Source organism: Triticum aestivum, chromosome 6A (assembly GCF_018294505.1).
Source record: "Triticum aestivum cultivar Chinese Spring chromosome 6A, IWGSC CS RefSeq v2.1, whole genome shotgun sequence".
Classification (NCBI taxonomy): Eukaryota; Viridiplantae; Streptophyta; class Magnoliopsida; order Poales; family Poaceae; genus Triticum; species Triticum aestivum.
In genome coordinates this window covers 354,492,249-354,780,606 of record NC_057809.1, presented here as the reverse complement: position 1 = coordinate 354,780,606, position 288,358 = coordinate 354,492,249, and positions in this window count along the sequence as shown.

The window sequence follows — 288,358 nt, the reverse complement described above, 5'->3', positions numbered from 1 at the left end:
GGCCCACTATAGCTTTGGGCCACTTTCGGCCTGTTGTCATTTTCGGCCTGTTAAGACCGGACGTAAACCATGGGCCATATGTGGCCCAACGTAATATTGGGCCCATTAACGGCCCATATAAAAATGACGATAATCTAGCCCGACCGAAGTTCCGGCCTATTAAAGGCCCGTGTATTAGGTCGGCGCATTTATGACCTGTTCGAATTTCGGCCTGTTAAAGTCCAGTGGGTTATTTGGCACAATCAGGGCTCAATCTCACTTTCAGTCTATTAAAGGCCCATGTATTTTATGGGCTCGAGATATTTACACCTGTAAACGGCCTATTTTTACTGAGGGCCCAAATTATGTTTAGGCCTGTTAAAGGCCCACTATGGGCACAGGCCTACCAGAAAAATATGAAAGCTTATGCTGATTTAGGCCCCGATATTTTTAGTGGGCTACATGCCAATTTTGGCCCGTAATCGTTGTTAGCCCAATTGGAATGGGCCCGACGAATGTTGGCATGTTGGGCTTCTACGAAGGTTTCAGCCGAATACATTACTAAGATAAACCTACACTATACAAAAATAGCATCGTAATTACTGCAGCCTGAGGCAGCATCATAAATGTTGTATCACAACAAAATAAATTCCAACCATACAACAAAAGGCCTGTTGGCATAAAGTTTACAGTCCTTCCAGATAAAAGCACCATCAGATGTATAGAAGCACAAATCATTTGACCTGAGTGCTAATGTTTCAGGCTGTATAATCTGATGGAGCAGCATGATCTCCACCTTTTTCCGCCATTGCTCTTGAACAACGAAGCGAATGTCTGATAGTCTGGTTTCAAAACCATTCATATCTTGACGACATTTCTCAACCACTATTCTTGTTTCCGAAACAACGTCAATTAGGGATTGGACTTGTGTCTGGAGCATAGACATATCACTCTGTCTAGCAGGAAGATTTTGTTCAGTAGGCAATTTGGACGAGGTTACCTTGAAAACCAACCCAAAATTACGCAGGAAGGTGCTTTTGCACTGTTAGTGGAGAGATACTGATGCACTGCAGCAAGAGGTGACATTGTGCATGTAGTAGCCTCGTCTCCTTCAGGTGGTTGTGGCTATTCAATCATTTGTTCCATAGCTTCCTGAAAGTTTGAACTTGTAGATTAGTGTACCAAATAAGTTACTAATGAGACAAAAACAAACAAAGTAGGTTAAACGTTTATACATAACTTATTTTGGTGAACTACTGTAATACATTAGCATGTATTGTAGTGCCAACTACATAATAAAATCACTTTTGGAACATATGTCCATGTAGCATGCCTATTGTATTGTCTATTTCCTCACTTTCGTTGACATCTAAGGATAAAGAGACATGGTTTAAAGTAGGATGAACATAGTATGACATCATTCATATCATGGGCAAACAGATATAAAACAGACATGCTATTTTATCATTGTGTGCGCACGTCAACATAACAACTAGATTACAGATCAAGACCAAAAGAATATCCTTCATGTCTTTTAAACCATGTAAGGTGAAATGATACGTTAAGACAACTGTGAATAAAAGTGAACAAAGTAACTGACATTGGCTGCAAACCAAGTAGTTAAATGAACACATCACAGTACCAATCAGTTCAAGGCAGGAGGAGTAAGGACTTACAACAGCGGCTTGAACTGGTGTGCTCATGCCCTTCATCTTGCTGGTGTGGCAATCCTTGAAGATTTGCACTGCATTCGGTTCAGGTTCTTTTTGGTCCGCACGGGATTTCCTCTGTATTTGGAACAAGTCAATATAGATACGATAATATGGCACAAAAAAAGAAGGAAGTAGCAGCTATTTACAAGAGCCTCACAGTGTGCAATATAGCTACGAGATCATGTGGTATGTTGGAATTTCACTTTAGAACGGTTGGTTTTGTTCTTCAAACAGTTAGCCTAGAAGAAGATACACTTGTAAGGCACATACATAAATACAAGTTCAATATGTGGTCTGATCAAATACATATTGCCTACATGATACTTTGGATCAGGAAAGTGTTTAATGAGGGTTGTCCAGTCTTCATCTGTAATATATTCCACTAGAGATGTTTGGGCGATTTCATTGTTAGCATTGCCTTCAAAGTGAGATTTTCTAAGGTGGTACCGGTACTGTCGTAGAGCAGACTGAAAAACATGAGTGCATGCTTGTCTAGTTGCATCGTCTTTCGGATCCAACTTGAACCTCATCTGTTGAAAAAAGAATGTGAGTCTTATTAGGAGGAAGCTAGAAAATATGGGACAGAGCAAGACAATATTACTAATTGCAATGAATAACATTACTTACGGATAAATGGTCAAGGAAGGTGTTAAACTGGGTATTGTCTTTCTCATTCCTGTACTAGATCCATGTTGGGAGGATATGTGCATGACACCTAATGGCAATGACTGCCTCTGATAGTAACTTGGCTGACTCTGTAGCATCACGCGGCCTTTTTAAACATGCCTCAAAATGGATCTCCATTCTTCCTCCTTTAGATTTTGTTAATCTGTCAAGCATTATCCCTGATGTCTGTTTCCGCTTGTGCCGTGGTGCTAGTTCAACAACGAATATGGAAAGTGTTAGTGTACATCAAACTGTGAGAGTGCATATAAAGGAGCATGCAACTACAACTTGACTTGGTCAGGTGCCATCTTGGTGTTGATGCTCATGAGGTTCATCTGATCTTGCCAAGTCCTGTTGTGTCAGCAGTGCTTCAGAAGTAGTGTTAGGTATGAAGGCAGCTTGGGAACTGGCTAGTTACGAAGCAAACAAACGAGTAACTGGTTGAGATGCTGGTACAGTTGAAGCGGATGCTACAACTGGTGGAGCAGGTGATATTGTGTTTGTAGATTTAGCCGATGGACTAGGACCTTCTACTGCACTATAAGTACCAGCAGAATCTGGACGGCAGAACCTTTTCCGTTTTACCCGATGAGTAACAGCACTCCCTACTATATTATTTTCCTTGCTCTTTTTTGACTTTGCCATGTCAAGCTGTACCCACAACACAAAAGAATAAAATCACTCTTCAGAACTCATTGATGCATGATACAGACAAGCAATACTTTGATGTAAGACAACCGTATGAGGATGGAATATGTAAGAAAAACAGGCCGGCATGACATATTCACAGCTACGATGTGCAAACTAAGCAGAAGGATTTTCAAGAAAATATAAGTAATGCAAGCTAGACACCATATGAAAGATTCAACCAATATTACTCTGCCAAGTTAAAAGTGTCTTGTCATAAGTGGCAATTCAAAAAATTAGAAGCAGTACAACGTAGAAATCAATGTAGGATGCAACCACTATCAAACTACCATGTTAAAAGCGTCCAATCATGAGTGACTGATGCGGGATACACAACAGCAGTACTTTGATGTAAGAACATGGTATGATAGATAGATGTAGTGTATTCTAGACACAGAAAGCCATGTCATATGCACATGTATAACGTATAAACTTAGCAGGTGCAATTTAATCAAAATAGAAGAAATACAGTCTAGACAACATATGCAACATGAAACCAATTATCACACTATCAACTTAGAGCAAGCACCTGCGATGGTGGAGTACGGGAGATGAACTCATCATGTTGACTTGAGACTTCAACTTCATTAGCAGTAGAAGTGGCAAATCTATAGAGTCTCTATTTGCGTCGGTGCGGAGGACCACCAACATCCCCTAGCTTACTCTTTTCCTTCCTATTTTCTAATATTTCCTTATGAAGTCAAAACCACAACTACTTTGATGTAAGGCAAGCGCAGGATAGGAGGATGGAATATATACAAAAAAGACAATGTTTCGTATTCACACGTACGATAGGAGGATGGAATATGTATGAAAAAATAGTAAGCGGAAGGCATTTCGACAAAATTAGAAGAAATGAAAGCTAGGCACCATATGAACATGCAACCAATATCACTCTATCAGGTAAAAAGTGTCTCGTCATAAGTGCCATTTCAAGAAATTAGAAGCAGTACAAGCTAGAAGACAATGCAAGATGCAACCTACATCACAGTCCCAAGTTAAATGTGTCTTATGGGTAAGTGATCATTGCAGGTATAAGTTGTAAGCTACACAGATGCAATTCAACGTAATCAGAAGCAATACAAACTAGACATCATACGGAAAACACAACCACGTATAACAGTTCCAAGTAAGAGCAAGCACCTGTGATGGTGGAGTAGGGGAGATGTGCTCATCATGTACATGTATGTTCTAGAAGCAGGAACACATGTCATATTCACAGGCATTATGTGTAAAGTAAGCAGATGCAATTCAAGTTAGAAGAAATACAAGCTAGACATCATACGCAACATGCAACCACATATAATAGTGTCAAGTTAGAGCAAGCACCTGTGATGGTGGAGTAGTGGAGATGTGCTCATCATCTACACAGCTACGTTGACTGTCCAGCCTTGTGTTGTCTTGCGAATCTTGTTGGGAGGATGGCGGAGTAGAATCTGTACAAACCCCCTGTTTGAGTTGCTCCGAAGGACCACCATCATCCACTGCCGGACTAATTTCCTTCAGCTGTAATGATTTTGCATTGTGAAGTCAAACCGATAAGAAAAAGGAATAAAATCCGCTCTTCAGAACTCATTCATGCATGATACTGACGAACACTACTCGGATGAAAGGCAAACACATGACGCGAGGATGGAATTTGTATGAAAAACAGGATGGTGTGACATATTCACACCTACGATGTGGTAACTAAGCACAAGGCATTTCAACAAATTAGAAGCACTGCAAGCTAGACACCATATGAAAGATGCAACCAATATCACTCTGCCAAGTTCAAACTGTATGGCGTTTCAACAAATTAGAAGCAGTACATGCTAGAAATCATATGCAAGACACAACCAATATCATAGTGGTGACTTAAAGGTGCCTTATCATAAGATATAGTATGTACCTAAAATAGGAAAGCGTGTCATATTCACATGTATCATGTGTAAGCTAAGCAGATGCAGTTTACACTAATTAGGAGCAAGACGAGCTAGACACGATATGCAACATGCAACCAGATATCACACTGCCAAGTTAGAGCAAGCACCTTGGATGGTGGAGTAGGGGAGCAGAGACTTGGACCTTGTAATGCACTATCAGTACAAGGAGAATCGGTACAGATGCTCTGTTTACGTTGCTGTAGAGGACCACCATCATCGCCTTCCTTACTCTTTTCCTTCCGATTTCTTGAGTTTGCCTTGTCAAGTCAAACCCACAAGAAAAAGGAATAAAATTTGCTCTTCAGAACTCATTGATGCATGATACTGACGAACACTACTTTCATGTAAGACAAACACTACATATCACACTGCCAAGTAAGAGCAAGCACCTGCGATGGTGGTGTTGGGGAATTGCGGTGATCAACTAGAGGCTACATTGACTATCTTCATTTAGCCTTTCTGTTTCTTGAGAATCATGTGGGGAGGATGACACTGCACTCTATAAACGAGTATGGCGTCTCACAGAAACCCACCCGGGTGACTGTCTCATCATAAGTGATTGACGAGGGATACAAAAGAGCATTAGTTTGATGTACGAACATGGTTAATAGACATATGTAGTATGTATAAATAGGAAGGCATGTCATTATCAAAGGTATAATGTGTAAAGTAAGCAGATGCAATTTAACCAAATTGGAAGCAATACAAGCTAGACACCATATGCAACATGCAACCACATTTGACAGCGCGAAGTTAAAGCAAGAACCTGGGATGGTTGTTTGTGGCAATTGAGATCATCAACTGCAGAGCTAAGTTTACTGTCTCCAACTGCTGACACTGCACCCGTTAGAGCGCTAGAATGCTTAGTGCTTATCTTCGAATTACACTGGAGCGACTTCTATCTTTTCTTTTCTTCATTCATCAACACTGCGTCAGAGTCTGAAATACCCATGCATAAAAAACAATAGTGTGAGTATGGGTGAAGTGTGTGCATAATTAGTACAGTGTAAATGTAGCAGATAGCAGGTCGGTGAGAAATAAATGACGGGAGATATATGATAGCTCTACAACATGCATGGCACACTAAATTACTAGATGATTCTATGAAAATAACAGTCGACTGAAAGCAAATAGGTCAGTCCATTTTTTCTGCACCGTCCGATGTACAAAGAATGGGCAGATCGCCTTCATCTACCTCCAGTGAGTTAGTGTTGACGATCTTCCTCGAAACGCCAGTGACCACCGGCCTAGTATTCCTCCCCTGCCTGCGCCCTCCCCTCGACCTCACCGCACCGCCGTGCTTGGCACCGCCCCCCGACCATCCATTCAAGCCCCGCCGACCTCCAGATCGGGCGCAAGCAGCTCCTGCGCCCCACACCCCTATGATAGACACCGATGCGCCGCTTCCCGGGGAAAAGGCGGACTAGGTGCTCCGCGCGCCTAAGCGGGTGCTGCTTCTTTTAATTGCGGTTCGACTGACCCTGAATTGAAATCCAGGCGAGCTACTGACCTCTAGCAAAGGTGAAATAGTAAAAGGGAGGAAACCTTGTGCATTTAGTATCACGAAGAAGATGAAGTAAGAAGCGCTCAACTAGTTTCTTTCGTGGGATGAATAAGGTGTGAGCGGAGATGTAAGATTTGCACGAATAAGAGAAGAAGAGTACCTCTTTCTGCTGGCAGTGCTGTGTCCTCCTTCTGTTTTTCCGACGATCTTCTTGTTGTTCGCCGGAAACCAGAAGTTGTGGAGGACGGTGCAGCCTTGGACGAACCCATGGCCAAGTTGTTGAGTGTGGTGCATGTGACGCTCCAAAAATTTTATTTGGTTTTTATCAAAAACTTTGTGGTTTTGAGGAGAGAGAGCTTTTTTTTTAAATCTTTCTTTTTCAGAAAAAAACCTTCCTCTTAAAAACCTCCTTTTTGCCTTGGCAGGGTTTTTAATTCTTTCAAACTTTGGTGGTTGATCTTTTGCAAACTTTTTCTCTGTTAGTTCCCTCTAAAGATGTAATCTTTTTGGGAGTTTTAATTTGTTTTTATTTTTAAGAGAAGCTCTATGAAAATTTGGGATTTTCTTATCTTTGAAGCCACACTTGGCTTTGTATTTTTTGCCCATGAGATAAAACCCCTCCAAAATCTCCCCTCCCCCTTGTGATCAACCTAAATTCTCTGTCCCAACTAATCCAAACTGGTTTTGGATTTTATTCTAATTATTTTCCCCCTCAATTCAATTCTGAAAATTATTTGGAGCCTGAGGGATTTTCAAAGCAAGTACACTTTTTCATTTGAGTTTTGACCTCAAACCAATTCTCCTGGATTGTCCTTTGAACCCACAACCCAGAACCATCTTGATCCACTCCTCCTCTTTTCAAATTTTTCAAAATACAGTCTCTGCAAGTTTGGACCAGATTTGCCAAATTTGGTGAAATTCATATCCACACTGCTCCAAAAATTCCACCAAAAATCATGCAGCCTACTTGAGCAAGGAGAAGCCACTCCACCAAAAATCAGCTCAAGGAAAAATCACCAGAGGCCAATTTCATTTGGTCGAACACCTTGTGGGCACTGTTACTGTTCTAAGTTCAGAAAATTCAGGTTCAGTGTCATCTTCAGTCCGTCAGTTTCAGTCACGCGGCCACAGTGCCCTTGGCACGTTCCTCGCTGCCTCTTCCTCTTGTCCGAAGCTTCACACGCGTGCGTGGAGCCTTCCTGGCGTCGGTAGCGCACTGGCTCGCCCTCGCCGGCGTCTTCTGCGGCGTCGGGACCTCCCGTGGTGGCCGACAGGAGGCACACCACAGCAGAACGCCGTTCCGCGCCGCCCATCGCTCCCTGGCTCTCCGCGTGGCCTCATGCACGCCAGCGCACGCCCGTAGCACAGCCACCGTGGCCGGCAAGCACGGAACGCGCTCTCCGCTGCCGACGGGCCCGCGCCATCACTGTTCCGTCGAGCTCGCCCTTAACACCCAAACCCCGGCCAGTTTAACACCAAAACGGACCCATTGAACCTCCGTGATGACGCTCGACCCCCTAACCACCCCGACCGAGCACTGCGCCACCGTAATCACTCGCAGGTGATCCTCGTTCACGGCAACCGCCTCGGACCGCCTATATAAAAGGGTCCCGAGCTCACTCTCGTGCACGCAGCACCCCCACTACTCACCAACACCCCGGCAGGCTACTAGGGGGACCTCGAGGAGGTCTCCTCCCCCAGCTCCGGCCGCCTCGCCCCGCCTCGGCCTCCAGCCCGATTCGTTCTGGTGAGGCCATCTCCGGCGCTCAAACCCCGTTCGTTACCCTCTCTAGCTGCCAGGAGCATAACCCCCTCTTCAATTTAACCTTTGCAGCCCTCTCCGACGAGCCCCTCGATCACCCGAGCCGCCGTCCGCCAGAGCAAAGCTCGCCGTCGACGTGGTGCTCGCCGACCGACTCCACCACCATCAACTGACGCGGAAGGGTACCCTGAGCACGGAGGTACTCTCCGATCTCTCTGCCTCGCCGTGGATCGCCGCCGACGACCACCGCGGCTCTCGGGCGCCGGCGAACTCTGCCGCCCCGTTTGAACATTTGAACCTGACGAGTGGGACCCCACCGTCAGCCTCTCTGCTCTCTCTTTCGAATCGTTTTCTGGAAGCGCCTTCGGGCAGAATGTGTTTTCTCTTCGGGCTGGCGTAGTCGCTACCGAAGCGTTTTCTGTTTTTATAAACTAGCCCCTGGAATTCTTCTGTTTCATTACAGATTAGTCCCTGGACAAAAACCCTTATAACTTTTAATCAAAAGAGTATTTTTGATTGATTCTTTTTCTGTTCTCTTTAAAATTTTGTCTAGTTTTTTATCAGATTTATTTGAAAAATATTTGGTTTACCTTCTGTGCACTCCGTGGTATTTACATTAGCGCATATATTTTCTTTAAACCGTAGATACCGAAGGAGGTGATGGAGCCGCGAACTGCACCGAGCTAGGCTCCGACTACTCTGAACCAGGCAAGCATGTTTGAACTTTTGATATGATGAGTGTCTTGGCATGTTCTGCATTTAGTTAGTTTCATGGCATGTCGGTGAGCATACCGATGAACGTTATTTTATGTGATAATGAGGTAAGTGAGTTCGATGATCCATACGTGGATGAATGTGAATATGAATGGCCATGTGTTGGCATGAGGATGGGTACGGTGGCAGTGTTGTAGCATGCCAGTCGTACGCCAGACCATGTGACTTCAGTGTCAAACCATATCTGTCCAGTACCTATCATTTCCTCCCTTGTACTACCACATGTTTTCCGCAAGGAATATGGTTTAGTAAGTTGCAAACCGCTTTCATGGTACACACCAAAGAGGAGAGGCCGTGATGATGGTTCCATGGCCCTGGATTAAAGCCAGTCATCCGGTCAGGGGGCATGGGTGTTTCCGGTTGGGACCGAGAGGGGGGCACCCCTTAGAGCGCGTATATAAATTTGATCCCATGCTATTCGAGATTGTGATCTCCCCGTCTCAAAAGTTTTTCTTGGACGATGACTAGGGTGATTCCTAGCATCGAGAGGTAGGATGGGTGTGTACCGGTTAGCTGTGTTTTCTTCCGAAATACCGTAAACGGAACTAGTCCTTCGTGACTACGGAAATCCGTTGGCTGTGGGAAAAATTTTGTACAAACTCTGCAGAGTCATATATTCCTCCAAATCATCTATTCCATGTCAAGTTTCGTTCCATCTTATCCTAATCAATTGTCAGCTTTGGTGACAGAGACTCCGGTGAATCGCATGAATGCTAAGTCCGGTTGAATGATTATCCCTGTGGATGGACTAACCCGTTTATTCTCATGGATTGAATGTTTATTATGAGTATTATTTACTGGTGAATTTTAAAGCTCTTTCTGCGATGTCGCTCAGACGTCCGACTGTGGCATTTATTTTAAAGCCCTTTCTGCGATGTCGCTCAGACGTCCGACTGTGGCATTTCTTTTAAAGCCCTTTCTGCGATGTCGCTCAGACGTCCGACTGTGGCATTTCTTTTAAAGCCCTTTCTGCGATGTCGCTCAGACGTCCGACTGTGGCATTTCTTTTAAAGCCCTTTCTGCGATGTCGCTCAGACGTCCGATTGTGGCATTTCTTTTAAAGCCCTTTCTGCGATGTCGCTCAGACGTCCGACTGTGGCATTTCTTTTAAAGCCCTTTCTGCGATGTCGCTCAGACGTCCGACTGTGGCATTTCTTTTAAAGCCCTTTCTGCGATGTCGCTCAGACGTCCGACTGTGGCATTTCTTTTAAAGCCCTTTCTGCGATGTCGCTCAGACGTCCGACTGTGGCATTTCTTTTAAAGCCCTTTCTGCGATGTCGCTCAGACGTCCGACTGTGGCATTTCTTCTAAAGCCCTTTCTGCGATGTCGCTCAGACGTCCGACCGTGGCATTTCTTTTAAAGCCCTTTATGTGGTGTCGCTAAGATGCCCGACTGTGGCATCATTTCCTTATTTTTATTTGTTCACCTTTCAAGGCGTCGCTTCAGACACCCGATCGGTCCTTATTTATGCTCTGTGGGATTTCGGGCGGACTGCCGCCGTTTCCCTTTTTACTTACCCGTGATGCCAATTTTATTTATTGTGCATTAAGGAATTAATCATGTTGCATCCATGCATGCATTTGTTATATCTTACTTCCGAACTGTCTTGCGAGTACTTTCAAAGTACTCACTGGCTTTTTGATTTGGCCAGATGCTGACGAAGGTGATCTCATGGATGAAGAGTTCGATAGTGAGTCCGACACTTAGAGGAGTCCCAGTGAGTCTCGTGCGACCCTGGATTTGGCCACTGTTTTATATCCGCTTCCGCTACCAAATAAATTTATCGAGCCTCACCTCGACGTTCGATGAAATGATATTCTTAGAGTCTTGTATTTCCCTTCCCGCTGTGTTTTTCCACCACCAGCCTATCCTTGAGTCAGTAGTATGTCTCCACACCACTGTGTTCTGTCTGCCATTATGTATGATTATTGGCGTGCTTGTAATAATTTGGTTGAGCAGCCACAGGTCAACCCTGTAATATATTTTTATGCTACTGGCTTATTGTATCAAGAAATTGTCTACCAGTGAGGAGGATTTCTCTCATACTGGACTCAAAAGACTGGTTTATCAATAAATATTTTTATTGGAAAACCGGTCGTGACAAGCTTGGTACCAGAGCCAGGCTGACTGTAGGAATCCACTAGGTGCGATCGCTAATTAGTTATTAGCATGACAGAGCTTTTTTATGTTTTTTGCAATTGTAGTCATTTTCTGTCAGTCAGCATAAATTTATGATCTGACCCTGCAGAATTTTGCCTACTTTTGTAGATGGCCGACATCAGCTGCGAGTCTCAGACCTTCTCCAACGTGCCCGATGGGTTCGTCAAGCTTCTTTCTTCCATCATTCAGGTCGCGATGGGGCCATCAGTGCGCCCAGTCTTCACACTCTACCAACACCGACTCAACGACAGTCTGACCATGCACCAGGCCGTGGTGCAGTTCAGGGGAGGGCGTGGTGAGTTACGCCGCTTCCGGTTCGTGTGAAGAGCCATGCCTACGGAGAGGCATGCTATGCAGATGGCAGCCCGCGAGGCGATAGCTCGTCTCAGGGATGTCCTTCCTGTGATGAAGGCTCATCGTTACCGTTATCTTCCGTGCCATGTGCCTTACACCTGTCACTACGCATACTCCTGCTCCAGAGGAGAACGAGACGAGGCTTTTGAGATGCTCATTGAGTATCTCCGGGCCCTGGAGGCAGCCTTCGACAACCTGGTGGACGACTTCATAGCTACCCGCATGGACTCAGTCCATGGCTGTGCTGCCAACAGGAGGGAGCTCCTACCCATCGCTCCGCCACCGACTTTTGTCTCGTCATCAGCATCTTTTATGCCTACTCGTCGCCTGCCTTCTACCGAAGAATTTAACCAAGTCATTGCACCCACTCCAGCGCGCACTACACCAACCTTCGCGCCCACTCCTGTACGTGTTGCTCCGCCCCTGGCAACCGCTCCGTTCGCTCTGCGCAACACTACACGTATGGAGCCCATTAGCGAGGAGGAAGTCGAGTCCCCAACCTCGCTACGCCTCGCCCTCGGCAGGGCAAAGGAGATCGTCAACATCTCTGCCTGAGTAAGCTTAGCTGCCGTGTACTGTACCACTTTGTAAGATATGTGCATAGGTTGTGAGGAGTAGCCTGTTTGCGCATCATGTAGGATCTGGAGAAGTGCACTAGCCTTAATAACATGTCAGGATTATGTACGCATATCCTGAGTGATGTACTGTATAATTACCGCCCGCATGTAAGATATGTAATGAGCAGTCCTTCTCCGTGCGCAAGTCCATTTGTTTTTCTTAAGTAAGCTTGGGCATTTATTTATATCTGCCAGCTTATTGCATTTATGGTTTTATTTTGCGACTCTTTTCGCTTTTCTTAAGAGTTTTACAAAAAAAATTCCCAGAGTGAAAAATGTCTCGTCCTTGGACACGTTCCATGCCAACTCCACCAGAGGAAATTTTTGATACTCAACCCAACAATGAGTTCACTCAGGGACAGTCAAGCCAACAAGGCAGTGAATCGGCACTTTCACAAATGTGCCGCCTTTATGAACAGAGTCAGCAACAACATCGCGAGATGATGAACCAAGTCATCAACATGGGGAATCATCATGGACAGTATCAGCAACATTCCAAGTTATCTGAGCTACAGAAGACACGTCCTCAAACATTTTCTCACACTGACAAGCCTCTTGAGGCCGAGGACTGGCTTCGAGATATGGAGAGGAAATTAATTATTGCAAAGTGTTCAGATCTCGAGAAAGTACTATATGCTCCACACTATCTCACAGGAGCAACCGCATCGTGGTGGGAGAACTTTCTGCACATGCATCCCAACGAAAATGACATAACCTGGGATGATTTCAAGGAAGGTTTCCATGGTGCACATATTCCTAAGAGCATTATGAAAATCAAGAAGAGAGAATTCGATGACCTCAAACAAAGGAACATGACAGTGTCAGATTACAATAGTCAATTTACCCTATTATCCCGCTACGCCAATGAGGAGCGTATGACTGAAATCAAGAAGATGGAGAAATTCCTTGACGGTCTGGCGCCCGCATTTAAATGCCAACTGGTCGTGCACACTTTTCCTGATTTTAAAACGCTGGTGGACAAGGCCATTACTCTGGAAAATGAGAGACGCAGTCTGGAAGATATCCGCAAGCGAAAAAGGGACCACTCTAATCACACTCGCAATCACCGAAGCAAGATAGATTTTAAAAAGGGTGGGACACCCAAATTCTCATCCAATGTCTCACACCCAATCAAGAATTTTCATGCAAGGGACAAGGAATTCACCTATCGCCCCGGCGTTACTTGTTACGCTTGTGGAGAAGAAGGGCATTATGCCAAACAGTGCCCCAAGCCATGGAACTAAACCCCAAAGCCGAACAACGGCGGCAATAATTCAGCGCCCAAGCGAAACAATTTCAATCCCAACAATAACCACAGGAAGGGTCATCTGAACCACGTAACCAAAGAGGAGGCACAAAATGCTCCGAATATCGTACTCGGTACGTTTCCTGTCAACACAATACCTGCAATGGTTTTGTTTGATTCTGGAGCTTCTCACTCTTTCATCTCGAAAAGTTTTGCTTTGCAAAATAATTTTTCGATGCTTCCTTTGGAGAAATCCATAATAATCAAGTCCCCTGGGATTCAGCAAGTTTCTCAGAATTACTGTCAGAATGTGGTCATTGAGTTTGAAGGATTGGAGTTTTACGCAAATCTTATTGTATTGGAAAATAAAGGACTGGATGTCATCCTAGGGATGGATTGGCTAACCACCAATAAAGGTTTTATCGACTGTTTCAACAGGACCGTGATTCTCACACACCACCAAGGGAAGACAATAAGAGTATCAGCCAAGGAAGGAAAAAGACCCCGGCAACCGAGATTAAATACGGTGGACGTTTCTGAGCTAAACAAGGTTCCAGTAGTGTGTGAATTTCCAGATGTATTCCCTGAAGAGCTGCCAGGCATGCCACCAGACCGAGAAATAGAATTCTGCATTGAGCTAGCACCAGGAACCACCCCCATATACAAGAAACCATACAGAATGGCACCATCCGAGTTGATCGAATTGAAGAAGCAAATAAAGGAATTACTGGATAAAGGATACATTCGGGCCAGCTCCTCACCTTGGGGATCACCAATTTTATTTGCCAAGAAGAAGGATGGAACGCTGAGATTGTGTATCGACTATCGAGCACTTAACATGGTCATAGTCAAAAACAAATACCCGATGCCAAGGATAAACGATTTGTTTGATCAACTTGCTCAGGCCAAGGTATTCTCAAAAATTGACTTAAGGTCAGGATACCATCAATTGAAGGTACGAACGGAAGATATCCCCAAAACAGCCTTCACCTCCAGATATGGACTGTACGAGTTCACAGTGATGCCATTTGGATTAACTAACGCCCCGACATATTTTGTTCACCTCATGAACAAAGTATTTATGAAGTTTATGGACAAATTCGTCGTAGTATTCATCGATGATATTCTGGTATACTCCAAAACACCAGAAGAGCACGCAGAACATCTCAGGATTGTACTAGGAGAGCTAAGGAAACACCAATTGTATGCCAAGTTCAGCAAGTGCGAATTTTGGCTAAGACAAGTAGGTTTTCTAGGCCACGTGCTGACTCAAGACGGTATAGCAGTGGACCCAGAGAAAGTCAAGGCCGTACTTGACTGGAAGTCATCAGCCAGCGTAACGGACATACGAAGTTTCTTGGGAATGGCAGGATATTACCGCAGATTTATTGAAGGATTTTCCACCATATCCAAGCCTATGACACAGTTACTCAAGAAAGATAAGAAGTTTGAATGGACAGAAGCCTGCGAGAAAAGTTTCCAAGAGCTAAAGCGGAAATTAACAACAGCACCGGTATTAATTGTACCCGATATACACAAGAATTTTGAAGTATTTTGTGACGCATCCAGAAAGGGTCTCGGATGCGTGTTGATGCAAGAAGGCAAGGTTGTCGCCTACGCTTCAAGGCAACTTCGCAAACACGAGGAAAATTATCCCACTCATGATTTAGAAATGGCAGCAGTTATTCATGCACTCAAGGAATGGAGGCATTTTCTACTTGGGAATCGATGTGAGATATATACGGATCACAAAAGCCTCAAATACATTTTTACGCAGCCAGAACTAAATTTAAGGCAACGCCGCTGGTTGGAATTGGTAAAGGATTATGATGTTGGTATCCATTACCATCCAGGGAAAGCAAACGTAGTGGCCGATGCCCTGAGTCGGAACCCCGGCTCCAACGGGAACTATCTGCACAGCTTGAGGCCCGAATTCCATCAAGAATTTGTCAAGCTCAACTTGATAATGGTAGCAGAAGGCACCATATCAAACTTGGAAATACAACCACACCTTGTGGAGAAAATTAAAGAGGCTCAGTCCGGTCACCCCAGCATTGAAGGAACTAAAAGGAAGTTGAGTATGGGCAAGGCCTCGGAATTCGTCATAGACAATGAAGGAATATTATGGTACGGAGAAAGGCTATGCGTGCCAAACATAGAAGACCTTAAACGGCAAGTTTTAACTGAAGCACACAGCACTCCATATTCGATCCACCCTGGAGGAACCAAAATGTATAAGGATATTCAGGAAAGATTTTGGTGGCACGGTATGAAGAGGGACATAGCCGCTTTCATTGCATGTTGCGACTCATGTCAACGCATAAAAGCCGAACATCAGAGACCAGCCGGACTACTGCAACCTAACAAAATACCTGAGTGGAAATGGGATGAAATAGGGATGGATTTTATTGTTGGATTACCTCGATCACGACACGGGAATGATGCCATATGGGTCATCACTGACAGGTTGACCAAAGTAGCACACTTTATTCCAGTGAAGACAACCTACACCACTCAGAGGCTTGCCAGGATTTATCTTTCCCGCATAGTCTGTCTGCACGGTGTCCCGAAGACTATAATTTCCGACAGAGGCACTCAGTTCATCTCAAGATTTTGGGAGCATTTACAACAGGCTCTGGGAACTCAACTAGCCTTCAGTACCGCATACCATCCACAGACTGATGGACAAACAGAACGCGTAAACCAGGTTTTAGAAGACATGCTGAGAGCATGTGTCCTCACCTATGGAACCAGTTGGGAGGACAGCCTGCCATATGCCGAGTTCGCATACAACAACAGTTACCAGGCCAGCCTGCAAATGGCTCCTTTCGAAGCCCTATACGGAAGGAGATGTCGTACCCCGTTAAATTGGTCAGAGACCGGAGACAGCCGCATCTCCGGACCAGATATGCTCAGAGAAGCCGAGGAAAAAGTCAAGCTAATCAGGGATCGACTTAAGACCGCTCAAAGTCGACAGAAAAGTTATTATGATCTGAAACATCGTAGGGTCAGCTTCGAACCCGGTGAATTCGTATACTTGAGAGTATCCCTGATGAGAGGATTGCAACGGTTTAAGATTAAAGGAAAATTAGCACCAAGATTCATTGGACCATTTTGCATAGTGGCACGAAGAGGCACTGTAGCCTACCAACTAGACTTACCCGAAGACTTGTCCGACATTCACGACATATTCCACGTCTCTCAATTAAGGAAGTGCGTAAGCAACCCCGAGAAACAAGTATCTCATGAGAGCATTGACGTACAGCCAGACCTCACTTATCGAGAACATCCCATAAGAATATTAGAGGAGTCTGAAAGGAGGACCCGACAGAAAACCATCAAGTTTTTCAAAGTCCAGTGGAGCAATCACATCGACAGTGAAGCAACTTGGGAAAGCGAGGATTTTCTTCGGACAGAGCATCCACACTTATTTAAGGATCAGCTGAAATCTCGGGGACGAGATTTTTCCTAAGGGGGTAGGTGTTGTGACACTCCAAAATTTTTATTTGGTTTTTATCAAAAACTTTGTGGTTTTGAGGAGAGAGAGCTTTTTTTTAAAAAATCTTTCTTTTTCAGAAAAAACCTTCCTCTTAAAAACCTCCTTTTTGCCTTGGCAGGGTTTTTAATTCTTTAAAACTTTGGTGGTTGATCTTTTGCAAACTTTTTCTCTGTTAGTTCCCTCTAAAGATGTAATCTTTTTGGGAGTTTTAATTTATTTTTATTTTTAAGAGAAGCTCTATGAAAATTTGGGATTTTCTTATCTTTGAAGCCACCCTTGGCTTTGTATTTTTTGCCCATGAGATAAAACCCCTCCAAAACCTCCCCTCCCCCTTGTGATCAACCTAAATTCTCTGTCCCAACTAATCCAAACTGGTTTTGGATTTTATTCTAATTAGTTTCCCCCTCAATTCAATTCTGAAAATTATTTGGAGCCTGAGGGATTTTCAAAGCAAGTACACTTTTTCATTTGAGTTTTGACCTCAAACCAATTCTCCTGGATTGTCCTTTGAACCCACAACCCAGAACCATCTTGATCCACTCCTCCTCTTTTCAAATTTTTCAAAATACAGTCTCTGCAAGTTTGGACCAGATTTGCCAAATTTGGTGAAATTCATATCCACACTGCTCCAAAAATTCCACCAAAAATCATGCAGCCTACTTGAGCAAGGAGAAGCCACTCCACCAAAAATCAGCTCAAGGAAAAATCACCAGAGGCCAATTTCATTTGGTCGAACACCTTGTGGGCACTGTTACTGTTCTAAGTTCAGAAAATTCAGTTTTAGTGTCATCTTCAGTCCGTCAGTTTCAGTCACGCGGCCACAGTGCCCTTGGCACGTTCCTCGCCGCCTCTTCCTCTTGTCCGAAGCTTCACACGCGTGCGTGGAGCCTTCCTGGCATCGGTAGCGCGCTGGCTCGCCCTCGCCGGCGTCTTCTGCGGTGTCGGGACCTCCCGTGGCGGCCGACAGGAGGCACACCACGGCAGAACGCCGTTCCGCGCCGCCCATCGCTCCCTGGCTCTCCGCGTGGCTCATGCACGCCAGCGCACGCCCGTAGCACAGCCACCGTGGCCGGCAAGCACGGAACGCGCTCTCCGCCGCCGACGGGCCCGCGCCATCACCGTTCCGTCGAGCTCGCCCTTAACACCCAAACCTCGGCCAGTTTAACACCAAAACAGACCCATTGAACCTTCGTGATGACGCTCGACCCCCTAACCACCCCGACCGAGCACTGCGCCACTGTAATCACTCGCCGGTGATCCTCATTCACGGCAACCGCCTCGGACCGCCTATATAAAAGGGTCCCGAACTCACTCTCGTGCACGCAGCACCCCCACTACTCACCAACACCCCGCCAGGCCACTAGGGGGACCTCGAGGAGGTCTCCTCCCCCAGCTCCGACCGCCTCGCCCCGCCTCGGCCTCCAGCCCGATTCGTTCTGGTGAGGCCATCTCCGGCGCTCAAACCCCGTTCGTTACCCTCTCTAGCTGCCAGGAGCATAACCCCCTCTTCAATTTAACCTTTGCATCCCTCTCCGATGAGCCCCTCGACCACCCGAGCCGCCATCCGCCGGAGCAAAGCTCGCCGTCGACGTGGTGCTCGCCGACCGACTCCACCATCATCAACTGACGCAGAAGGGTACCCTGAGCACGGAGGTACTCTCCGATCTCTCTGCCTCGCCGTGGATCGCCGCCGGCGACCACCGCGGCTCTCGGGCGCCGGCGAACTCTGCCGCCCCGTTTGAACATTTGACCCTGACGAGTGGGACCCCACCGTCAGCCTCTCTGCTCTCTCTTTCAAATCGTTTTCTGGAAGCGCCTTCGGGCAGAATGCGTTTCCTCTTCGGGCTGGCGTAGTCGCTACCGAAGCGTTTTCTGTTTTTATAAACTAGCCCCTGGAATTCTTCTGTTTCATTACAGATTAGTCCCTGGACAAAAACCCTTATAACTTTTAATCAGAAGAGTATTTTTGATTGATTCTTTTTCTGTTCTCTTTAAAATTTTGTCTAGTTTTTTATCAGATTTATTTGAAAAATATTTGGTTTACCTTCTGTGCACTCCGTGGTATTTACGTTAGCGCATATATTTTCTTTAAACCGTAGATACCGAAGGAGGTGACGGAGCCGCGAACTGCACCGAGATAGGCTCCGACTACTCTGAACCAGGCAAGCATGTTTGAACTTTTGATATGATGAGTGTCTTGGCATGTTCTGCATTTAGTTAGTTTCATGGCATGTCGGTGAGCATACTGATGAACGTTATTTTATGTGATAATGAGGTAAGTGAGTTCGATGATCCATACGTGGATGAATGTGAATATGAATGGCCATGTGTTGGCATGAGGATGGGTACGGTGGCAGTGTTGTAGCATGCCAGTCGTACGCCAGACCATGTGACTTCAGTGTCAAACCATATCGGTCCAGTACCTATCATTTCCTCCCTTGTACTACCACATGTTTTCCGCAAGGAATATGGTTTAGTAAGTTGCAAACCGCTTTCATGGTACACACCAAAGAGGAGAGGCCGTGATGATGGTTCCATGGCCCTGGATTAAAGCCAGTCATCCGGTCAGGGGGCATGGGTGTTTCCGGTTGGGACCGAGAGGGGGCACCCCTTAGAGCGCGCGTATATAAATTTGATCCCATGCTATTCGAGATTGTGATCTCCCTGTCTCAAAAGTTTTTCTTGGACGATGACTAGGGTGATTCCTAGCATCGAGAGGTAGGATGGGTGTGTACCGGTTAGCTGTGTTTTCTTCCGAAATACCGTAAACGGAACTAGTCCTTCGTGACTACGGAAATCCGTTGGCTGTGGGAAAAATTTTGTACAAACTCTGCAGAGTCATATATTCCTCCAAATCATCTATTCCATGTCAAGTTTCGTTCCATCTTATCCTAATCAATTGTCAGCTTTGGTGACAGAGACTCCGGTGAATCGCATGAATGCTAAGTCCGGTTGAATGATTATCCCTGTGGATGGACTAACCCGTTTATTCTCATGGATTGAATGTTTATTATGAGTATTATTTACTGGTGAATTTTAAAGCCCTTTCTGCGATGTCGCTCAGACGTCCGACTGTGGCATTTATTTTAAAGCCCTTTCTACGATGTCGCTCAGACGTCCAACTGTGGCATTTCTTTTAAAGCCCTTTCTGCGATGTCGCTCAGACGTCCGACTGTGGCATTTCTTTTAAAGCAATTTCTGCGATGTCGCTCAGACGTCCGACTGTGGCATTTCTTTTAAAGCCCTTTCTGCGATGTCGCTCAGACGTCCGACTGTGGCATTTCTTTTAAAGCCCTTTCTGCGATGTCGCTCATACGTCCGACTGTGGCATTTCTTTTAAAGCCCTTTCTGCGATGTCGTTCAGATGTCCGACTGTGGCATTTCTTTTAAAGCCCTTTCTGCGATGTCGCTCAGACGTCCGACTGTGGCATTTCTTTTAAAGCCCTTTCTGCGATGTCGCTCAGACGTCCGACTGTGGCATTTCTTCTAAAGCCCTTTCTGCGATGTCGCTCAGACGTCCGACCGTGGCATTTCTTTTAAAGCCCTTTATGTGGTGTCGCTAAGATGCCCGACTGTGGCATCATTTCCTTATTTTTATTTGTTCACCTTTCAAGGCGTCGCTTCAGACACCCGATCGGTCCTTATTTATGCTCTGTGGGATTTCAGGTGGGCTGCCGCCGTTTCCCTTTTTACTTACCCGTTATGCCAATTTTATTTATTGTGCATTAAGGAATTAATCATGTTGCATCCATGCATGCATTTGTTATATCTTACGTCCGAACTATCTTGCGAGTACTTTCAAAGTACTCACTGGCTTGTTGATTTGGCCAGATGCTGACGAAGGCGATCTCATGGATGAAGAGTTCGATAGCGAGTCCGACACTTAGAGGAGTCCCAGTCAGTCTCGTGCGACCCTGGATTTGGCCACTGTTTTATATCCGCTTCCGCTACCAAATAAATTTATCGAGCCTCACCTCGACGTTCGATGAAATGATATTCTTAGAGTCTTGTATTTCCCTTCCCGCTGTGTTTTTCCACCACCAGCCTATCCTTGAGTCAGTAGTATGTCTCCACACCACTGTGTTCTGTCCGCCATTATGTATGATTATTGGCGTGCTTGTAATAATTTGGTTGAGCAGCCACAGGTCAACCCTGTAATATATTTTTATGCTACTGGCTTATTGTATCAAGAAATTGTCTACCAGTGAGGAGGATTTCTCTCATACTGGACTCAAAAGACTGGTTTATCAATAAATATTTTTATTGGAAAACCGGTCGTGACAGTGCAGTGGCCGTTTGTCAACGGCGGGGAAGCAGATCCGAGGCGGCGAACGACGGTGTAGCGAGAACAGCTCCGGTGCGGTGGATGGTTGCGACAGTGGAGCCGCAGCAGTGAGGCGCAGGACGGCGTGGTCGGAGTGGTTCTGGTACAGCGCACGTCGGCGTCGGCGTCGTGGAGGCAGCTCTGCCTCGGCTTCAGCTGCTAAGTCCTTGAGGGCGTTGCGGTTGAGGTTGTGTTGGACGACGACGTCGGGGTACCGGCTCCGGCGTGATGGAGGAGGGCGGCGGTGGATTGGCCGCTATGGGGTGGAGGACGGAGGAGTCTGGGGTTTCGCGGCTGGTGGAGAGGGCGTTTTCGCGCCCACGGAGTATGAATGGGGAAACGGAGGGAGGCGGGGAACTAAGGGGGAACAATGTTTCGGTTTGAGATGCGCTTGTTTGAAATTTGGGGAAAGTTACAAACTTTCCCCCCATCTAAAATTTCGGACATATTGCGGGTTGGGGGTAGGACAGTCATGTCAGGTGTCCCAAATGTGGGCGGGATAGATTTCGGCTGAGCGCATGGGTAGGCGCCCACGGCGTATGAATGCTTCTCTGGCGTCTTGGTGAAGTTACAAACCTACCCCGGTTTAGACCTTTGGACATCGGGCCGATAGGCTACACGGGCCAGAGTCAGGACAGTAATTTCCTACCACCAAAACATTAGTCTTGCGCGGTTTCGGGTGACCAGAGGCCTATTTGGCGCTTCATTCAATATTTGGGAGCAGAAGCATTAGGCCTCCTTTGGTTTGTAGGATTTTTGTAGGAATTCTATAGCATAGGATTTGCAAAGGAAAAATTCCTTTGAAGCCCTTTGGGTTGTAGGAATGGATTCCTATTCCTATGTACGATAGGAATCAATCCTTCACGTTTTGGAGGAAAAAAAACATTAGCCTAGACTCAATGGAAAAAATCCTATCCTATGCACAAAATGACATCTCTTTCTCTATAGGAATTGACATGCATGTCATCTCACTTACTATGATTTTCCTATTCCTACAAAATTCCTGTCCTATGAACCAAAGAAAGCCTTAACGTTTTCGGTTCTCTTGAATTGAACTTTCAGGATTTGTCAAACTTCACAAATCTTTACTCTTGAAAATCCTAAAGCTACGATTATTTTGGAATGGAGGGGGTACATTTGAATATACATTGCTGCTCTGAAGAGGGCTTCGTGATCTGAAATTTCAGACAAGTGTTAATTTCACTAAGTCTGGAATCTGTTTTGCATTTGCGTTTTTGCCATGCTTGTTTGAACCTCATAATGGATGAATTGGCCGTGGCTCAGTGCTAGTCTTTTGTTAAGCATCTTGTGTGCATCCCTGCCATGCATTTTGTTGTCAGGTTTGGTGGCTCTAGCATGTTCATCTCATTGCATTTAGATGCCTACTTGCTGTAAATCGCAGACCGGTGTCATATCTTAAAACGCTTGCCATTTTCAAACCGTAACTCCGATTCCGATGATCTTTATATCGTTTTCAAGCGATTTCATCTCATCCTTCCAGTGGCACACTTGGAATTCCAAGTTGAGGCCAGGTTCATGCATTTCCTGTTATATCTTGCATTTTGCATCCCGCATCGCATCCCGCATAGCATATCGTCATTTCATCATATTGATTGGTCTTGCACGTGGTTGATTGTATCCTTGTTGCTTGTTTGTCTTGTTGGGTAGAGCCGGGAGACGAGTTCGCTACCGAGGAGCCCGTTGAGTTTGCTTTTGAGGATCCAGTCAACTCTGACAATTGTGCAGGCAAGATGATCATACCCTCGAAATCACTACTATCTTTGCTATGCTAGTTTGCTCGCTCTTTGCTATGCCAATGCTACGATGCCTACCATTTGCTTGTCAGCCTCCCAAATTGCCATGTCAAACCTCTAACCCACCTTGTCCTAGCAAACCGTTGATTGGCTATGTTACCGCTTTGCTCAGCCCCTCTTATAGAGTTGCTAGTTGCAGGTGAAGATTGGAGGCCGTTCCTTGTTGGAACATTTATTTACTTGTTGGGATATTATTATATTGCTATGTTATCTTAACGCATCTATATACTTGGTAAAGGGTGGAAGGCTCGGCCTCTCGCCTAGTGTTTTGTTCCAGTCTTGCTGCCCTAGTTTCCGTCATATCGGTGTTATGTTCCCGGATTTTGCATTCCTTACGCGGTTGGGTTATAATGGGAACCGCTTGATAGTTCGCATTGATTAAAGCTCTTCCAGCAATGCCCAACCTTGGTTTTACCTTTTGTCACCTGGTCTTTTCTTTCCCTTGGGTTCTGCAGACTCAAGGGTCATCTTATTTTAACCCCCCCGGGCCAGTGCTCCCTTTGAGTGTTGGTCCGAACTGAGCTACCTGCGGGGCCACCTCGGGGAAACTTGAGGGTTGGTTTTACTCGTAGCTAGTCTCATCTGAGTGTGCCCTGAGAAAGAGATATGTGCAGCTCCTATCGGGATTTGTCGGCACATTCGTGCGGTGTTGCTGGTCTTGTTTTAACCTGTCGAAGTGTCTTGAGTTACCAAGATACCGAGTCTGATCGGAACGTCTTGGGAGGAGGTCTATTCCTTCGTTGACCGTGACAGCTTGTCATGGGCTAAGTTGGGACTCCCCTGCAGGATTGAACTTTCGAAAGCCGTGCCCGCGGTTATGGGCAGACGGGAATTTGTTAATGTCCGGTTGTAGATAACTTGAACCTTAATTAATTAAAATGAATCAACTGAGTGTGTTACCGTGATGGCCTCTTCTCGGCGGAGTCCGGGAAGTGGACACGGTGTTGGAGTTATGTTTGCGCAGGTTGCTCTCTAGTTTCTCGCTCGTGCTTGCCTCCTCTTCTCGCTCTCTTTTGCGAATAAGGTAGCCACCATATATGCTAGTCGCTTGCTGCAGCTCCACATAAATTTGCCTTACCCCTTCCTATAAGCTTAAATAGTCTTGATCGCGAGGGTGCGAGATTGCTGAGTCCCTGTGGCTCACAGATACTATAACTCCAGATGCAGGTCCAGGTGATTCCGCTCCAGGTGACGAGTACGAGCTCAAGTGGGAGTTCGACGAGGACTCTCAGCGTTACTACGTTTCCTTTCCCGATGATCAGTAGTGGTGCCCAGTTGGGGGTGATTGGGACCGTTGTCGCATGTTGGGTTTTCTTCTATTTTGGCGCCGTAGTTGGGCCATGAGTGTTTTGGATGATGTAATGTTATTTTTGTACTTTGATGTGACGTGGCGAGTGTAAGCCAACTATGTTCTTCCCTTCATTATTCATATTACATGGGATGTTGTGAAGATTGCCTAACTTGCGACATATGCCTTCAATGCGATTATGTCTCTAAGTCGTGCCTCGACACGTGGGAGCTATAGTCGCATCGAGGGTGTTACACTTGTCTTACCAACAAGAGGGTTTGTGACTCCTTGAACTAGTGCAAGATGTGGAAGTTGATTGCACTTGTTCTTGCCAAAATGATAAGAGTGAAGTATGTTGGCGGAGTCACCCTCGAGAACTCTCTAGTTCTTCTTCTTTTGGATCCACACCATCTTGATGGGAATCCTTGGAGTTGTAGTCGTACTTGATGAAGTGGAACTTGAAGTAGTCTTGGGAATCCACTTGACTAAGGTCTTTGGAGTTTCTTCAAATGCATCAATTTCCTCTTGAAGCTTGTCCTTGCCTTTTTGCTTGTAGTCTTGTGGTGGAAGATCATCTTGAGTATCTTCGGAGTCGGAGTGATAACTTCTTTCGGAGTGGCTGTCGGAGTCGGAGCCGGATACCCATTCACCAACATGAGCTTGATGTCTTCGTCTTGTATAGCTCCTTGATGATTTTTCCTTCCTTTCCGAATCCTTGCTTATCCATGAGTATCTTCGTTCATAACGATCATTTCTACTCCTTCTCTCTCTTGGTGGTGATCCTTTGCTTCTTCTTTTTGGAGAATCTTCTCTTCTCTTGTAGGGAGCCGTACACTCATTGGAATAGTGTCTGGGTCTTCCACAATTGTAGCAGTTTTGCTCTCGACTAGAAGATCTTTTGTCATTGTAGGACCTTGACTTGAAGCTTCTATCTTTGCTTCTACTCTTGTAGAACTTGTTGAAGTTCTTCACCATTAAGCTCAATTCTTCATTGAAGTCTTGTTTCTCACTTGATGATGTAGGGGCTTCACATGAGGCTTTATAGGCACCACTTGATTTGTTGTGAAGTTCCTCTTTATCCTTAAGTGACATCTCATGAGCAACAATTCTTCCAATCACCTCCGTTGGCTTGAGATCTTTGTAATTGGGCATCATTTGGATCAATGTGCACACGGTATCATATTTTCCATCCAAGGCTCTTAGAATCTTCTTGATGATGAATCTATTGGTCATCTCTTCACTTCCTAAGCCGGCAATCTCATTTGTGATGAGAGCAAGCCTAGAGTACATTTCAGCGACACCTTCACCATCCTTAATCTTGAACTTGTCAAGTTGGCTTTGAAGCACATCCAACTTGGATTCCTTGACGGAGTCGGTACCTTCATGCATATCAATCAAAGTGTCCCAAATTTCCTTTGCATTCTCAAGACAGCTGATTTTGTTGAATTCTTCGGGGCACAATCCATTGAAGAGAATATCACAAGCTTGAGCATTGTATTGCAACATCTTTAACTCATCTGTGGTAGCTTCACGGTTTGGTTCTCTCCCATCAAAGAGGTCACCTTGCAAACCAACACACACAATTGCCCAAACGGCGGGGTTATGTCCAAGAATATGCATTTTCATTTTATGCTTCCAACTAGCAAAATTAGTACCATCAAAGTAAGGACCTCTACGGTGATAATTTCCCTCGCTAGACGCCATACTCTCCTAGGTTGTGAAACCAAGGCTATGACCACCAAAAGCTATGGAGATCAAAGCAAATGGAGACCAAAGCTCCGATACCACTTGTAGGATCAAAAGTATGTCTAGAGGGGGGTGATTAGACTACTTGACCAAATAAAAACTTAACCTTTTCCCAATTTTAGTTCTTGGCAGATTTTAGCTAATTTAGGACAAGTCAAGCAATCATCACATGATTCAAGCAAGCATGCAAAGAGTATATAGGCAGCGGAAAGTAAAGCATGCAACTTGCAAGAATGTAAAGGGAAGGGTTTGGAGAATTCAAACGCAATTGGAGACACGGATGTTTTTCCCGTGGTTCGGATAGGTGGTGCTATCCTACATCCACGTTGATGGAGACTTCAACCCACGAAGGGTAACGGTTGCGCGAGTCCACACAGGGCTCCACCCAAGGGTAACGGTTGCGCGAGTCCACACAGGGCTCCACCCACGAAGGGTCCACGAAGAAGCAACCACCCACAAAGGGTCCACGAAGAAGCAACCTTGTCTATCCCACCATGGCCATCGCCCACACAGGACTTGCCTCACTAGCGGTAGATCTTCACGAAGTAGGCGATCTCCTTGCCCTTACAAACTCCTTGGTTCAACTCCACAATCTTGTCGGAGGCTCCCAAGTGACACCTAGCCAATCTAGGAGACACCACTCTCCAAGAAGTAACAAATGGTGTGTAGGTAATGAACTCCTTGCTCTTGTGCTTCAAATGATAGTCTCCCCAACACTCAACTCTCTCTCATAGGATTTGGATTTAGTGGAAAGAAGATTTGAGTGGAAAGCAACTTGGGAAGGCTAGAGATCAAGATTCATATGGTAGGAATGGAATATCTTGGTCTCAACACATGAGTAGGTGGTTCTCTCTCAGAACATATGAGTTGGAATGGTGTGTGTGTTCTGATGGCTCTCTCCTTCGAATGAAGAGGAGGTGGAGGGGTATATATAGCCTCCACACAAAATCCAACCGTTACACACAGTTTTCCAATCTCGGTGGGACCGAATCAACAAACTCGGTCGGACCGAAAATGTAAACCTAGTGACCGTTAGAGATTTTCGGTGGGACTGACATGCAACTCGGTAGGACCGATATGGTTAGGGTTTGGGCATAACGTAATCTCGGTGAGACCGATTACACAAACTCGGTGAGACCGAATTTGGTAATTAGCTAACCAGAGAGTTGGTCAGGCAAACTCGGTGGGACCGATTTGCTCTTTCGGTGAGACCGAGTGGAACTCGGTGAGACCGAAAAGTTACAAAGGGGAAACACTGAGTTTACATTGCAATCTCGGTGGGACCGATTCGCTCTTTCGGTGAGACCGAAAAGTTACGAAAGGGAAACAGAGAGTTTGCAATCCCATCTCGGTGAGACCGAGATCCTTATCGGTAGAACCGAATTGCTAGGGTTTGGCAGTGGCTAATGACAAGTGAAACTCGGTGGCGCCGGATAGGAAGAATCGGTAGGACCGAGTTTGGCTTAGGGTTTAGGTCATATGTGGATATGGGAAAGTAGTTGAGGGTTTTGGAGCATATCACTAAGCACATGAAGCAAGAGGCTCATTAAGCAACACCTCATCCCTCCTTGATAGTATTGGCTTTTCCTATGGACTCAATGTGATCTTGGATCACTAAAATATAAAATGAAGAGTCTTGAGCTTTTGAGCTTGAGCCAATCCTTTGTCCTTAGCATTTTGAGGGTTCCACTTTCACATCCATGCCATGCCAATCATTGAGCTTTCCTGAAATAATCATCTTGGAATAGCATTAGCTCAATGAGCTATATGTTGTTATGAATTACCAAAACCACCTAGGGATAGTTGCACTTTCAATCTCCCCCTTTTTGGTAATTGATGACAACATATAGATCAAAGCTTCGACAAATGATAATAAGCATGAAATATATCGTCGCTTTGAGAAGTATGTGATAAGTAAGAGCTCCCCCTAAATTTGTGCATATTTAAAATTTGCTTTGGACTGCAAATGCACAAGGAGTTAGAGTCATGGGTTACTCTTCCATGTCACATACATCTTGGTGGAGCGCTTAAAATGATAAGAATGAAATACATGCACTCATCACCAAGAATAGTGAGTGATCACATAAGATAGATAAGATAATAGCATTAAGCAAGCATTAAGTGTAGCTTATGATCAAACACATGATCATCAATGTCTCACAAGCATAGTATCTCAAGCACTCAAAAGCAAACAAGTTTGAAAAACCACCAAATAAAGCAAGAGAGAAAAGCAACACTCTCTCTCTCTCGAAGCCTATGATCTATACATCTTCTCCCCCTTTGGCAACAAGTTACCAAAAAGTTCCTAGAAAATGCATAGCACTAGATCGACGCTCAGGCTTGATCTTCTGGTGGTGGTGGAGTCCGGATCACTCCAAGGACGAAGGCTTCGGTAGATGCTGAAGTAGACGCTGGAGTTGGAGCTGAAGTAGATGCTGGAGCTGGTGGAACTGAGGCTGTGGCTGGTGCTGAGGTGGTGGCTCTGGTGTCAGCAACTGGCACGGCAGATGACCTCGGGCCTCGTGGCACTCTGGCAAAGGCATGAGTGGTAGTCCTGCCTCTCCTCTCCTGCATGTCCTCCTGGAGCTGCTCCACTGCAGACTGAACTTCCGTTACTTTGACATCCAAGTCATAGAACTTCTGTTCCATGATTCTCTCTAGGCTCTGCTGATTTTGAGTGAGGGTGGCCAGACTTTGCTCAATCCTCAGCGTGGATGCAATCAAGTAACCAAGCTGCTCTTGTTTGGTCTTCAAGAAGTATTCAGATGCCTCCTCTTGAGTTGGCATCTTGGCAGCTTTCTCCTTCCTCGCCTTCTCCTTCTTTGCGTAAGCTTGTGCAGACGATGGCTCGTTCTCAGTCATGACAACTTGATTGTCCTCAAAATCTGGACGGATGGGCAAATGTTCCTTGTCCAATAAATATATGCCCGTGCCCATCTTGGAGTTGATGAGCTCCTGAATTTGAGGGGCATATCCGCAACTCCTCTTCTGATCTGCTGCAGTCCTCTTGATTGTTTCCACTATGAGGCTCATCACCTTGAACTTCTGAGGCACATCAAACACATGTAGCAAGTTGATAGCATGGCCTCTGATCATCTTGTGATCTCCAGACTTGGGCAGTAAGGTGTGCCTTAGTATCCAATTGATCGTAGGCAGACCTGACAGAAGATAATGCACTGAGCCAAACTTGAAAGTATCAAGTGCTTCATTTGGGATCTCCTTGTACATGTTGGACATTGAGTTGTGGTCCATCTTCTTCTTGGCATATATGTCCATGTCGTCATCATGCTCCTCTGGGGCATTAATTAACTTTGCCCATTCCTCAACAGTGGATTGGTACCTCGTACCCTCAGACATCCATGTGATCCTCCCATCTGGATAAAAATGTGCCGTGGAGTAGAACTGCATTATAAGCTCCTCATTCCACTTTGTGAGCTTCTGCCCAACAAAGTCAGCTACTCCACAAGCTATGAAGCTGTCTTGCACTCCAGGATAGTGCTCTTCGTTGTCCTTGATATATTGCCAATCAACCCATCGCATATCACAGACAATGGGCTTCTTATCTAGCAGCACTGTCTCATAAAAATCCTGCTGCTCCTTGGTGTGAAATCTGTAGTCCACGGCAGTCCTTCTCCTTGAAGCATACGGGTCTGCTTCTCTCCACTTCCTCAGCCCTGAATCTCTCCTGAGCTTCATATCCTCAGCCACAGGATGAGCATCGTTGTGGTCTGGGATCTTGGGCTTTAGCTTTCTCAGGACATTCTCTTCCTCTTCTTCTGCAACAGTCTCAGGCACTGGGGCCTTGTTCTTCTCAGCTGCAGGAATGCTCCTTGTATTCCTCTTTGGTTTTGGCTTGGAGGCAGCTTTGGGCTTAGATGCAGTAGCCCCTGACCTTATGGCATCACCCATCAGCTTGGGTGCCTTGGGTGCTGGTGCAGCTACCTCTTCTTCCTCTTCCTCTTCCATGATGGAAGCTTTTCCTAGCACTCTGGCTACGGTCTTCTTGACCCTTTCCTTCCTCTTCTTGCCTTCTGCAGCAACTGGCTCTTGGGGAGTGGGCTTCTCAGTTGAGGCTCTTGCCTTTGACATGGGCTGCCTGCCTGCTGGCCTTTTGATTTTCAGCCCTGGCTTTGTGCCTTGAGCTGGCTCAACTCTCTTGGAAGTGGCCTCTTCCTCTGCCACATAGTCCTCATCTTCGGAATCTGAAGTCCTCTTCTTCCTCTGTCTCGTGGAAGCCTTTGGCAAGTTGCTAGGGGTGCTTCTGCTGCCCTCATCTGAAGAACTTGAGGGACTAGTGCCCTCACTCATGTGCACCTGCTGCTCTGACATGTTTTGGCTATCACTTTGATCAGACATGCTGCAAACTGACTGCTGACCCTGTGAACAGATTATAGATGAGGTAGAAAGGATGAGCATCACAAAATGCAGAGATTTTTGCAAAAGAATGATCCAAAAACTTAGTTTTAGTTTCCCACTGAAATCATCTCGGATCTACCGATTTTCAAACTCGGTGATACCGAAGCAGTTTTGGAACCTAAACTAGTGAACTCGGTAGGACCGAGTCACAGTTCGGTGGCACTGAGACTGCTAGGGTTTCACAGAGTTCCAAAATCGGTCACACCGATAAGTAATTCTCGGTCAGACCGAGTCTCACTTGTGCAATGGCATAAGCCAAATCGGTGGGACCGAGTTTTTCAACTCGGTGGGTCCGAGATGGTTTCGGCGGAGACCTAAACCTAGAATTTTCGAATCAAACCTAATCTATGAGCGTTTTGACTGGATAGGAGTGTTTCAATCATGGCAAGAATCATGAAGATCACAATGTGCTAGGAATAAGATTGGAGAATAGCACAAAGATCAAGTCCATACCCTAGTTCGGCGGGGACTTGCTACGGCGGCAACGGCGGGGTAGAATTCCTGTTGACGGCGATGGAGACCAGCGACTGGAGACAGCTGGCGGCGAGAAGACGATCCGGAGGCCACGAGGGCAGAGCAGGCTATCGCGCGGGCGAAGGGGTTCGGAGAAATTTCCAAAATTTTGCCCTTGACTATATATAGCCCGACCCTGTCGGTGTGACCGAGTGGAAAAACTCGGTGTGACCGAAAGGTTCAAATCGGTTGCACCGAGATCGAAAACCTAGATCAACTTAATGATCTCGGTAGGACCGAAAGTGGAGTATCGGTCTGACCGAGAATCATAAAGAGGTTTTGGAAGTTTAAGTCTATGACGAATCGGGGACTCCGAGCGCTCCTCACACAGAGTGGTTCGAATCTGACTTGATCAAATTTTGTGATGCAGCATGAATAGAGTTTGAGACGAGAAAAGCATAGATAGCTAGAGGAGGTTCTTAGGCATTCTTGTCCATCCACTTAGCAAAAAGAAATAAAGCCGAACAATCAAAACAACAAGTGGATGTCCTCGAATGAGTAAAATATGCATCCAGCATGCTCACACAATAAGATGGCAAATGAAATATGTGACAAGGCATGCACAACCAATTCTAGCATCTATCAAGCAATTTGCGATGACTAGGTCATCTATATATGAGTATATTGACTTAGGAGTCAAGTGAGAACACTTGATCATAGGTCATACTCATCGTTTAAGCTCAAGTGGGGTTACCACTTTTACATAAAGCATTGTTGTGTTCACATCTTTAGAGTTGCTTTAGCTCAAGTCTTAGAGTAAAGCTCCCCCTAGATGTGATATCCCCCCTAAGAGGGATGAACTAACCTTGGGTTTTGTCGATGATGACTTCATGTAGATTGAAGATGTGGATGCTCAATGTTAATGTAGATCTCTTGGAGCTATCCATTTGAGTGAATTGCACTTTCAATACCTACATGGGTTAGTCCCACAAGGAACAAACAAGGATATCCATAGACACAGAGTGATGCACACACAAGATGATGTCCATGAAAATTTTTGGGTTACCTTGTCCCTTGTTGTAACGCCCCGGATATAACTTTCCCAATTTGTACTCCAACTCTTGCCGTTTCCGGCGTTAATTTATATTTATTTCTCGGGTTCGGGTCTTTGTCTCCGTGTGTTGTTTTCGTTTTCATGCATCTCATATCATGTCATCATGTGCATTGCATTTGCATACGTGTTCATCTCATGCATTCGAGCATTTTCCCCATTGTCCGTTTTGCATTCCGGCGCTTCGTTCTCCTCCGGTGGCCATTTCTAGCTTTCTTTCGTGTGTGGGGATTAAACATTTCCGGATTGGACCGATACTTGTCATGCGGCCTTGGTTTACTACCGGTAGACCGCCTGTCAAGTTTCGTATCAATTGGACTTCGTTTGGTACTCCAACGGTTAACCGAGGGACCGAAAAGGCCTCGTGTGTGTTGCATCCCAACACCCCTCCAATTTGGCCCAAAACCCACCAAACCCTGCTCCATGTCCTAGAGCGTTCGATCATGATCGCGTGGCCGAAAACCGCACCTCTTTTGGACTCTCCTAGCTCCACTTATGCCTATAAATAGCCCCCCCCCCCCGTTTTCGGATCTCGGATCTCTCCCCGTCCAACCCTAGTCTAAAAAAACAGATCCCCGCCACCGACGGACACGTCCGCCCCCGGCCGGACAGTGTCCGCCGCCGCCTTCGTCCAACCGGGTCACGCCAAGTGGCGCCGCCGCCTTCCACCGCCGCCGGGCCCGAAGGCCCAGGGCAGGCCCTCCGCCGCTCCCGCCCGGGCCGACCTCGCCCGCACCCCGCCGCCATCTCCTCCGCGCCGCCCGCCGCCCGCTTCGCCGACCGCCGCCGCCGCCGCCAAGCCTCGCCGCCGCCACGGGAGCTCGCCGGAGCCGCCTCCCCACGCCTTCCTCCGGCCGGCCCCGGCCCCCTTCTCCTCCCCGCCGATGAGCGGCCTCGCCGGAGACCTCGGGAACCGTGCGTGCTACAGTGCAGATCTGAGATCTAAAATACCTAGGGTTGACTTTTCCCTCTCCTCCCAGTATTTTTATGCCTACTTTGACCGGCCGTATCTCCGCATCCGTAGCTCCGATTTGGGCATATAATATATCAAAATGTTCGCCTCGACGAGTGCATCATTTCGTTCCATTGCATCATTTTCATTTGAGCTCATCTTGATGCCCAAAATGCTGTTAGAAGAGGGCTTCGAGAGTTAATTGTCAGATCTACTAGTTCATCTTAGACTTTTGTCATTTTTGCCATGATTCTTGTGTGCATGCTATGCCTGTGAGTCCTTCATATGTTTTGTTAAGCATTTTGTCTTCTTTCCAGAGGTGTAACCCATGAATTTTTAGGATATATGTGGTGACTTGTGCAAGCTTGCAAAGTGAGACATCCGAGAAATCTGTTTTCAGGAACTTAGTAGTTTTCACCAAGTCTGGGATTATTTAGTTCATGATGCCATATGTTCAGCTTGTTTCCTAGTGATCCGTGCCTCTTTTGAGGATGATCAGTAAAGTAGTTTTGTTAATCATGTTATTCCCTATCCATCCATGTCTTTGTTTGAAATTATGGAGCACCCTAGCTTGAGTCAATCGAGCTCTACTTTTGCTTCGTGGTGAATCTGGGCAGATCGTCGACTCGTTTGCGATTTTGCCGATGCTATTGTAGTTGATCCGTGCATGCTATGCCATTGTCCTTGCCATGTATAGCTAGCACTTTGTGCCTTCTTTATGGATATATGCTTTCCTTGCCATGACTTGCACGTAGTGAGTGCATCGAGCTCGTTTACATGCCTTCGTGAGTTATATTTCAGCATGTCTCAGTTTTCACTAAGTCTGAAAACTGATTATGTTTTTGCTATGTTCGTGTGCCCGTTAGTATATTTTGTGATCCCTTTTGGCCCCAGGTCACTTAGGGACTTTTGTTAAGCTTGTTGAGTAGCTCCATGCCATGTTCTTACTTGTCTTAATCAGGTCATGTATCATGTTGTTTTGCTGCTCCGAAGAGGGCTTCGTGATCTGAAATTTCAGACAAGTGTTAATTTCACTAAGTCTGGAATCTGTTTTGCATTTGCGTTTTTTGCCATGCTTGTTTGAACCTCATAATGGATGAATTGGCCGTGGCTCAGTGCTAGTCTTTTGTTAAGCATCTTGTGTGCATCCCTGCCATGCATTTTGTTGTCAGGTTTGGTGGCTGTAGCATGTTCATCTCATTGCATTTAGATGCCTACTTGCTGTAAATCGCAGACCGGTGTCATATCTTAAAACGCTTGCCATTTCCAAACCGTAACTCCGATTCCGATGATCTTTATATCGTTTTCAAGCGATTTCATCTCATCCTTCCAGTGGCACACTTGGACTTCCAAGTTGAGGCCAGGTTCATGCATTTCCTGTTATATCTTGCATTTTGCATCCCGCATCGCATCCCGCATAGCATATCGTCATTTCATCATATTGCTTGGTCTTGCACGTGGTTGATTGTATCCTTGTTGCTTGTTTGTCTTGTTGGGTAGAGCCGGGAGACGAGTTCGCTACCGAGGAGCCCATTGAGTTTGCTTTTGAGGATCCAGTCAACTCTGACAACTGTGCAGGCAAGATGATCATACCCTCGAAATCACTACTATCTTTGCTATGCTAGTTTGCTCGCTCTTTGCTATGCCAATGCTACGATGCCTACCATTTGCTTGTCAGCCTCCCAAATTGCCATGTCAAACCTCTAACCCACCTTGTCCTAGCAAACCGTTGATTGGCTATGTTACCGCTTTGCTCAGCCCCTCTTATAGCGTTGCTAGTTGCAGGTGAAGATTGGAGGCCGTTCCTTGTTGGAACATTTATTTACTTGTTGGGATATTATTATATTGCTATGTTATCTTAACGCATATATATACTTGGTAAAGGGTGGAAGGCTCGGCCTCTCGCCTAGTGTTTTGTTCCAGTCTTGCCGCCCTAGTTTCCGTCATATCGGTGTTATGTTCCCGGATTTTGCGTTCCTTACGCGGTTGGGTTATAATGGGAACCCCTTGATAGTTCGCCTTGATTAAAGCTTTTCCAGCAATGCCCAACCTTGGTTTTACCATTTGTCACCTAGTCTTTTCTTTCCCTTGGGTTCTGCAGACTCAAGGGTCATCTTATTTTAACCCCCCCCCCCCGGGCCAGTGCTCCCTCTGAGTGTTGGTCCGATTTGAGCTGCCTGCGGGGCCACCTCGGGGAAACTTGAGGGTTGGTTTTACTCGTAGCTAGTCTCATCTGAGTGTGCCCTGAGAAAGAGATATGTGCAGCTCCTATGGGGATTTGTCGGCACATTCGGGCGGTGTTGCTGGTCTTGTTTTAACTTGTCGAAGTGTCTTGAGTTACCGAGATACCGAGTCTGATCGGAACATCTTGGGAGATGGTCTATTCCTTCGTTGACCGTGAGAGCTTGTCATGGGCTAAGTTGGGACTCCCCTGCAGGGATTGAAATTTCGAAAGCCGTGCCCGCGGTTATGGGCAGATGGGAATTTGTTAATGTCCGGTTGTAGATAACTTGAATCTTAATTAATTAAAATGAATCAACTGAGTGTGTTACCGTGATGGCCTCTTCTCGGCGGAGTCCGGGAAGTGGACACGGTGTTGGAGTTATGCTTGCGCAGGTTGCTCTCTAGTTTCTCGCTCGTGCTTGCCTCCTCTTCTCGCTCTCTTTGGTGAATAAGATAGCCACCATATATGCTAGTCGCTTGCTGTAGCTCCACATAAATTTGCCTTACCCCTTCCTATAAGCTTAAATAGTCTTAATCGCGAGGGTGCGAGATTGCTGAGTCCCTGTGGCTCACAGATACTATAACTCCAGATGCAGGTCCAGGTGATTCCGCTCCAGGTGACGAGTACGAGCTGAAGTGGGAGTTCGACGAGGACTCTCAGCGTTACTACGTTTCCTTTCCCGATGATCAGTAGTGGTGCCCAGTTGGGGGTGATTGGGACCGTTGTCGCATGTTGGGTTTTCTTCTATTCTGGCGCCGTAGTTGGGCCATGAGTGTTTTGGATGATGTAATGTTATTTTTGTACTTTGATATGACGTGGCGAATGTAAGCCAACTATGTTCTTCCCTTCATTATTCATATTACATGGGACGTTGTGAAGATTGCCTAACTTGCGACATATGCCTTCAATGCGATTATGTCTCTAAGTCGTGCCTCGACACGTGGGAGCTATAGTCGCATCGAGGGTGTTACACTTGTCTTACCAACAAGAGGGTTTGTGACTCCTTGAACTAGTGCAAGATGTGGAAGTTGATTGCACTTGTTCTTGCCAAAATGATAAGAGTGAAGTATGTTGGCGGAGTCACCCTCGAGAACTCTCTAGTTCTTCTTCTTTTGGATCCACACCATCTTGATGGGAATCCTTGGAGTTGTAGTCGTACTTGATGAAGTGGAACTTGAAGTAGTCTTGGGAATCCACTTGACTAAGGTCTTTGGAGTTTCTTCAAATGCATCAATTTCCTCTTGAAGCTTGTCCTTGCCTTTTTGCTTGTAGTCTTGTGGTGGAAGATCATCTTGAGATTGTGTCCCCTTGAAAGAAGTATCATACTTCTCTTGTTGAGGAATAAACTTTGTCTTGGGGTATTGATCTTCTTCCCACTCAACTCCATTGGCATTGAACTTTCGTTCAAAACCAACACCTTGATTCTTCCGGTGCATTCCTTGCTTGCGCACAATTTCCTCGAATTGCTTACTCCCGGCAAGGCTTTTGTACACTCCTTTCTCTATAATTCCCTTCAATAAACTATTTTCTTGCTCAAGTGTAACTTGGCTAAGAGAATCATTAGTGGAATCAAGAGAACTACTAGAAGCAACAATATTGGATTTAACATGATCATTGTCACTGCTAGAGGAAGAATCTTTCTTGTTACTAGACTTGACTTGAGGCATGTAAGTGGATAAGAGTAAACGCTTGGCAATGTAAGAAGAACTTTTCTTGCGGAGATCATCATTGATTGCTTTTAAGAACTCATGCTCTTGCTCAAGATTGAGCTTCTCAAGGCGTAATTTCTCATGAGCTCTTAAAAGTTCTCGATGATCTTCGAAGATGGTTTCATGAGCTAACTTAAGAGTGTTTAGTTCTTTAGTTAGGGCCTCAATCTTCTCCTTATCATTGTCATTCGTTTTATCTTGATTAGCATGTTTAATTGACATTTCATCATAGTATTCATAACTAGAGTTGTTAATAAGAAAATCATCACCTAACAAGTCATCTTCATCACTATTGAAATCAACATACTCGGGGTGTGTTACCTTAGGACCTTTGGCCATGAAGCATCTTCCAATTCCTTCATTTGGTGAGTCAAATATGTCGTAGGAGTTGGTTGACACAAGTGCTAGACCGGCAACACCTTCATCTTGAGTATCTTCGGAGTCGGAGTGATAACTTCTTTCGGAGTGGCTGTCGGAGTCGGAGCCGGATACCCATTCACCAACATGAGCTTGATGTCTTCGTCTTGTATAGCTCCTTGATGATTTTTCCTTCCTTTCCAAATCCTTGCTTATCCATGAGTATCTTCGTTCATAACGATCATTTCTACTCCTTCTCTCTCTTGGTGGTGATCCTTTGCTTCTTCTTTTTGGAGAATCTTCTCTTCTCTTGTAGGGAGCCGTACACTCATTGGAATAGTGTCTGGGTCTTCCACAATTGTAGCAGTTTCACTCTCGACTAGAAGATCTTTTTTCATTGTAGGACCTTGACTTGAATCTTCTATCTTTGCTTCTACTCTTGTAGAACTTGTTGTAGTTCTTCACCATTAAGCTCAATTATTCATTGAAGTCTTGTTTCTCACTTGATGATGTAGGGGCTTCACATGAGGCTTTATAGGCACCACTTGATTTGTTGTGAAGTTCCTCTTTATCCTTAAGTGACATCTCATGAGCAACAATTCTTCCAATCACCTCCGTTGGCTTGAGATCTTTGTAATTGGGCATCATTTGGATCAATGTGCACACGGTATCATATTTTCCATCCAAGGCTCTTAGAATCTTCTTGATGATGAATCTATTGGTCATCTCTTCACTTCCTAAGCCGACAATCTCATTTGTGATGAGAGCAAGCCTAGAGTACATTTCAGCGACACCTTCACCATCCTTCATCTTGAACTTGTCAAGTTGGCTTTGAAGCACATCCAACTTGGATTCCTTGACGGAGTCGGTACCTTCGTGCATATCAATCAAAGTGTCCCAAATTTCCTTTGCATTCTCAAGACGGCTGATTTTGTTGAATTCTTCGGGGCACAATCCATTGAAGAGAACATCACAAGCTTGAGCATTGTATTGCAACATCTTCAACTCATCCGCGGTAGCTTCACGGTTTGGTTCTCTCCCATCAAAGAGGTCACCTTGCAAACCAACACACACAATTGCCCAAACGGCGGGGTTATGTCCAAGAATATGCATTTTCATTTTATGCTTCCAACTAGCAAAATTAGTACCATCAAAGTAAGGACCTCTACGGTGATAATTTCCCTCGCTAGACGCCATACTCTCCTAGGTTGTGAAACCAAGGCTATGACCACCAAAAGCTATGGAGATCAAAGCAAATGGAGACCAAAGCTTTGATACCACTTGTAGGATCGAAAGTATCTCTAGAGGGGGGTGATTAGACTACTTGACCAAATAAAAACTTAACCTTTTCCCAATTTTAGTTCTTGGCAGATTTTAGCTAATTTAGGACAAGTCAAGCAATCATCACATGATTCAAGTAAGCATGCAAAGAGTATATAGGCAGCGGAAAGTAAAGCATGCAACTTGCAAGAATGTAAAGGGAAGGGTTTGGAGAATTCAAACGCAATTGGAGACACGGATGTTTTTCCCGTGGTTCAGATAGGTGGTGCTATCCTACATCCATGTTCATGGAGACTTCAACCCAGGAAGGGTAACGGTTGCGCAAGTCCACACAGGGCTCCACCCAAGGGTAATGGTTGCGCGAGTCCACACAGGGCTCCACCCACGAAGGGTCCACGAAGAAGCAACCACCCACAAAGGGTCCACGAAGAAGCAACCTTGTCTATCCCACCATGGCCATCGCCCACACAGAACTTGCCTCACTAGCGGTAGATCTTCACTAAGTAGGCGATCTCCTTGCCCTTACAAACTCCTTGGTTCAACTCCACAATCTTGTCGGAGGCTCCCAAGTGACACCTAGCCAATCTAGGAGACACCACTCTCCAAGAAGTAACAAATGGTGTGTAGGTAATGAACTCCTTGCTCTTGTGCTTCAAATGATAGTCTCCCCAACACTCAACTCTCTCTCATAGGATTTGGATTTAGTGGAAAGAAGATTTGAGTGGAAAGCAACTTGGGAAGGCTAGAGATCAAGATTCATATGGTAGGAATGGAATATCTTGGTCTCAACACATGAGTAGGTGGTTCTCTCTCAGAACATATGAGTTGGAATGGTGTGTGTGTTCTGATGGCTCTCCCTTTGAATGAAGAGGAGGTGGAGGGGTATATATAGCTTCCACACAAAATCCAACCATTACACACAGTTTTCAAATCTCGGTGGGACCGAATCAACAAACTCGGTCGGACCGAAAATGTAAACCTAGTGACTGTTAGAGATTTTCGGTGGGACTGACATGCAACTCGGTAGGACCGATATGGTTAGGGTTTGGGCATAACGTAATCTCGGTGAGACCGATTACACAAACTCGGTGAGACCGAATTTGGTAATTAGCTAACCAGAGAGTTGGGTAGGCAAACTCGGTGGGACCAATTTGCTCTTTCGGTGAGACCGAGTGGAACTCGGTGAGACCGAAAAGTTACAAAGGGGAAACACTGAGTTTACATTGCAATCTCGATGGGACCGATTCGCTCTTTCGGTGAGACCAAAAAGTTACGAAAGGGAAACAGAGAGTTTGCAATCCCATCTCGGTGAGACCGAGATCCTTATCGGTAGAACCGAATTGCTAGGGTTTGGCAGTGGCTAATGACAAGTGAAACTCGGTGGCGCCGGATAGGAAGAATCGGTAGGACCGAGTTTGGCTTAGGGTTTAGGTCATATGTGGATATGGGAAAGTAGTTGAGGGTTTTGGAGCATATCACTAAGCACATGAAGCAAGAGGCTCATTAAGCAACACCTCATCCCTCCTTGATAGTGTTGGCTTTTCCTATGGACTCAATGTGATCTTGGATCACTAAAATATAAAATGAAGAGTCTTGAGCTTTTGAGCTTGAGCCAATCCTTTGTCCTTAGCATTTTGAGGGTTCCACTTTCATATCCATGCCATGCCAATCATTGAGCTTTCCTGAAATAATCATCTTGGAATAGCATTAGCTCAATGAGCTATATGTTGTTATGAATTACCAAAACCACCTAGGGATAGTTGCACTTTCACAGTGGTTTCTCGAGCCCACCAAGGTTAAAGTCCCGGTGCTCGCATTTATCTTGTGTTAATTTCAGTATTTTCCGGCGACGTACGTTCAGTGGGAGGAGACGTTCCACTCGACTACGAGGCGCCTATGGTGACTTCGTAAAATCTCAAGATCATATATGCTGGCCCACTCTCTCGAAGGTGCTCATATGGGTAGGGTTCGCATGTGTGCACTTATAGCGGTGAGTGCTTGCGCGTATATATGAGCCCTTGCGTCTGTACCGTGTTAAACAAATACATATGATGATTATATGGTCACTGGCTCACTCGTACAACTCCGTATTTTGTTGATGACACAATCAATTGACCAGTCAAACATTCCATGCGGCGCAACTAGTTTTGCACCATCGGGGCGCGTAAACGTGGGGCCCGCCTGTCAGCCCGTATATGAAAGAAAGAAATGGTAGTTTGAGTCTGTACTGTGTTAATAAAATAGGAGTACATTTTAGGGTGATCATACGGTCACTGGCTCACCATACAGCTCCGTAATTTGTTGATAACACGATCAATTGACCAGTCAAACGGTCCACATTCAACAGCGCACATTACCATAGGGCCCACCCGTCTGCGCGTATATGAAGGACAGAAATGGTAATAAATTAGTGGTCGGTGGGTATTTGAAGTCATGAGACCTCTGGTTGGCAGTCACCGGCGGTTGGGGCATTCATTGGGCGGTGCGGTGGGGATCCCCGGAGAAAAAGCTTGGCGGGGGGGGGGTCTAGAGGGATGGCCGGTGCGGCGGAAGACCGGCAGTGGGGAGTGGTTTCGGGGAGGGCGGGCCGGCCGCGGGCGGCGGGGGCTGGCGGTTCGGCTGGTGGTGGCTGGCGGCTCAGGGGGGTGGAGTTTGATGATAAACTGGAGGCCCTTGATTTCGTATCCAACGGCTGGAAAATCTAATGACCAGAGATGAAAAAGTCAGTTGACTGACATGTAGCCTCACCCCGCACGTACACATGCACGCACGCAAGACACGCACGCATGTAGGCGTGCAACACTGACACGTACACACGCACGCATGCTGGCGTGCAACACTGACACGTACACATGCACTCACGAACACACGCATGTACGCACCCATGCATGCAACACTGAAACATACCCTTGCATGCAACACTCGCACGCCTGCATGCACATAGCACATGACGCAAGACACACGTTCAACCTATATGTGCATGCACCCTTTGTTAAGGACATGGATTGTTACGGGTATTGATCAATCTTATCTGTGATAAGCAGAACATTGATGTTTGCAGCGGTCTTTATGAATCACAATGTATCGAACGGGCTATCAACATAGTAGGATTATCTACATGAAAAAGATGATGTCACACTCAATAAACAATCATCAGTTTATGAAATGCCCGCTTTTGACCGCCCTGGCCCACCAAAGGTTCCTCTGCTGTGCGCTACCTGCGTTGGGTCACTGACATGCATGCCATGCACCCAAAGAGCCCACATGTCAGTGGAAGAATGGCGCGGTGTCCTAGGTCAGAGTCGAGGACGCCACTCACGGCAGCCTAGCTGAACACGCCTCCGTGCCGCATTCAAACGCGTCCATGAAACCCGCCATGTGGAAGCCGAGAAACCCACTCTGGACACATGTCCATTCATGACCGGGCCGCTCCCCTATCTCCCCCACCATTTTGTCCACTCTTACAATGGCTTACGAAGAGTAGTTATTCCGCATCCAAGCCGGCTGGGTAGCCCGCCGGATACGAGTTATGCAGCTCGCTGATCCACCTCCCTCCCCTCGCCCGACGGAGCCATTTGCCGCCCCAAGCCGTGGAATTTTGCCATGTGTTGTTTTCATGGACTAGCAAGATGCCCGTGCATTGCATGGAACATCAAGATGCATTTTTTTACAAACTCCCGCATGCATGCAAGGGATAATTAATGTCCTCCTTTGCTAGTACCACGAGGCAAACACCATTAATATTGCATCGATTAGTGTTAGTGGCCTTGTATATCTGCAAATTGTAATTTTGATAGTGGCCCCTTGTATATAAAAATGGAGGGAGAAAGATGAGAGATAAGGTGAGGAGGAGTGGGGTGTGGTGGTGACTGGTGGTCGGACTGGGCAGAGGCATGGGGATGGACGGTGCATTATGTCTAGGTTTGTATCTCTCTCACACACACCCACGTAGGTGGGGGACATGCACGAAGAGAAGAGGTGCACGCACGGCGCACGTACTCCCGTCTCTTTCCCAACCACACCCGCGCGGGTACACGGTGGAGCTCATTTCTGTACGAAAAAGGCAGCCCACGTGGTAATTTGGCATGTGTACTGGTTGTCCACTTGGTGGAGGGAGGATCTTCTACCACGGGTGAACAAACAAATTGCGATTTGACGCATTATGTTAAATTAAAAAAAGAGGCAAACCATGTGGGGCCTACCTTAGAGGCAAGGCTCTATACACTGGAGTACTTTTGATGTGTCCCGTCAACTCGCAGAACGAGGAGAAGCTTGCTTAGTACGCTGTCTCCCCCACCCACGGGCGCGGTGGCTCGCAGGATGAGGTGAAGCTTTCTTACTACGCCTTACGCCCGCTCCCTCGCCCACGCGCGCGGTGGCTCGCAGCACGAGGAGAAAATTTTACTACTCCCTCCGTTTACTCCTCGTCCCTACTAGATACTTTGGTTAGTACTCCCTCCATTTACTTATACAAGGCCACTATAAAAATACATTTTGCATCTATACAAGGCCACAAATAGTAATCGAGACAAAAGTTACTACTCCCTCCTTTCCAGTTTATGGCTCAATTTCAAAATCTCTCTAACCAAGGTAAACGGTGAGTGGTCGAATTAATTTCGTATTTTGCACAAGTAATTAGTACGCTCGTTTTTCTCAAGAAGTTATGTTTACCGAGGCATTAATTAGAACGAATGCATGAATGACCACTAAATTTCCATGAACTTGTACATGCATTGGTTAGTTTCCTCTAGACACTGCTTGCGTCGGGTGATCTAACGCACCTCGAAATCCAACATGTAATGGTACTACAACTAATATAGTAGAATTGAGACTTATCAAACAGAAAAACGAATGTTTTTTAGATGAGCCTTATAAACCCTAGTGGGTACGTACTCCGTAAAAACAGATTTTTCCAAAACTAAGTCGCTCCCTTTCATGAATTCTGTAGTATACTCCTCCATCGACGCTCCCTTTCATGAATTATGTACTTCCTGTCGCCGACATGTGGGACATATAGCAACCGGGTCGACGTGTCAAGCACCAAATAATAGTGCAGAATAGCAGGGGGCGCACCCCACTCGTACCGGCCCAGTAGTAGTAATGAGCAATGAGACGTCAAATCACAATGCCGCACTTTCCCAAATGGACGAAGCAACCATTATTTCACACTTTAGTTCGCCATCATCTCAAACCACGTACTAGTATTGCTTCTGCCTTAAGAGGGACACGTGCATCGCCTTGGTACATTATGACACGTGGGACCGCATGACAGGCCATGCTCCCCCGCCGATCGCTCGGTAAAATCACCTCATTTTTACTATACTTCCTCCGTATCGGTTTACTACATGGCATGCACGTCGTTCTAGGTTGAGAATTTAACTGGCTATATATGTGATGAACAGTACTCTAGCCTTTTAAAAAATGTATACTTTTGTACAGTAGTACTATCGATGGATTGCGCCATGGAGCAAAAATTGAAATTAAAAAAAGGTGGTAGATATAGAGAGCGCTCGTCGCCAAATTATGCATATAGTACTATTAAAAAGGCTAGTCACAATAATGGTTTCCAGCACAACCCACCCCTCAAATAAAACTAAGAGGGTGCTTGGATACGTTTTAGTCCCATGACTAAAAGTAGTGGGACTAAAACATGCTAGCCTCACCCATGCTTGGATCCAAATACTAAAAATGCTAAAATCAAGTTAATGAGCATTTATTATCCTCCAAACTCTCCAATCCAGAACTCGCCTGTGTTAAAGGAGAGGAGTTAATTAGTAGAGAGAGGACTAATCCACATTTTAGTAGGGGTACCCCTGACTAAATTTTTTTAGTCTCAAGACTAGTTTTAGCCCCTCTTTAGGAACTTTAGCCTCTTAAAGAGACTATTTTTAGTCAGACTAAAATAAATCCCTTGGATCCAAGCACCCTCTAAGCATCCTGGAATTCTTTGACAACTAAACTGCTGGCTATATGATGTTGGCCATATATATTGTACATATATAATGTGAAGAAACGAGTGTTAGTACTATACCAACTAAAAGATGAAATGTAAGAAATACTAGTATGTACGTACTGAAGAGTTAAAGTAATGAGAAGAAACATAACATAGTTCTGCTGGGGGCTCGGCACAACACACCCCTCAAATTAAATTAAGCACACCTGAAATTAAACTTTGCAACTATTCCGGTAGACACTGCATTAGAACCACCATGAGCAACGACACTGCCACCTTACTCGGAGTCCTCGTCCACGCCCTCGACTTCGTCCTTGTCCCTCTTCCTCTTGGCCGATACTTCTTTGCTTGAACCGCACACTTGGCTGCTGCTCTTCATCCAACCCTTGTAGATAATGAAGCAAAGGTAGCCATCCATTGCAGCATAGTGGATGTGGTCTATATCTAGTACATTCCGCTGCCATGCATGACGATGAAACATGTAATGAGGTTTCTCCGGTTTACCATACGAAGGATGAACCATGGCTCCTACCAGGGTCAGCATTGAAGGCTGACGAGAGGACACCAGCTGATTCTTCTGGAGGTCGAAGGTGTTGCCTACAATGAGGACTATCCGACGCAGGACTTCTTTGTTGTTACCAAAGTCTACAGTAACGAATTTCACTGTTTTGTCCTTGAGGAAGTTCTTAAAATCCTGGCACTCTACGTCGGCATGGCATATGTGGTAGACCAAGCAAACGATATGTAAGCAAACCTGGATCACGGCGGGCTTCTTCCTCTCTTCGTCCTTTAGATCCTTCTCTCGTCCCAGGACTGTGGTGTACTCAACATCTAGCCCAGCGACCCACTCATCATCTGAGTTTTCGAACATGCGGCTAAAGCGAGAAAGGCATCCTTTCACCGTCGCAGAAGAACGGGTGTAGATGACGTCGTACTCATCGCCGGTGATGGTTCTAACCTTGTACTCACCGCTGATCATGGAGATTTGGGACGCCATGGATTTGGGAGGAGGGTTAGGATTAGTGGAACTACCGTAATGTGAATGGACAAGACGACTAGGAGCGAACCGCCGTAGTATTGAAGGACGTGCGGGGACGAGTAGGAGCGAACTGCCAGCGTGCGAACGGCAGGGTAGTGGCTTTCCATTCTCCCATGATACGGGCTTCCGAGAGCCCTTGGATCTGAGATCGAACGGTTGCATGGCATGATTGTAGACCTATGGGTGAATATCCTATCCTGGAGGGTTATTGTGCAAATTTTCAGCAACTTAGCATGCGACCGTTTGATCTCAGATCCAAGGGCTGCCAGCAGCCCATATCATGGTCGTGCCTACCACGACCGTCGCATCGCTCACGCGGTCGCGCCCTTGGAGATTTAACACGGTGCGTTAGGCTATCTGATGTTGGCATGTCAGACATAGTCATCACTTAGTCACTCATACTACAACAAGGTTGGCTATAAGTGTATTTTTACTCCTCTCTATCTCTTTCTTCGTACTCAAGGAAGAAACGGTGCTAAGCGCGTGTATTTATTGCATTTGGCAAGGAGTGACCTCTTCCAATGAAATGGTGGTGCTAAGTTTGCTTCATTTAATTAGGTATAGACTCAATATTGTCTTTTCACTTAGGTATACACGCTTAGCACCGTTTCTTTCTTGGGTCACCAAACTAGTCCCTCTCTTCTTGATTAACTTGCCACATCAGACTTTATGCCTATGTGGCAAGCTTAAGCACCTATAGGAGCAAGTAAAAGTAAGTACAACGGTGCGCTTTACATGGCATTTTTGCATATGTGGAGGAAAGAGAGGCAAGGAAAAAGTGGAGAAGTGGGCTCTCATGCAAGAGCCAGCCTCTACTACATGGTGAAGCATTGGGAGAGGCACCTATATGGAGGTGGTCAGAAATCTGGGAGACTCACGCGGTCGTAGCGCCGCAGTTAAAATGATAATGGCAAGTCAAATCACGGGGCCCCACCTGTCCAGCAGTAACTCGCTGTCAAATCACACAGCCCTACGTTTGCAGCAGCCTACTCCCTCGTCTTCTCATGTCTCTGTCAAACCGACAAGGCGGAACTGCCCCGCCGCCTACCGCGCAGGAAAAGCCCCGCCCTCTACTTTTAAATACAACTACATCCGCTTAAGAATCCAATGATATACTTTTTGTGACATAGTAACTCATATTTAGTTAGTCAAATGGATGACCTAGAACTACGTGCAGGCCCTATAAACCGAGACGCCTAAAAATAAAAAAACCGAGACGGATAGGGTAGTTCAGCACGTATCTTTTTAGATCAATATAGTCAGGATTCACCAAGGAGCAAAGCCAAGTGGTAGGCTGCTCCTGTCATGTTGGCATAGCAACTCAAGCGGGTCAGTCCGCACACGAAATGTCGACACACTTAACAGGACCCCTTTGGCCGACATGTGGCTCATCCACCGTCTTGTTCCACGTGCGATGCACCAAATTACAGTTCGGAGCAGCGGTTGGAATTGGAGGCACCCCAGTCGTAGCGCCGCAGTAGTAGAAAATGAGCGACGAGGGGTCAAATCACAAAGCCCCACCTTTCCCACATTAAGATGGACGAACGAAGCAACCATCATTTCACTCTAGGGCGCAAGAGCATAAAGAAAAGAGAAAACAATGATGCGTGCGGCAGCTACCTAGGGCACCCTAGGGTAGGGGTCTCCACTATAGATCCTTTTTTTTGAAAGCGCCTCCACTACAAATCGGCTTCTTCCTCGTCCTCTTGAAGAAAACCGATGATGAGTGCGGCGGTAGGGTTTGTCGGAGTACTACGGCGTGCGGGGCGATGTCATAGTAAACGGGTTCGAGCCAACGCCTTAAATATGTATGGGCGCTTGGTTTTACGAGAACGAGGCAGCATTTTGGGTTTGGCGACCAGTGGAGATATAGTACGTACAAAAAATTGTGGACGTAGGTTCGACCGAAAGGCAATGATGCATGGGCCCTGCATTTTGATATACCCGGGGCCGTGTGAAATTTGCTACTCTACTCAAAACTAGTAAGGTACACATGTATTGAACGCATGAGATTTTGAAACCAAATTATGAATAAATACACACTATAGGATGTAAAGCTTTGAGTCATATATGCATGATGTAGATGTTCGTTTAGTTTTTATAGTTCATCTCATTCAAAATCAATAAGTTTTATAAAAATGTTAAGATTCATGGGGTTGTGCATTGTACTCCCTCCGTTCCAAAATAGATGACCCAACTTTGAACTAACTTTGTACAAAGTTAGTGCAAAGTTGGGTCATCTGTTTTGGAAAGGAGGGAGTAAATCATAAAGTAAAAAACAAATAATGGCAATTCATTTAGAAAAAAATAATCAATTATGATACAGAAGATTCTAAAACAAAGGAGAAGTGCTTGTGTTTTGAGGTTTGTGCATTATGCTTAAGTTCAACCATGGAGTCTTCTAAATTGTACATATGGCAGATCTGGTGGAATGTTGATGATATCCAACGGCCAGTAGTGCTCGGATTTGCCTATCTCTGCACTGTCGAGTTAGCTTCATCCAGCGACCATCTTTCAAAGTTATTGTCACACTATATAGTTCTTGTGCCATAGTTGCATGTTTTGGAAAAAAGCTACTAGTGGGTTGTACTATCTATTTAGGAATAGAATATGTATACATGGAAGTTGTAGGAAAAGAGATGACATGGAGCATCTCAATTCCTATGAGTAGGGATTGGAAAACAGATGTCATTTGATTCACATCATAGGAACTTTTCTATTGAATATAGAGATGACATGTTTCTCAATTCCTATGAGGAGGGACTAGCACATATGCCTGTGTGTTGCAACGGGAGAGATTTTTTGCGAGAAGCATCGGGAGAGAGCGTTAATTTCTGGAAAAGGCAAAAAAACTTGAAATAGGAAGATTTTTTAAATTCACAAACATTTTTTGAAAACAAGACAATTTTTAAGGCGGAGAAACGGACATTTTTCGAATTTGTGAAACATTTTTTTAAATAGAAACTTGTTTTGAAGTTTCAAAACCATTTTGAAATATGTGTTTTTTATCACGAACATTATTTTGAATTTGTAAACATTTCAAAAAATATATATTTTTTGAATTACTATTATTTTTAAAATGAAATTTATTTTTTAGGTCTCGAATTTTTTTGGATGTTTCTAAAATGCGAGCATTTTTTGAATTTCGAGAAAAAATTGAACAATAATATAAATTTAAAGTTCCAAATAATTTTGAAAATTGGGACAAATTATTACAAGAAACGAAATTTGGGAAAATTAAAAAAATTAATTTATGAAAAAGGAAAATTATCTTTGAAGGGAAAATTGAAAAGTAGAAGAAAAACACAGAAAAAAAGAGAAATGGGCCGGCCCAACATTGGGCGACAGATGGGAAGCTCCAACTACTCCAACTATATGTGGCTCTGTGCGACAAATAAGGTTCCCCAGCAGCGTGCGCAAGATATAAATGTGGGGCTTTTCTGGGCCTTAGCGCGTGCGGCCCACGTAGGAAATTCTGGACGAACTCTTTTGTTTTCTTTTCTAGCGACCACAAAATTTAGTACCACCTCGGATATAAAAATATATTTTCGGCGGTGAACGGATGAAAAAATTGGTGAAACGCACCTTGCTTTATTAGTACTAGGAAAAATGTCCGTGCGTTGCAACGGGGGCATAAATATTCTAAAAGCGCTATCAAGCTATCAATACGCCATGAGCACAGAAGACTATTGCTCTGAAATGTTGCCACGACTACTTCACTGTTGGAAATCTTCCTTGCCTTATACCCTAGGTTGTGTAAGGACTATGCTACTTGCAATAATGAAGCTAGGATGTCCATGATAAAGCTCCCAGCAACAAAGGCAAAAAACATAGCAACATTTATTGAGCTTATGTGCAAGTTAATTTAGATGTCCTATACAATATTCATAAATTACAATGGTTATTATTCCATTTTATGATTGTTTGGTCCTAATCAATAAAATATGTGATTTATTTTTTGCGGAGAATGAAATATAAGTCTTCTATAACATTTATCAAACGACCAAATTTTGTATGAATAAAACTGAGTATCTAAGGAAGCAATTCATTACCTTGTCAACACTTTTATTACAAGCATACACGAAAGCATGTAGGCTGGTCACAAAAGGAGGACGGTTTGACAAAAAGAGAGAGGATATTAGATAATTTGTTAAGTCATTAGATAAGTACAAAATGGGGACTATGATGACGTTTGAATATCAGTTCCAGCAATTCTGCTTCGCATTGCCATAAAAAATTCCGCTTGCCATTTAATAAAGTTACAGCCAGAAAAGTGCACCGGTGCAAAGATGTTAAAATGCATGAATTACAAATTTGCAATAGTTCGTAAGTAGTAACTCGAGGAAGGGTCTTGCGGCTAGTGACTTGCCCTACAACCAGCACTGTTGATAAGCCTGGTCAAAATTCCTGCCCGTTTGCCATCTTACACAGAACTATCGTGTGACAGTATTTTCATTCTACAGGTTTCCGTCACCATCTCTTATGATTACAAAAATGGTCACCTGCCTTAGAGGGTTGCCTCTTCCACGACTGCTACTTGTCGGTGGTATATCAGCATCAAATCGATGTCAAAATAGCTGTACAAAATAATCTAAGTATCGGCATTGTCCTAGGGGTTGTGAAACTCCCTAGCTTTTTACATTTTGAAACCAAACCATGCCAAAAGTTGCATGTTTGGTGCAGTAAGACTCAGAGACCTGTCAAGCCCAAGCATTTTTTGCATGGGAAGCAAATCAGGACTCGTGAGTTTCAGCACAACACTAACTCGTATAACCTGAACAAAACATTTCACATTAGCATCATCAACATTGGCTATTTCTACATCACCGCCTAAACAAAGAAACTTGGTAAATTCTAATTTCACAGTGTTTTGAAATATAAAACCACAAGTAAATTAATTCTACCATGTTGGAGAATGTAGTAGTCAGAGCTTGTCGACCATGTTGCCCACATCGTAGTGCACATCCTTAGATAACCAAACGATTTAACCAGTGGCTTGTTCCCGAGCAACTTGCCTTCAAACAACAGAGACCACCATGCAGACTCACTGTAGACAAGCAAGATAGCCCTTCTTCTCCTGTTTGAAAAGGCAGCTCTCATAAATATAGCAAAATGAATACAACTAACCAGCCATCACATGTTTGCTTGTGCGAGTAATTAAGAGGAAATATACCTTTTTAAGGAGCTATGGGTCTCAGTCCCATATTTCCAGCAAACGCCCCACCTATTAGAACTAACAAGGTTATTCGAAGGTTGCAAGTTAGTCACGGGGTAGAAAACTGGCAACACAGGAATGGGAACCAATATTCTTTTGTCGGTTGTCTGAAGCAACAAATTAGGATTGTCCTCACCTGCACTCCCAAGAACATCAGGATTCAGACTGCCATACCGCCGCTTGCAATGCTCGAATGCTGCAGGTTTCACATGACACATCCAATTGTTGCAACATGAGTGTGAGATGGCCAACAAAATGTTCCGGCCATCCAAGACAGGCAGTGAGGTATCCTCGCTCAAGCACAATATCATACCTCCAAAACTGCTGCCTGATGGCGTAATCACACATTGCAGGCTTTCAGTCACATATGTATAGCAAATTTCTTTTGGCTGGTATAACATGCAATCTTACTATATGTATTATCACATCCAATCACTAATGCACACTTGCAGCAAAATAACTACAGAGACGGAGAGTGGAACCATATAGTACCTATAACTGTGACGCCGATTTTATTTTTTGCTGGGATTGTTCTTTTTTTTTGTTTGCTAGGACCAGCCAATTTTTTTGCTGTGACCCGTCTATGGCGAGTAATTGTTTTTGCTGGAACCGACGAGTTTTATTGCTGGAAATATACATTTGTTTTGTTAGAAAAAAATAAATAGAGCATTAACTAACAACAAGGCTATTGGATCTTGACACCAAAATAGTCAAGATCTTCGTTAATAAAAAAATAGAAAGATCTTTAGGACGTGATAACACCAAACATGCGCAAGATTCTTACAATGTTTAACCAAGAAGCAACAATAATAAAAACACTTGATCAAGACTGTTGCAACTCTTGTACAGAAATTCTGTGAAGCTCTTCTAGCTGCTATAATATGGAAAGTTACTATTTATGTTAACACAGCCAACCACTAATGTACACCTGTTAGCGGCTAGGGTTCTGCCCGGTCTTGGCCGGAGACAGTAGGGAAAGAAGGGGGAAGGGCGAGGGCTTGAGCGCGGCGGCCGGCGACAAGGCGCCGTCCTGGCGTGGTGCGGCGGCGGCGAGAGAAGGAGGCGGCTAGGGTTTAGGGTTTCCGGCTCCTCTGGGAGCCGGGCAATAGGAATAGTCTTATTGCTTAATTCTCAAAATAGTCTTACAGCTCGTATATATAACCATAATCTGAAAATAAAAACTAAGATAACTTGTGGGCCTAAGCCTGCCTGATGGGCCTCCTTCGGCCATAGACCTGGCCGGTCATAACATCTCTTCCCGCCTGCGCAAACAACTCGTCCTCGAGCTGAAAGTCGGGGTAGTGCTGACGGAACTCCTCGCGCTGCTCCCAAGTAGCATCCTCCTCTGGTAGTCCAGTCCACCGGATCAACACGTACCAGGAGCCTCGGCGCAGCTGAGCCTTCAACGCCTTCTCTGGTTCAGGAAGGAGACGCCCGACCGTGATCGGTTGAAGAGCCGGCGGTGCCGCGGGTGGCTCGCCGCGGAATGGCTTGAGCAGTCCGACATGGAAGACATCATGGATCCGGGCACCTGCCAGAAGCTGCAGACGGTAAGCCACTTTCCCAATGCGTTCCAAGATCGCAAAGGGACCAGCATAGCGAGGACCGAGCTTCTTCCTTGCACGGGGGTCCAAGGACTGCGTAGAGCGGTGAAGTAGACGCAGCCAGACCCAATCACCCACCACGTACTCTGCCTCGCGATGGTGGCCATCATAGTAACGTTTGGCCAACTGCTGGGCCTGTAGGAGTCGTTGCTGGATCTCCGCGATCATCTCATCACGACTCCTCAGAAGGGCCCCGGCTACCTCGGTCCATGCCGAGGCCGGATCAACCGGAAGGATCGGCGGGGGCGGCCGGCCATACACCACCTCAAAGGGCGTAGCTCGTAGGGCGGAGTGATAAGAGGTGTTGTAGCAGTACTCCGCCCATGAGAGCCAGTCCACCCATGCACGAGGGCGATCACCTGTAACACAACACAAATACATGGCAATCACCTTGTTAACGATCTCAGACTGGCCGTCCGTCTGAGGGTGGAAGGCTGTGCTGAGGCGTAGCTTCACGCCCGCCAGCCGGAAAAGGTCACGCCACACGTGTCCCGTGAACACGGGGTCTCGATCACTGACGATCGAAGAAGGGAACCCGTGGAGACGGACAATGCCATCGAAGAAGGCCCGGGCAACTGAAGCCGCTGAATATGGATGGCCGAGCGCGATGAAATGAGCATACTTGGAGAAGCGGTCGACCACCGTGAGAATGACAGACTTGCCGCCCACCTTGGGGAGGCCCTCGATGAAGTCCATGGAGATGTCCGCCCAAACCTGAGTAGGGACCTCCAAGGGTTGGAGCAGGCCAGCCGGCCGTAGAGTCTCCGTCTTGTTGCGCTGGCACGTCACACACGACCGTACCCAGTCACGGACCAAGGCACGATCACCGGGAATGTAGAAGTCGGCGCGGAGACGATGGAGCGTCTTCTGCACTCCCTCATGGCCCACCGAGTGAGCGAGGTGCAGCACCTGCTGGTGAAGATCGTCATGCGCCGGAACGAAGACCCGGCGCCCATGGAGAAGCAGGCCATCGGCAAGGCGCCACGGCTCCTCCAGCGCACCCGCCGCCAGCTGCTGCTGTAGGAGGAGGGAGTCGGCCGCAGCAGCGATTGCCCGGCGGATGTCGGTGTAGAGGGCGAAGGAGGGCCCTGTGATGATGCAGAAAGCCGCCCCCTCCGCCGCACCTTCGTCCACATCGGCGTCACGCCGAGACAGGGCGTCGGCGACGGTGTTAAGGCGACCCGGACGGTACTCGACGGTGAAGTCAAATCCAAAGAGTTTACTGATCCATTGGTGCTGGGGCACCGTCGAGAGCCTCTGATCTAGCATGAACTTGAGGCTGTAATGGTCCGTGCGGATCCGGAAAGAGCGACCCCAAAGATAGGGCCGCCAATGGCGTACTGCCTGCACCAACCCAATGAGCTCACGCTCATACGCCGCCAACTTGAGATGGCGTGCGGCAAATGGGCGGCTGAAGAAAGCGAGGGGTCCCTCGCCCTGGTGGAGGACCGCACCGAACCCCGCACCGGAAGCGTCGCAGTCGACGGTGAAGGGGAGGTCGAAATCCGGCATCTGCAGTACAGGTCCCGTCGTGAGGGCCCCCTTGAGGGCCTCGAAGGCTGAAGTGGCCTCCTCATCCCAAGAGAAGGCGTCGCGACGGAGGAGACGCGTGAGTGGGGCCGCGATGAGACCAAATTCCCGGATGAACTTCCGGTAGAACCCCGCGAGGCCAAGAAACACGTGAAGAGCCCGCGGAAACTGTGGAATCGGCCAGGTGGCGACGGCTGCGACCTTGTCGGCGTCCATGGCCACTCCCTCGGCCGAGATGACGTGGCCGAGGTAAGCGACCGAAGGTGTCCCGAACGAGCACTTCGAGCGCTTAAGATGAAGATGATGCGCCCGAAGCTCGTTGAAGACGATGGCCACATGCTGGAGGTGCTCTGCCCAAGAGGCGCTGTAGATAAGAATGTCATCAAAGAAAACGAGCACAAACCGATGTAAGTAGGGCCGGAGGACATCGTTCATCAAGGCCTAAAACGTCGACGGGGCGTTGGAGAGGCCAAAGGGCATCACCAAGAACTCGAAGTGGCCGTGATGAGTCCGAAACACCGTCTTGGCGATGTCGTTGGGATGCATGCGCACCTGATGATATCCCGACCGAAGGTCCAGCTTGGTGAAGAAGCGCGCCCCGTGCAGCTCGTCGAGAAGCTCATCGACAACCGGGATAGGGAACTTGTCCTTCAATGTGAGAGCATTAAGGGCGCGGTAGTCGATGCAGAAAGGCCACGTGCCATCCGACTTACGAACGAGGAGGACCGGTGCTGTAAACGGGGACGTGGAGATGCGGATGATGCCGGCGGCAAGCATGAGTGCACACTGCCGCTCCAACTCGTCCTTCTGCAGCTGTGGATAATGGTAAGGCCGCACGGCCACAGGGGCCGATCCCGGAAGGAGGTGAATACGGTGGTCGTAGATCCGGGCCGGTGGCAGACCCTGTGGCTCCTCAAAGAGATCCTGGTGCTGCTGCAGGAGCCCGTCCAAGAGCGGATGCTCGGCCTCCGTGGTCGCCACGGCCAGCTGAAGAGGGGGCGCGGGTGCGGGCCCCCTAATGCCCTCCCACCGTATGCGACGACCCAAACGCCAAAAGGTCATCATCAGCGCGTCAAAGTCCCAAAGGATAGGACCCAACGTGCGCAAGAAGTCGACGCCGAGGATGAAGTCGAAGCAGCCCAAATCGATGCCGGCGCAGGTGATGGTGAAGTGCTTGTCGCCGATAGTGATGGGCACGTCGCGGGCGAGCCCATGGCAGCGTAGGCGGTCGCCATTCGCAACAGTGACCCGTAGCTGCTCTCCTCCGGCCGGCTGGAGCGCAAGACGCCGCATGGTGGCCTCCGGCAGAAAATTATGCGTGGAACCTGTGTCCAGGAGGGCCACCAGGCGCTCGCCATGGATCTTGACCGGTAAAAGCATCATCCGTTCATCACGGATGCCGGCCAGCGCGTGAAGGGACACCATGAGGGCGGTAGCCGGGGCCGGTGCGGGTGCCGCTGCGGGCTCCGCAAGAGTCGGGGCGCCGAGGTCGGCCTCCGGGGTGTCATCCTCGATCTCGTCCGTCGTCTCCAGGTAGAAGAGGCGCGGGCAAACATGGCCCGGCGCATATGGCGCATCGCAGTTGAAGCACAGGCCCAAGCGCCTGCTGTAACGCCCGGGTAATCAAGCTACAGTAATCCCACGCTAATCATGCCACGTCATCCCGATTGCTGTTGCTAAACGTCCGTTAGTTCAAACCGCGTCAAATTCAAATTTAAAATTAATGTCGACAATAAAAGTTTTCAAAAATTGAAACGAAAATGTTCGGTGGTTGCCAAATATTAAAAAGGTAATTATGGTGCAGCAAACACATTTTTATAAAATGTCTAAATAATTTAAAATGATTTAAAACAGAAAAGCAAATAGATAAAAACAAAACAGAAAAACTAAAACTAAGATTGGAAGAAAGGAGAGAGGAAGACCCCCCCCCGGGTCAGCAGACCCAGAGGACCGGCCCATTCGCCCTCCAGGCCCAGCCGGCCGGCCCACTACCTCCTCCTTATCCACTCCCTCACCCGAACCCTAACCTAACCACCCCCACTCGCCCCACTCCACCTCCCGCTGGATCTGGATCGGGAGGACTCCCGATCCCCTCGCCCTTGCATGTCGACGCCGACGTCGGCGCCCGGAGCTCCCCCCGCTGGACTGCTTCCTCCACCCCCCCCCCCCCGTCCTGCCTCCTCTACGACGTCGTCGCCGTCTTCCTCCTCAACCCCCCGCTGCCACTCCCCTACCGGCAACTTGAGCCCCGCCGCCACGCTCGTCTCCTCGCTCCCTTCCTCTCCCCCGCTGCTCCCTCGTCCCGCAGCTCCACGCCGACACGCGCGCCTGCGCCGTCCCGTGTGCGCGACGCACTCGCGTCCCTGCTCACCGTGGCCTCGCCTTGGCCGGCGTGCCTCTGCACGCGCGCTGCCCGCGCCCCGTTCGCCCCTGCTCGACCCAGCGCATGCCTGCGTGCTCCCGTGCGCCCCTGCGATGACCGCGTTGCGCGCCCGTCTTCCTTGGCCAGGCCACGCCGCACGGCAGTGCTGCTCGCCGCCCCCTCCCCCGTGCGTATCCGCAGCCGCCCGTGCGCGCCCTCGCCTCATCTGCGCCCCGGCCTCGCCTCGTGTGCCCCGACACACCGTCCCGGCGCACCGGCACCACCTGCATCACCATAGCCTCGCCCCTCCGTGGCCTCTCCGCTGCCATGTCGTTGCCGGCCGGCGCCGCGCCGGCGTCCTCCCCTCGCCGTGGCACCGACTGGCCACACCCAGTCCGGGCGCCCGCGCCCGCAGCGTCACACCGCCCTCACCCGCCCCGGTTGGCCTATGGGCCAATGACAGCCAGGGCCCACGCCCAGAACGAAAATGAAAACAAAAAAAAGAATAAAAAAGTATATATATGATAAAAAATAATAACTAATTAATTAAAGATATAATTAACTTAATTAATTTTGATTAATTAAACTAATCGATTAACTAAACTAATTAAACTGTTAGTTAACTAATTAATTAGTATGACAGTGGGGCCCACCCCTAATTAATCCTGATTAGGTTAATAGATATGATTAATTAAAATGTGTCACTGACCAGTGGGACCCACTGGTCAGGTTGACCAGTCAACCCTGTTGACTGCTGACGTCAGCATGACATCATGCTGATGTCATAAACACAATTTTGAATTAATTTAAATAATTAAATAAATTTCAGAAATTAATAAAATCTTTAGAAAATCATATATTTTAAACCGTAGCTCGGATGGAAACACTTTGTACATGAAAGTTGCTCAGGACGACGACACGAATCCGGATACGCAGCCCATTCGTCCGCCACGCATCCCTAGCATAGCAAACACGCAACTTTCCCCCTCAGGTTCGTTTGTCCGAAAATGTGAAACACCGGGGATAATTTCCCGGATGTTTCCCCCCTTCACCGGTACCACCTCGTACCGCGTTAGGGCACACCTAGCATCACGCATCGTCATGTCATGTCGTGCATCGTCATGCAATTGTTTTCATTATATTTATTGTTTCTTCCCCCTCTTCTCTCGCTAGACACCGAGACCGACGCCGCTGCTACCCAGTACGACTACGGTGTTGACGACCCCTCTCTCTTGCCAGAGCAACCAGGCAAGCCCCCCCCTTTGATCACCAGATATCGCCTACTCTTCTCTATACTGCTTGCATTAGAGTAGTGTAGCATGTTACTGCTTTCCGTTATTCCTATCCTGATGCATAGCCTGTCCTTGCTACTACTGTTGTTACCATTACCTGCTATCCTACTGCTTAGTATAGGATGCTAGTGTTCCATCAGTGGCCCTACACTCTTGTCCGTCTGCCATGCTATACTACTGGGCCGTGATCACTTCAGGAGGTGATCACGGGCATATACTATATACTTTACACAGTTACATTACCTGTGGTACTGTTCGGAGTTGGGGGCTGAAGGGGCAGGTGGCTCCATCCCGGTAGAGGTGGGCCTGGGTTCCCGACGGCCCCCGACTGTTACTTTGAGGCGGAGCGACAGGGCAGGTTGAGACCACCTAGGAGAGAGGTGGGCCTGGCCCTGGTCGGCGTTCGCAGATACTTAACACGTTTAACGAGATCTTGGTATTTGATCTGAGTCTGGCTACTGGCCTATACGCACTAACCATCTACGCGGGGACAGTTATGGGCACTCGACGTCGTGGTATCAGCCGAAGCCTTCGTGACGTCAGCAACGGAGCGGCGCGCGCTGGATTGGACTGGAACGCCTACTAGGCTAGGTCTGCTTCCGGCCGCCCACGCAACGTGCAGGTGTGCTAAGGGCGATGGGCCCAGACCCCTGGGCGCTTAGGTTTAGACCGGCGTGCTGACCTCTCTGCTGGTCTAGGTGGGGCTGCGACGTGTTGATCTTCCGAGGCCGGGCATGACCCAGAAAAGTGTGTCCGGCCAAATGGGATCGAGCGTGTTGGGTTATGTGGTGCACCCCTGCAGGGAAGTTAATATATTCGAATAGTCGTGATCTTCGGTAACAGGACGACTTGGAGTTGTACCTTGAACTTATGACAACTAGAACCGGATACTTAATAAAACACACCCTTCCAAGTGCCAGATACAATCGGTGGTCGCTCTCTCACAGGGCGACGAGGGGAGGATCATCGGTTAGGATTATGCTATACGATGCTACTTGATGCTACTTGGTGAACTTATCATCTACTCTCTCCTACATGCTGCAAGATGGAGGTGGCCAGAAGCGTAGTCTTCGACAGGATTAGTTATCCCCCTCTTATTCTGGCATTCTGCAGTTCAGTCCATATATGATACCCTTATTCTATTTGATACCCGTGCATATGTAGTGTAGCTCCTTGCTTGCGAGTACTTTGGATGAGTACTCACGGTTGCTTTCTCCCTCCTTTTCCCCCTTTCCTTTCTTTCTGGTTGTCGCAACCAGATGCTGGAGTCCAGGAGCCAGACGCCACCGTTGATGACGACTACTACTATTCGGGAGGTGCCTACTACTACGTGCAGCCTGCTGACGGCGACTAGGAGTAGCTTAGGAGGATCCCAGGCAGGAGGCCTGCGCCTCTTTCGATCTGTATCCCAGTTTGTGTTAGCCTTCTTAAGGCAAACTTGTTTAACTTATGTCTGTACTCAGATATTGTTGCTTCCGCTGACTCGTCTATGATCGAGCTCTTGTATTCGAGCCTTCGAGGCCCCTGGCTTGTAATATGATGCTTGTATGACTTATTTTATTTGTAGAGTTGTGTTGTGATATCTTCCCGTGAGTCCCTGATCTTGATCGTACACGTTTGCGTGTATGATTAGTGTACGGTCAAATCGGGGGCGTCACAAGTTGGTATCAGAGCCGACTGCCTGTAGGAATCCCCCTTCCACACTCCTTGGCCGAAGTCGAGTCTAGTGATTGCAAAACTTTTACTAACATGACTGTGTGGCTTACGAGCCCACGTCGCCATTGGGTGGTATTAGGATCTTTTACTCCTCGATCCTTACTCTGGGACTCTGAACTCTCTCCTACTCGGGTTAAACGATTTTACTAACTCTAACGCCAGGATCCCGTGACCACGTTCACCCCAAAGTTGGATAAGCCCTAGTTATTCTTTAGAATAAGTATTTGAACCTTATCCACATTGTCATTTGACTCCTGTGAAAACATCTTTGTTTTCAGATGGAACCCACGAGGCAGGTCGTGCGCCACACGACGGCCATTGGTGCCTCAGGATCGCCTGCTGTGTTGGTTGAGATGATGACCTATCTGGGTTATCGCTGGCACCCTGAATACACCGTCTATGAGGAGTACCAGGACTTCAACCAGGAGCAGTACCGTGCCATCGTCCACCTCTACTCTCGAGAGTATGACTCCACTACCGTGCTGCACACTGCTCATGGTGTTGGAGTGACCATCGACATGGCGGTCCACGATGCTGCTTATGCTGCTCTGACACGTCTTCGTGGAGAGTATCAGGAGTTGGACACCTCCCCCTTCAGGCACATTGCTATCGCATCTGATGTTGGTGCGGAGGGATACTACACTGCTGCCTACTCCACCGTCACCCGAGAGCCCTTCTACCATCAGAACCTGGTTCTGCATGCTGATGGGATGGATAGAGCTAACCGAGCTCTTTGCCACGAGTTGTACACCACCCGTCAGCACCTGTACCGTGCTCTGACGCTGTTGCACCCCTCTGTCCGATCTGGTGATCTGTCGCGTTCTGCGGTCTACCCTACCAGGACCGTGATGCCCCAGGGCGTCGGCTGGCCAGATGTGGGAGGCTACTCTCCTGCACTTGGTCCTCTCCTGCCACCTGCGCATCGGGTTCCGCACCAGAGTATCCGCGGACCCCAGGCTACTCACGTGGAGGTATTCCCTTCGCGTCACTACCAGCTGTCAGGCTACACCTACCTCCACAGTTCCTCCTGGGACTGATGAAGGCTTGCTTATTAGTGTTAGATGCATTCGTCGCGAGCCTGCGTGCCTCCTATGATGTATTAGTCTATGTACTGAACTCTGTGTACCGAACTCTATGCCTGATCTCTTTTGTAAGATATGCTGACTACTATGTAGTATCTATCGTGCTGCTTTCATTGTGCATGTTTCATCATGAATGATTCTTGTCCTTGCAAAATTTCTCGATGCTGAACTACCCCTGTTATATATTAGCAGGATGGTTAGACCAGGTGGTCGTGGACGTGGTGGCAACCTCCCACCACCGCCTGAGTACATGGCTGGTATGATCCAACAGCTTGAGATGAATCGCCAGTTCATGGAGAATATGATGGCTCAGTTTCCTCGCCCCAATATGAACCAGCAGCCAACCCCAGTAACTCTGCAGGATTTCATGCGCCTGAACCCAACTGTGTACCGCAGCTCAACTCAGCCTCTGGATGCTGATGACTGGCTCCGTGACATCACCTATGAGATGGAGTCTGCTGATGTAGCCCCTGCCAGCTATGTCACCTTTGCTTCCTTCTTCCTGAAGGGACCCGCAGCTCAATGGTGGGACAGCCACAGGCGTACTCTGCCAGTTGGAACAATCATCACCTGGCCAGACTTCCAAGCTGCCTTCCGTGCTCGCTTCATTCCTCAGGGAGTCATGGACCGTAAGAAGCGTGAGTTTCGCAACCTCACCCAAGGCAACAAGACTGTTGAAGCTTATCAGCGGGAGTTTCTTGACTTGTCCCGCTATGCTGAAGAGGACATTGCAACTGATGCACGCAGACAGGAGAAGTTCCGTGATGGCCTTCAAGCTGACATCAAGCTCGCACTTCTAGTGCATGACTTTGCTGATTTCGCCACTCTGGTGAACAAGGCCATCAATGTCGAAACTGGTCTGCAGGAATACCAGAGCTCTCACAGGCGCAACCGTGACACGGGCTCATCTTCGGGCCCGTCCTCGCAGAAGCGCAAGATATGGATTCCCAATAGCATGTACCAGCCGGATGCACCTACCCCAAGGCAGACCTATGCTGCACCTCGTCTGCCTGCTCCTCCGACTAGGCAGCCAAGACTCCCAGCTCCACCACCACAAGCTCCTGTTCCCACTCCCAATAATGGGTTGTGCTTCAGGTGTGGACAACCAGGGCACCGTGCTAGGGAATGCAACCAGAACCAGAATCAACTGGCCCTTCCAGCAACTGGCCGTGGAAGCAACCAGCCCCGCAGCAACAATGCCAAGTCTTATGGTCGTGTTCATGCCAACCACGTTGATCTGAGCGAAGCTCAAGACCAGCCTGCTACTGTGATGGGTACCCTCCTCGTAAATTCAGTACCAGCATCCGTTTTATTTGATACAGGTGCATCGCATTCATTCATGTCAGAAGGTTTTGCATGCTTGCACGACATTAAATGTGAGGACATGAATGCTTCACTATTAGTACACACCCCTGCGGGCCAATGTCGAACCTCCATGATTTGCAACGACGTCCCTGTAGAAATCGAAGGACTGGAATTCCTTGTCTCTCCCATCGTACTGAAGTCCTGTAGCATTGATCTCATTCTGGGAATGAATTGGTTAAAAGCGCATACTGCTTCTATAGTTTGCGCCACTAAGACCGTCCATCTGCTACACCCTTCAGACGAAATAGTTACTTACCAAGCTCATCTGGTGCAAAACGCCGAGGCACGGCTTTATGCCTTGAATGCGTTGAACGCTGCACCACTCGAGGGCATTGAAAACATTCCCGTCGTTCGTGAATTCCAAGATGTCTTCCCAGAAGAACTTCCAGGGATTCCCCCTGCTAGAGCTGTCGAATTCATCATCGACTTGAAACCCGGCACCACCCCTATAGCTAAACGACCCTACAAGATGCCGCCGCATGAGCTCATTGAGCTTAAGGAGGAAATCGACAAATCTCTTGTCAAAGGTTTCATTCGCCCAAGTTGCTCTCCTTGGGGAGCACCTTCTCTCTTTGTTAAGAAGAAGGATGGGACAAACCGATTAGTCCAAGACTACCGTCCTATAAACCAAGCTACCATTCAGAATAAATACCCTCTTCCTCGGATCAATGATCTTTATGATCAACTGGCTGGCTCATCAGTGTTCTCCAAACTCGACTTGAGGTTGGGTTACCACCAGATCCGTGTTCGTGAAGAGGACATCCCAAAAACCGCCTTCGTGACTCGGTATGGATCATACGAGTACACCGTCATGTCATTCGGCTTAACGAATGCTCCAGCCACCTTCTCTCGTCTGATGAACTATATATTCATGGATTACCTCGACAAGTTCGTCGTGGTTTATTTGGACGATATCCTTGTATTTTCCAAGAACAAGGAAGAACATGCTGAACATCTTCGTCTTGTGCTGGAAAAGCTTCGGGAGCATCAGCTGTATGCTAAGTATTCCAAGTGTGAATTCTGGCTCCCCGAAGTAACCTATCTTGGGCATGTCATCTCCAAGGATGGTATTGCCGTCAACCCTGAACGAGTTCAGGCTATTCTCGATTGGACTCCTCCGAAGAATGTGAAGCAAGTCCGAAGTTTCCTCGGTCTCGCCAGCTATTGCCGTCGATTCGTCGAGAACTTCTCCAAGATTGCCAGGCCCCTGACTAATCTGTTGCATAAGGGTGTCAAGTTTGACTGGACAGACAAGTGTCAGGAAAGTTTCCAGGCGCTCAAAGACAAGTTGACTTCTGCCCCCGTGCTTGCCCCACCTGATACTAAGAAGGACTTCGTCATTTACTGCGACGCTTCCCGTCAAGGATTAGGCTGTGTCCTAATGCAGGAGCGCAGAGTGATTGCTTATGCCTCTCGTCAACTGCGCCCTCACGAAGAAAACTACCCAGTTCACGACCTCGAGCTTGCTGCTGTCATTCATGCACTGAAGCAGTGGCGACATTACCTTCTCGGTAATCGTTGCGAGATCTTCACTGACCATCAAAGTCTGAAGTATCTGTTTACTCAGCCAGATCTGAACCTCCGTCAGCAGAGATGGATGGAGACTGTTGCAGACTTTGACGTGGGTATATCCTATACCCCCGGCAAGGCTAATGTAATGGCTGATGCCTTGAGCCGCAAGTCTTACTGCAACCACCTCCAGGTTCATAAAGTTCAGCCCTCGCTTGTCGAAGAATTTAGAAAGCTGAACCTCCATATTGTTCCTCCTGGAGCACTCGCTCCCCCTCCCCCGGAATTCCGCAAGATGAATCTTCTTGTTATTACTAAGGGTTCTCTAAATACCCTGACTGTCGTACCAGATCTCGTAGCTGGTATAAAGACTATACAAGGTTATGACTCTGAAGTCCATAAGATTAAACGCCATCTAGCAGAAGGAAAGCCCTCATTCTTCACTATCGCCGACGATGGCGCCTTGTATTTCAAAGGCCGCCTAGTGGTACCATGTTCGAAGAAAAACCTGGATAAGACTAAAAGGGTTATGCAAGAAGCTCATGATACGCCTCTGTCCATCCATCCTGGTAGTACAAAGATGTACCAGGATATTCGTCAAAGATTCTGGTGGTCTAATATGAAGCAGGACATTGCTCGTTATGTTGCTGAGTGTGACGTATGTCGCCGTATCAAAGCAGAGCATCAGAGGCCTGCTGGAACTCTGCAACCTATCTCTATTCCTGAATGGAAATGGGACCATGTTGAGATGGACTTCGTCACTGGATTTCCCAAATCGCAGAAAGGTAATGATGCTATTCTTGTCGTCATTGACCGGCTTTCTAAAGTTGCACATTTTCTGGCGGTCAAAGAGACAATCACTGCTAGTCAGCTTGCTACTCTCTACATGGCCAGAATTGTTTCACTTCACGGTATTCCACTGGTTATCAGTTCAGACCGTGGCAGCTTATTCACTTCAAGATTCTGGGCAAGTTTCCAAGAAGCTATGGGGACTCATCTGTCGTTCAGTACTGCGTTTCATCCTCAGTCGCAAGGACAGGTTGAGCGTGTCAACCAAGTTCTCGAAGACATGCTTCGAGCTTGTGTAATATCATTCGGCAAGAAATGGGAGGAATCTCTTCCATATGCCGAGTTCTCTTATAATAATAGCTATCAAGCTAGTCTGAAGATGTCCCCCTTCGAAGTGCTATATGGACGAAAGTGTCGAACCCCTCTGAACTGGTCAGAAACGGGGGAACGTCCACTCTTTGGTCCGGATATTATCCAACAGGCCGAAGGAACAAGTTCGCATTATTCGCGAGAATCTCAAGACTGCTCAGTCACGTCAGAAAAGTCAGTATGACCGTCATCACCAAGACATGGTCTATCAACCTGGCGAAAAGGCTTATCTTCGAGTTACACCAATGAAGGGTGCACACCGCTTCGGGATCAAAGGAAAGCTAGCTCCCCGCTATATTGGTCCTTTCACTATTCTCGAAAGGCGTGGAAAGGTGGCATATCAACTGGAGCTTCCGCCGAACCTTTCTCAGGTTCACGATGTGTTCCACGTGTCACAACTCCGACGCTGCTTCAAGGACCCAATCCGAGCAGTGGATCATGAAGTGCTTGAATTGCAACAGGACCTCTCCTATAAAGAGCATCCGGTCCGCATTCTCGACCAAGCTGAACGCCGCACGCGTCAGAAGGCGATCAAGTTCCTCAAGGTCCAGTGGTCGAATCACTCTGAAGACGAAGCCACCTGGGAACGCGAGGATCGTCTTCGTGATGAATACCCCGCACTGTTTCCTTCTACCTCCTAAATCTCGGGACGAGATTTCTTGTAGTGGAGGAGATTTGTAACGCCCGGATAATCTTGCTACAGTAATCCCACGCTAATCATGCCACGTCATCCCGATTACTGTTGCTAAACGTCTGTTAGTTCAAATCGCGTCAAATTTAAATTTAAAATTAATGTCGACAATAAATTTTTCAAAAATTGAAACGAAAATGTTCGGTGGTTGCCAAATATTACAAAGGTAATTATGGTGCAGCAAACACATTTTTATAAAATGTCTAAATAATTTAAAATGATTTAAAACATAAAAGCAAATAGATAAAAACAAAACAGAAAAACTAAAACTAAGATTGGAAGAAAGGAGAGAGGAAGACCCCCCCGGGTCAGCAGACCCAGCGGACCGGCCCATTCGCCCTCCAGGCCCAGCCGGCCGGCCCACTACCCCCCCTCCTTATCCACTCCCTCACCCGAACCCTAACCTAACCACCCCCCACTCGCCCCACTCCACCTCCCGCTTGATCTGGATCGGGAGGACTCCCGATCCCCTCGCCCCTGCGCGTCGACGCCGAGCCGCGCCCGGAGCTCCCCCCGCTGGACTGCTTCCTCCACCCCCCCGTCCTGCCTCCTCTACGACGTCGTCGCCGTCTTCCTCCTCAACCCCCCGCTGCCACTCCCCTACCGGCAACGTGAGCCCCGCCGCCACACTCGTCTCCTCGCTCCCTCCCTCTCCCCCGCTGCTCCCTCGTCCCGCAGCTCCACGCCGGCACGCGCGCCCGCGCCGTCCCGTGTGCGCGACGCACTCGCGTCCCTGCTCTTGGTGGGCTCACCTTGGCCGGCGTGCCTCTGCACGCGCGCTGCCCGCGCCCCGTTCGCCCCTGCTCGACCCAGCGCGCGCCTACGTGCTCCCGTGCGCCCCCGCGATGACTGCGCTGCGCGCCCGTCTTCCTTGGCCAGGCCACGCCGCACGGCAGTGCTGCTCGCCGCCCCCTCCCCCATACGTATCCGCAGCCGCCCGTGCGCACCCTCGCCTCCTCTGCGCCCCGGCCTCGCCTCGTCCGCCCCGACACACCGTCCCGGCGCACCGGCACCGCCTGCATCACCATAGCCTCGCCCCTCTGTGGCCTCTCCGCTGCCATGTCGTCACCGGCCGGCGCCGCGCCGACGTCCTCCCCTCGCCGTGGCACCGACTAGCCACACCCAGTCCGGGCGCCCGAGCCCGCAGCGTCACACCGCCCTCACCTGCCCCGGTTGGCCTGTGGGCCAATGACAGCCAGGGCCCACGCCTAGAACGAAAATGAAAACAAAAAAAAGAATTAAAAAAATCTATATATGATAAAAAATAATAACTAATTAATTAAAGAAATAATTAACTTAATTAATTTTGATTAATTAAACTAATCAGTTAACTAAACTAATTAAACTGTTAGTTAACTAATTAATTAGTATGACAATGGGGCCCACCCCTAATTAATCCTGATTAGGTTAATAGATATGATTAATTAAAATGTGTCACTGACCAGTGGGACCCACTGGTCAGGTTGACCAGTCAACCCTGTTGACTGCTGACGTCAGCATGACATCATGCTGATGTCATAAACACAATTTTGAATTAATTTAAATAATTAAATAAATTTCAGAAATTAATAAAATCTTTAGAAAATCATATATTTTAAACCGTAGCTCAGATGGAAAAACTTTGTACGTGAAAGTTGCTCAGGGCGACGAGACGAATCCGGATACACAGCCCGTTCGTTCGCCACGCATCCCTAGCATAGCAAACACGCAACTTTCCCCCTCCGGTTCGTTTGGTCGAAAACGCGAAATACCGGGGATAATTTCCCGGATGTTTCCCCCTTCACCGGTACCACCTCGTACAGCGTCAGGGCACACCTAGCATCACGCATCGTCATGTCATGTCATGCATCGTCATGTCATGCATCCTCATGCAATTGTTTGCATTATATTTATTGTTTCTTCCCCCTCTTCTCTTGCTAGACACCGAGACCGACGCCGCTGCTACCCAGTACGACTACGGTGTTGACGACCCCTCTCTCTTGCCAGAGCAACCAGGCAAGCCCCCCCCCCTTTGATCACCAGATATCGCCTACTCTTCTCTATACTGCTTGCATTAGAGTAGTGTAGCATGTTACTGCTTTCCGTTATTCCTATCCTGATGCATAGCCTGTCCTTGCTACTACTGTTGTTACCATTACCTGCTATCCTACTGCTTAGTATAGGATGCTAGTGTTCCATCAGTGGCCCTACACTCTTGTCCGTCTGCCATGCTATACTACTGGGCCGTGATCACTTCGGGAGGTGATCACGGGCATATACTATATACTTTACACAGTTACATTACCTGTGGTACTGTTCGGAGTTGGGGGCTGAAGGGGCAGGTGGCTCCATCCCGGTAGAGGTGGGCCTGGGTTCCCGACGGCCCCCGACTGTTACTTTGAGGCGGAGCGACAGGGCAGGTTGAGACCACCTAGGAGAGAGGTGGGCCTGGCCCTGGTCGGCGTTCGCAGATACTTAACACGTTTAACGAGATCTTGGTATTTGATCTGAGTCTGGCTACTGGCCTATACGCACTAACCATCTACGCGGGGACAGTTATGGGCACTCGACGTCGTGGTATCAGCCGAAGCCTTCGTGACGTCAGCAACGGAGCGGCGCGCGCTGGATTGGACTGGAACGCCTACTAGGCTAGGTCTGCTTCCGGCCGCCCACGCAACGTGCAGGTGTGCTAAGGGCGATGGGCCCAGACCCCTGGGCGCTTAGGTTTAGACCGGCGTGCTGACCTCTCTGTTGGTCTAGGTGGGGCTGCGACGTGTTGATCTTCCGAGGCCGGGCATGACCCAGAAAAGTGTGTCCGGCCAAATGGGATCGAGCGTGTTGGGTTATGTGGTGCACCCCTGCAGGGAAGTTAATCTATTCGAATAGCCGTGATCTTCGGTAACAGGACGACTTGGAGTTGTACCTTGACCTTATGACAACTAGAACCGGATACTTAATAAAACACACCCTTCCAAGTGCCAGATACAACCGGTGATCGCTCTCTCACAGGGCGACGAGGGGAGGATCATCGGTTAGGATTATGCTACGTGATGATACTTGGAGGACTTTCAGTCTACTCTCTTCTACATGCTGCAAGACGGAGGCTGCCAGAAGCGTAGTCTTCGAAAGGACTAGCTATCCCCCTCTTATTCCGGCATTCTGCAGTTCAGTCCACATATGATAGCCTTATTCCAGTTGATACCAATGCATATATGTAGTGTAGCTCCTTGCTTGCGAGTACTTTGGATGAGTACTCACGGTTGCTTTCTCCCCTTTTTCCCCCTTTCCTTTCTTTCTGGTTGTCGCAACCAGATGCTGGAGTCCAGGAGCCAGACGCCACCGTTGATGACGACTACTACTACTCGGAGGTGCCTACTACTACGTGCAGCCTGCTGACGACGACCAGGAGTAGTTTAGGAGGATCCCAGGCAGGAGGCCTGCGCCTCTTTCGATCTGTATCCCAGTTTGTGCTAGCCTTCTTAAGGCAAACTTGTTTAACTTATGTCTGTACTCAGATATTGTTGCTTCCGCTGACTCGTCTATGATCGAGCTCTTGTATTCGAGCCTTCGAGGCCCCTGGCTTGTAATATGATGCTTGTATGACTTATTTTATTTGTAGAGTTGTGTTGTGATATCTTCCCATGAGTCCCTGATCTTGATCGTACACGTTTGCGTGTATGATTAGTGTACGGTCAAATCGGGGGCGTTACACCTGCGTTCCAGCTGCTCTGCCTGAGTGAGGCGCCGGAACGGCCGTGTCGGGGCCGGGGTAGCGGCCGGGGCGATGGTAGAGGACGCCGGTGCTGCCGGAGGCGGGCGGGGAGGCTGGCGGACCCCACGCGGCCCGGATGGCCGCGTCGACGTCAAAGCCTGGGCGCGCTGCTCAAACGCCCGCGCATAGTACATGGCCGTCTGAAGGTCTTGTGGTCCCTTCATCTCAACGTCCATGCGGATGTGGTCGGGAAGGCCGCCTACGAAGAGCTCCGCCCGCTGTAAGGCTGTCACACTAGGCGCGTGGCACGCTAGAGCCTGGAAGCGGTCGGTGAAATCCTGGACCGTGCAGGTGAATGGTAGGCGGCCCAACTCAGCCAAGCGGCTCCCGTGTACCGGTGGTCCGAACCGAAGAAGACAGGGCCGCCGGTACGGTGTACCACGGCAGCGCCTGCTGGCCCGTGGCCGCGGCCTGGTGGAGCGGTGGGGGCGGCCCATACGGGCTGGCCAAGTAGAGACGGATGCCCTGGACCGCCACGACTAGGTCATTGAGCACGCCGGCCATAGCTTCTGGTGTGAATTGCGGCGGCGCTGGGGAAGGCGGCGGCGATGGCTGCTGGATGGGAAGCGGCGGCGAGGGCTGCTGGATGGGAAGCTGCGGCTGGCCCTGGTCCGGCGTGGTGCGGGGGCGGAGGAGAGCGGCGTCGACAGGGAGGCCGTAGTGCCCGTCGACGCGGCGGCGGAGGTAGAGGAATCGGTGGCAGCGGCGGTGGGGGAGGCATGGGGCCGCGGCGGCGGTGGCGGCGGCGGCGGTGGTGGGAATTGCGGGGAAGACATGGTCGAAACCCGGGTACCTGATACCAAGGTGTTAGCGGCTAGGGTTCTGCCCGGTCTTGGCCGGAGACAGTAGGGAAAGGAGGGGGAAGGGCGAGGGCTTGAGCGCGGCGGCCGGCGACGAGGCGCCGTCCTGGCGTGGTGCGGCGGCGGCGAGAGAAGGAGGCGGCTAGGGTTTAGGGTTTCCGGCTCCTCTGGGAGTCGGGCAATAGGAATAGTCTTATTGCTTAATTCTCAAAATAGTCTTACAGCTCATATATATAACCATAATCTGAAAATAAAAACTAAGATAACTTGCGGGCCTAAGCCTGCCTGATGGGCCTCCTTCGGCTATAGACCTGGCCGGTCATAACAACACCTTCAGATATTAACTACAGACATGTAGAGTGGAACCATACGGCACTGGTCTGAAGCACTAATGCACACCTTCGGCCAATTAAGTACAGAGATGTAGTGTGGTACTATATAGCACTAATCTCAAGCACTAATGCACACCTTCAAACAAAAAAAGAGACAGGCTCTGTTGATCAAATCAGTAGGTTTTGAAAACTGAAAAGGCTTTTCCATTAAGCAAAAACCATAGGTAAATCATTGTTCATCCACCTTGCCAATTAGCATAAATAGAGATGTAAATTATTCCAGATAGTTAGAACACCCAAAATTATTTAACCAATGCCCGTGCATGCAATACCATGAACAATGCATTACCTCTCTGCCATCATCATGATATTAGTTTACCTTTTCTTATATTTTTCCTGTCATACAGTAGCTATTTTTCCTAGATAAAAATTAAGTACATCCAACCACTAATATACACCTTCAGACAACTCCCAGTGTACCCTTTTCTTATTTATTTTTTCTGTTGTACAGCAGCAATTTTTTCCTATATAAAAATTGAGTACATCCAACCACTAATGTACACCTTCAGACAAATCTCAACGTGCGAAGATGAAGTATATGAAGCTTGGAGCAGAGCCAGATGCCTTTCAGACAGTGGGGAATATTAGCTGAACTAATGCATATTGTTGGACTTCTCAATGATTTGATCACTTGTGGTCTACCTTCTATGTTTCAGTCTGTACTCCATTAGTTGTAGTATTTTAGGCATTGCCTTGTCCAGAGCTTAAAGAGCATATACTTTTTTTGAACATAGGATATTTCATATTTTCATTGATCTAGCAGCAGGGACAACATACATATACAATCGTGCATTGCAGCACGAGACCATCTGCAAATACAACTGCATTGAGACAGTTCTCATTGTCTGAAACTAAGCATCTGAAACTTGAACATCTATTCGGAACTTTAGTGCTAGCATGGCCTATACTGAAGGACATACAGAATTAATAAATTCATGACAGATGTAAATTGACGGGAATCTAGCACGTACACCTCAGGTCAGATGAATTTCGAGCATACCGTGGAGCACGTGCAGACGGATATCCGGTGAACTCGACGCAGGCACGACGATGTCGGAACCTTGCGGCACGAAGATGCCGGAAACTTGCGGCACGGCGATCTCGGGCAAGAAACTTTAGATGCGATTTATTTTCGGTTAAGGGTTCCTTTTAATGGCTCAATTTTCATGTAGAGCACGGCCCCGTCCTCCCGAACATCTCATCCTTGGACACGACTCCAAGGCGCAAGCCACATGGACTCTTCTTCGAGTCCCAGTTCGAGATGTGTGGGAGGTCGGTGGCGTTCGGATAGGTGAGGGTTGGGGCGTCAGGACGTTGGTCTGCATCTCCTGTGAACTGGGGTGGCTATGGTGGATCGACGTGGCTGTTGCGGCGGGCGGCGACCGCAAGCATGCAGAGAACAACAAGAAGAGAGCGAGCCGGCTGCGTTTTTTTCAGGAAGGGAAGCACTTCGTTGATTTTTAGAAAGAAGAGAGGCTGGGCATTGGCCAAGTTTTTTTAGCACAGTAAAGGCCCAAGGCCCAATAACGTCACCAGTTCGGGAGCCCAATAGCATAAACGAATTGATTATTATTTCAGACGAGCTTGCGTAAAATACTAGTACCACCTCGGATATTACAAAATAATCTCAAAAACAATAATACAGGTGAATTGATGAAAAATTGGGAGAAACGCACCTTGCTTTATTAGTAGGTATAGAGGTATAGATTAAAAAAGAGATGTAATTTGGTTCATATCATAGGAACTTTTTTATTGAATATACATTAATATTTATTTTTCTTTGAAATTAAGGGAGCATATGAATCCATTCATATCAACCAAGTGGCTCTAAAGCTATAGAAATGATATCATGTTTATTTCCTTTGAAATGTGGAGTATATGAATCTATTCCTATGAACCAATTGACTCTAAAGGAAAAAATCCTATAAAAATCATACCATATAGAGTTCCTATGATATTCCTCGACACTAAATGATGCTTGAAATTGCTGCGGGTGATACGATGGTCTTTCTTTGTAGACTCCTCACCCAACTTTATAGTTACCTCTCGAAGATGAATGAAATGATATATACTTGGTATTCTACATGTGCAATTTGGTACACGAAAACTCGGTAAAAATTTGCGAGGTTCGAATTTTCAATAAAGCTATATGCACTGCATTTCGGAACGGATGGAGCATACGGCAGTTGCTAACACTCACGTGGAAGATTTGTGTGTAGGAGGAGTGGCTGTTCTGTTAAATGACATGGCAAAACTGACAATGTCGGATGCTGATCTAACGGTCCTTACGGCGTTCGTTAGGAAAAGGCTTATGGCGAACGTTTGTCGGATAATGATTTACGGACACATGCATTGCATTGATACGTGCCCCCCCTCTCTCTCTCTCACGCAAACGCACCCTCACGAGTCACGACTCTCCCGAGTCCTATCGCAAACTCGCACGTCGCACCCATCGTCTATCTGCAGGTAGACGTCACGCACATATGTGCTCTTCACACCCTACCCTCAGAACTTCTAAAAAACAAAAGTTGGTGCGCACATTTTATTTTAGCTCACACGTGTAACGCCCCGAGACCGATGTGCCAGTTGTCGTCCAGTTATTCACCGTCGTTGCCATGTCATTTGCTTGCGTGTTGCATCTTATCATGTCATCATGTGCATTGCATCATTATGTTTTCAAAACTTGCATCCGTCCCGGCCTCCTCGTTCTCTCCCTTGTCCGTTCTGAGCCCAAACACACTTGCACGCGCCCGCGGCATGTCCGAAATAGTATTTTATAAGTGGCCGGTAAATGTTCTCGGAATGGGATGAGAGTTGACGTGTGGTCTTATTTTAGTGTAGCTAGACCGCCTGTCAAGTTTCATCGCATTCGGAGTTCGTTTGATAGCCCAACCGTTAAACTATAGCGGCAATATAGCCGGTCAAACGCCGGACGTTTTTGGTCTCCGGAAACAGTTGCCGGGCTGCACTCCTCTCCTCTCATCTCAGTCCAACCTCTTTTCACAACCCACTTGCAGCCCACCTAGGTCCAACCTACCTCTCCTCACGTCCGGAACCGCCCGATCGCGATCGAACGGTCAAGAAACCCCCCTCCTAACCCTAATCCTAGCCCCTTTTCCTATTTAAACCAACTCCCCTTCCATTTTGGGCAGCTACCTACCCCTCCCCCTAAAATTTCGTGCCCCCAATCATCTTCCAACCGCCTCCCACCTTCTTCTCCTCGTTTTTCGGCGAGCCCCAACCCTCCTCCACCACTTGGCAGCGAGCCACAGGCCGCGCCGTCACCGGAAACCACCGTCCTGCCAATCCCCGCCTTCCACGTCGCCTCCGCGCGCCCGCCAGCCAGTCCCGCGCTGCCATGTGGCTTCGCCACGTCGCCCTAGCCGCTCCCAGCCGCGCGGACCCTCCAGGACCCAGATCGGGCCCTGGGAAGCCCATCGGGGCCCGAAACACCGCCGTCCTCGTGCCTGAGGACGCTCGTCCTCGAGCTCCCGCTCGACCCGGAAGCCGGTCGCGCTCACCGCCGCTGCCTCCGACGACCAGTCCTCCGGATCTGCCGCCGCCAACCCCAGGTCGCTCCGCCCCACTCTCCTTCCTACATCTCAGGGTCCTCTCCTCTCTAATCTCTCTGTCTCTCTCATCTTGCACCTGCCATCCCAAGGGAGGCCGCCATGGACGAGCTCCACTTTGCCGTTTTCCGCGTCCCCGAGTGCCGCCGGCCACCTCCGTCACCGGATCTGGGATCCCCTTCGCCGGATCCATCCATTCCTAACCTCGCCAGAGCTCTTCCCCGCCGCGCCGTCGTTCCACATAGCCCGCAGCAGCCGCCGAGCCATACTCCTGCCTCTGCTTCGAGCAGAGGAGGACGAGCGCCGCATGTGGGTCGCACCTGGGCCGCCTCTGGACGCAGCACCTGCGCGGCCTGCCTCCTCCTTCATCGTACCGGGCCGTGGACCATGGTGAGCAGCCCAGTTCTTCTCAGATTCAGCCCATAGTTGTTTTTTCTATGCGCTGCGAATTTGTCCATTTTTCCTGAGACTGCGGTTTTTACAGAATAGCCCCTAAACTTCATACATTTAATAACTCATCATCCGTGCATCGGTTTAAAATTATTTATATATGAAACTTGCTTAGAATTTTGTCTAGATTCATAATATCCAACTTTCATCCATGTTTAAAATGTTTAAAATGATTTTTGGTTAAATTTACTCCTATGCCATGTTAAAATGCTTTAATTCATAACTAAATAACCGTAGCTCCGAATTAAATAATCTTTATATGTAAATGGGGTAGAAAAATGCCTAGTTTAACATGATGGCTTTACTTTGCATGTTTAATAACTCTAAAATTGTGTTTAGGGCAAAACAGCACCAAATCTAAAATATGCATATGGGGATTTACCGGAATTTGTTGTTCGTTGTTTCCGGCCTCATTTAAACTTGCCTAGTTAGGTAGTTTTATTATGCTTCACCCTCTTGCCATGCTAACAACATTTAATATTGTTGAGTACATAAACGAGAGAGAACTAAATAATGGAATGTGGTGTTTTGTCAATATGCATCCCGATGCATAATGAGCTCCACTTAACTTGTAGTTTTGTTTGTGCACTTTGCCATGCCATGCCTCGTTAAAACCGGACATGCATCATACTTGGTTGTGCATCATGCCATGTCTTTGTGGGTTGTTTACTATGTTGTTTGCTTCTTTCCGGTGTTGCTTCTTCGGGTTGGTTCTGATAACATCGTGTTGTGAGGATTCGTTCGACTTCGTCCGTTTATCTTCTTCATGGACTCGTTCTTCTTCCTTGCGGGATTTCAGGCAAGACGACCATACCCTCGAAATCACTTCTATCTTTGCTTGCTAGTTGCTCGCTCTTTTGCTTTGCCTATGCTGCGATACCTACCACTTGCTTATCATGCCTCCTATATTGTTGAACCAAGCCTCTAACCCACCTTGTCCTAGCAAACCGTTGTTTGGCTATGTTACCGCTTTGCTCAGCCCCTCTTATAGCGTTGTTAGTTGCAGGTGAAGATTGAAGTTTGTTCCTTGTTGGAACATGGAGATGTTGTTCCTTGTTGGAACATGTTTACTTGTTGGGATATCACAATATATCTTATTTAATTAATGCATCTATATACTTGGTAAAGGGTGGAAGGCTCGGCCTTATGCCTGGTGTTTTGTTCCACTCTTGCCGCCCTAGTTTCCGTCATATCGGTGTTATGTTCCCGGATTTTGCGTTCCTTACGCGGTTGGGTTATAATGGGAACCCCTTGATAGTTCGCCTTGATTAAAGCATTTCCAGCAATGCCCAACCTTGGTTTTACCATTTGCCACCTAGCCTTTTCTTTCCCTTGGGTTTTGCAGACTCAAGGGTCATCTTTATTTTAACCCCCCCAGGCCAGTGCTCCTCTGAGTGTTGGTCCAAACTGTCAGCCACCGATGGCTACCAGGGGCTACTCTGGGATGGCCTACCGGAAGTTTAGACAATCTGAGTGTGCCCTGAGAAAGAGATATGTGCAGCTCCTATCGAGATTTGTCGGCATATTCGGGCGGTGTTGCTGGTCTTGTTTTAACCTGTCGAAGTGTCTTGAAGAACCGAGATACCGAGTCTGATCGGAACGTCTTGGGAGGAGGTCTATTCCTTCGTTGACCGTGAGAGCTTGTGATGGGCTAAGTTGGGACACCCCTGCAGGGATTTGAACTTTCGAAAGCCGTGCTCGCGGTTATGTGTAGATGGGAATTTGTTAATGTTCGGTTGTAGATAACTTGAACCTTAACTTAATTAAAATGAGTCAACAACGTGTGTAACCATGATGGTCTCTTTCCAGCGGAGTCCGGGAAGTGAACACGGTTGTTGGAGTTATGCTTGACGTAGGTTGCTATAGGATCACTTCTTGATCATACTTTTATCGACCGTGCTTTGCCTTCTCTTCTCGCTCTCACTTGCATATGTTAGCCACCATATATGCTAGTCGCTTGCTTCAGCTCCACCTCATACCTTTACCTTACCCATAAGCTTAAATAGTCTTGATCGCGAGGGTGCGAGATTGCTGAGTCCCCGTGGCTCACAGATACTTCCAAAACCAGCTTGCAGGTGTCGATGAGCCCATGCAGATGACGCAACCAAGCTCAGGAGGAGCTCGTTGAAGATCTTGTCCATGTGTTGTTTCGTTCTAGTTGATCAGTAGTGGAGCCCAGTTGGGGTCGATCGGGGACCGTGTCGCATTTGGGGTTCTTCTTTTATTTTGGTTCCGTGGTCGGACCTTGATTGTATTTGGATGATGTAATGCTTTATTCATGTAATTGTGTGAAGTGGCGATTGTAAGCCAACTATGTATCTCTTTCCCTTATGTATTACATGGGTTGTGTGAAGATTACCTCACTTGCGACATTGATTTCAATGCGGTTATGTCTCTAAGCCGTGCTTCGACACGTGGGGGATATAGCCGCATCGAGGGCGTTACAAGTTGGTAATCAGAGCCTTCCCCGACCTTAGGAGCCCCATTGCTTGATCGTTTTTAGCGGCCGAGTTGTGTCTAGAAAAATGTTTTGAGTCATTTAGGAATTATATATCGGAGAGGTTAGGAATTCTTTTTACTTCCCAGTCTCCTCATCGCTCTGGTAAGGCATCCTGACGTAGAGTTTTGACTCTTCTCTTCTCAAATTTCACTAAATTTTTTTTAGGATCACGCGGGTATCTTGGAATCGTTCCGATGGTTTTATGATGAGAACATTGTCTTGGTGCCTCCTGTCAGGGGTTTTGTGGAAGTGTCCCGGGGAGTTGAGCTCTGAGGTGTTGTCGTCATAATTTTATCGTTGCAGTTCTGGAATACCTGAGTTTAGTACGCCGACATCGAAAATCTCTTTTATGCAGTTCGTTGGTGAGATAACCTCGACGCCACCCAGTACTGGGGCGGGAGTTCGGGAGTATCGCCATAACTTGTATAACGGATGCTTTTCGAAGGTTGAGGTAGATGATTTCCGAAGTTTTCTTGGTTATGTGTTGAAGCATGGATACAACTGGATGTAGGATTTGCTAGTTTTGGGTGAGATATTATGCTTCCCCTGTATCCCCAACACCTGATTGCATAACCGGGAAAATTTCAGGAGTTTATAAGTGGGAATTCATGAAGCTCTTAGGATATCTTTCCGACAAATGTATGATATGAAATTGGGGTTCGAAGTCTAGTGGTCCGCCTATTCACGGTCGGTTTTACAGTGGTCTCGTTGTGTCTTAATGAGTCCTTGGCTATGCCGACTCGGGGACGCTTCGTATGTCATGTGCACTGCCTTGTACATGATGGTGATGTACGATCGAGCCCGTGTAGGCCCCACCATGAAAACTTCGGACGAAATCTCTATCATATGTTTGTTCTGGCTTATTCTGCAAGCCAATCCTTGTTTTGTTTTGAGTTGTGGTATTCGAGTTGCTTCGAAGTCAAATGTTGATCCCATACCTTTCCTAAGCGGTGTTCTCATACTTTGATGTGAATACTAATCCTTCTCAATCATCGAGTTTGTCATTTCAATTTCTTTTCATCGGCGTGTTTCTCTTCAAGCGGATCCGATCATTTCAACAACCGCAAGATCAAGTATCAGTTCTTCTCAATGGTGTTTGTTTCATCCGTCTCCAAGTTGCCTTTGTTTTTCCCGCCCACCCACCCTTTTTCTTCAAGGACTAAGATTTCTTAATCAAGTACCATCTTATTGGTGTGAAGTCTCTCCATTCTTTTCCATCAATGTTCTTATCCGGTGATTCTCAGGAAGATTCTAACGGAGCTTCTAGTTCATCATTTTTCATTCTTTTCTTCTTTAGTGGACCCAATTCAAGCTTTGTGGGTCATATCCTTTTCCTCATTTCAATGCTCTCTCATGCCGGTGCAATTCTTAATCATTCACCTCTCGCTATTCAATTGTTCCGGAGTGCTCAAGATATCTTGAAGATTCATGTTACCACGCCGCTTTCGTTCAAACTCTTTTGAGGATGTTATATCATTTAGCCTTTTAATTTAATCGGTGGAATCTCTCTTTTCAAGCAATCATTTCAACAGTGTTTCTTTTGAGTGGGCCCTAACCCACAGGTCTTTTCCCAGGATCTTACCTAACTCTTCTAATTCTCCCGGAGGTATTCTCAAATTCTTTTCGAAGTTTGATGTAAGAATGATTTATCATCAGTCAAATGTCTTCTCCAAGATCTGTCAAAATCTTTTCACCGTTGGCTCAACCTCTTCGTTTTGATTCTTCCGGAGTGTCTAAATAATTCATGGTGGTGTTTCTCGTCATCATTCTCAACATTTGAAGACCGAAGAAGAATTTTCCTCCATATCATATCCGTTCTCGTGAAGATTCTCAGTTCTAGCTTGATGTCATCCTCTCATAATTGTTTGTGAGTATTCTTTTCACCCATCCGGGGCAATTCAGGAGCCTTTTCAGTTTGTGCCTCTGAAGGCCATCATTTTGGCTTTATTCATTCTCAACTTTCAGCTCTCTTTCTCTAAATCTTACCGGTGCATCGTTTAAATATCCTCTAATCAGCTCGTGATCTTTTCGCTCAATTGCATCTAAATTCCCTCAAGCATCTTCGTTCATTTGCTAATTCTTACCGGTGATTCATCCCTTTACTTCGTTCATTTCCAATTCTTACGGTGGCTATTCAGGATTTTTCTTCCTTGCTATCATATCTATTTATTCGTTGTCAATCCTAACAGTGGTTTGTGCAAGAGTTCTCGTCAGTCGTTATCGTATATATTAATTTGTTCTTCTCAATCCTACCGGTGACTTGTTGAAGACCTTCTCAAGTTTGCTCCATATCTATCTTAATCCTTTCTACGAGAATAAGTAGTGTGCCAAATCCATGGTATATCATCAATTTAATTGGTGAAGGACAAGCATAACATAATTCTTATTCTTGTTCATCCAAGTGATTAATTCCCTATTCTGGAGGTTCTTCAAATTCTCGGTTTCACTTGTTTCATCTTTTCTTTTCCGGAGTTCCAAGCTCTCGTAATTATATCACCACGGAGATCCATCTAAAACATTACAAGGTTTCGCCTTGTGTTTTCAACTTCTTTTTCCTTTTGTTTGATCATCCTTTTGTTACCGGAGTTCTTCATGAAGGTTCTACATGGTGGTTCATCAAGGATTTAATTCCTTCTCGAAGTGTTCATCAATAATTCCTTTCGTTATGTCATTTTTGAGGTGGTGTTATGTCATTTTGATAATTTCCCTTCATGTTTCATGGATCACAAGTTTTCCAAGAGTGACATATTTAAATCCATCATTTTCTCTTTGCTCAAGTCATCTTTTCAACCCATCAATTTCTTCGAGCATGAGCTCTTCTCAATCCATCAATCTCTTCGTTGGAGTTATCTTGGGTTATATTTCACCTAAAGCTTTCCCTAAGGATTGTTTCTAATTATGGTGTTTATAAATGACCCAAGTTCTTCTTTTATCCTTCCGGTGAATAAGTTTCTCGTCTCCTTCTTGATATCAAGCCAATCTATTGTTTTGTTAGTGGTAGAATTTCACCTCATAGTTTTGAGATGTTCTCCATAAGCCCACAACCAGGTTACTCTTTTCGTTGTTGGTTTTACCAACAATTCCATTCGACCCTTCTCCTAAGGATGCCTTTTCAAGCTCTTTTGTGACAGAAGTTGTCATTTTCTTCTCCATTTTGTTATTCCAATGACATATCTTCTATTCTTCCTTCCGGAAGCATTGTGTTGTTGCTCTCTTCGTCACATCAAATCTTTTTGCCAAGATCATGTTCTTTTCTAGCTAATCCATTTAACCGGAGTGTTGGCATAATAGATCCTTATCGTTTCCTTGTACATCTCGTTTCTACCAGAGTGCTTGCATATACTTCTTGTCCATTGCAACCCTTTTCTTATGTCTTTCAACCTACAAAGTTCTCGTAATGTTCCTTGTTCCTCTTTTCTAACGGAGTGTTTTCAACTTCGTTCATCTCCGTTGTATTGTTCTTTCCAATTGGTTAACCTCTCAAGGTTCATTGGTTTCACTCGTTTGTCAAAGAAGCAACTTAGTTTTACCTCTTCTATTTCTCTTCCGTTTTTCCCTCCGGTGCCATCCTAGATCTCGGGACGAGATCCTCTCGTAGTGGTGGAGTGTTGTAACGCCCCGAGACCGATGTGCCAGTTGTCATCCAGTTATTCGCCGTCGTTGCCATGTCATTTGCTTGCGTGTTGCATCTTATCATGTCATCATGTGCATTGCATCATCATGTTTTCAAAACTTGCATCCGTCCCGGCCTCCTCGTTCTCTCTGTTGTCCGTTCTGAGCCCAGACACACTTGCACGCGCCCGCGGCATGTCCGAAATAGTATTTTATAAGTGGCCGGTAAATGTTCTCGGAATGGTATGAGAGTTGACGGGTGGTCTTATTTTAGTGTAGCTAGACCGCCTATCAAGTTTCATCGCATTCGGAGTTCGTTTGATAGCCCAATCGTTAAACTATAGCGGCAATATAGCCGGTCAAACGCCGGACGTTTTCGGTCTCCGGAAACAGTTGCCAGGCTGCACTCCTCTCCTCTCATCTCAGTCCAACCTCTTTTCACAACACACTTGCAGCCCACCTAGGTCCATCCTACCTCTCCTCACGTCCGGAACCGCCCGATCGCGATCGGACGGTCAAGAAACCCCCCCTCCTAACCCTAATCCTAGCCCCTTTACCTATTTAAACCAACTCCCCTTCCATTTTGGGCAGCTACCTACCCCTTCTCCTAAAATCCCGTGCCCCCAATCATCTCCCAACCGCCTCCCACCTTCTTCTCCTCGTTTTCCGGCGAGCCCCAACCCTCCTCCACCACTTGGCAGCGAGCCACAGGCCGCGCCGTCACCGGAAACCACCGTCCTGCCAATCCCCGCCTTCCACGTCGCCTCCGCGCGCCCGCCAGCCAGTCCCGCGCTGCCATGTGGCTTCACCACGTCGCCCTAGCCGCTCCCAGCCGCGTGGACCCTCCAGGACCCAGATCGGGCCCTGGGAAGCCCATCAGGGCCCGAAACTCCGCCGTCCTCGTGCCTGAGGACGCTCGTCCCCGAGCTCCCGCTCGACCCGGAAGTCGGTCGCGCTCACCGCCGCTGCCTCCGGCGACCAGTCCTCCGGATCCGCCGCCGCCAACCCCAGGTCGCTCTGCCCCACTCTCCTTCCTACATCTTAGGGTCCTCTCCTCTCTAATCTCTCTGTCTCTCTCATCTTGCACCTGCCATCCCAAGGGAGGCCGCCATGGACGAGCTCCACTTCGCCGTTTTCCGCGTCCCGAGTGCCGCCGGCCACCTCCGTCACCGGATCTGGGATCCCCTTCGCCGGATCCATCCATTCCTGACCTCGCCGGAGCTCTTCCCCGCCGCGCCGTCGTTCCACATAGCCGGCAGCAGCCGCCGAGCCATACTCCTGCCTCTGCTTCGAGCAAAGGAGGACGAGCGCCGCACGTGGGTCGTGCCTGGGCCGCCTCTGGACGCAGCACCTGCCCGGCCTGCCTCCTCCTTCACCGTACCTGGCCGTGGCCCATGGTGAGCAGCCCAGTTCTTCTCAGATTCAGCCCATAGTTGTTTTTTTATGTGCGCTGCGAATTTGTCCATTTTTCCCGAGACTGCAGTTTTTACAGAATAGCCCCTAAACTTCATACATTTAATAACTCATCATCCGTGCATCCGTTTAAAATTATTTATATATGAAACTTGCTTAGAATTTTGTCTAGATTCATAATATCCATCTTTCATCCATGTTTAAAATGTTTAAAATGATGTTTGGTTAAATTTACTCCTATGCCATGTTAAAATGCTTTAATTCATAACTAAATAACCGTAGCTCCAAATTAAATAATCTTTATATGTAAATGGGGTAGAAAAATGCCTAGTATAACATGATGGCTTTACTTTGCATGTTTAATAACTCTAAAATTGTGTTTAGGGCAGAACAGCACCAAATCTAAAATATGCATATGGGGATTTACCGGAATTTGTTGCTCGTTGTTTCCGGCCTCATTTAAACTTGCCTAGTTAGGTAGTTTTATTATGCTTCACCCTCTTGCCATGCTAACAACATTTAATATTGTTGAGTACATAAACGAGAGAGAACTAAATAATGGAATGTGGTGTTTTGTCAATATGCATCCCGATGCATAATGAGCTCCACTTAACTTGTAGTTTTGTTTGTGCACTTTGCCATGCCATGCCTCGTTAAAACCGGACATGCATCATACTTGGTTGTGCATCATGCCATGTCTCTGTGGGTTGTTTACTATGTTGTTTGCTTCTTTCCGGTGTTGCTTCTTCGGGTTGGTTCTGATAACGTCGTGTTGTGAGGATTCATTCGACTTCGTCCGTTTATCTTCTTCATGGACTCGTTCTTCTTCCTTGCGGGATTTCAGGCAAGACGACCATACCCTCGAAATCACTTCTATCTTTGCTTGCTAGTTGCTCGCTCTTTTGCTTTGCCTATGCTGCGATACCTACCACTTGCTTATCATGCCTCCTATATTGTTGAACCAAGCCTCTAACCCACCTTGTCCTAGCAAACCGTTGTTTGGCTATGTTACCGCTTTGCTCAGCCCCTCTTATAGCGTTGTTAGTTGCAGGTGAAGATTGAAGTTTGTTCCTTGTTGGAACATGGAGATGTTGTTCCTTGTTGGAACATGTTTACTTGTTGGGATATCACAATATATCTTATTTAATTAATGCATCTATATACTTGGTAAAGGGTGGAAGGCTCGGCCTTATGCCTGGTGTTTTGTTCCACTCTTGCCGCCCTAGTTTCCGTCATATCGGTGTTATGTTCCCGGATTTTGCGTTCCTTACGCGGTTGGGTTATAATGGGAACCCCTTGATAGTTCGCCTTGATTAAAGCTTTTCCAGCAATGCCCAACCTTGGTTTTACCATTTACCACCTAGCCTTTTCTTTCCCATGGGTTCTGCAGACTCAAGGGTCATCTTTATTTTAACCCCCCCCCCCAGGCCAGTGCTCCTCTGAGTGTTGGTCCAAACTGTCAGCCGCCGGTGGCTACCAGGGGCAACTCTGGGCTGGCCTACCGGAAGTTTAGACAATCTGAGTGTGCCCTGAGAAAGAGATATGTGCAGCTCCTATCAGGATTTGTCGGCACATTCGGGCGGTGTTGCTGGTCTTGTTTTAACCTGTCGAAGTGTCTTGAAGAACCGAGATACCGAGTCTGATCGGAACGTCTTGGGAGGAGGTCTATTCCTTCGTTGACCGTGAGAGCTTGTGATGGGCTAAGTTGCGACACCCCTGCAGGGATTTGAACTTTCGGAAGTCGTGCCCGTGGTTATGGGCAGATGGGAATTTGTTAATGTCCGGTTGTAGATAACTTGAACATTAACTTAATTAAAATGAGTCAACAGCATGTGTAACCGTGATGGTCTCTTTCCGGTGTAGTCCGGGAAGTGAACACGGTTGTTGGAGTTATGCTTGACGTAGGTTGCTATAGGATCACTTCTTGATCATACTTTTATCAACCATGCTTTGCCTTCTCTTCTCGCTCTCACTTGCGTATGTTAGCCACCATATATGCTAGTCGCTTGCTGCAGCTCCACCTCATACCTTTACCTTACCCATAAGCTTAAATAGTCTTGATCACGAGGGTGCGAGATTGCTGAGTCCCCGTGGCTCACAGATACTTCCAAAACCAGCTTGCAGGTGTCGATGAGCCCATGCAGATGACGCAACCAAGCTCAGGAGGAGCTCGTTGAAGATCTTGTCCTTTGTGTTATTTCGTTCTAGTTGATCAGTTGTGGAGTCCAGTCGGGGTCGATTGGGGACCGTGTCGCATTTGGGGTTCTTCTTTTATTTTGGTTCCGTAGTCGGACCTTGATTGTATTTGGATGATGTAATGCTTTATTCATGTAATTGTGTGAAGTGGCGATTGTAAGCCAACTATGTATCTCTTTCCCTTATGTATTACATGGGTTGTGTGAAGATTACCTCACTTGAGACATTGCTTTCAATGCGGTTATGCCTCTAAGTCGTGCTTCGACATGTGGGAGATATAGCCGCATCGAGGGCGTTACAACACGTCACACACTTGTACTATTACTCTTGCGGCAAACGTTCTTTGGGCATAGTATATTGTACTCTCACGAAGAGAAGCGGTGCACGCACGCACTAGTTCTCTCACACCCACTCGCGGGTACACGTAGGAGCACATTTTTTTGAAGCTGGTACAACAAAATCACTCCACTATATATAAAAGCAGGAGCCTTAGCGCTTGCTTTACTAGGGTTCCTCTCGTTCACTCTCTCATGCTCTCCAGATCTAAGCAACACATAGGTGGCCACACTCTCTCTCAGCTCACGGCTGGTCACAAATCCGGCCGGACAACCTCGAACGGGGCAGGGGTGTAGGTGCATCGTTCACGCTGTCGTCGGCGGCGAGGGAGGAGACCAACGGCTGCCCGTGCGTCCCGATCGGCGGCCGTGCCGTTCTCTCTGAGAGAGCGCCGGCTCGGGAGGGCCTCCGGCCCCTTCTTCCTCCCTGCGGTAGCCAAGATGCGGCCTCCCGACGCCGTCTTCGCGACATGCCGACGACCCTCAGGTATATATTCCTTCGAAACCTGCCTTGCTCTACTGCCCCAGCTCCCTTCGTGTGGATCCTTTTCTACTTCCGTCCACTGTTCCAAAGCCACCTAGGCTTCTACTAAGGCACGTGCTTTGCATGTATGTTCTGTATGATAGATACTCATATATCTTATTTTTAGAGAGAGAAATGGGTACTCATATCTTGAGTAGATATCATAGTGTGTTTGTTTGCATCATCTAAGGACTATTCTGAAATAATAAGCAAATCACTTGCACAAATCAAACTGAGTTCCAAGTAAGAATTTGATTACAATATAAAAGTTGTAGTTTTATTATATGTTGTTTCCTGGGTTCCACTGATGTATAGTTCCAGAGTTGTTTGACGGTTTACATGCATGTTTATGGACTATTTTGTGCAAATAAATAAGTTATTTATGTCTGACAGACACTCATGTCCTGTATTAGCTTGAGGTATAGCTTATGTATGACTGAAATAAAATATTACACTTTTTCTGCGAATAATAAAAATATTACATTTCTCAATGAAGCAGAATAAAACTTTAGCTAGCATCAGCCATGCAATGTTATGTTATGTGAACAGTGTAAACTTTGCAGTATAGCGGCATCTATAAAATCCATTTTTATAGTAATCTAAAAGAATAAGTTAGTAGTAGAGTGTTTATTTCCCATGTGACAACGGGGAACCAAAATTTGCTAGCTATTTGCCAACTTTTCGTACTTGCATGTGAGGAGGTGGCAGCAGTTTCTAGACATTTCTCAACTTCAGTAGGTGCAATCCAGATTCAACGGTGACTTCTTTATTTGTTTACTTGGAGAGCAAAGTCGGCCATGTGCACAAGGAGCGGGAGCGAATCCGGCAGCTCTTAGCCGTCATATCATGTCATCCTTTGTTTGATGGATGGCAGTGATATGCATGAGAGGGGAAATGAACGGTGGATTTTGAGCCAATGCTTGTTTGGGCGGGAGAACCGAAGATGGAGTGGTAAATCTAATTTCAAAACTACCGCATTATAGTAGTAGTACATTAGAAGTAAAGCTATTTCATACAGTCGACTCAAAGCATTGGTTCAAACAGGGAAGAAAGTGGGAAAGCTGTAGCATGAATCTAGGACTTGGTTCTAAGAGGAAACGGGGGAAAGCAGTAATATTTGTCACTGTTTAAATAACTGTATATCTTATTTGCGCAAACAGGGATGTCTGTCTCCATATCGCTTCGGGATGTCTGTCTCCGTATCGTTTCTACCCGCGCAATCAAAAGCACACACCTCAGTTTTAGTACAACTGCGCAAAATGAGATGGCTATCCCTCGCTGCCGTCGTCTAACCTCCCGTCTTCAAGGTATCCCTACATTGGTAGTAACTATGGTAGAATGACCAACGCAATCTAAAAGAAGTTGATTCGTACGTATTACTTCCTGATTGTAGTGCAGGGACGAGCGAAAACAACTGCATCCTAGTCCAGAATGCACTTTCTACCAGTTCATCCATGGACCAAGGACTAGCTGGCACGGCTGCACGACGGTTTTTTGACAGGTGCGCGGACAAGAGGCATTGTGGTCTGCTTATTTCTGCAAATAGCGGTGCTTAAATTTAGTGGAATGCACAAGCTTTTCAGCTGGTCAGTACCCTGCATGGTTTAGTTCAGCATTCCAGCTGATACCACAATTATAATTGGTTATTCTGGAATGAGAGAACCTAACCCTGAATGGTGGCAACAAGAAAAAACCAGAGTGAACTCCAGGAAATTTAAGCCTGCCGGGAGGCCCTTTGCTCAGAGAGAAGCCTTGCTTGTTTTTTCCTGATTTGTAAACCTTCTCACAACTTTGTATTTTGTTGTGAACTAGTATATGTTTGTTATGTTCTATGAATCATTGAGATGTATAAAATTGCTTAACTTATGCTTTTCAAGTTTTTTATGAAGACTAGTTTAATGTGAGTGTTCCACATGAGCGCTGGACTAGCATGTGAACGTTTGGAATTTATTACATTGTGGCCTCAATTAACTGCATGAACCACTGTAACAAGATACATAGTTGCTTATATGTCAGACAGCAGATTGTTGATTGTTAGCTGGTCGATAGCCTAGTGTTGAAGCGAGCTGAGCCAATGTGTCGTGTTTTGCACAACTGCTTACAAGTGGGGTAGCACCAACAGTGTTTACAAGTACTTATGTATACGTCGACGCACGATTCTCGAACGAGTGCTCTATTTCATCAAAACACACACTGCTCGTATGATAAACCATGACAAATTATGTCTTACCATGCCATATTCATGAAAAAAACTAGTGAGAACGCATCTGTTTCGGCAACAATTACGATGGTTCTCACATGATTCACGGGCACACAAAAGTAGCAGCAGTTCCCATAGATGGATTCAAACAGAGTACTAGCCCAGAGGGCTCAATAACGGGCAAGGTTTGGATAATTAGACACAATCCAAGCTACTATTAAACACTAGCTGGGGCAACTATTTCATGCCTCGATCTAATTTGGGCTGGACACAAGACGGACCTTGCCATGAACATCATCGAGGACGTCCCACAACAGCTCAATCCTGTGAACCTTCATGAAGACAACCTTGTGGCCTTGCCACTGATAAACTTGTTTGTGGAGGCATGCCACGTCATCTTCCTGCGTAAGCTTGACAAGAACAGTATTCCTCACAAACGAAGGAGTATCTTTGAACTTCTTGTGCTTCAGTACACCCTGGACAACACGCCTGACAATAGTGAGGCTGGAATACAACTCTTCATTGGTATAACTGCAAATGGCTTCCAGGATCCAATAGCCTAAGAACTCTGTTTTCCCAGTGTGTATATTCAGGTCGTCCGCCTCATAGCGAGTGACATGTACAACCACACAATCCTTGTCTGCATCAGGGCTCTAATTGAAACAGAAACAAATTCTGAATTACTTTTCAGTATAAGAAACACAAGTTATTTAAACCACTACGTATACCATGGCATCGAAGCTAATAAAATTTTGCATTATTAATCACCACATACTTCCTTTTCTAAAAAAAATCACCACATACTTAGATGAAAAACCACAATCGAGATCGGCAAAGAAGGAAATCACCTTGGGCAGCTCAGCGGGGGGGGGGGGGGGGGACACATCCTCGAAGGGGGAAAACTGCTCCTGCAGTGCCACAGGGGCTATAAACTCAAACGGGGCGTTGACCATCTCAGTATCTGGGGTCACCTCGGTGGTTGCCTCCATCTTCTTGGAGCTCTCTGTCTCGTGGAGATCAGCCTCCCGCGTCTGCTCCAATATCAGCAGATCTTTGCCTAGTTCTCCTTGGTCCATCATGAAACTGACGAATACTAGGAAAACACAATCGCAATGACAATGAAACAAAAAAGAGAGTGAGGATCGGTTACTGCTTTGCAAAAGTTCTTTTTTTCCTCTGAACGAAAATATACCTACATCATGGATCCGCTTACCTTCCCTTCGTTCGGAGAGAAGAACAGTGGCAGATGCAAGTGTTGCCTTTCTTGAAGACGGTGAGGGAGAAGGGGATTCAGCAAAGAGTGAAATGATGGTTGCTTCGTCCGTCAAACTTAGACTGCGGGGAGGTGGGGTTTTGTGATACGACGGCTCGTTACTGCTGCGCTACGACCAGGGTGACTCTCCTCCTGCATACTGCCTTCTAATTTGGTGGATGGCATTTGGGCCCGCGTGCCGCATGGCCCGCATGTCGGTGAACAAAAGTATAATGACATTCAGTAGAGGGAGACGTTTCAATGACCTAGGAGGAGCCAGAAGCGGTAGAGTGTCCCCACTGTACTAGTAGTAATTGTTTTTCTAGGTAGCTATAGAGTGTCTCCACTGTACTAGTAGTAATTGTTTCTCGGGTCCCAAGACAAAACAGCCCATCCACACTAGTAAATAGTAAAATCAATTCAAAAACCTGGGTGCTCTTCTTCCTCCTCGCTCCCACCCACCTCACGTCAGCTCGCTCCACTCGTACCCCCAAATTCCTCACCTCACTCCTACAGAAAACCCCAGCTCCCCTTCTTCCTCACTCCTACAGAAAACTCCCAGCTCCCATTCTTCTTCGCTCGCACTACAACTAGGCTCGTCATTCGTTACTCTGCTCAAATCCATGAGAGCGACATGATGCCCTCGAGGAAAATGGAGTCGGCTGACCCCAGCGCCAAGAAGATGAGGCTCCCGCCAGCGGCGACGCCTGTTGTAGATCCCGCACCCGGCAGTGCGGGGAGAAGACCGCATCAGCGATCTCCCGGATGCCATCCTTGGGGAGATCATCTCGCTTCTCCCCACAAAGGATTGCTGCCGCACCCAAGTCCTCTCAATTCGGTGGCGCCCTCTATGGCGCACCGTTCCCCTTAATCTCGACTGTCGTCAGTTATCTCTCTTAAATGATTTTGAAATCCCCAGAGCCATCATCTCCTCCCACCAGGGCTCCGTTGAAAGCCTCTGCATCCCGTCATGCTACCTGAGCAAGCATACCATGCCCTGCACGGTGGACGCCTGGCTGGAATCCCCTGAATTCACAGAACTACAACTGCTTGAGTTCTACTATTCCCCTGGAAATCACATACCACATACCGAATGCCATGAACTTGTGCCCTCAGCACCGATGTCCATCTCGGGGTTTTCGTCCTCTCTCCACACCGCCACCTTTGCGTAGTGCTACCTACCAGACAATCTGGTACTAAACCTTCGACTCCCATTTCTCAAGAAACTTTCACTTGTGCGGGTTCGTATATCGGAGGCCTCATTGCACAACATCATCCACTCCAGTTGCCCTGCACTGGAGTGCTTGGTGCTTGTTTTCACAGTTAGAATCGGTTGTCTCCAAATAAAGTTGCCTAACCTTGTAAGATTTGGAATTTCTTTTGACGGAAGGCAGCTCATTATCCAAGATGCCCCTTCACTTCAAAAGTTGATCCTTGATTCTAGTTATTCACCATTGCAAATAACCGTCCTCTTTGCGCCTAAACTGGAGACCTTGGGTGTAATACATGATCTCTGTGCTCATTTCAATATGGTGTTTGGCTCCACAGTTCTTCAGGTACTTTATATTATCATCTACACTTGTAACCATAAGCTGCATTTTAAATTTCTGCGCATAATTTATATATCATCTTGGAGTACACATTTTGTACTAATATTGTGTTCTATGCTAAATGAAGATTTTCTCCATGGATGGCCTATCAATGGTGTTGGATTCTATCAAGATCTTATATATCCAAATGAATAGTTTTGATCCGAACAATATTATTGGCTTGTTGCAATGCTTTCCATGTCTGGGGAAGTTATATATAAAGGTGATAATTTCACGCACATTGGAAGCCTGCATATAGTGTACTAGAATTAACCGTTCAGCTGTTGCTGTTTCGACACTCTTCTTTTAGACCTTAACTATTTTCAATCTTCATGTCTATTTAGGCAACAGGACGGGGTAAGAAAGTTATAACCAATCGGTGGATTCGTAAGCATCGGGATTTTCTCACTTCTCATGAGATTCGATTGAAGACAATAACGCTAGAACGATATGTAGCCCATCGTGCAAACACAAGATTTGTCACATTCTTCCTGCTGAATGCGAGGTTACTACTGTCCATCACGCTTAAGTTTATCAGCAGCATGGTTTTGACAGATGGGTATGTCGAAGAGCAAAAAAAGGAGTTTCAGGTGGGCAAAAGAGCTTCTGAACGTGTCGGGCTTCTATTGACAACATATTGTGGTCATAATCCAGTAAATTTTATGACACAGGATGTTCATTCTATGGACCTGACCGATCCATTTGACTGTGACTACCGAAAGTAGTGCTGGAGTTAGATGTTGTTGCCCTTTTCAATCTAGTTTTTTTTGTAAACCTGATGAACAATTAACCCTCGTGCCTTTGTACAGTTTGTAAGATGGAGTTAGATGTTCATGCCCCTTTCAACTCGGCTGTGACTGTCATATTTTCTTTGAAAAAGGCAAATGGCTTGCCATTCATTTAATTTAGAGTAAAATATTGTAACAAATCCAAACCAAGGGAAATAACATCACTCTCGCCGGCTGCTTGAGCTCACTGTGCATTACAGAAGCCAAGTGATTAGCCCCCACCAGCACCCACAAACTTATTTCGAACTAGCACATCAAATGGGCTATAAATTTTCATAGAAAAGGCTGCATGACCGTGACAAATTTGGATTCTGACATTTGGGACCCACGAGGAAATAGCCTATCCAAGGTGGTGTCGACTTACTAGCCAGTCAACAAACGATTCTGCATACCAGCCGTTGGATTGACATCCAACATCTGTCGTGTATATTCTATCTTTTGTCTTCTTCTTCCTCCAATCGCCCAAACCAAACCACCCCGTCGGCTCCGCCTGCTCCCGCCTCCCATGGCTGGCTGCGCCTCCGCCGCCCTACCGTACGTACCCTCCAACGTTGGCCAGCCCCTCCCTCTATTCCCCCACACGTCCTGTCATTCTCTGGCGACGTCAGCCCCAACACGCACCCGCGCCCGAACCAGTCAACCCTCGTACCCCCCTCCGCCTGCCACTGGACCGGCGCATCTTCAACGGCTCCTGTTTGTTCCGTCTGAGGCCTCGCCGTCGTCCTCCACCTTGCGGCCTTGGTTCGCTCGCCGTGCGCGGTGCACCACCTCTTGCTTTGTCAACGTCGTCAACAACCGACAGGAACAAGGAGATGATTGTACGTGGAGAGGATGACAGTAGGGACCCACCAGTGTCATGGCAGTATGCAAGCAAGTGCCTCTATAGTACAAGCCCAAAAATATGGTTCCTCCTAATGGTTGGACATCTGGGGCTCACGCCATTGTCAACATAGTCAATAAACGAGAGAATTACACTACGAGCGGCTGACACCAGGGACATAGCAAGTCGCGCACTTTTTTGAGGAACAAGCAGTTGTTATTTATACTAGTTCTAGCGACAGATCAGGGTAACAACGGGGCTGTGCGGGGGCTGTGGCCCGTCTAGCCAGGGTTTTATTTATGTTTACCACATCATGAGCCCAGTTGTGTTTTTTCTTGCTGAAAATGGCTAGCCCAGTTCTATTTTTTTAAAGAAATGCCCAAATAAGGCCTACTTGCTATATCGGCCCTACTGGGCTGCAAATCTTTTAAGACGAGGAGAGTTTCATTCGGTTTTCCCAGAAATGGGTTGTAGATTTTTAAAACACATCAAATCGGGAATTAGTTTCAATTTTTTTTATTACAAGATCTTAAATTCCATTTATTTTTATGCGTGGACAATTATTTGGATTTTATATTTATATAAATTATTTTTCAAAATAGTTTGAATGTGAATCAATATTTCTAGATTAAAAATAGTTGACCGCACCGAAATATGCAAAATTTCGTATAGTTTTTAACCGTGGCCATAATATGGGGTGTGATGCTAACAAAAAGAAGATGGGCTCCAAAAAATTCTTAAGAATTAGCAAATGGGCTGTACATTATTAGAAATAATGGCAGATGGGTTGTATGCTGTTTTCCACAGATTTGAGGCTGACTTGTGCGCCTACTACAGGTTGACGCGTATGCTTTCATAAAAAAAAGTTGATGCACACGCAATGCCCTTTCAACTTAGTCAACACACGAGAGCAGTGACTGTTGGATGTCCATCCAACGGTTGTTGTGCTTCTTCAATCTCTGCTCTTCATGCTCAAGCCGCTCAAACAAGCGCCGGCGGGACTGCCTGCTCCCTCCCCCCGCGGCCGGCTATGCTGCCGCACAGGCCTCACGGCCCCACCATACTCCCATCGCTGGCGTAGCCATCCCTCTACTCACCCACACATGCTGTTATTCTCCGGCGACGGCAGACGAACCAGTAAACCCTCATACTCCTCCACGTGGGAAACAACTACCGAGTATTCCTTGGCTCCATGTCGTTCCCTTCCTAGGCCTCGCCGTCGTCCACCGCCCTGGTGCTCTCGGCGCGGCCTGGTCAACATGGTCAATGAACGACATCCATCGGAAGTGGACTGTACGTGGAGAGGCTGACAGCTGGGTCCATGGCCGCACACAAGGAAATGCCTCCTTATTACGCACAAAATAATGATTCCTCCACCTGATAGCTAGGACCCACAGGAAGGGCCTCTGTATTTCGCGAAAAAAACGTTCCCCCCACTGACAGGTCGGACCCACCAGCTATATCTTCGCATGCAAGGAAGTGCCTCCTTATTACGCCCAAAAAAATGAATACCCCCCTGCTAGCTGGGACCCACCATATTGTTGGGCTGACTTGTGGGCCTACTAAGTTGACAGGGATGGAGAGCTTTGTCAACTTAGTCAATACTGTAGTGACCGTATGATGTCCATCCAACAGCCATAGTGCTTCTTCAACCTCTAGTCTTCTTGCTCCAGCCGCCCAAAGCAGCGCCGGTCGTGCCGCCTGCTCCTGCCTCCCGTGGACGGCTGTGCTACCGCGGAGGCCTCAACTCCCCCATACTACTCCCACCACTGGCCAGACCATCCCTCCACTCACCCACACCCCCTATTATTCTGCGGCGACGGCAGCCTCATGCCGCAGCTGAACCAGTGAACGCTCGTACTCCTCTCCGTGTGGGCATCCACTGTCGCGTCTTGCACGGCTCCGCGTTGTCCCCTTCCTAGGCCTCGCCGTCGTCCACCGCTGTTGTGCTCTCGGCGCGGCGTGGTCAATGTGGTCAACGAGCGACTTCCATCGGAAGAGTACTGTACGTGGAGAGGCTGACAGCTGGGTCCACTGCAGCCGCAAGGAAGTGCCTCCTTATTACGTGGAAAATAATTATTCCTCCTCCTGACAGCGGGGACCCACCGGACGGGCCACCAGTATTTTGCGAAAAAATCGTTTCCCCCTGACTGCTGGGACCCACCGGACGGGCCACCGTATTTCGTGAAAAAATGTTCCCCCTGCTGTCAGCTCGGACCCACCGGAAGTGCCTCCTTATTACGCACAAAAAAATGAATACTCCCCCAGCTAGCTGGGACCCACCTTGCTGGGAGGCTGACTTGTGGGCCTACTAAGTTGACGGGGACGAAGGGCTTTGTCAATTTAATCAATATGAACGATTCTAGCTCCAGTGACCGTACGATGTCCATCCAACGGCCGTAGTTATTCTTCAACCTCTGGTCTTCTTGCTCCAGCCGCCCAAACCAGCGCCGGTCGTGCCTCGTGCTCCTGCCTCCCGTGGCCGGCTGCGATGCGGCGGAGGCCTCACCGCCCCCTACTACTCCCACCGCTAGCCAGGCCATCCCTTTACTCACCCACACCCCTGTTATTCTGCGGCGATGGCAACCTCACACCACAGTGAACCAATGAACCCTCGTACTCCTCTACGCGTGGGCATCCACTGCCGCGTCTTCCCCGGCTCCGCGTCGTCCCCTTCCTAGGCCTCGCCGTTGTCCACCGCCCTGGTGCTCTCGGCGCGGCATGGTCAACATGGTCAAGGAATGGCTTCCATCGGACGTGTACTGTACGTGGAGAGGCTGACAGCTGGGTCCACGGCCGCAGCAAGGAAGTGCCTACTTATTACGTGCAAAGTAATTATTCCTCCACCTGACAGCGGGACCCATCGGACAGGCCATCGTATTTCGGCCCCCTGACTGCTGGGACCCACCACCTACATCTTCGCACGCAAGGAAGTGCCTGACAGTCGTGACCCACCTGGTCGAAGCGTACGTAGCGTTGTCATTCTGGTCGCGAACGTGTACGTACATATATACTGGTCGATGTAGAGGCGCGCACGTGTCATAGTAGAGGCGGCCAGGGTGCAAGAAAGAAAATACGGCCACATATGTGTACATACGGGCGGGGTCTCGAACGCCTACTCGCGCATACGTATGGCCAGGGCTCGTGTACATGGCTGGGTCGGAACGGAGAAACAACATCGTCATCGTGTTCATGGGGAGGCAACAGAATGCGTCGTGTTCATGGGGAGGCAACGGAATGCGTCGTGGTCATGGGGAGGCAACGGAATGTGTCGTGTTCACCGGGAGGGCTTGGATGGAATAGGCGATGGAAATGAGGCCTGACGTACCGCAAAACGGAGGAAACGGCCTTGTGTTTGACCGACCACGTTCGGAAAGGGATTATGTTCATCGGGAGGGGTCTGGCGTACCGCAAAACGGAGGAAACGGACCTCCTATGGTGGAAACGTGGGTCCTGTTGATCGGGAGGGGTGTGGCGTACCGCAAAACGGACGAAACGGACTTGTGTTGGAGCGCTACGGTCGAAACGGGGGTCCTGTTCATCGAGAGGGGTGTGGCGTACCGCAAAACGGGACTGCATGGGATACTGTTCATCTCCACTGTCAACCCCCTCCAGCCTCCACGAGCTACTATTCATCCACCGTCGACCTCCTCCAGCCTCCACCTGCGACTGTTCATCCACGGGCTCCTGTTCATCCAGCCTCCACCGCGTGCTACTCCACCAGCTACTGTTCAACCAGCCCTCTCCACGGGCTCCTGTTCAACCACCCCTCCACGGGCTACTATTCATCCTGCCCTCCACGGGGTGGTCTTGTTCATCCAGCCCTCCACCGGGTCCTCTTCATCCAGCCCCAACCAGCTCGATCAATCGGGGTCCTATTCATCTAGAGGCAACACCACGGGGTCCTGTTCATCCACCCCCACCGGGAACTGTTTATCCACCCCCCCGCAACGCTCACTGTTAATCCAGAGGCAGCATCGATCGGCTTCAGTTAGCAGCAGTAGCGAAGGAATCGCTCGATCGGGTTCAGTTAACAGCCATCGATCGATCGCTCGGGTTCAGTAACGCGTAGCTTGCAGTGCAATCGCTTGGGTTCAGTTAGATCCTAACGCCTCGCTCGAGTTCAGTTAGAGCCAACGCCTCGCACACACGCGCGTACGTGTACGAGAGAAACGCGCATCGCTCGGCCCCCGACCTCCCACCGTAATCGGGAACTCCCCAAAATTTTCCTCGCCCTCGCTTCTACCGCGGTTTTTTCCGTCATGGACGGCCCAAAGAATGTCATGCAACTGCGTCTCCGGCCCTCCCAAGACGAAAAGCCCATTTTCTGTCATGATTTTTTGTCATAGAAGTAGGAGCCCACCACATCTATGATTATACCGGGTTTTGTCACAATTATCGTCATAGAAGTGTCATATGTATGACAGAATTTTTTTCGTTCGGCCCAAAATGTCACGGATGTGTCTTTTTTGTAGTGTCTGTCAAATCCCATCTACCATGGCCTCCTCAAGCTCCTCCAAGGACAAGTTGTAACGCCCTCGATGCGGCTATGTCTCCCACGTGTCGAAGCACGACTTAGAGGCATAACCGCATTGAAAGCAATGTCGCGAGTGAGGTAATCTTCACACAACCCATGTAATACATAAGGGAAAAAGATACATAGTTGGCTTACAATCACCACTTCACAAAATACATGAATAAAGCATTACATCATCCAGATACACACAAGGTCCGACTACGGAACCAAAATAAAATAAGACTACCCCAAATGCTACACAGATCCCCGATCGTCCCAACTAGGCTCCACTACTGATCGACTGAAACGAAACAACACAACGGACAAGATCTTCATCGAGCTCCTCCTTGAGCTTAGTTGCGTCACCTGCACGGTTTCATCGACACCTGCAAACTGGTTTTGGAAGTATCTATGAGTCACGGGGACTCAGCAATCTCACACCCTCGCGACCAAGACTATTTAAGCTTATAGGTAGGTAAAAGGTATGTGAGGTGGAGCTGCAGCAAGGACTAGCATATATGGTGGCTAACATACGCAAATGAGAGAGAGAAGAGAAGGCAAAGCACATTTGAGAAACTATGATCTAGAAGTGATCCTAGAACAACCTACGTCAAGCATTACTCCAACACCGTGTTCACTTCCCGAACTCTGTCGGAAATAGACCATCACGTCTACACATGCGGTTGATGTATTTTAATTAAGTTAAGTGTCAAGTTCTCTACAACCGGACATTAACAAAATCCCATCTGCCCATAACTGCGGGCACGACTTTCGAAAGATCAAATCCCTGCAGGGGTGTCCCAACTTAGCCCATCACAAGCTCTCACGATCAACGAAGGATATTCCTTCTCCCAGGAAGACCCGATCAAGCTCGGAATCCCGGTTACAAGACCTTTCGACAATGGTAAAACAAGACCAGCAAAGCCACCTGCATGTGCCGACAAATCCTGATAGGAGCTGCACATATCTCATTCTTAGGGCACACCGGATTGTCAAAACTTTCGGTAGGCCAGCCCAGAGTTGCCCCTGATGGCCACCGGTGGCAGACAAGTTGGACCAACACTCAGAGGAGCACTGGCCCGGGGGGGTTAAAATAAAGATGACCCTTGAGTTGGCCGACCCAAGGAAAAAAAGGCTAGGTGGCAAATGGTAAAACAAATGTTGGGCCTTGCTAGAGGAGTTTTATTCAAGACGAACTGTCAAGGGGTTCCCATGATAACCCAACCGTGTAAGGAATGCAAAATCAAGGAACATAACATTGGTATGATGGAAACTAGGGTGTCAAGAGTGGAACAAAACAACAGGCATAAGGCCGGGAACAACGAACAGCAATTCTGGAAAACCTCATATGCATATATTAGGTTTGGTACTGTTCTGCCCTAAACCATATTTTATAGTTGTTAAACATGCAAAGTGATGCCACCATGTTAAACTATGCAAAATTCTACCCCATTTACATATAAAGTTTGTTACAAACCGAGTTACGGTTAAAAAGTTATGAAATAAATCATTTTAACATGGCATAGGGGCAAATTTAAACAAACAACAATTTTAAACATTTCAAACATGCATGAAAGTTGGATATAATTAACCTACACATAATTCTAAGCATTTTTCATATATAATTCATTTTAATCCGATGCACCAATTGTGAGTTATTATATGCATGTAGTCTAGGGGGTTTCCTGCAAAACTGTTGTCTCTGGAATAATAGGCAAAATCGCAGAACAGGAAAAAAAACTATACTGGGCTGAAAGTGGTTGGCCCAACAGTGCGTAGGGAAAAAGTGTGGGGCTGCTCACATGGGCCAAAGCCCGGCTCGGTGGAGGAGGTAGCAGGCCGGTCGCTGCCAGGCTAAGGAGGCTCGCTGGGCTGGGCCGGCTTGAGCTGCGCATGGAGATGGACCGAGGCGAGGTGAGGCGAGGCGAGCTGGGCCTTGGCGCTGGCGGGTCAACGCGAGGCAGCTGTGGCGTTCGTTTCTGAAGATCAGCGTCAGCAACACGTAAAACAGGGGACGTCCCGCAGCGGCGGCAGGGACTTGGCGGCGGGCCAGGACGAAGCAAAGGTCAGTGGCAGGCTTGGCAGGGACGGGGACGATGCTCCGGCGACGGGCGGCGCTGGCCTTGGAGATCTAGCATGGGAGTTTGAGATGGAGGGGCGCCATGGCCGCTTCCTGCTGCTGTTGCTTGGGTGGTCGGCGGTGGTCCATGATGAGGCAGCGACGTAGGCCTGCAGGGAATGCCAGGGGTCGACGGGGATGAATGGATCCGCCTGTTTCCGGGCTGGATCCGGCCAACGGGGTGTCGACGGAGCTCCGGCGAGGGTTGACCAAGGCGGCGGAGTCCTGCAGCTGATGCGGCGTGGGGATTAGAGAGGAACGAGGGAAAACGGGGTGAGGACGAGGAGAGGCCCGTCGCTGTTGACCTGCTGGTCGGAGAGTTGGTCATGGCCTCCAGCGACCCTGGTCTCCGGCAAGCGACGGGGTGGACACGGACTGCTGCTGCGGCGGCTTGCAGTTTGCCGGGCGAGGAGATCGAGGAACGGAGCGTGATGGTTGGTCGGACACGGAAAACAGAGAAGAGATAGTGTGGTGGCGGCGGCTAGGAGGATCCCTAGGGATTAGGGATTGGTCCGATGATTGCACCGATATTTATAGTAAGTGGGTGTGGGTAGGGCTATCTCCTCCCTCCGATCGTAATCGGGCGGTCGAGAAAAAATATATTAGGAAGTCCAATTAACAAAACGGAGATGTTTTGTAGATGTTTGGGGATGATCCGGACACAACGGTAACGAGTGTCCAGGTCGGGTCCGGGACAACTTTCGGACACGCGCGAGGAGGGCCGCGGGCTGACGAGAGAGGTTAGGTTGGGCCTGGAAGTAGGTAGTGGACTGTGCAGAAGGGCTCAGGCTGAGAAAAGAGAGAGACCCGGCGACTTTTTCTGGAGACCCAAAACGTCCGACGCGTGTCCCGCTATAATGCCGCTATAGTTTAACGGTTGGGCTATCAAATGAACTCCGAATGCGATGAAACTTGACAGGCGGTCTATTTACACTATAATAAGACCACACGCAAACTTTCAACCCAATCCGAGAATATTATCCGGCCACTTATAAAATACTATAACGGACATGTCGCGGGCGCGTGCAAGTGTGTCTGGGGAACAGACAACGGAGAGAACCGGGAGATCCGGATGGATGCAAGTTTTGAAAACATGATGATGCAATGTGGATGATGACATGGCAAGATGCAACACGCAAGCGAAAGACACGGCAACGATGACGAATAACTGGAAGACACCTGGCACAACGGTCTCGGGGCGTCATAGAAGTTCTTCAAGAACATCATCAACCCATATCTGTGGGAGGTGGTGCAGCACCCTTAGGTCATCCAGATGCATGAGAGGGTGCTTCACCTCCACGATGTGCCATGTCCCAAGGGGACGGGAACCATGGAGGCCAGGCTCGATGCTGTGGAGCAAGACATCTTCCGGTGCAAGGGGATGGTGGAGCGTGAGCTCAATGCCAATCACCTCATGATCACGGACCTTTCCCGTGATCTCAAAGTGGATGGCAAGCCCATGAAGGACATCATCTTCACCCTCAATGATCAAATCTAGTTCCTCCAAAGCCAGATATATGATCTTCAAAACCAAGTCTTTGAATATGAGGCGAGGTTTAAAGGTATGAGTTTGGCTGCTAGTTGCAGGACTCATGAGACTCACTCTTCCTCTCATGATGGTGGACCACTGCCATGGAAATCTAAGGACAAGATGTCTTCTTCTCTACCACCATCACTGTCGGGGAGGCTGATCCACCAACACCTATGGGGACCGGGCCCCTTTCGGTTTGGTGGGGGGCGGAGGCCGCACAAAGAGCGGATCGAGGCAGAACATGCGAGCGGTTTTTACCCAGCTTCGGGCCGCACGGATGCGTAAAACCCTACTGCTGCTTGTTTGTGTGTATTGAATTCTTGCTCAGGAGTGATGGACGCTGCCAGACTGAGCGTGAGAGTGTTCTTGGTGTTTCGAATGAGCCGAACCCCTTCTACGTTGGGCCTGGGCCTCCTTTTATACTTTCAAGGGGTCACCGACAGGTGGCAACGTAGACTAGAAGGGTAAAAATGGAAAAGGATGCGGTAGGTACAGCTACCGCTACTGTAGACACAATGCACCCTACCTAACTCTGACGGCAGGGGACAAGGTCATTGAATGCCTGTCTGAGTTGCCTAAACAGTGCAAAAAGTGACCGTTAGGAGCACCACCGTTTGCCACGATGGCCTTCTCTTCGTCTACGCTTGCCACCGCGCACCCCTAGCTGCGCGGCCTCCTGCCACGTGTGCTTGGGAGAGTCCTGGAGCGACACGTTAGCAGGTGTGCTGGACGCGGGCACGAAGTGGGGGTTTCCCACGGCAAGCTCCTTGCCGCGGTCGTCGTCTTGTCGTGTTTGGGAGCTTGTCGCTCACCGGGCCTTGCCGGGACGCAGGGCGCGTCGCGGCAAGCTTTCTTGGTATGCCTTGAGTGGCCTTCCCGGCAAGCTCCTCTTGCCGGGGTCTTGTCTCTTCCCGGCAAGATCCTCTTGCCGGGGCCTGGGTCGGCCTTCCCAGCAAGCTCCTCTTGCCGGGGCCTTGGTTGGCCTTCCCGGCAAGCTCCTCTTGCCGGGGCCTTGGTTTGAGTACTTTGTTCTTGAATGGTCTTCAAGGGAACCACGGAGGGTCTTGGCGGTCACCCAGCAAGCCTTGCTGCGGGATGCTGCGACTGCCCGTGCACGAGTTCGGGATACTAGGGTACCCCTACTCTAGTACACCGACAGGAGCCCCCGGGCCTGGGCCAGACACGGTGCCGAGCGCTGTTGGGCCAGGCCCAAAACAGTGCACGGGCACGCGCGGCCTAGGTCATGCCGCATATCTCTCCGCTCCCACCGCGCACGCCCAGAACGGCACGCGTCAAACGCGGCGTCGTGGGTGACGCGGGCGGCGTGCGTGGGGCTAAGCCCCTCGAGCATGCGTCAGGCCACGATGATGGGGACGGTTCACGCCCTCCTCCCTAAAACGGAGGTATGCGTGGGGGCGTGGTGCATTTAATGGACGGGGCCGGTGCGCGGTTTTCGGGGCGTCCACTCCCCGCAATCACGAGGCGGAGCGAGGCCGCCTCATCCGTCGCCTTGGTTCTGCATCCCCGCCACGCGGCTCCCATGCGCTTGGGGTCGCGGACGGTGGAAGTGGGAATCTGGGCCGTCGTGAGCAGAGGCAGCGGGTTGGCCCCGACTCCCTGCTCTTCCCATGCCTTGATTCGCTGAGCGGGGCGGCCGAGCCCCCACCTCGCTCCTTTATAAAGAGCGGGAGGGGAGCACAGAAACCCGCACTCTCTCATCTCCTCCTTTCTTCAGCTTCTGCTCCCCTTTCTCTCATTCGCCATGGAGAAAGGGAACCCAGGCCCTTCATCGGTGGCGGCGAGGGTCGCCGCCAGACAGTGCATCTCTCCCTCTCCCGCGCCCGTGGTGGCAGAGCCAGCCACAAGGGGAAGAGGGAGGGGGCGAGGTCGCGGACGAGGTCGAGGACGAGGTCGAGGCGCTCGGGGAAGAGGCGGGCGGGGCGGCGCGCCAGCTTCGCCTCCGCCGGCGGCTCCTCCCCCCATGGCGGTCCATATAGGGGACGACCCTTGCGAGTTCTTCGTCAAGCTGCGCCGGGCGCCTCGTCGTCGCCTCCGGCTTCCAGCTCCGTTTGCGAGCGCGATGGAGTTGGACCCGCCCGAGACGCTGAGACTGCACATGAGGGGCTGTGGGATCAGCGGCACGCGAGTCCGCGTTGTATTCCCAGCCCCTAATATGATGTATCTTGATCGAGGGTGGAAGACGTTCGCCCGTATCCACAGCCTGATGGAGGGGTTTACCCTCCATTTTAAGTTGATGGAGGGTGATCTCCTCTCCGTCAAGGTCTTCGGGTGCTTCGGCACTCGGGCGAAGTGCTGCGTGGACAGCTCCTCCGATAGCGAAGGCTCCTCCTCGAGCGAGAGTGACGAGGAGGAGAGCGACAGCGACGATGAGGGTAGCGGGCGGCGGGGTGGCGGGTCCGACTAGGCGTCGGGCGCCGCTTCACGCGGCACCGGCGACCCCATCATCCGTGTCGCCGGCTCCTTGAACTCCCCGGGGTCGTCTCCTTGGGCGGCTGGCGTAGGGAGGCTGCGGAAGGGGAAGAGGGCTAGCGACATGGCCGTCAGGTCGGAGTACGAGGGCGTGGTGCCCTCGACAGCGTGCTGATGTCCTGCCGCCCCGTCTTCGAGCCCCGCTTCCAGCGCTGCCATCGCCGTCCAGCCTTCGGACGGCCCCCGGGATGTTCTCTTGGTGTCTTCTGGCACCCGTAGCTCGCCTAGGCGCTCCTTTTGCCCTTTTCGCCTCCTTGACCTGCCTCCTGAAGAGAGGGACAGGAAAGGGATTACGGGCATCTTATCTTTTTAATTTGTAAACCTTCGGGCCTTAGCTGTATCTAAAACTTGTAATCCTCTCTTTCATGTTTTTCATCCTCTATGGACTGTACCTGAGTGGGATGTTTTTTTAATGAAAAGGGGATGCTTGCCGGGTTATTTGTCTCGCGAGTTGAACCCATGCCAAGGAGCTAATCCTTGGTATCCCTCGGACAGACATTTCATCTCCCGGCAACAGGCCCTGCCGCCTTCCCACGTCGCTCGACCTTTCTCACGCCTTTGACGGAGGCGGGAACGAGGTGGGTGCGGTCTCCTCGTTTCATCCCTTTGCTGCCGCGACTACGACCAAACTTCGCCCCGGGAACGAGCCCCAGGGCCTAGAGTTGAGGGAGCATGGCAGTTTTCGGGAAGAAACGCGGTTTCGCATTCCCCAGTCCATAAGAGGATGCATGATGAGGGATGAAAGACTTATCTGATATTGCAGCCCCCGGCAACTCTGGTTTGCCGTGGACGATTCTTGGCACTCGCAGCCCCCAGCGATACTGGCTTGCCAGGGCCCAGGTGCCGGCGGTTAGTGTAGCCCTGGTTTTCACTACACCGAAAGGCTTTTATCTTCGGCAGAGAACTTTGACGTTCTCAATGCCGGCTTCCGGCAAGCTTGTTGCCGAGAAGGTTTTTATCTTCAGCAGAGAACTTTGACGTTCTCGATGCCGACTTCCGGCAAGCTTGTTGCCGAGAAGGTTTTTATCTTCAGCAGAGAACTTTGACGTTCTCGATGCCGGCTTCCGGCAAGCTTGTTGCCGAGAAGGCTTTTATCTTCAGCAGAGAACTTTGACGTTCTCGATGCCGGCTTCCGGCAAGCTTGTTACCGAGAAGGCTTTTATCTTCAGCAGAGAACTTTGACGTTCTCGATGCCGGCTTCCGGCAAGCTTGTTGCCGAGAAGGCTTTTATCTTCAGCAGAGAACTTTGACGTTCTCGATGCCGACTTCCGGCAAGTTTGTTGCCGAGAAGGCTTTTATCTTCAGCAGAGAACTTTGACGTTCTCGATGCCGGCTTCCGGCAAGCTTGTTGCCGAGAAGGCTTATGGCGAAGAATTTCGTCGTTCTTGACACCAAGAAGATTGGTCCTAAGGGCGTTGCCAGCCCCCAGGCCATAACTGCGTTTAAACATGACAAGTGATTAGCATCTGAAGTTCACTTAGCTCACTTGCAAATTTTGACTTCTGCTACATATTCCCTATGCCTGCTGGAATGCTTTCCGGTGCGTACGATCCAGCCAGCAACGCTTGAGGGAACGGGCCCTTAGCGGCTATTCGGGAATGTCGCCTCCCGGAAAGGTTTACCTCCTTGGCTCTAGCACAACCGCACAAATTGCCGAGCGGACTCGAGGCAACATGGAGTGCAACTAGCTCCGAGAAGGTTCCTTGGCATACAGGTCTATGCAGAAATCTCAAATAAATAGTGCATGGTATCTTCCTGTTCAACCTCTCTTTGTACGTCCACCCTACGCTTTTAGGGAACTTGTCGGCGCAGGCACCCTTGCCGCGAGCGCCGAGTGCGGAACTTCAGCAGCCTGCTGTCGGGGTCGCTACCGACAAGCAACCTTGTCGCAACTAGTTGCAGCTCACTTAAGTTGTTGAGCGGACTCAAAACAAAGTAAGGGCGCTAGCGGCTCACTTAAGTTGCTGAGCGGACTCGAAGCAAAGTAAGGGCGCTAGCAGCTCACTTAAGTTGCTGAGCGGACTCGAAACAAAGTAAGGGCGCATCTAGCTACGAGTTGGTTCCTTCGCACACAGGTTTTCCATACAAAGAACAAGATCTCCGAGGCGGATAACCTTATATAGAAAGAAAATATCTAAAGTTTCGCATGACTTAGCTTTTCTGTTGCCGCACTGGCGTCGTTCTTTTGGTCGCTTGCTTCTTAGGAGCCATGACGATGAAGAACAGGTGAGCCTTGACGAGGACGGAACGGCTGCCGCCTAAGTCTTCTTCCTCGGTGGCATGTCGATGAAGAAGATGAAGATCTAGCTCGTGTGAATGCCGGATCGGGTTCGCACAATCTCGACGCCCCCTACCTGGCGCACCAGAGATGTCGGGGAGGCTGATCCACCAACACCTATGGGGACCGGGCCCCTTTCGGTTCGGTGGGGGGCGGAGGCCGCACAAAGAGCGGATCGGGGCAGAACACGCGAGCGGTTTTTACCCAGCTTCGGGCCGCACGGATGCGTAAAACCCTACTGCTGCTTGTTTGTGTGTATTGAATTCTTGCTCAGGAGCGATGGACGCTGCCAGACTGAGCGTGAGAGTGTTCTTGGTGTTTTGAATGAGCCGAACCCCTTCTACGTTGCGCCTGGGCCTCCTTTTATACTTTCAAGGGGTCACTGACAGGTGGCAACGTAGACTAGAAGGGTAAAAATGGAAAAGGATGCGGTAGGTACAGCTACCGCTACTGTAGACACAGTGCACCCTACCTAACTCTGATGGCAGGGGACAAGGTCATTGAATGCCTGTCTGAGTTGCCTAAACAGTGCAAAAAGTGACCGTTAGGAGCACCACCGTTTGCCACGATGGCCTTCTCTTCGTCTCCGCTTGCCACCGCGCACCCCTAGCTGCGCGGCCTCCTGCCACGTGTGCTTGGGAGAGTCCTGGAGCGACACGTTAGCAGGTGTGCTGGAGCGCGGGCACGAAGTGGGGGTTTCCAGCGGCAAGCTCCTTGCCGCGGTCGTCGTCTTGTCGTGTTTGGGAGCTTGTCGCTCACCGGGCCTTGCCGGGACGCAGGGCGCGTCGCGGCAAGCTTTCTTGGTATGCCTTGAGTGGCCTTCCCGGCAAGCTCCTCTTGCCGGGGTCTTGTCTCTTCCCGGCAAGATCCTCTTGTCGGGGCCTGGGTCGGCCTTCCCGGCAAGCTCCTCTTGCCGGGGCCTTGGTTGGCCTTCCCGGCAAGCTCCTCTTGCCGGGGCCTTGGTCGGCCTTCCCGGCAAGCTCCTCTTGCCGGGGCCTTGGTTGGCCTTCCCGGCAAGCTCCTCTTGCCGGGGCCTTGGTTTGAGTACTTTGTTCTTGAATGGTCTTCAAGGGAACCACGGAGGGTCTTGGCGGTCACCCGGCAAGCCTTGCCGCGGGATGCTGCGACTGCCCGTGCACGAGTTCGGGATACTAGGGTACGCCTACTCTAGTACACCGACAATCACCTTCTTCACCACCAAAGGAGAATTGAGTATCGGGTATGGGCACTCCCCTTGGCTTCTGCCAAGCTTGGGGGAGGTGCCCCGGTATCGTATCATCCCACTATCTGTTTCTTTTACTGATTTTAGTTCGATCTTTTGCTTTAGATGAATAAAAGTTTAGTTTGATCCTTTCTTCTTTGAGAGTTTGCTTAGTGATCTATCCTTGTAATCGTGTGCAAATTATATTATAAAGTTTAGTGTGAGTTTTTGCTTCCTTTACTTTCATGTAACAAATAAAAGAAAAGAAATAAGAAAGGAAACAAATAAAAGAAAGGAAATAAATAAATAAAGAAAAGATTATATACTAATCCTATGGTAAGTGATGGATCGACATAAGGAAAAGTATAAGTAGAAAATTTTATTAGATATTGACAAACATAGCATTAGTCAATGATGCAACTCATGAAAGAATTAATAAGGGAAGAGAAGATTCACATATAAATATACTATCCTAGAAATCTTTTGTGATTGTGTGACCTCAGCAAAATATTATATGCCAAAATTATTGACGTTGGACAAGGAAGACAACTTAATGATTTATGTTCGTTCATATTCACATAGAAGTCATATTGTCATAGATCCTTTAACATGTGGTGCTTGCCCCTATCTTTCCTAGCTGAAAATTCTGTACTAAGTAGAGATACTACTTGTGCATCCAAAAACCCTTAAACCCAAATCTATTTTCAAGTGTCCACCATACCTACCTAGGGATTGAGCAAGATCCCTCAAGTATGATGTCATTGGTGCAAAAGGGCAATAAAAATTGCTTCTAAAAGTGTGAGATCGATTAGTTTAAGAGAAAATTGAGCGTTGCACGAACTTGTGATGGTGAAGTATAAAAGCAACAGACTGCATAATAAAGGTTGCTATCACAAGGGGCAAAATAACGTGACGTTCTTTTGCACTAAGGGATTGAGCATACAAACAAATAAGCGCATGGCAACCTCTTCTTCCCTCTGCGAAGGGCCTATCTTTTACTTTTATGCAAGAGTCAAAGTTTTTCTCTCTATTCCTTTAATTTTTCTCTTTTGGCAAGCATCATGTGGCGAGGAAAGATCTAGGCACATATGTCTAGTTGAATATGGGTGGCATGAGTTATTTTTGTTGACATCATCCTTTAGGTGAGTATGTTGGGAGGCAAAAACATAAGCCCCTATCTTTCTATGTGTCCGGTTGAAACATTTTGCTCATGGGTACGCGGTGAGTGTTAGCAATCATAGAAGACTATGGTTGAGTATGTGTACTTGCCTAAAGGCTTCGACACGCGACTCTTCCTAAAAAGATGATGAATTGTAGTTGCAAAGTTGACTGAGAACATAGTTTATTGGTTTCTAATATATTTTTGGCTTTATACTTCGATTGTGTGATGAACTATTACTTATTCATGAGAAGTATATGATACAAGTTCTATGATAAAAGTCCTATGTTTAATTTTGTTGCTGTTATAATAATCAACATGATGCTTCTATGTCTGTATTTTGTTTTTATCGACACCTCTCTCTCAAAGCATGTGGACATGTTTTTTGATTTTGGTTTTTGCTTGAGGACAATTGAGGTCTAAGCTTGGGGGAGTTGATACGTCCATTTTGCATCATGTTTTCTTACTATTATTTATGTTGTTTTTATCCATAATAATGCTTTTTGGAGTAATTCTAATGCTTTTTCTCTCATAATATGCAAGGTACACACCACGAGGGAGAATTCTGGCAGCTCAAAATCTGGACCTGAAAAAGCTACGTCGGGCTACCTATTCTCCACAAGTCCAAATGAGCTGAAACTTCACACGGAATTTTTATGGAATGTATAAGAATTATTGGAGCAAATAACTACTAGAGGGGGCCCACCTGGTGGGCACAACCCACCTAGGCGCGCCAGGGCCCCCTGGCGCGCCCTGGGGGTTGTGGCCTCCTCGGCCCACCTCCGGTGCCCATCTTTTGGTATATAAGGCATTTTGACCTAGAAAAAATTAGAGGAGGACTTTCGAGATGAAGCGCCACCGCCTCGAGGCGGAACTTGGGCAGGAGCACTTTTTCCCTCCGGTGGAGCGATTCCGTCGGGGGAACTTAACTCCCGGAGGGGGAAATCATCGTCATCATCCCCAATAACTCTCCCATCTTGGGGAGGGCAATCTCCATCAACATCTTCAACATCACCATCTCCTCTCAAACCCTAGTTCATCTCTTGTGTTCAATCTTGTTACCGAAACTATAGATTGGTACTTGTCGGTGACTAGTAGTGTTGATTACATCTTGTAGTTGATTACTATATTGTTTATTTGGTGGAATATTATATGTTCAGATCCAATATGCTATTTAATACCCCTCTGATCGTGAGTGTGTTTATCGTTTGTGCGTACTTATCTTTATTCTTGAGGTCACAGGAGAAATCATGTTGCAAGTAATCATGTGAATTTGATATGTGTTCGATATTTTGATGGTATGTATATTGTGATTCCCTTAGTGGTGCCATGTGAACGTCGACTACATGACATTTCACCATATTTGGGCCTAAGGGAATGCATTTTGGAGTAGTAATTGGATGATGGGTTGCGAGAGTGACAGAAGCTTAAACCCCAGTTTGTGCACAATTTCGTAAGGGACCGATTGGATCCAAAAGTTCAATGCTATGGTTAGACTTTATTCTTAATACTTTTCTCATAGTCGCGGATGCTTGCTGGAGGGTTAATCATAAGTAGGAGGTTTGTTCAAGTAAGAACAGCAGCTAAGCACCGGTCCACCCACATATCAATTTATCAAAGTAGCAAACATGAATTGAACCAACATGATGAAAGTGACTAGATGAAATTCCCGTGTACCCTCAAGAACCCTTTCCTTATCATAAGAGACCGTTTTGGCCTATCCTTTGCATCAAAAGCATTGGGATAGCTTGCTGCACTTTTGTTACTAGTATCGTTACTTGCTTGTTACAAATTATCTTGCTATCAAACTACTCTACTACTTACAATTTCAGCACTTGCAGACATTACCTTACCAGAAACTACTTGTCATTTCCTTCTGCTCCTCGTTGGGTTCGACACTCTTACTTATTGAAAAGAGCTACAATTGATGCCCTATACTTGTGGGTCATCAACAAACACTTGCAACTGGCATTTTCCTTCATCTTCAGTGTAATATTTCCATGATGGAATGATAGACACATAGGATTTAACAACATCAAATGCGATAGATGCTAAACTACGACTGGTTGGTTGTGCTTCCTCCATAGGAATAGGTGTACTACCTGGTGGAGTTGGGGTTCGCCGTGGTAGTACTAGCGCTTTGGGCAATGGAGCTGCCTTACTAACTGCTCTTGTTTGGGAGCTCTATGGTGGAGATGGTGCTGCATCAACACGAACTGGGTTACTATCTGCTGGGGTTGGGGTTGGATTGGGTGAAGCTGGTTCTTTGTCCATTGCAGTAGGGGTACAATATGTGAGAGTCTAGGTTATGTGTGGTAGTGCTGGTTCTCGTGCATGTACAACCAGGGTGCTATCTCCACCAAGAGGTAGCACTGTTTCATTTGAAGACTGTGTTTTCACTCCGCTAGATACTGGCATCACTCGCTCCAATTCAAATGGCTGATAAACAGGAAACATAGTTGAATGTACATACATTGTATGGGAGACAGATGCAATAGATAGTGCCGAAAAAAGAGGGCACGAAATAGTTGACATGTATATTGGTTAACTAAAATGGATAGCATGAAATAATTTCACATATATGATGTCTATCTAAACTGGGTAGCATAGCATAACATAATTCAAAGATATGATGAATAACTAAACAGGATCGCATGCCATAATTCACATACATGTTATCTAAGTAATCAGGATCGCATGATTTAATTCACATATGTTATTTATATGCTAAGCAGAGGGCATTCGCATATGTGATGTCTGAACTAAGAACAAGGTGTTGACTATTGTGTATATGATGTCTAAACTATGCAATGCAAGACACCATATGCATGATATGAGTAGTATAATTGTGCCAAGTTAGAGCATACACCTCGGTGGGGGAATATGACTGGTCATTTGTCTTTGAATCCATCTTTGAGGAGCTATCGGGACCCAACAAGAGATCTTCTTCGACAGGTAGCACTGTCTGCTCTGAAGGCCTTGTTTTCACTCCAGATTTTTCCATCTCCCACCCAAATGGCTGATTCATAGGAAGAGTAGTTCAATGTACAAACATTGTTGACAAATGGAAATGTAATGAAGAAAAGGATGGGCAAGATATCATTCAAATATATGATGCCTGGTTAAATAGGATGGCTTCCACATTTCACATATATTATGGTTGGCTAAAAGACACGAGACTACATAATTCCCATATATGATATAGAAACTAAACAGGTGGCATTACAGAACATGTCTAAACTAAGCAGATGACGTATATGATGTCGAAAGTAGGCACTACAAGGCAACATATGCATGATATGACTAACATCATCATGCCAAGTTAGAGCAAACACCTTGGGGGAGTAAATGGGAGTGGTCAGCTGCGTCTGAATCCGCCTCAGAACAGATATCTTCCTCTGGAGTACAATCTGGAGAGGGGGAGGGTTCGACATTGAACCCACCCTGGAGCTATGTCTGCATGACATCGTATTGCCACACAAAACTCTTCTCTTTTTCTCTACATGTTGAACATGACTATGTACAATATCTGACATACATACAAAAAATATGGTGAGATTACGTAAGGAGAGCATGTAGAAATCTAGAGTGATGGTAACAACCAGTGGATGGATCCAAAAATAATGATAGTAGGCTCATGATTTCTTTTATTTAATAAAAGGACAGATGATGATTGATTTACTATTTGTTTCCCACCCAAGATGAACAACATAGGCATACCCTAGGGGAACCAGATATTAGACAGAGATACTATTCATTGCTGCCTCGATATGTGCCCCACAACTAATTTAGAACTCAAGTTTGAACATTAATTTGGACCTAACTTGGAGTCTAAGAGGTGAGCAGGACGATAAAGTAGCGAGTAATTTTAAGCAATGCATCACATAAGCAGAAACAAAAGAGTGCGACCTCTCTTGTGAACTCGTGTACTCCTCAGGTTCATCTGCTGAGTCGATGATGGTGATGCTATTACGGTGGGTGCCGGCGGCAAGGAAGGAGATCTAAGGCGGCAAAAGACGGTCAGGAGTCGTGATGTCTGGTTTGGTGGATGCTCCTGTCAATGGAGCAGCTCAGGTGAGGTGGACGACATCATGGCAAGAGTAGGACAAACCACACAAAGTTTTCTTCGACACCTACCTGTAACTGAAGTAATTCTGTAAGGGCTCATTTGGCTTGCATGATTCTAAAAATGCAGGGATAAAAAAACAGAAGAGGATAGGAATGCACATGGTAAACAGAGCATTTGTAAACACAGGATTTCTATCTACTTGGGTGTTTGGTTCACAGGAATTGGAAGAGCAAAGAATGCAAAGAAACATGGACAAAATAAAGTGAAACCATATGAAAACATGTACTGTTAGAATGTTATTCTGCCACTAATGCACTTGGTCTTGTTTTCATGCATAGGATTTTGAAAAGTATGTCCAGGTGGATGTTTTGCTCGATTCCTTTCAACAAAATGCATGAATAATTGAATAGTAGAGTGCCATAGGAAAATTTCCTATTGTTATGTTTTTCCATTGAACCAAAATAGCCCTAATGGATCGACATGAATGTAGAGTAATAACTGATGCGACAAGTGTACAACCTCTTTGCCATAGCCATGTCGACCTCAACATCATTGGCTTGGTCGCTAAAGAAGTGGAGGTAGAGGTGGTTGTCGAAGGTGTGAAGGAAGATCTGAGGAATCTGTAGACGGCATCCAGGGCACTACTCTATTGTGATGGATAGTTCCATTGTTGGAGCAGCTCCGGCGAGCCATAAGACGTCGAGGCTGAAGCAGCACAAGACAGACATCCTTAATCTCAAGTGGGATTCTAATAGCATCTCCAATAGATGATGTAAAATACATTACCAAAAATTGATAGATCTAAAATTTACATCACCAAAAACTATTGAATCCGAACGTAACTGTCGAAACTGAAATTTACTGTGGAATCTGAATGTTACTTTCGAAACTAAACGCAATGGTGCAGAGAGGCACTTCACATGTAGTTTAGGGAGGGCATGTGGTTCATCTTCAACCTGCACCCCCTAAGCCGCCAGCCACCACCGGCCGAACCGCCGGCCCCGCCGCCTCGCTGCCCCAAAACCACTCCCCACCGCTGGTCTGCCGCCGCCTCGCCAGCCCTCTATCCCCCCCCCGCGCCGAGCTTTTTCTCCAGCGATTCCCACGCCACCCCACCCCCCAACGCCGGTGAACATAGCCCCCACCCTGAAACCTAAAATAGATAGTGGGGTGCCTCTCCGGCGAGCCCCCCTCCCCGCCGCGGGTGGTTCTTCCTTAACTCCGCCGAGGCCCCCTCCCCGCTACGGGTGGTTCTTCCTTAACTCCGGCAAGACCCCCCCCCCCACACCCCCTGAAAATTGATTGACCCAAAATTTGATTTAGTCGACTGAAGTGTAGCTAAATCGGAGCAGAGTAGCAGCACACGCGAGGGGGAGAACAGCAGCAGCGCGAGCGAGCGAGAGCCGGAGCAGCAGCAGCTACGTGAGCGAGTGAGTGCGAGCCGGAGCAGCAGCAGCAGCGCGAGCGAGCGAGCGAGAGCCGGAGCAGCAGCAGATCCAGCTGGTATGGACACCGTTGCTGAAGGGGGCTCGCACTAGAGGAGAGCCGCCATGGAGATGTCACCAGTGGCGCCTGCTTCGAGGTAGTCGCGCCATGGGGGTGTGGGATGGAGCACCGTCAGCGCCGGGAGGTCGAGTTAAGGAGAAGGTGCGATGCGATGAGTGTACAACCTCTTTGCTGGTGCCGAGTAGACCTCGGCTTCGTCCGAGGAGTCGGGGAGGATGTTGCAGTTCCGGTGGAGCAGGTTAAGGTGGCACTGTGGGGATGGAACAGCCACGATAGACGAGGCGATCATCGGAGCAGCTCCTTGGAGGTGGAGGAAGGGGTGGCTGAACCGGCGGGACGACGAGATGGATGATAGATCCTCATCTGGGGAGGCGGATGAGGGACATCGAGCTTTTGCGGTGGATGACGTCGTCGGGGAAGAGCCTCCAGCTGGGTAGCGATGAGGTGGCGGACAGAGGAGGGTGGGGTTTCGTGGCTGGAGCGGAGAGGTTATGGCGGACTGGGATTTCGAATGGCGAAAAGGAGGCGATGGGAGGGGGAACCATGACTTAGGGATGCGCTTGTCCAAAATATAGGATGTGTTACAAAAGTACCCCCATTGATTTGAACTAGCGGCCCTTTCGACTCAGGGTTAGAAGGGAGATTTCGTGTGTCGGGATTTGGCAGCTGGAGGGAGTTTTCGCGCGCGTTGTAATTTCGGGATAGCAAGGCACGGGTTGTGAAGGCGCGAGTTTTGGGAGCATGATATCTAAGTTTTTGTGATATAACAAGGCGCGGGTTCAATTTTAGGGACAACCCTAACGTGAAATATTGTACTTGTACGTACCAAATCAATCTGCACTTCCCTAAATGAAAAAAAAGAAAAAAATAAAACTATTCGCACCACCCAAAGAGAGAATCTTGTCTCGTTTACTATACAAATGCTATTCAAAGCTATGAATCCATGTTATGTCCAATTAAAAAATTTCGCTGGCTGTATAATGCATGTAACCTACTCATACCAACATTTTAGTGCATTCCAAATGTCTATACTACCGCTGCAATTCGAACTAAATTTGAATTCATTTCCCTATTTGAATAAGAATCTACAATCATGGTTGTTGCCAACTTCAACCATCATTCATGTATTACCTTAACGACACACCACATGATTACCATAGAGATAGATATGAACTATGTGTAGTATATGAACTCGAATTCAATTTTTTGAATACACTTGATGTTGATTCCAAATAATATTACATTTGATGTACTAACTAGATATTCATAATCTAAACCATGTTCCATACGTAAACCGTGTTTATCACACAAAGTATAGTGGCCCGCCCCCTACATTATGACAATTATTTAGCCTTGAGATGCAAAAGCCACACATTAGCCCAAATTATAATCAGTGTTCTCCATTATTATATCTTCTTCAAGTATCTGTATCCACTTTTTTATAATGAATTATGATCTTTGTTCGTCTTTTACACCTTCACGATCCTCTTCTCTTTGTAGCTAGCTAGCTCTAACTTTCTATCGTGCATGCACACGCCCGCCCCCCTCTCACCCTCCCTCGGTGTCCCCTCCATCGCGCACGTTCGTTATTTCTCTTTAGGTCGTTCACCCGCGGTGTGTGTACGCCCCCGGCTCCTTCTTTCCGACACACTCCGGTCGATATACCTCTCTAGCCAAGTGTGCCTACCACAAACACATACTTCCCCTCTTCTCTTCTCACAGTCCATGCCCCCCTATGTCCAATACGGTTCCACGCAGGTGCACACTCCCTCCCCTCCTTTCATCGATCTCATACTCGCACACTCCTCCCCCCTCGACATAGTAGGCCTCTCGCACCACCTCCTAGTCGTGCTTCTCTCCCCATGTCTATATCTCTGGACCTTCTTTGCTTCTAACACATGCATGCATGTATACGTACCGTTCTCCCTACATATAGCTAGGTCGACTATAATTCTATTTCCCCATGCACCGATAGACTTACCTCACTAGTTATGTCTCTCCCTTTCTCGGACACACGGCGGTTGATCTTCCTATATAGTTACATATGCTTACCACAACCATATTGTCTCCCCTCATCATCCTTGCATACCTCCGGACCCGTCTCTCACATGCACGTGCATAGACAGACATACATCCCCTGCCCTCTCTTATTGATATTGCACTCGTTCCCTCCGTTTGTCTAGCAGGCCTCTCCCACCATTTGTGAGATGCCACTCCACCACCAATCCTCCGACACTCTACCTTTGTCTTTCTCCCAACCCGTAATGCCCCGAGACCGTTGCGCCAGGTGTCTGCAAGTTATTCGCTGTTGCTGCCTTGTCATTTTTTTGCGTGTCATCATGCCATCATGTCATAAATCTTTTGCAACTCAAATAAATAAACCGTATGGATCTTCGGTCCATTTAAATCGAGGGAAATGCACATGGTGATTTCTCTTTACAACATATAAAAGTCTCCCAATATCATTAGGGAGCTATATTAAATATTCCTTTAATTTGGAATTTACCACAACACACTTGCAAAAATAATCACATGCCTTTTTCCGCTTCAAGTTTGGTCCCCAAACTTTTCCTGTAATTTCTTTCGTCATTTCCCTGAGCTCCACCTAAATTCTCAACATTTCTGGGCACATCAAAACCCTAGTACTAGTTCAAACCATTTGATTAAATTCAAATGAGTTTGAATTCATATCTTCCGATCTTGCCACTTCTAATTTTCTCGGACCAAGCATATTTTTGCGAGTCCAAGAAAATTTGCCCCGTGCTGCAATTCTTCTCCTATCTCTCTCTATATTTCCAAACCCTCTGTTTATTTTGCTAAAATAGGGAAAAGGGATCTAGGAGAGAAAGAGAGTGCAGGGCCTCAGCCCATCCAAGCCGCACCATCCCCGAGGCCCAGCAGGCCCATCTACCCCTTCTAACCCTAGCGCATCTCTCCTCTCTCCCTCGACCCTTTTCCTCTGCCGCCGCCTCCTATCGATCCCGTAGTGCAGCCGAACCCTTCTCCTCAGCGTCGCACGAGCCCCGCTCGATCCTTCCTCGCGCATCTCCTTTTCCCTAACCCCTGCTCCTCCCTCGCACCGATCCCCATGGCTCGCCCCACTGCCAGTGCCGCCGCCCTCCTTCGTGCCCTCGCCTCCTTCTCCCTCCGTTCGGGCCAACGCCGCTGCCGGATAAGGCTGCGCTTCGCCGGGGTCCTCCCCTGCCACTGGACCGGCCCTGCAGGAGCTCCTTGCCCCAACGCCGCCACCGGTCTTCACCTCGCCCCCTGCCGTTTCCTGCGCCGCGCCGGCGAGCGCCACCCCAAGCGCCATGCGCCTGCCACCTGATCCGCCTCCTCGTCGCTCCTCTTGGCCTCCCGCGGTTGCTCTGTTGCCGTCGCCTTGCTGCACAGCGTTTGGCCTTGCCCCTTGTCGAGTTGCCGGAGCGGCAGTCGCCTGAGCTCTCCCTTGAGTGCTCCTCGCTCCATGGCTTCTTCTGGCCGAGGCTTCGTCTTCCTCTGTTGCACTATGTGAGACCGTGACAGCCACATGGTGGCCACCTCTGCAGCCTCATGTTGCTGTTTTGTGCGCCTTCACTGTCGGTTGCCGTTGACGCAAGACCAACAGCCTCACCGCCGTTCGCCTACACGCCCGAACCCCGAAGATCCCATGGAACACCAAGTACAACGATGATCCGTGAAGACCCTAGTTACACCAAGTTCATCTTCCGCCGTCTCCAAAATCGCCAAGTACAACGACGATAGGAGAACAACTACCGTCGATATGCATTCTACTAAGTACCCCTTCATTTCATCGAGACCGGCAAGTCCGAAGACCCCAAGTACCATGACAACTCCGAAGGGATTCAAATCCATCAAGTTCCTCGCCGTGACCTCGAACATATACGGAATGTGCACGACTATGAAATGTGTATCACTACCGTTGTCGAAGACCCGTGTAACGGAACCGTCAAGTTCGACTACCATCGCGTGAACAAACTACTTCCTCTACCATCGCCGAGTACCACTAATTCCCACGACGATCGTGAACGACTACACCGCTTGACCCCGAACACCTATGGAGTGTGAACATCTACGAAGCGAGAACGACTACTTCCACTACCGCCGTCGCGAAAACGCCTACTTCCACTGACATGTTGCTCCTCTTTTGCCTTGCCACCGACATGTGGGACACCCGGTATCCGGGATCACTCCCCGTCACTCTTGCACGTTTCATGCACCCACACTTGTTCCTTTGCACTAGCATCTCATTTGAGTTGCCGGATCACCGGAAATGTTGCCATGGTAACATTTCTGTTTTGCCGCCGTGGCACCCCTTTTTCCTTCCGCCATGGCGACAAGTGCCTCATATCTTATCATGTCAACTTTTCCATAAAACTTGCATAAACTTGCGCATGTCATTCGCATCATGATAATAACATTAATTTTTTTTAAATGGTTGTTGCATTAAATTGCTAATGCACATGAGGATTTATCAGAATCGTTGTTTGATGTTTCCGGCTTCTTTTAAACTTGCCTAGTTGGGTAGTTTTATTATGCTTCACTATTGCCATGTTTAACCACATTTAATATTGTTGGGTACGTAAACAAGATCGAACTAAATAAGTCACATGGTGTTTCGTCAATATGCAACGGAGTTGCATATTGAGCTCCACTTAATTTGTAGGGTTGTTTGAGCACTTTGCCATGCCATGCTTCATTAAACCAGACATGCATCATACTTGGTTGTGCATCATGCCATGTTCATGTGTTGGTTGTTTACTATGTTGCTTGTTTCTTTCCGGGTTGCTTCTCTCGTTAGCTTCGGTTTCGTTCCAGAGTTGTGAGGATCCATTCGAGTACGTCCGTTTGTCTTCTTCATGGACCCGTTCTTCTTCCTTGCGGGATCTCAGGCAAGATGACCATAGCCTCGAAATCACTTCTATCGTTGCTTGCTAGTTGCTTGCTCTTTTGCTATGCCATGATACCTACCACTTGCTATATCATGCCTCCCATATTGCTATGTTAAGCCTCTAACCCACCTTGTCCTAGCAAACCCTTGTTTGGCTATGTTACCGCTTAGCTCAGCCCCTCTTATAACGTTGCTAGTTGCAGGTGAAGATGGAGTTTGTTCCATGTTGGAACATGGTTATGTTGGGATATCACAATATCTCTTATTTTAATTAATGCATCTATATACTTGGTAAAGGATGGAAGGCTCGACCTTATGCCTGGTGTTTTGTTCCACTCTTGCAGCCCTAGTTTCCGTCATACCGGTGTTATGTTCCTTGATTTTGCGTTCCTTACGCAGTTGGGTTATAATGGGAACCCCTCGACAGTTCGCCTTGAATAAAACTCCTCCAGCAAGGCCCAACCTTGGTTTTACGATTTGCCACCTAAACCTTTTTCCCTTGGGTTCTGCAGACTCAAGGGTCATCTTTATTTTAAACCCCCGGGCCAGTGCTTCTCTGAGTGTTGGTCCAACCTGTCAGCCGCTGGTGACCACCAGGGACAACTCTGGGTTGGCCTACCAGAAGTTTGGACAATCCGGTGTGCCCTGAGAACGAGATATGTGCAGCTCCTATCGGGATTTGTCAGCACATCCGGGTGGCTTTGTTGGTCTTATTTTACCATTGTCAAAATGTCTTGTAACCGGGATTCCGAGTCTGATAAGGTCTTCCTGAGAGAAGGAATATCCTTCATTGACCGTGAGAGCTTGTGATGGGCTAAGTTGGGACACCCCTACAGGGTTTTGAACATTCAAAAGCCATGCCTGCGGTTATGGGCAGATGGGAATTTGTTAATGTCTGGTTGTAGAGAACTTGACACTTGACTTAAATAAAATGCATCAACCGCGTGTGTAGCCATGATGGTCTCTTCTCGGCGGAGTCCGGGAAGTGAACACGGTTCTTGTGTTATGTTTGAACGTAAGTAGTTTCAGGATCACTTCTTGATCACTTCTAGTTCACGACTGTGCATTGCTTCTCTTCTCTCTCTTATTTGCATAAGTTAGCCACCATATATGCTAGTGCTTGCTGCAGCTCCACCTCATTACCCCTTTCCTACCCATAATCTTAAGTAGTCTTGATCTCGCGGGTGTGATATTGCTGAGTCCCTGTGACTCACAGATTACTTCAAACAGTTGCAGGTGCCGATGATAACCATGCAAGTGACGCAACCGAGCTCAAGGAGGAGCTCAATGAAGATCGTGTGCGTTGTGTTTTTTCGTTTCCCTTTCGATCAGTAGTGGAGCCCAGTTGGGGCGATCGGGGATCTTTTGCATTAGGGGTGGTCTTTCTTTATTTGGTTCCGTAGTCGGACCTTGATTGTAACAGGATGATGTAATGCAATAGTTATGTATTGTGTGAAGTGGCGATTGTAAGCCAACTATTTATCCCTTTCATATTCAGTACATGGGATGTGTAAAGATTACCCCTCTTGCGACATGCCTACCATGCGGTTATGCCTCTAAGTCGTGCTCCGACACGTGGGAGATATAGCCGCATCGTGGGTGTTACAAGTTGGTAATCAGAGCCTTCCCCGACTTAGGAGCCCGCTGCTTGATCGAATCGCTGGCGTTGTTGAGTCTATAAAAATGTTTTGAGTCTTATAGGATTATATATATATCGGAGAGTAGGATTCTTTTTACTCCTCAGTCCCTTCGTCGCTCTGGTGAGGCCTCCTGACGTAGAGTTTTGACTCTTCTCTTCTCAAATTTCACTAAAAAAATTTATAGGATCACGCGGGTATCTTGGAATCGTTCCGATGGTTTTGTGATGAGAACATTGTTCTTGGTGCCTCCTGACATTTAGGGGTTGTGGCAGTGTCCCGGGGAGTTGAGCTCCGAGGTGTTGTCGTCACAATTTTATCGTTGCAGTTTTGGAATACCTGAGTTTTCGCCGACATAAAAAATCTCCTTTATGCAGTTGTTGGTGAGATAACCTCGATGCCACCCAGTGCTGGGGCGTGAGTTCGGGAGTATTGCCATAACTCGTATAACGGATGCTTTTCGAAGGTTGAGGTAAACGATTTCCGAAGGTTTCTTGTTTATGTGTTGAAGGATGGATACAGCTGGATGTAGGATTTGCTAGTTTTGGTTGAGATATTATGCTTCCCCTGTATCCCCAACACCTGATGGCATAACCAGAAAGTTTTGGGAGTTTATAAGTGGGAATTCAAGTAGCTCCTAGGATATCTTTCCGACAGATGTATGATATGAAATTGGGGTTCGACGTCTGGTGGTCCGCCTATCCACGGTTGGTTTTACAGTGGTCTCGTTGTGTCTTAAAGAGTCCTTGGCTATGCTGACTCGGGGACACTTCGTATGTCATGTGCACTGCCTTGTACATGATGGTGTTGTACGATCGAGCCCATGTGGGCCCCACCACGAAAACTTCGGACGAAATCTCTATCATATGTTTGTTCCGGCTTATTTTGCAAGCCAATCCTTTGTTTTGTTTTTGAGTTGTGGTATTCGAGTTGCTTCGAAGTCAAGTGTTGATTCCATACCTTTCCTAAACGGTGTTCTCATACTCCGATGTGAATACCAATCCTTCATGATAATCGAGATTGTCATGTCAATCCTTTTCAACCGGCGTGTTTTCTCTTCAAGTGGATCCGATCACTTCAACATCCGCAAGATCACCTCTTGGTTTTTCCAATGTTGTTTGTTTCATCTGTCCTCAAGTTGCCTTTGTTTTTCCCGCCCACCCACCCTTTTTCTTCGAGGACTCGGATTTCTTTATCAAGTATCTATCTTATGAATGTGAAGTCTCTCCATTCTTTTTCGTCAATGTTCTTATCTGGTGATCCTCAGGAAGATACTAACGGAGCTTCAAGTTATCATTCTTTGTTTCTTTTCTTCTCCGGTGGATTTAATGCAAGCTTTCGGTGTTGATCATATCTTTTTCATTGTTCCACATGCTTTCCATGTTGGAAGTTCTTATCGAAGACTCTCTTATTTATTCACCTCTCGCTATTCATTTGTTCCGGAGTGCTGAAGTTATCTCGAAGATTCATGTTTCCACTCCGCATTCGATCAACTTATTCCGAGGTTGTTATCTCATTCAAGCCATTTAATACAACCGGCGCAATATCTCTTTTAAATTGTTCAACGGTGTATCTTTTGTGTGGGCCCAAACCCATAGGTCTTTTCCAGGATCTTACCTGACTCTTTTAATTTTCCCGGAGCTATTCTCAAATCTTTCAAAGTTTGACGTAAGAATGAATTATCATCATTCATATGTCTTTCTCCAAGATCTTTCAAATTCTTGTAACACCCCGTATGTAACCTGCCATATTTGTATTCCAACTCTTGCCATTTTCGGCACTAAGCTATGGTATTTCCTCGTTGTCGGGTTTTTTGTCTTCGTGTTGTTTTGTCTTTGTCATGCATCTCATATCATGTCATCATGTGCATCGCATTTGCATACGTGTTTGTCTCATGCATCCGAGCATTTTCCCTGTTGTCCGTTTTGCATTCCGGCACTCCTATGTCCTCCGGTGTCCCTTTCTACCTCTTTTCGTCTACGGGTATTAAACGTTTTCAGATTGGACCGAGGCTTGCCAAGCGGCCTTGGTTTACTACCGGTAGACCGCCTGTCAAGTTTCCTGCCATTTGGACTTCGTTTGTTACTCCAACAGTTAACCGAGGAGCCAGGAAGGCCTTGTGTGTGTTGCAGCCCAACACCCCTCCAAAGTGGCCCAAAACCCACCTAAACCCCCTCCATCATCTAGGTTGTTCGATCACAATCGCGTGGCCGCAAACCGTGATCAATTTGGAGCCTTCTAGCTCCTCCTACCTATAAAAAGGCCACACCCCCGAAAATTTCGGATCCCTTCCAAACCTAGACCTAGCCCCATTCCACTCCGCGCGCCGAACATGTCCGGTCCGTGCCGGTCATCGCCGCCGCCGCCAATCACGCGCCACCACCTGTCGCCACCGCCTCCTCCCACCGCGCGGCCTGCCGAAGCCCATCGCGGGCCCTCCCCGGCCCGAAGCCGCGTGCCGCCCGCGCCATCGCCCCATCGCCGTCCGCGTCCGCCCCGCGCCACCTTGTCGCCGATGGCCGCCACCCCGACCCGCCGCCACATCGCCTCGCCGCCGCAGGAGCTCGCCGGCGCCGTCCCCGACCCCGGATCCGCCGCCTCCTCCCTCGCCGGCTTCTCCCTCCAAGTCTGGCGACCTAAAGCTCCCTCTCCGGTGAACCTCGGTTTGTGCGCCGCGAGGAACCCTAGATGTGGATCGGGTTGACTTTTTGCCTCCGTTTTAGTATTTTTTGCATAACTTCATCGCATCATAACTCTGCAACTGTGGCTCCGTTTTGGGCGTGTAGCATATCAAATTGTTTGTCTCGACGAGTACTTCATTTCATTCCATTGCACCATGTTCATTTGAGTTCATCTTGATGCCCTAAATAGTGTTGCAAGAGTGCTAGTTTATATTAGTTTCAGATCCTTATCAGGAATTGGACATTTGTCATTTTTTCCATGTTTAGTGTGTGCCTCCTATGAACTTGAGCCCTACATGTGTTTCGAAGTATGCCATGCCATCTTTACAGGGGTGTATGCCATGTATTTTTGTGATCTTTGTGGTGACTAGAACAAGCATGCAAAGTAGCCCTCTTAATGTTGCTGATTTCAGGGACTTAGAAATATTCTAAGTCATTGCCCTGATAATATTTGTATGCCATGTATTCATGTTGCTACATAGTGATCCATGCCTCTTTTGAGCATGATCAGTAAGGATGTTTTGTAGATATTGTGGTGCTCTATCCATCCATGTCTTTGGTGGAAACTATGGAGCACCTAGCTTGACTCAATCGAGCTCTACTTTTGCTATAAAATGTTCCTGGCAGAATGTTTACATGTTAAGCATTTTTGCCGAGCTTGTTGTAGTTGATCCATGCATGCTATGAGGTTGTTCTTACCATGTTTAGCTTCTATGCCATGTCTACTTGCTGGGTGTATGCTTAGTTTGTCATGCAATGCCTTGTGGTGAGTGCATCGAGCTTGTAAACATGCCTACTTAATATCTGTTTTGCCATGTTCCAGTTTTCTACTAAGTCTGAATCTATTAACGATAATTGCTATGTTCACATGGTTGCCATTGTATTTACTGATCCCTTTTGGCTTATGGCCAGTAAGGGCCTTTTGTTGTTTGATTTGAGTAGCTTCATGCCATGCCTTGATTTTCCATGATATGTTCCTATAGCACATTGATATCTTGCTCTAAACATTGCTTCCTGATGGTAAATTCCTGACATGTTATTTTCACTAAGTCTGTAACCTGATATTTTTTGCACTTTTGCCATGCTTGTTTGAACCTGTTATTGAGTGAATTAGCCGTAGCTCAGTGTTCATATTTTGTGAAGCATCTTGAGTGGATCCCTTCCATGTGTTTTGTTGTTATGTTAGAGTGAAGTAGCTTGTTGTTCTTGATGCATTTAGATGGCCTCGTGCTGTTAAACGCAGATCGGTGCCATATTTGTTTTGCTTGCCATTTGCAAACCGTGTATCCGATTCCGGTGATCTTTATATCGATTTTGACCGAAATCAACTCCTCTTTCCAGTGGCACTCTTGGATTTCCATGTTGAGGCCAGGTTCAATATTTCCTTTTTGAAGCATGCATATGCATTGCATATCATGTCCCACATATCATGCCATGTTTTGCATCATGTTGCTTGTGCATTGCATGTGGTTGATTGTGGTTCCCTTTGTTTGTGTTCTTTCTTTGGGTAGATCTAGGAGACGAGTACATGATCGAGGAGCCCGTTGAGTATGCTTACGAGGATCAAGCTAACGTCAACTCGGAGAACTTTGCAGGCAAGATGACCATACCCTCGAAATCACTTCTATCTTTGCTTGCTAGATGCTCTCTCTATTGCTATGCCTATGCTACGATACCTACCACTTGCTTATCATGCCTCCCATATTGCCATGTCCAACTTCTAACCCACCTTGTCCTAGCAAACCATTGTTTGGCTATGTTACCGCTTTGCTCAGCCCCTCTTATAGTGTTGCTAGTTGCAGGTGAAGATTGGATTTTGTTCCTTGTTGGAACATGTTTATTGTTGGGATATCATTATTATATCTTGTCTATTTTAATGCATCTATACACTTGGTAAAGGGTGGAAGGCTTGGCCTTAGGCCTGGTGTTCTATTCCACTCTTGCCTCCCTAGTTTCCGTCATACCGGTGTTATGTTCGTTGATTTTGCGTTCCTTACATGGTTGGGTTATAATGGGAACCCCTTGATAGTTCGCCTTGAATAAAACTCTTCCGGCAATGCCCAACATTGGTTTTTCCATTTGCCACCTAGCCTCTTTTTCCCTTGGGTTTCCGGAGCCCAAGGGTCATCTTTATTTAAACCCCCGGGCCAGTGCTCCTCTGAGTGTTGGTCCAAACTAGAGCCCCTTGCAGCGCCACCTCGGGGAAACTCGAGGGCTGGTTTTAGTTGTACGGATTGCTTATCCGGTGTGCCCTGAGAACGAGATATGTGCAGCTCCTATCGGGATTTGTCGGCACATTCAGGTGGCTTTGCTGGACTTGTTTTACCATTGTCGAGATGTCTTGTAACCGGGATTCCGAGTCTGATCGGATTGCCTTGGGAGAAGGAATATCCTTCGTTGACCATGAGAGCTTGTGATGGGCTAAGTTGGGACACCCCTGCAGGGTTTTGAACTTTCGAAAGCTGTGCCCGCGGTTATGGGCAGATGGGAATTTGTTACTGTCTGGTTGTAGAAAACCTGAATCTTAACTTAATTAAAATGAATCAACAGAGTGTGTGGCCGTGATGGTCTCTTTTCGGCGGAGTCCGGGAAGAGAACACGGTCTCGAGTTATGCTTGAACATAGGTTGTTCTAGGATCACTTCTTAATCATAGTTTCTCGACCATGCCTTTGCCTTTCTCTTCTCACTCTCATTTGCGTATGTTAGCCACCATATATGCTAGTCGCTTGCTGCAGCTCCACCTCATACCTTTACCCTTCCTATAAGCTTAAATAGTCTTGATCGTGAGGGTGTAAGATTGTTGAGTCCCCGTGACTCACAGATTACTTCAAAACCAGATGCAGGGACCGATGATACCGCTCCAGGAAATTTGACTGAGCTCAAGTGGGAGTTCGATGAGGACTCAGGACGATACTACGTTTCCTTTCCAAACGATCAGTAGTGATGCCTAGTTGGGACGATCGGGGACTTTGTTGCATTTGGGGTTGTTCTTTATTTTTGGTTCCGTAGTCGGACGTTGATTGTATCTGGATGAATGTAATGATATTTATGCTATTTGTGTGACGTAGTGATTGTAAGCCAACTATGTATCTCTTTTCCTTATTTCATTACATGGGTTGTGTGAAGATTACCCCACTTGCGACATTGCTTACAATGCAGTTATGCCTCTAAGTCGTGCTTCGATGCGTGGGAGATATAGCCGCATCGTGGGCGTTACAAGTTGGTAATCAGAGCCATCCCCGACTTAGGAGCCCCCTGCTTGATCGAATCGCTGGCGTTGTTGAGTCTAGAAAGATGTTTTGAGTCATTTAGGATTATATATATCGGAGAGTAGGATTCTTTTTACTCCTCAGTCCCTTCGTCGCTCTGGTGAGGCATCTTGACGTAGAGTTTTGACTCTTCTCTTCTCAAATTGCACTAAATTTTTTTAGGATCACGCGGGTATCTTGGAATCATTCTGATGGTTTTGTGATGAGAACATTGTTCTTGGTGCCTCCTGACATTTAGGGGTTGTGGCAGTGTCCCGGGGAGTTGAGCTCCGAGGTGCTGTCGTCACAATTTTATCGTTGCAATTCTGGAATACCTGAGTTTCGCCGACATCGAAAATCTCTTTTATGCAGTTGTTTGTGAGATAACCTCGACGCCACCCAGTACTGGGGCGGGAGTTCGTGAGTATTGACATAACTCATATAACAGATGCTTTTCGAAGGTTGAGGTAAATGATTTCCGAAGGTTTCTTGGTTATGTGTTGAAGGATGGATACAGATGGATGTAGGATTTGCTAGCTTTCGGTGAGATATTATGCTTCCCATGTATTCCCAACACCTCATTGCATAATCGGAAAGGTTCTGGAGTTTCATAGGTGGGAATTCATGTAGCTCTAGTATTTCTTCCGCGAATATTTGGTTTGTGATTGGGTAATCCTTACCAAGTATTTGTTCTTGTCTGTACCTTGTTGTTTTATTCTTCTACCTCTATCTAAGTGGCTTCTCAATTTATGGAAGTGCGACCATTACAATTGGAATTCATTCGTTCATTTTGTTCGGATGTTAAGACTATATGTTGCAATTTTGATCCATTTGATTCAGGTTGAATATATGTCTGTCAAGATGCTAACGGATGTCACCCTCTTCAGGATGGCTCCTCCAACACATCAGAATCCTAATCCGCCACCACCACCTCCACCTCCGGAGGCATGGCAAGCTGTGATGGCCGCTACCAATGCAAACACGCAGATGCTCATGCAACTCTTGCAAGAGCGTAACCAAGGGAATCAAGGCCATGGCAACTTTTAGAATCACTTTGCTACACTCAACCAGTTCCTCGCAAACCAGCCAAAGACCTTCAGTAACTGTGTCGAGGCAACAGACGCTAATGATTGGCTCATGGATATCTACAAACATTTCGAGTGCAGCAACGTCAGGCCTGAGGACTTTGTCAAGTTTGCTTCGTTCCAACTCAAAGACCAAGCTGCAGAGTGGTATCAGCAATACAAAGATTCTAGAGGAGGTCGTGTTATTACCTGGGATGAATTCTGTCAAGACTTCAAAGCTCACCACATTCCTCAGATTGTTTTTGAGAGCAAGCTTGTGGAGTTCTGCAATTTGAAGCAAGGTAGCTTGTCTGTTTACCAGTATAACATCATGTTCCAGAAGCTCGCTTGTTTCGCTAAGCAAGACGTCCCTGACAAGAAGAGTGTGACGCCCCCGATTTGACCGTACACTAATCATGCATGCAAATGTGTACGATCAAGATCAGGGACTCACGGGAAGATATCACAACACAACTCTACAAATAAAATAAGTCATACAAGCATCATAATACAAGCCAGGGGCCTCGAGGGCTCGAATACAAGTGCTCGATCATAGACGAGTCAGCGGAAGCAACAATATCTGAGTACAGACATAAGTTAAACAAGTTTGCCTTAAGAAGGCTAGCACAAACTGGGATACAGATCGAAAGAGGCGCAGGCCTCCTGCCTGGGATCCTCCTAACTACTCCAGGTCGTCGTCGGCGGGCAGCACGTAGTAGTAGGCACCTCCGGTGTAGGGGGTCGTCGTCGACGGAGGCGTCTGGCTCCTGGACTCCAGCATCTGGTTGCGACAACCAGAAAGAAAGGAAAGGGGAAAAGGGGGGAGAAAGCAACCGTGAGTACTCATCCAAAGTACTCGCAAGCAAGGAACTACACTACATATGCATGGGTATATGTGTAAAGGGCCATATCGGTGGACTGAACTGCAGAAATGCCAGAATAAGAGGGGGATAGCTAATCCTGTCGAAGACTACGCTTCTGGCAGCCTCCGTCTCGCAGCATGTAGAAGAGAGTAGATTGAAATCCTCCAAGTAGCATCTCCAAGTAGCATTTCCAGGTAGCATCTCCAGGTGCATCTCCAGTCGCATCGCATAGCATAATCCTACCCGGCGATCCTCTCCTCGTCGCCCTGCGGAAAAGCGATCACCGGGTTGTCTGTGGAACTTGGAAGGGTGTGTTTTATTAAGTATCCGGTTCTAGTTGTCATAAGGTCAAGGTACAACTCCAAGTCGTCCTGTTACCGAAGATCACGGCTATTCGAATAGATTAACTTCCCTGCAGGGGTGCACCACATAACCCAACACGCTCGATCCCATTTGGCCGGACACACTTTCCTGGGTCATGCCCGGCCTCGGAAGATCAACACGTCGCAGCCCCACCTAGGCTCAACAGAGAGGCCAGCACGCCGGTCTAAACCTAAGCGCGCAGGGGTCTGGGCCCATCGCCCTGAGCACACCTGCACGTTGCGTACGCGGCCGGTGAGCAGACCTAGCAACCTCCATTACAAAGGAAGTTGCGTTAACGCAGTCCAACCCGGCGCGCGCCGCTCAGTCGCTGACGTCACGAAGTGCTTCGGCTGATACCACGACGTCGGGATACCCATAACTACTCCCACGTAGATGGTTAGTGCGTATAGGCTCGTAGCCAGACTCAGATCAAATACCAAGATCTCGTTAAGCGTGTTAAGTATCCGCGAATGCCGAACAGGGCCAGGCCCACCTGTCTCCTAGGTGGTCTCAACCTGCCCTGTCGCTCCGCCACAAAGTAACAGTCGAGGGCCGTCGGGAACCCAGGCCCACCTCTACCGGGATGGAGCCACCTGTCCTTTCAGCCCCCTCGTCAGAATCACTTGCGGGTACTCAATGAGCTGACCCGACTTTAGTCACCATCTGTATAGTATGTATGTATGTATAATATATACCCGTGATCACCTCCCGAGTGATCACGGCCCAATAGTATAGCAAGGCAGACTGACAAGAATGTAGGGCCAATGATGATAAACTAGCATCCTATACTAAGTATTTAGGATTGCAAGTAAGGTATCAACAGATGTAGCAACAATGTCAGGCTATGCATCAGAATAGGATTAATGAAAGCAGTAACATGCTACACTACTCTAATGCAAGCAGTATAGAGGAGAATAGGCGATATCTGGTGATCAAAGGAGGGGCTTGCCTGGTTGCTCTGGCAAGAGAGAGAGGGGTCGTCAACTCCGTAGTCGAACTGGGCAGCAGCAGCGTCGGTCTCGTAGTCTACCGGAGAGAAGAGGGGGAAGAAATAATGAATACAGAGCAAACAAAGCATCACAAAATATAACAAGGCAATACGCGGTGTTCGGTGTGCCCTAACGCGGTAATAGGTGATACCGGTGGAAGGGGGAAAACATCCGGGAAAGTATTCCCGGTGTTTCGTGTTTTCGGGCAGAGGAGCCGGAGGGGGAAAGTTGCGGGTTCGATAGGTTAGAGGGGTGTGGCGGACGAACGGACTGCGTATCCGGAGTCGTCTCGTCGTTCTGAGCAACTTTCATGTTGAAAATATTTTAATCCGGATTACGGATTAAAAGATATGATTTTTAAAAGATTTTATTAATTTCAGGAATTTAATTAATTATTTAATTAATTTCGAAAATGCTTTTATGACATCAGCATGATGTCATGCTGACATCACCAGTCAACAGAGTTGACTTGGTCAACCTGACATGTGGGTCCCACTGTCATTGACTAAGATTAACTAAAACAGATTAATTAGTTTAATTAGTGATTAGGTTAATCTAATCAGGATTAATTAACTTAATTAATTATTTAATTAATTAATTACTATTTTAATTATTTTAATTATTATTTATTTATTTAATATATATTTTTTTAATTCTTTTTTTTTTACAAAACGTTCTGGGGCTGGGGCCCCCATGTCAGTGGCCCCAGGGGGCCTAACGGGCGCACGGGTAAGCGGCCGCTGGGCACTGGGTGCGGGCGCCCACCGAGAGCGAGGCCGTGGCCTCGGCTGGGCACGCCCGTGAGCAGGGGGGCCTCGGCCAGGGCCGGCGAGCGGCACCTGGGGCGGGGTGGAGGAGAGCCGGGGCGTGCGGTGGGGCGTGGGCACGCACCGGCGAGCCAGGGCGCAGCCGAGCGCGGATGTGCACACGCACAGCGGCGGCGAGTGGCGGTGCGGGAGCCGACGTGCAGCCAGTGGGGGCGCGTGAGGCCGGACGGAGCGGGGGTGCGCGGCCAGGGCGCGACCCGGCCGCGGTGAGCGCGTGAGACAGAGGAGGGGAGGAGTCGGGGGCGGGACGGCCCGGCGCGGCAGGGGGAAGGAGGCCCCGGCCGAACGGAGGAGGCGCGAGGGGAGGGAGGTGCTCACAGCGGCGCCGTAGGGTACTGGCAGTGGGCTCAGGGAGGTCCGGCGAGGCGGCACCGGTGACGGACAGGACGGCGGCGACGGGGTTGATGTCGGGGTGTTCGACGACGAAGAGGACGGGGGCGATGGCGTCCGGCGAGGTGGTCCTCCAGGCGATGATGATGGTAAGGGGCGACGAGGTGGCTCCGGTGAGGCTCGCGGAGCTCCAGGCGGCGGTGGTAGGCGGCGGGGGCAACGGGATCGGGACGGCGTGCGTTGGGGCGCCCCCGAACCAAATCGCGCGGGGGGGGGGGGGAGAGTGGGGATCGTGGGGGTGGGTTAGGGTTTCGGGGGAGATAAGGGGAATGGGGGCGGCTGGCTGGGCCAGTGGGGGAGGCCGGCTGGGCTTGGCCTGGTGGCCAGCTGGGTCGGCCCAGCTGGGGAAGGCCTTTTCCCTTTTTTTTTAGGTTTTGTTTTTGGTTATTCCCTTTTCTTTATATTTATTTTGTTTTAATTTACAATTTGTTTTAATTTTGTATAAAAATATATAATTAGCATCTACTTTAGTGTTTCAACATACCCCAATGCCACAAAAGAGTTTGGTGACAAAAATGAAATATTTTAATATTTTATCAATTGTAAAAGGCATTTAACTAATTGTTTTTGCTATTGTTTAAAATGTTTTTAGAGTATTAAACCTTTTCTAAAAATGTGGTTTCTCCACCATACTTACCTATGCATTATTTGGCTCACCCCGAACATTTTAGTTTTAATATTTGAAAACTTTTATTGTTTGCTTGATTTTGAATTGAATTTGAATCGGTTTCGAACTAACGCGAGATTAGCATCAGTAATCGAGGTGACGTGGCATCATTAGCACAGGTTCACTCTAGCTTAACTATCCGAGCGTCACAATTCTCCTCCACTACAAGAAATCTCGTCCCGAGATTTAAGCGGTGGAGTAAGGGGGGAAGGTGCTGATAACAAAAAACCTAACGAGTCTTCTCGGTCTTGGATGTCCTTTCGAAGAGGTTGATCCCTTTCGTTGATGTCTTTATTTCTCTGCTTCATGTCATCATGATGAAGTCAGCATCCTTTTCTTTGGGAACTCCAACGTACTTATGAATAGGTAAGGTGCAGCTTCTACAACGATAGGATTTTATAAGGGAAAATCTTCTGGGGGTTTCCCAAGTATGAACATATGAGTATCTCTCGAGCTGAACAAACGAAACACATCGAGAGCAAAGTAAGACGGTGCAATAAGAATTTTCAAGCGGATAGGCAATCGTTCATTGCCTGGAACAGAGTGTGAATGGGGTTCAGGGCAACAGGAATAAGTATTGTGTCCGATACAGAATAGATCAACAGGCGGGTGGCCCGTGAATTACATAGAAAGTCAAGCACGAGGGATAACTTTGACAACAGGGTGTACAAGAGAGTCAGGTTTCGATCCTGTGGAACTATGGGTTATGGGCCCACCATGTGGGTTAAAAGTAGGAAAGGCGGTGACGTCTTGCACAATCATGTAAGCAAGGCATGTCAGAGGAGAGTCTATGGGTCATGTCGGCAACAACATAGGTACCAAGGGCGAGGGACGAAGAGAACCATTTTCCTGCTCGTTGAACGAGGCGGACCAATAGGCAAAGTTCTCGTCCATCGGCGGTTACCGGAAGTTATCAACAGTAGAAACAGGGTTACACCAGACAGGAAGGTACACCGAGGTGTTTACCTAAGCAGGGGATTACCACTGCTCGGTTAAGTAGTTTACAAGTAAGTTTGAACAAAACAACGGGAAGGAAAATGTGCTTAAACACGTATATCAGGGGTATATCCTTCCCAAGGACAAGCAGAGCATGATATCCATGACAGGATTTTATGTAGAAAACTCCTTAGGTAGGGGAGAGAAATTTCATGATATTACCCATACAGCGGTGTTTGGATAATTGAGCAGGAAACATTTATCATTGGGCTTCAAATGTTCTTGTTGAAAATCGGAGTACCATAGACATGCTTCGAGATAGCATTGACATGGTCTTCGAGCAAAAGGTCAGACTTTAGATATAGGAAGGATCCATTAGGAACAACTTGTAGGATAAGTCTTACAATTTCCTCAGGGAAGAATGGCTAAACTTGCTAAAAAGGATACTACAATAATAGGTCCTCCACCCAGGGGGGTTGCTAGGCATGACATCATGTTACCAGGTCATCAAAGGACCAATGTTATAACTCTTGAAAATATGTTCCAACCATCATATCTGATGGAGATTCAGATATGATGGGTGTCAGGATACCTCAGGCTCAAGATGCCCGAGAAGAAAGGTGCAACACAAATTGACGGGATGACACTGTAAGATTCTCGGGAAATGAACTAAGAAGTGATTTCCGTTAACAAGAGTTCATCATTAACCCAAGGAGAGGATGATGAGGTGGCTGATGGACTCAGCGATAATTCAACGAGGTATCCAAAAGATGGATCTCCACAATTAAGTGAACAAGGAGATAACATTGGTCAGATCAAATGATATAAGGAAGTATGCTCGAGGAAAACATACACAATTAAACATTGGTTGAAAGGTGCGCCCGAAATATGGGTTGGGTTGCACGACCAATGTCAGAATGGTGATTCAATAGTCAATAGTCTAAGAATGAACTTTCGACCATTAACTTCAAAAAAATAGGGTTGCTAGAAGGAAAGAATCCAAACAACACCGTTCACTTGTTGGAATTAACACGGGGACCAATAAAGAATGGTGATGGTGAGAAGTATTTCTATGCCAAGAATTCTCAAGAGGTGGAACAAATCTCAGAACATTCTTGACATAAAGGATGGTAATACTCCAAGGTAAAGAAGAACAATTGCTGGATAGCAAGGAACTCAAGGTATAACACCAAACATGAACAAGCTTGTGTTGGTGGGAAGGCAATAAAGTGGTCGACGATAATACAATTCATCGAGGGCAAGGATGTTATTTCTCATCATGAATTCAATTGATATCCTGGATGAGCTCAGAATGTTGATGATCACGACACCTTTGTCGCGAGAGTTCATGAAGATGTAATCGATCGGCGACGACATCAAGTCAAAGTAATGATGAAGTGAAAGGTTATAGGAACCAAGGGTACGACACAAACTCGAACTCAAGCTTGTTGGTTAAGGTGAAAGGATATGACGAGGAAAATCGACGTAAGGTTAGTTCATCGTCGAAAATTGGTGCTCCGAGAATAAGGACCAGGTAGCACCGTTAGAATCGTCACGACAATGATATAGCCAAACAGGCTAGGAATGGCGTGATCGGGTACAAACTCGTACTTATAGAAGCTTACTGAAGAGTTGTTGAACCGTAGTGCGGTCTCGGTTCATTTATCGGTGTCTTTGAGTGTTTAATAACTCAGAGCCCGTGAAAAATTGGAATCAGTGGGAAGGTAGTACTTGATGAAGAGCTCATAAGAGGTTATGCAGTTCCATGATAATCTCGAGATACCAGGGGGGTAATACTCGACACAAGATCAAAGTAAAGGTGGACTGGTGTATTGATCCATAGAAGACAATTGTTTTAACTTGTCCGAGAAATGAGATCAAAGAAGAACAATCATGGTCGGAACCACGGTTGCAAAAGGCCAGATCCTAGATATAAGATGAACTTATACCAAAGGAATAATTTATTTAAAAGAAGCTTTAATGATAGGATATATATCGCGTCCATGGGCATGAACACAAGTTCAAGGTCGACTCCCACTTCTCCAATGCATACCCTTTCATTCACTTCTCGCTTTCGATAAAGTTATAGCGTTGAAATCTTATCTGGCAAAATGCCAGAAGAGTACGACTCGTGAAAACTTTCGAGTTCACACATATTAAAGAAGGCATAAGTTCAACCCATCTGGGCATCTTAGAATCATATACCAGAATCTTTAGAAGTAAATAACTCAAGCTCAAAGGCAAAGCATGGTTGAGAAAGCAGACGATACAATTTACCAAAGGCATTATGTATCCGAGGAAAGGCTCACAAGGTTATTGAATATGAAGGGCGTTGTCAGATAAAATCCAACAAAGGATCTGGTGGTCCACAAGGGATCTGACGTGAGCATCGGTACTCAACTAGAGGAAGCAAATTATAGAAACAACTGACTAACTCAATTGTCAAATGCAAAGGAATTATGATTTCCAAATCAAGGGATCAGAAGCAATGCTCTAATTAGGGGTGGATAAGTTGAATAGCCTTAGGGTACAATCAAAGACAATTGGATTGGTCGAGAACCAATTCCAGTTAAAAGAATGGAAGCTCAGCCGGAAAGGTAATTTATAAGGATCAATGATGATTGCGTGTATTCGCACACATGCTGAATCAATAGGATCAAAATGACGATGCCTAAGGATACTAACGAATATTGCCAATGGAAAGCATCCATAATGCAAGCAGACAAGTATTGCAGAGCAATAAGCTATTAAGGATTTTTGGAGGATCAAATAGTATTTCGAAGACCATTGTGAAACACATGAACAACTGGGGATGAGCGGATACTCGACAAGTGCAAGGATTTATTTGAAGGGGTATTCAGATGGCAAAGAACTGCTAGGCAGTAGGCACAAAGTATTTCGGAACACTAGAGAAAACTTCGGGGTATCTTGTAATAACAAGATCAATGGGGGATGATCGTATGAATGGCAAGTGTAAGTAGTTATCCATACGAATTTATCGGTGGTCGGGAATAGCAAAAGTGATGGGCACAAATTCTCGAGAGAACATCAGAGAGTATCTTCGGAACCTTCTGATGTAGCAGGCGATCATCTGCAGTAAGGGGCTCTCCGGGTGGATGCGATCACGAGATCCTAATCTTAGAGTTAGCAAATTCATTTAACCCGAATAGTAGAGAGATCAGAGTCCCAGAGTATTGGTCGAGGAGTAAAAGATCCTACTACCACCCAATGGCGACGTGGGCCCGTAAGGCACACAGCCAAGTTAGTAAAAGTTTTGTAATGGCTAGACTCAACTTCGGCCGAGGAGTTGGAAAGGGGATACCTACAGGCAGTCGGCTCTGATACCAACTTGTGACGCCCCCGATTTGACCGTACACTAATCATGCACGCAAATGTGTACGATCAAGATCAGGGACTCACGGGAAGATATCACAACACAACTCTACAAATAAAATAAGTCATACAAGCATCATAATACAAGCCAGGGGCCTCGAGGGCTCGAATACAAGTGCTCGATCATAGACGAGTCAGCGGAAGCAACAATATCTGAGTACAGACATAAGTTAAACAAGTTTGCCTTAAGAAGGCTAGCACAAACTGGGATACAGATCGAAAGAGGCGCAGGCCTCCTGCCTGGGATCCTCCTAACTACTCCAGGTCGTCGTCGGCGGGCAGCACGTAGTAGTAGGCACCTCCGGTGTAGGGGGTCGTCGTCGACGGAGGCGTCTGGCTCCTGGACTCCAGCATCTGGTTGCGACAACCAGAAAGAAAGGAAAGGGGAAAAGGGGGGAGAAAGCAACCGTGAGTACTCATCCAAAGTACTCGCAAGCAAGGAACTACACTACATATGCATGGGTATATGTGTAAAGGGCCATATCGGTGGACTGAACTGCAGAAATGCCAGAATAAGAGGGGGATAGCTAATCCTGTCGAAGACTACGCTTCTGGCAGCCTCCGTCTCGCAGCATGTAGAAGAGAGTAGATTGAAATCCTCCAAGTAGCATCTCCAAGTAGCATTTCCAGGTAGCATCTCCAGGTGCATCTCCAGTCGCATCGCATAGCATAATCCTACCCGGCGATCCTCTCCTCGTCGCCCTGCGGAAAAGCGATCACCGGGTTGTCTGTGGAACTTGGAAGGGTGTGTTTTATTAAGTATCCGGTTCTAGTTGTCATAAGGTCAAGGTACAACTCCAAGTCGTCCTGTTACCGAAGATCACGGCTATTCGAATAGATTAACTTCCCTGCAGGGGTGCACCACATAACCCAACACGCTCGATCCCATTTGGCCGGACACACTTTCCTGGGTCATGCCCGGCCTCGGAAGATCAACACGTCGCAGCCCCACCTAGGCTCAACAGAGAGGCCAGCACGCCGGTCTAAACCTAAGCGCGCAGGGGTCTGGGCCCATCGCCCTGAGCACACCTGCACGTTGCGTACGCGGCCGGTGAGCAGACCTAGCAACCTCCATTACAAAGGAAGTTGCGTTAACGCAGTCCAACCCGGCGCGCGCCGCTCAGTCGCTGACGTCACGAAGTGCTTCGGCTGATACCACGACGTCGGGATACCCATAACTACTCCCACGTAGATGGTTAGTGCGTATAGGCTCGTAGCCAGACTCAGATCAAATACCAAGATCTCGTTAAGCGTGTTAAGTATCCGCGAATGCCGAACAGGGCCAGGCCCACCTGTCTCCTAGGTGGTCTCAACCTGCCCTGTCGCTCCGCCACAAAGTAACAGTCGAGGGCCGTCGGGAACCCAGGCCCACCTCTACCGGGATGGAGCCACCTGTCCTTTCAGCCCCCTCGTCAGAATCACTTGCGGGTACTCAATGAGCTGACCCGACTTTAGTCACCATCTGTATAGTATGTATGTATGTATAATATATACCCGTGATCACCTCCCGAGTGATCACGGCCCAATAGTATAGCAAGGCAGACTGACAAGAATGTAGGGCCAATGATGATAAACTAGCATCCTATACTAAGTATTTAGGATTGCAAGTAAGGTATCAACAGATGTAGCAACAATGTCAGGCTATGCATCAGAATAGGATTAATGAAAGCAGTAACATGCTACACTACTCTAATGCAAGCAGTATAGAGGAGAATAGGCGATATCTGGTGATCAAAGGAGGGGCTTGCCTGGTTGCTCTGGCAAGAGAGAGAGGGGTCGTCAACTCCGTAGTCGAACTGGGCAGCAGCAGCGTCGGTCTCGTAGTCTACCGGAGAGAAGAGGGGGAAGAAATAATGAATACAGAGCAAACAAAGCATCACAAAATATAACAAGGCAATACGCGGTGTTCGGTGTGCCCTAACGCGGTAATAGGTGATACCGGTGGAAGGGGGAAAACATCCGGGAAAGTATTCCCGGTGTTTCGTGTTTTCGGGCAGAGGAGCCGGAGGGGGAAAGTTGCGGGTTCGATAGGTTAGAGGGGTGTGGCGGACGAACGGACTGCATATCCGGAGTCGTCTCGTCGTTCTGAGCAACTTTCATGTTGAAAATATTTTAATCCGGATTACGGATTAAAAGATATGATTTTTAAAAGATTTTATTAATTTCAGGAATTTAATTAATTATTTAATTAATTTCGAAAATGCTTTTATGACATCAGCATGATGTCATGCTGACATCACCAGTCAACAGAGTTGACTTGGTCAACCTGACATGTGGGTCCCACTGTCATTGACTAAGATTAACTAAAACAGATTAATTAGTTTAATTAGTGATTAGGTTAATCTAATCAGGATTAATTAACTTAATTAATTATTTAATTAATTAATTACTATTTTAATTATTTTAATTATTATTTATTTATTTAATATATATTTTTTTAATTCTTTTTTTTTTACAAAACGTTCTGGGGCTGGGGCCCCCATGTCAGTGGCCCCAGGGGGCCTAACGGGCGCACGGGTAAGCGGCCGCTGGGCACTGGGTGCGGGCGCCCACCGAGAGCGAGGCCGTGGCCTCGGCTGGGCACGCCCGTGAGCAGGGGGGCCTCGGCCAGGGCCGGCGAGCGGCACCTGGGGCGGGGTGGAGGAGAGCCGGGGCGTGCGGTGGGGCGTGGGCACGCACCGGCGAGCCAGGGCGCAGCCGAGCGCGGATGTGCACACGCACAGCGGCGGCGAGTGGCGGTGCGGGAGCCGACGTGCAGCCAGTGGGGGCGCGTGAGGCCGGACGGAGCGGGGGTGCGCGGCCAGGGCGCGACCCGGCCGCGGTGAGCGCGTGAGACAGAGGAGGGGAGGAGTCGGGGGCGGGACGGCCCGGCGCGGCAGGGGGAAGGAGGCCCCGGCCGAACGGAGGAGGCGCGAGGGGAGGGAGGTGCTCACAGCGGCGCCGTAGGGTACTGGCAGTGGGCTCAGGGAGGTCCGGCGAGGCGGCACCGGTGACGGACAGGACGGCGGCGACGGGGTTGATGTCGGGGTGTTCGACGACGAAGAGGACGGGGGCGATGGCGTCCGGCGAGGTGGTCCTCCAGGCGATGATGATGGTAAGGGGCGACGAGGTGGCTCCGGTGAGGCTCGCGGAGCTCCAGGCGGCGGTGGTAGGCGGCGGGGGCAACGGGATCGGGACGGCGTGCGTTGGGGCGCCCCCGAACCAAATCGCGCGGGGGGGGGGGGGGAGAGGGGGGATCGTGGGGGGGGGTTAGGGTTTCGGGGGAGATAAGGGGAATGGGGGGGGCTGGCTGGGCCAGGGGGGGGGGCCGGCTGGGCTTGGCCTGGTGGCCAGCTGGGTCGGCCCAGCTGGGGAAGGCCTTTTCCCTTTTTTTTTAGGTTTTGTTTTTGGTTATTCCCTTTTCTTTATATTTATTTTGTTTTAATTTACAATTTGTTTTAATTTTGTATAAAAATATATAATTAGCATCTACTTTAGTGTTTCAACATACCCCAATGCCACAAAAGAGTTTGGTGACAAAAATGAAATATTTTAATATTTTATCAATTGTAAAAGGCATTTAACTAATTGTTTTTGCTATTGTTTAAAATGTTTTTAGAGTATTAAACCTTTTCTAAAAATGTGGTTTCTCCACCATACTTACCTATGCATTATTTGGCTCACCCCGAACATTTTAGTTTTAATATTTGAAAACTTTTATTGTTTGCTTGATTTTGAATTGAATTTGAATCGGTTTCGAACTAACGCGAGATTAGCATCAGTAATCGAGGTGACGTGGCATCATTAGCACAGGTTCACTCTAGCTTAACTATCCGAGCGTCACAAAGAGCATGATTTATCAGTTTAGAGGTGGCCTCAGAGAATATTTCCAACTAGCTCTCGTGCTTTTCAAGCCGTAGAAGTACGATGAGTTTTACAGCATGGCACTGAAACAAGAGACTGCTCAGCTCAAGTGCGATGCTTCCAAGAAGCGAGTCAGGGATGCAACTCCTTCTTCCTCAACTCAAGTGGCTACTAAGCAGCAAAAGTATTGGTTGCCTCCTCCTCCTCCGTTCCGCCAACCTTATCAACAGAAGAGCAAAGGTGGCAATGGATCTTCCCACCCACCCAACCCAGGCTTTCAGAACAAGACTTCGTCTAATGCTCCAAGATCAAGTGCTCCGTATCACCGTCCGCTCTCGGAGGTCACGTGCAACAAGTGTCAGCAGAAGAGTCACTATGCCAACAAATGCTTCAATCAGAGGCGTCTTCCTCCTCCTCCTGTGAGATCTGCCAGTACCGCAGTGGTCAAGCATAATCCCAAGCACGCCAAGGTCAACATGATGAACACACCTCAGGCAGAGGACTCGTCAGATGTGATTATGGGTAACCTTCCTATTAACGATATTCCTGCAAAAGTTCTTTTTGACACTAGTGCATCGCATTGTTTCATATTGAGACCTTTTGCATCTAAGCATGATTTGGTTACTCAAGTTTTGCCGAGACCTTTGGCTATTGTTTCTCCGGCCCGACAAATGGCTTCTCGAGTTTTCGTTCCGGATGTTTCTATCATGTTCGGCGACTATAAGTTCCTGTCTTCTCCTAATGTTCTTGGTGACTCGGATATTGATCTTATTCTTGGAATGGACTAGCTATCTAAGCACAAGGCTCAGCTTGATTGTGCTGCCAGGTAGATTCAATTGACACATTCGTCTGAGGATGTAATCGTCTTTGCCGCTCGTGATGATACCATTCGACTGTTTTCTCTCAATGGGAAGGGCGAGCTGGATGCCATCTCTCTGATTCCAGTCGTTTGCGAATATCAAGACGTCTTTCCAGAAGAGCTTCCAGGGATGCCTCCGCACCGGCCAGTTGAATTCGTCATCGATGTTGAGCATGGCACATAACCTATTTGCAAACGTCCTTACAAGCTTGGACCTGAAGAGTTGAAGGAGCTGAAGAAGCAACTCGATATTCAAGAGCGTATGGGTCTCATCCGACCAAGTTCTTCTCCATGGGGTTGTGGTGTTCTTTTTGTCAAGAAGAAGGATGGAACAGACCGACTTTGTGTCGACTACTGTCCATTGAACAAGAAGACCATAAAGAACAAGTACCCACTTCCCAACATCAATGAGCTTTTCGAACAACTCAAAGGTGCTCAAGTATTCTCAAAGCTTGATCTCCGTATGGGCTATCATCAGATTCACATTCCTGAAGAAGATATCCCCAAGACAGCATTCAGAACAAGCTATGGTTCATATGAATACACTGTCATGCCTTTCGGCCTTGTCAACGCTCCTCCAATGTTCTCTCGCATGATGAACTTCATCTTCAACGCCTACACAAATGACTTCGTCTTGGTCTACCTCGATGACATTTTGGTCTTTTCCAAGAACAAGGAGGATCATGCCAAGACCTTGAGATTGGTTCTGGACAAACTCAGAGAACATTAGTTCTATGCGAAGTTTTCAAAGTGCGAGTTTTGGCTCGAGAGGTTCTCTACCTTGGGCATATCATCTCTACCAAGGGCATAGCTGTGAATCCTGAAAAAGTGTCTGCAATTGTGAATTGGGAACTGCCTCAGAACATGAAGCAACTCCGCAACTTCCTTGGGCTCGCAAGCTATTGTCGAAGGTTCGTTGACAACTTCTCTAAGATCGCGAAGCCTCTTTCCAACCTTCTTCAGAAGCATGTGAAGTACGTCCGGATGCCTGAATGTGACGTCGCTTTGAACACCCAGAAAGAGAAGTTAGTCACTGCTTAAGTTCTAACTTCTTCTGATGAATCCTAACCGTTTGAGGTCTTCTGTGATGCTTCCCTTCAAGGTCTTGGTGCAGTGTTGATGCAAGAGAAGAAAGTTGTGACCTATAGCTCTCGCCAGTTGAAGCCCAACGAAAAGAACTACCCCACTCATGACCTTGATTTGGCGGCAGTTGTCCATGCTCTTTTAACTTGAAGACATCTCTTATTGGGAAGAAAAGTGGACTTGTTCACTGATCACAAGAGTCTCAAGTACATCTTCACTCAGCCAAACCTCAACCTCAGGCAGACTCATTGGGTTGAAATGATTCAAGAGTATAATCCGAGTATTGAATATACTCCAGGGAAGGCCAATGTAATTGCTGACGCATTGAGCAGGAAGGCTTACTGCAACAGTTTGATTATCAAGCCCTACCAACCAGAGCTTTGTGAAGCTTTCCGCAAACTTAATCTCCAAGTTGTTCCTCAAGGATTCCTTGCCAACCTCCAAGTCTCTCCTACTTTGGAAGACTAGATTGACGAGGCTCAACTTCTTGATGCTATGGTGAAGAAGGTGAAGATTGGGATTGCCAAGAGTCAACCCAAGTACAAGTGCTATCGCCTTGATGACAAGGATACTCTATTCTTCGAGGATCGCATTGTTGTTCCTAAAGGTGACCTTCATAAAGTCATTATGAACGAGGCTCACAATTCACTCCTCTCTATTCACCCTGGAAGTACAAAGATGTACCAAGACCTCAAGCAGTCATATTGGTGGACTCGAATGAAGCGCGAGATTGCTCAGTTCGTGAACGAATGTGATGTCTGCAGAAGAGTGAAAGCAGAACACCAACGACCAGCTGGTCTCCTCCAACCTCTTGCCATTCCAGAATGGAAGTTTGACCATATTGAGATGGAATTCGTGACTGGATTTCCAAAGTCCAAGCGTGGCAATGATGCTATCTTTGTTGTCATCGACAAGCTCACCAAAGTGGCTCATTTTCTTCCTATCAAAGAATCTATCACAGCAGCTCAGTTGGCAGAGCTAAATACCTCCAGGATTGTCTCTCTGCACGGCATTTTGTAGTTGATATCTTCAGATTGTGGCAACATCTTCACCTCTAAGTTCTGGGATTCTTTTTAGAAGGCTATGGGCACCAACATTCACTTCAGCACAGCTCTTCATCCCCAAACCAGTGGCCAAGTCGAGCGAGTAAATCAGATTCTTGAAGATATGCTCAGGGCTTGTGTCATCTCTTTCGGCACGAAGTGGGAAGATTGTCTTCCATATGCCGAGTTCTCCTACAACAACAATTTCCAAGCGAGTTCGGGCAAAGCCCCATTCGAGATTCTCTATGGCAGGAAGTGCCGTACTCCTCTTAACTGGAAAGAGACGAGTGAACGTCAACTTCTTGGGAATGACTTGATCACAGAGGCTGAAGAAATGTGCAAAGTCATTCGTGAAAATCTCAAAGCCGCGCAATCGCGCCATAAGAGTTACTATGATAGCAAGCATCGTGACTTGGCTTTCGGGATCGGAGAACATGTCTACCTCCGTGTCTCTCCAATGAGAGGTACTCGCCGCTTCGGTATAAAAGGGAAGCTTGCCCCGAGATACGTGGGTCCTTTCAAGATCATCGTCAAAAGAGGCGATCTCGCCTATCAACTTGAGCTTCTCTCCAACTTTGCAAACGTGCACGACGTGTTTCACGTGTCTCAACTCCACAAGTGTTTCAAGACTCCTGACCGCACTGTCAACTTTGAAGAGATTGATCTCCAAGAAGACCTGTCTTATCATGAGCACCCTGTTGCTATTCTTGAAGAAACTGAGCGCAAGACTCGCAACAAGTCTATCAAATTCCTGAAAGTCAAGTGGTCACATCATTCCGACCGTGAAGCCACCTGGGAACGCGAGGATCACCTCCGTTCTGAGTACCCGGAGTTTTTCCGTCCTATATCTCGGGATGAGATCCTTTCGTAGTGGTGGAGTGTTGTAACACCCCGTATGTAACCTGCCATATTTGTATTCCAACTCATGCCATTTTCGGCACCAAGTTATGATATTTCCTCGTTGTCGGGATTTTTTTTGTCTTCGTGTTGTTTTGTCTTTGTCATGCATATCATATCATGTCATCATGTGCATCGCATTTGCATACGTGTCTGTCTCATGCATCCGAGCATTTTCCCCGTTGTCTGTTTTGCATTCCGGAACTCCTATGTCCTCCGGTGTCCCTTTCTACCTCTTTTTGTGTGCGGGTATTAAACGTTTTCGGATTGGACCGAGGCTTGCCAAGCGGCCTTGGTTTACTACCGGTAGACCTCCTGTCAAGTTTCGTGCCATTTGGACTTCGTTTGATACTCCAACAGTTAACCGAGGAGCCGACGAGGCCTCGTGTGTGTTGCAGCCCAACACCCCTCCAATGTGGCCCAAAACCCACCTAAACCCACTCCATCATCTAGGTCATTCGATCACGATCACGTGGCTGCAAACCGTGCTCAAGTTGGAGCCTCCTAGCTCCTCCTACCTATAAAAAGGCCACAGCCCCGAAAATTCCGGATCCCTTCCAACCCTAGACCTAGCCCCGCTCCTCTCCACGCACCGGACATCGCGGCCACCGCCAATCACGCGCCACCACCTGTCGCCACCGCCTCCTCCCACCGTGCGGCCCGCCGGAGCCCATCGCGGGCCCTCCTCGGCCCAAAGCCGCGCGCCGGCCGCGCCATCGCCTCGTCGCCATCCGCGTCCGCCCCGCGTCGCCTCGTTGCTGGTGGCCGTCGCCTCGCGCCACCTCGACTTGCCGCCACATTGCCTCGCCGCGCCGCCGCAGGAGCTCGCTGGTGCCGTCCCTGACCCCGGAACCGTCGCCTCCTCCCTCGCTGGCTTCTCCCTCCAAGTCCGGTGACCTCAAGCTCCCTCTCCGGCGAACCTCGGTTCGTGCGCCGCGAGGAACCCTTGATCTGGATCGGGTTGACTTCTTGCCTCCATTTTAGTATTTTTCCATATCTTCATCGCATCATAACTCTGCAACTGTGACTCCGTTTTGGGCGTGTAGCATATAAAATTGTTCGCCTCGACGAGTACTTCATTTCATTCCATTGCTCCATGTTCATTTGACTTCATCTTGATGCCCTAAATGCTGTTGCAAGAGTGCTAGTTTATATTAGTTTTAGATCCTTATCAGGAATGGGACATTTGTCATTTTTGCCATGTTTAGTGTGTGCCTCCTGTGAACTTGAGCCCTACATGTGTTTTGAAGTATGCCATGCCATCTTTACAGGGGTGTATGCCATGTATTTTTGTGATCTTTGTGGTGACTAGCACAAGCATGCAAAGTAGCCCTCTTAATGTTGCTGATTTCAGGGACTTGAAAATATTCTAAGTCATTGCCCTAATAATATTTTTACGCCATGTATTCATGTTGCTACAGAGTGATCCATGCCTCTTTTGAGCATGATCAGTAAGGTTGTTTTGTAGATATTGTGGTGCTCTATCCATCCATGTCTTTGGTGGAAATTATGGAGCACCCTAGCTTGACTCACTCGAGCTCTACTTTTTCTATAAAATGTTCCTGGTAGAATGTTTACGCCATGTATTCATGTTAAGCATTTTTGCCGAGCTTGTTGTAGTTGATCCATGCATGCTATCAGGTTGTTCTTGCCATGTTTAGCTTCTATGCCATGTCTACTTGATGGGTGTATGTTTAGTTTGTCATGCAATGCCTTGTGGTGAGTGCATCGAGCTCGTAAACATGAATACTTAATATCTGTTTTGCAATGTTCCAGTTTTCTACTAAGTCTGAATCTGTTAACGATAATTGCTATGTTCACATGGTTGCCATTATATTTTCTGACCCCTTTTGGCTTATGGCCAGTAAGGGACTTTTGTTGTATGCTTTGAGTAGCTTCATGCCATGCCTTGCTTTGCCATGATATGTTCTTGTAGCACGTTGATATCTTGCCCTAAACATTGCTTCCTAATGTTAAATTCCTGACATGTTATTTTCACCAAGTCTGTAACCTGATATTTTTTGCACTTTTGCCATGCTTGTTTGAACCTGTTATTGAGTGAATTAGCCATAGCTCAGTGTTCATATTTTGTCAAGCATATTGAGTGGATCCCTTCCATGTGTTTTGTTGTTATGTTAGAGTGAAGTAGCTTGTTGTTCTTGATGCATTTAGATGGCCTCGTGCTGTTAAACACAGATCGGTGCCATATTTGTTTTGCTTGCCATTTGCAAACTGTGCATCCGATTCCGATGATCTTTATATCGATTTCGACCGAAATCAACTCCTCTTTCCAGTGGCACTCTTGGATCTCCAAGTTGAGGCCAGGTTCAATCTTTCCATTCCAAAGCATGCATATGCATTGCATATCACGTCCCGCATATCATGCCATGTTTTGCATCATGTTGCTTGTGCATTGCACGTGGTTGATTGTGATTCCCTTTGTTTGTGTTCTTGCTTTGGGTAGAGCCGGGAGACGAGTACGTGATCGAGGAGCCCGTTGAGTACGCTTACGAGGATCAAGCTAACGTCAACTCGAAGAACTTTGCAGGCAAGATGACCATACCCTCGAAATCACTTCTATCTTTGCTTGCTAGATGCTCGCTCTATTGCTATGCCTATGCTACGATACCTACCACTTGCTTATCATGCCTCCCATATTGCCATGTCCAACCTCTAACCCACCTTGTCCTAGCAAACCATTGTTTGGCTATGTTACCGCTTTGCTCAGCCCCTCTTATAGCGTTGCTAGATGCAGGTGAAGATTGGAGTTTGTTCCTTGTTGGAACATGTTTATTGTTGGGATATCATTATTATATCTTGTCTATTTTAATGCATCTATACACTAGGTAAAGGGTGGAAGGCTTGGCCTTATGCCTGGTGTTTTGTTCCACTCTTGCCGCCCTAGTTTCCGTCATACCGGTGTTATGTTCCTTGATTTTGCGTTCCTTACACGGTTGGGTTATAATGGGAACCCCTTGACAGTTCGCCTTGAATAAAACTCTTCCAGCAATGCCAAATGTTGGTTTTACCATTTGCCACCTAGCCTCTTTTTCCCTTGGGTTTCCGGAGCCCGAGGGTCATCTTTATTTAAACCCCCGGGCCAGTGCTCCTCTGAGTGTTGGTCCAAACTAGAGCCCCTGCAGCGCCACCTCGGGGAAACTCGAGGCTGGTTTTAGTTGTACGGATTGCTTATCCGGTGTGCCCTGATAATGAGATATGTGCAGCTCCTATCGGGATTTGTCGGTACATTCGGGTGGCTTTGCTGGACTTGTTTTACCATTATCGAGATGTCTTGTGACCCCGAGTCTGACCGGATTTTCTTGGGAGAAGGAATATCCTTCGTTGACCGTGAGAGCTTGTGATGGGCTAAGTTGGGACACCCCTGCAGGGTTTTGAACTGTCGAAAGTTGTGCCATGGTTATGGGTAGATGGGAATTTGTTAATGTCCGGTTGTAGAAAACATGAATCTTAACTTAATTAAAATGAATCAATAGTGTCTGGCCGTGATGGTCTCTTTTCGGCGGAGTCCGGGAAGAGAACACGGTCTCGAGTTATGCTTGAACGTAGGTTGTTCTAGGATCACTTCTTGATCATAGTTTCTCGACCGTGCCTTTGCCTTTCTCTTCTCGCTCTCATTTGCGTATGTTAGCCACCATATATGCTAGTCGCTTGCTGCAGCTCCACCTCATAACTTTACCCTTCCTATAAGCTTAAATAGTCTTGATCGCGAGGGTGTGAGATTGCTGAGTCCCCGTGACTCATAGATTACTTCAAAACCAGATGCAGGGACCGACGATGGTGCTCCAGGGGATTCGGCTGAGCTCAAGTGGGAGTTCGATGAGGACTCAGGACGATACTACGTTTCCTTTCCAGACGATCAATAGTGGTGCCCAGTTGGGACGATCGGGGACTTTGTTGAATTTGGGGTTGTTCTTTATTTTTGGGTCCATAGTCGGACCTTGATTGTATCTGGATGAATGTAATGATATTTATGCTATTTGTGTGATGTGGCGATTGTAAACCAACTATGTATCTCTTTTCCTTATTTCATTACATGGGTTGTGTGAAGATTACCCCACTTGCGACATTGCTTATAATGCGGTTATGCCTCTAAGTCGTGCTTCAACACGTGGGAGATATAGCCGCATCGTGGGCATTACAATTCTTTTCATCATTGGTTCAACCTTTCAATTCGTCATCCCGGAGTATCTCAACTAGTCATGGTTGTGGTGCTCATCGTCATTCTCGGATTTTGAAGACCGAAGAAGAGTTTTTTCCTCCAAATCTATCCGTTCTCTCAAAGATTCGTGATTCTAGCTTGATGCCATCCTCTCATAATTATTTCCGATTGTGAGATATTCTTTTCACCCTTATGGAGAAATTCAGGAGTCTTTTCAGTTTGATTCTCCGAAGGCCATCATTTCGGGATTATTCATTCCAGCTTCCAGCTCTCGTTTATCCAAATATTAGCGGTGCATCGATCAAATATCCTCTAATTAGTTCATGATCTCTTTGTTCTCTTGCATCTAAATTCCCTCAAGTATCTTCATTCGTTTCCCAATTCTTCCCGGTGTTTCTCTATCTTTTCCTTGATCGTTTCTTAATTCTTACGGTGGTTTCTTCCAAGATTCTTCTTCCTTCGTTTATCATATCAATGCATTCGTGCTTTCCAAATTCTACCGGCGGTTCATTCAAGAGTTCTCTTCCTTGGTTATCATATCAATTTATTAGTTGTTTCAATTCTTACGGTGGTTCGTTGAAGATTTTCCCAAGTTTGCGCTATATCTATCTTAATCCTTTCTATGAGAATAAGCAGTGTGCCAAATCCATTGTTTGTCATCAATTTAATTGATGAAGGATAAGCATAATGTAATTCTTATTCTTGTTTCATCAAGTGAATTCAATTCTTTATTCCGGAGGTTCATCATATCACATTCTCGGTTCGAGATGCTTTATCTTTTCTTTTCCCGGAGTACCAAGATCTCACAATTATATCATCGCGAAGCTCCATCCAAATCATCGCAAGGCTTCAACATTATTCTTTTCATCCTTCATTTCGTGTGATCATCCTTCTGTTACCAGAGTTCTTCATGAAAGCTCTACATGGTGGTTCATCAAGGATTTAATTCATTCTCAAAGTGTTCATTGAGATTCTTTTCAGAGGAGGTCAAGTTTTCTTCATCTTGTAATCCGGAGTGTAATTGTTTCTCCTTTATCTTTTGAGGTGGTAATATATCATTCTTCGTTCACAAGAATGAGATATTTGAACCCACAAATCTCGCCATTCGAGTTATCTTCTGTTATAGTTCACCTAAAGCTTTCTCTAAGGATTGTTGTTTTTATGGTGCTTATAAATGACCCAAGGCCTTCATTTATCCTTCCAGTGAGATAAGCTTCTTATCTCCTTGTTGATATCAGTCCAATCTATTGTTTCTGCTAGTGGAAGAATTTCACCTCAAATTTTGAGAAGTTTTCCATAAGCCCACTACAAGCTTATTCTTTTCGTTGTTGATTTCCCAACAACCCCGTGCAATCCTCCCTTGCAAGGATGTTTTCCAAGCCCATTTGTGCTAGAAGTTGTCTTTTTCTTCTTCGTTCTTTTGTTCCGACGATCTACCTTTTATTCCTTCATCCGGAGGCTTTGTGATGTTGCTCTTTTCTCTCATCATCTCGAATGGTGAGGATCATGTTCTTTTCATGCTTATCCATTTAACCAGAGAGTTGTGTCCTCTTCTCAAGTTCTTTTCATCTTATCAAGTCTTGCATCTCTTTTCAATTGGAGTGATGCCCGAATTTGTTCTTCCTTGTTCCTCTTTTCTGACAGAGATTGTCAACTTCATTTATCTCCGTTGTATTCTTTTCTCGAGATGGTTTAAATTTTCAAGGTTCTTTGGTTTCACTCGTTTGTCAAAGAAGCAACTTAGTTTTACCTCTTCCTCTTCCTTCTTCTCTCCGGTGCCATCCTAGATCTTGGGACAAGATCCTCTCATAGTGGTGGAGTGTTGTAACGCCCCAAGACCGTTGCGCCAGGTGTCTGCCAGTTATTCGCTTTTGTTGCCTTGTCATTTGTTTGCGTGTCATCATGTCATCATGTCATAAATCTTTTGCAACTCAAATAAATAAACCATATGGATCTTCGGTCCATTTAAATCGAGGGAAATGCACATGGTGATCTCTCTTTACAACATATAAAAGTCTCCCAATATCATTAGGGAGCTATATGAAATATTCCTTTAATTTGGAATTTATCACAACACACTTGCAAAAATAATCACATGCCTTTTTTCGCTTCAAGTTTGGTCCCCAAACTTTTCCTATAATTTCTTTCGTCACTTCCCCAAGCTCCACCTAAATTCTCAACATTTCTGGGCACTTCAAAACCCTAGTCCTAGTTCAAACCATTTGATTAAATTCAAATGAGTTTGAATTCATATCTTCCGATCTTGCCACTTCTAATTTTCTCGGACCAAGCATATTTTTGCGAGTCCAAGAAATTTTGCCCCGTGCTCCAATTCTTCTCCTATCTCTCTCTATATTTCCAAACCCTCTGTTTATTTTGCTAAAACAGGAAAAAGGGATCTAGGAGAGAAAGAGAGTGCAGGGCCTCAGCCCATCCAAGCCGCACCATCCCCGAGGCCCAGCAGGCCCATCTACCCCTTCTAACCAAGCGCATCTCTCCTCTCTCCCTCGACCCTTTTCCTATGCCGCCGCCTCCTATCGATCCCCTAGCGCAGCCGAACCCTTCTCCTCAGCGTCGCACGAGCCCTGCTCGATCCTTCCTCGCGCATCTCCTTTTCCCTAACCCCTGCTCCTCCCTCGCGCTGATCCCCATGGCTCGCCCCACTGCCAATGCCGCCGCCCTCCTTCCTCGCGCCCTCGTATCCTTCTCCCTCCGTTCGGGCCAACGCCGCCGCCGGATAAGGCTGCGCTTCGCCGGGGTCCTCACTTGCCGCTGGACCGGCCCTGCAGGAGCTCCTTGCCCCAACGCCGCCACCGGTCTTCACCTCGCCCCCTGCCGTTTCCGGCGCCGCGCCGGCGAGCGCCATCGCCGGAGTTGCTCCTTTTACCAAGTGCCACCCCAAGCGCCCTGCGCCTGCCACCTGCTCCGCCTCCTCGTCGCTCCTCTCGGCCTCCCGCGGTTGCTCTGTTGCCATCGCCTTGCTGCACAGCGTTTGGCCCTGCCCCTTGTCGAGCTGCCGGAGCGGCAGTCGCCTGAGCTCTGCCTTGAGTGCGCCACGCTCCATCGCTTCTTCTGGCCGAGGCTTCGTCTTCCTCTGTTGCACTGTATGAGACCGTGACAGCCACATGGTGGCCACCTCTGCAGCATCATGTTGCTGTTTTGTGCGCCTTCACTGTCGGTTGTCGTTGACGCAAGACCAACAGCCTCACCGCCGTTCGCCTACACGCCCGAACCCCGAAGATCCCATGGAACGCCAAGTACAACGATGATCCGTGAAGACCCTAATTACACCAAGTTTGTCTTCCGCCGTCTCTGAAATCACCAAGTACCACGATGATACAAGAACAACTACCGTCGATATGCATTGTACCAAGTACCCCTTCGTTTCGTCTAGACCGGCGAGTCCGAAGACCCCAAGTACCACGACAACTCCGAAGGGATTCAAATCCATCAAGTTCCTCGCCATGAACTCGAACATCTACGAAATGTGCACGACTATGAAATGTGTATCACTACCGTTGTCGAAAACCCATGTAACAAAACCGTCAAGTTCGACTACCGTCGTGTGAACAAACTACTTCCTCTACCATCGCCGATTACCACTACTTCCCACGACGATCGTGAACGACTACACCGCTTGACCCCGAACACCTATGGAGTGTGAACATCTATGAAGCGAGAACGACTACTTCCACTACCGCCGTCACGAGAACGCCTATTTCCCTCTATGAACTTGATCCGTTCCGATAATGCACGCGTCGAAAGGTATAACCCCGAGACGACGCCCTTGAAAGAATAAATGCATGTTGTATGAGATGCACCCTTGTTCTCCTCGAGTCCGAACTGTCGGTGCATGTTGCCCCTCATTTGCCTTGCCACCGACATGTGGGACACCCGGTATCCGGGATCACTCCCCGTCACTCTTGCATGTTTCGCGCACCCACACTTGTTCCTTTGCACTAGCATCTCATTTGAGTTGCCGGATCACCGGAATGTTGCCATGGTAAGATTTCCGTTTTGCCGTCGTGGCACCCCTTTTCCTTCCGCCATGGCGACAAGTGCCTCATATCTTATCATGTCAACTTTTCCATAAAACTTGCATAAACTTGCGCATGTCATTCGCATCATGATAATAACATTTAAAATGTTTAAAATTGTTGTTGCATTAAATTGCTAATGCACATGAGGATTTACCGGAATCGTTGTTTGATGTTTCCGGCCTCTTTTAAACTTGCCTAGTTAGGTAGTTTTATTATGCTTCACCTATTGCCATGTTTAACAACATTTAATATTGTTGGGTACATAAACAAGATCAAACTAAATAAGTCATGTGGTGTTTCGTCAATATGCAACGGAGTTGCATATTGAGCTCCACTTAATTTGTAGGGTTGTTTGAGCACTTTGCCATGCCATGCTTCATTAAACCGGACATGCATCATACTTGGTTGTGCATCATGCCATGTTCATGTGTTGGTTGTTTACTATGTTGCTTGTTTCTTTCCGGGTTGCTTCTCTCGTTAGCTTCGATTTCGTTCTGGAGTTCTGAGGATCCGTTCGAGTACGTCCGTTTGTCTTCTTCATGGACCCGTTCTTCTTCCTTGCGGGATCTCAGGCAAGATGACCATACCCTCGAAATCACTTCTATCTTTGCTTGCTAGTTGCTCGCTCTTTTGCTATGTCGCGATACCTACCACTTGCTATATCATGCCTCCCATATTACCATGTTAAGCCTCTAACCCACCTTGTCCTAGCAAACCCTTGTTTGGCTATGTTACCGCTTAGCTCAGCCCCTCTTATAACGTTGCTAGTTGCAGGTGAAGATGGAGTTTTTCCATGTTGGAACATGGTTATGTTGGGATATCACAATATCTCTTATTTTAACTAATGCATCTATATAATTGGTAAAGGATGGAAGGCTCGGCCTTATGCCTAGTGTTTTGTTCCACTTTTGCCGCCCTAGTTTCTGTCATACCGATGTTATGTTCCTTGATTTTGCGTTCCTTACGTGGTTGGGTTATAATGGGAACCCCTTGACAGTTCGCCTTGAATAAAACTCCTCCAGCAAGGCCCAACCTTGGTTTTACCATTTGCCACCTAAGCCTTTTTCCCTTGGGTTCTGCAGACTCAAGGGTCATCTTTATTTTATACCCCCGAGCCAGTGCTCCTCTATGTGTTGGTCCAACATGTGAGCCGCCGGTGACCACCAGGGGAAACTCTGGGTTGACCTATCGGATGTTTGGACAATCCGGTGTGCCCTAAGAACGAGATATGTGCAGCTCCTATCGGGATTTGTCGGCACATCCGGGTGGCTTTGCTGGTCTTGTTTTACCATTGTCGAAATGTCTTGTAACCGGGATTCCGAGTCTGATTGGGTCTTCCTGGGAGAAGGAATATCCTTCGTTGACCGTGACAGCTTGTGATGGGCTAAGTTGGGACACCCCTGCAGGGTTTTGAACTTTCGAAAGCCGTGCATGCGGTTATGGGCAGATCGGAATTTGTTAATGTCCGGTTGTAGAGAAATTGACACTTGACTTAATTAAAATGCATCAACCGCGTGTGTAGCCGTGATGGTCTCTTCTCGGCGGAGTCCGGGAAGTGAACACGGTTCTTGTGTTATGTTTGAACGTAAGTAGTTTCAGGATCACTTCTTGATCACTTCTAGTTCACGACCGTGCATTGCTTCTCTTCTCGCTCTTATTTGCGTAAGTTAGCCACCATATATGCTAGTGCTTGCTGCAGCTCCACCTCATTAGCCCTTTCCTACCCATCAGCTTAAGTTGTATTGATCTCGCGGGTGTGAGATTGCTGAGTTCCCGTGACTCACAGATTACTTCAAACAGTTGTAGGTGCCGATGATAACTGTGCAGGTGACGCAACCGATCTCAAGGATGAGCTCGATGAAGATCGTGTGGGTTGTGTTGTTTCATTTTCCTTTCGATCAGTAGTGGAGCCCAGTTGGGGTGATCGGGGATCTTTTGCATTAGGGATGGTCTTTCTTTATTTGGTTCCGTAGTCGGACCTTGATTGTAACTGGATGATGTAATGCTATTGTTATGTATTGTGTGAAGTGGTGATTGTAAGCCAACTCTTTATCCCTTTCATATTCAGTACATGGGATGTGTAAAGATTACCCCTCTTGTGACATGCCTACTATGCTGTTATGCCTCTAAGTCGTGCTCCGGCACATGGGAGATATAGCCGCATAGTGGGTGTTACACAACCTTATTCCACTGCTACACATATGCATGGATGTCAATCGATCTACCTTAATACATAGCTAGGTCTCTCTCCTTCTCCACACATATACTAGTCGATCCACCTCTCTATAGTTAGGTCTCTGACCCCTCCCCCCCCACACCGATAGTTGAACATTGTTGGTAGGTATCCATGCCACAGAGAAAAACTGCACCTCTGCCCTCTCAAATTCTAGTAGGCCAGCTGCATTGTATCTTTGACGTGGGCAAATACAAATTCGATGGCACTCTTTATCGATCACGCGGCCACACACTTCATCCCTATTTTTGATTCTATCGATATCTCATGCTGATGATCCCTCCACTCTCTTCTCGTGGAATGCTCCCTCTATATATGATATATACATGACTCTGTTTCACACACATTGCATATGTTATGTTTTTTTGTTTGAGATATCATCGACACATTGCCTCTGTTTCGCACAAACCATCTCTCTCACACCCACCTATGTACGTACCTGCACCTAAAGAAGAGGAGCATGCAGGACGCATGTACTCATGTCTCGTTCCCGGCCACACCCGCACGGGTACACGGTGGAGTCCGATTCTGTACGAAAAGGCATCCCACGTGATAATTTGACGCGTGTAGAGGTTGCTTACTCCAAGGAGGGTCGTGTACCACGCGTAGACGGAACAATGTTCGACTTGACACGTTAGTATTAAACAAAGTTATATATTCCTCAATTTCACGTACAAAATATAAAACGATTGTCATGGAGGAAATAGAAAAATCCGCTCCACTATATACGACGGAGCCTGCCTGCCGGGGTTTGTCTCTCGCCACACCATCTCACACACGGCGGCGGCGGTCTCTCTCTCACTGTTGGTCAGTGATCCGGCCGCATCCCGTCCGCCGGCAGAAAGGGAGGGTGTGCATCATTTCTCCGTTCGACAGCATTGGGGCAGCACGTCCCAATCTGCGGTACCTGCCATTCTCTCTAACCAAGCTCCGGCACCGCAGGGCCTTTGCCACTTGCTCGCTGCCACAGTATGGCAGATCCGGCTGCCGACACCCTCCTAGTTTCATCCCAACGACCCTCAGGTACAGCTTCCTCCAGCCTTGCTCCACTACCCATGCATCTTCCTACGTTGTTGCATGTGGAAAACCCTGCATGTGGATCTTCTTTAGTTTTTTGCTTAAAACGTATTTCAGCCGGCATACTTTCCATCTTGCAATCTTGTCCTCAAACCATTTTTGATAAACCACCATGTTGCTATCTTTCCCTTATTACATGAATATGCTTCTTTTTTGTTGGCGTACGTGTCTTCAACTCGTGTTATTGGGCAGTAATTGTTTCCTTTCTACCTCCTTTTGCAAACAGGGTTGTCCATTTCACCTTGTTGCTATTGCGACCTTTTGGAGAACTGCACAAATCACTTTTTTCTTAAGAGTGCTTTGTGCAGTTCTGCCAAAACGTCACACGGGAAACATTTTTACATTTCTATGGGACTGCAAAAAGGGAGATTGGTTTTGCTATCCTCCTCATCCAACTCCGTGCCTAATCTTCTCCAACATGTAGTTAGTCCTAAAGAGAGATCGGGGAGCTGATCGGCTTTTATTTGTGTGTGCTATGTTTCATCACCTAGTTCCACTATTATTGTAATCACACTAATTGGATATCTTTGCAAACAAGGATGGCCAGCTCGATTTCAGTGGAGTTGCACAAAATGATCGGATTGTGATTTCCTCCATACACCTCTTTTTTGGCTACAGAGCTGGGTGAAACTAGCTACCAAACAATGAACACAATGCCCAGGAAATGGATCCATGCCTACGAACAACATCGATCAATTATATATTTCTCTTTATTTGTACACCTTCTCACAACTTTGTCTTCAGTTTTGATGTGAATATTGGCGCTGATCTGTGAACCATTGAGACGCATTAGCAGCCATCGTAGTTTCATTTTTATTTGATGGAATGTCATAACGAGATAATCATGAGGCAACAGGACACATGAATCCTAAGTTGAAACATTTTTTTCCTACGGGAACCAAAGTTGAAACCTTCATAGCATCACATTACAATTTTATTAAAATTATGCGTAAATATAAACAAATCCTGAAGGATTGATAGAAATGCCAGAAACAATTCAACTTCGTTTCGCCGACATGTGGGACATCCTTCATCAGGCTCCACCTGCCATGCAGCAATATTGAGCGCACAACTGCAGGGAAAGATTCACCCCGGTCGTTGCGCCATAGTAGTAATGACTAGTGAGCAGTCAAACCACAGAGCCCCACCTTCGCCACAGTAAGTTGCTCATACGAATCAACCATCATTTCACCTTTCCCACAGTAAGTACTACTCCCCTCTTTCTGGTTTATAGGGCTTAATTTGAAAATCTCTTCAACCAAGGTAGATGATGAATGGTGGAATTAATTCTGTAGTTTGCAAAAGTACTACTCTCGTGTTTCTCAAAAATTTGTGTAAACTGATGCATTAATTACATCACATGCATGCATGACCACTTAATGACCAAGAACTTCAACATGCATTGGTGAGTTTTTTCTTCATCCTTGCATGCAGTGATTTAATACACCTTGAAATCTGAACATATGATGGTAAGTAGTAGAATTGAGAGCTATAAAATGGAAAAATAAACTTTTTGAGATGAGCCCTATAAACTGGAAAGGAGGGAGTACCTCCTTTTTTATTCTAGAAACAACCGCACGCGAATATTGGACGGTATAAGCACAACAACTGAATCAAAAATCAAAACCAACCAATGAACTACTACTAATGGTGAGTGTCTGCTAGTATCATGTACTACGTCTGTCCATGTATATATGGCTTAATGCGTTTTCCGAGACTAACTTTGGCCCCGCTTGGATCCATGGATTAGAGTTAGTTTGAGCTAGTTGGGGTGACGATGTCATTAACCTAGGGTAGGGTCATAGGCCTAACCTAGACGCCCTGCCCAAGGTCACTACCCTAGAGTCAAGAACGTTCAAAGTACATCAAAGGATACCGACTGAAGTAACCTTGGAGTGCAATCCACTCGACCAATTGTCTCACTCGGATACCCCAATTCCATTCGACCAAGAAGAACTCACTCGACTATACAAGAAACCACTCGGAGTACAAAAGATCTAAAGCCACTCAGGACGGCAAGAGTCAGGCGTTCACTCAGCAGTCTTTAAGATCATTTATATCTCTTTATAGCTGGTGTTATCGTTAACGCCTTGTCTTAATGTACATTGAACCCTGTGTAACGGGCGACGGCTGGGGTCCTGGCGCACTCTATATAAGCCACCCCCTCCTCTGGCACAAGGGTTCGCACCCCCTATAACTCTCACGCGTAATCCAGTCGACCAAGCCTCGGGGCACCGAGACGTAGGGCTGTTACTTCCTCCGAGATGGGCCTGAACTCGTAAATCTTACATGCACAACCTCACTGTAGCTAGGATCTTGCCTCCTCCTACGTACCCCCTATTCTATTATCAGACTTACTCCCACGACAGTTGGTGCCCACCGCGGGGCATGTGTCTTAGCAACTTCCGGCGAGGTTGCATTTTTTTCCAATCTTCTTCAACATGGTTTCCAATGGTGGTTTCTCTTTGGGTCACGAGATCCGACTCGGCGCGCTCGTCTTCATCGCTGACGACTCTGCCTGGTTACAAGAGGCCCCCCTCAACGTCGAGGCCCTTCTCGTCTGCAGGGCGGCGCGCTTCCGTCCGAGTGCCTGCGACGTCCTCCTGTGGCAGCCATTGACCCAGTATCGGTCGGCTCCTGGGTCATCCACCCTTCCAGCTGTACGCTGTCGCAAGAGATCTGGTCGATCGCGGCTTCAGCGCTGGGTGAATCATGCGGTGGCCGGCCAGTCGGCCACCCCACAAGTCGTGGCAATCGAGCCCGACGAATCTCTCTATGGACTATTCAACCTGTCGATTGGTTCCGCTAAGACTATGTCCGAGTGCGGGAGCAGCCACCCGGTGGTGGAGGTCCTGATGGTCGACACGCCGCGCAGCCTGCCTGGTTTCTGTCATAGTGGTGGCGACGATGGTGGTGGCGGTCCGTCTCACGGCCATGACGAGTATCACCCCGAAGCCCTCACTTCGGAGCAGAGGGAAGAGATGCATCATCGCAACGTGGAGGCCCTCCACACCCCCATCATCGCAGAAACCTTTGAGGCTCGGGCCTTGGAGACTGCGCGCCTGGCCACCTTGGCGGAGCGCGCACGTCTGGAGAATCTCAAACATTCACTCGATGAACGTGCTCGTCGTCAGATCCCCGAATCTAGTCGACGGAATCGACAATTGTTTTCGCGTGAACCTCAGGTATATTGCACACTAGTCCAGAAGCTTGCAGCCGCAACCCGCATTGCAAAGTCGATTCAGCCATCCTGTTCAGAGGCTGGTAGAGGTTTGATGAAAATCTGAGCGTTGCTTTGGGCGGCGGGGGAACAAAACTCAGCTGTTTCTCAGTTGCGCAACAGGATCCACAACAGGTCCGTGATGGCGGACACCGTCCAGTCAGTTCATGGCCCAAGATCGCCTCCGCGGCGTGAGGGTCGAGGGAATTGCCAGGAGTAGTACTTGGGTCGGAATTACGAGCAGTGTAATCATCGACTCGGCCATGATGACCATCGTCGAGTGCCTACGCCCCCTCCGAGGGGCGAATCGTATGTGTCCCGGCAGTATGATGACAGGCGCCCGTATGGTGATGAGAGGAGAGTTCCGGTCAACCCCTGGGAGCCCAGATTTGATGCGAGATCTCTTCTCATACAAAATGTAGTTGACTGGAATCAGGAACACAGAGAAGGACAAGATGTTCACCACCCGAGTGGAAGCCAGGTACATGTTTCTGGTCCCAATTGTTTCAGCAGAGCTATCTGAGCTGCAGAGATCCCGCCCAACTTTAGATTGGCGACGGGCGTGAGCAAGTTCACCGGTGAGTCGAAGCCCGATACTTGGTTAGAAGATTACCGAGTGGTGGTGCAGATTGGTGGCGGCAATGATGATGTGGCCATGAAGCACCTCCCCCTGATGTTGGATGGTTCAGCCAGAGCTTGGTTGAATCAGTTGGCTCCTGGTAGTATCTTCAGTTGGGAAGAATTGGCCCGAGTGTTTGTCAGGACATTTGAAGGCACATGCAAATGACCTGCAGGGATGACCTAATTATAGCATTGTGTCCAGAAACCGAATGAAACTTCGAGAGATTACATCCAGAGGTGGACCACTCTTCATCATACCGTGGAGAATGTGTCAGAGCATCAGGCAGTCTACACCTTCGAGGAGGGCGTTCAGTACCGAGAGCTCAACATGAAATTCGGTCGGACGGGAGACATGTCCCTGGCTTGGATGATGGAAATAGCCACTCGGTATGCTAATGGTGAGGAAGAAGACAGACTCCGCACTGGCAAGAACAAATCAGTCGCCCAGGACACCGGAGGAGTAAATTCCAGTCCAAAGCAGAAGCGCAAAGCCGAACCCGCAGGTCCTGGTGAGACCGCAGTTGTGAACTAGTGGAAATTTAAAGGAAAGCCTAAGGGTCCATGGACCCCCAAGAAAGTGAAAGATCAAGTGGGAAATGACATGCTTGATTTGCCGTGTCACATACACACCAAGAAAGATGAAGAGGGAAACCTGATTTATCCCAAGCATACCACTCGACAATGTCGACTCCTAATTCAGAGCTTCCGAGAGGGTCAACCCAGTGAAAAGGAAAAGGAATCTTATAAGGATGAGGACAAGGAGGAGGAGGATGGTTACCCCAATGTCAATGCCACTTTAGTGATTTTTGCTGACATCGAGAGCAAAAGTCGACAGAAAGTTATCAACAGAGAAATAAACATGGTTGCTCCGGCAACGATGATGTATCTGAAGTGGTAAAAAACTCCCATTACATTCGACCAGTCTGATCACCCAGTGCACGTTGCTACCCCCGGGACGCAAGCATTGGTGGTCGACCCAGTCGTTGGGGGCACCCGACTGACCAAGGTTCTAATGGATGGTGGTAGTGGTTTGAACATCATGTATGCTGAGACCTTCTGAGGGATGGGCATTCCGATGTCCAAGCTCAGTGAAAGCAACATGAGATTCCAGAGAGTCATCCCAGGAAAGAAAGCTGATTCACTCAGCCAGATCACTCTTGATGTGGTTTTCGGTGATTCAAAGAATTACCGTAAGGAAAAGTTGACTATTGAGGTGGTGGATTTCCACAGTGCCTCTCATTCTATTCTAGGCAGAACTGCATATGCTCGTTTTATGGCTCGACCATGCTACGTGTATCTCAAGTTGAAAATGCCTGGCCCAGAGGCATGACCACGGTCACAGGAAACAACAAGGGGCTGAAGAGTGCCTCCAGAAGGGCTCAAAGATCGCTAATGAGCGTATGACAGCTGTGGAAATGGAAGAGTACCAGAAAAATGCGGATCCGAGTGATTTGTTGCGAGCTAAGAAGCCTGCTTTAGAGTCCACATTTCAGTCGTCTAGTGAGACAAAACCTTTCCATGTTCACCCGTACGATCCCAATGCTGCTCCGACCCACATCTCAATGATACTCGACATCAAATAGGAATAAGCACTCATCCATTTCCTTCATGAGAACTGGGACATCTTTGCATGGAAACCATATGACATGCCGGGTGTGCCCAGGGGACTGGCTAAGCACTATTTGCGCGTCGACCCAAAAGTGAAACCTGTCAAAGAGCATCTCCGTCGGTTCGTCGTGGAGAAGACGAAAGCTATTGGCGAAGAAGTGGCTCAGCTTCTGGCATCTGAGTTCATCCGCGAGATATACCACTCCGAGTGGCTCGCCAATGTTGTTATGGTCCCTAAGAAAGATGATTCACTTCGTATGTGCATCGATTTCAAACACATCAATTAGGCCTACCCGAAAGATCATTTCCCTATCCCCCGCATCGACCATATTGTTGACTTGACTGCGGGGTGTGAGCGCTTGTCCTTTTTGGACACATATTCCGGGTACCATCAGATCTGACTGTATGGCCCCGGCGAAATAAAAACAACCTTCATCACCCCGTTCGGGTGTTTTTGCTATGTTACCATGCCATTTGGTCTCAAGAATGATGGTGCCACTTTCATGCGCATGATTCAGAAGTGCTTGCTCACTCAAATCAGTCGAAATGTGGAAGCATACATGGAAGACATCATGGTCAAGTCATGTAAAGGTTCCGGCCTATTGACTGACTTCGCTGAAACCTTTGCCAACTTGAGAAGATATGATATCAAGCTCAACCCGTCAAAATGCACATTTAGAGTTCCAGGTGGAAAGTTATTCGGATTCCTCGTTTTTGAACATGGGATCGACGCAAACCCGGAAAAGGTTGGAGCAATCATCTGAATGAAATGCCCTGTGCATGTGCACGGCGTTTAGAAGCTTACTGGTTGTTTGGCCACATTGAGTCGATTCATCTCTCCTCTCAGTGAAAAGGCATTTCTTCTTTACCGACTGATGAAGAAGTCTGACAAATTCAAGTGGACTCCTGAAGCCGAAGCAGCATCTGAAGAGCTCAAAGCCCTGCTTTCCACCCAGCCGGTGCTTGCTGCTCTCATCAGCAAAGAGCATTTAGTGTTGTATATTGCAGCCACTAGACAAGGTGCCAGCATAGTGCTCACGGTCGAGCGGAAAGAAGAAGGAAAAGCCTACAAAGTTCAACGCCCAGTGTACTATATTTCTAAAGTCTTGACTCCATCCAAGCAAAGATATCTGCATTATCAGAAGCTTGTGTATGGAATTTACTTGACCACTAAGAAAGTTGCACACTATTTCTCAGACCACTCGGTTTCAGTCGTCAGCGGTGCTCCATTATCAGAAATTCTGAACAATGGGGACGCAACTGGCCAAATGGCAAAGTGGGCGATTGAACTCCTTCTGTTGGATATCAAGTTTGAAGCAGATAAAGCAATCAAGTCCCAAGCAATAGCATATTTCCTCGCCGAGTGGATTGAACAGCAGCAACCGACTCATATCCACTCGGAACATTAGACTATGTTCTTTGATGGATCCAAGATGTTGAATGGCTCTGGTGCTGGTGTGGTTCTAGTATCCCTATGAGGTGATAAGCTCAGCTATGTCTTCTAGATTCACTTTGATTCTTCAAACAATGATGCTGAGTATGAGGCACTTTTGTATGGGTTGCGTATGGCTATCTCACTCGGCGTCCGTCGTTTGATGGTCTACGGTGACTCAGACTTCGTGGTTAATCAAGTGATGAAGGAATGGGATATTAGAGGCCCAGCTATGACTGGTTATTGCAACGCGGTTAGAAAGGTGGAGAAGAAGTTTGGAGGGTTGGAGCTCCACCACATACCTCAGATCAAGAATCAAGCTGCTGATGATTTGGCGAAGATAGGTTCCACTCAGAAACCTATCCCCAATAATGTGTTCTTGGAGCATCTCCATACTTTATTTGTTCAAGAAGATCCCTTTACGGAAGAACCCCCACAACCGATAAGTTCGACCAATCTGACTGAAATTGAAGTCCCAACTGTAGTCGACCTGATCATGGAAGTTTTGGTAATCACCCCCGACTGGACGGTACCATATATTGCGTATGCTCAGAAAGGAACTCCCAGAGGATGAAGATGGATCCCATTAGATCATCCGTCGATCCAAAGCCTTCAAAGTGATAGGTGGACAGCTTTATAGAGGAAGTGTTACTGGACTTGCTCGACATTGCATCTCCATAGAAGAAGGTCGACTAATCCTAAATGAGATCCACTTGTGGACCTGTGGTCACCATGTGCCCTCTCGGACCATCGTGGCCAAAGCATACCGAGCAGGATTCTACTGGCCACGTGCAAATGAGATTGTGAAAGATATTGTTGACAAGTGCGAAGGTTGCCACTTCTACTCAAACATGTCTCACAAGCCTGCGTCCGCTTTGAAGACTATTCCACTCGTCTGGCCATTTGTAGTTTGGGGGTTAGACATGTTCGGACCTTTCAAGACTGACAGAAGTGGTTTCACTCATTTGCTGGTGGCAGTCGACAAATTCACCAAATGGATTGAGGCTAAGCCTGTCAAGAATTTTGAATCCAGCACAACCATCAGTTTCATCAGAGAGCTGATATTCAGATATATGGAGTCCCGCACAGTATTATCACAGATAATGGCTCCAACTTTGATTCTGATGAGTTCAGAGCGTTTTGCACTTCCCAAGGCACTCGGGTTAACTACGCATCTGTTGCGCACCCACAATCGAATGGGCAGGAAGAAAGGGCGAATGGTTTGATACTTCAAGGGTTGAAACCCCGACTGATGCGCGATCTCAAGGATGCTACTGGAGCCTGGGTGACTGAATTGCCATCAGTCCTATGGGGACTGAGAACAACTCCCAATCAGTCGACTGACCAAACTCCTTTCTTCATGGTATATGGTGCTGAAATTGTGCTTCCGAGTAACTTGCTGCACAATGCCCCCCCCCCCCGAGTGGAACTCTTCTCAGAAGCTGAAGTAGAACAAGCACGCCAAGATGCGGTTGATCTCCTGGAAGAAGAACGACAGATGGCTCTGATCCAGTCGACCATCTATCAACAAGACTTGCGTCGATTCCATGCCCGTAGTGTTAGGGGTCGAGCATTCCAAGAAGGAGACCTTGTGCTCCGAGTGCACCTGAAATGTCCTCACAAACTCGCTCCGGCTTGGGAAGGCCCCTTCACCATCACCAAGGTGCTCCACAACGGGGCGTATCACCTCTACAACGTATCCAAGAAGGAAGACGAGCCACGCTCGTGGAATGCAGAGTTGCTCCGCCGTTTTTATACCTAAACACTCGGATCGAGGAGTTGTAATAAGAATCCTTCAGTTTGCTTGTCAAAGACAAGATTTTTGTAGTATCTTGATGATTATTACCATGAAGCATATGTGTTCAAATCCCCCAGTTGGTGGCTTAGCTGCGAACCCAATTCGCCTAAGTTTCCAAAAACATTCCAAGTGAAGAGCAACAATCACACTCAGGAGCTTAGCTGTGAACCCAATTCACCTAATTTACAAAACTACTCCGAGTGGAGAGCAATCCTCCCACTCGGGGGCTTAGTTGTGACCCCATACTTGCCTAAGTTACAAAACTACTCTGAGTAGAGACAATCCTCCCACCCGGGGGCTTAGCTGCGACCCCATACTCGCCTAAGTTAAAAACTACTCTGAGTGGAGAGCAATCCTTCCACTCGAGGGCTCAGCTGCGACCCCGTACTCGCCTAAGTTACAAAACTACTCCGAGTGGAGAGCAATCCTCCCACTCAGCGGCTTAGCTGTGACCCCGTACTCGCCTAAGTTACAAAACTGCTCCGAGTGGAGAGCAATCCTCCCACCTAGGGGCTTAGTTGCGACCCTGTACTCGCCTAAGTTACAAAACTACTCCGAGTGGAGAGCAATCCTCCCACTTGGGGGCTTAGCTCCGACCCCGTACTCGCCTAAGTTACAAAACTACTCCGAGTGGAGAGCAATCCTCCCACTCGGGGGCTTAGGTGCGACCCCGTTCTTGCCTAAGTTACAAAACTACTGCGAGTGGAGAGCAATCCTCCCACTCAGGGGCTTAGCTGTGACCCCTTTCTCGCCTAAGATACAAAACTACTCCAAGTGGAGAGAAATCCTCCCACTCGGGGGCTTAGTTGCGACCCCGTTCTCGCCTAATTTAAAAAACTACTCCAAGTGGAGAGAAATCGTCCCACTCAGGGGCTTAGCTGCGACCCCGTTCTCACCTAAGTTACAAAACTACTCCGAGTGGAGAGAAATCCTCCCACTCAAGGGCTTAGCTGCGACCCCGTTCTCGCCTAAGTTACAAAACTACTCCGAGTGGAGAGCAATCCTCCCACTCGGCGGCTTAGCTGCGACCCTGTACTCGCCTAAGTTAAGAAACTACTCCGAGTGGAGAGCCATCCTCCCACTTGGGGCCTTAGCTGCGACCCAGTACTCGCCTAAGTTAAGAAACTACTCTGAGTGGAGAGCAATCCTCCCACTCGGGTGCTTAGCTGCGATTCCGTACTCGCCTAAGTTACAAAACTACGTCGAGTGGAGTGCTATCCTCCCACTCAGTGGCTTGGTTGCACTTGGACCTGCGCCACAAGTACATTGTCCGGTTGCACTCAGAGCTGCGCCACAAGTACAATGTCCGGTTGCACTCGGAGCCGCGCCACAAGTACAACATCCGGTTGCACTCGGAGCTGCGCCACAAGTACAACGTTCGGTTACACTCGGAGCTGCGCCACAAGTACAACGTCCTGTTGCACTCGGAGCTACACCAAAAATACAATGAGTGACTACCCTCAGAGCTGCGCCACAAGTACAACGTCAACACCGAGTGGGGAGAAACCCAATCGAGTATTAGTAGTTATTTACAATTCACTCAAAGTCAAAAAACTCAAAGGTGATGAAGACAAAGCAACCATATTCAAAGAAAAACCGGGTTCGGATAAATCCAGCAAGGTTCAGAACTGCGAACAGAAGTACTTGGGTACCAGGCCCGAAAGAGTTTAACGGTTACAAAATCACTCGGCATTCCGAGGAAAATTAAAGTGAGGCATCAAGTTTGTTCACTCCACAGGAGGAGGGCTAGCTCGCTCGACGAACTCGTCCACATTGATTCCGTCGGTGATGCGAGTAGCAGCCTCGATGAAGTTCTCCATAAAGGAATGGAATTGAAGCTTCTTGGTATTGGTGACCTTGAGACCACCAGATTCTCTTCTCTAGCTTCTTTGAAATGAACGTGGACCAGAGATAGAGCCACGTCAGCGCCACACCTAGCAGAGGAATTCTTCCACGCCTGCGCTCGACCAGGGATTTCATTGAGTCGAGTCATCAGAGACTTGAGGTCGTTTTGGAACGTCACTTTTGGCCAGAGTTCTGTGTCGATCCGTGACATCGCCACTTTCAGTCGTGCAAGATACTCCACAACGCTGGCGAGGTGAGATTCCAATCGCAGCACGTTCATCGCAGCTTTGTCGTTGACGGGGGAGATAATGGGGTCTAGACTCGTCTCAATCTGCCTAGTCTCTTCCTCAAAATTTTGACAGAATTCTGCACACACAGGAAAATAATGAGTCGACAGTCACATGATGAGTCAGTAGTTGCAAATCAGCCAGACAAGAGAAAGTACCTTCAATCATAAGGAACATATTCTTGGCGAGTCCTCCCAGATAAGCCTCCAGTTCGTTTCTCTTCTGAGTGAGATCTCCTACCTTATCAGTCAGGGCCACCTTGTCCTTCTTCAACTGCACGACTTCTTTGTTGGCTTCATTAATGGAAGTCTTTAGCTTGGCGTTTTCCTCTTCCAACTTGCCAACTGAAGCAAGCTTCTTGTCAGCAAGTTTAGTTTTCTCTCGCACCGTCTTCTGCGTCGCTGCAAGGTCGAGGTCCTTCTTCTCCAAAGCCTGCTTCATTTTGTCTAAACAAATAACATTCTTCATACGAGCTTGGAGTTGTCTGTTTTCACTATGCACATCTGTTCGAGTAGAGTCACTCGGTTCAAAAAATGAAAGGAAAATATGACAAGGCAAAGAGTCGACAAGTTATTACCTCCCATGGCAGCTGCTTCATCCTTAGCCTTCTGCAAGTTCTCCTTGGCCAGCTCCAGGTCGAGATTAAGCTGGATCTGTTTCTTATCTAAGTCAGCAAACTGAACCCTGAGTTCACAAGATTTCTGCAATCAACGAATAAGACACGTCAGTCGATAGGAACAAAGATCAATTGCTTCTGAGCGATAAGATACAAGTTCAAGTCATTACGGCAAAAAGAGTTCTAAGACTACTGTCGAATCAAACATTCAACAGTAGTCTTGGGGACTACACCCAGTGGGTGAACTTGGCGTGCCCCCACCGGTTTGACTTTCCACTCGACATGTTCCGTCTAGTCGAAAAAAAGAGGGAGACAACAATTATTCCCAAACCACCACTGACTACCCGTAGTCGACCGCGGTCTCGGGGACTACACCTACTGGGTGCACCTGGCATGCCCCCATTGGTCCGGATACCACTCGGCACAACCTGTCTGGACCGAGTGGAAGATTGCAAAGAGACATTCGACAAAGGCCCCCGCTGAATCAAACATTCGACCTCAGTCTCAGGGACTACACCCAGTGGGTGCACTCTGCATGCCCCCACTGATCCAAGGATACATTAGACACGATCTAGTCGACTCAAGTGGAAGAACTATTCAGCAAAAATTAAAGCACCAAGTGGGTGAACAGATGCAAGGTGCAGACTCATGATAGATGCGCATTAAAGGTTTCAAAACGCTCATTCACGGACATCTTACGAATAATAAAGGAGAAGTTTTCAAGTACCATATCCTAACAGAGCAAAGATCAGTCGGAAATCAACTCACCTGGACATTGGTTTGAAGAGCAGAGCTGGCATCATAGGCGGCCTTGCTAGCTTCGTGCACCACCTTCATTCGCTCCATCATAAGGCCAGCTTGGCATATAGCTTCCTTAGCAGTGCTCACTGGGTCCTCTGGGACATGATGGGTAACAAAGAGTGGAGTTGGTGGAACAGTTGAAGCAGCCAGGGGATCTGAGCCATGGAGTTGCACGGACGGAGCAAGGACTTGGGCGGTCAACGCAGAAGGACGATCAGTCGACATAGGATTGGCAAAAGAAACAGAAGCCCGAATTGGATCTCCAGATTGCTGGATCACTGGTTCTGGCACAGATGTCGATTGAGGTACCTTGCTAGTAGGCACCCTCCTGCTCAAGGTCCTGCCCTTTCTTCACGTGGTCTTCTGAGGCACATCTTCGTCGTCGTCTGGAAGATCAATGACATTTGGTGGTGCTGCAAAGGACTTGGTCGCAAGAGTTCAGTTGACCGACAATACAATTGCCAAATTGAGGGTAAGATTGTAGAGTTGTACCCGCTTTGGAAGTGGCCGCATCCTTAGTGTCCTCATCATCTTGGTACTTGTAAATGTCCATGGAGGTCCCAGAAGTAGCAGCGCTGAAAGTTTCAGAACTCCCTAGGTCAAACTAAAGAATGAGTCAACGGAAACATAGAAGTTCTCAAACGATGCAAAAGCAAAGAGAGAAAGCAAAATACTTACGCATAGGCGACGGGGACATCCACCTTTATTTTGGGCAAGGCCTTCCGAGGCTTTGAAGGGGCAGTCTTGAGTAGCTTGGCGGCCTTTTCAGACGGTTCCAGAGACAAAGTCTGAGTGCGGTTTTGCACTTGTGTGCTTGGAGGAGCTGCCTTGCCATGCCCACCGGCAGAGTCTTGAGACTATTTGGATCGACGCTCTAAGCAAGGTGGTGAGTCGACTTCCTCACTGCCGCCTGATACGTCTCCAACATATCTACTTTTCCAAACACTTTTTCCCTTGTCTTGGACTCTACTTGCATGATTTGAATGGAACTAACCCGGTCTGACACTGTTTTCAGCGGAATTACCATGGTGTTATTTATGTGCAGGAGCAAATGTTCTCGGAATGACCTGAAACTTCACGGACCCACTTTTCAGAAAATAAGAAAAATACCTGCAAAAGATGAAGGCCAGGGGGCCCACCACCTCTCCACAAGGGTGGGGGCGCGCCCCTACCTCATGGGCCCCCTGTTGCCTCTCCGACTCCAACTCCAACTCCATATATTGAGTTTCAGGGAGAAAAGAATCAGAGAGAAGAAATCATCGCGTTTTACGATACGGAGCCGCCGCCAAGCGCTAAAACCTCGCGGGAGGGCTGATCTGGAGTCTGTTCGGGGCTCTGGAGAGGGGAATCCATCGCCATCTTCATCATCAACCATCCTCCATCACCAATTTCATGATGCTCACCACCGTGCGTGAGTAATTCCATCATAGGCTTGCTGGATGGTGATGGTTTGGATGGGATCTATAATGTAATCGAGTTAGTTTTGTTAGGGTTTGATCCCTAGTGTCCAGTATGTTCTCAGATTGATGTTGCTACGACTTTGCTATGCTTAATGCTTGTCACTAGGGCCCGAGTGCCATGATTTCAGATCTGAACCTATTATGTTTTCATCAATATATGAGTGTTCTTGATGCTATCTTGCAAGTCTATAGTCACCTATTATGTGTTATGATCCGTTAAACCCGAGGTGACAATAATCAGGATACTTACCAGTGATGACCGTAGTTTGAGGAGTTCATGTATTCACTATGTGTTAATGCTTTGTTCCGGTTCTCAATTAAAAGGAGGCCTTAATATCCCTTAGTTTTCGTAAGGACCCCGCTGCCATGGGAGGGTAGGACAAAATATGTCATGCAAGTTCTTTTCCATAAGCACGTATGACTATGTTTGGAATACATGCCTACATTATATCAATGAACTGGAGCTAGTTCTGTGTCACTCTAGCTTATGACTGTTACATGATGAACCGCATCCGGCATAATTCTCCATCACCGATCCATTGCCTACGAGCTTTCCATATATTGTTCTTCGCTTATTTACTTTCTCATTGCTATTGCTATCATCACTACAAAATACCAAAAATATTACTTTTACTACGGTGACCTTTTGCTACCGTTACCACTACTATCGTATTACTTTGCTACTAAATACTTTGCTGCAGATATTAAGTTTCCAGGTGTGGTTGAATTGACAACTCAGCTGCTAATACTTGAGAGTATTCTTTGGCTCCCCTTGTGTCGAATCAATAAATTTGGGTTGAATACTTTACCCTCAAAAACTGTTGCGATCCCCTATACTTGCGGGTTATCAGGACTATTTTCTGGCGCCGTTGCCGGGGAACATAGCTCTATTTTTTGAGTCACTTGGGATATATATCTGCTTATCATTATGAAGAACTTAAGAGATCCAAAAACCAAGATCTATCCCTCAACTACGAGGGGAGGTAAGGAACTGCCATCTAGCTTTGCACTTGATTCACCTTCGGTTATGAGTAAGTTTGCGACACCTACACCTGCTTCTGCTATTCGTTCTGATATGTCACAAGTTATTGATGATGTCACTTCTGCTATGCATGATACTTATGATGAAACTACCTCTATGCCTGATACTACTGTGCCACTTAGTGATTTCCTTGATGAACAACTTGCTAGGGCTAGAGAGATTGAAAATATTGAATCTGATGATACTGATGAAAGTGATGATGAAGAGTCACTTGTTATTCCTAAGGGTTATGTTTTTGATCAAGAAGCTTCTTTCACTATTTTAGCTTGCAAAAATAGAAATGAACTAAAAAGGTTATTAGCTAAATGGAGTAAGAAATCTCTAAGTGCTAGAATGAAACCTGACCCTACTTTTGCTACTTCACCTATCTGTGTTACCGATAAGGATGATGAATTCTCTGTTGATCCTGATATAATTACTTTGGTTGAATCTAATCCTTTTCATGGTTATGAATCTCAAACTGTTGTTGCACATCTTACTAAATTGAATGATATAGCCACCCTGTTCACTAAAGATGAGAGAACTCATTAGTTTTACATCCTCAAAATATTTCCGTTCTCATTAAAGGGTGATGCTAAGATATGGCTTAATTCTCTTGATCCTGGTTGTGTGCGTAGTCCCCGGGATATGATTTATTACTTCTTTGCTAAATATTTCTCTGCTCATAAGAAACAAGCTGCTTTAAGGGATATATATATATATATATATATATATATATATATATATATTGTGCAAATTGAAGAAGAGAGTCTCCCACAAGCTTGGGGGAGGCTTCTCCAATTACTTAATGCTTTGCCTGATCATCCTCTTAAGAAAAATGAAATACTTGACATTTTTTATAATGGACTAACCGATGCCTCCAGAGATTACATGGATAGTTGTGCTAGTTCTGTTTTCAGGGAAAGAACACCGGATGAAGCTGAAATTTTATTGAACAATATGTTCACAAATGAAAATAATTGGACACCTCCGGAGCCTATTCCTAAACCAACTCCAAAGAAGAGGGGTATTCTATTTCTCAGTCCTGAAGATATGCAAGAGGCAAAGAAATCTATGAAAGAAAAAGGTATTAAAGCTGAAGATGTTAAGAATTTACCTCCTATTGAAGAAATACATGGTCTTAACTTACCAGATGTTGAAGAAACATATAATCCAAATCCTTCTCCTATTGAAGAAACTCATGGTCTTGATAACCCGACATAGGTAGTAAAGGTAAATTCTCTCTATAGATATGATAAAGCTGAAATCCCCTTTACTAAATTTGCTAGCCCATGCTTAGATGAGTTTGATAAATTTATGGCTAAGCAAGAAGACTTTAATGCTTATTTTGATACAAAATTGAAATACAATTCAAATATGCTTGAACACTTGGGTGATTATATAGCTAATGTTAAAAGTGAACTTAAACTTATTAGTAAACATGCTTCTATGGTTACCACTCAAGTAGAACAAGTACTTAAAGCTCAAAATGATTTGCTCCATTAATTGAATAGTAAAAATAATGATAATGTTGTTAGAGTGGCTACTAGAACTGGTAGAATGACTCGGGAACCTTTATATCCTGAAGGCCACCCTAAGAGAATTGAGCAAGATTCTCAGAGAAATAATATAGATGCACCTAGTCCTTCTAAAAGGAAGAAAAAGAAAAATGATAGGACTTTGCATGCTTCTAGTGATCCTATTGTTGAAACACCTGAGAATCCAAATGATATTTCTATTTCTGATGTTGAAACACAATCTGGTAATGAACCTGAAACTAGTGATAATGTTAATAATAATGTTCATAATGATGCTCAACCTAGTAATGATAATGATGTAGAAATTGAACCTGCTGTTGATCTTGATAACCCACAATCAAAGAATCAACATTATGATAAAAAAAGACTTTGTTGCTAGGAAACATGGTAAAGAAAGAGAGCCTTGGGTTCAGAAACCCATGCCTTTTCCTCCCAAACCATCCAAGAAAAAGGATGAGGAGGATTTTGAGCGCCTTGATGAAATGATTAGACCTATCTTTTTGCGTATGCGATTAACTGATATGCTCAAACCCAATCCTTATGCTAAGTACATGAAAGATATCATTACAAATAAAAGAAAGATACCGGAAGCTGAAATTTCCACCATGCTTGCTAATTATACTTTTAAGGGTGGAATACCCAAGAAACTTGGAGATCCCGGTGTACCAACTATACCATGCTCCATTAAAAGAAATCATGTTAAAACTGCTTTATGTGATCTTGGAGCCAGTGTTAGTGTTATGCCTCTCTCTTTATATCATAGACTTGATTTGAATAAGTTGACACCTACTGAAATATCTTTGCAAATGGCTGATAAATCAACTGCTATACCTGTCGGTATTGTGAGGATGTGCCTGTTGTAGTTGCAAACGTTACTATTTTAACGGACTTTGTTATTCTTGATATTCCCGAGGACGATAGTATGTCTATTATTCTTGGAAGACCCTTTTTGAATACTGCAGGGGCAGTTATTGATTGCACTAAAGGCAATGTCACTTTTCATGTTAATGGCAATGAGCATACGATACACTTTCCGAGGAAACAACCTCAAGTCCATAGTATCAACTCTATTGGAAAAATTCCATCGATTATATTTGGAGGTTTTGAATTTACTCTTCCTACTGTCAAGAAGAAATATGATATTCTTATAATTGGGGATGTGCATATCCCCGTTGAGGTAACATAGTGTTATTCGAAATTTCTCCGGTTCCATGTTATTTGGAATGAGTTCGTTAACAAGACTTGATCAACCTTGTTAGAGGATTCCTGTTGATGACCATGAGATGGATGAAACTATAAGGCACAACCTTTTGTACCCCACTTTTACTTTCTGTTATTTATATTAAATAAAATAGAAATAAATATTTTTCTGTCTGTTATCTGATTATCCGTGCAATATAAAAATACCTCGAAATAAAAGTTCTCCAAATGCCCTGAAATTTAAATATGATTTTTTTAGAATATTTGAGAATATTTGGCACTGAGAACACAACACGGGGGTCAACCACCTGCCGACGAGGGTGGAGGGCGCGCCCCCCTGCCTCATGGGCCGACGGTGGCCCTCCTCCACTTATCCTTTCACACATACACTTCTTCTTCCTCCCACAAACACGAATAACCAGCTCAAACCCGATTCCAAGCTCGTTTTGCTGCCATTTTCGATCTCCTTGCTCAAAGCACCTGTCACAAAACTGCTTGGGGAGATTGTTCCTTGGTATGTGACTCCTCCATTGGTCCAATTAGTTTTTGTTCTAGTGCTTTATTCATTGCAAATTTTTGCTGCTTAGGTAACCCTGTTCTTGAGCTTGCATGTCAAATTTATATGGTCAAAAGTAGTTTTGATGCATGATATAGGCCCTAGGCACTTGTAGGAGTAGTTGCTATCAATATTATTGAGTTTGGTTTACTTTTATTTTGAAGTTACTAAAAAAATTTCAGAATTTTTCAGAGGAAGAAATATGCTTAGCAAAATGTTCCAAGGTGGTTTTCCAAGGAAGCAAGGACCCATGCTTGCAATGCGTGATGCTGATGATGAGCCACCAAGAAATGCTCCAGTGCATCCTTGTGAATGGCCTTGTGAGAACTTTATGGATCAAGCGGGAACTAAAGAAGAATTTAATGCATATTTCTGTAACGCTGATCTTGTGAGCTTCGAGGAAGAGAAGTGCAGCCAGTATCACAACCTCACCAGTACCTTTGTGAGGAGGTTTGAATTTTCAACTTCACGTAATTCTCCAACTGTCCTGTTTGATCTTTATGATAAATCTTACACTATGGACTTAGAGGATTTTACCACTACATGCAAACTTCCACAATGGGGTAGTATAAGGGATCCTCACAAATCTGAATTTAGAGATTTTCTTGCTAGCATAACTGTGGGAGAATCTAGAGATATTACACAAGCTACCATAGGGAGCATTCACTTTCCTGCTATACATTATTTTTCTCTCTTCATAGGTAGATGCATCAATGGTAAAGATGAGGCATGTCACATGTGTGTCCCCGATCTCAGTATTCTTAGGAGTGCTGTGTTAGGAGATAAATCTTATAATTTGGGAGCCATTGTTGCACGTAGGTTGCATCTTAATAGATTTAATGGAGAATTCTTTGGAGGAATTTATGCATCTCGCATAGCTAATTTTCTTGGTATAGACATACACGAAGATGATATTGAATTACCACCTGCTTACCTAGACTTTAATGCTATGGTTCACCACCAGTTTTTTGAGAGGAATGAATCACCTCTCCAGTATCGACTAATCTTTGACAGACGTCGTGCTGTCCGTATCACTCTCCCTGCTCCTGCCTTCTTTGATTATCAGGCAAGAGGAAGATATACTATTACCAGAGAGGAGGCAGATGCGTACGAGAGGAGAGAGGAGGCCGCTCATCGCCACGCTGCAGCTCAGCAGGCGATAGCCGCTGCATCGCAGTACGACCCCAACTACTATTATCCATGCTAGTTTAATTTCCTTTTTTATGATTTCTTCTTGTGTGTTTAATAGACCTTAAGAAAAACCAAAAAAATTTAGTTGCAGCTTTTAATCAGATTAATTTCCATGCTTGTAGTAGTAATTAAAAAGAAAACCCAAAAATATTTCATGTTCTTCTTTTTGCTTGTTGGGAGCTTTCCCTTGTAAATAGTTTTATTTCTTTTCTTTTCTTTGGGGGTTGATAGGAGAAGACCATGATTAAATTGTTGAAGTGGCTCTTATATGCATTATTGTTGATCTGGCAAAAGAGCCCATATTGCCTTGTCTTCTGTTGTTTATTGAATGCTTGCAGATTCCAGCTTAGTCCAATGCACGTGCACTATTATTATTATCCACACTATTCGGTCATGCAAGTGAAAGGCAATTATGATGATATATGATGGACTGGCTGAGATGAGAAAAGCTGGTATGAACTCGACCTCTTTTGTTTTTGTAAATATGTTTAGTTCATCGTTCCTGATTCGGCCTATTATGAATAAACATGTTTGCAATGGCAATTAGAGATCATAGTTTCTTGTGTCATGCTTGATTAGCTATGAGTTATAATGGTTTACCTTGTGTGCCAACATGCTATTGAGATGGTTGTGATGTGGTATGATAGGGTGGTATCCTCCTCTGAATGATTTAAGTGACTTGACTTGGCACATGTTCACGCATGTAGTTGAAACAAAATCAACATAGCCTTCACGATATTTATGTTCATGGTGGATTATATCCTACTCATGCTTGCATTCGGTGTTGATTAATTTTAATGCATGTTCATGACTATTGTCGCTCTTTAGCTGGTCACTTCCTAGTCTTTTGCTAGCCTTCACTTGTACTAAGTGGGTATACTGCTTGTGCATCCAAACTCCATAAACCCCAAAGTTATTCCATATGAGTCCACTATACCTACCTATATACGGTATCTACCTTCCGTTCCAAGTAAATTTGTATCTGCCAAACTCTAAACCTTCAAATAAATATCCTGTTTTGTATGCTCGAATAGCTCATGTATCAACTAGGGCTATCTGTATCTTCCATGTTAGGCTGGTTATTCTCAAGAGGAGTGGACTCCGCTCCTCACTCACGAGATAAATGTCTGGTCATCGGGATGCCAGTCCCATGCTTTATGCAAACTAAATCAAAATAATTGCAAACAAAACTCCCCCTGGGACTCTTGTTAGTTGAAGGCACTCGTTGTTTCGAGCAAGCCATCGATTGATGCTTGTTGGTGGAAGGGGGAGTATAAACTTTACCATTCTGTTTGGGAACCGCCTATAATGTGTGTAGCATGGAAAATATCGCCATCTCTTGGTTCTTATGTTGACAATGAAAGTATACCGCTCAAAATATTATTCACCTCTGTTTCAAAATCGAGCTCTAGCACCTCTACAAATCCCTGCTTCCCTCTGTGAAGGGCCTATCTATTTACTTTTATGCTGAGTCATCATCCTCTTATTAAAAAGCACCAGTTGGAGAGCACCGCTGTCATTTGCATTCATTATTGTTAGTTTACATTGAGTATGACTTGACTGGATCTCTTTTACCATGAATTACAATGTCCAGTCAATCCTTGGTCTTTAAAGGTGCTCTGCATTTATGTTTTGCGGTCTCAGAAAGGGCTAGCGAGATACCACCTTGTTATATCATATTATGATTGTTTTGAGAAAGTGTTGTCATCCGAGATTTATTATTATTGCTCGCTAGTTGATTATGCTATTGATATGAGTAAACTTGAGACCTATGCGTTATTGTGAATGTGGTTAGTTATAATCTGTGCTGAAAACTTGAATGCTGGCTTTACATATTTACAACAACAAGAGAAAACAGAGTTTGTAAAAGTTTTTCTTTATCACTTTAAGTTTGTCAACTGAATTGCTTGAGGACAAGCAAAGGTTTAAGCTTGGGGGAGTTGATACGTCTCCAACGTATCTACTTTTCCAAACACTTTTGCCCTTGTTTTGGACTCTAACTTGCATGATTTGAATGGAACTAACCCGGAATGACGCTGTTTTCAGGAGAATTACCATGGTGTTATTATGTGCAGGAGCAAACGTTCTCGGAATGACCTGAAACTTCACGGAGCCACTTTTCAGAAAATAAGAAAAATACCTGCAAAAGATGAAGGTCAGGGGGCCCACCACCTCTCCATGAGGGTGGGGGCGCGCCTGCCCCCCTAGGGCACGCCCCCTACCTCGTGGGCCCCCTGTTGCCTCTCCGACTCCAACTCCAACTCCATATATTGAGTTTCGGGGAGAAAAAAATCAGAGAGAAGAAATCATCGCGATTTACGATACGGAGCCGCCGCCAAGCCCTAAAACCTCTCGGGGGGCTGATCTGGAGTCCGTTTGGGGCTCTGGAGAGGGGAATCCGTCGCCATCGTCATCATCAACCATCCTCCATCACCAATTTCATGATGCTCACTGCCGTGCGTGAGTAATTCCATCGTAGGCTTGCAGGACGGTGATGGGTTGGATGGGATCTATCATGTAATCGAGTTAGTATTGTTAGGGTTTGATCCCTAGTGTCCACTATGTTCTGAGATTGATGTTGCTATGACTTTGCTATGCTTAATGCTTGTCACTAGGGCCCGAGTGCCATGATTTCAGATCTGAATCTATTATGTTTTCATCAATATATGAGTGTTCTTGATCCTATCTTGCAAGTCTATAGTCACCTATTATGTGTTATGATCCTTTAACCCCGAAGTGACAATAATCGGGATACTTACCGGTGATGACCGTAGTTTGAGGAGTTCATGTATTCACTATGTGTTAATGCTTTGTTCCGGTTCTCTATTAAAAGGAGGCCTTAATATCCCTTAGTTTCCGTAAGGACCCCGCTGCCACGTGAGGGTAGGACAAAAGATGTCACGCAAGTTCTTTTCCATAAGCACGTATGACTATGTTTAGAATACATGCCTGCATTATATCAATGAACTAGAGCTAGTTCTGTGTCACCCTAGGTTATGACTGTTACATGATGAACCGCATCCGGCATAATTCTCCATCACCGATCCATTGCCTACGAGCTTTCCATATACTGTTCTTCGCTTATTTACTTTCCCGTTGCTATTGCTATCATCACTACAAAATACCAAAAACATTACTTTTACTACTGTTACCTTTTGCTACCATTACCACTACTATCATATTACTTTTCTACTAAATACTTTGCTGCAGATATTAAGTTTCCAGGTGTGGTTGAATTGACAACTCAGCTGCTAATACTTGAGAGTATTCTTTGGCTCACCTTGTGTCGAATCAATAAATTTGGGTTGAATAGTTTACCCTCAAAAACTGTTGCGATCCCCTATACTTGCGGGTTATCACCGCCCAAGTCGCCACTGTCGTTTTCATGGTCGTCGGGGATTGCTAGTCGTCGCTCTCGTCTGTGCTCTCCATTCCCTCCTGGACTTGCTCCCCATTCGGCATCGAGTACATCTTAGTATAATTCTGCAAGGCCAGAAGATAAACAGGCATCAATCAGATTCAAGGACAGTTGCAAATCAGAATAAAAATACACTCAGTAACAAAGGTCAGACCTTGTTCGGCTCGTTTTAGGCGTCCAATGGTGCAACTCTTCTGGACCCCTAGGGTTGTCTTCGTTTCCAGTGATGCTCCGCAGCCACTGCTCCACCGTGTCCTCACTGACTTCCTCTGGGTCGACCCGAGCGGTGTCGCTAGGGCCCGAGTACATCCACATCGGATGATCACGAGCTTGAAGAGGTTGGATGTGTATACTGAGAAACACCAAACACCTCCAACAAATCCATTCCAGCCATGCCTTCACGGACCAATTGGATTACCCGGTCAACTAGAATGGACACCTCTCCCTTCTCTGCTGGAGTCACGATTAGCGAAGAGGGTTGGCGGACTCGATCCATGGTGAGGGGGAAGACTAGTCGATTGGCGAGGAGTCGGAATATCTTTGCAATAGAACCAGGTCGACTGCCACCCTCTAACCGAATAGAGAAGGGTCATAGATGGAAAAGTACTCCAACCCCTCGTCTGAATCCCTAAACCCCCACACATTTGGATCATGTGCGTCTTTTCGTCATTCGGATTTGCCTTCTCCACAGATTGAGAGCGGCAAGTAAAGATGTGCTTGAATAAACCCCAATGCGGTCGACAGCCCAAGAAGTTTTCACACAAAGAGATGTACGCATCGAGATATGTGATTGTGTTGGGGGAGAAGTGATCAAGTTGGGCGCCAAAAAAGTTTGAGAAACCCCGGAAAAAAGGATGTGGAGGCAGAGTGAAACCGCGGTCGACATGGGTGGCAAGGAGGACGCACTCACCCTCCTGCTGCCGAGGCTCGGTCTCGTTCCGCGGCAACCACCAAGACCCATGGGCAATCAAGCCTCCACTGGCCAGGTACTCCAAGTCTTCCTTCTGGATCGTGGATTGAATCCAATCCCCCTGGATCCAACCAGGCAGCAACTGGACCTCGACGACGACCCCCGACTCGTCTTCTTGCCCTTCACCGCCGCCGCCTTCTTCGAGCGCTCCAGGGTCGTCGTCTTGTCCTTGTCCATGGCAACGGAGTACACACGGGCAAATGGAGACGACAAAGATGGCGGAGAGCACAGTGGAGAAGTAGAGGAAGAAGGGGACGATTGGGAGGCACTGTGCATTGCATCGGCCCGGGCACTATTTATGAGACCACTTCCGAGTGGCTAACGAGTGGGCTCGAGCGATCTAATCATATCCTGCAGCAGGAGCTCACCTGATACGTGGCGGAAAAGGCGGCGCAAAGATCGAGGCACCTTCATCTATCCACTTCGATTACTGCAGCGCGCTCCATCCCACGCGCTTCCCCGAAATTTCGAATCCCGTGAAATCTAGGAGCGGCAGACCAACAAATCGCGCCAAAGATTTCGTACCATAACTCACTCGAAGATTATCCACATAACTCACTCGACGACCTCTGAATTGATTAAAGCGACTGAATCAGAGCTAAAGCCCTAGCATGACTCCCTGATTCCGGTGAAATACCTCCGAGGCATGGAATCGAGTCGGAAACAACTTCAACTCTCTTTTCACTCAGACCTCAATCCATTCGGGGGCTAATGATGATGACAATATTCTAGGGTGGGTTCACAGGCCTGACCTAGACGCCCTACCCAAGGTCACTACCCTAGAGTCAAGAACATTCAAAGTACAACAAAGGATACCGACTGTAGTAACCTTGGAGTGCAATCCACTCGACCAATTATCTCACTCGGATACCCCAATTCCATTCGACCAAGAAAAAGTCACTCGACCATACAAGAAACCACTCGGAGTATAGAAGATCTAAAGCCACTCAGGACGGCAATGGTCAGGCGTTCACTCCGCAGTCTTGAAGATCATTTATATCTCTTTATAGCTGGCGTTATCAGTAACGCCCTGTCTTAATGTTCATTGAACCCTGTGTAACGGGCGACGGCTGGGGTCCTGGCGCACTCTATATAAGCCACCCCCTCCACTGGCATAAGGATTCGCACCCCCTGTAACTCTCATGCATAATCCAGTCGACCAAGCCTCCGGGCACCAAGACGTAGGGTTGTTACTGCCTTCGAGAAGGGCCTGAACTCATAAATCTTGTGTGCACAACCTCAGCTTAGCTAGGATCTTTCCACCTCCTACGTACCCCCTATTCTATTGTCAAACTTACTCCCATGACATGGGGCTCAAATAGCCCTAAAGTATCCAAGCATGAGGGATAAATTGGAGCAAGTTGCACCAAACCCACCAACAAAAACTATCCCACCCAAGAGGTGCTAATTGGAGATAGTTCTCATTGGGCCCACTGAAAAATCACTTCTCTCTCTCTCCATCAAGTGCATTTATTGTCAATCTAACCCTGTCATCCAATCACCTCTTTGGCTACAGTTAGTTCAGGGTTAGTCATGAGTTCGTCTAACCTCTAGCTAGGTTAGAGTATCCAAATAGGAGCAGTATAGGACATGCAAGTTGCTCAAAGCATACAGTCAAATTCGTACGTGAAAGGATCTTTTTTTAACAGAACGTGAAAGGATCTTCGAATGATATAATTTTCAAATTATATAAAATCTTATCAATAGTCAAAGGCATCCTCGAAGAATACATTAGGCCCTATATAAAATCTTATCAGTAGTCAAAACCAAGCGTTACTACTACACCAAACAAGTTCAAAACGAGAGACTGGACCCACCCACAGCACGGCACGCCTGTCTCGTTTGGTCCGTCGGTCAAAGAGCTTCCTCTTCTTGGCATAACAATAGAGTACAGTAAATTTTTTAGAATGCTCTTGGCATGTCACTAACATGCGATGAGTTAACCGACCTCAATAGACGGCAAAAACGCCAGCTCGCCACACTTTGAGAGAGACGAGGAGCGGGAAGCAATAGGTGCTGGTGGATTACTAGAGCTAGGTGTCGCACGGAGGCCAAGAAATATGGTGTTAGCGTGGGTTGGCCATGTACAGTATGATGTAACTACACTGGACTACCATGTTTCGTACTCTTCCGGTCTACTATGGAGATGATTGGTTGATTTTATATCGCTGAATAATATAAAATACTATGAGTGCACACGCTCCACCATGAGGTCCCTTGCTCCTTCTCGGTCGTCGGGCATGCATGTAATGCTATTAATTAGCAAATAAACATTCTTGTTTCTTGACATATCAACCAATAAGAGATGTGGGCGTGCATATTTTTAATGACTCGAGACTACGAAACACGACATGCAGTGGTTAGTTCATTGCATGTAATGCTATTAATTAGCAAATAAACATTAAGTTCTGTTGTTTTTTCCTCCTTCTTGGTCACGGTGCACAACCAAAGATGACTTATTCACCTAGACGGAGGGAGAAATATAAAATATTATGAGTGCAGAAGTTGTACCGTGAGGTTCCTTGCTCCTTCGCGGTCGTCGGGAATATATGAGGATGTTTGGTTCATGGACACACCATGTAGAATCTATGAGGTGAGTGTTTGGTTCAAGCCACACCTTAGTCAAGCCACACTTGGACCCCACATGGAATACACACAAAAAATAAGGCAAGATTCCCTTAGGCTTGCCAACTTGTGGCTCTCATTTGGATGAACTAACCTTAGGCAAGCTTGGAAAAGATCTGTGGCAAAGTGTGGCAATGCTAGGCTTAGAACCAAACAGCCCCTTTGCCACAACTAACCTTAGGCAAAGTGTGGCTGCCACAAAAAGTGTGGCTATGGCCACCACAAGTGTGACAAGATTTGGCAAAAAATTGAGCCTATGCCATGTGGACCATATAACTAGAGAAGTGTGTCAAGCCACAAGTGTGGCAATGAACCAAACACATGTCTAAGATGTTGTGGCATGACTAAGGTTAGACGTGACAACCTTAGGTTGGCAACCAAACAGGCCCTATGTTCTTCCACTCTTTTTTTATGTGAGGTTTGTTCATCCTTTTGCCAACACGCGGGACATCTAGCATCAAGGTGCACGTGTCATGCAAGAAAATGGAGATAAGCAGTGCGTAAGTGAGTGATGCACTTCGATGGCACCTAGTACTACTCAATATTTTTTCTCCTTGATGGCACATGAATAATGCACGTACTCAATGACGGAGCACGGGATGGTAGCCATGGACATGGTCGGCCCTTTTTGGAGAGAGTACTGAATAACTTTGATGTGTCCCGTCAACTCGCAGAACGACGAGCTCCCTCGCCAACGCGTGCGTGGTGGCTCGTGGCACGAGGACAAACTTTTGCTTACAAGCGGTGGACGTGCAACAGTTCATTTGGTGTTAGATTGCCAGAAGTACTACTGTAGCACCATCATTATTGTTCGACTTCCAGAAGAGGAGAAGAGCCAAGCGCAAGGTCACCTACTAACCTAGTACTACTACTAGTATAGCCAAAGTTGGTCCACCTTTTTAGAGCATGGTTAATTAATATAGGCGGATCTTGGAGCGGCACATCATTAAAAGAGTGCTCTTGCAGCAGCAAGTACTCTCTACATAAAGAAAAATAAAGGATTGGAGTCCACTTGAATCCCATTGCATTAACATGGTGTTCCCCTAAAAAACCAGAGTGTTTGACACAGGAAAAACAAAGGAAGTGAAAAAAAGTTGGGTGGATGCTAGATTGCCGATTAACACATGATTACATGGGAAAAAAATCTTATAGCATTCTGTCATATGAATCAAATGACCAATGTAGGTAGCACGGTGCTGCCTCTCATCGACCTCCTCTGCAGTAGTTTTCTTCTAGTAGTGGTGGAGCTTAGGCCAAGGACACAATTGATTTTCAAGTGGGGCTCGATTAACTCAACTATGTCTCGTAGCTGGCAGTACCCACCTGCAAATGAGCGCCACCATGAGCTGCATGACAATGATAGAGGCTCTGGGAGGACAAGAGGTGGGCGGGCGATGATCCGACGTGGTAGCCCGATGGCCCCTTGAGCTTGAAAGGCACCCTCATGATCTCCTCTCCTCGTAGGGAAGGTCGGGGTCCATTGGGTACATCTCTGACGACATCCGCGTCTTCCGATGGCGTCGTTGCCATTTCATTAGTGTAAATAATTAGTCAATTCTTAGTCAACAATCAAAACCGCCTAAACTCTAACATGTGAACACTAAAACCACTCAAGGGGCCCATATATCCGGTTTTAGAGATTTGAGGGTAAAAATCGTAATTTTTTTGACTTTGGGGGCTTATTTGTCCATCAACTTACATTTGAGGGTGAAAAATATACTTCTTTCAATGGTCCACTAGCAAAGTATTCTTTTTAGATTTATAACATGTGGGACCGAATGTGAGCGAACCGACCTCAATCGATGGCAAAATCGTCTGTCAGACGCACTTTGAGAGAGATGAGGGGCAAGAAGCAATACGGGCTGGTCGTGTCATGCAAGAAAATGGCTGGTCTGATGTTTAAAACTTGTTGTATTATAGTAGAGGTAGATGTAGATGTAGATGTATTGTAGACATAGATGCAGATGTAGATGTACATGTTGAGATGTAGACATAAGTGAGACTCACCAACGGTCACAACCGTAGGTCGAGTACGTGCACGAATCACCCACAAAAAAAGGAGTACGTCCATGAAGAGAAAACATGCATGCACGGACGCAGATACTATGTGCCTCATTCCCCAACACACGCGCGCGGGTACACGGTGGAGCTCATTTTTGGATGAAGAGGCAGCTCACGTGATAATTTGACGCATTTGGTAGTTGTTCACTTAGTGGAGGGTCGGGAACCACGCGTGGACGAATCAAAGTTCGACCATGACGCGGTAGCGTGTTTGTTTTTATTTTTTTTCTTCAATGGAACTTACGCAGTTTTTTCTTGAATGGCACGTGAATCATGCACATACTCAATGACAGAGTACAGGATGGGATGGTAGCCATGGACATGGTCGGCCCTTTTTGGAGACTACTACACTAGTACTTTGATGTACATTTTGAAAAAAACTACTACTTTGATGTGTCATGTCAACTCACAGAATGATGAGAAGCTTGCTTACTACGCCCTCTACGTAGCCCACACTTTGTATGGCTAGTTATAGTGGGAGTAACTTCGCGCACTCCAAGAAAATTTTGCTTATGTGGCAAGTAGTTAATGAGAAGTGGTAACATAACATGTCACTGTAAAATAGCGTTTCCCAAGACAAGATGAGTCTACAATCTAATAAATGAAGCCATCTATAACATTACTGTACTATGTTACTTTGCACTATGAAGGTAGTAGCATAGACTAGTTTCATATGCATGAAACTAGTCAGTATGGGAGCACATGATATTTCTCCGTCCGGACCGATCCCAAGTTGGCCTCTCACCTTCTTGGCCCACCAAAAACCCCTCTCCCCTCCCGTGTGTGCTTCCCGCCCAGCGCCAGCTGAGCCCGCCGCTCCACATTGATGGCAAGTCAGGGCGACGCGACATCTCACTGCTTCCATTGTTGAAGTGGCGCGCCAACCGAGGGCACCGCTCGCTGCACGCCCGGTATTTCAGACTACACGGTGGAGAGTAACTTTAGAGCAAGTACTACAATTAGGTGACATAAGTAGGCTATAAGGATTGAAATATAGTATTTGTGCTTAGTTGAAGGAGAGAGAAGAGGAGAGAGAAGAGAAGCGGGTTGTAAACTTGTAACTGGTTGTAGCACGAGCTCCAACATACTTTGTGAGACAAAAGGTTGGATCATTATTAATGATATAGTATTATACTAAAGGGACTAACTATTGTACTAGCAGGCTATTAGGTTGGTTCTAGATGATGTGTCAACTTCATATAGCCGGATGTTGGCTATACTATTAACCATGCTCTAAGTGTGGTGTGAGTGGGACTAAAGTTTAGTCACATGCTGCTAGGTGAGTGTGAGTTGCACCACTTTATAATGTGATCTATTCTTGCATTTGCATGAGCATGATAATAGGAGACCTACACGTGCGCTCTTCGGGAATGAGCATGTCCAAGGACAAAAGCTATGCATGTGGTCTATATTTTTGTTGGTCGGAAAATTCATTAAGTCATTAATTAATAATTAAAGGACGCCTTAATTACTCAGCCGTTTCTGATTCTTTAGGATAGTAGGGCTATTATTCACTTGGACTTGAGGTTTGGGCCAAAGGCCTACTATTATACTTGGCCTTACTGGCACGACCGACCTGACAGGCTCTACCCTAGACGCTGATGTATCGTATGGTTTCGCACCGTTCTAGATCTTAGCGTCGCCACGCAATTCTTCTCCATCCCTCCTTCCGGCACGCACCACGAGAAGGGACAGCAGTCCTCCGAACCCTGCCTTTCATGATCCTGTATGGGAGAGGGGCAATCAGGTTTTTAGGGAGCACACTCATGTGACTGCTGCTAGCGATGACTTCCTCAATGACAGCCTTCTTCCCCGACTTCGGTAACCTCTTCATCAACGACATGAGTGACAACATCAACCACATCAGTTCTTCTCCCGTTGTACAGTATGTGATTCTGTCCTCCTAGTTTAGTCCGCATCATTACTTTGATCTTTCCAATTGTCGTCATGGTCTATTTACTGTTGATTCGGATTAAAACTCATAGTAAATTGCTCATATATTCAACAATCCAATCCAAAAACCTGATTATAGGCAATTTACTCTGAGTGGTTTTGTTGCGCTTTTGAAGCCACCTATTTTTAAGGGGGTGCAATATAAAAGGTGGCGCACAAGTGAAGTATATTGGTTTCAGATCATGTACTGCTATGATGCCACTAAGGGTAAGCCTGAGGGTGATCTTAATCCTACACAGCAGGAAGCTTTTGAGAACATGGATACCCTCTTCAAAGCCGCCCTGCTGAGTGTTCTTGACGATTCCATTGTGGATTCATATATGTCGTTTGACAGCGGCAAAGACATGTGGGTTGCACTCGAGTCCACATTTGGGGCCTCGGGCACTGGCAACGAGCTGTACATCATGGAGCAATTCTGTGACTACTAGATGACTGATAAGCGCTTTGTTGTTCAGCAGACTCATGAGATACAGTCACTCGCTAAGGAACTTGAGTACTTTATGTGTGTGTTGCCAGACAAATTTGTTGTTGGGACCATCATTGCCAAGCTTCCACCTTTGTGGAACAATTTTGCTACTTCTCTGAAAAACAAGAGACATGAGTTTTCTGTTTCGGATCTCATTAGCACTCCTGTTTTTGAAGAGAAGGCAAGAGCTAAAGACACACGTACTTGGGTCACTGAGGGAGCTTCTAGTGCCCACATGGTACACGAGAAGAACTTCCAGCCCAACCAGCCCCAAAACAACAAGAACAAATCTCAGGGGAAAGGAAAGTTTGATGCAAAGAACAAGGTGTCACATTCTACCAACTTCAAGAAGAATTCTTATAACGGGAAGGGACACAAACCCCAATTTTGGTAGCACCGCACAAAATTATATGGCTGCATCTACCTGCTGTCAGCTAACCTCATAGTGCTCCAGGTATTCCTACATTCGTAACTAGGTACAATGACCACCGCAAGATGAAATAAGCTTATTCGTACGTTGACTTGCTGATTGCAGTGCGGAATGATCCTGTCATGTGTGGAGGAGCAAACAAGCAGTGCAGCCGAAGGTGGAAATCAACTAAGGACTTATGAAATTATATATAATCTTCCTCAAGCAGGTTAGTATCCCTTCGTCCAGATGATCGTGTTTTGTCATGCCGCGCTATTGATATGTGCTACTGTTTTGCAACACGTTTAAGTATAGCTATTGTTTTCCTATCTTTTCAGATTCAGGACAATGAAGATGATTTCAGGCGAACTGCACAATATGGACTCATGTTGAGTCATCTCTATTGCCTCATGTGTTTTCTGCAAATGTGTCAGCATCAATTGCAAGATGAGGCAGCTAGCTAGCTGTGGAGTTGCCAACATGCTCAAAGTGCTCGCAACATTGAGAAGAAACAACCATGCCCATGAAATTAATGCGTGCGCAGGGAGGCCCTTTGCTCAGAGAAGCATCGACCAATTTTCTTTATTTTCACAACTTCTCACAACTTTGTATTGGTTATAGTATGGTGAATCATTGAGATGCATAAACATGATGAACTTTTGTTCTTCTGAATGTTAGTATGCATACCGTATCTTCTGAAGCTTAGTTTAATGTGTATGTTGACTAGCATGTGAACCTTCACAATCTAGTAAGTATATTGTAGGCCTGTTATTTGACACCTCACTTTTCCGCGCTACGCGAGCAGTGTGAGTGTCTGCATCCAGTATTGCATCCTCTAACTTGGTCGATGCCAAGTTGAAAAAGGTTACCGATGAGTAACCATAAGCTGGAGGCGTCTCTTTTTTCTTTTGAATGGGCAATAAGCTGGAGAGTGTCTCAGGCTACCTCTAGCACAAGGCCCTCCAGTACAAAACACGGGCAGCCGACTGGGACGATACAAAAGCCTATCCATCTTAAAGACCATTTGTTTTTGTTTTTTGCGAGGAGAAACCCATATTTCTTGAAGAGGGGGCGATCCTAGAAAAACCGTTCGTCCTCCTCGCTTCCACTTATACTGCAACTCTCTCTCCCGCTTCCGTCTCACCCCAATTCCCCCGGCTCCCCATCTTCCTCACTCATCTAGAAAACCCCCGCTCACCTTCTTCCTCACTCGTACAGAAAACACCTACTCCTCTTCTTCGACTCGTACAGAAACCCCTGCCCTCCTTCTTCCCCACTCACACTGCCACTAGGCTCGTCTCTGGCTACTCTGCTCAAACCCTTGAGCTCGGCGCGACGCCTGCAAGGAAAATGGAATTGGCTGGCCCCAGCACCAAGAAGATGAGGCTCCCTCAAGCGGCAACGCCGGTCGTAGATCCTGCACCCGGTAGCGCAGGAAGAAGCGGCGAGCCCCCCCCCCTCCTGGATCTGAGGAACCGGTAGAATCTCCGATGGATCGCATCAGCGATCTCCCGGACGTCATTCTCAAGGAGATCATCTCGCTTCTCCCCACCAAGGATTGTTGCCGCACATAAGTCCTCTCAACTCGGTGGCACCCGATATGGCGCACCACGCCCCTCAATCTCGACTGTCGTCAGATTTTTGTCCTTCCTGAATTTGATCTCCTCAGAGCCATCGTCTCCTCTCACCAGCAAGGCCCTGCTCAATGCCTCTGCATCCCGACACGCTACCTGTTAACCATACCCTGCACGGTGGACGCTTGGCTGACATCCACTGAATTCGGAAAACTCCAGCAGTTTGAGTTCTACAATTACCATGAAAGTTTCATACCACGAACACACCAAGAATTTGTGCCCACACCACCGTTGTCCATCTCACGGTTTTCCTCCGCTCTCCACACCGCCACCTTCGCTCGGTGCCATCTACCACACGATCTGGTACAAATGCTTCGACTCCCACTGCTAAAAAAACATTCGTTTGTGGTGGTTTATCTGTCTGAGGCCTCACTACACAACATCATCCACTCTAGTTGCCCTGCCCTGGAGCGCTTGTTGATTGTTTTGGGAATAGAAATCCCTATCAATTGTATCCAAATAAAGTCGTATCACCTTAAAAGCACTGGAATTTGTTTTGAAGGACAGCAGGTCATCATCAAAGATGCCCCTTCTCTTCAAAGGTTGATCCTTGATGATTGTTATAAACCTTCACAAATAATTGTCGTCTTTGCGCCAAAACTGGAGATGTTTGGTGTAATTCATGATCCATTTAATGATCACAAGAAGTTGGTGTTTGGCTCCTCACTTTTTCAGGTACCGTATATTATCATCTACACATTTGTAATCATAAGCTGCATTTTTCATTTGTGCGCATAAGTTTTATATCATCTTGGAGTACACTTTGGGTACTAATATTATGTTATATGCTCAATGAAGAGTTCGTCCATGGATAGGCTATCAATGCTACTGGATTCTGTCAAGATCTTATATATCGGAATGTTTAGTTTTGATCTGAACATAATTATTGGCTTGCTGCGATGCTTTCGATCTCTGGAGATTTTATATATAAAGCTGATGATTTAATGCAGATTGAAAGCCTGTATATATTGTACTAGAATTAACCATTCAGTTGTCGCTCTTTTGACATACTCTTTTTTCAGACCTTAACTATTTTCAATCTTCATGTCTACTTAGGCACTGCTACCACATGGAGAAAAATGTATGACCAATCGGTGGCGTAATAAGTACCAGGATTTTCTCAGTTCTCATGACATCCATTTGAGGACAATAACGATGGATGGATATGCATCCAACCACGCAAACAGAAGCTTTGTCACATTCTTCCTATTGAATGTGAGCTTACTATTGTCCATGAGGCTTAAGTTTTTCGTAAAGAGATTTCTCACACACAGACATGTTTAACAACAAAAAAATAAGTTTGAGGTGGACAAATGGGCTTCTGAACGTGCTCGGCTTCTATTTACAACAACTTGTAGTCATCCTCCAATAATTTGTTTTGCACAGGATGTTGATTTTATGGATCAGACCGATCCATTTGTTTGTGACTGCGAAAAAGAGTGGTTGGGTTATATGTTATTGCCATGTTCAATCTGGGTCTTGTCTAAATTTGATGAACAATTAATCCTTGGGCTTTTTGTACTGTTTGTAAGCTTCAGTTACATGTTGTTTCCCTCATACTCCCCTCCGCCTGCCACTACACTACCGCACCTTCCACTGCTCCAGTTCGTTTACGTTCGAGGCCTCGCCATCGTTCTCCACCTTGGTTCGCTCGCTATGCCCGCCGCCGTCTGGCATTGTCAACATGGTCAACAACTGAGAGGAATCAGGAGATGACTGTACGTGGAGAGGCTGACAGTAGGGACCCACCAAGGTCATTGCATTACGCAAGTAGGTGCCTCGTTATTACTCCTACAAGCCAAAAAAATACTCCCTCCTAATTGTTTGACAACTGGTCTCACACCATTGTCAATGTACTCAATAAACAAGAAAATTACACAATGAGTGGATAACACCAGGGATGCAGCAGCTCGCCCAGTTGTTTTTTAGTTTTAGAGATGGAGCTCAACTGCGCGTTGTGCGGGGGCTATGGCCCGTCTAGCCCACCCTTGTGCTTTTATTTAAGCACATGACGAGCCCGGTTGATATCTTTTTTCTTTCTGAAAATGGCTAGCCTAGTTCTTTTTTTTGGAGAATACCTAACCGAGGCCTACTTGCTTTTCTCAGCCATCCTGGGCCACAAATCTTTCAAGACGAGGAGGGATGTAAGTAGTAAGAAATGGGCTTCCCCAGAAAATGCTCTATAAGTTGTAAGAAATGGGTTGTAAATCTTTAAACCAAAGCCAACCGGAAATTACATTAAAATATCAAATTTCTTGATTTCTCTACTCTTATAAAAAGAAGAGTTCATGATGATGGTGTGCCTGCCATCCTACAATATCGGCCGTCTGATCTATATCTAACGGATAGGAAGGAAACTATGACAATTTACTCGCAATCCTCTCCACATTTGCAGATACAGCCTTCCCTCGTTCATCCTTTTCTCCCACAAGATAAACTACTCATACAAATGCATCTTCATGTTACGTGCCATGCACAAGCATCTTGCTGGTAAATACTTTAAATTTCATTCATTTTTTGGCGGAGAATTTTTTTTTGAATTTTATGATTAAAAGAGTTTGGACCCCACCAAAATATGAAAAAATTTGTTGAATTTTTTAGCAGTGCCCAGAATATATGGTCTGTAATGCTAATAAAAAGAATATGAGCTTCAAAATATCCTTAAGAATTAGGAAATGGGCTGTAAATTATAGAAAATAATGGCTAATGGCCTGTATGTTGTTTTCCACAGATTTGGAGGTGGACTTCTGGGCCTACTAGGTTGATGATGACGTTGTCCTAAAAAAATTTGACGCATACGCAAGGCTTTGTCAACTTCGTCAACACAGAGCAGTGACTGTTGGATGTCCATCCAACAGCCGCCGTGCTTCTTCAATCTCTGATCTTTCTGCTCTAGCTGCTCAAACCAGCACCGGCGGGACTGCCTGGTCCCTCCTACCGTGGCTGGCTGTGCTGCCGCCAGGCCATCCCTCTACCCACCCGCACATCCTGTTATTTTCCGGCGATGTCAGCCTCACCCCGCAACCGACCAGTCAGCCCTCGTACTCCCCTTAGCGTGGGCATCCACTGTCGCATCTTCCCTGCCTCCGTTTCGTTCCCTTCCTAGGCCTCACCATCGTCCACCGCCCTGGTGCTCTCGACGCGGCGTGGTCAACGTGGTCAACGAACGACATCCATCAGAAGTGAACGGTACATGGAGAGGCTGACAGCTGGGTCCACAGCCACACACAAGGAAATGTCTCGTTATTACGCGCAAAATAATGATTCCTCCACCTGACAGCTGGGACCCACTGGAAGGGCCTCTGTATTTCATGAAAAACACATTCCCCCCGCTGACAGCTCGGACCCACCAGCTATATCTTCGCACGCAAGGAAGTGCCTCCTTATTACGCACAAAAATGAATACCCCCCCTGCTAGTTGCGACCCACCATAGTGTGAGGCTGACTTGTGGGCCTACTAAGTTGATGGGGGCGGAGGGCTTTGTCAACTTAGTCAATCTGAACGATTCTAGCTCCAGTGACCGTACGATGTCCATCCAACAGCCACAGTGCTTCTTCAACCTCTGGTCTTCTTGCTCCAGCCGCCCAAACCAGCGCTGGTCGTGTCGCATGCTCCTGCCTCCCGTAGCCGGCTATCCTGGCGCGGAGGCCTCACCGCCCCTACTATTCCCACCGCTGCCAGGCCTTGCGGCGATGGCAGCCTCACACCGCAGCCGAACCAGTGAACCCTCATACTCCTCTCTGTGTGGGCATCCACTATCGCGTCTTCCTCGGCTCCGCGTCGTCCCCTTCCTAGGCATTGCCATCGTCCACCGCCCTAGTGCTCTCGGAGCGGCACGGTCAATGTGGTCAAGGAATGAGTTCCATCAAAAGAATATTGTACGTGTAGAGGCTGACAGCTGGGTCCACGGCCACAGCAAGGAAGTGGCTCCTTATTATGCGGAAAATAATGATTCATCCACCTGACAGTAGGGACCCACCGGACGGGCAACCGTATTTCGTGAAAAAAAATGTTCCCCCCTGATTGCTGGGACCCACCAGCTACATCTTCGCGCGCAAGGAAGTGCCTGACAGTCGGGACCCACTTGGTTGAAGCGTACGTAGCGTTGTCATTCTAGTCGCGAACGTGTACATACATATGATTGGTCGGTCTGCAGGCTGCAGCGATGAACCGTGGCCATGTGAGGAAGGGCATGTGTCATAGTATAGGCACACACGTGTCGTAGTAGAGGCATGCATGTAGCATGTACATGTACATACAGCCAGGGTGCAATAAAGTAAATACGGCCACGTACGTACATATGGGCGGGGTCTCGAACGCCTATTCATGCATATGTACAGCCAGGGCTCGTGTACATGGCTGGGTCGGAATGGAGAAACTTGCTGTCCTTTTCATCGGGAGCCAGCCGGCTTGGACAGAACAGCCGATCGAAATGAGGCTTGGCGTACCGCATAACGGAGGAAATGGTCTTGTGTTCGATCGGCCATGGTTGAAACGGGATCTTGTTCGTCGGGAGGGGTCTGGCATACCGCCAAATGGAGGAAACAGACTTGTGTTGGAGCGCTACGGTCGAAATGGGGGTCCTATTCATCAAGAGGGGTGTGGTGTACCGCAAAGAGGGACTCCACGAGATACTGTTCATCTCCACCGTCGACCTCCTCCAGCCTCCACAGGCTATTGTTCATCCACTGTTGACCTCCTCAAGCCTCCACCTGCGACTGTTCATCCACAGGCTCCTGTTCATCCAGCCTCCACCGCTCCCCCACCAGCTATTGTTCAACCAGCCCTCTCCACAGGGTCCTGTTCAACCACCCCTCCATGGGCTACTGTTCACCCAGCCATCCACCGGCTACTGTTCAACCAGCCCTCCATGGGGTCCTGTTCATCCATCCCTCCACGGGGTCCTATTCATCCACTCCCAACCGGCTCGATCGATCGGGGTCCTGTTCATCCAACCCCCCCTCCCCACCGGGAATTGTTCATCCACCCCCCAACAACGCTCACTGTTCATCAAGTGAAGAAGGCATGAGGGTTCGATCGGCTTCAGTTAGCAACAGTACCAAAGGAATCGCTCGATGGGTTCAGTTAATAGCTAGATCGATCGATCGCTCGGGTTTAGTAATGCATAGCCTGCAGTGCAATCACTCGGGTTCAGTAGGCGAATGCCTCGCTCGGGTTTAGTTCGAGCCCAACGCCTCGCACCCACGTGTGTACGTGTACAAGAGAAACACGCATCGCTCGGTCCCAGACTACCTACCGTAACTGGGAACTACCCGATATTTTTCTCGCCCTCGCTTCTACCATGGTTTTTCCCATCATGGACGTCCCAAAGAATGTCATGCAGCTGCGTCTCCGGCCCGCCCAGGACGAAAAGCCCATTTTCTTCATGATTTTTTGTCATAGAAGTAGGATCCCACCACATCTATGATGATACCGGGTTTTGTCACAATTATCGTCATAGAAGTGTCATAAGCATGACAGAAAAAATTCGTTCGGCCCAAAATGTCACGGATGTGTCTTTTTTTGTAGTGAGACAACCTATTTTGTTGCTAAGTTTAATTTGGTCAAGAAAAGTTAAAAATTCTTAGTTGCCTATTCACCCCCCTCTAGTCAACCATATCAATCCTTTCAATTGGTATCAGAGCCTCATCTCTTTATTAAGGACTTTGTTGTCCGAAGAGTATGGTTGACACCACAAACGAGGTGGAGGAGCACCCCGGTGTGAGTCCCACTTTGTCTGCGGCCGATGGGGGATCCTTAGTCTCTCTGAGGAGTTCAATGTGGCCTTGGACACATTGAAAACCTCCATGACGACTGAGGTCAAAGGCATGCTTAAGAATTTTCTTGATGGTCTTAAATTATCCACCACACTGTTGGAAGTGGTCGATCCCACTAACAAGGTGACAGATGCTAACTCCAATAAGGGGGGAGCTACTAGTGATCAAGTTCCTTTGACTAGTGGTAGAAGTGGGAATGGCATCTTTGCGCTTGTTGAACCTCCACTTACTTATGGGGGACCAGTTCCCTCCACGCATATGAATCATGTTGGTCCTCCTCCTAAGCTTGTGAAAAGTGAGGATTTTGCATCTTGGGTGTATCGCTTTAAACGTCATTTAAATCATAGTTCTACTAATCTTTGGAGAATTATTGAGCAAGGTTTCTACCCGCATGACCCAAGCAACTTCACTCCTAGAGAAGTCGCAGATGATCAATTCAATGAGTTTGCTCTCTTCATTCTCCAAGAAGCAATTCCACCCGAAGATATTGCGCACCTCCAACCTTTCACCATGGCCAAGGAAGCATGGCAACATGTTGTGTCCATTTACAAGGGAAGCACAAACATTCAATGCTCAAACTTTGAAGTGGTGCAAGATGAAGCCGATGAGTTTGTAATGATTGAAGCTAAAGAACCTCGAGAGCTTTACCGGAGATTAACCACTCTCGCGGTCTCACTCTGAGATCATGGGAGCAGGGATACGGATGACAATTGGATCAAGCGCAAGTTTCTCAAGGCCATGATGCCTTACCATAAGGCCATGTCCACCGTCATCCGTCAAAGGCCGGACTTTCATGCCTTGTCCTCAAGTGAAGTGTTGGAGGAGTTCGTTGCAATGAGGATCTTAGACAAGACCGTCGACAATGCAGTGTTGCGTTCTCAACGATCAAAGAAGCCCAACCTTGCTTTGAAGGCCAAGGCCAGTGTGGAAGAAGAGGGTGAAGAGGAAGAAGAGGAGTGTTGCCCCGAAGATACCAAATATGCTTATCATGAGCACATGGCTCTCGCTTCACGACAATTTTGAAGCAAGAAGAACTCAAGGCCCAACTTCAACAAGGACAACTCAAGTGGCGCCAAGGGCAAGCAACGTGTGAGGACATGCTATAATTGTGGCAATGTGAGCCACTTTGTTGCGGATTTCCCATACGAGAAGAGGGAAGACAATGGTGGCAAGCTTATCCAAAAAGACAAGGCCAAGTCCTTCCCTAATAAGAACAACTTCACTAAGAAGACTCCTCCCAAGGGGTTGGTGGCACAAGAAGAGTACAATGAGGATGATGATGATGAAGATGGTTACATGGTTGCCAGGGCCTCCATTGCCATTGCAACAACTCCACGGGTGTCCCTCTTCGACTCACCCAACAAGAACATCACCGCCAAGTGCCTCATGGCCAAAGCCACCAACAAGGTAACCCCCAACATCAAAACTACCATCACTACTAATCCTTCCTTGACGGATTGCATTGATGAAAGTAGGGACGAAGGAGGAGGAAAATGAATTTGAGTCTTTTATGAGTAAGCTCAAGGGTAAATCGAAGAAGCACTTTGTTGCTTTGTTGGAAAAACTTGGTGAAGCCAATGACAGGATAGAGGCTCATGAAGAAACAATATCTAAGATGGAAGGGCATAGATATGACTATGCCGATGAGATATTAGGTCTCTCTAATGCTCTTGAGGAAGAGTGTGGTCATCGTTTGGCTCTTAAGGAGTCATACAATGATGATCATGCTAAAATAAATAAAAATCTTGATCATGCTCTTGTTGTATCTGGTGTGCTCAATTCCGAGAAGGCCAAACTTGTGGTTGGCCATGCTAGACTCAAGGAGGAGTTTGATATACTTGACAAGGCTCACGAGGCCTTGAAGAGTGCTCATGCTAGCCTCAGAGAGTCTCATGAACAACTCCAAGTGAAGCTAACCAAGGAGAAAGACACATTTCCTCATATGGTTTTAATTGATAATGCAAATGCTACTAACCCGTGTTGTGAGCATGTGCATCTTGTGGAGGAGAATGCCAAGTTGAATCAGCAACTTGAGAAAGGCCTTGTGTCTTTCATACAAGGTGAGAAGAACCTCAACGACCTTTTGAGCAATCAAAAGGAAGTTGTGGTCAAGGAGGGAATTGGGTTTGCACCCAAGTCCACGAATAAGAAGAAGAATGACAAGGCCAAATGACCTCCTCCTCTCAAGCAAACTTTTGTGAATGAGGTAGAGGGTGCTTCTAAAGAGAAGAAGAACAATGTGAAGGGTGGTGGTGTCAAGAAGGGCAATGCCACTCCTTCCAACAAAGCCAGCGACTTTAACCCTTCTTATGTATTATGCCACGCTAGTGATGGGAATGTTTATGCCAAATTTGTTGGTTCTCCTTATGAGTACATTGAATGGTCTATTTAGGTTCCTAAGACCCTTGTTACTAACATAAAAGGACCCATTACAAAATGGGTACCTAAACCAAGCATTGATCTCTTGTAGGTGTTTGCTTCTGGTGGGGGATCATGATTGCTCGATAGTGGAGCCGCAAATCATATGACTGGAAGCAAGGACTTGATAGTGGACGTCCACAAGGTTTCATCTATGCCCACTAATGTCGAGTGGGTGATGCCTCATCTTCTAAGGTATTGGGTCTTGGCAAGGTTGTCATTTCTCATGATCTCATGATCGAGAAAGTCATGCTTGTTGAGTCCCTTGCATACAACTTACTTTCCGTTCATCAACTTGCACTCATGGGCTTTGCCATTTTCTTTGATATTGATATTGTGGACCTCTTGTGGAGCAAGACTCTTAAAGTAGCCTTTGTTGGGCATGTCAAGAACGGTCTTTATGTGATTAACTTTTCGGAGCGACCCACTAAGACCGCGACATGCCTAATGGCTAAAGTTGACGTGGGATGGCTTTGGCATCGCCGTTTAGCCCACGTCAATATGATATCTTTGCAAAGTCTTCTCAAGGGGGACCATTTCTGTGGACTAACAAATGTTAGTTTTGCCAAAGATCGTGCTTGCAGCGCTTGTATCGAAGGAAAGCTACATGAGAAGGCTCACCCACCCATGACTATCATCTAATCGAAGAGGCCCTTGGAGCTCCTTAACATGGATCTCTTTGGGCCTCCATCCTTTGATAGTATTGGGGGTAGAAAGTATTGCTTGGTGATTGTGGACGATTATTCAAGATACACTTGGGTATATTTCTTCAAGGAGAAGAGTGAGACCCAACAAACCGTCATCGAATTTGCAAATGAAGCTCAACGTCAACACAATGCAATGATATAGACGATAAGAAGTGACAACTACACCAAGTTTAAGAACTACACCTTGGATGAGTTTCTTAGTGATGAGGGGATCAAGCATCAATATTTGGCACCTTACACCCCCCAACAAAATGGCGTAGCGGAGAGGAAGAACTGGACTTTGATGGACGCGGCAAGAACCATGATGGCGGAGTTCAAGTCTCCATACAACTTTTGGGCCGAAGCCATCAACACCGCTTGTCATGCATCCAATCGGCTCTATCTACGCAAAGGCTTGAACAAGACACCATATGAGATACTCACTGGCAACAAGCCCAACGGTAACCCACAAGTATAGGGGATCGTTTGTAGCCTTCTTCGGTAAATAAGAGTGTCTAACCCAACGAGGAGCTAAAGGCAGAACAATATTCCCTCAAGTTCTATCGACCACCGATACAACTCTATACCGGAAACAAGTATAAAATTATTTTGCAAAGATAAAACTACGATTACTTTGCGAGTATGAAACTACGAATAAATTGCAAGGTAACAAAAGTGGATAGCTTTTGTCAACAAGAAAGTCATTTGTCCCTCGGCAATCGATAACAAGTACCGGTAATCATTCTTGCAATTTTACATGAGGGAGAGGCATGAGCTGACATACTTTCTCTACTTGGATCATATGCACTTATGATTGGACCCCTAGCAAGAATCCGCAACTACTAAAGATCATTAAGGTCATGAAACCCAACCATAGCATTATGTAGCAAGTCCTCTTTACTCCCATACGACATAACCCACTTATCCGCGTTTAGGCTACTGTCACCCCCGCAACACTAACAATAAGCAAACCATGAACATATTGCAACATCCTATAGCAGGGGGCCCTCACATTTGCATGAGATGGTGGGCACTGTAGGACAGAACCATAACTAAAATATACAATCATACCAACCAAGATCATGATTAACCCACAGTACAAAACATATCTACTCAAACATCATAGGATAACCATAGATCATTGGGAAATAATGTATGGAGTTGAGCACCATCTTTAAGTAGAGATTACAGCGAGGATAAGGGGTGTTACACCGCTGCACAGAGGGGGAGAAAGTTGGTGTTGGCGGTAGCGAGATTGTTGACGTAGATCGCCGTCGCGATCCTTGCCCCGGCGGCACTCCGGCGCCACCGGGAGAGAGGGGGAGAGAGCCCCCTCCTTATTATTCTTCCTTGGCCTTCCCCCTAGATGGGAGGAGGGTTCCCCCTATGGTACATGGAGGCAGAGGGGCGGGAGCCCCTCCGAGATTGGAGATCCCTCTTTGTTCTCTTCTGTTTTGCATTCCCTAGATCTGGCCGAAAACCATTTCTTATATTCCGGGAGATCTGTAACTCCAATTGCGCTGAGATTTTAACATGATTTTTTGGATATAAGCTTTCTTGCACCCGAATTAGATCTCCAACCGAAGTTCGAGGAGGGCACAACCCACCACCACATGCCAGGGGCATGGGGAAAGCCCAGGTGTCTTGTGGGCTGTGTGGGCCTCCGTTTGTGGTGATTCCAACACCCAAAAATCACATATATTCCAAAATAATTGTCCGTAAAATTTTATTGCATTTGGACTTCATTTGATATGGATTTTCTGCGAGACAAAAACCATGCAAAAAATAGGAACTAGCACTAGGCACTGGATCAATAGGTTAATCCAAATAAATCATATAAAATGTTGCCAAAAGTATGTGAATGTTGTATAATATTGGCATGAAACAATCAAAAGTTATAGATATGACGGAGACGTATCTGCATCCCCAAGCTCAATTCATGTTCGTCCTCAAGTAGGTAAATGATAAAAAAGATAATTTTTGATGTGGAATGCTACCTAGCATAAACTTGATCATATATCTAATCATGGCATGAATATTAAGACATAAGTGATTCAAAGCAATAATCTATAATTTGACATAAAGACATCAATACTCAGGCATCCCAACAAACAATCATATCTTTCCAAATATCAACGCCAAATAAAGTTATCCCTACAAAATCATATAGTCTTGTCATGCTTTGTCTTCTTAACACAAAGTATTTATCATGCACAACCCCGGTGACAAGCCGAGCAATTGGTTCATACTTTTTAACACGCTTCATCTTTTTCAACTCTCACGCAATACACGAGCGCAAGCCATGGATATAGAACTACAGGTGTAATAGAGTATGATGATAGGGGTAAATATAGAGAAGACAAAAAAGTAAGAAAGTCTCACATTGACGCGGCTAACCAATGGGCTATGGAGATGCCCATCAACCGATATCAATGCGAGGAGTAGGGATTGCCATGCAACGAATGCACTAAGAGCTATAAGTGTATGAAAGCTCAGTATGAAAACTAAGTGGGTGTGCATCTAATCCTATAATGAAAAATTCCCACTAGTTTATGAAAGTGACAACATAGGAGACTCTCCATATGAAAAACATGGTGCTACTTTGAAGCACAAGTGTGGTAAGGAATACGAACAATTCCCCTTCTCTCTTTGTTTATTTCTTTTTTCTTTCTTTCTTTTCTTTCTTTTCTTTCTTTTTTTCTTTTTTTCTTTCATTGTCCGGAGTCTCATCCCGACTTGTGGGGGAACCATAGTCTCCATCATCCTTTCCGCACTGGGGCACTACTCTAAAAATGAATAATGATGATCATCACACTTCTATTTACTTATAACTCAAAAGAAATAAAAATTACAACTCGATACATACGACAAAGTATGACTCTATATGAATGCCTCTGGCATGTACCAGGATGTGCATTGATCTAGCGTAACATGTATGAAAAATGATGAACAATGGCTAAGCCACAACTACTATGCTATATGATCATGCAAAGTAATATGACAATGAATGGTCAAGTCATCAAAGGGAAGCGGTGGAAGTTGCATGGCAATATATCTCGGAATGGCCATGGAAAAGCCATAATAGGTAGGTATGGTGGCAGTTTTGAGGAAGATATAATAAGACTTATGTGTGATAGAGAGTATCATATCACGGGGTTTGGATGCACCTGCAAAGTTTGCACCACGTCTCGATGTGAGAAAGGGCAATGCACGGTACCGTAGAGGCTAGCAAATTGCGGAAAGGTAAGAGTGTGTATAATCCATGGAATCACATTAGTCATAAGGACTCATATAATTATTGCAAACGGTTATTAGCACTCGAAGCAAAGTACTACTACGCATGCCCCTAGGGGGATAGACTCATAAGGAAGACAATCAATAATAAACCATGCTCCAACTTCATAGCATAACGAGAGACTATACGTGCATGCTTAGGGAATCACAAACCTTAACACCAATATTCTTAGTAAACACAACCATTTACTAGTACCTCCCACATATTCCATCTATATATTGCAAAACTATTGCAAGGAATCAAACATATCATATTCAGTGATCCATAAGTTTTATGTAGGATTTTATGACTAACCATGCAATTGACCAATTCATCTTCACTCTCTATACAGATCTAAGTGAAGCATGAGAGTATAATTATTTCTACAAAACATCATGCTCTAATAAATATAAGTGAAGCTAAAGAGCATTCTTCAAACAATGGTCTTCTATGTGAAGAGAAACAGGCAATCCAAACTTCAAATGATATAAGTGAAGCACATGAAGCATTCTATAAAGCCACACTCAAAAGATATAAGTGAAGTGCAATGAGAATTCTATAAATCAACCATGGAATATCTCATACCAGAATGGTGCTTAAAAGAAAAAACAAAAATAAAAACAAAAGACGCTCCAAGATTTGCACATATCACATGAACGAAAAAAAGACGAAAACAAACCGATACTTGTTGAAGAAAGATGGGATGCCTTCTGGGGCATCCCCAAGCTTAGATGCTTGAGTCTCCTTGAATATTTACTTGGGTGCCTTGGGAATCCCCAAGCTTGATCTCTTGCCTCTCCTCCTCCTCATACCGAGACCTCCTCGATCTTTGATCACTTCATCCACACAAAACTCAACAGAAAGCTTAGTAAGGTCCGTTAGTATAATAAAGAAAATCACTACTCTAAGTACTGTTGAAAACCAATTCATATTTTGTTTTTTCATTGTAGCTACTATAATATATCTTTTCCATGGCTTATACTACCGATAGAATCGATAGTTTCATCAAAACAAGCAAAACAATGCATCAAAAATAGAATATGTCTTAAACAGGATAGTCTGTAGTAATATGAAAATTCACCATACTCCTGGTACTCCAAAAAATTGAAAAAATTAGGAAAAATATTTTGTATAGCAAGACTTTTCAAAACGTTTTAGAAGCTTTCAACATTCCAATAAAAATGTAAAATTGCGCACTACAGCCAAAGTTTCTGTTTTGCACTACACAAACCAACAAGCAATCTAAACATCCTAAAGAAAAATATTGGGACATTATTTTATAATAAAATGGAATTGTACAAAGGGATAATTATTTTTGTTGAAAAGTTTCTGCAATTCAAGATTCACAAAGTTTCCAAGGGCATGAACAAAGTTCAAGGCATGCTCCCGCTTCCACGGTGCTCGTCTATCTCACTTTCACTTTTCTTTTTGTGAAGCTTTAAGTTCTCCTCTATATTTTTTTGAACTTTATAAAAGCACTCAACAGGAATAAATGACTCTCTAAAACTTCCGGGTTATCTCCCTGGTAGCACTTTCTTTAAAGCCTTTAAGTTAGGCAATAAAGTGCTCATGTAATGGATCCACCCGGATCCCAAGGTATATCAAAGCCAATTTGAATTAGCAATGATTTGGCATTTATTAATGAGCATAAAGCAACATATATTATACAAGTATAACTCTCTTTCTATGCATCGGCATGTCATACAAGAATAATTCATGCACATCAAGTAAAGCCCAATACATAGCATAAGAAGTTTCTTGCAATTTTATCATGTTGGAAACATAGAGAGGTGGAGATATAGTTCCTCTCTCGTAATTGCAAGTAGTAGCAGCAAGCACATGCATATTGTATTCATCAAAATCATCATGTGTAGTAGCAAAATGCAACCCATCAACATAATCCTTAACAAGAGCAAACTTCTCCGATATAGTGTAGTTTAGAGAATTCAAAAGGATAATAGGACTCTCATGTGTGGGTGCAATAGCAACAATTTCATTCTTAACATAAGGAACAATAGCAAGTTCATCTCCATAAGCATAATTCGTATTGGCATCTTTTCCACAAGCATAGCAAGGATCAAGTTCATCAAAAAGGGATATTTCAAACGAATCAACGGGATCATAGCAATTATCATAGCATTCATCCTTCGGTAAGAACGAAGGGAAATTAAACAATGTATGAGTTTAAGAGTTACTCTCATTAGAAGGTGGGTATGGGTAGCTAATCCTATCTTCCTTCTTTTGTTCTTCGCTCTCCTCATCATCTTTTTCATCCAATGAGCTCACAGTTTCATCAATTTCTTCTTCCATAGACTCCTGCAAAATATTATTCTCTTCTTGGACAGCGGAGATTTTCTCAATAAATTCATCAATATCGGAATTGTATTTGTAATTATCATAGCAATATTTAAGGATAAAAAAAATTCAGGTCTATAAACATCATCATCAAAAGCTTCATACTTTAAAAACAAAGATTCAATTTTAGAAGCACCCTTAAAAGCATCAAATTCTTCTATTCATTCCACATCATAATAATCATATCTACCATTAGCATAAGAAGCTAATATTTTATAATCATTAAATTTGCATGAAAAGGGAAGGTGTGGAGCATTCATCATAGAGCAACAAGTAAAATCATATCTCAAGCATAAATCCCGAGCATACCAATGCAACATATAAATTTGATCCCATAAAAGTTTCCCTTTTGTGTCAAACGATAATCCCTAAAGTATTCACATTGATCCAACATTACTCCCATTATCAAGTTGAATGGGGTTTTCTCAGGATTATCAAAGTAGTGCATAATATTTTTCACCTAACAAGCATCGAGGGTTTTAGGAGGTTCCCCATCTCCATGAGTAGCAAGTACAACTAATTTTTTGGTGTTTCATGTTCCATATCCATAAATAAAGATAGAGAACCACTTACAACAGGAAATAAAAACTATTTAGTGATAAAGCAAACAAGCACACACGAGAATATTCACCCCAGGCTATTGCTCCCTGGCAAGGGCGCCAGAAAAAGGTCTTAATAACCCACAAGTATAGGGGATCGTTTGTAGCTTTCTTTGATAAATAAGAGTGTCAAACCCAACGAGGAGCTAAAGGCAGAACAAATATTCCCTCAAGTTCTATCGACCACCGATACAACTCTACGCACACTTGAAATTTACTTTACCGGAAACAAGTATGAAACTATTTTGCAAGGATAAAACTACGTGTACTTTGCGAGAATAAAACTACTAATAAATTGCTAGGTAATAAAAGTGGATAGCTTTTGTCAACAAGAAAAGTCATTTGTCCCTAGGCAATCAATAACAAGTATCGGTAATCATTCTTGCAATTTTACATGAGGGAGAGGCATGAGCTAACATACTTTCTCTACTTGGATCATATGCACTTATGATTGGAACCCTAGCAAGCATCCGCAACTACTAAAGATCATTAGGGTCGTGAAACCCAACCATAGCATTAAGTATCAAGTCCTCTTTACTCCCATACGCCATAACCCACTTATACGCGTTTAGGCTTGCTACCTCAACACAGAGCAGTGACTGTTGGATGTCCATCCAACAGCCGCCGTGCTTCTTCAATCTCTGATCTTTCTGCTCTGGCTGCTCAAACCAGCACCGGCGGGACTGCCTGGTCCCTCCTACCGTGGCTGGCTGTGCTGCCACCAGGCCATCCCTCTACCCACCCGCACATCCTGTTATTTTCCGGCGACGTCAGCCTCACCCCGCAACCGACCAGTCAGCCCTCGTACTCCCCTCAGCGTGGGCATCCACTGTCGCATCTTCCCTGCCTCTGTTTCGTTCCCTTCCTAGGCCTCACCATCGTCCACCGCCCTGGTGCTCTCGACGCGGCGTGGTCAACGTGGTCAACGAACGACATCCATCAGAAGTGGACGGTACATGGAGAGGCTGACAGCTGGGTCCACAGCCGCACACAAGGAAATGTCTCGTTATTACGCGCAAAATAATGATTCCTCCACCTGACAGCTGGGACCCACCGGAAGGGCCTCTGTATTTCATGAAAAACACATTCCCCCCGCTGACAGCTCGGACCCACCAGCTATATCTTCGCACGCAAGGAAGTGCCTCCTTATTACGCACAAAAATGAATACCCCCCCTGCTAGTTGCGACCCACCATAGTGTGAGGCTGACTTGTGGGCCTACTAAGTTGATTGGGGCGGAGGGCTTTGTCAACTTAGTCAATCTGAACGATTCTAGCTCCAGTGACCGTACGATGTCCATCCAACAGCCACAGTGCTTCTTCAACCTCTGGTCTTCTTGCTCCAGCCGCCCAAACCAGCGCTGGTCGTGTCGCATGCTCCTGCCTCCCGTAGCCGGCTATCCTGGCGCGGAGGCCTCACTGCCCCTACTATTCCCACCGCTGCCAGGCCTTGCGGCGATGGCAGCCTCACACCGCAGCCAAACCAGTGAACCCTCATACTCCTCTCTGTGTGGGCATCCACTATCGCGTCTTCCTCGGCTCCGCGTCGTCCCCTTCCTAGCCATTGCCATCGTCCACCGCCCTAGTGCTCTCGGAGCGGCACGGTCAATGTGGTCAAGGAATGAGTTCCATCAAAAGAATATTGTACGTGTAGAGGCTGACAGCTGGGTCCACGGCAACAGCAAGGAAGTGGCTCCTTATTATGCGGAAAATAATGATTCATCCACCTGACAGTAGGGACCCACCGGACGGGCCACCGTATTTCGTGAAAAAAAACGTTCCCCCCTGACTGCTGGGACCCACCAGCTACATCTTCGCGCGCAAGGAAGTGCCTGACAGTCGGGACCCACTTGGTTGAAGCGTACGTAGCGTTGTCATTCTAGTCGCGAACGTGTACATACATATGATTGGTCGGTCTGCAGGCTGCAGCGATGAACCGTGGCCATGTGAGGAAGGGCATGTGTCATAGTATAGGCACACACGTGTCGTAGTAGAGGCATGCACGTAGCATGTACATGTACATACAGCCAGGGTGCAATAAAGTAAATACGGCCACGTACGTACATATGGGCAGGGTCTCGAACGCCTATTCACGCATATGTACAGCCAGGGCTCGTGTACATGGCTGGGTCGGAATGGAGAAACTTGCTGTCCTTTTCATCGGGAGCCAGCCGGCTTGGACAGAACAGCCGATCGAAATGAGGCTTGGCGTACCGCATAACGGAGGAAATGGTCTTGTGTTCAATCGGCCATGGTTGAAACGGGATCTTGTTCGTCGGGAGGGGTCTGGCATACCGCCAAACGGAGGAAACAGACTTGTGTTGGAGCGCTACGGTCGAAATGGGGGTCCTATTCATCAAGAGGGGTGTGGTGTACCGCAAAGAGGGACTCCACGAGATACTGTTCATCTCCACCGTCGACCTCCTCCAGCCTCCACAGGCTATTGTTCATCCACTGTTGACCTCCTCAAGCCTCCACCTGCGACTGTTCATCCACAGGCTCCTGTTCATCCAGCCTCCACCGCTCCCCCACCAGCTATTGTTCAACCAGCCCTCTCCACAGGGTCCTGTTCAACCACCCCTCCATGGGCTACTGTTCACCCAGCCATCCACCGGCTACTGTTCAACCAGCCCTCCATGGGGTCCTGTTCATCCATCCCTCCACGGGGTCCTATTCATCCACTCCCAACCGGCTCGATCGATCGGGGTCCTGTTCATCCAACCCCCCCTCCCCACCGGGAATTGTTCATCCACCCCCCAACAACGCTCACTGTTCATCAAGGGAAGAAGGCATGAGGGTTCGATCGGCTTCAGTTAGCAACAGTACCAAAGGAATCGCTCGATGGGTTCAGTTAATAGCTAGATCGATCGATCGCTCGGGTTTAGTAATGCATAGCCTGCAGTGCAATCACTCGGGTTCAGTAGGCGAACGCCTCGCACCCACGTGTGTACGTGTACAAGAGAAACACGCATCGCTCGGTCCCAGACTACCTACCGTAACAGGGAACTACCCGATATTTTCCTCGCCCTCGCTTCTACCATGGTTTTTCCCATCATGGACGTCCCAAAGAATGTCATGCAGCTGCGTCTCTAGCCCGCCCAGGACGAAAATCCCATTTTTCTTTCATGATTTTTTGTCATAGAAGTAGGATCCCACCACATCTATGATGATACCGGGTTTTTCCACAATTATCGTCATAGAAGTGTCATAAGCATGACAGAAAAAATTGTTCGGCCCAAAATGTCATGGATGTGTCCTTTTTTGTAGTGAGACAACCTATTTTGTTGCTAAGTTTAATTTGGTCAAGAAAAGTTAAAAATTCTTAGTTGCCTATTCACCCCCCTCTAGTCAACCATATCAATCCTTTCAATTGGTATCAGAGCCTCATCTCTTTATTAAGGACTTTGTTGTCCGAAGAGTATGGTTGACACCACAAACGAGGTGGAGGAGCACCCCGGTGTGAGTCCCACTTTGTCTGCGGCCGATGGGGGATCCTCAGTCTCTCTGAGGAGTTCAATGTGGCCTTGGACACATTGAAAACCTCCATGACGACTGAGGTCAAAGGCATGCTTAAGAATTTTCTTGATGGTCTTAAATTATCCACCACACTGTTGGAAGTGGTCGATCCCACTAACAAGGTGACAGATGCTAACTCCAATAAGGGGGGAGCTACTAGTGATCAAGTTCCTTTGACTAGTGGTAGAAGTGGGAATGGCATCTTTGCGCTTGTTGAACCTCCACTTACTTATGGGGGACCAGTTCCCTCCACGCATATGAATCATGTTGGTCCTCCTCCTAAGCTTGTGAAAAGTGAGGATTTTGCATCTTGGGTGTATTGCTTTAAACGTCATTTAAATCATAGTTCTACTAATCTTTGGAGAATTATTGAGCAAGGTTTCTACCCGCATGACCCAAGCAACTTCACTCCTAGAGAAGTCGCAGATGATCAATTCAATGAGTTTGCTCTCTTCATTCTCCAAGAAGCAATTCCACCCGAAGATATTGCGCACCTCCAACCTTTCACCATGGCCAAGGAAGCATGGCAACATGTTGTGTCCATTTACAAGGGAAGCACAAACATTCAATGCTCAAACTTTGAAGTGGTGCAAGATGAAGCCGATGAGTTTGTAATGATTGAAGCTAAAGAACCTCGAGAGCTTTACCGGAGATTAACCACTCTCGCGGTCTCACTCTGAGATCATGGGAGCAGGGATACGGATGACAATTGGATCAAGCGCAAGTTTCTCAAGGCCATGATGCCTTACCATAAGGCCATGTCCACCGTCATCCATCAAAGACCGGACTTTCATGCCTTGTCCTCAAGTGAAGTGTTGGAGGAGTTCGTTGCAATGAGGATCTTAGACAAGACCGTCGACAATGCAGTGTTGCATTCTCAACGATCAAAGAAGCCCAACCTTGCTTTGAAGGCCAAGGCCAGTGTGGAAGAAGAGGGTGAAGAGGAAGAAGAGGAGTGTTGCCCCGAAGATACCAAATATGCTTATCATGAGCACATGGCTCTCGCTTCACGACAATTTTGAAGCAAGAAGAACTCAAGGCCCAACTTCAACAAGGACAACTCAAGTGGCGCCAAGGGCAAGCAACGTGTGAGGACATGCTATAATTGTGGCAATGTGAGCCACTTTGTTGCGGATTTCCCATACGAGAAGAGGTAAGACAATGGTGGCAAGCTTATCCAAAAAGACAAGGCCAAGTCCTTCCCTAATAAGAACAACTTCACTAAGAAGACTCCTCCCAAGGGGTTGGTGGCACAAGAAGAGTACAATGAGGATGATGATGATGAAGATGGTTACATGGTTGCCAGGGCCTCCATTGCCATTGCAACAACTCCATGGGTGTCCCTCTTCGACTCACCCAACAAGAACATCACCGCCAAGTGCCTCATGGCCAAAGCCACCAACAAGGTAACCCCCAACATCAAAACTACCATCACTACTAATCCTTCCTTGACGGATTGCATTGATGAAAGTAGGGACGAAGGAGGAGGAAAATGAATTTGAGTCTTTTATGAGTAAGCTCAAGGGTAAATCGAAGAAGCACTTTGTTGCTTTGTTGGAAAAACTTGGTGAAGCCAATGACATGATAGAGGCTCATGAAGAAACAATATCTAAGATGGAAGGGCATAGATATGACTATGCCGATGAGATATTAGGTCTCTCTAATGCTCTTGAGGAAGAGTGTGGTCATCGTTTGGCTCTTAAGGAGTCATACAATGATGATCATGCTAAAATAAATAAAAATCTTGATCATGCTCTTGTTGTATCTGGTGTGCTCAATTCCGAGAAGGCCAAACTTGTGGTTGGCCATGCTAGACTCAAGGAGGAGTTCGATATACTTGACAAGGCTCACGAGGCCTTGAAGAGTGCTCATGCTAGCCTCAGAGAGTCTCATGAACAACTCCAAGTGAAGCTAACCAAGGAGAAAGACACATTTCCTCATATGGTTTTAATTGATAATGCAAATGCTACTAACCCGTGTTGTGAGCATGTGCATCTTGTGGAGGAGAATGCCAAGTTGAAGCAGCAACTTGAGAAAGGCCTTGTGTCTTTCATACAAGGTGAGAAGAACCTCAACGACCTTTTGAGCAATCAAAAGGAAGTTGTGGTCAAGGAGGGAATTGGGTTTGCACCCAAGTCCACGAATAAGAAGAAGAATGACAAGGCCAAATGACCTCCTCCTCTCAAGCAAACTTTTGTGAATGAGGTAGAGGGTGCTTCTAAAGAGAAGAAGAACAATGTGAAGGGTGGTGGTGTCAAGAAGGGCAATGCCACTCCTTCCAACAAAGCCAGCGACTTTAACCCTTCTTATGTATTATGCCACGCTAGTGATGGGAATGTTTATGCCAAATTTGTTGGTTCTCCTTATGAGTACATTGAATGGTCTATTTAGGTTCCTAAGACCCTTGTTACTAACATAAAAGGACCCATTACAAAATGGGTACCTAAACCAAGCATTGATCTCTTGTAGGTGTTTGCTTCTGGTGGGGGATCATGATTGCTCGATAGTGGAGCCGCAAATCATATGACTGGAAGCAAGGACTTGATAGTGGACGTCCACAAGGTTTCATCTATGCCCACTAATGTCGAGTGGGTGATGCCTCATCTTCTAAGGTATTGGGTCTTGGCAAGGTTGTCATTTCTCATGATCTCATGATCGAGAAAGTCATGCTTGTTGAGTCCCTTGAATACAACTTACTTTCCGTTCATCAACTTGCACTCATGGGCTTTGCCATTTTCTTTGATATTGATATTGTGGACCTCTTGTGGAGCAAGACTCTTAAAGTAGCCTTTGTTGGGCATGTCAAGAACGGTCTTTATGTGATTAAATTTTCGGAGCGACCCACTAAGACCGCGACATGCCTAATGGCTAAAGTTGACGTGGGATGGCTTTGGCATCGCCGTTTAGCCCACGTCAATACGATATCTTTGCAAAGTCTTCTCAAGGGGGACCATTTCTGTGGACTAACAAATGTTAGTTTTGCCAAAGATCGTGCTTGCAGCGCTTGTATCGAAGGAAAGCTACATGAGAAGGCTCACCCACCCATGACTATCATCTAATCGAAGAGGCCCTTGGAGCTCCTTAACATGGATCTCTTTGGGCCTCCATCCTTTGATAGTATTGAGGGTAGAAAGTATTGCTTGGTGATTGTGGACGATTATTCAAGATACACTTGGGTATATTTCTTCAAGGAGAAGAGTGAGACCCAACAAACCGTCATCGAATTTGCAAATGAAGCTCAACGTCAACACAATGCAATGATATAGACGATAAGAAGTGACAACTACACCAAGTTCAAGAACTACACCTTGGATGAGTTTCTTAGTGATGAGGGGATCAAGCATCAATATTTGGCACCTTACACCCCCCAACAAAATGGCGTAGCGGAGAGGAAGAACTGGACTTTGATGGACGCGGCAAGAACCATGATGGCGGAGTTCAAGTCTCCATACAACTTTTGGGCCGAAGCCATCAACACCGCTTGTCATGCATCCAATCGGCTCTATCTACGCAAAGGCTTGAACAAGACACCATATGAGATACTCACTGGCAACAAGCCCAACGGTAACCCACAAGTATAGGGGATCGTTTGTAGCCTTCTTCGGTAAATAAGAGTGTCTAACCCAACGAGGAGCTAAAGGCAGAACAATATTCCCTCAAGTTCTATCGACCACCGATACAACTCTATACCGGAAACAAGTATAAAATTATTTTGCAAAGATAAAACTACGATTACTTTGCGAGTATGAAACTACGAATAAATTGCAAGGTAACAAAAGTGGATAGCTTTTGTCAACAAGAAAGTCATTTGTCCCTCGGCAATCGATAACAAGTACCGGTAATCATTCTTGCAATTTTACATGAGGGAGAGGCATGAGCTGACATACTTTCTCTACTTGGATCATATGCACTTATGATTGGACCCCTAGCAAGAATCCGAAACTACTAAAGATCATTAAGGTCATGAAACCCAACCATAGCATTATGTAGCAAGTCCTCTTTACTCCCATATGACATAACCCACTTATCCGCGTTTAGGCTACTGTCACCCCCGCAACACTAACAATAAGCAAACCATGAACATATTGCAACATCCTATAGCGGGGGGCCCTCACATTTGCATGAGATGGTGGGCACTGTAGGACAGAACCATAACTAAAATATACAATCATACCAACCAAGATCATGATTAACCCACAGGACAAAACAGATCTACTCAAACATCATAGGATAACCATAGATCATTGGGAAATAATGTATGGAGTTGAGCACCATCTTTAAGTAGAGATTACAGCGAGGATAAGGGGTGTTACACCGCTGCACAGAGGGGGAGAAAGTTGGTGTTGGCGGTAGCGAGATTGTTGACGTAGATCGCCGTCGCGATCCTTGCCCCGGCGGCACTCCGGCGCCACCGGGAGAGAGGGGGAGAGAGCCCCCTCCTTATTATTCTTCCTTGGTCTTCCCCCTAGATGGGAGGAGGGTTCCCCCTATGGTACATGGAGGCAGAGGGGCGGGAGCCCCTCCGAGATTGGAGATCCCTCTTTGTTCTCTTCTGTTTTGCATTCCCTAGATCTGGCCGAAAACCATTTCTTATATTCCGGGAGATCTGTAACTCCAATTGCGCTGAGAGTTTAAAATGATTTTTTTGGATATAAGCTTCCTTGCACCCGAATTAGATCTCCAACCGAAGTTCGAGGAGGGCACAACCCACCACCACATGCCAGGGGCATGGGGAAAGCCCAGGTGTCTTGTGGGCTGTGTGGGCCTCCGTTTGTGGTGATTCCAACTCCCAAAAATCACATATATTCCAAAATAATTGTCCGTAAAATTTTATTGCATTTGGACTTCATTTGATATGGATTTTCTGCGAGACAAAAACCATGCAAAAAATAGGAACTAGCACTAGGCACTGGATCAATAGGTTAATCCAAATAAATCATATAAAATGTTGCCAAAAGTATGTGAATGTTGTATAATATTGGCATGAAACAATCAAAAGTTATAGATATGACGGAGACGTATCTGCATCCCCAAGCTCAATTCATGTTCGTCCTCAAGTAGGTAAATGATAAAAAAGATAATTTTTGATGTGGAATGCTACCTAGCATAAACTTGATCATATATCTAATCATGGCATGAATATTAAGACATAAGTGATTCAAAGCAATAATCTATAATTTGACATAAAGACATCAATACTCAGGCATCCCAACAAACAATCATATCTTTCCAAATATCAACGCCAAAGAAAGTTATCCCTACAAAATCATATAGTCTTGTCATGCTTTGTCTTCTTAACACAAAGTATTTATCATGCACAACCCCGGTGACAAGCCGAGCAATTGGTTCATACTTTTTAACACGCTTCATCTTTTTCAACTCTCACGCAATACACGAGCGCAAGCCATGGATATAGAACTACAGGTGTAATAGAGTATGATGATAGGGGTAAATATAGAGAAGACAAAAAAGTAAGAAAGTCTCACATTGACGCGGCTAACCAATGGGCTATGGAGATGCCCATCAACCGATATCAATGCGAGGAGTAGGGATTGCCATGCAACGAATGCACTAAGAGCTATAAGTGTATGAAAGCTCAGTATGAAAACTAAGTGGGTGTGCATCTAATCCTATAATGAAAAATTCCCACTAGTTTATGAAAGTGACAACATAGGAGACTCTCCATATGAAAAACATGGTGCTACTTTGAAGCACAAGTGTGGTAAGGAATACGAACAATTCCCCTTCTCTCTTTGTTTATTTCTTTTTTGTTTCTTTCTTTTCTTTCTTTTTTTTCTTTTTTTCTTTTTTTCTTTCATTGTCCGGAGTCTCATCCCGACTTGTGGGGGAACCATAGTCTCCATCATCCTTTCCGCACTGGGGCACTACTCTAAAAATGAATAATGATGATCATCACACTTCTATTTACTTATAACTCAAAAGAAATAAAAATTACAACTCGATACATACGAAAAAGTATGACTCTATATGAATGCCTCTGGCATGTACCAGGATGTGCATTGATCTAGCGTAACATGTATAAAAAATGATGAACAATGGCTAAGCCACAACTACTATGCTATATGATCATGCAAAGTAATATGACAATGAATGGTCAAGTCATCAAAGGGAAGCGGTGGAAGTTGCATGGCAATATATCTCGGAACGGCCATGGAAAAGCCATAATAGGTAGGTATGGTGGCAGTTTTGAGGAAGATATAATAAGACTTATGTGTGATAGAGAGTATCATATCACGGGGTTTGGATGCACCTGCAAAGTTTGCACCACGTCTCGATGTGAGAAAGGGCAATGCACGGTACCGTAGAGGCTAGCAAATTGCGGAAAGGTAAGAGTGTGTATAATCCATGGAATCACATTAGTCATAAGGACTCATATAGTTATTGCAAATGGTTATTAGCACTCGAAGCAAAGTACTACTACGCATGCCCCTAGGGGGATAGACTCATAAGGAAGACAGTCAATAATAAACCATGCTCCAACTTCATAGCATAACGAGAGACTATACGTGCATGCTTAGGGAATCACAAACCTTAACACCAATATTCTTAGTAAACACAACCATTTACTAGTACCTCCCACATATTCCATCTATATATTGCAAAACTATTGCAAGGAATCAAACATATCATATTCAGTGATCCATAAGTTTTATGTAGGATTTTATGACTAACCATGCAATTGACCAATTCATCTTCACTCTCTATACAGATCTAAGTGAAGCATGAGAGTATAATTATTTCTACAAAACATCATGCTCTAATAAATATAAGTGAAGCTAAAGAGCATTCTTCAAACAATGGTCTTCTATGTGAAGAGAAACAGGCAATCCAAACTTCAAATGATATAAGTGAAGCACATGAAGCATTCTATAAAGCCACACTCAAAAGATATAAGTGAAGTGCAATGAGAATTCTATAAATCAACCATGGAATATCTCATACCAGAATGGTGCTTAAAAGAAAAAACAAAAATAAAAACAAAAGACGCTCCAAGATTTGCACATATCACATGAACGAAAAAAAGACGAAAACAAACCGATACTTGTTGAAGAAAGATGGGATGCCTTCTGGGGCATCCCCAAGCTTAGATGCTTGAGTCTCCTTGAATATTTACTTGGGTGCCTTGGGAATCCCCAAGCTTGATCTCTTGCCTCTCCTCCTCCTCATACCGAGACCTCCTCGATCTTTGATCACTTCATCCACACAAAACTCAACAGAAAGCTTAGTAAGGTCCGTTAGTATAATAAAGAAAATCACTACTCTAAGTACTGTTGAAAACCAATTCATATTTTGTTTTTTCATTGTAGCTACTATAATATAACTTCTCCATGGCTTATACTACCGATAGAATCGATAGTTTCATCAAAACAAGCAAAACAATGCATCAAAAATAGAATATGTCTTAAACAGGATAGTCTGTAGTAATATGAAAATTCACCATACTCCTGGTACTCCAAAAAATTGAAAAAATTAGGAAAAAATATTTTGTATAGCAAGACTTTTCAAAACGTTTTAGAAGCTTTCAACATTCCAATAAAAATGTAAAATTGCGCACTACAGCCAAAGTTTCTGTTTTGCACTACACAAACCAACAAGCAATCTAAACATCCTAAAGACAAATATTGGGACATTATTTTATAATAAAATGGAATTGTACAAAGGGATAATTATTTTTGTTGAAAAGTTTCTGCAATTCAAGATTCACAAAGTTTCCAAGGGCATGAACAAAGTTCAAGGCATGCTCCCGCTTCCACGGTGCTCGTCTATCTCACTTTCACTTTTCTTTTTGTGAAGCTTTAAGTTCTCCTCTATATTTTTTTGAACTTTATAAAAGCACTCAACAGGAATAAATGACTCTCTAAAACTTCCGGGTTATCTCCCTGGTAGCACTTTCTTTAAAGCCTTTAAGTTAGGCAATAAAGTGCTCATGTAATGGATCCACCCGGATCCCAAGGTATATCAAAGCCAATTTGAATTAGCAATGATTTGGCATTTATTAATGAGCATAAAGCAACATATATTATACAAGTATAACTCTCTTTCTATGCATCGGCATGTCATACAAGAATAATTCATGCACATCAAGTAAAGCCCAATACATAGCATAAGAAGTTTCTTGCAATTTTATCATGTTGGAAACATAGAGAGGTGGAGATATAGTTCCTCTCTCGTAATTGCAAGTAGTAGCAGCAAGCACATGCATATTGTATTCATCAAAATCATCATGTGTAGTAGCAAAATGCAACCCATCAACATAATCCTTAACAAGAGCAAACTTCTCCGATATAGTGTAGTTTAGAGAATTCAAAAGGATAATAGGACTCTCATGTGTGGGTGCAATAGCAACAATTTCATTCTTAACATAAGGAACAATAGCAAGTTCATCTCCATAAGCATAATTCGTATTGGCATCTTTTCCACAAGCATAGCAAGGATCAAGTTCATCAAAAAGGGATATTTCAAACGAATCAACGGGATCATAGCAATTATCATAGCATTCATCCTTCGGTAAGAACGAAGGGAAATTAAACAATGTATGAGTTTAAGAGTTACTCTCATTAGAAGGTGGGTATGGGTAGCTAATCCTATCTTCCTTCTTTTGTTCTTCGCTCTCCTCATCATCTTTTTCATCCAATGAGCTCACAGTTTCATCAATTTCTTCTTCCATAGACTCCTGCAAAATATTATTCTCTTCTTGGACAGCGGAGATTTTCTCAATAAATTCATCAATATCGGAATTGTATTTGTAATTATCATAGCAATATTTAAGGATAAAAAAAATTCAGGTCTATAAACATCATCATCAAAAGCTTCATACTTTAAAAACAAAGATTCAATTTTAGAAGCACCCTTAAAAGCATCAAATTCTTCTATTCATTCCACATCATAATAATCATATCTACCATTAGCATAAGAAGCTAAGATTTTATAATCATTAAATTTGCATGAAAAGGGAAGGTGTGGAGCATTCATCATAGAGCAACAAGTAAAATCATATCAAGCATAAATCCCGAGCATACCAATGCAACATATAAATTTGATCCCATAAAAGTTTCCCTTTTGTGTCAAACGATAATCCCTAAAGTATTCACATTGATCCAACATTACTCCCATTATCAAGTTGAATGGGGTTTTCTCAGGATTATCAAAGTAGTGCATAATATTTTTCACCTAACAAGCATCGAGGGTTTTAGGAGGTTCCCCATCTCCATGAGTAGCAAGTACAACTAATTTTTTGGTGTTTCATGTTCCATATCCATAAATAAAGATAGAGAACCACTTACAACAGGAAATAAAAACTATTTAGTGATAAAGCAAACAAGCACACACGAGAATATTCACCCCAGGCTATTGCTCCCTGGCAAGGGCGCCAGAAAAAGGTCTTAATAACCCACAAGTATAGGGGATCGTTTGTAGCTTTCTTTGATAAATAAGAGTGTCAAACCCAACGAGGAGCTAAAGGCAGAACAAATATTCCCTCAAGTTCTATCGACCACCAATACAACTCTACGCACACTTGAAATTTACTTTACCGGAAACAAGTATGAAACTATTTTGCAAGGATAAAACTACGTGTACTTTGCGAGAATAAAACTACTAATAAATTGCTAGGTAATAAAAGTGGATAGCTTTTGTCAACAAGAAAAGTCATTTGTCCCTAGGCAATCAATAACAAGTATCGGTAATCATTCTTGCAATTTTACATGAGGGAGAGGCATGAGCTAACATACTTTGTCTACTTGGATCATATGCACTTATGATTGGAACCCTAGCAAGCATCCGCAACTACTAAAGATCATTAGGGTCGTGAAACCCAACCATAGCATTAAGTATCAAGTCCTCTTTACTCCCATACGCCATAACCCACTTATACGCGTTTAGGCTTGCTACCTCTTAAGCAATGCGTTGGTTTTCCCTGAAGAGGAAGGGATGATGCAGCAAAGTAGCCTAAGTATTTCCCTCAGTTTTAGAGAACCAAGGTATCAATCCAGTAGGAGGCTACGCGCGAGTCCCTCGTACCTGCACAAAACAAATAAATCCTCACAACCAATGCAAATAGGGGTTGTCAAGCCCTATAAGGCCACTTACGAGAGTGAGATCTAATAGATATGATAAAGATAATATTTTTGGTATTTTTGTGATAAAGATGCAAAATAAAATAAAGGCAAAGTAAATAACAAAGGAAATAACTAAGTAGTAGGAGATCAATATGATAAAGATAGACCCGGGGGCCATAGGTTTCACTAGTGGCTTCTCTCGAGAGCATAAGTATTCTATGGTGGGTGAAAAAATTACTATTGAGCAATTGACAGAATTGAGCATAGTTATGAGAATATCTAGGTATGATCATGTATATAGGCATCACATCCGAGACAAGTAGACCGACTCCTGCCTGCATCTACTACTATTACTCCACTCATCGACCGCTATCCAGCATGCATCTAGAGTATTAAGTTAAAAATAGAGTAACGCCTTAAGCAAGATGACATGATGTAGAGGGATAGACTCATGCAATATGAAGAAAACCCCATCTTGTTATCCTCGATGGCAACAATACAATACGTGCCTTGCTGCCCCTACTGTCACTGGGAAAGGACACCGCAAGATTGAACCCAAAGCTAAGCACTTCTCCCATTGCAAGAAAGATCAATCTAGTAGGCCAAACCAAACTGATAATTCGAAGAGACTTGCAAAGATAACCAATCATACATAAAAGAATTCAGAGAAGATTCAAATATTATTCATATATAGACTTGAGCATAAACCCACAATTCATCGATCTCAACAAACACACCGCAAAAAGAAGATTACATCGAATAGATCTCCACAAGAGAGGGGGAGAACATTGTATTGAGATCCAAAAAGAGAGAAGAAGCCATCTAGCTACTAACTATGGACCCCTAGGTCTGAGGTAAACTACTCACACTTCATTGGAGAGGCTATGGTGTTGATGTAGAAGCCCTCCGTGAACGATGCCCCCTCCGGCGGAGCTCCGGAACAGGCCCCAAGATGGGATCTCGTGGATACAGAAAGCTACGGGGTGGAATTAGGGTTTTTGCTCCGTATCTGATCATTTGGGGGTACATAGGTATATATAGGAGGAAGGAGTATGTCGGTGGAGCAACAGGGGCCCCACGAGGGTGGAGGGCGCGCCTGGGGGGGGGGGGGGTAGGTGCGCCCCCTACCTCGTGGCCTCCTGTTTCTTTTCTTGATGTAGGCTCCAAGTCTCCCAGATCATAATCTTCCTAAAAATCACATTCCCGAAGGTTTCATTCCATTTGGACTCCGTTTGATATACCTTTTCTTCGAAACCCTAAAACAGGCAAAAAACAGCAATTCTGGGCTGGGCCTCCGGTTAATAGGTTTGTCCTAAAAATAGTATAAAAGTGGATAATAAAGCCCAATAATGTCCAAAACAGTAGATAATATAGCATGGAGCAATCAAAAATTATAGATACATTGGAGACGTATCAAGCATCCCCAAGCTTAATTCCTGCTCGTCCTCGAGTAGGTAAATGATAAAAACAGAATTTTTGATGGGGAGTGCTACTTGGCATAATTTTAATGTAATTATTCTTAATTGTGGTATGAATATTCAGATCCGAAAGATTCAAGACAAAAGTTCATATTGACATAAAAATAATAATACTTCAAGCATACTAACAAAGCAATTATGTCTTCTCAAAATAACATGGCTAAAGAAAGTTATCCCTACAAAATCATATAGTCTGGCTATGCTCCATCTTCACCACACAAAATATTTAAATCATGCACAACCCCGATGACAAGCCAAGCAATTGTTTCATACTTTTGGTGTTCTCTAACTTTTTCAATCTTCATGCAATACATGAGCGTGAGCCATGTACATAGCACTTATAGGTGGAATAGAATGGTGGTTGTGGAGAAGACAAAAAGGGAGAAGATAGTCTCACATCAACTAGGCGTATCAACGGGCTATGGAGATGCCCATCAATAGATATCAATGTGAGTGAGTAGGGATTGCCATGCAACGGATGCACTAAGGCTATAAGTATATGAAAGCTCAACAAAAGAAACTAAGTGGGTGTGCATCCAACTTGCTTGCTCATGAAGACCTAGGGCATTTTGAGGAAGCCCATCATTGGAATATACAAGCCAAGTTCTATAATGAAAAATTCCCACTAGTATATGAAAGTGATAACATGAGAGACTCTCTACTATGAAGATCATGGTGCTACTTTGAAGCACAAGTGTGGTAAAAGGATAGTAACATTGTCCCTTCTCTCTTTTTCTCTTTTTTTTATTTGGGCCTTTTCTCTTTTTTATGGCCTCTTTTCTTTTTTTCTTTTTTTTTCGTCCAGAGTCTCATCCCGACTTGTGGGGGAATCATAGTCTCCATCATCCTTTCCTCACTGGGACAATGCTCTAATAATGATGATCATCACACTTTTATTTTTCTTACAACTCAACAATTACAACTCGATGCTTAGAACAAAATATGACTCTATATGAATGCCTCCGGCGGTGTACCGGGATATGCAATGAATCAAGAGTGACACATATGAAAGAATTATGAATGATGGCTTTGCCACAAATACGATGTCAACTACATGATCATTCTAAGCAATATGACAATGATGGAGTGTGTCATAATAGACGGAACGGTGGAAAGTTGCATGGCAATATATCTCGGAATGGCTATGGAAATGCCATAATAGGTAGGTATGGTGGCTGTTTTGAGGAAGGTATATGGTGGGTGTATGATACCGGCGAAAGGTGTGCGGTATTAGAGAGGCTAGCAAAGGTGGAAGGGTGAGAAAACTGTGTATAATCCATGGACTCAACATTAGTCATAAAGAACTCATATACTTATTGCAAAAATCAAAGTGTGATGATCATCTAGCTACTAATCCATGGACTCAACATTACTCATAAAGAACTCATATACTCATATACTTATTACAAGTTATCAAAGCAAAGTATTACGCGCATGCTCCTAGGGGGATAGATTGGTAGGAAAAGACCATCGCTCGTCCTCGACCGCCACTCATAAGGAAGACAGTCAATAAATAAACCATGCTCCGACTTCATCACATAACGGTTCACTATACGTGCATGCTATCAGAATCACAAGCTTCAACACAAGTATTTCTCAAATTCACAACTACTCAACTAGCACAACTTTAATATTACCATCTTCATATCTCAAAACAATTATCAAGTATCAAACTTATCATAGTATTCAACACACTCATAAGAAAGTTTTAGTATTAATCTTGTGTACAAAGCATATTAGGATTTTAAGCAAATTACCATGCTATTAAAGACTCTCAAAATAATCTAAGTGAAGCATGAGAGATCAATAGTTTCTATAAAACAAATCCACCACCATGCTCTAAAAGATATAAGTGAAGTACTAGAGCAAAATTATATAACTCAGAAGATATAAGCGAAGCACATATAGTATTCTAACAAATTACAAATCATGTATGGCTCTCTCAAAAGGTTTGTACATCAAGGATGATTTTGGTAAAATAACGAGCAAAGACTCAAATCATACAAGATGCTCCAAGAAAACACATATCATGTGGCGAATAAAAATATAGCTCCAAGTAAAGTTACCGATAGAAGTAGACGAAAGAGGGGATGCCTTCCGGGGCATCCGCAAGATTTGGATTTTAGGTGTCCTTAGATTATCTTGGGGGTGCCATGGGCATCCCCAAGCTTAGGCTCTTGCCACTCCTTGTTCCATAATCCATCACATCTTTACCCAAAACTTGAAAACTTCACAACACAAAACTTAAAGTAGAAAATCTCGTGAGCTCCGTTAGCGAAAGAAAATGAAAGACCACTTCAAGGTACTGTAATGAACTAATTATTTATTTATATTGGTGTTATACCTACTGTATTCCAACTTCTCTATGGTTTATAAACTATTTTACTAGCCATAGATTCATCAAAATAAGCAAACAACACACGAAAAACAGAATCTGTCAAAAACAGAACAGTCTGTAGTAATCTGTAGCTAGCGCAAGATATGTAACCCCAAAAATTCTAAAATAAATAGCTGGACGTGAGGAATTTATCTATTAATCATCTGCAAAAATAATTAACTAAATATCGCTTTCCAAATAAAAATGTAAGTAGTTATCGTGAGCGCTAAAGTTTCTGTTTTTTTACGGCAAGTTCAACAAGACTTTCCCCAAGTCTTCCCAACGGTTCTACTTGGCACAAACACTAATTAAACACAAAAAACACAACCAAAAAAGAGGCTAGATAAATTATTTATTGCTAAACAGGAGCAAAAAGCAAGGAATAAAAATAAAATTGGGTTGCCTCCCAACAAGCGCTATCGTTTAACGCCCTAGCTAGGCATAACAAGCAAGAATAGATCTAGGTATTGCCATCTTTGGTAGGCAATCCATAAGTGGCTCTCATAATAGATTCATAAGGTAATTTAATTTTCTTTCTAGGAAAGTGTTCCATGCCTTTCCTTAATGTAAATTGGAATCTAATATTTCCTTCCTTCATATCAATAATTGCACCAATCGTTCTAAGGAGAGGTCTACCAAGAATAATAGGACATGAAGGATTGCAATCTATGTCAAGAACAATAAAATCTACGGGCACATAATTCCTATTTGCAACAATAAGAACATCATTAATTTTTCCCATAGGTTTGTTAATAGTGGAATCCGTAATGTGCAAATTTAAAGAGCAATCATCAAAATCACGGAAACCTAACAAATCACACAAAGTTTTTGGAATCGTGGAAACACTAGCACCCAAATCACATAAAGCATAGCATTCATGATCTTTAATTTTAATTTTAATAGCTGGTTCCCACTCATCATAAAGTTTTCTAGGGATAGAAACTTCCAATTCAAGTTTTTCTTCATAAGATTGCATCAAGGCATCAACGATATGTTTAGTAAACGCTTTATTTTGACTATAAGCGTGAGGAGAATTTAGCACGGATTGCAACAAGGAAATACAATCAATCAAAGAGAAATTTTCATAGTTAAATTCCTTGAAATCCATAATAGTGGGTTTAGCAACATCTAGGGTTTTAATTTCTTCAATCCCACTTTTATCAAATTAAGCATCAAGACCAACAAATTCCGAATTCTTAGAACGCCTTCTAGGTAAAGGTGGATCATATTCAGTCCCATCATTATCAAGATTCATATTGAAAAACAAAGATTTAATAGGGGACACATCAATAACTTTTAGATCTTCATCATTATTTTCATAGGAACTAGAAGAACACGCTCTTATAAAGGCATCTTTCTTAGCACGCATCCTAGCGGGTCTTTCTTTGCACTCATCAATGGAAATTTTCATGGCTTTGAGAGACTCATTGATATCATGCTTAGGTGGAATAGATCTAAGTTTCAAAGAATCAACATCAAGAGCAATTCTATCAACGTTCCTAGCCGAATCATCAATCTTAAGCAATTTTTCTTCAATCATAGCATTAAAATTCTTTTGCGAAGTAATAAATTCTTTAATATTAGATTCAAAATCAGAGGGTATCTTATTATAATTTCCAAAGAATTGTTGTAGGAGTTACCATAATTATTAGAGGGATTACTAGGATAAGGTCTAGGATTAAAATTTCCTCTATATGCATTGTTACCAAAATTGTTCCTACCAACAAAATTCACATCCATAGATTCATTATTATTCTCAATCAAGGTAGACAAGGGCATATCATTAGGATCAGAAGAAACACTCTTATTAGAAAATAATTTCATAAGTTCATCCATCTTTCCACTCAAAACATTAATTTCTTCTATCGCATGCACCTTTTTATTAGTAGATCTTTCAGTATGCCATTGAGAATGATTAACCATAATATTATCTAGGAGTTTAGTAGCTTCTCCTAATGAGATTTCCATAAAAGTGCCTCCAGCGGCCGAATCTAAAAGATTTCTAGAAGCAAAATTCAATCCGGCATAAAAAATTTGTATAATCATCCACAAATTTAAACCATGAGTAGGGCAATTACGTATCATTAATTTCATTCTCTCCCAAGCTTGTGCGACATGTTCATGATCAAGTTGCTTAAAATTCATAATATCGTTTCTATGAGAGATGATCTTAGCGGGGGGAAATTACTTAGAGATAAAAGCATCTTTGCACTTATTCCATGAATCAATACTATTTTTAGGCAAAGACGAAAACCAAGCTTTAGCACGATCTCTAAGCGAAAAAGGGAATAGCTTCAATTTAACAATATCATTATCCACATCTTTCTTCTTATGCATGTCACCAATGTTGGGGATATCGCTTATCGGGAACATATCGGTCGACCCATGATAAGGGGTAAATCGGCCAGTTTATCGGCATATCGGCTGATTTATCGTCATATCGGTTGATTTATCGGCCGATATATCTTATCGGTCAGACACTGGTAAGCGATAAATCGAATGATTTATCGGAATATCGGAAGATATCTTGAACAGTGCATGTCACACAAATCAACGAAGCTATTTAGATGGATAGCGGCATCTTCACTAGGAAGGCCGGAAAACGGATCTTTCATGACAAGATTCAGCAAAGCAGTATTAATTTTACAAGATTTAGCATCGGTAAGAGGAGAAATTGGAGTGCTAATAAAATCATTGTTGTTGGTATTGGTGAAGTCACACAATTTAGTATTATCTTGAGCCATCATGACAAGCAAGCAAACTAACACACAAGCATACAAAAAGCAAGAAGGCAAAAAGAGGCAAATAGAGAAAGAGAGGGAGGATAGAGAGAGAGAGATGGTGAATAAAACGACAAGGGTGAAGTGGGGGAGAGGAAAACGAGAGGCAAATGGCAAATAATGTAATGCGGGAGATAAGGGTATGTGATGGGTACTTGGTATGTTGACTTTTGCATAGACCTCCCCGGCAACGGAGCCAAAAATCCTTCTTGCTACCTCTTGAGCACAGTGTTGGTTTTCTCCGAAGAGGAAGGGATGATGCACCAAAGTAGTGTAAGTATTTCCCTCAGTTTTTGAGAACCAAGGTATCAATCCAATAGGAGGCTACGCGCGAGTCCCTCATACCTGCACAAAACAAATAAATCCTCGCAACCAACGCAGATAGGGGTTGTCAAGCCCTATGAGGCCACTTACGAGAGTGAGATCTAATAGATACGATAAAGATAATATTTTTGGTATTTTTGTGATAAAGATGCAAAGTAAAATAAAGGCAAAGTAAATAACAAAGGAAATAACTAAGTAGTAGGAGATCAATATGATAAAGATAGACCCGGGCGGCCATAGGTTTCACTAGTGGCTTCTCTCGAGAGCATAAGTATTCTACGGTGGGTGAACAAATTACTGTTGAGAAATTGACAGAATTGAGCATAGTTATGAGAATATCTAGGTATGATCATGTATATAGGCATCACGTCCGAGACAAGCAGACCGACTCCTGCCTGCATCTACTACTATTACTCCACTCATCGGCCGCTATCTAACATGCATCTAGAGTATTAAGTTAAAAACAGAGTAACACCTTAAGCAAGATGACATGATGTAGAAGGATAGACTCATGCAATATGAAGAAAACCCCATCTTGTTATCCTCGATGGCAACAATACAATACGTGCCTTGTTGCCCCTACTGTCACTGGGAAAGGACACCGCAAGATTGAACCCAAAGCTAAGCACTTCTCCCATTGCAAGACAGATCAATCTAGTGGGCCGAAACAAACTGATAATTTGAAGAGACATGCAAAGAGAACCAATCATACATAAAAGAATTCAGAGAAGATTCAAATATTATTCATAGATAGACTTGATCATAAACCCACAATTCATCGGTCTCAACAAACACACCGCAAAAATAAGATTACATCAAATAAATCTCCACAAGAGAGGGGGAGAACATTGTATTGAGATCCAAAAAGAGAGAAGAAGCCATCTAGCTACTAACTATGGACCCGTAGGTCTGAGGTAAACTACTCACACTTCATCAGAGAGGCTATGGTGTTGATGTAGAAGCCCTCCATGAACGATGCCCCCTCCGGCGAAGCTCCGGAACAGGCCCCAAGATGGGATCTCGTGGATACAGAAAGTTACGGCGGTGGAATTAGGTTTTTTGCTCCGTATATGATCGTTTGGGGGTACGTAGGTATATATAGGAGGAAGGAGTACATCAGTGGAGCAACAGGGGGGCCACGGGGGTGGAGGGCGCGCCTGGGGGGGGGGGGGTAGGCGCGCCCCCCTACCTCATGGCCTCCTGTTTCTTTTCTTGACGTAGGGTCCAAGTCTCCCGGATCATAATCTTCCTAAAAATCACATTCCCGAAGGTTTCATTCCCGAAACCTTAAAACAGGCAAAAACACTACAATTCTGGGTTGGGCCTCCGGTTAATAGGTTAGTCCCAAAAATAGTATAAAACTGGATAATAGAGCTTAATAATGTCCAAAACAGTAGATAATATAGCATGGAGCAATCAAAAATTATAGATACGTTGGAGACGTATCAAGGCTGTTGTCACCCCCGCAACACTAACAATAAGCAAACCATGAACATATTGCAACACCCTACAACGGGGCCCCTCACATTTGCGCGAGACGGAGTGCACTGTAGGACAACACCATAAATAAAGTATACAATCGTACCAACCAAGATCATGATTAACCCACAGGACAAAACGGATCTACTCAAACATCATAGGATAACCATAGATCATTGGGAAATAATATATGGAGTTGAGCACCATGTTTAAGTAGAGATTACAATGGGGAGAAGGGGTGTTACACCACTACATAGAGGGGGAGAAAGTTGGTGTTGACGGTAGCAAGATTGTAGATGTAGATCGTCGTCATGATCCTTGCCCCGGCGGCACTCCGGCGCCACCGGGAGAGAGGGGGAGAGAGCCCCCCTTCTTCTTCTTCCTTGCCCCCCCCCCCTAGATGGGAGGCGAGTTCCCCCTCTGTTCCATGGTCTCCATGGTGGCGAAGGGCCTTGGATCTCCCTCTCTGTTCTCTTCTATTTCACGTTCCCCAGATCTGACCGAAAACCATTTCTTATATTCCGAGAGATCCGTAACTCCGACTGCGCTGAGATTTTAACATGATTTTTTCTGGATATAAGCTTTCTTGCGCCCGAAGTAGAGTTCCAACTGACGTTTGAGGAAGGCACAACCCACCACCACGCGCCAAGGGCCTGGGGCGTGCCCTGGTGTCTTGTAGGTTGTGTGGGCCTCCGTTTGCGGTGATTCCAACTCCCAAAAATCACATATATTCCAAAATAATTCTTTGTAAAAATTCATTGCAGTTCAACTTCATTTGATATGGATTTTCTACGAGACAAAAACATGAAAAAATAGGAACTGGCACTAGGCACTGGATCGATAGGTTAGTCCAAATAAATCATATGAAATGTTGCCAAAAGTATGTGAAAGTTGTATAATATTGGCAAGAAACAATCAAAAATTATAGATACGATGGAGACGTATCACCCAACCTCAAGTACTTTTGGGTGTTCGGTTGTAAGTGTTTCATTCTCAAGAAAGGTGTTCGTTTGTCTAAATTTGAGGCTAGAGCTCATGAGGGCATATTTGTCGGCTATGCTACAAACTCTCATGCTTACCATCTCCTAAACAAGTCCACATGACTCATTGAGGAGACATGTAACATGGAGTTTGATGAGTATAATGGCTCCCAAGTGGAGCAAAGTGGTACTTTGTGATGCAGGTGATGAAATTCCTCCCCAGGCCATAAGAAGAATGGGTGTTGGTCATATCCTACCCATTGAGGAACCCCTTGTGGCCGAAGGAGAAGGACAATGTTCCACTCAAGTGGAACCATCACCAAACCAAGACCCACACATTTCTGAAGAACAAAGTGAAGGCCCTAAACCAAATGAACAAGATTAAGGGCAAGATCAACCTCAAGATGGTGGTGAACCACCAAGTGATGCCTAAGATCAAGTTATTTCCACCGAGCAAGTTCAAGATCAAGAGCAAGCTCAAAATCAAGAACAAGATCAAGACGACGCTCAAGATGATCAAGTTACCGCTCCTCAACTCTCTCTTGAGGAGCAATTGGAGCGTCGTGCCGCCAAGATTGCATCCAAGCTCACTACCAAAGATCATCTCATGAAGAATGTGTTTGGAAGCTTAAGAAAGGGGGTAAGAACTCATAGACAATTAGCAAACTATTGTGAACATCACACGTTTGTTTCTTGTGTTGAACCCCAAAAGGTCTATGAGGCGCTCGAGCATCCAGATTGGCTTAATGACATGCATGAAGAACTCAACAACTTCGAGCACAACAAGGTGTGGAGATTGGTGCCAAGGACAAAGGAGAACCATAATGTTATTGGAACCAATTTGACATTCAAGAACAAGCAAGATGCTCACGGGATTATCATTCACAACAAGGCTCGTTTGGTGGCACAAGGCTACTCCCAAGTCGAGGGTATCGACTACGATGAAACCTTTGCTCCCATTTCCCGTCTTGAATCTATTCGTTTGTTGATTGCTTATGCTTCTCATCATAACTTCAAGTTGCAACAAATGGATGTGAAGATTTCTTTCTTAATGGTCATATTAATGAGTTGGTGTATGCCAAACAACCCCTGGGGTTTGAGGATCCCGATTTCCCCAATCATGTGTACCAACTCGATAACACACTCTATGGCCATAAACAAGCCCCACGTGCGTGGTATGAGCACCTTACCAAGTTGTTGCAAGATCGTGGATTTGAAATTGGGCAAATCGACCCCACTCTTTTTACTAAGAAGGTCAAAGGGGAGTTGTTTGTATGCCAACTCTATGTTGATGATATTATCTTTGGTTCTCCTAACAAAGCTTTCAATGATGAGTTTGCCGCTCTCATGACCTCGAAGTTCAAGATGTCCATGATGGGAGAGTTGAAGTTATTTCTTGGGTTAGAAATCAAACAAAGAAGAGAAGGAACCTTCATCAACCAAGCCAAATACATGCAAGACATGCTCAAGAGATTCAAGCTAAGTGATGTCAAGCCGGCTTCTACTCCAATGCCCGTCAAATGCCAACTTGACATGGATCCCAATGGTAAAGCGGTGGATCAAAAGGTATATCATTCTATGATTGGCTCCTTGCTTTAACTTTGTGCATCTAGACCGGATATCATGTTGAGTGTGGGAATTTGTGCACGACTTCAAGCCTCACCTAAGGAAAGCCAATATGTGGTGGTCAAGCGAATCTTTCAATATTTGGCTCATACCCCAAGCTTTGGCTTATGGTACCCTAGAGGAGCAAACTTCAATCTTGTGGGGTTCTCGGATTCGGATTAGGCGGGAAACAAAGTGGATAGGAAGTCAACCTCTGGAGGGTGCCAATTTATAGGTTACTCTTTGGTGAGTTGGTCTTTTAATAAGCAAAGTTGTGTGTCTCTCTCCAACACCGAAGCAGAGTATGTGGCCACCGGTAGTTGTTGTGCTCAACTTCTATGGATGAGGCAACCTTTAAAGGATTATGGTGTCATTTGTGACAAAGTGCCTCTTTGGTGTGACAATGAAAGTTCCATCAAAATTTCTCTCAACCCGGTGCAACACTTCAAGACAAAGCATATTGATATTCAGTATCACTTTATCCGGGATCACATTAGGCGAGGGGAGATTGACCTCAACTATGTCAACACTCATGATAACCTTGCAGATATTTTCACGAAGCCTTTGGATGAAGCAAGATTTCACGAGTTAAGGCATGAGCTAAATATCATTGATTTGAGCAATGTGGCTTGAAACTTTACACACCCCACCATACACATATTGATGTCTTGTTTAGGTGTAGGCATGGACATATGGGGAGTGTTGTTCCCTCAATGAACTCCTCCTCCCCCCATTCTGCATAAATGGATCAACTCTTTCACATTAGCCATTATTGATGGTACTTGTGCTTCACAGACAAGTTTTGGTCATGGGCCCAAGGTTACAATCTTCGCGGTGCCATACCAATTGACTCAAATATAGGTGGCCTCGGCCACCACCCTCCTTTGAGAGGTGCTTGTTCGAGTAGTTTACTTAGGGTGTTGTTTGTGCTTTGAGTTACTCCAAGTTGCTCTTGGTTTTCTTTTCTTTCGAACTTGGAGTATCTCTTCCCTATGATGTCCTTTTGAGTCTCCATCCCAAGCCTATCTCTATGATTCAACAACCCTAGTCTTGCATAAGCCATTTTTTTCTTGTTCTGGGTTGTTCTATCTCCATGTCGGCGGTACTACTACTGTGAGGGAGCGGTACTACCGCTCCAAGCGGTGCTACCATTCCGTCCAGCGGTACTACCGCTCATGCAGTACTACTAGGCCTCCCGCCCGGCAGTAGTATCAGGGTGGTACTACCGCTATCCCTAGCGGTACTACCGCTTAGTGGGATGTTGTGGGGGTAAGTATCGGGCAGGGCGAGTTCTAACTCCCCCTTACCCTTTCACTCTCCCTCCCCATGCCTCTCCCTCACACGGGCGACAAAGAACTGCCATGGCCAGTGCTCTAGCTGCCTGATTCCATGCCGTGTTCAATGGTTCCGCTTGGTGGAGTCCTTCCCCACCACCTCCTCTCGCCATGGAACCCGATATTGACCCCATTCGTTGTTCCTACGGTTCTATCCTTTGAATCTAGGCTTCTAGGGCAATGCATGTTGGTTTCTGGATTTTTGGCTAAATCGGGGCTTGAGTAGGACGTTGAATGACTCCACGTGCCGCCCCGCCGCTGATCCTCGCCGCCCTCCGCCGCCTTCTCGTCCCTCGTCGCCGGATCCAGCTCCTCCGGCGAGATCCCATCGGGGTGGACGAGATCCACCACTCCCTCCATCCAAACGTCGCCCGCCTTCCCGGATCCCTCCGTCCCGGAACGTCCCCGTCCCGTTGACTTATCGGAGGGTAAAATTCTACTAAGTCCCTATATCTGCATTATTTTCATGTCTCCTTCATCATGTCGTATCTCGGTGACCGTGCTCCGGTTCATGCATATGATATGTCAAAATGTTCGTCTCATTGAGCTCTTAATGTTAGCAGCATTTCCATGCATGTTAATTTCCATTATGATGTCATTTTCATTGTTGCAAGAGTGCTACAAAATGTTAACTGCTGGTACTTATCATATCATGATGATTTGTCATTTTTGTTGCATTTGATGTGTGCATTCTATGAGCATGAGGTTTACATGTGTTTTGAACTACAACATGTCATCTTTACAGGGTGCAAGTCCTGTATTTTTGTGATGTATGTGGTGACTAGCACAAGCATGGAAACTAGGATCCGTGATGTTGCTGTTTTCAGGGACTTGGATTTTGGCAAGTCCTTTTGCTGCTGTTATTTTGATGCTACCATGAGATCCATGCTTATTTTGAGATACTTCAGTAAGGATGTTGTGAATATGTGGTTATGCTCTATTTATTCATGCCCATGCTTGCAATTTTGGAGTGCTCTAGCATGCCATTTGCTTGCTCCACTTTTGCTATAAATTATTCCTGGTTGATTGTTAACATGTTAATCGATATTGCCATGGTTGTTGCTAGTGATGCATGTACCCTATGATCTTTCTCTTGCCATCTTTAGCTTCATGAACATGCCATGTTGCTGTTGGTATGCTTATGTTGTTATGTAATGCTCTGTGGTGAGTGGCATGAGCTCGCAAAGTTGCTATCATGAATATGTTTCTACCATGTCTTTAAATTTCACGAAGTCTGAGTCTGTTTATAAAACTTGCTATGTTTACATGGGTGCCATCATATTTTTTGTGCCCTTTTGGCTCATAATCAGTAAGGGAGTTTTGTGCTACGCATTTAGTAGAATCATGTCGTGCCTTTGTTTGCTTTGATATGTTCTTGTAGCATGACATTTTCTTGCTCTAAACATTGCTTTCTGATGTTGATTATGCCATGTTAGTATTTTCACCAAGTCTGTGAAGCTGATATCTTTTGCACTTTAGCTATGCTTGTTTGAACCAGTTCTAGTGTGATTTAGGTGTAGCTCGGTGTTCATGTTTTCTCAAGCATCTCTTGTACATCACTTCCATATGCTTTGTTTCTATGTTGGAGTGTAGTAGCTTAGTTTCTTGTTGCATTCTAAGTGCCATCATGTTGTTAATCACAGTTCTGCACCATTCTTGTTTTGCTTGCCATTTGCAAACCGTGCATCTGTTTTCGGTGATATTTATATCGATTTCACCTGAAATCATCTCATCTTTCCAGCGACATACTTGGTTTGCCAAGTTGATGCCTTGATCATTCTTTCCCTTCTGGAGCACGCATATGCATTGCATATCATATCTTGCATCATGTTGTTTGTGCATTGCACCGTGATTAATTGTTGTTCCATTGCTTGTGTTCTTGCCTTGGGTAGAGCCGGGATATGAGTACGTGAACGAGGAACCTGTTGAGTACGCTAACGAGGATCAAGCTTTCGACAACTCTGAGAACATTGCAGGCAAGATGACCATACCCTCGAAATCACTTCTATCTTTGCTTGCCAGTTGTTCGCTCTATCGCTATGTCGCGCTACCTACCACCTTTTATATCATGCCTCCCATATTGCCATTTCAAGCCTCTAACCCACCTTCCTAGCAAACCGTTGTTTGGCTATCTTACGCTTTTGCTCAGCCCCTCTTATAGCATTGCTAGTTGCAGGTGAAGTTGAAGTTTGTTCCATGTTGGAACATGGATATGTTGGGATATCATATTATCTCTTATTTTAATTAATGCATCTATATACTTGGTAAAGGTTGGAGGCTCGGCCTTTTGCCTGGTGTTTTGTTCCACTCTTGCTGCCTTAGTTTCCACCATACTAGTATTATGTTCCTTGATTTTGCATTCCTTACACGGTTGGGTGTTATGGAAAGCCCTTGATAGTTCGCTTTGAATAAAACTCCTCCAGCAAGGCCCAACCTTGGTTTTAACATTTGCCACCTAAGCCTTTTCCCTTGGGTTTTCGCGAGCCCGAGGGTCATCTTTATTTTAAACCCCCGGGCCAGTGCTCCTCCGAGTGTTGGTCCAAACTGGGCGATATCCGGCGCCCCCTGGGCAACGAGGGTCTATGCCAACCAGACGTCTTACCCATCCGGTGTGCCCTGAGAACGAGATACGTGCGACTCCTGTCGGGATTTGTCTATACATCGGGCGGCTTTGCTGGTCTTGTTTTCCCATTGTCGAAATGTCTTGTAATCGGGATTCCGAGACTGATCGGGTCTTTCCGGGAGAAGTAATATCCTTCATTGACCATGAGAGCTTGTGATGGGCTAAGTTGGGACATCCCTGCAGGGTATAAACTTTCGAGAGTCGTTCCCGTGGTTATGTGGAAGATGGGAATTTGTTAATATCCGGTTGTAGAGAACCTGACACATGACTTAATTAAAATGAATCAACCGCATGTATTGCCGTGATGGTCTCTTTTCGGCGGAGTCTGGGAAGTGAACACGGCCTTGTGTTATGCTTGAACATAATTAGTTTTAGGATCACTTCTTGATCACTTCTAGCTTCTCGACCATTGCGTTGCTTCTCTTCTCGCTCTTATTTGCGTATGTTAGCCACCACATATGCTTAATGCTTGCTGCAGCTCCACCTGACTACCGTCTCCTACCCATAAGCTTAAATAGTCTTGATCTCGTGGGTGTGAGATTGCTGAGTCCTCGTGACTAACGGATACTTCCAGACAGTTGCGGGTGACGAGGATACCAGTGCAGGTGATGCTACCGAACTCAAGTGGGAGTTCGACGAGGATCTAGGTCGTTACTACGTTTCGTTTCCTGATGATCAGTAGTGGATCCCAGTTAGGACGATCGGGGATCTAACATTTGGGGTTTATCTTCCTTTTTTATTCGGATTTGACCGTAGTCAGTCTTTGAGTGTATTTGGATGATGTATGAATTATTATGTATTGTGTGTAGTGGTGATTGTAAGCCAACTCTTTATCCCTTTCTTATTCAGTACATGGGATTGTGTGAAGATTACCCCTCTTTCGACAAAACTACCATGCGGCTATGCGTTTAAGTCATGCCCCAACACGTGGGAGATATAGCCGCATTGTGGGTGTTACATTCCACCATGTTAAACTATGCATTTTTCTACCCATTTACACGTCAAGTTTATTTAACTCGGAGCTACGATTAATTAGTTATGAATTAGACCATTTTAACATGACATTGGTGCAAAATAATGCAAACAGAAATTTAAACATTTTTTACATGGATGAAAGTTGCATATTGTGAAACTAGATAAAATTCTAAGCATTTTACATATATAGCTTGTTTTATTTTGGGTGCATGCATATTTAGTTATTAACAGAACAAAATAGTGGCATTTCCTGTAAATATGCTTGCACTGGAAAAGGATAAAACAATAGAGCAGAAAAAAACATGCTTGGGCTGGAAGCACCACAGTGTAGCGGCCCAGGACTGGAATTAGCCCAAGTGTGCATCAGCGGCAGGGAATAGAACTGAACTCAAAAACGACAATGAAAAAATAGGGGAAACTAGGATTTAACCCCAGATCCCTTGGCTGTGGAATTGCTTGGTGACCAATAGGCTAGGACAGAACTTGTGTTCAACATCCAGCTCGGGCCCTTGTGTAGTGATTGCTTGATGGATCTGGCTCAAATTACAGAAACCGGGAACAGAAAGGGCCGGCCTTGGGATCAAGATGCTCGACCTCGGCCACACATGCAGGTGGCAGCAGGTCTGCGCAAACATGCTAAGGTGCGCGTGTTCATGCGGAGAGCTAGGGAAGGAGGCCTGTATGGATGCATAGGTGGGGTGGCTGGGCGTGCGTACAAAGAAACCGAGGAGGCAGAGCCACCTCACTGGACTTTCCTTCTGACATGCTCGGGAAGCAAGGGCCGGCCATGTCAAGGAGCGGCACGGAGCTGCTGCTCCCTGGATGGAGCATACAGGGCGATGGGTTGTGATGCATGTGTGGAGCATGCGTGCAGTGAGTAGCAGGCTAGATGGGTGGTTGTGCTATGAGAGCGGCTCGGTGATCAAAAGATCAGCGAAAACTGAAACAAGACCGAACCAAACAAGGGATGGCCTTGCTGGTCGAGGCATTTGGCCACGCCCTTGAGCAATCGCTAGGCCAGGCGCATGCATTGCGGGCGCTATCTACAGTGGCGTCAGGTGCGGCAAGGTGCGGGTGCAGCGGAACAGAGCATCGGCCCGGTTCAAGATCATCCAGGGTGAGGCATGACAGCCACGGTCCTGTCATGGCTAGATCGACGTATAGATGATGGAATCGACATTCAAGATAGATTGGGAAGCTTCGGATGCTCACATAGAGGTGCTCGGGGTCGTCGAACGGGCTCGGGGAAGATCGTCAGCGAAGAATTTAGACAGAGGCGCCCTTGTTGGGGAACGCGGTAATTTCAAAAAAATTCCTACACACACGCACGATCATGGTGATGCATAGCAACGAGAGGGGAGAGTATCGTCTATGTACCCTCGTAGACCATAAGCGGAAGCGTTATGACAACGCGGTTGATGTAGTCATACGTCTTCACGATCGACCGATCTAGCACCGAAGGTACAGCACCTCCACAATCTGCACACATTCAGCTCGGTGACGTCCCGTGAACTCACGATCTAGTAGAGCTTCGAGGGAGAGTTTCGTCAGCACGATGGCATGATGACGGTGATGATGATGCTACCAGAACAGGGCTTCGCCTAAGCACCGCTACGATATGACCGAGGTGGATTATGATGGATGGGGGCACCGCACACGGCTAAAGATGAATGATCAAATTGTGTTTCCATGGGGTGCCCCCTCATCGTATATAAAGGAGTGGAGGAGGGGGAGGGCCGGCCCTCTACTATGGCGCGCCCTGGGGATTCCTACTCCCACCGGGAGTAGGATTCCCCCCCCCCTCCGTGTAGTAGGAGTAGGAGAGAAGAGAAGGAAGGAGGGGGCGCCGGCCCTCCCCCTAGTCCAATTCGGACTAGGCCTTGGGGGTGCACGGCCTGCCCTAGGCAGACCCTCTCTCTCTCCCCTAAAGCCCAATAAGGCCCATATACTCCCCGACGAATTCCCGTAACTCTCCGGTACTCTGATAAATACCCGAACCACTCAGAACCTTTCTGATGTCCGAATATAGCCTTCCAATATATTGATCTTTATGTATCGAACATTTCAAGACTCCTCGTCATGTCCCTGATCTCATCCGGGACTTCGAACAACCTTTGGTACATCAAAACACATAAACTCATAATTCTGATCGTCACTGAACGTTAAGCGTGCAGACCCTACGGGTTCGAGAACTATGTAGACATGACCGAGACTCATCTCCGGTCAATAACCAATCCGGAACCTAGATGCTCATATTGGTTCCTACATATTCTACGAAGATCTTTATCGGTCAAACCGCATAACAACATATGTTGTTCCCTTTGTCATCGTATGTTACTTGCCCGAGATTCAATCGTCGGTATCTCAATACCTAATTCAATCTCGTTACCGGCAAGTCTCTTTACTCGTTTTGTAATGCTACATCCCGTAACTAACTCATTAGCTACATTGCTTGCAAGGCTTATAGTGATGTACAATACCGAGAGGGCCCAGAGATACCTCTCCGACAATCGGAGTGACAAATCCTAATCTTGATCCATGCCAACTCAACAAACACCATCGGAGACACCTGTAGAGCACCTTTATAATCACCCAGTAACATTGTGACGTATGGTAGCACACAAAATGTTCCCCCGGTATTCGGGAGTTGCATGATCTCATAGTCATAGGAACATGTATAGTTATGGAGAAAGTAATAGCAACAAACTAAACGATCATCGCGCTAAGCTAACGGAATGGGTCAAGTCAATCACATCATTCTCTAATGATGTGATCCCGTTAATAAAATGACAACTCATGTCTATGGCTAGGAAACTTAACCATCTTTGATTCAACGAGCTAGTCAAGTAGAGGCATACTAGTGACACTCTGTTTGTCTATGTATTCACACATGTACTAAGTTTCCAGCTAACACAATTCTAGCATGAATAATAAACATTTATCATGATATAAGGAAATAAATAATAACTTTATTATTGCCTCTAGGGCATATTTCCTTCAGTCTCCCACTTGCACTAGAGCCAATAATCTAGTTCACATATTTATGTGATTAGTTCACATCTCCATGTGACTAATACCCAAAGGGTTTACTAGAGTCAGTAATCTAGCTCACATTGCTATGTGATTAACACCCAAAGAGTGATCATGTTTTGCTTGTGAGAGAAGTTTGTCTACGGGTCTGCAACATTCAGATCCGTATGTATTTTGCAAATTTCTATGTCTATAATGCTCTGCACGGAGCTACTCTAGCTAATTGCTCCCTCTTTCAATATGTATCTAGATCGAGACTTAGAGTCAACTAGATCGATGTAAAAAGCTTGCATCGACGTAACTCTTTACGACGAACTCTTTTATCACCTCCATAACCGAGAAATATTTCCTTAGTCCTCTAAGGATAATTTTGACCGTTTTCCAGTGATCCACTCCTGCCTCACTATTGTACCCTCTTGCCATACTTATGGTGAGGTACACAATAGGTCTGGTACACAGCATAGCATACTTTATAGAACCTATGACTGAGGCATAGGGAATGACTTTGCATTCTCTTTCTATTTTCTGCCGTGGTTGGGTTTTGAATCTTTACTCAACTTCACATCTTGCAACACAGGCAAGAACTCCTTTGACTTTTCCATTTTGAACTACTTCAAAATCTTGTCAAGGTATGTACTCATTGAAAATATATCAAGTGTCTTGATCTATCTCTATAGATCTTGATGCTCAATATGTAAGTAGCTTCACCGAGGTGTTTCTTTGAAAAACTCCTTTCAAACATTCCTTTATGCTTTCCAGAAAATTCAACATTATTTCCGATCAACAATATGTCATTCACATATACTTATCAGAAATGATGTACTGCTCCCACTCACTTTCTTGTAAATACAGGCTTCACTGCAAGTCTGTATAAAATCATATGCTTTGATCACTTTATCAAAGCATATATTCCAACTCCGAGATGCTTGCACCAGTCCATAGATGGATCGCTGGAGCTTTCTCACTTTGTTAGCATCTTTAGGATCGACAAAACCTTTTGGTTGCATCATATACAACTCTTCTTTAAGAAATCCATTAAGGAATGCAGTTTTGACATCCATTTGCTAGATATAAAAGGCAACTGCTAACATGATTCGGACATACTTTTTAAGCATCGATATGAGTGAGAAAATCTCATCGTATTCAACACCTTGAATTTGTCGAAAACATTTTGCGACAATTCAAGCTTTGTAGATAGTAACACTACTATCAGCGCCCATCTTCCTCTTGAAGATCCATTTATTCTCAATGACTCATCGATCATCGGGCAAGTCAATCAAAGTCCATACTTTGTTCTCATACATGGATCCCATCTCATATTTCATGGCCTCAAGCCATTTTGCGGAATCTGGGCTCATCATCGCTTCCTCATAGTTCGTAGGTTCGTCATGGTCTAGTAACATGACTTCCATAATAGGAGTACCGTACCACTCCGGTGCGGACCGTACTCTGGTTGACCTACGAGGTTCGGTAGTAACTTGATCTTAAGTTCCATGATCATCATCATTAGCTTCCTCACTAATTGGTGTAGGAATCACTAGAAATGATTCATGTGATGAACTACTCTCCAATTCGGGAGAAGGTACAATTACCTCATCAAGTTCTACTTTCCTCCCACTCACTTCTTTCGAGAGAAACTCCTTCTCTAGAAAGGATCCATTCTTAGCAACAAACATCTTGCCTTCGGATCTGTGATAGAAGGTGTACCCAACATTTTCTTTTTTGGGTATCCTATGTAGCGACCAGACCTCAAACAGTCTGATCTCTGTGCTCCGGTGTCATCCCTGGATCAGTAATGCTGACACCACACAGTACTCGGAGGATTTACAGCAGAGTAGCAATCACACACTTATTACATCGAGTGTCTCATAAGAGAACTTATTACAATAAATATGGCTTAAGGCCATCTAATAACGATAACAGCGGAAGGCTTGGAAGATAAGTGAGTCCATCAACTCCAACGGCATCACTGAGTATAGAACCACGACCTAAAAACTCCTTAATCGTCATCGGAAAAGTCTACAACATTAACGTTGCAGCCCGAAAACGGGTCAGCACATGGAATATGCTGGCAAGGTAACACATAGAGAGTAATGGAATGAAACAGCTATTCTATATCCATATTTGGCTGGTGGAAAGATCTATGGTTACAGTTTTGCGTAAAACCAATTTTTCCCTACTTCAAAGGAATAAATTTATTTAACTATCATGGTGGTTGTTAAACATTGAGAACGGTTGACAGCATTCTCAATCCCAATTAAGCATCATCATTAAACATAACCCAACAAAATTAATTTAGAGTAACATGTTGAGATTCACATGATAATCCAGGTACTAGATACTCAAGATGTCCATAACCGGGGACACGGATAACCATGATTAGTTTATTACACTCTACAGAGGTTTGCGCACTTCTCTCCACAAGACTCGATCGCCTCCGTTTGGTTTCTCGCACTACAAGGTGTTTGAGAAGACGGATGACCGAGACATAGTCTTTCAGAAGCGCTAGCACCTTACGATCGGGTAGACCGTACCAACTACATCCCCTACATCTGCTAGTCTACCACTGTAAGAGTTCGGACAACTTAGTCAACTATGCTAGAGCCCATAATAGCTTGTGGCTGCACAAGGAAGTTTCTAGTATGAATAGTCTCATGATCCCTTTGAGCCTGGGTGGCGGTCCAAAAGAAAACACGCAAGTCCTGGAATACCCAAGTGCCTCAATCCACCCAGATGTGTGTTTAAGTTACCACCTTAGATAAACCATTAATTAACAATCTCACATCTGTCATGGATATCACTCACCCAATCCACGTCTACTAGCATAGCATGGCATAATAAGCAAACGTAGAAGTAACTCCCAAAGGTTTGATAATAAACAGGTAATAGGTACTACCTCATCTACTTCCCATCCCACAATTTAATTAGATCCTAATCATGCAATGTGTGAGGATTGATCTAATGCAATAAAACTGGGTAGTAGAAAGGTATGATCAAAGTGTTACTTGCCTTGCTGATGATCCGCGAAACCTAATGATTCGAAGTAACAGGCGGCGCACTCCAGGTACTCTATCGCAAACAAACAGACAAGCATACAATAAGAACTCATCTAATGCACAGGTAAAACTCAAATAAGAGATCTAACCAGAAGGTTCAACTTAAGAACTCCGGTTGGCAAAAAGAATCAAATCGAACGAAGCAACGAAAGTCAAACGGCGAAAGAAAACAACTTCGTTCTAGTAATCTGGATCTAGGGCAAATTTTACAGTAGCAAAATCTTGTATAAGTTGGTTAAACGGATAGAGGGTTTCGAGACGAATCCCTAGGCGCTTGAATCACCTGATTCCCATAAACGAGCGAAAAGTTAAACTAAAACGAAAATCGGATCAGGAATCGCGATCAGAAAAATCACGGATTTAATCCGAGAAAAAGAAAAACGACGAACGCCGACTTTTCTTCTCTTTTCTTTTTTTTTTGGCACGGAAAACAAGGCACGACGAACCTCGGCGGTGGGATCCGGCGGCGGCGGCGGTGGACATCGGCGGCGGCGGCTTAGGGCGCTTTAGGGTTTCCCCCCGGGGCCGGGCCTCGGCTTATAAGGGCCTCCCGGTCGGTGTCCAGGTCGGACATGGCCCGTTAAGTCGGTTTGTTTTTTTAATTATTCCGCTCGGAAGAAACATAAAAAGAAATACTAAACGGACTCCAAAAATTCCGAAATAAATTTTCACGGGCTTCTAAAATCAAGCCGCACAAGGTGGACATTTATTTGGGACCTAAATGCAATTTTGAAAAATGCACTTTTTTCCTAAATTCAAATAAAACACCGAAAACTCCGAAATAAAATATTATTTGATTTTATTATTAAATCCTCAATATTTCTTTATTTTGGGAAATTCATTTTATTCCCTCTCTCATATTTTTGTAATAGAAATAATTGATGATAAAATAAATAAAATCAAATGATCCTATTCTCAAAATTTGAGAAAACTCAAATATGAAAATAACGAAATCCCCAACTCTCTCCGTGGGTCATTGAGTTGCGTAGAATTTCTAGGATTAACCAAAATGCAAAGAATAAAATATGATATGCATGATGCTCTAATGTATAACATTCCAAATTGAAAATTTGGGATGTTACAAACCTACCCCCCTTAAGATGAATCTCGCCCTCGAGATTCGGGTTGGCTAGAAAATAGGTGAGGGTGGTCTTTGAGCAAATCTTCCTCTCGCTCCCAGGTGGCCTCATCCTCCGTGTGGTGGCTCCACTGAACTTTGCAAAACTTGATAACCTTGCTGCGAGTAACTCGGTTGGCAAACTCGAGGATCTTAATTGGTTTCTCCTCGTAGGTCAAATTGTTATCCAACTGAATAGTTTCCAAAGGCACTGTATCTCTCAACGGTATGCCAGCCATCTCCGCGTGACACTTCTTCAACTGGGAAACGTGGAACACATCATGAACTCCTGACAATCCTTCGGGCAATTCCAACTTGTAGGCCACTTCTCCCATACGTTCGAAAACTCGATATGGTCCTACAAATCGTGGCGCTAACTTCCCTTTAACTCCAAAATGCTTTCTTCCCCGAAGTGGTGATACTCGAAGATAAGCTCTATCTCCGACTTCGTAAACTGTCTCCTTACGTTTAGAATCTCCATAACTCTTCTGTCTGGACTGGGCTACCTTGAGCCTATCGCGAATCAACTTCACCTTCTGTTCAGACTCTTTAATCAAGTCAGGACCAAACAATTGGCGATCTCCAACTTCGTCCCATGACAGCGGTGTCCTGCACCTCCTTCCATACAAAGCTTCGAAAGGGGCCATCTTTAAACTGGTTTGGTAACTGTTGTTGTAAGAGAACTCTGCATATGGCAAATTATCGTCACAACTAGATCCATAATCTAGTGCACAAGCTCTCGGCATATCCTCCAAAATCTGATTGACTCTCTCGGTCTGTCCATCTGTCTGTGGATGAAAAGCTATACTGAATTCTAGCCTGGTACCCAAAGTTTTGTGTAACTACTTCCAGAACTTTGAGGTAAACTGGGTTCCTCTATCTGATACGATACTCCTTGGAACTCCATGCAGACATACTATTCTGGTCATGTATATCTTTGCCAACTTAGCACTGGTATAAGTGGTCTTTACTGGGATGAAATGAGTTACTTTCGTCAATCAATCAACTACAACCCAAATCGAGTCGTAGCCTGAACGAGTCCTGGGCAATCCCGTGATAAAATCCATGCCTAGCTTATCCCACTTCCATTCGGGTATCGGCAATGGTTGTAACAATCCTGCTGGCTTCTGATGCTCTGCCTTTACTCTCTGGCATACATCACAAACTGCTACATACTCCGCAATATCCTTCTTCATTCCTGTCCACCAGAAAATATCCTTCAAATCCAGATACATCTTGGTATTTCCTGGGTGAATTGAATACGGTGAGTCGTGTGCCTCTTGCAGTATCAACTTGCTGATCTCCGGGTCATTGGGCACGTAAACGCGGTCTTCAAACCATAGGGTGTCGTGCTCATCCTCACGAAATCCTTTAGCTTTTCCTTTGCTCAGTTTCTCCTTTATAGCGGCAATCTCTTTGTCAATTTTCTGAGCTTCTTTGATTCTATCCATCAAAGTTGACTGAATCTCCAATGCTGCTACATAGCCTCTCGGAACTATTTCCAAACATAGTTCACGAAGATTTTCTGCTAACTCCCTTGGTATTTCTCCCGTCATTAATGTATTGACATGGCTCTTACGGCTTAATGCGTCAGCTACTACATTAGCCTTTCCGGGATGATAATGCAATTTCATATCATAATCCTTGATAAGCTCCAACCATCTCCTTTGTCTGAGATTCAACTCCTTCTGTGTGAAAATGTACTTCAAACTCTTATGATCCGTGTACACCTCACAATGATTTCCAATTAGAAAATGTCTCCATGTTTTCAATGCATGCACTACGGCTGCTAACTCCAAATCATGCGTGGCATAATTCAACTCATGAGGCTTCAATTGTCTTGAGGCATATGAAACAACTCTCCCTTCCTGCATAAGCACTGCTCCAAGTCCTCGACATGAAGCGTCGCAATACACCTCATAATCCTTGGTCTGGTCTGGAAAAATCAACACTGGTGAGGTAACCAAACGTTTCTTCAACTCCTGGAAACTAGCCTCACACTCCTCCGTCCATATGAACTTGGTATCCTTCTTCAACAACTCAGTCATAGGCTTCGCAATCTTTGAGAAATTCTCAATAAATCTCCGGTAGTATCCTGCGAGTCCAAGAAAACTCCGGATCTCTCCAACTGTTGTTGGGGCTTCCCACTTGGTCACGGAATTAACTTTAGTGGGATCAACTGCTATACCTTCTCCAGATATAACATGTCCGAGGAATCCTACTTCCTTCAACCAAAACTCACATTTGCTGAACTTGGCATATAATTGATGTTCTCTGAGCTTTCCAAGTACCAAACGCAAATGCTCCTTATGATCCTCTTCATTCTTCGAGTAAACCAGGATATCATCAATGAACACTACGAGGAACTTATCCAAAAACTCCATAAACACTTTGTTCATCTAGGCAGGTGCGTTAGTCAGACCAAATGACATAACGGTATACTCATAGAACCCATACCTGGTGGTAAAAGCTATCTTAGGAATATCCTGTTCTCGAATCTTCAACTGGTGGTATCCTGATCGCAGATCGATCTTGGAAAATACCTTAGCTCCTTGCAATCGATCAAACAGATCGTTGATCATTGGTAGTGGGTACTTATTCTTGATCGTTACTTCATTCAATCCTCGATAATCAACAACCATCCTTAACGATCCATCCTTCTTCTCCACTATAAGTACTGGCGATCCCCAAGGCGAAGAACTTGGGTGAATATATCCTTTATCCAGTAACTCCTTAATCTGCTTCTTAATTTCCACCAAATCCTTTGCTGGCATCCTATATGGTCTCTTTGATATTGGACATGTGCCTGGCAATAGCTCAATCAAAAACTCGATATCTCTATCCGGTGGCATGCCTGGCAACTCCTCTGGAAATACATCAGGGAAATCCCTTACCACTGGTACTTCCTCCTGCACATCTCCTGTTAGGCAATTTACTTGAGTCCTCTTTGGCACATGCCGGGATACATACTTGATCCTTCTCCCTTCTGGGGTGGTAAGCAAAATTGACTTACTAGCACATTCTATATTCCCTTCATACTTTGATAACCAATCCATGCCTAATATCACATCAAATCCTTGAGATTCCAATACTATTAGGTCTGAGGGAAAAACATAGTTACCAATTCTTAATGGTAACCGATCACACCATAGACTAGCCACATACTCTGCTCCGGGCGAGGTTACTAACATGGGTGACCTAAGGGCTTAGGTTGGTAGGTTATACTTATCCACAAATCCCCTTGAGATGTATGAATGTGATGCGCCAGTATCAAAAATAACGAGTGCAGTAAATGACTTAACCAAAAACTTACCTATTACTACATCGGGCTGAGCTTCAACCTCCTCCACGCTAACGTGGTTCACCTGTCCCCTGTTAAAAGGGTTCGGCTCCTTCCCAGAACTTCCATTGCCATTTCCATTTTGTAATTTAGGACATTCATTTGCATAATGTCTTGTCTTCGAACACTTAAAGCAAGTGACTTGGCTCAAGTCCTTCTTGGCTGGGGTTGAGGGGTTGGTGCGATTCTGGCCGTTGCTTCCTCCATTGCCATTAACATTCTTGGTGCCATTGTGGTTGTGCGAGCTACCTCCTCCATGGGTATGCTGAAAATGTCCTCCCGGTCTAGGGGTAAAACGTGGCTTCTGCTGAGCTCCTGAATTGTACTTTCCTTGTCCATACTTCCTCTTGCGATTCTCAATTTGCCGCTGCTTCCCTTCAATCATAAGAGCACGATCTACCAACTCCTGGTAGTTGTTGAAGGTTGCTACCATCAACTGCATGCTCAACTCATCATTCAGTCCTTCCAGAAACTTCTCCTTCTTAGCTGCATCCGTAGCGACGTCATCTGGGGCATAACGTGTTAGCTTAGTAAATTCCTCCACATACTGGCCAACTGTCCGTCCTCCTTGGCACAAGTTGCGAAACTCACGCTTCTTCATGGCCATAGCTCCTGCTGAAACATGGGCAGTACGAAAAGCCTGCTGAAACTGGTCCCATGTGACAGTGTCTACAGGGAAAGTGGCTGTGAAATTCTCCCACCATGATGCTGCGGGTCCTTCTAACTAATGTGCGGCAAACTTCACCTTCTCCGCATCTGTGCATCCTGCTATGGTCAACTCCCTAGCTATTTTGCGGAGCCAATCATCTGCTACTATCGGCTCGGTGCTACTGGAAGACACTGGCGGATTCAGCCTAAGAAAACGGGCTAAGTGGTCAACAGGTGGTGGTGATGGTGGGTTGTTGTTGTTGTTCCCCTGATTCTGATTCTGGACTAGCAACTGCATCAATGTGTTTTGCTGCTGGATCAACTGGGTGAGCTCCGGTGGAAAGGCAAATCGGGGGTCACGTCTCGGAGGCATCTGAGGGTTTAGAAAAGATGAGATATAAGAATAGAGGGGGTCTAAAGAGAAAACACTACCCATATGCACATGAGGCAAAACAAACAATTCACTTCAATCAATCAAACAAGGGCATACAATCGATCTAACTATCGCAAAAGTGCTCGGACTACTATATTTACATGGTGGACTACTACTACTAATGAGTGGTCTACTAGAAATATTCTACGGTCGTTGACTCCATGATATCTGCTCCGGCTTCATCAACATAGTCATCATCGCTACTATCTGCTTCCGAGTCAGTGCCGTCGATGATGATGTAGTCTTCCGGGCTAATTTCCTTGGGTTCTTCGTCTTCATCTACTGGCGTAGGTCCTCCCATAAATATTCAAATCTTCTTGATTAGGTCATCATTCTTCTCCACCAATACTTCAATTTCCTCTTCATAATCTTCACGTGTAGCCTTGAGTTCTTCCTCCAGTTCCTTGATTCTAGTCTTAGCCTTCTTCAGATCTATCATGTCGGCGCACATCTGGTTCTCCTGTCGTCGAATTTGCTGGTTTAATTCCTGGATAAAAGCTGCAATTGATCTATCCTTCCTGGTGTTGATCATCTCCCAGTGTTCATCTCGGCGCCCACAAATCTGGTAGATAGTATCCTTGAGATCCTTGCGGTAGACTTCTCCAATGCGTCCCATGGCGATGTGAGCTACCATGCTCTTTCCTAGACTCCAAGTTGGTGCATCAAAAGAAAACTCTACGGGCTCAGTGACTAGCATGAACGTCCTTCCTGGGACTTGAACTTGAATCATCCAGCGCTCTTCTTCAGGTAAAGTGGCGTTGTAGGTTCCTGTGAAACTTGGTACTCCTATGTTCAGGTATCTAGTGACTTCCTTCAAGTGTCGTCCAAAGGGTGTATCTTCATTCGGTTGTGTGAACTTGTTCCTTGCATCTGCCATCCTAAAGAGTAGAAAAGATGAGAAGTCAGGAGAGAAGAGAGTGAATAGTGATCTAGGTCTTGTGCTTAGTGGTCGTGTCCTACAGTCAGCGTGTGCTCTGATACCATCTCTGTAGCGACCAGACCTCAAAAAGTCTGATCTCTGTGCTCCAGTGTCATCCCTGGATCAGTAATGCTGACACCGCATAATACTCGGAGGATTTATAGCAGAGTAGCAATCACACACTTATTACATCGAGTGTCTCATAAGAGAACTTATTACAATAAATATGGCTTAAGGCCATCTAATAACGCTAACAGCGGAAGGCTCGGAAGATAAGTGAGTCCATCAACTCCAACGGCATCACTGAGTATAGAACCACGACCTAAAAACTCCTTAATCATCGTCTGAAAAGTCTGCAACATTAACGTTGTAGCCTGAAAATGGGTCAGCACATGGACTATGCTGGCAAGGTAACACATAGAGAGTAATGGAATGAAACAGCTATTCTATATGCATATTTGGCTGGTGGAAAGCTTTATGGTTACAGTTTTGCGTAAAGCCAATTTTTCCCTACTTCAAAGGAATAAATTTATTTAACTATCATGGTGGTTGTTAAACATTGAGAATGGTTGACAGCATTCTCAATCCCAATTAAGCATCATCATTAAACATAACCCAACAAAATTAATTTAGAGTAACATGTTGAGATTCACATGATAATCCAGGTACTAGATACTCAAGATGTCCATAACCGGAGACACGGCTAACCATGATTAGTTTATTACACTCTGCAGAGGTTTGCGCACTTTTCCCCACAAGACTTGATCGCCTCTGTTTGGTTTCTCGCACTACAAGGTGTTTGAGAAGATGGATGACCGAGACATAGTCTTTCAGGAGTGCTAGCACGTTACGATCGGGTAGACCGTACCACCTACATCCCCTACATCTGCTAGTCTACTACTGTAAGAGTTCGCACAACTTAGTCAACTATGCTAGAGCCCATAATAGCTTGTGGCTGCACACGGAAGTTTCTAGTATGAATAGTCTCGTGATCCCTTTGAGCCTGGGTGGCGGTCCAAAAGAAAATAGGCAAGTCCTGGAATACCCAGGTGCCTCAATCCACCCAGATGTGTGTTTAAGTTACCACCTTAGATAAACCATTAATTAACAATCTCACATCTGTCATGGATATCACTCACCCAATCCACGTCTACTAGCATAGCATGGCATAATAAGCAAACGTAGAAGTAACTCCCAAAGGTTTGATAATAAACAGGTAATAGGTACTACCTCATCTACTTCCCATCCCACAATTTAATTAGATCCTAATCATGCAATGTGTGAGGATTGATCTAATGCAATAAAACTGGGTAGTAGAAAGGTATGATCAAAGTGTTACTAGCCTTGCTGATGATCCGCGAAACCTAACGATTCGAAGTAACAGGTGGCGCACTCCGGGTACTCTATCGCAAACAAACAAACAAGCATACAATAAGAACTCATCTAATGCACAGGTAAAACTCAAATAAGAGATCTAACCAGAAGGTTCAACTTAAGAGCTCCGGTTGGCAAAAAGAATCAAATCGAACGAAGCAACGAAAGTCAAACGGCGAAAGAAAACAACTTCGTTCTAGTAACCTGGATCTAGGGCAAATTTTACAGTAGCAAAATCTTGTTTAAGTTGGTTAAACGGATAGAGGGTTTCGAGACGAATCCCTAGGCGCTTGAATCGCCTGATTCCGATAAACAAGCGAAAAGTTAAACTAAAATAAAAATCGGATCAGGAATCGTGATTAGAAATATCGCGGATTTAATCCGAGAAAAAGAAAAACGACTAATGCCGACTATTTTTTCTCTTTTCCTTTTTTCGGCATGGAAAACGAGGCGCGACGAACCTCGGCGGCGGGATCCGGTGGCGGCGGCGGCGGACGTCGGCGGCGGCGGCGGCGGCGGCTTCTTAGGGCGGCGGCGGCTTAGGGCGCTTTAGGGTTTCCCCCAGGGCCGGGCCTCGGCTTATAAAGGCCTCCCGATCGGTGTCCAGGTCGGACACGGCCCGTTAAGTCGGTTCGTTTTTTTAATTATTCCGCTCGGAAAAAAAATAAAAAGAAATACTAAACGGACTCCAAAAATTCGGAAATAAATTTTCACGGGCTTCTAAAATCAAGCCGCACAAGGTGAACATTTATTTGGGACATAAATGCAATTTTGAAAAAAGCACTTTTTTCCTAAATTCAAATAAAACACCAGAAAACTCCGAAATAAAATCTTATTTGATTTTATTATTAAATCCTCAATATTTCTTTATTTTGGGAAAGTCATTTTATTCCCTCTCTCATATTTTTGTAATAGAAACAATTGATGATAAAATAAATAAAATCAAATGATCCTATTCTCAAAATTTGAGAAAACTCAAATATGAAAATAACAAAATCCCCAACTCTCTCCGTGGGTCATTGAGTTGCGTAGAATTTCTAGGATCAACCAAAATGCAAAGAATAAAATATGATATGCATGATTCTCTAACGTATAACATTCCAAATTGAAAATTTGGGATGTTACACCTATGAAGACGCACTTCTCCGATTTGGGTTCGTGCTTATCAGGTTGAAACTTTTTCACATAAGCATTGCAACCCCAAACTTTACGAAACGACAGCTTAGGTTTCTTGCCAAACCATAGTTCATACGGTGTCATCTCAATGGATTTAGATGGTTCCCTATTTAACGTGAATGCGGCTGTCTCTAATGCATAACCCCAAAATGATAGCAGTAAATCAGTAAGAGACATCATAGATCGCACCATATCTAGTAAAGTGTGATTACGACGTTCGGACACACCATTATGTTGTGGTGTTCCAGGTGGCATGAGTTTGTGAAACTATTCCACATTGTTTTAATTGAAGATCAAACTCGTAACTCAAATATTCGTCTCCGTGATTAGATCGTAGAGACTTTATTTTCTTGTTACGATGTTTGTCCACTTCACTCTGAAATTCTTTGAACTTTTCAAATATTTCAGACTTATGTTTCATCAAGTAGATATACCCATATCTGCTCAAATCATCTGTCAAGGTCAGAAACTAACGATACCCGCCGCGAGCCTCAACACTCATTGGACCGCATACATCAGTATGTATTATTTGCAATAAGTCAGTTACTCGCTCCATTGTTCCAGAGAACGGAGTCTTAGTCATCTTGCCCATGAGGCATGGTTTGCAAGCATCAAGTGATTTATAGTCAAGTGATCTCAAAAGCCCATCAGCATGGAGTTTCTTCATGCGCTTTACGCTAATATGACCTAAACGGCAGTGCCACAAATAAGTTGCACTATCATTATTAACTTCGCATCTTTTGGCTTCAATATTATGAATATGTGTATTACTACGATCGAGATTCAATAAACCATTCAACTTGGGTGTATGACCACAGAAGGTTTTATTCATGTAAACAGAATAACAATTATTCTTTGACTTAAATGAATAACCATATTGCAATAAACATGATCCAATCATATTATGCTCAACGCAAACACCAAATAACATTTATTTTAGGTTCAACACTAATCTTGAAGGTAAAGGGGGTGTGTGATGGTGATCTTATCAACCTTGGAATCACTTCCAACACACATCATCACCTTGCCCTTAACTAGTCTTTGTTTATTTTGCAACTCCCGTTTCGAGTTACTACTCTTAGCAGCTGAACCGGTATCAAATACCAAGGGGTTTGCTATAAACACTAGTAAAGTACACATCAATAACATGTATATCAAATATACCTTTGTTCACTTTGCCATCCTTCTTATCCACCAAGTATCTGGGGCAGTTCCACTTCCAGTGACCATTTCCTTTGCAGTAGAAGCACTCAGTTTCATGCTTGGGTCTAGCTTTGGGCTTCTTCATGGGAGTGGCAACTTGCATGCCATTATTCTTTAAGTTCCCTTTCTTTCCCTTGCCTTTTACCTGAAACTAGTGGTCTTGTCAACCATCAACACTTGATGCTTTTCTTGATTTCTACCTTCGCCGATTTTAGTATCGCGAAGAGCACAGGGAATCGTTTTCGTCATCCCTTGCATATTATAGTTCATCACGAAGTTCCAGTAACTTGGTGATAGTGACTAGAGAACTTTGTCAATCACTATCTTATCTAGAATATTAACTCCCACTTGATTCAAGCGATTGTAGTACTCAGACAATCTGAGCACATGCTCACTGGTTGAGATATTCTCCTCCATCTTGTAGGCAAAGTACTTGTCAGAGGTCTCATAACTCTCAACTCGAGCATGAGCCTGAAATAACAATTTCAGCTCTTGGAACATCTTATATGCTCTGTGGCATTCAAAACATTTTTGACGTCCCGGTTCTAAGCAGTAAAGCATGGTGCACTAAACTATCAAGTAGTCATCATACCGAGCTTTGTCAAATGTTCATAACATCTGTATCTGCTCCTGCAATGGGTCCGTCACCTAGCAGTGCATCAAGGACATAATACTTCTGTGCAGCAATGAGGATAACCCTCATATCACAGAGCTAGTCCGCATCATTGCTACTAACATCTTTCAACTTATTTTTCTCTAGGAACATATCAAAAATAAACGGGGAGCTACATCGCAAGCTATTGATCTACAACATAGATATGCAAATACTATCAGGACTAAGTTCATGATAAATTAAGGTTCAGTTAATCATATTACTTAAGAACTCCCACTTAGATAGACATCCCTCTAGTCATCTAAATGATCAAGTGATCCAAATCAACTAATCCATGTCCGATCATCACGTGAGATGGAGTAGTTTTCAATGGTGAACATCACTATGTTGATCATATCTACTATATGATTCACGCTCGACCTTTAGGACTCCTGTGTTTCGAGGTCATATCTGCATATGCTAGGCTCGTCAAGTTTAACCCGACTATTCCGCGTGTGCAAAACTGGCTTGCACCCGTTGTATGTGAACGTAGAGCTTATCACACCCGATCATCACGTGGTGTCTCGGCACGACGAACTGTCGCAACGGTGCATACTCAGGGAGAACACTTATACTTTGAAATTTAGTGAGAGATCATCTTATAATGCTACCGCCGAACTAAGCAAAATAAGATAATAAAGGATAAACATCACATGCAATCAAAATATGTGACATGATATGGCCATCATCATCTTGTGCCTTTGATCTCCATCTCCAAAACACCGTCATGATCTCTATCGTCACCAGCATGACACCATGATCTCCATCATCTTGATCTCTATCAACATGTCATCACATGGTCGTCTCACCAACTATTGCTTTTGCAACTATTGCTATCGCATAGCGATAAAGTAAAGCAATTATATGGCGCTTGCATCTTATGCAATAAATAGACAACCATAAGACTCATGCCAGTTGTCGATAACTTTAACAAAACATGATCGTCTCATACAACAACTTATATCTCATCATGTCTTGACCATATCACATCACAACATGCCCTGCAAAAACAAGTTATTTGTTGTTGCAAGTTTTACGTGGCTGCTACGGGTTGAGCAAGAACCATTCTTACCTACGCATCAAAAACCACAACGCGGTATAGTGATTGCTTTTTGATCTTCAGAAAGAACCCTGCTCATTGAATTCGATTCAACTAATGTTGGAGAAACAAACACCCACTAGCCACCTGTGTACGAAACACGTCGGTAGAACCAGTCTCGCATAAGCGTACGCGTAATGTCGGTCTGAGCCGCTTCATCCAACAATACCGCCAAATAAAGAATCAACTAGTGACAACAAGCAATATGTATATACCCACGCCCACAAATCCTTTGTGTTCTACTCATGCATATAACATCTACGCATAGACCTGGCTCTGATACCACTATTGGGGAACGCAGTAATTTCAAAAAAAATTCCTACGCACACGCAAGATCATGGTGATGCATAGCAATGAGGGGAGAGTATCGTCTATGTACCCATGTAGACCGTAAGCGGAAGCGTTATGACAATGCGGTTGATGTAGTCATATGTCTTCACGATCGACCGATCTAGCACCGAAGATACGGCACCACCGTGATCTGCACATGTTAAGCTCGGTGACATCCCGCGAACTCATGATCCAGTAGAGCTTCGAGGGAGAGTTTCGTCAGCACGACGGCGTGATGATGGTGATGATGATGCTACCGGAATAGGGCTTCGCCTAAGCACCGCTACGATATGACCGAGGTGGATTATGGTGGAGAGGGGCACCACACACGGCTAAAGATCAATGATCAACTTGTGTGTCCATGGGGTGCCCCCCCCCCCGTATATAAAGGAGTGGAGGAGGGGGAGGGTCGGCCCTCTACTATGGCGCGCCCTGGGGACTCCTACTCCCACCGGGAGTAGGATTCCCCCCCCCCTTCCATGTAGTAGGAGTAGGAGAGAAGGAAGGGGAAGAGAGAAGAGAAGGAAGGAGGGGGCGCTGCCCCTCCACCTAGTCCAATTCGGACTAGGCCTTGGGGGCATGCGGCGTGCCCTAGGAAGCCCCTCTCTCTCTCCCCTAAAGCCCAATAAGGCCCATATACTCCCTGGCGAATTCCCGTAACTCACTGGTACTCCGATAAATACCCGAACCACTCAGAACCTTTCTGATATCCGAATATAGCCTTCCAATATATCGATCTTTATGTCTCGAACATTTCGAGACGCCTCGTCATGTACCTGATCTCATCCGGGTCTCCGAACAACCTTCGGTATATCAAAACACATAAACTCATAATTCCGATCGTCACCGAACATTAAGCGTGCGGACCATACGGGTTCGAGAACTATGTAGACATGACCGAGACTCATCTCTGGTCAATAACTAATAGCGGAACCTGGATGCTCATATTGGTTCCTACATATTCTACGAAGATCTTTATCGGTCAAACTGCATAACAACATACGTTGTTCCCTCTGTCATCGATATGTTACTTGCCAGAGATTCGATCGTCGGTATCTTAATACCTAGTTCAATCTCGTTACGGGCAAGTCTCTTTACTCGTTCTGTAATGCTACATCCGGTTACTAACTCATTAGCTACATTGCTTACAAGGCTTATAGTGATGTACATTACCGAGAGGGCCCAGAGATACCTCTCCGACAATCGGAGTGACAAATCCTAATCTTGATCCATGCAACTCAACAAACACCATCGGAGACACCTGTAGAGCACCTTTATAATCACCGAGTTACATTGTGACATTTGGTAGCACACAAAGTGTTCCTCCGGTATTCAGGAGTTGCATGATCTCTTAGTCATAGGAACATGTATAGTTATGGAGAAAGCAATAGCAACAAACTAAACGATCATCGTGCTAAGCTAACGGAATGGGTCAAGTCAATCACATCATTCTCTAATGATGTGATCCCATTAATCAAATGACAACTCATCTCTATGGCTAGGAAACTTAACCATCTTTGATTCAATGAGCTAGTCAAGTAGAGGCATACTAGTGACACTCTGTCTGTCTATGTATTCACACATGTACTAAGTTTCCAGTTAATACAATTCTAGCATGAATAATAAACATTTATCATGATATAAGGAAATAAATAATAACTTTATTATTGCCTCTAGGGCATATTTCCTTCAGCCCTCACCCGAGGAAGAAGAAGTGCAAGTGGGCGTCGGCATCTTGGCGTCCCACGGCGATGCAGAGGACGTAGGGGACGAAGATGAACTTGGCGAAGCTCCTGGACACGCTCTCTTCACTGGCGCTCGTCGGAGGGTGCGTCGGCGACTTGCTTGCAGCCTCGGTCCCGCTCGGGTAAGGTGTAGAATAGATGGAAAGGGGAAAGGGGAGGATCACTGTGGGGTGGCGCGGAAGAGAAACCCTAGGGGAAAGGCTCGGACGCCGAGGGGGGTTTAAATAGGACTCGGAGGGTCGATGTGTAGCTCTCTGCCCACAGTGGCCATGTGCGGTGTGTGCTCTTTTTTTCACTGTGAGGATAAGAAGAACAGTGTCAGGCAAAACGCTATGGTGAAAAGGACTTGGATTGGGCCGGCGCGGTGAAAATGAGAGGAACAAGTAGGAAAAAAAATAGCTGGGCCGCTGGAAATTCCCTCTCCCTTTTGTCTTCCTTTTCATTTTTCCAGAACAGAAAATACCTGGAAGAAAAGAATAGAAGGGAAGGAATGGAATTTGATAGATATGGAAATATCTATGGAGTCCTGGAAATATGTAAACATGGAATAAAATACTTTGGCAATTTTAGAGACAATAAATTTAAACAAGTTTGGAATTGAATCCAACTTATTTAAATCCAAAATCCAACCAAAGCGCATCCAAATGAGTTGAAATTTGGATGAGTGGGTCTTAGCATGAGCTAATATTCATAGGAAAAGAATGGACATTAATGGGGGCAGGGAAGAACTCACTTGCATAAAGAAGTAAAAGAAGAGGAAGAAGAAGGTGATGATGCATGGGCATGGCTTGAGAGAGAGATAGGAAGGGCGGATGCACACACAACATGAAAGTAACATGTAACATAAGGATGAGTGCAATGCACATGATGCTCATGGCAACAACATGAATGACCAAAAGCAATATGACAAGAGACTCAAAGCAACAAAATGAAATGGCAGAATGCAATATAATAAAAGATGAACATGATACAATAAACAAAATATGGCAATGGCACTCATCATGATCATGGCATAAATACATCGGAATGAAATATGCAAAATTATGATAATGCAACAAATACAATAAACAAACGACAACAACTAAAATAAAGAAGGCAATGGGAGCATCGGTCTCAGGGCATTACAGACATGTAGGCCCCCTTTAAAAAGTTAGATTTATTTATTTGTTTAGATTTATCCTATGACATGTGGGCCACCCCTTCACTATTTGACTAGCCGTTTTGACTTGGTTAAACTCGTATTACACAATTCCAGAAATTTAGAAAATGATTTTAAAGCTTTGAAAATTAATAGAAAATAAACCATAACTCCGATAAAAAAACTTTGTACATGAAAGTTGCTCAGAACCGTAACTCCGACGAATCCAAATACGCGGCCCGTTCGTCCGCTACACGTCCCTAGCATAGTGAACATGCAACTTTTCCCCTCTGGTCTGTCTATCTAAAAACGCAAAATACCTGGAATACTTTCCCAGATGTTTCCCCCCTTCGCCAGTAGTCCCTAGTACTGCGTTAGCTCACCCCTAGCACCACATATTGCCATGTTATGCTTTGTGATGCTTTGATTGCTTTGTTATTTATTTTGTCCCCCCTCCATTACTTTTTTCCGATAGACCCCGAGACCGCTACTGATACCCCTATGATCAACTACGTCACTGACGACCGTTCCTTTGCAGCAGAGCTTCCAGGCAAGCACCCCCCTTTTGAGCATACCGATATCGCTTACTCTATCTCCCTTATGTTTGCATTAGAATCTGCTGCTACTACTTTTATCCTATTTCTGCTGCATAGCCTGTATTGTAACCTGTTGTTGTTACCTACCTGCTTATCCTAAACTGTTTAGTATAGGCTAGGTAGAGACCCATCAGAGACCCCCACTTTGTCCCGACTGCCCCGCTTGATTATCAGAAGACCAGATCAACGGGATCAAAGACCAGGCCCCGGCACCGCACATCACCTTCCCCTTAGTTTCTCGACACTACTGGGTTACTATCGAGTGCCGAGGTGATACCTCATCAACACTTCTGATGTTAACCTTGTAGGTTAGTTCATCGGTTATGGTCATCGAGGGTGATTCCTCCTTCTCCACTCCCGATAACGACACTGTCGTGCAACTCCTCAAGAGCGGACCTCGAGGGTGATTCCTCCTTCATTCACCTTGACGATAACATCGGGTGGAATTCCATCGAGGGTGATTCCTCCTTCGTTCACCTTGACGATAATATCAAGTGGAATTCCATCGAGGGTGATTCCTCAGGGTTCCCCTTGGTGTTAGACACATGGTTACTATGACTTTACACCGAACCATGTTACTAAAGACGGGTCGGCCCTGAGGGGTACCCGCGCGAGCTTAATTGCGAGTGATGTGGAGTCGGGTTGACCTGGAAGGTGCCCGTGAGATAATTACGAGACGTGGCCGGGCATTCTTAGCCCTTGCTGCAAGTCCTCGAGATGGGGCGACGGGGTCACATCGATCGTGAGTCTCTGCTCGTTACCGCGCGCTCCTAATCCACTATGACTTGGATATTTGATTCAAGGGGCCTCTCGCCTGATAGCCCTAACCATCACGTGGGCATAGTATGGGCGTTCTGCGTCGTATGCATCAGTGATGTCTACTACACAACCTTCTTCTTGTAGACGTTGTTGGGCCTCCAAGTGCAGAGGTTTGTAGGACAGTAGCAAATTTCCCTCAAGTGGATGACCTAAGGTTTATCAATCCGTAGGAGGCGTAAGATGAAGATGGTCTCTCTCAAGCAACCCTGCAACCAAATAACAAAGTGTCTCTTGTGTCCCCAACACACCCAATACAATGGTAAATTGTATAGGTGCACTAGTTCAGCGAAGAGATGGTGATACAAGTGGTATATGGATGGTAGATATAGGTTTTTGTAATCTAAAAATATAAAAACAGCAAGGTAACTAATGATGAAAGTGAGCACAAACGGTATTGCAATGCGTTGAAACAAGGCCTAGGGTTCATACTTTCACTAGTGCAAGTTCTCTCAACAATAATAACATAATTGGATCACATAACTATCCCTCAACATGCAACAAAGAGTCACTCCAAAGTCAATAATAGCGGAGAACGAACGAAGAGATTATGGTAGGGTACGAAACCACCTCAAAGTTATTCTTTCCAATCAATCCGTTGGGCTATTCCTATAAGTGTCACAAACAGCCCTAGAGTTCGTACTAGAATAACACCTTAAGACACAAATCAACCAAAACCCTAATGTCACTTAGATACTCCAATGTCACCTCAAGTATCCTTGGGTATGATTATACGATATGCATCACACAATCTTAGATTCATCTATTCAACCAACACATAGAACCTCAAAGAGTGCCCCAAAGTTTCTACCGGAGAATCCCGACGAAAACGTGTGCCAACCCCTATGCATAGGTTCATGGGCGGAACCCGCAAGTTGATCACCAAAACATACATCAAGTGAATCACGTGATATCCCATTGTCACCACAGATACGCACGGTAAGACATACATCAAGTGTTCTCAAATCTTTAAAGACTCAATCCGATAAGATAACTTCAAAGGGGAAACTCAATCCATTACAAGAGAGTAGTGGGGGAGAAAACATCATAAGATCCAACTATAATAGCAAAGCTCGCGATACATCAAGATCGTGCCACCTCAAGAACACGAGAGAGAGAGAGAGAGAGAGAGAGAGAGATCAAACACATAGCTACTGGTACATACCCTCAGCCCCGAGGAAGAACTACTCCCTCCTCGTCATGGAGAGCACCGGGATGATGAAGATGGCCACCAGAGAGGGATTGCCCCCTCTGGCAGGGTGCCGGAACGGGTCTAGATTGGTTTTCGGTGGCTATGGAAGCTTCTGGCGGTGGAACTCCCGATCTATTGTGCTCCTCGATCGTTTTACGGTATATGGAGATATATAGGCGGAAGAAGTACGTGAGGGGAGCCACGAGGGACCCACGAGGGTGGAGGGCATGCCCAGGGGGTGGGCGCGCCCCCCTGCCTCGTGGCTTCCTTGTTGCTTCCCTTACATGGACTCCATGTCTCCCGGGTTGCTTGCCTTCCAAAAATAAGTTCCGTGAAGTTTCAGGTCAATTGGACTCCGTTTGATTTTCCTTTTCTGCGATACTCTAAAACAAGGTAAAAACAGAAACTAGCACTGGGCTCTAGGTTAATAGGTTAGTCCCAAAAATCATATAAAATAGCATATAAAACATCCAAGGTTGATAATATAATAGCATGGAACAATCAAAAATTATAGATACATTGAAGACGTATCAGCATCCCCAAGCTTAATTCCTGCGCATCCTCGAGTAGGTAAATGATAAAAACTGAATTTTTGATGTGGAATGCTACCTAACATATTCATCATGTATTTCTCTTTATTGTAGCAAGAATATTCAGATCCATAAGATTCAAGACAAAAGTTTAATATTGACATGAAAATAATAATACTTCAAGCATACTAACTAAGAAATCATGTCTTCTCAAAATAACATGGCCAAACAAAGTTCATCCTTACAAAATCATATAGTTTAGTCATGCTCCATTTTCGTCACACAAGAATGCTCTCATCATGCACAACCCCGATGACAAGCCACGCAATTGTTTCATACTTTAGTAATCTCAAACCTATGAACCTTCACGCAATATATGAGGGCGAGCCATGGACATAGCACTATGGGTGGAATAGAATATGATGATGGGGGTTATGTGGAGAAGACAAAAAAAGGAGAAAGTCTCACATCAACGAGGCTAATCAATGGGCTATGGAGATGCCCACCGATTGATGTTAATGCAAGGAGTAGGGATTGCCATGCAACGGATGCACTAGAGCTATAAATGTATGAAAGCTCAACAAAAGAAACTAAGTGGGTGTGCATCCAACTTGCTTGCTCACGAAGACCTAGGGAACTTGAGGAGGTCCATTGTTGGAATATACAAGCCAAGTTCTGTAATGAAAATTTCCCACTAGTATATGAAAGTGACAAAACAAAAGACTCTCTATCATGAAGATTATTGTGCTACTTTGAGGCACAAGTGTGGCAAAGGATAGTAACATTGTCCCTTCTCTCTTTTTCTATCATTTTTTTGGGCCTTCTCTTTTTTTATGGTCTTTCTCTTTTTTTGGGCCTTCTCTCTTTTTTTATGGCCTTTCTTTTTTTCCTCACTTGGGACAATGCTCTAGAAAATGATGATCATCACACTTCTATTTATTTACAACTCAATGATTACAACTCGATACTAGAACAAAAGATGACTCCATATGAATGCCTCCGGTGGTGTACCGGGTTATGCAATGAACCAAGAGTGACATGTATGAAAGAATTATGAACGGTGGCTTTGGCTCAAATACTATTTCAACTACATGATCATGCTAAGCAATATGACAATGATGAATGTGTCATGATAAACGAAATGGTGGAAAGTTGCATGGCAATATATCTTGGAATGGCTATGGAAATGCCATAATAGGTAGGTATGGTGGCTGTTTTGAGGAAGATATAAGGAGGTTTATGTGTGAAAGAGTGTATCATATCACGGGGTTTGGATGCACTGGCGAATTTTGCACCAACTCTCAATGTGAGAAAGGGCAATGCACGGTACCAAAGAGGCTAGCAATGATGGAGGGGTAAGAGTGTGTATAATCCATGGACTCAACATTAGTCATAAAGAACTCACATACTTATTGCAAAAATCTACAAGTCATCAAAAACCAAGCATTACGCGCATGCTCCTAAGGGGGGTAGATTGGTAGGAAAAGACCATCGCTCGTCCCCGACCACCACTCATAAGGAAGACAATCAAATAACACCTCATGTTTCAAATTTGTTACACCACGTTTACCATACGTGCATGCTACGGGACTTGCAAACCTCAACACAAGTATTCCTCAAATTCACAACTACTCAACTAGCACAACTTTGATATCACTATCTCCATATCTCAAAACAATCATCAAGTATCAAACTTCTCTTAGTATTCAATGCACTTTATATGAAAGTTTTTATTATACCCATCTTGGATGCCCATCATATTAGGACTAAATTCATAACCAAAGAAAATTACCATTCTGTTTAGGGCTCTCAAAATAATATAAGTGAAGCATGAGAGATCATCTATTTCTATAAAACCACCACCGTTCTCTAAAAGGATATAAGTGAAGTACTAGAGCAAATGACAAACCACTCTGAAAGATATAAGTGAAGATCAATGAGTAGTCGAATAATTATGCAACTATGTGAAGACTCTCTAAGATTTAATAATTTAAGATCTTGGTATTTTATTCAAACAGAAAGCAAAACAAAAGAAGATAAAATGACGCTCCAAGCAAAATACATATCATGTGGTAAATAAAAATATAGCTCCAAGTAAAGTTACCGATGAACGAAGACGAAAGAGGGGATGTCTTCCGGGGCATCCCCAAGCTTAGTCTCTTGGTTGTCCTTGAATATTACCTTGGGGTGCCTTGGGCATCCCCAAGCTTAGGCTCTTGCCACTCCTTATTCCATATTCCATCAAATCTTTACCCAAAACTTGAAAACTTCACAACACAAAACTTAACAGAAAACTTGTAAGCTCCGTTAGCGAAAGAAAACAAAACACCACTTCAAGGTACTGTAGTGAACTCATTCTTTATTTATATTGGTGTTCAACCTACTGTATTCCAACTTCTCTATGGTTTATAAACTATTTTACTAGCCATAGATTCATCAAAATAAGCAAACAACACATGAAAAACAGAATCTGTCAAAAACAGAACAGTCTGTAGTAATATGTAGCTAACGCAAACTTCTGGAACGCCAAAAATTCTAAAATAAATTGCTGGACGTGAGTAATTTTTCTATTAATCATCTGTAAAAAGAATTAACTAAATAGCACTCTCTCCAGTAAAAATGGCAGAAATTCTCGTGAGCGCTAAAGTTTCTGTTTTTTACAGCAAGATCAACAAGACTTTCCCCAAGTCTTCCCAACGGTTCTACTTGGCACAAACAGTAATTAAACACATAAAACCACATCTAAACAGAGGATAGATGAATTATTTATTACTAAACAGGAGCAAAAAGCAAGGAACAAAAATAAAATTGGGTTGCCTCCCAACAAGCGTGTAATACCCCGTTTGTAACCTGCCATATTTGTATTCCAAATCTTGCCATTTTCGGCACTAAGTTATGTTATTTCCTCGTTGTCGGGTTTTTGTCTTCGTGTGTTTTTGTCTTTGTCATGCATCTCATATCATGTCATCATGTGCATCGCATTTGCATACAGGTTCGTCTCGACGAGTACTTCATTTCATCTCATTGCATCATATTCATTTGAGCTCATCTTGATGCCCTAAATGCTGTTGGAAGAGTGCTAGTTTCTGTTAGTTTCAGTTTCATATCAGTAATTGGATATTTGTCATTTTTTCCATGATTGATGTGTGCATGCTATGATCTTGAGCTCTACATGAGTTTTTAAGTATGCCATGCCATCTTTACAGGGGTGTATGCCATGTATTTTTGTGATCTCTGTGGTGACTAGCACAAGCATGCAAAGTAGCTCACTTAATGTTGCTGATTTTAGGGACTTAGAAATATTCTAAGTCTTTGCCCTGTCATTATTTTTATGCCATGTGTTCTTGTTGCTACCGAGTGATCCGTGCCCCTTTTGAGCAAGATCAGTAAGGATGTTTTGTAGATATTGTGGTACTCTATCCATCCATATCTTTGTTTGCATTATGGAGCACCCTAGCTTGACTCAATCGAGCTCTACTTTTGCTATAAAATGTTCCTAGCAGAATGTTTACATGTTAAGCATTTTTGCCGAGCTTGTTGTGGTTGATCCATGCATGCTATGTTGTTGATCTTGCCATGTCTAGCTTCTATGCCATGTCTACTTGCTGGGTGTATGCTTAGTTTGTCATGCAATGCCTTGTAGTGAGTGCATCGAGCTCGTAAACATGCCTACTTGATATCTGTTTTGCCATGTTCCAGTTTCCTACTAAGTCTAAATCTGTTAACGTTAATTGCTATGTTCACATGGTTGCCATTGTATTTTCTGATCCCTTTTGTCTTATGGCAGTAAGGGACTTTTGTTGTCTGCTTTGAGTAGCTTCATGCCATGCCTTGCTTTGCCATGGTATGTTCCTGTAGCATGTAGTTATCTTGCTCTAAACATTGCTTCCTGATGTTAAATTGCTGACATGTTGTTATTTTCACTAAGTCTGTAACCTGTTATCTTTTGCACTTTTTCCATGCTTGTTTGGACCTGCTATTGAGCGATTTAGCCGTAGCCCAGTGTTCATCTTTTGTCAAGCATCTTGAGTGGATCCCTACCATGTATTTTGTTGTCATGTTAGAGTGATGTAGCATGTTGTTCTTGAAGCATTTAGATGGCCTCGTGATGTTAATCGCAGACCCGTGCCATATTTGTTTTGCTTGCCATTTGCAAACCGTGCATCCGATTCCGGTGATCTTTATATCGATTTCGACCGAAATCAACTCCTCTTTCCATTGGAACTCTTGGTTTTACAAGATGAGGCCAGGTTCAATCATTTCTTTCCGAATCTTGCATATGCATCGCATATCGCATCCCGCATATCATGTCATATCTTGCATCATGTTGTTTGTGCATTGCACGTGGTTGATTGTTCTCCCTTTGCTTGTTGTTCTTGCTTGGGTAGAGCCGGGAGACGAGTACGTGATCGAGGAGCCCGTTCAGTACGCTTACGAGGATCAAGCTAACGTCAACTCGGAGAACTTTGCAGGCAAGATGACCATACCCTCGAAATCACTTCTATCTTTGCTTGCTAGATACTCGCTCTTTTGCTATGCCTATGCTATGATAGCTACCACTTGCTTATCATGCCTCCCATATTGCCATGCCAAACCTCTAACCCACCTTGTCCTAGCAAACCGTTGTTTGGCTACGTTACTGCTTCGCTCAGCCCCTCTTATAGCGTTGCTAGTTGCAGGTGAAGATTGGAGTTTGTTCCTTGTTGGAACATGTTTATTGTTGGGATATCATTATTATATCTTGTCTATTTTAATGCACCTATATACTTGGTAAAGGGTGGAAGGCTCGGCCTTATGCCTGGTGTTTTGTTCCACTCTTGTCGCCCTAGTTTTCCGTCATACCGGTGTTATGTTCCTTGATTTTGCGTTCCTTACACGGTTGGGATATAATGGGAACCCCTTGACAGTTCGCCTTGAATAAAACTCCTCCGGCAATGCCCAACCTTGGTTTTACCATTCACCACCTAGCCTCTTTTTCCCTTGGGTTTCCGGAGCTCGAGGTTCATATTTATTTAAACCCCCCCCCCCCGGGCCAGTGCTCCTCTGAGTGTTGGTCCGAAATGGGAAGCCTGTGGGGCCACCTTGGGGCAACTCGAGGGTTGGTTTTACTTGTAGCTTGACCTATCTGAGTGTGCCCTGAGAACAAGATATGTGCAGCTCCTATCGGAATTTGTCGGCACATTCGGGCGGCTTTGCTGGACTTGTTTTACCATTGTCGAGATGTCTTGTAACCGGGATTCCAAGTCTGATCGGATTGTCTTGGGAGAAGGAATATCCTTCGTTGACCGTGAGAGCTTGTGATGGGCTAAGTTGGGACACCCCTGCAGGGATTTGATCTTTCGAAAGATGTGCCCGCGGTTATGGGCAGATGGGAATTTGTTAATGTCCGGTTGTAGATAACCTGAAACTTAACTTAATTAAAATGAATCAACTGAGTGTGTGGCCGTGATGGTCTTTTTTCGGCGGAGTCCGGGAAGAGAACACGGTCTCGAGTTATGCTTGAACGTAGGTTGTTCTAGGATCACTTCTTGATCATAGTTCATCGACCGTGCCTTTGCCTCCTCTTCTCGCTCTCATTTGCGTATGTTAGCCACCATATATGCTAGTCGCTTGCTGCAGCTCCACATCATACCTTTTACCCTTCCTATAAGCTTAAATAGTCTTGATCGCGAGGGTGTGAGATTGCTGAGTCCCCGTGACTCACAGATTACTTCCAAAACCAGATCCAGGGACCGATGATACCGCTCCAGGAGATTCAACTGAGCTCAAGTGGGAGTTTGATGAGGACTCAGGACAATACTACGTCTCCTTTCCAGACGATCAGTAGTGGTGCCCAGTTGGGGCGATCGGGGACTATGTTGCATTTGGGGATTATCTTTATTTTGGTTCCATAGTCGGACCTTGAGTGTAACTGGATGAATGTAATGACTTATTTATGCATTGTGTGACGTGGCGATTATAAGCCAACTATGTATCTCTTTCCCTTATGTATTACATGGGTTGTTGTGAAGATTACCTCACTTGTGACATTGCTTTCAATGTGGTTATGCCTCTAAGTCGTGCTTCGACACGTGGGAGATATAGCCACATCGAGGGCGTTACAAGTTGGTAATCAGAGCCTTCCCCAACCTTAGGAGTCCCCTGCTTGATCGAATCGCTGGCATTGTTGAGCTAGAAAAATGTTTTGAGTCATTTAGGATTATATCTATCGGAGAATAGGATTCTTTTTACTCCTCAGTCCCTTCGTCGCTCTGGTGAGGCATCCTGACGTAGAGTTTTAACACTTCTCTTCTCAAATTTCACTAAAAAATTTAGGATCACGCAGGTATCTTGGAATCGTTCCGATGGTTTTGTGACGAGAACATTGTTCTTGGTGCCTCCTGAAATTTAGGGGTTGTGGCAGTGTCCCGGGGAGTTGAGCTCCGAGGTGTTGTCGTCACAATTTTATCGTTGCAATTCTGGAATACCTGAGTTTCGCCGACATCGAAAATCTCTTTTATGCAGTTGTTGGTGAGATAACCTCGACGCCACCCAGTACTGGGGCGGGAGTTCGGGAGTATTGCCATAACTCGTATAACGGATGCTTTTCGAAGGTTGAGGTAAATGATTTCTGAAGGTTTCTTGGTTATGTGTTGAAGGATGGATACAGATGGACGTAGGATTTGCTAGCTTTGGGTGAGATATTATGCTTCCCCTGTATCCCCAACACCTGATTGCATAACCGGAAAGGTTCGGGAGTTTCATAGGTGGGAATTCTTGTAGCTCTAGTATTTCTTCCGCAAATATTTGGTTTGTGATTGGGTAATCCTCACCAAGTATTTGTTCTTGTCCGTACCTTGTTGTTTTATTCTTCTACCTCTTTCTAAGTGGCTTCTTAATTTATGGAAGTGTGACCATTTCTATTGGAATGCATTCATTCATTTTGTTCGGATGTTCAAACTATATGTTGCAATTTCGATCCATTTGATTCAACTTGAATATATGTCTGTCAAGATGCTAACGGATGTCACCCTCTTCAGGATGGCTCCTCCAACGCGCCAGAATCCTGAACCGCCACCACCACCTCCACCTCCGGAGGCATGGCAAGCTGTGATGGCCACTACCAGTGCAAACACGCAGCTGATCATGCAAATTTTGCAAGAGCGCAACCAAGGCCATGGCAACAATCAGAATCAGTTTGCTACACTCAACCAGTTCCTCGCTAACCAGCCAAAGACCTTCAGTAACTGTGTCGAGGCAACAGATGCTGATGATTGGCTCATGGATATCTGCAAGCATTTCGAGTGCAGCAACGTCAAGCCTGAGGAGTTTGTCAAGTTTGCCTCATTCCAACTCAAAGACCAAGCTACAGAATGGTTTCAGCAATACAAAGATTCCAGAGGAGGCTGTGTGATTACCTGGGATGAATTCCGTCAAGACTTCAAAGCTCACCACATTCCTCAGAGTGTTGTTGAGAGCAAGTGTGAGGAATTCCGCAACCTAAAGCAAGGCAACTTGTCTTTTTACCAGTATAACACCATGTTCCAGAAGCTCGCTCGTTTCGCCAAGCAGGACGTCCCCGACGAGAAGAGCATGATTTATCAGTTTAAAGGTGGCCTCAGAGAAGATCTTCAACTAGCTCGCATGCTTTTCGAGCCTCAGAAGTACGATGAGTTTTACAACATGGCACTGAAACAAGAGACTGCTCAACTCAAGTGCGATGCTTCCAAGAAGCGAGTCAGAGATGCAACTCCTTCTTCCTCAACTCAAGTGGTGACTAAGCAGCAAAAGTATTGGTTGCCTCCTCCTCCTCCGTTCCATCAGCCTTATTAGCAGAAGAGAAAAGGTGGCAATGGATCTTCCCACCCACCCAACCCAGGCTTTCAAAACAAGACTTCGTCTCATGCTCCAAGATCAAGTGCTCCATATCACCGTCCGCTCTCGGAGGTCACGTGCAACAAGTGTCAGCAGAAGGGTCACTATGCCAACAAATGCTTCAATCAGAGGCGTCTTCCTCCTCCTCCTGTGAGATCTGCTAGCACCACAGTGGTCAAGCATAATCCCAAGCACGCCAAGGTCAACTTGTTGAATGCAGCTCAGGCAGAGGACTCGTTAGATGTGATTATGGGTAACCTTCATGTTAACGATATTCCTGCAGAAGTTCTTTTGACACTGGTGCATCGCATTGTTTCATGTCAAAGCCATTTTTTGCCAAGAATGAATTCGCTTCTTCTCATTTGGGCAAATCAATGGATATCGTTTCTCCGGGTAAACGCTTGAGTGCCAGTTTGGTGGTTCCAGATGTTACTATCACGTTGGGCGACTATAAGTTCCTTTCTTCTCCAATGGTCCTTGATAACTCGGATATCGATCTTATTCTCGGAATGGATTGGCTTTCTAAGCACAAGGCTCAGCTTGATTGTGCGGCCAGGCAGATTCAATTGACACATTCGTTTGAGTATGTAATCATTTTTGCCGCTCGGGATGATACAATCCGACTGTTTTCTCTCAATAAGAAGGGTGAGCTGGATGCCATCTCTCAGATTCCAGTCGTTTGCGAATATCAAGACGTCTTTCCAGAAGAGCTTCCAGGAATGCCTCCGCACCGGCCAGTTGAATTCGTCATCGATCTTGAGCCTGGCAGGGAACCTGTTTGCAAACGTCCTTACAATCTTGGACCTGAAGAGTTGAAGGAGCTGAAGAAGCAACTCGATATTCAAGAGCGAATGGGTCTCATCTGACCAAGTTCTTCTCCATGGGGTTGTGGTGTTCTTTTCGTCAAGAAGAAGGATGGAATGGACCGACTTTGTGTTGACTACCGTCCATTGAACAAGAAGACCATAAAGAACAAGTACCCACTTCCCAACATCAACGAGATGTTTGAACAACTCAAAGGTGCTCAAGTATTCTCCAAGCTTGATCTCCGTATGGGCTATCACTACAGGAATCAGCTAATTTGCCGTCTGTGTTTCACAGACGGCAAAGACAGAAAACATGACAGCAAACAGTTTGCCGTCAGCAGCTGACGGCAAAGTGTGCCGACAAATGGTAAATCGGCAAAGCCATACTTTGCCGTCAGCTTTCTATCAGGCTGACGGCAAAGGCTTTGCCGTTAGTTTTCACACTTCACCGTCAGCCGTTATAGCCTGACGACAAAGAAAAGCACTTGACGGACACCAGCATCAGATACTTTGTTGTCAGCCTCTGGACGGCAAAAAGCTGAGCACTTGCCGTCAACAGCAATCAGTCTACAGACGGCAAAGATCTGAGCACTTTGCCGTCAGCAGACAGATGGCAAAGTACTCATTTGCTGACGGCAAAATTCTGTACATATTTTTTTTAAAAGAAATTTATCTCAACAATTCAATAGACCATATATATCACAAATATAACAGCAATGTTCCATAGAAACAAAACAAACCATAGCAAATGTCCATATATATATATATATCATAGGGTATCACAAAGTGTTGCATATGAGATCACAAAGTAGATTAAACCATCACAAAGTATCACATCTAGCCGGGCATCTTCCAGTCATGTACTACTCCCGGAATTAGCCTCACGACCATCAGCTCTACACACACATGCTAAACTCCAACTATGCTACTCGAAAGGAAAGCACACACAACTACTCTCTATGTCAAGGAGATTAAAACACCACATCATGTTGACTGTAGCTCCGTGCAACCAATCAACGTTGCTGCTCCATCCCTTATTCACATGTCCACTGCAATTAACCAAACAAGAAAGAGGTTCAGACTTAGATTCATCATATCAAATAGATTCAGACTCGAGAGCACCATTCATCATACTAAAGGCATTTTTTGTCAGTCAAATAAACTTGTCAAGCATATAACATCATACTAATAGACAAGAACATGTTGACACCAAATCTAAACTAGCCTAGTACAGTAATAAATATGACATGTAAAACAGCTCCTCCTAGTACATGAACAGCTCCTAGTACACATCATTTAGCAGGAGCAAACATGACATGCAAAACAGGAGCAAGTATTTACATGCAGAGCAGCAGGAGCAAATTAAATATTTGTTAGAACCAAATATGAACTAGCCACATACATGTACAACAGCTCATCAGGAAAAAGAGCAACATGAGAGGAACCTAGTGGCCTCATACAATTCAATCAAGCAGTATATCAACCACAAGAATACAAACCAGAGCAGAGCATGCATAAGTTGGGGAAATAAAACATAGTCCAGAGGGAGGGATCGACCTTCCCTGGTGGTTGGTTGTCGGCTCGGCCGTGGGGTCGTGTACTGCTCATCGTCCTTGTCTATTTTGTTCATGGATAGCGCCCACCCGCAGCAATTAACCAAAAAGGAAAAAGGTGCAGACTTAGAAATTCATCGTATAAAATAGATTCGGACTCGAGAGCATCATTCATCATACCAAAGCCATTTTTTTGTCAAACAAATAAACTTGTCAAGCACTTTACACTCTGAATAAGACACCCCCTTATCATCTAAATCTTGAGAAATCAAAGGCCCAAAGAAAAACTTTCAAAATAGTAAAACAAATGAGAATATTAAGATAACTGGTTATGTAATAACATGCAACACGAATCGTACACAAACTAGTGAAACTGTTGCATGAGATGAAAAGTAGACTAAGATTACATGATCTTGAATCCATGGTTGTTGCATGTTATCAAATAGTATCAACTGCAATTTTTTTGCAACAATTCATATTCTAGCTTTTGTATTGGACAAACGGTGAACATATGCAAGAGTCATTTGCTTCATACCCATTACTGCTTGAATCAGTAGTTAATACTATCTTCTATTATTATTTCACTCAAGGAGATAAATAAATAAAGTTTTGGCAGTAGTGCAGAGGCAAAAGGAGAAATAAAGAGGCAAACTGAGAACACATCCAACACAGGAGACCTTAGAAGCAAGAATATTCACCTGGATTCCTATATTATAGAGCATCCTTACTGTACTAAACTCTGTTACCCATCTTCCTTCTCCAATTTCAAAATCAAGGGCGGTGCTGCAAATAAACAGTTCAAGATAGAAGAGAAAGAAGTTACAAACTCATATACCGGTTTATCAAAAAAGTGCAAAGCAGTGAGGTTTACATGGCCATATAGAAGTAAGATCACAGCAGTATATACCTTCCAACTCTACCAGCAACATGGCCATGGGACTTTGAGGAAAAACTCAAAATAGGATATATGTCGGGGCAGTGCTTGACCCTATACTTATATAGTAACTTCACCATGGATGCATATTTTTCATGTATGCAAGCAGCAAGTCAGCCAAGAGAAAAAATGTGTTGGCTGTAGGAAAGATAAATCATAACACAAGAAAACCATGGATACATGTATTAACAAGTGCTATTAGGAGCGTGACCAGCAGCAAAATAACATCAAAGGAAGAATCTTGAATGATACAAAACAGGAATTGAAATACAGTGCATTTTCCAAAAGGATACTAACCCCAAAGCCCATAATTAATCAGCCCATAAATATATAAAAAAACAAAAGCCTCCTACGTGCATAGATAATAAGGACCTAACATGGCTAATGGCAAGGAATTGCCTCATAGCGTATCATGACATCAATGAGAACAAGGCATCTGTTTCGATCGCATAGATCCTTCCTCAATCATTAAGTATATCATAAAAGCAGGAATACCAAACTTGAAAGTCTGTGAGGGATGATGAAGCAACAAACAAAATACTAATTGGCATTGTACATCTATTTTCACTAATGTGATGGCACAACCCAGAGCCTACCTGTGTCTCGGTTCTGATAAAGTGTGTAACCGGAAAACTATTTCAGTTCCGCAGAGAAACCCAAACCATGTACCCCCATCTACTCGTTGTAGAAAGATTATCCGCTCATGAGGACCGGGACAGCAATAATGAAACCAATTGGAGATTATCGAGTTCATCTTATACTTCCTGGATCCATGGGAGCACAGACATGTATTTTGTACTATTATTGAGAATGAATATTTTAAGAACATCAATCTCATAATATAACACAGGAAATAATTTGAATGTAGAGTACTCCAATATAGAACATATAACCCTTGGATTAACTGCATAGAACGAAGGGAAGGGAAGGGTCGGACCTGTCCTCACGAGCACAAGCAGGTCTTGTCCCGGTGCGGATCTGGCCGCCCCCAACATGGCCGGATCGCTAGGGTTGGAGGAAGGGAGGGCATGGTGGTGCTTCTGCTGCTGGCCGCACCTACAGAGACGATGAGAGACGGGGGATCAGAGAAAGAGTCGGAGAAGAGATGGGGGAGTAACACCATACCGCCGTCGTCAAGGTAGCCACCGTCATCGTTGTCGCCGTCTGTCACCATGGCCCAGCGGCTAGGGTTTCCAGCGCGAAGAGTGAGGGAGGGAGGGCGGATCTGAGCGCAAAGAGTGAGGGAGGGTGGGCGGATCTGAGCGCGCGAGGGAGGGAGGGAGCTAGGGTTTCGGGCTGGCGGCGGCGGGCGTGGGGGGGAGGCCACCAGGGGAATCGGGCAGAGAGGAGAGAACGAGAGAGAGGGTGAGGGCCGGCTCGGGCAGAGGCTTTGCCTCCTTAGCCAGCTAGGCTGGTGGGCCAGAGCGCCGAGGCCCAGTGGCCCATATGGCCTTTGCCATCAGCCCCAGTATGCAATTGACGGCAAAGACGGGCTCCCGTTTTCCCACCGTCACTTGCATAAATTTTGCCGTCTTTGAATCTTTGTCGTCAGCTAACATCTGTCTTTGCCGTCAGCTGGAAAAAACACAGACGGCAAAGTATGCTTTTGCCGTCAGCAAAACAAAAACAGATGGCAAAGTATGTCTTTGTTGTCGGTTGTCCTTTGCCGTCAGCCACTGACGACAAAGTATGTCTTTGCCGTCTGCCATGATGAAAAGCTGACGACAAAGTGCAGTACTGACGGCAAATTAGTTGATTCCTGTAGTGTATCATCAGATTCGCATTCGTGAAGAAGATATCCCCAAGACAGCTTTCAGAACAAGCTATGGTTCATATGAATACATTGTCATGTCTTTCGGCCTTGTCAACGCTCCTCCAAGATTCTCCCGCATGATGAATTTCATCTTCAACGCCTACACAAATGACTTCGTCTTGGTCTACCTCAATGACATTTTGGTCTTTTCCAAGAACAAGGAGGATCATGCCAAGCATTTGAGATTGATGCTGGATAAACTCAGAGAAAATCAGTTCTATGCGAAGTTTTCAAAGTGTGAGGTTTGGCTCGATGAGGTTCACTACCTTGGTCATATCATCTCCGCCAAGGGCATAGCTGTTAATCTTGAGAAGGTGTCTGCAATTGTGAATTGGGAACCACCTCAGAACGTGCAGCAACTCCGCAGCTTTCTTGGGCTCGCAAGCTATTGTCAAAAGTTCATTGAGAACTTCTCTAAGATCGTGAAGCCTCTTTCCAACCTTCTCCAAAAGCATGTGAAGTACGTCTGGGCGCCTGAATGTGACATCGCTTTCAACACCCTGAAAGAGAAGTTAGTCACTGCTCCAGTTCTGACTCCTCCTGATGAATCCAAACCGTTCGAGGTCTTCTATGATGCTTCCCTTCAAAGCCTTGGTGTAGTGTTGATGCAAGAGAAGAAAGTTGTGGCCTATACCTCTCGCCAGTTGAAGCCCAACGAAAAGAACTACCCCACTCACGACCTCGAATTGGCGGCAGTCGTCCATGCTCTTTTAACTTGGAGACATCTCTTGTTGGGAAGAAAAGTGGACATCTTCACTGATCATAAGAGTCTCAAGTACATCTTCACTCAGCCAAACCTCAACCTCAGGCAGACTCGTTAGTCGAGATGATTCAAGAGTATAATCTGAGTATCGAATATACTCCAGGCAAGGCCAATGTAATTGCTGACACATTGAGCAGGAAGGCTTACTGCAACAGTTTGATTATCAAGCCTTACCAACCGGAGCTTTGTGAAGCTTTCCGCAAACTCAATCTACAAGTTGTTCCTCAAGGATTTCTTGCCAACTTCCAAGTCTCTCCTACTTTGGAAGATCAGATTCGCGAAGCTCAACTTCTTGATGCTATGGTGAAGAAGGTGAAGATTGGGATTGCCAAGAGTCAACCCAAGTACAAGTGCTATCGTCTTGATGACAAGGATACTCTATTCTTCTAGGATCGCATTGTTGTGCCTAAAGGTGACCTTCGTAAAGTCATTATGAACGAGGCTCACAATTCACTCCTCTCTATTCACCCTAGGAGTACAAAGATGTACCAGGACCTCAAGCGGTCGTATTGGTGGACTCGAATGAAGCGCGAGATTGCGCAGTTCGTGAATGAATGTGATGTCTGCAGAAGAGTGAAAGCAGAACACCAACGACCATCTGGTCTCCTCCAACCTCTTACCATTCCAGAATGGAAGTTTGACCACATTGAGATGGACTTCGTGACTGGGTTTCCAAAGTCTAAGCATGGCAATGATGCAATCTTCGTTGTCATCGACAAGCTCACTAAAGTGGCTCATTTTCTGCCTATCAAAGAATCTATCACAGCAGCTCAGTTGGCAGAGCTATATAACTCCAGGATTGTCTCTTTGCACGGCATTCCGCAGTTGATATATTCAGATCGTGGCAGCATTTTTGCCTCCAAGTTTTGAGATTCTTTTTAGAAGGCCATGGGCACCAACATTCGCTTCAGCATAGCTTTTCATCCTCAAACCAGTGGCCAAGTCGAGCGAGTAAATAAAATTCTTGAAGATATGCTCAGGGCTTGTGTCATCTCTTTTGGTATGAAGTGGTAAGATTGTCTTCCATATGCCGAGTTCTCCTACAACAACAGCTTCCAAGCGAGTTCGGGCAAGGCCCCATTCGAGATTCTCTATGGCAGGAAGTGACGTACTCCTCTTAACTGGTCAGAGACTGGTGAATGCCAACTCCTTGGCAATGACTTTATCACAGAGGCTGAAGAAATGTGCAAAGTCATTCGTGATAATCTCAAAGTCGCGCAATCGCGCCAGAAGAGTTACTATGATAGCAAGCATTGTGACTTGGCTTTCGAGATCGAAGACCATGTCTACCTCCGCGTCTCTCCAATGAAAGGTACTCGTCGCTTCGGTATCAAAGGGAAGCTTGCCCCTAGATACATGGGTCCTTTCAAGATCATCAGCAAAAGAGGCGATCTCACCTATCAACTTGAACTTCCCTCCAACTTTGCAAACGTGCACGACGTTTTTCACATGTCTCAACTCCGCAAGTGTTTCAAGACTCCTGACCGCACCGTCAACTTTGAAGAGATTGATCTCCAAGAAGACCTATCTTATCATGAGCACCACGTTGCTATTCTTGAAGAAACTGAGCGCAAGACTCGCAACAAGTCTACCAAATTCCTGAAAGTCAAGTGGTCACATCATTCCGACCGTGAAGCCACCTGGGAACGCGAGGACCACCTCCGTTCTGACTACCCGGAGTTTTTCCAGTCCTAGATCTCGGGACCAAATCCTTTCGTAGTGGTGGAGTGTTGTAACACCCCGTTTGTAACCTACCATATTTGTATTCCAACTCTTGCCATTCTCGGCACTAAGTTATGTTATTTCCTTGTTGTCGGGTTTTTGTCTTCGTGTGTTTTTGTCTTTGTCATGCATATCATATCATGTCATCATGTGCATCGCATTTGCATACATGTTCGTCTCGACGAGTACTTCATTTCATCTCATTGCATCATATTCATTTGAGCTCATCATGATGCCCTAAATGCTGTTAGAAGAGTGCTAGTTTCTGTTAGTTTCAGTTTCATACCAGTAATTAGATATTTGTCATTTTTGCCATGATTGATGTGTGCATGCTATGATCTTGAGCTCTACATGAGTTTTTAAGTATGCCATGCCATCTTTACAGGGGTGTATGCCATGTATTTTTGTGATCTCTATGGTGACTAGCACAAGCATGCAAAGTAGCTCACTTAATGTTGCTGATTTTAGGGACTTAGAAATATTCTAAGTCTTTGCCTTGTCATTATTTTTATGCCATGTGTTCTTGTTGCTACCGAGTGATCCGTGCCCCTTTTGAGCAAGATCAGTAAGGATGTTTTGTAGATATTGTGGTGCTCTATCCATCCATGTATTTGTTTGCATTATGGAGCACCCTAGCTTGACTCAATCGAGCTCTACTTTTGCTATAAAATGTTCCTGGCAGAATGTTTACATGTTAAGCATTTTTGCCGAGCTTGTTGTGGTTGCTCCATGCATGCTATGTTGTTGATCTTGCCATGTCTAGCTTCTATGCCATGTCTACTTGCTGGGTGTATGCTTAGTTTGTCATGCAATGCCTTGTAGTGAGTGCATCGAGCTCGTAAACATGCCTACTTGATATCTATTTTGCCATGTTCCAGTTTCCTACTAAGTCTGAATCTGTTAATGTTAATTGCTATGTTCACATGGTTGCCATTGTATTTTCTGATCCCTTTTGGCTTATGGTCAGTAAGGGACTTTTGTTTTATGCTTTGAGTAGCTCCATGCCATGTCTTGCTTTGCCATGGTATGTTCCTGTAGCATGTAGTTATCTTGCTCTAAACATTGCTTCCTGATGTTAAATTCCTGACATGTCGTTATTTTCACTAAGTTTGTAACCTGTTATCTTTTGCACTTTTTCCATGCTTGTTTGGACCTGCTATTGAGCGATTTAGCCGTAGCTCAGTGTTCATCTTTTGTCAAGCATCTTGAGTGGATCCCTGCCATGTATTTTGTTGTCATGTTAGAGTGATGTAGCATGTTGTTCTTGATGCATTTAGATGGCCTCGTGATGTTAATCGCAGACCCGTGCCATATTTGTTTTGCTTGCCATTTGCAAACCATGCATCCGATTCCGGTGATCTTTATATCGATTTCGACCGAAATCAACTCCTCTTTCTAGTGGAACTCTTGGTTTTCCAAGATGAGGCCAGGTTCAATCATTTATTTATGAATCTTGCATATGCATCGCATATCGCATCCCGCATATCATGCCATATCTTGCATCATGTTGTTTGTGCATTGCACGTGGTTGATTGTTCTCCCTTTGCTTGTTGTTCTTGCTTGGGTAGAGCCGGGAGACGAGTACATGATCAAGGAGCCCGTTCAGTATGCTTACGAGGATCAAGCTAACGTCAACTCGGAGAACTTTGCAGGCAAGATGACCATACCCTCGAAATCACTTCTATCTTTGCTTGCTAGATGCTCGCTCTTTTGCTATGCCTATGCTATGATACCTATCACTTGCTTATCATGCCTCCCATATTGCCATGTCAAACCTCTAACCCAACTTGTCCTAGCAAACCGTTGTTTGGCTATGTTACCGCTTTGCTCAGCCCCTCTTATAGCGTTGCTAGTTGCAGGTGAAGATTGGAGTTTGTTCCTTGTTGGAACATGTTTATTGTTGGGATATCATTATTATATCTTGTCTATTTTAATGCACCTATATACTTGATAACGGGTGGAAGGCTCGGCCTTATGCCTGGTGTTTTGTTCCACTCTTTCCGCCCTAGCTTTCCGTCATACCGGTGTTATGTTCCTTGATTTTGCGTTCCTTACATGGTTGGGTTATAATGGGAACCCCTTGACAGTTCGCCTTGAATAAAACTCCTCTAGCAATGCCCAACATTGGTTTTACCATTCGCCACCTAGCCTCTTTTTCCCTTGGGTTTTCGGAGCCCGAGGGTCATCTTTATTTAACCCCCCCCCCCCGGGCCAGTGCTCCTCTGAGTGTTGGTCCGAAATGGGCAGCCTGCGGGGCCACCTTGGGGTAACTCGAGGGTTGGTTTTACTCGTAGCTTAACCTATCTGAGTGTGCCCTAAGAACGAGATATGTGCAGCTCCTATCGGGATTTGTCGGCACATTCGGGCGGCTTTGCTGGACTTGTTTTACCATTGTCAAGATGTCTTGTAACCGGGATTCCCAGTCTGATCGGATTATCATGGGAGAAGGAATATCCTTCGTTGACCGTGAGAGCTTGTGATGGGCTAAGTTGGGACACCCCTGCAGGGATTTGATCTTTCGAAAGCCGTGCCCGCGGTTATGGGAAGATGGGAATTTGTTAATGTCCGGTTGTAGATAACCTAAAACTTAACTTAATTAAAATGAATCAACTGAGAATGTGGCTGTGATGGTCTTTTTCGGCGGAGTCCGGGAAGAAAACACGGTCTCGAGTTATGCTTGAACGTAGGTTGTTCTAGGATCACTTCTTGATCATAGTTCATCGATCGTGCCTTTGCCTCCTCTTCTCGCTCTCATTTGTGTATGTTAGCCACCATATATGCTAGTCGCTTGCTGCAGCTCCACATCATACCTTTTACCCTTCATATAAGCTTAAATAGTCTTGATCGCGAGGGTGTGAGATTGCTGAGTCCCCGTGACTCACAGATTACTTCCAAAACCATATGCAGGGACCGATGATACCGCTCCAGAAGATTCAACTAAGCTCAAGTGGGAGTTCGATGAGGACTCAGGACGATACTACGTTTCCTTTCCAAACGATCAGTAGTGGTGCCCAGTTGGGGCGATCGGGGACTATGTTGCATTTGGGGTTTATCTTTATTTTGGTTCCGTAGTCGGACCTTGAGTGTAACTGGATGAATGTAATGACTTATATATGCATTGTGTGACATGGCGATTGTAAGCCAACTATGTATCTCTTTCCCTTATGTATTACATGGGTTATTGTGAAGATTACCTCACTTGCGACATTGCTTTCAATGCGGTTATGCCTCTAATTCATGCTTCGACACGTGGGAGATATAGCCGCATCGAGGGCGTTACAAAGCGTTGTCGTTTAACGCCCCTAGCTGGGCATGATGATTTCAATGATGCTCACATAAAAGATAAGGATTGAAACATAAAGAGAGCATCATGAAGAATATGACTAGCACATTTAAGTCTAACCCTCTTACTATGCATAGGGATTTTGTGAGCAAACAACTTATGGGAACAACAATCAACTAGCATAGGAAGGCAAAACAAGCATAGCTTCAAAACTTTAAGCGCATAGTGAGGAAACTTGATATTATTGCAATTCCTACAAGCATATATTCCTCCCTCATAATAATTTTCAGTAGCATCATGAATGAATTCAACAATATAAACAGCACCTAAAGCATTCTTTTCATGATGCATAAGCATAGACTTTTTATTACTCTCCACATAAGCAAAATTCTTCTCATGAATAATAGTGGGACCAAACTCAACAAAATAATTATCATGTGAGGCATAATCCAATTGAAAACTAAAATCATGATGACAAGTTTCATGGATATCATTATTCTTTAAAGCATACAAGTCATCACAATAATTATCATAGATAGCAACTTTGTTCTCATAATCAATTGGAACCTGTTCCGAAATAGTGGATTCATCACTAAATAAAGTCATGACCTCTCCAAATCCACTTTCATCAATATAATCATCATAAATAGGAGGCATGCTTTCATTATAATAAATTTGCTCATCAAAACTTGGGGGACAAAAAATATAATCTTCATCAAACATAGCTTCCCCAAGCTTGTGGCTTTGCATATCATTAGCATCATGGATATTCAAGGAATTCATACTAATGCTACGTCTTGAGCTTGCGTTGGTTTTCCCCGAAGAGGAAGGGATGATGCAGCAGAGTAGCGTAAGTATTTCCCTCAGTTTTTGAGAACCAAGGTATCAATCCAGTAGGAGCCCACGCTCAAGTCCCTCGTACCTGCACAAAGCGATAGCTACTCGCAACCAACGCGATTAGGGGTTGTCAAGCCCTTCACGGTCACTTATGAGAGTGAGATCTGATAGATAGAATATTTTTGGTATTTTTGATATAAAGATGCAAAGTAAAAAGAAAGGCAAAGTAAATAGCAAAGCAATATAAAAGTGATGGAGATTGATATGATGAGAATAGACCCGGGGGCCATAGGTTTCACTAGTGGCTTCTCTTAAGAGCATAAGTATTCTACGGTGGGTGAACAAATTATTGTTGAGCAATTGATAGAATTGAGCATAATTATGAGAATATCTAGGCAATCATGTATATAGGCATCATGTCCATGACAAGTAGATCAAAATGATTTTGCATCTACTACTATTACTCCACTCATCGACCGCTATCCAGCATGCATCTAGAGTATTAAGTTAAAAATAGAGTAAGGCCTTAAGCAAGATGACATGATGTAGAGAGATAAATTCATGCAATATGAAATAAACCCCATCTTGTTATCCTCGATGGCAATGATACAATACATGCCTTGCTGCCCCTTCTGTCACTGGGTAAGGACACCGCAAGATCGAACCCAAAGCTAAGCACTTCTCCCATGGAAAGAACTACCAATCTAGTTGGCCAAACCAAACGGATAATTCGAAGAGACTTGTAAAGATAACCAATCGTGCATAAAAGAATTCAGAGAAGATTCAAATATTATTCATAGATAGACTTGATCATAAACCCACAATTCATCGGTCTCAACAAACACACCACAAAAAGAAGATTACATCGAATAGATCTCCACAAGAGAGGGGGAGAACTTTGTATTGAGATTCAAAGAGAGAGAAGAAGGCATCTAGCTACTAACTATGGACCCGAAGGTCTGAGGTAAACTACTCACACTTCATCGGAGGGGCTAGGATGATGTAAAAGCCCTCCGTGATGACGGCCCTCTTCCAGCGGAGCTCCGGAATATGCCCTAAGATGGGATCTCGTGGATACAGAAAGTTGCGGCAGTGGAATTAGGTTTTTGGCTCCTGTTCTGATCGTTTGGGGTACGTGTGTATATATAGGAGGAAGGAGTACGTCGGTGGAGCACCGAGGGGCCCACGAGGCAGGGGCACGCCCTAGGGGGGCGCCCCCCACCCTCGTGACCACCTCTTTGATCCCTTGCAGTAGATTCCAAGTCTCCTGGATCACGTTCGGTGAGAAAATCATGTTTCCGAAGATTTTATTCCATTTCGACTCCGTTTGATATTCTGTTTATCTGAAACACTAAAATAGGCAAAAAACAGCAATTCTGGGCTGGCCCTCCGGTTAATAGGTTAGTCCCAAAAATAATATAAAAGTGGAAAATAAAGCCTAATATAGTCCAAAATGGTAGATAATATAGCATGGAGCAATCAAAATTTATAGATACGTTGGAGACGTATCAGGCATCCCCAAGCTTAATTCCTGCTCGTCCTCGAATAGGTAAATGATAAAAAGAGAATTTTTGATGTGGAGTGGTACTTGGCATAATTTCAATGTAAATCTTCTTAATTGTGGTATGAATATTCAGATTAGAAAGATTCAAGACAAAAGTTTATATTGACATAGAAAATAATAATACTTCAAGCATACTAGCAAAGCAATTATGTCTTCTCAAAATAACATGGCCAAAGAAAGTTATCCCTACAAAATCATATAGTCTGGCTATGCTCCATCTTCCCCACACAAAGTATTTAAATCATGCACAACCCCGATGACAAGCCAAGCAATTGTTTCATACTCTAGCTTTTTCAAAACTTTTTCAATCTTCACGCAATACATGAGCATGAGCCATGGATATAGCACTATAGGTGGAATAGAATGGTGGTTGGGGAGAAGACAAAAAGGAGAAGATAGTCTCACATCGACTAGGCGTATCAACGGGCTATGGAGATGCCCATCAATAGATATCAATGTGAGTGAGTAGGGATTGCCATGTAACGGATGCACTAGAGATATAAATGTATGAAAGCTCAACAAAATAAACTAGTGGGTGTGCATCCAACTTGCTTGCTCACGAAGACCTAGGGTAATTTGAGGAAGCCCATCATTGGAATATACAAGCCAAGTTCTATAACATAAAATTCCCACTAGTATATGAAAGTGACAACATATGAGACTCTCTATATGAAGAACATGGTGCTACTTTGAAGCACAATATATGAGACTCGCTATATCATGGTGCTACTTTGAAGCACAAGTGTGGAAAAAAGGATATTAGCATTGCCCCTTTTTATTTTTATTTTTTTTGGGCCTTCTTTTTTTTCTTTGGCCTTGCTTTTTTTGGGACAATGCTCTATTGAATGATGATCATCACACTTCTATTTATTTACAACTCAATGATTACAACTCGATACTAAAACAAAGTATGACTCTATATGAATGCCTCCGGTGGTGTATCGGGATATGCAATGAATCACGAGTGACAAGTATGAAACAATTATGAACGGTGGCTTTGCCACAAATACTATGTCAACTACATGATCATGCTAAGCAATATGACAATGATGGATATGTCATGATGAACTAGATGGTGGAAAGTTGCATGGCAATATATCTCGGAATGGCTATGGAAATGCCATAATAGGTAGGTATGGTGGCTGTTTTGAGGAAGGTATATGGTAGGTGTATGATATCGGCGAAAGTTGCGCAGTATTAGAGAGGCTAGCAAGGGTGGAAGGGTGGGAGTGCGTATAATCCATGGACTCAACATTAGTCATAAAGAACTCATATACTTATTGCAAAAATTTAGAAGTTATCAAAGCAAAGTATTACGCGCATGCTCCTAGGGGGATAGATTGGTAGGAAAAGACCATCGCTCGTCCCCGACCGCCACTCATAAGGAAGACAATCAATAAATAAATCATGCTCCAACTTCATCACATAACGGTTCACCATACGTGCATGCTACGGTAATCACAAACTTCAACACAAGTATTCTTTAAATTCACAACTACTCAACTAGCATGACTTTAATATTATCACCTCCATATCTCAAAACAACTATCATGCTTCAATCTTTTCTTAGTATTCAACACACTCAAAAGAAAGTTTCGCAAATCTTTAATACCAAGCATATTATTATTAGTCAAATTACCATGCTATTAAGAGACTCTCAAATTAATTTAAGTGAAGCATGAGAGATCAATAGTTTCTTTAAAACATATCCACCACCATGCTCTAAAAGATCTAAGTGAAGCACATAGAGAAAAATTACCTAGCTCAAAATATATAAGTGAAGCACATAGCGCAAAATTGTCTAGCTCAAAAGACATAAGTGAAGCACATAGAGAAAAATTATCTAGCTCAAAAGATATAAGTGAAGCACAAAGAGCAAAATTATCTAGCTCAAAAGATATAAGTGATGCACATAGAGCATTCTATCAAATTTTAATTCATGTATGGCTCTCTCAAAAGGTGTGTACAGCAAGGATGATTGTGGCACACTAACAAACAAAGACAAAAATAATACAAGACGCTCCAAGCAAAACACATATCATGTTGGTGAATAAAAATATAGCTCCAAGTAAATTGCCGATGGAAGTGGACGAAAGAGGGGATGCCTTCCGGGGCATCCCCAAGCTTTGACTTTTTGGTGTCCTTGGATTATCTTGGGGGTGCCATGGGCATCACCAAGCTTAGGCTCTTTCCACTCCTTGTTCCATGATCCATCAAAAGAATTCACCCAAAACTTGAAAACTTCACAACACAAAACTCAAAATAGAAAACTCGTGAGCTCTGTTAGCGAAAGAATACAAAAGACCACTTCAAGTTACTGTAATGAACTCATTCTTTATTTATATTGGTGTTAAACCTACTGTATTCCAACTTCTCTATGGATTATAAACTATTTTACTAGCCATAGATTCATCAAAATAAGCAAACAACACACAAAAAACAGAATCTTTCAAAAACAGAACAGTCTGTAGTAATCTGTAGCTAGCGCAAGATCTGGAACCTAAAAAATTCTAAAATAAATTGCTGGACGAGAGGAATTTATCTATTAATCATCTGCAAAAATAATTAACTAAATATCACTCTTAAAATAAAAATTACAGCAGTTCTCATGAGCACTAAAGTTTGTGTTTTTACAGCAAGTTCAACAAGACTTTCCCCAAGTCTTCCCAACGGTTCTACTTGGCACAAACACTAATTAAACACAAAAAACACAACCAAAACAGAGGCTAAATAATTTATTTATTACTAAACAGGAGCAAAAAGCAAGGAATAAAAATAAAATTGGGTTGCCTCCCAACAAGCGCTATCGTTTAACGCCCCTAGCTAGGCATAACAAGCAAGAATAGATCTAGGTATTGCCATCTTTGGTAGGCAATCCATAAGTGGCTCTCATGATAGTTTCATATGGTAATTTTATTTTCTTTCTTGGAAAGTGTTCCATGCCCTTTTTAATGGAAATTTAAATCTAATATTCCCTTCCTTCATATCAATAATCGCACCAACTGTTCTAAGGAAAGGTCTACCAAGAATAATAGGGCAAGAAGGATTGCAATCTATATCAAGAACAATGAAATCTATGGGCACATAATTCCTATTTGCAACAATAAGAACATCATTAATTCTTCCCATAGGTTTCTTAATAGTGGAATCCGCAAGATGCAAGTTTAGAGAGCAATCATCAAAATTACGGGAATCTAGTAAATCACACAAAGTCTTGGGAATAGTAGAGACACTAGCACCCAAATCACACAAAGCATAAAACTCATGATCTTTAATTTTAATTTTAATAGTTGGTTCCCACTCATCATAGAGTTTTCTAGGGATAGAAACTTTTAACTCAAGTTTTTCTTCATAAGATTGCATCAAGGCATCAACAATATGTTTGGTGAAGGCTTTATTTCGACTATAAGCATGTGGAGAATTTAGCACGGATTGCAACAAGGAAATACAATCAATCAAAGAGAAATTTTCATAATTAAATTCCCTGAAATCCAATATAGTGGGTTTAGCAACATCTAGATTTTTATTTCTTTCAATCCCACTTTCATCAATTTCATCATTAAGATCTAAACACTCCGAATTTTTAGAACACCTTCTAGGTAAAGGAAGATCATATTCAGTTTCATCAACATTCATATTGCAAAATAAAGATTTAATTGGGGACGCATCAATAACTTTTAGATCTTCATCTTGATTTTTATAGGTATTCGGTTTAGCGGCCATCTTATTGACTAAAGTGGCTTGCATATCCGAAATTTCAGCAGTCATCTTCTCCAGACGAGCAATCTGGGATCATATACCCTCAAATTCTTTAGACATATCATCAGGATCTTTATTCATATAACTCATAAAACTTTTTTGTTCTTTAAGCTCGTTTCTAAAGAAATTATTATGCTCAAATTGCAAAACCATAAACTTCCTAATGTTGTTTCCGATCTCCTCTAACCTTTTAAGGTGAAAATCACCAAATCTTGGTTGAGCCATCGCGACAAACAAGCAATCTAACACACGGGCAAACAAAAAGCAAGCGGACAAAAGAAGCCAACAAAGAGGGAGGATAGAGAGAGAGGGTGAATAAAACGGCAAGGGTGAATTGGGGGGAGAGGAAAACGAGAGGCAAATGGCAAATAATGTAATGCGAGGGATAGGGATTGTGATGGGTACTTGGTATATGACTTTTTTGCGTAGACTCCCCGGCAACGGCGCCAGAAATCCTTCTTGCTACGTCTTGAGCTTGCGTTAGTTTTCCCCGAAGAGGAAGGGATGATGCAGCAGAGTAGCGTAAGTATTTCCCTCAGTTTTTGAGAACCAAGGTATCAATCCAGTAGGAGCCCATGCTCAAGTCCCTCGTACCTGCACAAAGCAATAGCTACTCGCAACCAATGCGATTAGGGATTGTCAAGCCCTTCACGGTCACTTACGAGAGTGAGATCTGATAGATAGCATATTTTTGGTATTTTTTATATAAAGATGCAAAGTAAAAAGTAAAGGCAAAGTAAATAGCAACGCAATATAAAAGTGATGGAGATTGATATGATGAGAATAGACCCGGGGGCCATAGGTTTCACTAGTGGCTTCTCTCAAGAGCATAAGTATTCTACTGTGGGTGAACAAATTACTGGTGAGCAATTGATAGAATTGAGCATAATTATGAGAATTTTTAGGCATGATCATGTGTAGCGACCCGACCTCAGATGGTCAAGCCTCTGTGTATATGTGCCATCCCTGGATCGGTATGCTGGCACACACAGTACATCAGTGTATATATCAAAGTGCAATCACATTTATAAATAACATAAAACTGATATATACCTCATAAGTCTCAGCGGAAACAAATAATCGGGTGTGGAGTCCCATCAATGCCATCGGCAGGTTGAGTGTAGACCGTAACCCAGTACCGTACTCTTACTCATCGGAAGGAACATATCTGCAACATGAGACGTTGCAGCCGTGTAGTTCAGTACATTGAATGTACCGGCAAGATCACAATATGAGGAAAACAGATGATAAAACTATTCTATATGCAATATGGCTTTGTGGCACTGTGTCTGATGTTTTTGCGTAAAAGCTGGTTTTATTTTCCCTACAACAAAGGAATATCAGGAGTCTGCACTACGGAGTTTTCTGTCATGACATGGTTCCGCCAACCGATGTCTCATACCCAAATCATCATAAGTTCCCCACAATTAAATTATCAGTCCGGTGTTGAGAGTTCCGAGATAGATCCAAGTCCAGAGGCTCAAATTGTCCGTAACCGGGGACACGGCTAATCGATTAGGTTTTTAACCCTCTGCAGAGGTTTGTACACTTCACGAAAACAAGGGAGAAACCAACTCACACAATAACAGTCAAAACATTCTTATTAAAACTAAATTACTCTAATAACTTTTATACAGCATGGAAAATATAATTCTAATAAAACAACAACAAAATAATTTATTAAAGCATTTACTAGCAAAAGGAACTAGTATGAAAACTATTGTAACTGACTAGTTAACACCAGAACAACTGTAACAACTAGAAAAAAAACAAAAGTAAACAATACTAAAATAATTATCAAAGTAATTTACTCCTAAATAAGAGAATCAATGACAACATATAATGAAGTGGCAAAAAGAGTTACTTTTGAAACTAATGGAACTACTTTTATCAACTATCACTATGAACTAAACAAACAAATACTAAAATAGTAGCTAAACACTAGTAAATAACTACAAAAATTTATCTACTGCAGTCTAATATAAACATATGACAACATGTAAAAATTTACAAAAATAATTTATTAAAAATAATTAAAAACACTAATTATATGGCTAAAACAACTACATAAGCAAATAGTACTATTTTCGCAATAAACCTAATTAAATTAAACCAAAAAAATGAATAACTATAAGCTACTGGATAGACAAAACAGTAACAAAATAGTAGCAAAAAGAATCAATCAAAAATATTTCATAAAACTCAAGATACGGCCAAAATAGTGATTTGGATAAATTCCTTCAAATTCAATTTTAAACTACTCAAATTTTAAATCCAATGATACAAACATAAACTTCAACAAATTTTGAATCTAATGCAAAAATAATCAATCAATTTGGATCTAAAACATAAAAGTTATAAGCAATATAAAATCAGAACTATTCTGTTTTTAAAACAGAAACGAAAATAACAAAAAAAAACAAAAAAAAACTAATGGGCGCTACAGGGTGTGCGAGCTGAAACTAAACAGCGCTCGGGCGGAAAATAATCGAAACGCGTACGGGCCAAAAGAGAAAGACCGATCGGCTAAACCGATTAGATCTAAACCGTAAATAAACCGAAGCTAAACCGATATAGTAAAAAAACCTAACTGTTCGATCTAATCTAATCATGACCGTATAATCTAGATCGGACGGACAAGGAGGGAGAGAGAGCTCACCGCGGTGGTGGTCGATGGCGAGTGCGTGGGGCGACGACGGTGGCGGCGCTCCGGTGATCTTCACCGTCAGTGGGGTGGCCAGGGAGATGAAGCAGACGACGACGAGTTCCAACGGTGGTCGTGGCGCCAGTGGAGGTGGTCGGAGACGGTCGGCGGCGAGGTCGAGGCGGCGGTGGCGTTCGGGCGCCGGCGGTGGCGGCGCTCCGGTGAGTTTCGGGCTCGCGCGAGCGCACGGGGAGGTGCGGATGAGCGAGGGTAGTGCGAAGGTGGTCTCGGGAGGCGGCGAGGGGGTCGGAGTAGCTCGGTGGGGCGGCAATGGCGCGGCGGGGGCGCTCGGCTCCGGCAAGCAATTGAGAAGGAGGCGGGGGTTCTCGGAGGGGGCTTTGGGGCGGAATCGGTCGAGGAAGATGAGTATATATAGGGGGAGGGTGCTTGGAGGAGGGGCGGATCAAGGAGAGGATCCCGAGAAATCCGGGATTCGGCGGCGGCGGCGTGGTTCTGGTGTGGGGAGGAAGAAGGTCGCGGGCGAGAGCGATCGGGCAGTGGGGCCCTGCGGTCAGCGGCACAGGAGCGAGCGAGAGGGGAGCGGGCGACCGAGGCGAAGGGGCTCCGAGCGTCTGGCGCGAAGCTGGGCTGGCAGGCTCGGGCGCGCTGGTGGGCTGCGGTGTTGCTGGGCCTGTTGGCCTAGCCGCACGCTGAGCTTTTTTTTTTGAATTAAAGCAGAGAGGGAAAAAAACTAAATATAGAAAAACCTATAGTATTTTTATGTAGGACATATATATATCAAAATGTTCATAAAAAGAAATCCTAAAAGATGAACATATTTTCATCTACAAATAAAATTCAAAAATAATAATAACAAACCAAACAGTGCTACTATTGCATTAAAACCCAACAAAAATCATTTGTAAAATACCAACATGATTTCAAATTTATTTTCTCCTAATTTTCCATTGAAGGGAATCATTTTACCCTTATTTCCATTTATTTAATTTGAGGAGAAAAATAATTTGATTAAAAGTCAAATAACTCCTAAATGGTTTTGAATTTGAATTTCAAACCACTTCCTCTATTACATATAATTTGAAGAAGTCATTTTATCTTCTCTCATGAAAATCATTGAGTTGCATAAATCTTCTGAATTTGAAATATGTCCAAAAGGAATTCAAATCTTTTCAAAACCCTTTTCATTTTAAATGGAAGAAGTCATATTTTCTTCACTCTAGGTTTTTGTGGTGAAATAAAATTTGAATTCATTGAGATAAAAAATGCAAAGTGAAAGTCTGGGAAAGTCATTTCATTCTCTCTCATTCAACTTTTCAGAAAGTTTCAAATTCCACTCAGTTTCACACAATCAATCACTCACAATCAAACAAATAATCAAAGTGATTTATTTAATATAACATTCCAAAATTTAGAATTTTGGGATGTTACAAACCTACCACACTGAAAATGAATCTCGTCCTCGAGATTCGAAGAGGCTAGCAAGAAAAGGTTAGGGGTTGGGAGTCTTCTAGCAAATATTTTGGTCGGAAGGGTCTAGTGTGCTACCACACTTAAAAGCATGGGTATGGTTCAGACAAAACTCATGTACTCCATCCTTTTGGGTTGCTGGTGTCGGTGTTCTCATATACTCCAGAATAGCTCTTTCACGGGTGCTCTTCCGGTCGGGGCATAACCTTTTCCTCAAACACGTGTCCTTTCATCCTGGTGACGTTCTTCTGAGTCTGGGTCTTCTTAGCTGACTGGTCTGTCACCAATACTAAATAACTATCGAAATTCTCATGGTGGTCAACCATGTATGGTTTCTCCTGCAGAAAAATGGGTTTGGTTGAATCTCACCGTCTATCCTACGATTGGCAACGGGTGCCTGGTACATGGATCAATCATCCTACCATTCTATGGTTTTATGGCTTGACGTGTCACCACTCTTCTAAGGTTTTCAAGGCTCTCTGATTTTCCATCAACATATGATAGTTCATGATAGAAGTCTCCGGTATGGGGGCTAATCCATCCCGTACTTGAACCATTACTACATATGCAGGCATCGAATCACGTATTTTAACACTTGGGCATACTCACAAGCATTGCAGAATTTCTCTTGTTGACGAACTGAGTTCGAATAAATCCATTGTTTCTGCAAGCTGAACAAGACATCTAACGGTTCTTCACATCTCTCGGGTTTTCGTATCCTCCTAAAAATGTCAGCTGATTAACTCATAGTTTTCTTCCAAAATATCTTCCTTCAGCAAGAGTGTGCTTGCTTCTTATTAACTCCGGGGCCTATGGGTTATGGCCCACTTCAACTCTTGTAAAATTTAACTCATCGTTTCGAGGATTATCATTCCATATTTCAACATTACATCTCCTTTAAATCCAATAGTACTTCTTCCTTCATACCCTTGTGGTGACGATCATACAAAACTCCAACTTATTTGGTCCCGCTCCCTTCTAGGGACCGTCATGAATAACACATTTCTTTCTTCATTGATCTTGTGGCTTTACGGAGTACTACCACACCAAAAAATGCACTAGTTTATCCATAAATCATATTATTTTCATATTAAATCTTTTATTACATCCTTAACCATTTTTTGTAAATCCAAATTCCAAAAAGTACTTTGTTACAAATGCTGCCACCCACATGGTTTGGTATGGTCAGGCATTACTTCCTACTTTATTCATTTTTCCTCCTTGAGGATTCTTCAGTCCCACTGGAATTGTGCGACATGCGCCTTGAAATCTTCAATCTTCTGTTTCATCGTGGTGGCCTTGAGCTTCATCTCCATCATCTCTGCATGCACTTCTCTTAGGTATTCCTGAGTATAACGGAGTCTTGCTTCAAGTATTTCTCCGATCTGGCGTATGGCTTCCATGGCTGCTTCACGAACAGCGTCGAAGAAAGTTGCTTGTGGTACACGTGAGATGAAAAAGTACTGCCCCATCATCTTTGGGCAACTCCTTTCATACGGTGGAGGTGTACCTCCACATACCAAAGTTCCACTCCCTTTTGCATGAAGGGGTAGCCTTTGTAGACTGCATCTCCTTCAAGGTGAATATGCTTCATCATGTCCTTCAGGATCTTCGGGTAATCATGATCACTTGTCAGGGTCATGATCGTTTCCGGCCCTTAAGGAAAGACTCATAAAGGGTCGTCATCTGCAGTTGTAAAACAAAAATGGTGCTCAGAATAAGGTACATATCTCCTTGGGTACACATTCATATCATCCAAACAAAACTTCAAACTCAATTTCCAACATCCAGTTTATGCATCACAACTCATTTTCTTCCATGTTCACCCAGAATATTAATTTCCAAGATAAAACATAACAACTCCTTAAAGCCTTTCAGCATATGACATATCAACTTTATTGAGTCATGAATTTTTACAATCTTGAGTAATCTATTACATAACTCAACCCCGCATTCTCATGAAAAAGTGTTTTCCTTACTACCCTTATTACTGATATCAACATCTCCACTACTCAGCTCTAGCTTTCTCATGATTTGAACAATCCCTAGAAAAAATGTCTTGCTTCCTTGCAACGGAAACAAATAACTTCCGGCATGTCTCGAGGCTTCTTGGTGATGGTGCCTGCTCCTTGAGTACCATGCTTCCTTTCGAGACAATCATTGGCATAATGCCCGACGTCCTTACATTCAAAACAGGTAATATGACTCTTGTCCCTCTTTGCAGAAATTGGGTTGTTCTGAGGGTGTCTTTGTTTTCTCTTCTTGGTTTTCTTTGTTCTGATCAAACGTTCTATTCCCCATGGACCAAACTCCACTGCTTCTGTCGGGAAGTATCCCAGATACTCTTTTCTTTCCTTGGTGCAATATTGTGAAAAATTTCCTTCTTCTCCACATGAATAATAGGCATTGGAGTAAAATCTATTGAGGCTTTCTCCATCAGGGTCTTCAACACTTTCCTTAATCACAGGTTCTTTCATAACTTCTCAGAGGGCTTCTTGCATTCCTTCTTCCTGCTTCTGAATAGTTTGTTGCACTGTGGGGTAAATGTGACACTGAGCTAGGTAGTGGGTGGTTCCTTCACACAAGAAACAAGTCACCTGACTAGTTGGGCATTCCTCAGCTGGGTGTTTCTCCTCACAATGATGGCATCCATCCTTGTGTTTCTCCTGGGTGTGTCCTATTTCTCCGCAAATCTTGCAGGCACAAGGTTTATTTCTTGGGGTATCATGGTGCTTCCGGATAAGACGGGATCTTGTCAGAGTCTTCTTGAATTCTTCCCAAGTCCTTACTCCATTCCATCCCTGTATAGCTTGATGCATCTACCACCAGGTTGCAGCACTTCCTTCAAAGTACTGAAGAGCGTACGATACTGCATTCTTCCTTGAAACCAATTTGCTCCCAAAGTGATTCTCCATGTTCTGCATCCATAGCTCTGCCTCCGGCTGGGTTTTCGGTCCAGAGAATACCAGCCCAACTTCATTCATCATCTACTGGGTCCAAGGGTTTTAGGGTGAGATAAGACAGAGGTGGGGAGGTACACACAATACAAGCAATAGTTTTGAAGAAATGGTTTTTCGTTTGTGGCTGTCGGAAAAGCATCAAACAAATGACAGCTCACAACTCGCCGCATCTAACGTATGTATATAACATGGGTTTGGTCTTCTAAAGGTCAAATAATTCTTCAGATTCTTCAAGTCTTCGGAGTCTTCAACTGTTGTAGCTTCAACTCTTCTAATGCATGGTGAATTCCTCTTTACTGTGAAATGGTCATCGGTTGTCCGATATCTTGTCCTTCTTGGAGCGGCTTTAGTTGATCCTCCGTGTGGTCAAAAGGGAAAGGGGTATATTATAACTATTTGAGGTAAGAGAGGATATTTGATAAAATCAGAAAATATGAGAAGTAATAGATTCTTTTGAAAATAAACTTTTAGAGATTTCCTGTCCTAGGGGCTTTCTGATTTCTAGGGTCACGTCCTACAGTCAACATGTGCTCTGATACCATATCTGTAGCGACCCGACCTCAGACGGTCAAACCTCTGTGTATCTATGCCATCCCTGGATCAGTATGCTGGCACACACAGTACATCAATGTATATATCAAAGTGCAATCACATGTATAAATAACGTAAAACTGATATATACCTCATAAGACTCAGTGGAAACAAATAATCGGGTGTGAAGTCCCATCAACGCCATCGGCAGGTTGAGTGTAGACCGTAACCCTGTACCATACTCTTACTCGTCGGAAGGAACATATCTGCAACATGAGACGTTGCAGCCGTGTAGGTCAGTACATTGAATGTACCGGCAAGATCACAATATGAGGAAAACAGATGATAAAACTATTCTATATGCAATATGGCTTTGTGGCTCTGTGTCTGATGTTTTTGCGTAAAAGCTGGTTTTATTTTCCCTACAACAAAGGAATATCAGGAGTCTGTACTATGGAGTTTTCTATCATGACATGGTTCCGCCAACCGATGTCTCATACCCAAATCATCATAAGTTGCCCACAATTAAATTATCAGTCCGGTGTTGAGAGGCTCAAATTGTCCGTAACCGGGGACACGGCTAATCGATTAGGTTTTTAACCCTCTGCAGAGGTTTGTACACTTTGCCCGCAAGATTCGATCCCTCTCTTTACATTCTCGCACTTCAGGGTGTTTGAGAACAAGATGACCGAAACATGGTCTTCCGAAGAGTTCGTCTGACCAC